Genomic DNA, 288,358 nt, shown 5'->3' on the forward strand with positions numbered 1-288,358 from the left:
CTCACACACTCTTGGCAGATCAGTAAATTTAAGCCCAGGTACAGCCAAAGTTTGGCAAAGGTCCTCCCTGGAGTTGAATTTCAGAACAAAAGTTCATGACATCCAACTATCCTGTATTTCCCACCCTGACTAACCAGGTTTATCCTCACCTTGAATTGGATGAGGTACAGGACATGTAAAAATGTATGAAATCAAAAAGTGACTCAGTGACAGCACAGGTACTCCTGTAGTCATAGCACATTTCATCCAGAAGAACTTTGCATGCCATGTAGAAAAGTGAACAAGTGGATAATTATTCCCTAACAAGGGGAATTTACCTGACCCCTAAAAAGAAGGGGTCAGGTGAATGAGACTGGATTTAGATAAGACTTGGGTATAAAAAGGAGGTACTGTGCAATCTCCCAATAGGGCTAGAGGAAAGCTCCAGCACTTCCCCATGCCTTTCAGGTAACTAGTTTATTCATTTTCATCTGAAAGTGTGCTACTCATAAAGTGCACAGACCCAAAAACAACAGATCAGACTTCACAGAAGAAATGAAGCTTTGGAGAGAACCTTCACCAGGCCAGGTAAATTCATCCCTTCCTCCTGCTTGGAGTGTGGAAAAGGAATCCTCACAGCACTGCAAGAACTCTCAGGTGGTTAGGAAATTGAAGCATGTGCCAGAAAACAGGAGGTTTCATTTAAAATAGCCATTAAGTAGTTAATCAGTTCTGTAATTCCAGTCTATTTAGGGAGCTCCAGCTATTTCTCATGGTCACTTTATCCCATAAACTAAGGACATCCTAATTTTTATGAGCACTGGGCATTCCTAAGGCAGTGCGCACTGTCACCTGGCCAGCTCATTCACTGGTGTAAATCCATCAGCTCTATTCAGAAGAAATATTCCATGGAATAAACCCGCTCATACTCTGGCAGCGACCCTGTGGGGTCAGGCAGGATGTCCCATTGTGCTCCTTCTTGCACAAACATAATGGGGTTCAGCCCCTGGGGGCAGAGCCTCTATCAGGCTGTTTGTGCCTCCTGACACCGTGTTCTGCAGGATGTTTGTTTTCAGGTCGGGGCACCCAACCAATGGGTAGACAAAGGTTCACAAAACAGGGCGTGCTTACAAGGCCAGAGCCATGGCTATCAGGCACACCTTTCTCCAAGGACTGACCAAATGTAGCTCTTTATTTTGGAGCAGAGAAGTATCCCGCACTTTCAAGCTAATATTGGAATATGTACTTCTCCTGGAAGCACACTTATAATACTTATAGTAATTTGTATTATCTTATAATACTGTCTCACGCATGTATCAGTAATATTGAAAAATCCAGCTGAATTTCTGGTTCTTTTTTGATGCTAAAATGAAAAGTTATTCATTAAGACTAGTGTCTCACTCATACATACTTAAACGAAAAAGCCATGCCATGTATGGTTGGCAGGAAAACTTGGCTGAATTTGTGTTTATTGGTAAGTAAATGAGGCAGTATCTCAAGACACCTTCACCAGGAGTGGGAATGGCAGCTCCTGGGAAAACCAACTGCACTGCATCTGTTTATCACAAACGTAAACCAAGCTGTAAATGTCACTCTGAGATCAGAGGGTTTTTGAGCAGATCTTTTCAGTGACCTTTTTGAGCAACTCCTTACCACAGGCTCATGGCTGGGGAACTAATGCCAAGGGAAGAAGCCATGCCTTGGCTCCTCCCACCAGCCAGAGGAAGGTGAAACACAGCCACAAGGAAGAACTACAAATGATCAAGAGCTGCCCTAAAAGCAAGCTGCCCTGCAAATGAAAGGTCATCAGAACAAGACCTGTGCAGCCCCATGTGCTGTGTAAGGCTGCTACATCCAACTGTACAACAGCAGAACAGAATTTTATTCCAGGTTTTTTTTGAAGCACCACCATGACTGACACAAACACTCCAGCTGGAAGAAGGCCAACAATTAATCAGGATTCCTTAGAATTTGGGGGTAATTTTAGCAGAACAAGAAATGCAGAAGTATCAGTGAGCTCTGAACATTCCTCCAGGACAAAAATCTATTACTTCATATAAGTCCATTAAAACACTTCATCTAGCCCCTTTAATCCCTCTTAACAGATTTGCTTTATCACAGACAGAGGAGCTAATCCTCTCCCACCTTTATGTCTTTATGACATGGAACCATAAATAAGAGCAAGTACTTTTCATTTGTTAGGCATTATCACCCCTCGGATAACGCCCTCACCCACCCCAGCATTGGTGTAATGGAGCAGTCTTTGGAGAAACACCCCAACTCTGAGGGCAAATTCTCACCCCAGCCATGGATTCCTCCAGCATAGAACATGGAAACTTTATCTAGCCATTGTTTTTATTGCTAAACTTCCATTTCCTAAACTCATCTCTTATCATGAGTTTCGAGACACTAAGCAAAGTGAGAATTCCAGCTTGCTGGACTTCCCTTTTTCCTTCAAGCCAGACCTTACATGTTGCTGCTGGAACCAGATGGCATCCTCAGCCAAATCCATCAGCCACCCATGCAATTAGGTCAGTAGGTCAGATGAACTTACTGCCTAATTACACCATCATTTTACACAGAGTTCTCTTGGCTTTTCAGAACAAGATCTCAAAAATAGGGGAAAAAAATTAATTTTTATGAGCTACATTGCAAAAGGCTCTGACAGTCTGGCACTCTGCAGACATGGAGGCATAACGTCAAACAGCCTCGTGATAAATTTGGGGTCAAATAACTGAAATGTGCACTTCAGTACCCTAATTACTGGAAATCCCCTCAGCAAACCCCCTTCCAAGAGAACACAGCATCCTTGGATGGCCATTCCACTGTGGAAAGCAGAACAACACAGTGGCTGACCACTTGGGGCATACTTAAAGTAACCTGTGTCTCTTCAGGCCGTGGAGGCTTCACAGCTTCACTTCATCCAGCTGTCAGCTTGCTCTGTTCTCTTTCAGCTGGAAAGACATTCATGTGCTCTCACCCAACCCTGCATGGTTCTACACCACAAAACCCAACTGCCTGAGCAAATCCCCTGTCACTTCCATGGCACAGTGGCAATGACCTTACATTCCTGAGCAGCCGGAAGCATGCTCAGATATATTTGTGTCACAGTTGAGACAGCCACGACACACACAGTATCACCAGGCAGTCTCAGAAAGCTTTACGCATTCACCCAAACAGAGTCACACAATACCTCATCAGAAGGCTTCAGGCATCTGCCCATAGAGAGCAACATCCTGTCCCTTCAGAAGGCTGCAAGCATCTGCCCTTCTTGTCCTTAAGCCCAGCCTTTTAAACCCCTCATGTTGATGCATTGCACCTGTGTGCCTTCTGTTACCTCTGGAGGTTGGTCAGTGCACTCATTACCTTCAGTACTGGTCACCTGCTTCTCACAGCTGTAGCTTATTAGGGATGAGGCTCAGCTGCAGCCCCACTCCTCCACTCCTAATTACCACAAACTGTGTGCCTACAGATTTGTATGTTAAATACAAAGCACACAGCATCTAACCAAGAGAAAAACACATTATTCACATTTTTCTAAGACTGCCTGCTCTACCTGGCAATTAGAAAACCATGTAAGACCTGCAAGGAACTGTTTTTCTTCTCTTTGCTGTGTAGGTCCAAGTAAATTTTTTCTCCAGAGGCACTACAACCTCAAGTTATTCCCAAAACCTGGTTAGTAAAGGGAGCATTAGTATGACTAACTAGAGCATAGCTGTTGTTTTGAAAAAGAGATCTGAAACAGTGTCACGACATAGCTCCTGATGGAAGACAATCATTAAAGGATGGAGAACACGTGGGTCCTTTGGAATTTCTTCTCTTCTGCTAGGAACCAACCCAAACCCCCAGATAAGTCAGTCACCTGGCTGAAATAAAAGAGACAGAGGTACAGAGGGCAACGTTTTCCTTGAGGATGCACAAGCAGCACCCTTGGAGCAAAGGGCCTGAGCAGGGAGCTGGCTGTGAGCCAGCAGTGGAGGCAGTTGGCTCCGTGTTCCCGGGTGTCAGTGCACAGTTACCAGTGGACATCCCTGGCCAGTATCAGACAAGGCCTCCATTGTGTCCGCAGGGCCATTTGCAGCTGTCGCTCTTCAAGACGCACAGTGCTAGCAGAGGAGTGCAAGTCCCTGCTCCTCAGGAACATTCCCCTCCTGGCTTTGCTTCCTCTCGGGATATCTTGGAAAGCAGATTCCGTGTGCATCCAATGCTGCCCCCCAGCCTGTCACTTCTGTCACACAGAGAAGCAGCACCACCCACACCCTGCAAAGCATTCCTAGATGTACTCAGATGATGATTTCTCTTTGTACCTCTCAGGGATCATCTGTGCTGTTTAATATAAAAGCAGCTTCTCAGTCAGCTCCGTTCCATGACACTGCATCAGCTGGGATGGAATTAACTACAAAAAGGCGAGCTTATTCAAATCATCACCTTGCTGGGAGTCAGAGCAGCTTGAATATGGTAATTCAAAGCAGCAGGACTTCAAAAAAGAGCAAGATATGACACATTTGTCAAGTCATTGCCCTGTTCTGAAGTGGAGTTTCTCTAGAACCACTTACTCTGAACATCATGTGAAATTGCATCCATTTAAAACATTAAAAGTTCAGGAGAATTGTGATGTAACCTTGACCCACATGATTAAAAGAAGGAGGTCTCCCCATTCACTCTCAATGAAAAGCTTTTTCTGTTGAATGTGTGTTAAATGGCCAGAAGTAGCTGTGACACTTAGGTCACCCTTAAGAGCCTTAATTTAAAGACAGAGAAGATTCCGTTGACATTGGAAAGCTTAGGGAAAAGAACGAAATAAGTCATACACATAGGCCCAAACACACACACACATTCCCAGATTTCAAAGCTACCAAACTACAGCAACACAATCACTATTTTTCATCCTGGCTCCAAGCTTTTTATTTAGAATCGAGGTGGGGAGATTAATTTCTTCAGCTGCTACACAATTTAACCAGCCAGGAAGTTCTTTATAAGAAAATTTTAAATGGCTTTGCATGTTAATGTGGTATTCCTTAAAAAAAAAAAACAAAACAAACACCAAAAAAGAAACCAACTTGGAAGTTGTGGTTTCCCTCCACAAATGTATTTTCAAATACTTTGGTAAATAAATAGAGCCTCCATTTCTTGGCACTGTTAAGCACAACACAGATTCAATTGTATTAAACATCTCTTATTTGATATATAGTTGGCTTAAACTTAAAACTAGGTAAACTAAACTAGAGCACAGACTAGTGGCTTTGAAGTATCAATAGGAGGTTATTTGCCATCTGACAGGCCTGAAGGAGGAACAGCCCAGCAATATACACATGTAGCTCACAACCTGTCGCTGTAACAAAAGAACTCCAGAGGCGTTTTCATTAATTAATATATTTTCTGCATTATAGTTAACATATGTACTTTCTTCGTGTCATCCTTATTTCGTTAAGTATTGATATTTTGTTATATTCAGACATGAGTACATTTTCAAAGTCTTTTGCAATAAATATCATAAAATAATAGAGATTCACATAATAAATATTCTTTACAATAAAAAAAGTTTTAACAGACTTTTGTCTTAAAAATAGTTGGGATTCAACTTTGTGTTTTATACATAAAATATACAAAAAAGGACCACAATCTGTGGCTAAGGCAATAAAACAGGGACAGAATAAAATTATAAAGTACAGAGAAGAGCTAAACTCACTAAGCCAAAGGATCACAAGAGACTTGAAGGATTCAAGAACATTTAGGTGACTCAATGACACCTGAAGGCTGTTTGGATATATGAACACCACCAACTTTAATATCAACTGATACTGACAGACTATAAAAACTGGATTAGGAGGGTGGAGTAAGCAATATCCTTCAAAGACAGCAAAAAGAAACAAATTAGTATGTTGCAGCCACAATGTCTCCAATGTGAAGATCTACATAGTGTAGCAAAAACTGAAGTTACACTGAAAATAAAGTAAAATAAAATAAAATAAAATAAAATAAAATAAAATAAAATAAAATAAAATAAAATAAAATAAAATAAAATAAAAAGAGAAAAAAGAGGCAGGGCAATTCTCAGGTCTGAGAATGTTCCAAAAGTTAAGAGAAAAAGAAAGGGGGGAAAAAAAAAAGATGCAAAAAGAAGCAGGCTGCTTATAGAAGAGTTAGGCCTTTCATTTGGTGAAGCCTTTATTTTACATCCCTCTCCAGAAAGCACACAAAAAGTTATTTCACAATCCAGCTCACTCAGGAAAGTTATTCTCCCTTGGCACTCAGGAGGTTAAGGAGAAAAAACCATAACTTGCTGAGGAAAAAAAAAAAAAACCAAACAAACAAAAAACCCAACACTATCTTTGGGAAGATATTCACAGAGCAAGAAGCTTCAAGAGCCCAGTGAGCCTTCACTGTCTCTTTCAGGAGTGGTTCAGTTACAAACTCAAAGACCCTGCCCAAACGAGTGGCAGGTGCAGATCCCAGGTCCACACTTACCAAAGAGCAGCAGCGACTGTGTGAAACGCTCCACACTCAGCCAAGTCAGTGGGAGGAGGAGAACAAAGATGCAAGGGGAAGAACTCATGTGTCTGAAGTTGGGCAGACAGAAAGGAAAGGAAAGCAATGGGAGAGGAGGGGAGGAAGAAGAAAAGATGGGGGGAGGGGGAAAAAAAAATCAGCTACAACCTGAAAAACTGAAGTTGGAGGAAGTAAAACTCCCTCCCAAAATCATGAGGGTTTGCCCTGACCCCGGGAGGGGCAGCTGTCCAGTTTACAATAGACCGTGTTGGAGTTCTTGCACCGGCACCCCGGACGATTGACGCGGTCGTAGCACCCCCGGCAGAGTTTTAGGCATCCTTTGGCCGGAGGGTAGCAGAGCAAGCAAGGCAGGAACAAGGACATGGCTCCCATGCACAGGTACCTAGAACAGCAGTGTGACTGGGAGCAGGAGCAGGGATTATCCGCGTACGAGTCCCCTTCATCGTCGTTGGAACAGTGGTAGAAGATCCCTTTGACCAGGCACATGCAGGTGCCGTACTCCACCATGCTCTCGGCCGAGCACAGGCACTGCCGGTTGCAGGCCAGGCAGGAGGGCAGGGCCCGCGGCGCCGTGCACTCCCCGCACTTGCACTTCCCACACTGTTCGCAGATGAACTTGTGCTGCGTCAAGTCCTCTTTCAAAGGCCCCTTCAGATCGTCCACGATCAGCGCCGACTGCTTGGGCTGCGCCCGGATTGTCCGGTCGGATCTGTGGCCGGAGCCCAGCCGGGAGGGCGGCGAGCGCCCCAGCAGCCCTTGCTCCGAGGAGGCGCTGCTGTTGCTGCCGGAGCTGGCCGCGCTGCCCGTGCTGGTTGATCGGCTCAGGATGGGAGCCCTGGCGTTATGTTGATGTGCCACGTGCCCTGCGTGGCTGGGCCTGTGCTCGTAGTTATTATTCACATTAATCGGTATAATCTCGTGAGTCCTCTCATGCTTCTCCTGCCTCGGCGCCGTCCGTGGACCTGACTTTTTCACCACTGACGGCCCCTCGGTGTATTCGTTGCTGCCCCTGATGGCCTTGATCTGGTCCAGTGACAAGATGGTCGTGGGCTGGCTGTCCCTGTCATAGTCCAAGCGCTGCCGGCTGTCCAGGGAGGGCTGCTGAATCACCACCAGTGAGCCACCGCTGCCATGCTGACTTTGGGGCTCCATCTGTAGTGATCTCTGCTGCTGGCATTCAGCAGGAACCTGGCATGCATCTGAAATCCTGAAATAAGGAAGGAGACAGAAGGTGTAAATAAACACTGCGTGTGTACATATACACACACGAGATCAAGGGCAGCGGAGGGATAAAGCACCGGATACTTTATGAAAACAGAAATGATCTGGCAAAGCCCAAACTGCCCCAGCCACCTGATCACTTTCAGCAAGGGATTACAGCAGCGCTGAGGATCTGGCCAAAGTCCAGTAATGGGGAAAGTCTGGGTATGGCATCATAGATGAGGAATGCAAAGGAGACCCATGCCATTAAAAAAAAAAAAAAAAAAAAAATCTAGTATTAACTTGTATGCTTTCTTGGCAAGCCATGGGAAGTACCTCTCACTTGCTACTGAACTCAACATCTGTCTCTAGCAACAGCAATTCCGAATGCCCCTGACACTGAGCTGGAAACAGCCAAGAACACCACTACGTTCATGTTTTGTATGGCAGAGTGAGGAACGAACCCAGTTCTCACTCTTCTGCCTGAATCTGCAGCATCAGAAAGCTCCACAGATTTGCTTCCTAGTGCATTTGGAAAGTCTCCCTCCTAAAGTGACGTATGTGCATTACAGAGTCCTGAACTAAGTGCTGTCAAGTGGCCAAGACATTTTCTGTGAGAAAGTAACTCAGCCTAAACATCTAATATGCTCCTTTATAAGATTAGAGCAAGGGTGAAAACAACCTGTTTTCAAATATTTCCTGACCACAGGCCGGAGTGTGAAATAAAAATGGGGTAGAAAAGGCTTAGATGAACTAGATGTCAAACAAAAAGTACCTGAGCTTTCATGAGAATGTTAACAGCAGATAAAAACCCTTCAACAACAACCTCAAAACACAAACAGAGAACAAATCCATTTTCACAAGACAGACTAAAAGCTTCTCAAGTAAACAGAACATCTACTTGTCTGTCTTTTAAGTAGTAGGAGAATAGTAGAGATGTTACACATTTCCATCCTGCTTAGCTAGAGACACAAAGGTTGCAACACTGAGAAAACTGCAGTGACAGTTCTGCATCTACACAAAATTGTAACTGAGCATCCAAGTGCCACATTTACGGAGGGAACCAAGACGACAAACTGCTGTTCTTTACTGACAGCCAAAGGAAAAGTTCCTTTTCACTCCCCCTCGGGATGCCATAAGTGTTTACCTGAAAGCAGAGAAAGATAAGTGCTATCAAGCATTTCAAAAACTCATCCAATAATGCTATGAAAGTGTCTTGTGTTACCCAGACCACAGCCAGCATGGAGCTGTTCCCCACTCCAGAGAGAAAAAGGCACCAAAAGAAAAAGAAGAGGAAATGTTTCTTCTAGCAGGTAGCCACCATGGGCAGAAAGTGACAGCTTGTGCCATGACACAAAATCTTTGTCCTCATCCAGTAGTCAAAGATTTTATTTTACATCTAACATCACCTGTGTGGCCTTTGTGGTCACCAGATTAAACAGAAAAAACAAACACTCTTGCTTCTAATTCATAGAACAGAATCACAGAATAGCTTGGCTGGAAGGGACCTAAAAGACTCTGCAGTCCCAAAGCTCCTGGCCATGGGCAGGGACACCTTCCACTAGACCAGGTGGCTCAGAGCTCCATCCGACCTGGCCTTGGACATTTCCAAGGATGGGGCATTCGGTCTTTTCCTGTGTCAGTGCCTCACCACCCTCCAGTAAAGAATTTCCTCCTACTCCACACAAAAAGCAGCCTTCATGAGCACTGAATACAAATCCACAAGAGACCAAGGGTGAATGAATGCGAAAAGGGAAAGATTTACAGCTGTACCCGCCAGGAGCTGGGCTCCCTAGGGGATGAAAAACAATATCCTAAGAAAATGCGAAAGACATCCAGTGCCATCTTTGGGGGGAAAGCGCAACATCAACGCGGCGCAGACTGACAAGCCCAGCTGCAGACCGGGGCGAGAGTTGAACCAGCCACCTCCACCCCCACGCAGATCGCTCGTAAACTGCTTCCCCCCCGGACAATAAAATAAAAATTAGTAAAACAAAATAATAAAATAACGTACGATGCAGGCGGCGAGAGCCCTCACGGTTCTGCACCAGGGGCTGCACTCCCTCCCCGCACGTCGGGGGTGGGATCCCGCTTCCCTCCCCTTCTCCACACCCGCTCGGACACGCCGCCAGCCCCCCCGTCCCGCCCTGCTCCGCCCCGCAGCCCCGAGCGGGCGGCGGCGGCGCGGCGCCCTCTGCGCCCCGAGCGGAGCGGAGCGGATCACGGCGCTGACGGAGAGGAAGGAAGAGGAGGGGAAAAGGGGAAGAAAAAAAAGTTATGAATGAAAACATAGGCTTTTTTCCCCCTTCCTTTCCCTCCTTCTCTCTCTCTTCCTCAGAGGAAGGCAGATCTTAGCCCGGCGCTGCCTCGGGTGGGCAGACTACCTGGCGCTTAAGGCGGCAGCCGAGCGGCCGCTCAGCCCCGCCGTTTCCCCGCGCTGCGGCTCGGCACCCCTCGCCTCAGCCCCTCCGGCCCCCATCTGCGAAGAGCGTTTGGAGGGTATTTTTGACGTTCTGCTCGTTCGCAGCCGGCCACGGTCCCCAGGAAGCCTTCCCGCAGCAGCCCGGTGCCTCCATTCCGGGAGGGGGACGGTGGGAGGGTGGTCGGGGCCGCCCCTCACCGGGCGGGCGCCGCAGCGCCCCGCGGCACCTGCTCGCTGCGGCAGCGCCGGCCCCGTGAGTGAGTGAACGGCGGATCCCAACTTACGGATGTGCAGGGAGCCACCGGGAACGGCAAATCCAGCGGGCGGGGGGCGGCGGGGCCTCGGCTACTCGCTCTCCCAGCCCCCGGGACGGGGAAGGCCAGCGGGCTGCGCTCCTCGTCCCTGCGCAGCCCTCGCTCGCCGATCTCCACGTCCTACTGGGCCAGCGGAGAAAAGCCCCGCTCTCCTGCCCACCGCAGCTCCCCTCTCCCGGGGATCAGCATGCAGCGGCCCCAATCGCCCGTGGAAGCGGCGCTCTCCTTCGGCCGCAGTACTCTCGGTCCGGAGGCGACGGGGAGCAAAAATCCAGCCCTTCCTGCAAAGCGGAGTATCTGGATCGAGCCTCAGGCGGCTGCAGGCTGCGGCAAGCAGCGGGGCTGTTGCGATGCAGGTCTCTGGGAAGAGGCAGCGGGTGCGCGGCTCCTGCTCCGGCTGTTTATTTCCCTTTGCGATCGCAGAGTGCGGGGCTGCGGTCCTGCTCCGGCGCTCGGCTTCACTGCATGGTCCTTGCCGCAAGTCCCGTCTGGCAAAGTGCAACCACAACCTCGGGTGCGAAAGATTTGGCTGTGTATTTTCTTTTTCGTTTTGATTTTTTATTTTCTTTTTAAAAGCGATCAAGAAGCGGCTCTGGCTCTCCAGGCAGAGCTCAGCGAACTGCGAACGAAGCCAGAGGCAGCGCAATGCAATGGCCCTGCGAGCTCCCCGCACACAGCCATGTGCTGGCTGTCGCTGCCGGGGGCCGAGTGACAGGCTCGGGGCAGGGGCAGGACGCGGCGGGGAGAGGTCTCCGCAGGCTCGAGAGGGTCGCGCAAAGCTCCGACGCGCCAGAGACCCCGCGTCGGGTGGGACGGGCGAGTACCGACCCGGAGTTTCTCTGTGAGCAGCGAATCACGCCCAGCTCAGTGCTGCCGGCACGGGGAGCCGAGCCCCGGTTCTCCCGCCCGGTGCCCCGCGGAGCAGCGAGCGCGGCTCGCCCGCACCTCCCGCACGCCTCGTAGCGCGGCCGCCCCCAGCGCGGCGCGGGGAGCCTCGGCCGCCCGCCCGCACCTGACCTGGCGGGACGTGAGTGTGCGGCGCGGCGAGCGCCGCCCGGGCTTACCTAGGGCCGGGGTGAGCGCCCGCCTCCCGCGGCACATTGGCGGCGCGGATCCAGCCCGGGCAGTGCCGGCAGCCGCTCCGCGCTGCCCCGCCGCCGTTCCGGAGTGACTCGGGCCGCGCCTCGCCGCCTTTCAGCGCGCAGCCCCCGCCCGCCGCCGGCCGCGCCCCCCTGATGTCAGTGTGCCTCCGAAATCCCGGCGTGGATTCCCCGCCCTCCCGCCGGGAGCCGCTCCCGCGCGGGCACCGCCGCTCCCGCGGGCCGCCAGGGAATGAAGGAGGGAAGGAAGGAGGGAGGGAATGAAGGAGGGAAGGAGGGAGGACCTGCCCCTCTCCGGCCCCGGCTCCGCGCTGTCCCGCAGCCGCGGCTCCTCCCGGCCCCGAGCCCCGCCGGCAGAGGGAGCGCCCCGGGGGCCCGGCTCGGCGGAGCTCGGAGCTGCCCGGCTCGCACACGCTGCCCCCGCCTGCGCTCGGCCGGGCGGGCAGAGCTCATGGAGCTGCCACGGCACCGCCGGGCACGGGGCTCTGCTGAAGGGCTGAAGTTTTCTGCCACGCTCCTCTGACATTACAGAGAGATTCCTGTCTCTGTTTTACCGTCAGCGCCCTTCAAGCCAGGTGGAACAGCCCTTCGTTTATATTCACAAGGTATTTTCTGCTTGTTTCAGATTATTGCAGAGGCAGCTAAGGACCCGAGAAGTGCATTCCCTCTTGTCATCCTGCCATGAGATAGGAAGAGGCTCTTCCCATCGTTTTACGGCTGACACTGCAGCACCAGAGATGATACGGGTTATCAACCCGGCTGTCTCCCACCTTTCCAGCCCTGCCTTGGCAAGGTCCCATCCAAAGCTCACCACTGCATCCCTGCCATGGTGCCACAGGGTTGCTTTCCAAGTCAGTAGTTTTATGGCCAGGTATTACCTTTGACATAAGATTTTTGGGGGTTTGGTTTGGTTTTTCTCAGTGAGTGAAGTATTTTAACAGGCCACCAAAAGAACATGGGAAAGTGATATGAAGCACATCCAAATTCTGAGAATTTTTTTTGTAACAACAAGTAAAGTATTGGAATAGTTGAGACGTCCAGTACTTGGCTAAACACCACTCAGCCTTAAGTCTATCTGAACCATACTAACAATCCTTTTCACAAAAAAACCCATTCTCCCACCTTTTGCCCCAAATAAAAGAAGTATGTGCTAAGGATATGTGGAACTGCTTAGCAGGAACATACATCCAAAAAGCAAACAATCTCTACAAATAGGATTGTACCGCAAAGGTGGTACTCGGTGACAGTCTGCACACCCAGCTCACACTCATGGAGGTAGCAGAGTTGTTTTTCATTAAACTTCAATAAGCTTGGAAAGAAATCACTTAAACTGCATTTTTGACATTTTCATCATTATGTACAACCTTTACCCGAAGCACCTATTTCTCTATGAAATAAAATTTGCATGTATTAGAGGTTCTATACTGAATACTAGAATATAGTACTAGTGGTAGTGTGACTCCTAATACTTCTGAGTTTGTAATTAACAGATTGCAGATACAGACAAACCATGAATACCATTCTCCAATGACAGAGGCTCAAAGGACAAACAAGAGCATCAAAATCCTTGGTGTGGAATAAAAGTATTCCAAATCAATATTTGATTTATCCATTAATATGGATTTAGAAAATGCAGTTGCTCACCAAAAGCATTCTCAGGCACACCTCGAGCACAAAGTACAAAATAATTTTCAGTGCAATCCATCTGAAAACTTTGGAACCTATAATGAGTTAAAAAAGCCTATATATGATGAGAACAAAAAATCCAACTGAAGAACCAAAATGACTAAGAAAATTGAAAAAAAAAAACATTAATCCTGCAGAGTAATCTTAGTGGTGCAAGTTCATCTTGGAGTCTTTGGAGGTAGCAGGGGTCTGTTCTCACAGAAGTCCATATACATTTTTCCTAGGACACGACCATAAAAATGCCTCTCCTTTCATATCTCTAAAGCCAGTACCACCTTAAAAAACCTATGCCAAGTGTAAGAGCTTGATTTTAGAAACATAATACCAGGCTTAAATGGGTCAGTCAAATAACCAAGAGTACTGGCAGGTGTTCACTATCACCTGGCACCTGAATTAATACTTCACTGAAAGAAGGGAAAACCCTCCAGTGATATCCAAAGGCTCTCCACGGGCTCAAGCAAACATTTCTGCACCTCACAGAAGTCCATCTCACTGGATTATTCCTGGAAATTATAGCAGTGAGAAGTTCTGATTAGAAAAAGGAGAGCTACATTCTGGAGAATGAACTGGCACCTATGGCTACATACTAGCATGGCCTTAATTTGAGGATTGATGCAGAGGCAGGAATCTGATGCAACTAAGTTATTTTCTATCTCTAAACCATCATCTAGAGGTGGCTCAGCTGACACCAAGTCAATAGAGACCAGCCCTCTGTGCCTCAGAAAAACCTGCCAGAATGGGGTTCAAGGGACTGAATGATGGCCAAGAGCAGTGATCCAATCCCTGTTTCCTCTTTCACTTTGAGGATCAGGCACTAGAAATAATCCCCACCTTCTGCAGTGATATGCTGCTTCTCCCTTATGGCAGCCTGAGTGCCAGAAGGTGCACTGGACAGAACAAAAGCACAATCCATTCTTAGCTTTTTGTTTTTCTTCTTAATCCACACCTAGAAGCAACTTTTATCTCTAGGTGACTTAACTGACCTTTGTAAAGATGCACTGGATAAACTGTGATCCTCCCACTATCAATAACAACTATTTCCATGGTGCATCCTACATGGGAATATTATTCTGTTTCTCCCTAAGCAGCATCTCTTAGCCCTTGCTAAGGCACAAATCCCAGTCCAGAAGGAAGACACACACTCAGCCCCAGTCACAAAGCCAGCATGGCTTTGAGGAGACTCAGCAGGGGAAGTGTTTCCCTTTATGCATGTTACCTGTCACTTCATAACGAATCTTCACAGCTGCAACAACATTTCTAAGGTTACAGAGGAATTCAAAGGTAACTAACTAAACACCCCCCTCCATTAGCATTTATAACAAAACTATGAACCAAATTGTTGTGCCAGTCCTACCTGTAGCATGTGTAGGTCAGGTACTTCCCTCACCAGCGATGATCTTGCAGAGGTGGTGTCAGGAGAACCGACTGGAACCTGCAGCTCCCCAAAGCTTTGTGTGTCAGCAACTTTTTGTGTCAGGTGGAACTTTGTAGCTGTCAGTGCTTGAACAGTCTCAGAAACTCTCAGTGCTTGTTGGGACAAGACCAGCATAACTAATTTTTTAACACACCACTAGGCCTATATATACTACAAGGGAAGAGGAAATGGCCTCAAGTTGCACCAGTGGAGATTTAGATTGGGGATCAGGAAAAATTTCTTCACTGAAGGCACTGGAACAGGCTGCCCAGGGAGCTGACTGAGTCACCAACCCTGGATGGATTTAAAAGATGTGTAGATGTGGCACTTAGGGACTGGTCTACTAGTGACTTGGCAACGCTGGGTTGACGGCTGGACTCAATGACCTTAAAGTTTTTTTCCCAACCTAAATGATTCCATGATTTAAAAACTCTCCAACAAACCAACAAAAGCTATGGAACACTGCTGTAATAACAAGTTTCTCAGCAACTCTCATGAAATCTTGCTGGCCCAGGCTTAAGCTGGTGCATGAGATGAATAAAGCTGCTCCCAAGAACCAAACACCATGGGTGCCATGGTGAAGGCATACCTTGACACATACAATGAATCACTTCAGGGTAAGGAAGAGAAAGCAAAGGCTGATGTGGTAACATTTCCCATCACACTTTCTACCAGACAGGTTGACCTTTATCTGAGATCAAAGGCACGGGTGGCTGGGGATTTCTTCAGCTGCTGTGCAGGGGCTGTTCTCAAAGCTCTCTGAAGACATGCAGCCCGTGCACCGCTGTCTCTTGCCGTCACTGCAAGGCTAGGGAAAGGCACACAGGAAATCCTCAGTTACAAATAGAACCTGTAGTTTTCACTTCAGGAGATAACATCAGTTTTTCTTAGAGGCAGAGGAGACAGTAAAAGGCAGCAGCCAGGCAAACCTCCAAGAACAAAGGGACGAACCTCGATGTGAACCTGCCTCATGAACATTTGAATGTGGAATCAAAGCATCTCAGGGAAACGCTGCAGAGAGAGGGGGTTAGTCTGTGCCCAAATTAAACAGGAAGAAAATGCCAAGGTCTGTAAAATAGGCTGAGAGTCTGAGAACACACTTTTCCTTCTCCATCTCCTGCATTGTATCAAAGAAACCAGTATTTTCCTTGGGTAAACCACAGGCAAAACTTCACTCTCCTAAGGATAGGCCACAGCAAGTCTCTTCATTTTCCACCACTCCTTTGACATACAGGCAACTGGTACCTCTACACCTCTCCTTCAGGTACGCATAGTTACTGTTTTCTGATCAACTTTAATCTTCCTTGGAGAACTGCCTCTCTAGCCTTCATGTGTAGCTGCTACATGGGTTGCTTGCATGTGCACAAGATATTCTAAGCTACTGACCATATTTTCCTTACTTTGTATTGACTGTTAACTATTTCAGCTAATATGACTTCATCTGCCTGCATAAATAGCTTTGTGAAAAAAGGAAAACTGTCATTATTACTGAATACCAATAATAACTTATTCTCATCTACCATAAATTATCTGCAAGTCCTTGTCTCCTGTCCTAGTGCTGAGCAAACTGCTTTTTCCATTCCACTGAGACACAATTCCTTGCACAGACACAAACCCTTCCCATTTCTGCTGGAGAAGTGGCCGCTCCCCAGGAGTGGGCTGCTTTACTGGGGGAAGAGGAGAAGCTCTCTGCTGATTTAAATACATGGCTCTGTGCATGTTTTTATTATCTAAGCACTTGTGGTGACTCGGGTGTTAGCACAGCTCCAGGAATGCCTCCTGTTTATCAGGTTGTGCAATCCGTCACTGTCAGCTGAAGGAGGTCTCAGGAGCAGCGTTTCTAATTTGATTTGAAAATATACATGGAAACCTGAGCCTGCTTTTAGCAAGAATGATGGGGTTGGCCTAATGAACACAATTTCTCTTGTTGCTCTTGAGAACAGTGTGTCAACAACCAAAGTTTAGGTTCCCTCAATGGCTGCAGCAGCTTCTGTGAGGAAGCAGTAGCTTCACGTCTGTGTCATGTTCTTGGTTCTGCTTTATCACTAAAAGGCATTTCAGTCAGATTTTAACAGGGAGGAAGTTCTTCCATGGATCTCTTGAAGAGAAGTTTGCAACAGGCTATTTTTTTTATGGCAACTTCTTCCTTCTGAGCCTTCATACACTTGTGTGGTACCAAATGGTGCTAAGAAAGTGTATCTAGAGAGGCAGTTCTCAGATAGCTCAGAAGCTGTCACTGCTTTCCCACCAGAAACTGGTTACAGGAAAAGGAACATGTCACAGGAGCCACACAGATTTCTGGCCACAGCATCACCCACTTCAATATTTACAGATTTTAACTTCTCAGGGAAAAAAAACAGATAAAGAGCCCCACACCTTTCTTCTACTCTTCTATTGCTGAAAAGATAAATCTCTTACCACAAATCTACAAGACTACAGTGATGTCACTTTCCCACATCCCAACGAGAGAGTGATAAAATATAATTTGCTATTAACCTCTATTTTTTTCATCCTTTCCCTATTTTCTGGATCTTTCTTCTCTGACAGATTCTGCACTTGGCAGTTCAAGTATGAAGTGCCAAGACACCCCCTTCATGTTTGATGTGGTTTGTTGTATTCTAGAAGAGCTTGTCAGGCACATCTTGGAATTTTGCTCCGTAATAACAACAACCTGCCAAGGAATATTCAGTGTCAAGGGCCAGATTCTATTCCTGGGGAAATCAAAGTTAACCTTGGTTCCCTTTGAGATTGAGGAAGTCAGGAAACTTTGGTATTTTGGACATAGTGTGAAAAATATTATCCCTTAAGAGCCTTTGGGTTGAAAAGGTCAGATTTCTCCCACCAAAAAGGACTGGGAAAACCCTTGACAGTGAAGAACAGAAAACACACATGCCCCTGCACATACTGTCACATTGCTGATGAAAACCCCCTCATTTCCATCAGGGTGGAAGACAGGCTGCTCTAGTTCCACACAAGCCATGGAGAAAGCTTGCACTGCCTCTCCTGCTGGCTCCCACCCAGGAGGCCATGTACAGACACACACTTAACACAGGGAGGTTGTGACACCAGAAACTCTGTGTTTGTGTGTGTTGGGAGGTGGTCCCTTTTTTAGATTCCCTCCATGACTCTTTATTTTGAAACCACTTCTGTGATTCTTGTTTCTTTCCCTGATTAATTAAACACACCTGAGAAGCCAGAGAATTCCTATCTACAAAGACCACATCTATTACTGAAACATACCCTGTTTAAAGTATCTCAAAGCCTAGTAAGGATCTGTCTCTATTGCCTTCCAAGTTCATTAGTTTTGAAATTTATGCAGAAAATGGAATTTCCTCCTAAATTAGCCTGCCCAGTAAGCCTTCCAAAACACTGCAGTGATTCTGCTGCAAGGTGACATTTCTTGGAGCAACACTGTAATACCAAAGCATTCCCAAGGGAATTGCCTACAGCAATCTTTCCATAGATTTTTAGCAGTATAATCCAGCCTAAAAGAAGCATCTGAAAAAAGATAAGAATAACAAGTGTGCCCAGTTGAAAAACAGAAAGCACACATTTTATATTAGCTTAGAACTGTGGACATCATTGCCTGGCTGAACTCAGCATTTGTAGCAATTCCCTGTTTATTAAACAAAAGAAAAAAAAATCCCTGACAATTCCCTAGAGGGTTCTAGTCTTTTCTACATGGAAGGCCAGACAGAGACATCAGAATATTCAAGAAAGGTCATCTTCAGCTCCAGCAGATATTGAGGTCAACTGCTCAGCTATTATTTATGTCCATACCTCTCAGAGTAGTGAAATAGCTGTCACCACCTGGCTGGATTTCAGCTCTGCAGAAGGCAGTTATCAAACCTAAACATAAATTTGTTAGAACTTACACACCACTCTGTTCTCATAGCAAACCAACATGACTTTTCTAATTCTCCTCCAAATGGCCCATTTTCAGCAAACTTAAACATTTTTGCACCTAAGATCAGTATTCAATATATTTTGCCATATTCTTTGAGTCTTTGCTGCAGGTATTGTACAGGGGGAAAAACAAACAAACCAACACCACACCTTTCTTTTACTCTTCTATGGTTGAAAAGACATGGAAAAGATCTCTCACCACAAACCTACAAGAAAGTGCACAGCAGCTCAGCAGTAGCACGACTCGTATTTCATCACACACAAATAGTGTGAAACATGGGAAGCAAATGGAAAACAACATTTTTGGAGCTGGACTGATGTCAAGAATTACCTTTCAAAACCATCTGCTGTTTTTTTTAAAACTTGCCACATGAAAAAACAACAACTTTGAGTCAATTACAAACACTCCTGTAAATTCATTAGCTCCTGCAGACTTAAATTTTCCAGGGTGCCAATTGCTATAAAATAAAAATGCTCAGCACTTCTTAGGAAGACACAGAAAGAATGATTTGCTCAGAGTTCTTTCTAAGGCAGGAAGGGACAATTCCTACTGTCAGACCTCTCTGGGCAAAGAAAAGAGAAGTTGAAAGGAAGGATCATGTCAGGAAAACCAAGATGAGATGCTGAGAATTTCCAAGGCATGCATTTTCTAAATCACATCCCTCTTTCCACATGATGGGTATTAGGATACCAATATATATCCTAGCTTGTGTTTATAAAGATTCAAAGTTAGTGTGAGAGATGTAGTAAATGTGGAATTATTCCCTGTCTGCTCCTTGAGGAACAGCTAAACCAGCCCTACTGTTGCTGTTAAAGGTAGCCTAGACAGGAGACAGCTGGTCCATCAGCTCTGTTTTAAACTTAGGTTTCAGACTAAAATTTAAAAAAGACTGAAAAAATATTTTCTCAGTGTATTTCATGACAGGATAGCTCAGCCAAAGCCCATGAATGTAACTGCATTACTTGTTTGTTTGAGGAAACTTGCCATGTTCCAAATCACCTCCACATCATCAGTATTTTCAGTGCCAGCAGCTGCTCTGCAGAATTGTGTAGAGGAAAACAATCCTTCCTGGCAGGGAATGGGAATGAAGCAGCACAACAACACCTCTGTTAAGAGAGATGACTTCCAAAGGTGTCACAAGAAGAGCTGACTAGCACAGCAGTTCCAGGGAAGGAGGAAAGTGGAAAGGACAGAAGCTGACAAGAGCTGAGCAGGAGTAGATCGATACAGTCAGACTGATGTTTTGTCAGAAAAGTGTAAAAAGCTTCTTTCACATTTCACAAGGGGATTTATCACTATAGTTCCTCTGTTTTCAGCAGCTTTCCCCCTGTATCCAAACACTGCTTGAAAGCACTTTGTTCCAAGTTATTCTCTGCTGGGAGGTAAGTGAACACCACCTACGCTGAGACCAAGGCAGTGACCAAGCTTCTGGAAAACAAACAGCCCATATCTTATTATATACACTACTTATTAGCAGTGATTAAATTAATTGCTGTATCTGTAAGCAACTAAGAGAGGCTGACAGCTCCTGTGTTGAAGGAGTGGCTTGGTTGGAAAGGCCCAGGAAGAAGCAAACCTCTCTGTGTCCCTGTTCCAAATGCACTGTTGCAGAAAGGCTTTGGCCAGGCTACATTCTGTTCTTACTGTGTGTTTCTCTGTTTCCCCAGCCAACTTCACACAAATTCTTACAAAGGTTATGTACAGACTTGTACAAAATGGAGACTGACACTGGCTCTTGGAGGGTTTCCCAGAGCAAGTTTAACAGAGATTATATAATACATTACATCTGTGTTGGTTGGTTGGGTTTTTTTTGTTTTTAATATAGATGTTATTACATTATCAGTTTGTCCTTCCTAGCTTAACCCTCCAACCACCCTTTCAAAATAGTTCATTATGTTCTGCAGAGTTTAAAAACCTGAGGTTATGATGTGAGTTTTGTTTCCAGCCCTCACTTAAGACAGGACATGTGTGTTACAACTGGAGGGGCTCAGCAAGTCACAACCACCATTATTTTCCTTCCACACACACTCTACTACCAAAGTCATGAGGGGGGGGCAGTCCTTAATTGATGGAACAATGGAATTTTAGAGCTAACACAGAAATTTGCTTCTGTATCCTATTTTTAAATCAGAAGTCTCACATTAGTCTGCACAGCTTGGGCTCAACTTCTGTGGCTGTGACCCTTCCTCCCAAGACAATCCAGCAGGATAAATCCAGCTTAAAATCATAGGGCACTTATTAAGGATATTGAGTATTCTCAAAAAATTGGGCTAAGTCATATCCCAATGGAACTGACTGCAGGATATAAAGCCCACCTTTGTGCAAAGCTGTCTCCAAGATGCTCTTCCTGTTATTATTGCTGTGGGTTTTCCTTCTTCTCCATCTCACTGTTTTCCTTGTGGAGTTTAGAAATCCCCACTTCTCTTCAAATTTTTATTCCCCCAACTTCTCCTCTTCTCATTGAGAAAAGGGGCAGAATTCCCCTCCTCTCTCTTGATACCGTTACTAGACCCTAAATTTCTGAAAAAATCGGAAGATCTGTGTCTTACCTTTTTTGGTTCTGAAGTAATCTCTGCCACCTTCTGTGCACCTCAAGTGTCTGAAAGAGTCAAGTTCCAGAAACACACCTGCTACTCCAGTGCTGATGGGGTTAATGAGATCAAAGCCAGACTCCACTTTGTGCTTAGCAGTGAGACACTTCCTACCACAGGCTAGGGTGACTGCAGCCCTCCTTCAGCTCACCTAAATCAGCATCAAAATAACACAAATAAGCCCCTACTCTGATTAGAATCAGTATTCCCACTTTCTGTCTCCTTCCAACTCCATCAACCCCCATGCATTTCCACAAAAATCAGTCAGTGATGAATTCCAGGGTAACTTTTCTAATTCACATGTTTATTTTCAAGCATTTTCTCCATCTATCCCCTCTCCCCCCCTGCCCTGGCTGTCCTTAATCAGTAAGGGCTTCATGTGCTCCAAAACCAGCTCTTACCTCTTCACTCAGCAGATAAAGTGATCCCAAAATTCAGCTCCCCAACAGCCAAGTAGGTAAAGAACAGCTCTCCCAGCATCTTCTCTTAAAGTCTCCCCAGACAGCCAGTGCAGGAAGGGGCCTAACAAAGCTGTATGCAGCCAATTGTGTTATCAGGGCACTTGGCACTACCAGCTGATCCTTGATTACTATTCATCCCTCGGGAAAATAAAACACCCCTTTGTAGTAAAAGTGTAACCGGTTACTATGAGGCATTACACATTAACAAAAGCAGCTTTTTACCAAAATCACAGATGATGAAAGCCTGGAAGTAGAATCAGACCAAGGTAACTGGTTGTTTCTGTGTGTTTCAGATAGAAAGCTAACAATTTAACCAAGATTTTCACAGTGCTAAGAATAAAGTGGTGGGCGAGTTGTGTCACATGTTTGTACATAAAGTGGTGAGTTCCATAAAAGAAATTTTAAGGATAAAATTATAGCAACCTTTGTGGTGTAGAATCCTACATATGCTACTGCCTGCACTGCAGCAACCTCAGTTTTCACAGGGTCTTGAATAATTTTAACAGCTCTTTTTACCATTTTTGTGCTTTTCTTGAAATCCACACAGACACTTTCGATATGCTTTCAGATTTTCCTTTTCCTTTTTTTTTAACCTAAGAATACAAATCATTAAAGAGCACAGATATCTGAAAGCAGATTTTTCACTAGGCAGAAGGCTTGGTGGAATAATCCCTACTTAGGTGGTGAGGAAGCATTCCAGAATATTAAAGGATTTGTTTGTGTGCTAATCTACTTAAGCACCCATAGGCTGTAACACCCACAACTTTAGTGTGCTTTAGGGATCTCTCATGTCCATGGCTACTCTCACTGCCACAGCTCTGCATTAAAGCTGCAGATTCAGACTGCAAGCTGCTGATGGGACACCTGGAAAGAGCTGCATGGCTTTGGTCCACCCACCCACAAATCCTGCTCCACATTCCTGTATTTTAGGGGCAGCACATGTCACTCTGCTTCTGACGTCCTGAGGTCCCACATCCCAGCCACCCAACTCTGGGACAGGACAGCAATCCAAGCACCAGGAGCCCCTTCACAGGCCCTGCAAAGGAGACTGCATGAGCACGTTTCACACCCTCAGTTTGGAGAGAACTCGCTGACAGGAAAGCAGGGTAGCTTTAAAGGCATTAAGTAGAGCAGGCTTGGTGTAAGCAGCTCCCCCTGTGTGAAATCCGAAGCTCTTGCCAGCGGTGGAGGAAAGACATGACCTCATTATTCCACAGCCCAGATAATCCATTCCTAGATAAAGTGAGAGCTGACAAGTGTTTCACCTTGAACGTTATCAAAGCCCTTTCCACACTTGGCTGATGGCAGAGCCATTTTACCAAACAGGGATGTGAAAACTCCTCAGTGTTAGCAAAAGAGATAAAAAAATCCCCGGGGTGCGTGGTTAATGCCACACACACAGGTATGAGAGGAAGAGTCCAGCAGCATTTCCAGAACCATTTAGGCAAACAGGATATATTTGCACAAGTGGATAAAATATTTTTCTCAATGTATCGAGGGTTGCTGCCCTCAATTCCTTCCATCTACCTCAAAGCACTTTCTCTAGGTAAATGCTGAAGGTCTCTCCTGATATCAGCTGCCCCATCACCACCTCCAGAAAGGTAATTCACTTCTCAGCTGGGATAAATCACTGTCTGGACTACCTTCTAGTATCTTCCCAGTGGTTTCCAAGTGTGATTCCACTTCCCTAATCTTTTAGTCAGAGGAATCCAAGCTTTAATGTCATGGATTTCACACAGGCACATGCAGACAACACACTAGCCTCCAGTTTTGTTGGAAGGGTATCACAGAATCATTTAGGTTGGAAATGAACCGTTAAGATCAGCCAGTCCAACTGCTGGGCCCACAATCATTTTGAGCAATGGCTTCATGCTAGTCCAAGGGGAAGGAATGTCATCTGGTTGCCATTGCCTTCTCTTACAACACCTGTGCTCTTGCTGGAGTCCAGCCACGCAAACACAGAGAGGGGCTCTCCCCCCTCATCCCTCCTGTCCTTGGCAGGCCAGTTAACAGAGAAAACACACATCTCCTTCTCTGTAAGGGCTCTGGAGCTGTTGGATTTAAGTCTGCATGGAAGAATGACACCATTTTAAATGTTTAACACAGAATACATAAAGGCCTGGTGAAAATGCTCAGTGAAGTTTCCAGCAGAGGAGGTACACTTGCAGGAGGAGCAGACACAAACTCCAAGATCAGGAGGAGGTTTCAGCTGAAATATTTGTCTTCCTGATGCTGGCCTGCCAAATGGGCAAAACATGCCCAGCCACAGCAGCAATTCTGCCTCTTGCACCTACTACCTTGGAAAAGCTCCTTATCGAACGGCACACATTAATGTCATCTGTGGTATTGTCTTCCATGCAAGGAAAAAAAACCCATCAGCAAAAGATTCTGGGGTTCCTAGGAGATAAAAATTACTGGAATTCACTACAACTGCAGCAACAATATTAAAAACAAAGAGGTCCCAATGTAAAACTGATTTTCCAAATCTAACTCTGCTCCCACTGCAAACCACTTCCTATGCCCCAGACTGCATCAGCACAGGAGTATCCAATGGCTCAGGAGTGTGAATGGAAGCACAGTCGGTTTTATGCCAACTTTGGGATCACAGGAAGCAAGGCAAGTTCTTTGCACCTGCTTTTTACTAATTCTTTCAGGGCCTTTCACCAAGGTTATGACACCTTCCAGCAGGTGACTCTTCATCTTTGAGGTCCAATTCCTCCCAAATTCTCTCACTACATACTAGGATACCATCACCCCTGGACACCAGCATTTCTAGTGCTGGCAGTTCTGTTTCACCCATACATCAGCTGCTTTCTCTGGCAGAGCCAGAAGCAACCAAAACCCTTCAGGGTCAGGCTCCTCACAGCCCTGACTGCAATAGGCAGAGACAGTTCTCCTGCCCACCAACCTGTGTTCATCACTGAACTTCATCTTCCTGGGCACTACAGGGCAAAACACCACATTTGACTTCCACTTTTCCCCTCTCCACACCCCATCGGCAGAATCAGACTCCTGCTTCAGGAGGAAACATCCTGTTTCAGCAGGAAACATCACTCCCAGCCTTCCATGGATGCTCAATTCCTGGAGCATTGTTTGGCATGTGTCCAGCTTCCAGAGGAGAGTCACCACACTTTGACATTCAAAATGAGTAAAGAAGCTGAAAGGAAAGAGCCAGGATACAGAATCCACAAAAATCAGCTTTAAGGACATAATTTTTAAAGGGCTGACAAGTCTAAATTCAATTTTGAATACCCAGCTTTGACATAAATGATCTTTATTCTGTCTCTGATGTTTGCCCTTACACCTGAGCTTGGTAAAGCTTATGTTCTGTTCTCATTTAGAGGCTGCAGGAAAATTATCCACAATAAACCTCACTCTTTCTTCTAGGATTAAGAACTGTATGTCATACTTGCAGTGAAAATCTGTTTTATGAATTAGGTAGAACACAGGACTGAACTTTTTTTCAAGTTAAGTGAAGACAATTCTGTGTTTTTATCATAAGTATTCTCCTGGTCATTTCTGGCCAAACTGTCAAAAGACATTTTATACCATTTTGCAAGGGGTTCTTATTGGAGGATAAAAGGTAGATTTTGTATTTAAACAAAGTGTGCCTGAAAAGTTGAAAAGTTGATTTAATGTTAACAATTCTGCGACTCAAGCAGTGTTTGGGCCAAAAACCAGCTGCAAAAGATAAGAGCAGGCAGAAGACTGTGTTTCTAAAAAACTTAAAGAAGTAAGTCTAGGAAGTCTAAGCAGTTAAAGAGAGGATGGGACAGAGATATTCTTCTCAGATGCCTTCTCTGTTGAAATTCACTGAGCCTCAATCCTTTTATTGAAATTAAATATCATGGAAACACAACAAAACCCAGCAGAAGAGAGAGTGCCTCTATCTTTGAGTTGCTCTGCAACACAGAGGTATTCAGGCTTTTATGGGCTCACACTGCAAGAGATTTGAGTGGGTGCGAAGGCACAAGGTGTTCAGCAAAGCATGTTGTGAGGAGGCAGCTCTGAATCAAAACTTGCAGGACAGGATGACAGGAGATAAATGACAGGAGATAAATGACAGGAGATGCTCCTGGAGTGCTCTGTCCTACAGTGCCCTCGTTAGTAAGTTCCAACAAGACGCTCAGGGTGCAACAGCTCTCAGCAAGCTCGATTATTAAAGGCCTATACTGCCCCTGTGTTTTGAGCAAAACCAAATTTTTGGTCATTTTCCAGAATTCTGATACCAGGGTTTCAATTTGCTCATCCACAGTAGCAGTGATCTTTCTTTAGGAAAGAGACAGGGAATCATCACACAGGCAAAGTTTTCCAAACAGAATTTTCTAGGAGCAACAGACACCTCCTGGGGACTTCACAAATTTGTCATTACTTATTTTTTAAAATAATATCTTACCTTTTTAAAAAAATCAAATTCCACAAACCCAAGGATAAAAAGGGGAGCTTCCTACATTTAAAATCACTTCAGGCATATGGGTGTTTATCCAGAGATTTGGTGCCCTGTGGATAAATGTGGCACCATACAGGTACAAGGATAAATGTAGGGATGGGATTTTTCCCAAGGCACAAACAGCAGACATGGGCCAGCCTTCTCTTCAAGTGTCCTAAAATTCGATGTGCAAAATTTCCCTCTGATGGCAGCAGGGTTCTACAAAGGGACAGGGCAGCCAGCTACTACCTGCCTCTCTTGTAGTTTCTCAGTTCACATTCACTCCTTGGTGCATGTTCCCAATAAACCTGAGCACTTCCTAAGGAATGGCCATCTAGTTTTAACACTCATCTGGAGCAGCACATAGTGTTATTTTTAGGCTACAAAATCACAAACAGAATTCATTATTGGCAGTGAAAACTGCAGTCTCTCTTTCCTCCCTTCAGGGGTAGACACTGGAGTGAAGTGCCAGGGGATAAAGGTATGGCATTTAATTTCTGGAAACCTTAAAAATTTAATGGTTATGATGAATGGTTCACATCCTGAGCTCCGAGCTGGAGTATGCAGAATTTAGAAAAGAAGAATAAAGTAGTTTCAGATGCAGTCTTGATCACCAAGGCAACTCTTCCAGTTTATAATTTTCATAATTCCCTCTGTCTGCTGGAATATTAAAGAGTCAAACAATGAAAATAAGAAAAAACCTCATACACATCAGCTGAACTAAGTAAAGGACCCCCTCTTCTTCATCCTCTAATCCTTTACAGCAATAATAAAATTAAATGCTAATTACAGCAACAATAGGTTAGAATGAGAGTAATAAAAAAAGCTATCATTTAAAAATAGTAGATTTCTGTTTAAAACCTACAAAATGTGTACAGTGTGGAACTAAGTAAAGAAAGAAAAACCATAATCAAGGTGAAGAAATTACCTTTTTATTGAAGTTTCTGTTGGTTTTGGTTTACCTTTCCCTCAACTCTTTATGTCTGGACTAGAAAAGCTCAGCCTTTCTGTAGTGAGGAAAGAAGCTGAATATTAGTTTGCTTAACTGCATTTCATCCTGAGTGCAACAGCAGAGAGGCCACAAGGACCTGTCATCATTTCAACAGATGATATAACAAAGAAACAACCTGAGGAGAATTTATCTGTCCCTGAAGTATTTTGTGGTCACTTATAACAGTTTTTGCAAGGTTTTATCATCCATTAATTAGGGTTCATTATGGATCTTAAGCAGCCAGCTTTAAATAATCTATTTTATCAACATTCCTATTCATTTTGATGGAAACAAACATCAACAAGAAACTTTTTCTGACACCTGGCAGTGGGTTCACGTTGGTGAAGGGCTGGACAGTTTTTTAAGGTGCCTATCTGCCAGCATGTCTAAAAAGGAGCTGGTGAAGACCAAAGATAAATGTTTGGCTATAATCAATCAGGATGCCTTGGCTTTATCTCAGAAACCCTGTCTGGCAGCTTTGCTGGAAATCATAAATCAAAAAATTCACAATAATTTTAAGCACTTTTTGTAATGAGGCCACTCACTGGGATCAAACTGTGGTTGAGGCAGGAACAAATCAAGGCAATAACAGCATTTGTTACTTCTCTCTTTAGGGCCAAGAATCCACCAAAATTCAGAATTTGATCTTTTGGGGATTTTTTGATACATGGATATACAACTGAGATAAACTGACTTAAACCAGAAATCTGACTACCTCTAAAAGACAAGTTATACCACTGAAATGGTAAAATCTAAAGTTTAGGACAATGTCTATGACACGCAAAACTTCCACAGGGACTTTTATTACAGCAATTCTGCATTCAGTTAACTCCAGACACTCCACTCGCTCACAGTACAAAACTCTTTGGCTTCTGACAGCTTCACAAAGGAAATCTGGCATTCACACAGTGAATGGGGTATGTATTAATTTGCCTTTCAGAGCGCGTGCAGTCCACTTTGCTGCTGGTAATCTGCATAAAACTGGATTAACGAGTCGGGAATTCTTGGGCTCACGACCATCAGCGCGCTCCGGAAGTGCCAGCCCGTGATAGATTTGGCATGGATGTCTTCCTGAAGAGCTAGAAGGGCTGCTTCCCTGCAGACTGCTGTTATCTGCAAAGAAACAACAAAAAACCAACCATACAGCATTATTATTATTATTACTATTATTATTATTTTTTTTTTACATTACTTGAAGAAAGAGAACCCAAGAACATCAAATCGCTCAAATGCCAAATAATCACAAGTAGAGTTTTTCCAACTTTTAAATTTTTTTAAAATAAATGAAGTTGTGGGCGATTAGGACATCCAAAAAACAGGATGTAGCTAAAACTTCAAACCACATTTCACATTACAGCATGCTGCAAATTAACTTGCTAATCATATTACCTTGTGTTAAACTCCCTACAACACCTGATAAATTCAAATCACCGGCAATACATTTTTCCATCCCCAAAGTGCAAGAGCAGATATTCCCAGGCTCTGCAGGCACTTTTCTTTCCCAGCCTTGCACTGGGAAAGAAATAAAAACAATTAATTCCAAAAGGAGGCTCAGAGGAGAGGGGTGTGTGGAAGGGGAGGAAGGTTAAGGTCTCATACCCTGCAATGTGTTTTTAAGCTCTCTGGACTTCAGACAGCGGAAACAGACTGATGCCAGTGTCACTCTAAAGACACATTACTGTGGTGAAAGGAGCTTGTGGAATGAAAAGAGATATTGTGATTTCCAGTGCAACAGGGAAAACAGTGATTGATATTGACTGCTCCCTTATATCTGTAAATGAAAGAGCCAACTGAAACACATTTATCCGGCTATTCAGCATATTTTCTCTGTTTGTTCACTTACTGAAAGGAGTTCCCTCGCTTATGCTCTGCTAATGGTTGCCAAAGCCGTTTAGTAGCTTTTTAGGGGATTTAGCAGCATGTTTAGGAAGCTTTCACAAGAAAACATGCATGGATTTAGATGGCTTTGTCAAGTTACAACAATATTACTATTAGTTCTGTGCTGCTCTAATGAGCACCAAAGCTAAACACTGCTGTTACGCATTTTAATGCTTTTCAGGACTTCAGAGACAGCTAAACCTGAAAGCACAGCTGAGATTTAGTGCACCAGCTTCTTGTGGAGATCAGTAATACATCACCCAGAAAGTTAACAGAAGGGCCCTGGTCTTTCTGTGCAAGTTTTTCTCTAAGCAGACATTGTGACTGTGTCCCCATCTCAAACAGGAATATTAAGCTACTTAAATAAAAAAACCTGCACCAGATCCCTTGCATCCCCTGCCTACCACTGACCCCAGAATTCTTTCACAAGGGAGAATACTGGTGATGGAAAAACAGATCCCAAGCATTCTGGACTCAGAATTCGTGTTAGCCTTTGAAAGAGGGGTTCATTTCTCCTTGATAAATACTGCAGTAAGGCCATAAAATGAAGAGTCTCTCTGGAAGTTTTCACAGGGATTATTAAAAAAATCCCACATGCAGTCCAGCAGGTTTTGACTGCCCTGTTCTTCTCACAGAGACCATCACCTATCCACAGCATGAAATGCTGAAGCAGGGTGTCACTGACAAGGTGTTCACTTGTCAGCAGCTGTTTTAGTGAAGGAGAAGCTGAAGGAGACACTGTCAAGCTGTCACATCCAAAACCGAAGGAACACCACTGCCAATCCTATTTCTTCCTGTTTCATTTGTACACCGATACACTCAGGAGGAATTCATCCATAGGCTGATAGTTCTCTTTCACCTGTTCTCTATGCTCTGCCAACACTATCAGTAACAGTAATGACAACTAACCTCCAAAGGGGTTTTTTTTTTTTGTTTTTGTTTTAATTTTATTCTTAAACACTGAACCATAAGTTCTATGATAACTGAAAATCACTAGACATGAGGAAGCACGAGAAAACTCATTATTTTTGGCTTCTTAAAAGCATTTCAGCTGCTTTTAAGGGACATGGAAAGACTTTAAAGGCATAAATTATTGTTCTCCCTTTTCCTGGCTGCACTAAATCTTTTCTATATTATTGAGTAATAAACAGCAGGCGTTATGGCACAGTGTTGAAAATTTAGGCCCTTGTGTCTGGTCACAGAGTCACATGGAGTTGTTTCCATTCCTTGGCTAACCCAGGGGATCAGGTTTCTGAGGTAAGAGATTCAACAAGGCAAGTTTGATTATTTTGCTTTGTTCAGTATGCAAACTTAAAAAAAAAAAAAAGTCCTCACAAGCATTCTCACTAGCTGATAAAGCTAAATCACTCATAGAAAGCAAACACAAGTAGCCACAGTGAGAGGAGGGTGAACTCATCTGGTGAATTAGGCTTTATTTGCCTTAGGTCACTGGTCTGTCATGGAGACTCCTTGTCACAGCCACATTAGGACGTTTCTTCCCAGATAGAGCAACAGAAGGGCTTTTAAAAGTCATTTCTGTGGATTGAGGAAAAAAGGGAAGGCCACAGAAGAGGCTGTAACTGACAGAAGAGGAAGGAGACCCTTTGCAGCAAGACATGGATTTTTCCCAGGCTTAGCAGCACTCCAAACCCAGAAGCTGCACCCACATCATTAGCTTTAAAAACCTGCAACAAGTCTATTCCCAACGAACTTCTCCTGTGACTTTCTTAAATCACTTCTTCTTTTGGCCTCTACAAGATCACCCTGTATCAAGTGCCACAGTCCAGTCATGCCTTATATAATAAAGCACTTTTGTTTGTATTAAAACTGGCAATTTCAGCAAGTCCTCCTATCCCTTGTGTTATAAGAACGGTGATTCATCTGCTTTTCCTTGTTCACCTTCCCTGTACCATCGATGATTTTAGAGAGTTTTATCTCATTCCCTCCCAGTCAAGTCTTTGCAAGCTGAAGAGCCCTCAGTGACTCAGACCTTGCTCCTGCCCAACCTGTCCATTCTTCCTCCCATCTGCCATCACTGCCTTGGCCAGTTCTGCCTTGAGCTCTCACTGCTGAGTGCCTGAAGCTGTGCAGGGCACAGAGGGGACTGTACTAGGCCACAGCTCTGTCTCTGGGCTGCTTGCAGTTCTTTTCTTATCATTGTATTTATGCTGAGAGGATTTTTCTCAGAAAATTATCTACGCTGCCTCCAGCATCTTTTCCCAATTTAGGCCAAATTATTTGTGAATCTGAAGCTTGGGCGATATTCTTTTTTCTCCATTGCATTTAGTAGGATGCTTCTGCCTACCTCTAGAAATGAATGCTAAGAACCAACATTACCTACTTGCAAAGCAAATCTTAATGAGTTTCAAATAAAAATCCTACAAGGTATCATCAAGTTTACCTTTTCAGTATACAAAAAAAGGACAAATAAAAGTGCAGTGTTTTGGATCTCTGTATGTTGTGAGGAATAAGAATAACATCCTAGTCCTGTTCCAAAGGCAAAAATACATCTCACTGTATGGAGGGACAAAATAGATATTTTGTGATTGCATCTGAATCCAGAGACTGCATCTGAATCCAGAGTGGCTTTCAGCACCCACTCTAAGGCAGTAATGAAGACACAAAGTGATTGTCAGAGACAGCAGTGATTAAACAGCAACACACCAGGGACCAGGTAATCAAGCTGTAACTACTGAAACTACATGGGTGCTACTGCAGCAGTAAAGAGGCAGCCAGGTGGGGTAAAAAGCTGCTGAATCTAAGAGTACCAGAATATCCCCTAGTTTGGTTATTATTAGTATCAGTATAAAAGGAAGTTTATCAAACAGAATTCTCATTTTCAATGGAGTCAGAGCAACTTACCAACCAATGCATTCATCTGTTGTCTACAGTCGTGTCTCAGCATGGGAATAGTTTTGAATTCATGTATATAAAACATGCATTCTTAAAGGACTGACTTATCATCTCAGGAATGATCTTTAAGATCAGAAAATAAACAATTAATTTAGAATTCTGCTTCAAAGTGAAAAAGGCACCAGACTCAAGCTTTCCTGGGAGGAAAGGAATTAAAATTTGCTGTCTGAGCCACACACACAGAGATCAGTAGGAAACAAAGTCACATACCAGCCCAGAGCTATGCTGCAAACAACGATGAGCCCGCTAGCAAAAAAGGATTTACACCTAGCCGTTCCCTCCTGCCCCATTCCAGTCCCAGCAACAATAAAATGCCTGGTGCCAGTTACTGTTCCCTGAACAAACAGCATTGAGCAAAACCCATCTTTCCCTTGAAACTAATGGTTACACTGGCTGCTTCAGCTGGGCCTATTCTACCCCATTCTGGCATTAAGCACCAACTCTTTCCAGCGGACTAGAAGTCCTTTTCAGCTTCTTTGTATTTAAAGTGCTCTAAATAGCTTAAAAGAGCCTAAAAAAAAAAAAAAAAAAAAAAAAAAAAAAAAAAAAAAAAAAAAAAAGAAGGCTCTTCTGTGTTAAAGCCTTAGGTATTTTCAAGAAAGTGGTTTTGTTAGGGCCGAGTGTGCTGGGAACACCTGTGAATGTCGGGTTTAATTGGGCTGCAGATGGTGTCGATTGTGTGCACCGTAACTGGCAGCCACTGCCTGGTCCTACATTGTGTTTCATTTTCCTTTTTCCTTCCTTTTTAATTCGCTCCTCCACCCCACCAGTTAAAGTTGTAAGGGATTGTGTGTGAGAGAGGGATTAGGAGCCTGGAAACAAGAATAGTGCCCTGCGGGTTGTGAATAGCGCAAATTGGGGCGCTTCCGGGTGGAGCAGTACCTGCGAGGCTGAGCGCCCGCCGGGCACCTCAAAGGGAGCCGGGACCAGGTCTGGGGACTCGCCTTTCCCGCTCAGCTAGGGAGGGATAAAAGCTTCACACACAGCATTTGAAAAAGACATGAATAACCCCCGGGTCTCGACATCTGCGTCTCACTCGGGCGAATTCCTGCCCTACCGCTGTGTCAGGAGCTGCCCTGTTGAGAGCAAAAGACTCATCCCCACAAAACAGGAATAGCTGGAAAGCTCTCAGGACCCACCTGAGACTAAGGGAAAAGGTGGGCATGGATGCCTTTCCAAAGCAAGAAGCTGCTCCATAGGCAGAGAATAGATGGGAAAGGTTGCTGACTGTACTCTTAAAATCCACACAAATAATTCAACGCAGCTCCAGCAGCGCACAACTTCCCACAAGGGATTTGCAGAGGGCTCAAAGCAGTGCTGGCCACCGCCAGCAGGTCACTCTTGCTCAGTGTGGGACGCCAGGGCCCCGCTTTCCCCCCTCTCCTTTACGCAGGCACCACCCGCGGCCGGCTGCTGGATCCCACCCGGCTCTTGTGCCGGCTCCGGTGCTAAACTGGCCCTTTCATTCAATGGGCCAGTGACCCATTCAATGCACCAGACCATCAGAAAACTAATCCGAAATAAAATAAAAAGAGACTTTACTTGCTGCTGGGGTATTGAGATGGGCTCAGGGGGGATTCGACAAGTCGGCATGGGAGGAGTGGGGAACACAGCAAGTGGGGTGTGTTATGCTCCAGGAGCTGCTGGGGAGACCTGCCCTAGATGAGAATGCTATTTTAAGATGTCACAAATATAATTTTTTCTTTAAAATGGGCTAAACTGAGAGGGTCTTAGCTGTTAAGAGGTAAAGTTTTTTATGTGTTTCAAAAAGGCTTAAATGTAGTACTTTTCTTATGCTTCAATTTTCCTCATTCATATATAAACCAAGTAAAGACAAGAAAACAGCTTTTTTTCTCTTGTCTGCATAGAGAAATTGTTACAGATTGCTACAAATCTTGTTCTTTATAGAGGAGAAAGTTTCCAATACTAAGGAAATATCACCTTGTGATAAATTTTGACTAATGTTTGAAAGACAAAGATTCACCCTGTATGTGCATTTCTTCATTCCGCTCAGTTCTATGATCTGTGTAGATTTAAATGGGATGGATCACAGAATCAAATAAGGAAGGGACCTTAAAGATTACCCAGTTCTAACCCCTCTGCCATGGGCAGGGAACCTTCCACTAAACCAGGTTGCTCAGAACTTGGCTTTGAACACTTCCACAGATAGGGCATCCACAAAATTATACAATTATACATCTGGGCATTTTGCAAAGGGAGAATAATCTGTTCTAACCAGAAAATGATGAAATGTATTAGCATCATGCTTTTCAGACAGTATCCATCCACTCCTCAGATTCATGCACTGAACCATGGGACCTATGGAGTGATTTGCTTAGGATATGACTGTTGCTCCCTAACATTTTCCCAGCTAAGGTGTGCAAGGCCCTCACAGGCTGCACAAGTGCGTCCGTGAGACAGAGACTTCTTTGATCTCTAAGCAGCTATGTTGTAAAATGTTATTAGCTTTCCTCAAGTTAAAGCACTTACATCTCTATGGCTCTGTATTTAGGAACACTACCTTGGAGCAGATAAGTTCCTACCCTCAGTAATGACAATCTATAATTAGATATTATTTTTCATAAAATATAGACTTCTTTCTCCCTTGTTTATTGAAGAGACATTCATTATGAACAGACATTGGACTGCCTACCTTAAAACAGGTCTGTACTGATGAGGCAGCATCTTTGTAATTCTTAAATGGAAATGACAGGTATTACTTTTTGAGCACCTTGGTCTAGTGGAAGGCATCCCTAGCCATGGCAGGGGGGGTGGAATGAGATTTTCTTTAAGGTCCCTTCCATCCCAAATCATGAACCCAGGATTATGTGTATCCTGTGTCTCCGAGAGCAGATGATCTCTGCTATTCCTGATTCCTTTAATGAGAAATTGTTAAGCACATGTAATTGAATAAAACCAGCTCCTTTAATGATGTCTGTAAGTGACCTTAGTTCAGAGCAGTCTGCCCCAAATCTACACAACTTAATGTACCATTTGCTTATTTGTGTAATTTTGTGGCTTGATGTACAGGTGAGCACATGTGTGGGTGTCCACAGCTTACCTGAGGTGCTGCACAGGGACACAAGGCTGTCCTGCTGCCTGAATACATGTGATTTGACTGGGATGGGGGTTCCCACTCACCTTTTCCATGGTGGCCACAGCAAAGACCAAGTCCTCCTGCCCTCTCTTCCTGGTCTCAGCCAGGCTTCAAAATCAGCTGAAGGTGAGCCAAGAGCTAAGCCAGACAACTGGCCAGCTGTGCATGTGGGATAATCATGGCAACAATTAATGAGGCACAGTGACCCCAAAAAGCTGCCTTTAATTGCTCTTCCAATACCAGAAACTGAGCAGAGGCTGTGCCCGGGCAGCAGACAGCATCACATGTATCAGTAGCTCCTGCTGTTCTATAAAGCTCACACACGCCCAGGGAAGGGAAAAATGAGGTATGTAGCCAAAATTAGATGTATGTATCATAACTCCAGCACATGATGACAGCTAAGGGGAATAAAGCAGAGCTCTCAGTGGTACATGCTAAGTGTCATCACACATACTTCTGCTCATCCCAACATGTTCTAACAGAGCGAAGCCTCGGCTCCATCTGCAAGCTTTCTTTTTTTCTTCCTTCCACTCTCTTAAAAATATTACTAGATGCGGTATCCTTCCAAGCAATGTATAAAACATGTAAATTCCGATTTCAATTTTGTAACTACAAGCCCAAAACGCAGCTATTTTCCAAGAGGTGCTCCGCCAATATGGCTCCCATCACTTTGGCAGAGACATGGCATAGCTACACCTCTCACAAAGGAATTCCGTAACGAAACGAGTTTTTACATGCTGGGACTAAATATTTTTAAACAGCACTCTCTGCCAACTTCATGTTTCAGCTATATTTGTGTAACTAAAAAAAAAAAACCCAAAAAACACAAACCACCAAAACACCCCCCCCCCAAAATCACATGCGTGTTTCTATACAAGATTAAGCTGCATTTCTGGTTAACCTCAGAATTATTTCATTTTTATATAAACATTTAATGGGAAAGTTTAACTTCTTCCCTTCAATGAGGAAAAGGAAACCAAGCCACTAGAAAAACAGTGTCTTTCTATGTGTGTGCATGCACTCATTTTAATTAAAGGTAATTTAAGAGAATCCTGTGTTCTCACTCACAGTCTGCTGGTGCTGCAGAGAGCCTGGACACAGAGCCAAGGGTATTCTGCCGAATGCCGCCAGCAAGAGAGATTGGATTATGCAACTAAAAATTTAAAAGTAGAAGTCTTCATCATTAGCTGTGGCTGTCATGAGTTTCTCCCTGTATAAAACAGATTTTGCAGCTCCCACCTTATGAAACCTATCATAAGGGGGGTTAAGTGGTTGCTGCATTTGCTTGCTTGCTTTTCAGATTTCGAGGCACTTAGGAGGTTGGGTGATATGTTCAGCATATTCCCTATTTCTTGCACTGGAAGATAATTCTTGCCTTTCCTTTCTCAAGTTTAACCTGACCAGAGGCCTCAGACTCCTATCAAAACAAAGCAAATAAAAGCAACTCTGCAAAAAGAACTGGGAGAAGTGCTCTCCCTTCCCTAAAAATATTTTTTTTTTGGTCAATAGAGCACAGCCCGTCTAGAACTATCTTTCATCTCCAGCCACATTTCTATTACATTATATCACAATTTAAAGGTAGCTACAGCTCTAAACTTTTGAATCCAACTTACCTAGAAGTAAAAAAAAAATTCTTTTTTCATCGGTTAATTTAAACTCTGCCTTTCATCCTGTCTTTTGAGCCATGGCAAATATTGTCCTGATTTGGATCTTACACAGCAGGTTAAAAATAGCAACTGTAGTTACCTACATATGAGCTATCATAATACAATACAGTAAAAGCAAACTTACTTAAAAATAATGACAAATCTTCTAGAAACTTAGTTTTTCTGTCCATTTGGACAGAAAACACACAACTCCTGCAATAGTAAGAGTTATACTTTCTGGGTGACGTGTATTCACATCCTGTGTTGAGGTAAGAAAAGACATTTGGGGTGAATACACGTAATGTCCTTAATGGAAGCTCTCTAGCTTTTATTTACTGGGTTCTCAGTTCCTGGAAGGTGTGAGATGTTTCCTGTGGAGTATATATTTCCTCAGCAGAAAGCTAGAGGAATTTCAGGCTGTTTCTAAGTTTACCTCTTGGAGTTTCTCATGGCACCAGCTGCTCATGTTTCCCAGGAAAATCAGGGAGGAGGACTACTGCATGCCTGTATTCCAGAGAGGCAGAGTGTAGCTGGGAGGATAGGCAGACCTAGAAAGCAATGCCATTAAGCCCCAGCAAAATGCCTTTGTCTATGGTTATTATTCCTAAAGGAAGAAGCAAAAAATGCAGGAAAAGAACTTATTCAAGTTTTAATGCAGGGTTTGCTTGTGCAAGAAAAGAAGTAATTACAGCAAGAAAAGAAACCACGAATGATGCAAATATATGGAATAAGAAAAGTGGGGTACCAACAATTACCTTGAGTTAGGTAAGGATTGACGGAAGGATTATATTTTAGTGGAACAGAAAGTCAATTAAGGTGTCTGCTTCTGCATTGTTAACATTACAGCTTGTAATTTGGGTGCCCTCCTCCAGCTGAGGAAACTGAATCCATGTAATGTCTGAAAGTCATCCAGATCTGCTTACTCCATGGATAAGAGATCTTATAAATTCTTCTTTTTCATATTTGTAAACTCCTTCTCCATTTGTGCCATGTTATTGCAAAGATCTCCTTGGTCTCTTGGGTTTTTTCCCCCCTCCTTCCTTGTCTAGGCAAGACAATGTAATGCAAATTTCCAACACTATGAAGACTTAGAACACTTAGGACAATGAAGACTTAGGTCACTTGAATTTCTCTTCACAAAGATGCTTTACATTCAAAATTTACCCTCAGCATTTCTACAAATAAGCACAAGGGGAAGCAGTGGAGTCTCCCTTGCCCTTCCTCCATGTTGTATGCAGCTTTGCTTTTTAATGTTAACGGCATTTCAATTTCTTAGAAGTTGCAGTCTAGCATGATACTCAAACAATTTAAGGCCAGAAAAGTATGAAATTTATGCTTAATAGTGTTCAAGGGGAGAGGATGAAGCCCAAAGGAGGATGCCACAAAAGTGAGCTCAGAAACAGTAACACAACTAAGGACCACAGCTAAAAGACCATAAAAAGACACTAAGAAACATGCAACCAGTGACAGGACAGTCCTGAAGTGATCCTGAGGGACAGTTTGAGGGACACTTACAAATTGAAGTCACCATCAGGTTTTTTCCTCCTGCTGTAGGGGCTGCTTTGTCTACCAGAGCCCAAGTGAATACACAGGAAAAGACCATCTGCTCCTCTTACGTGCAGTTGTTGTGGATGCACTCCTCTTGCTAGAGCCTGCAGCACACATATGCCTTCTCCTGAACTTCCATAAATATTTTACTGCGCTGAATTGTGTGGCCAAGTTATATAATGACAAAATAAAGCACAACTGCTCTCCCTGAAGCCATTCCAGCCTATCCAACAGGCTCAGGAATGACCCAGCAGCCCACTTCGCATGGCACAGAGGAGGATTCTAAGGATGACAGCATTCAACAGCTTGTGCCAAGTACCCATGAGTCTGTGAGGTGGAAAAAAAAGGACACCTTAACTCTATCATTGACTTTGTCCTTAGCAGATGCTGCCATGTCTGCCTTGTGTGGGTATCTACAATTGGTATCGTTTCCAGATCCTTGTCAAGAGCTAAGTTCAGATTTGCTCAGGAGTTGCCTGTGTGCATGAGAAAGCGTGAACTTTCCATTTCCCTGTGTATTATATTTACTCATGTCACAGTAGATGTACAGATAGTAGGACTCAGACAGAAAGTCTTAATGCCTCTGCAAAAACAATAAAAGGTGACCAAAAGAATGAGGACACCACATCCAGGATGCTGCCACAGAAGCACAGTTTTCCATACTGAATCAAAACCCAGATACGCTATTTTCTCTAAGCTTTGTAATTATTCAATACTGCAAAGAGCAGATGTTCTTAACATTTCCCACTTGGTATCATATTTAATACTTTTCATGCTATGTGGTAGATTCTTTTATATCAATCATTTTCTTTATATGGGGTGAGCAAGTTTTAAATGCATGAAACATCACAGGGAAGCTGGACTTTATTCCTTCCTTTCATTTTGCATGACACAACGACTGGTACTTCTCTCAGCAGCCCAGAGTGGTGAAGATCCTTGTTTTAGATCAAAGGGCTGTGATTGAGAAAGCCTCTCTTGTGCTGCAGTGTGCCCCTCCTATGCATCAAGTGACTTCCAGATCAAATGGAGAACTCTGAGACTTGGAATGGGCACAGCACCACAGTGACATTCCAGCACTGAAGCCCTTTCTTCCCCCACATAACCATGTTGGGAACAACAGCCATAGCCATTGCCTGAAGCAATGTGGGACTCTCACTCTGTGTCATTAAATGCTATTTTGCTAAATTAAAGGCCACAAGTCAGTCATATTGTATCCATAAGCACATGCATGCCACAGGTCTTTCCCCTTTCCCTACTTCCCTCAGCTGTGGATCATGCAAAATCCCATGGAAGACATATTTCAACTTTTGGGTTGGGTGGTTTTTTTTGGTTGTTTTTGTTTGTTTTTTGTTTGTTTTTTTGTTTTGTTGGGTTTTTTTTTTTTTTGTGAGAGAAGGACTTTCTACCCCTCAGTGGACACAGCACTCAAACCACACTGCCAAATATTATATGATGTCCTTTCCAGAGTTAATTTTTAATTTCCTGACTCCACTCCATGCAAAATTTTCAAATTATCTTGGTGGTCACTTAGAGGCCTGTGCAGACCTAATTGCAGGAGTGAATGCAGTGTCAGCCCAAATGCAAACCTCTGGACTCAGTGAGGAATTTCTGCAGAATTAGTTCCTTGGCTGAATTTAGTTCAAGAGAGACCCACAGCCCAAGGATCAACTGCAAATGTAATGCAAAGGGTGAGAGCCTTTTTCACCCCAGCCTGCAGCCACGGGAGGCAGGTGTTTTCAATGTGACACTCAAAAACCTGGTGATTTTCTATTTTCATTTTTTAATGCCCCAATTCATAACCCACAGATGTTGTGCATGGCTATAAATCTTAGCACCCTCTCCTCTGCGAAAGAGTTTCTCCTGGTATTCAATTTTCTTTGCTTTACCTTAAGTCACCCTAATCATGCTGACATCTACTATCGATGATTATATTAGCCCTAAAAGATCCTTAAACAAATGAAAAGGACTGACTTCCACTCCTAAAGTTCTGCTTCCAATTTTCTAAAGGAAATTAAATAATGTATAAATCAAATGCTGGGCACAGGCCCAGGCAGTTGAACATCGCTTTGTCCTTTCAAAGTGAAGACAAAGTGTCTGCTACAGAATGGACAAGCCAAGAGAAATAAAGCTTAACCTCAGCTCCATGTGAAAGTGATTTGGGATAATCGGGGGAATCTGCAAAGAGGTTACAACAGGGACCACATACTAACAGGGGAACTTCACACAACGATCAAAAATATGTCAAGAGCTGACCATCACCTGGAGGAGCTGCACAGCCCCGAAGGCTTTGTTACACTGGAGCAGAGTGTGAAGGGCAGGAGAAAGAAGAGATGAGCAGGAAGTCAAAAATCTATTTATGGCTGCCATTTATCATGTCTTGGTAATCTTATCTGGGTGATTAATTTTACAAGATTTATAACTAAGTACTGCCTGACAACCTTGCAGTAAGTGTGCACACTACTTCGCAGTTCTCCTTTAGCACACACACTACTTAGATTATTAAATCAACCACCAAGGGACTTCCAAATTTATGTACTATTGATGGACTGCTGATCCTTCTCTTTAACAGAGTGTATGTATCTAGGAGGGGAAAAAATCAGTAAAATGTGCTAGATTACTTCCTGGTATTATTTACTGGGCAAGCAATTGCTTTAATTGCCACAAGGCATTTCTTAGAACTATTGGGGAAGATGTACTTTGTAATATGATTTCTCGATTAAAAGGAGATCCTAATCAAGTCTATATTGCTTCAACAAGAGCTCACGCTGACATTTTTGCACACATAAGGGTGGGTTTGATCAGAGATCAGCACTAGAGTTCATGGTTAGGGTCAGCTTAACTCTATTCACATTAACCAAACTTTGGTGGAGAGAAAAAGATGTGACATGCAGCTGTCAGTGACCCAACTATGTACACTCGTATTTCCAAAATATTCCTCTCCTTCTCTTTACAAAGTACAGAATATTTCAGATGTGATGCACATGGCCCTTAAGTTCAGATGCTGAAGAAGTCTTATCTTTACACTTTCTTGAGAAACCTGCAAAATTGTTTTCAGCACTGTCACTTAGCAGTTGTTTGGTCTGTCACCACACAAACTGAGCAGCTGGCAAAGCAGAGACAGCTATGTAACACTTACATGTGAATGTGAATTTAACACACATCTTGCTTAGCTGTTGCAAACCTGTCAGGGAATGCTTCACTGTTTAAAAAAAAACCCCAAAACATAAAACCACAAACAAAATCCCTATAAATTTATTTCCCTTTTAAAAAGACAAGTCTGTATACACACTCTTTTATTGTAGAGTTGAAGTACATGATGAGTGCAACTGCCATTTAATGGGATACCAATTCATCTGAACATCAAGCACCCTTGATTCAGAGGAACCAACAGGTTTACTGGGTTCACAGACTTGTAATTTACTGACAAGCATCCATGTCTTTCACAAAAGCTATAAAATAATAGAACACGCTTCAGGAACATTATTACCTTAACAGAGGCAATTCAACCAACCTGTGAGATAGGAGATTCTCCCATCCATCTCCCTGTCTTCTGACAGACCCCCTGCAAATGAAGCACCAGCCCAGGCTATGGCTGTGTTTGAAAACGCAAAGCAAGCAGTGGAACTGAGGGGGATTTCATGGGACCACAGGGCTTCACACAAACACTGCCAGAATAAATTCCTCTGTCAGACCTCCAAGTTTCGCATCGCTTTGTCTCCGCAGGTTTCCAAATATCAATAGCAAGAAGAAAAAAAACCAAACCATAAAGAAGGATGGGAAGAAGTAGGAAGTTTTCACAGAGTGTGGTTGGTTGCCATCCTTGGATTTAAACAAAACCAGGCTCACAGTGTGTTACTCACACATGAAAAGAGGAGAGCCAAGCAGGGAAGGAGAGGCTTCTCTCTTTTCCTCTCCTTGTTTCAAGAAAAGCATCCCTGAAAGCACACAGGCATCTGTTTTATGTTCCTCTGATGTAGCAAACACCACTGAAGCACATGCTTAAATATGCTCCAAACCCCTTATCTGCTTTTAATAATTAGAAGCTAAATGGAAGCTGTAAGTCATTGAGCAGGACAAGTACCATGAACAAACAAGACCTTTTTTGCCTTTAAGGTGATGGTACTTTGTTGCTCTGCAAAACCTTGGACACAGTAATATCCACTAACAGAAGTGGAGACTGATTTTAATGCAGGATTCAATCAAATTACGAATGCTAAGATTCATGCTCTGGGCACAGAAAGAAGTTGTGATTAATGAGAGTGTGTCACATTCCTTTGGTGCTTTATATTTCTACCTATTTTTTATATATTGATGTCTCCAACAAAAGGAAAATAGGAAGAAACTCTGGTACAAGGCTACTCATCCCTGCCAGGTCATTTCGCTGTGGTCAGCAGCTCAGGCAATATGTGGCTGGTGCCCTTGGAGAGTTTCGGAGAGGGATAAGAAATGTGCGAGAGGAGTATGGTCTTTTCCACCAGACCACGTGAAACATTACCTGTCAAGGATCCTGGCAGAGTTAGGCAAAAGTCACTCCTAACAGGAGTCAGCCATCTGAAAATCCCTGAGAGGGCCTGAATGTGGAATTAAAGTCCTGGTTCTGTCACAAATTTGATTTGTCACCACCTAGCAAACTCTGCTGATACTGGGATGAGCTGCTTTCCTCAGGCCAGTGCTCATTCATGTCCCAAACCTCATGGACCATCAGCAGTGGAAGGGTTACAGCAGCTACTGCGGTGCCTGACAGAAGGGACTGCTATGGGAGTTACTGCAGTGGGATCTAAATCCTTGGTAACTGGCAGGATCAAGTCCTAAATTAGCGATTCCCAGATTTCATTAAGTTTATTCATCCTTAGGCCAATTTACCTGCTGGCATAACTCCGCTGGGGATTGTGCCAGCAAAGACTTTGGCCTAATAATTTCAGATTAATTTGTGTATCATCATCTTCATGTGGCTTTGGGAAGACTATTTGTATATCCTGCTATAGACCATGTGGAAGCAAACACTAATTATGAGGGAAAATTTTTGACTCCACAACTACTCTTCCAAAATTAAAAAAAAAAAAAAAAAAAAAAAACCAAAAAAAAAAAAAAATTAAAAGAGTAGTCTAGACCATGGACAGGAATTCCAGATGGAAATATGTTTAACAAATATGGAAAGGTAATACTTTCCTGTCTATTGCTTTGTGAGTTATTAGCACCTAAATAGTCTCCATGGTCAAAAGTGCATTAATGAGCTGGAAGACAAAGTGATGTAATCAGGAGGGATCAGCAGTAATTCCTCCTGCAGAAGATTTACATGCAGCAGCCATGTGTGTTTGTTTATGATCTCTACATCTGGTAATGAGCTCTCAACACGATGGAAAGCTGCAGAAACCCTGTTCCTCTCACGCACTAATTAATGCTCTATTTAATCTGGGAAAAGGCCCTTTAAAAATAAACCCTCATTTCCAGCAGACCATAAAGGATAGGTAACAACTGAAGCACACTGCACAGGCCTAAAAACTGGTGTGCAGCAACCTCTTAAGCATTAAAAAAGCTGAGTTTTAACTCCCAGAGTACCACAGGAAGTATGTGCACACACCAATCTCTCTAGCACTACAAACACACACTAAGAGACCCTAGATATCCACAGAGCTAATCAAAGCCAGAGTGATAATCTGTAGTAATGACAAAAAACAGTAAGAGATGGCAGAACTAAAATATTCCCCATGACAGCAGGTGTTAAACTATGTTTTGTGTTCACAAGATACCTACTGTAACGCTGTTGGCCATCACCTCATCCAGACAGTTGATAACATGAGCAATAAATCATGATTTCCACAATGACAGGAAAAGCAGCCATTGCAAAGATGGTTAGATCTTGTGTTCCTACTGGAAAAAGAAAAGGCCTGGGGGAGATGGTGTACAGCCCATCCCCTGCCTGAAGGGTTGGCTGCTAAGGGGGGAATACAGTGGGGATCCTCTGCATCCTCAGCTGCCACTGGAGTCATTCCACTGCTTTTAGTCACTTCACCAAGGTCCTGTCTCCACAGTATGTTAGGCTGGAACAGCTACTGCATTTACATTCACACCCTATCTCATTCCAGGATAACTTCCTCACACTGACATGCCCTCAGAAGTAGAAGAGCATTCGTCTGTGGCTGCATTTAGCCCTAGGCTGGAGTCTCACAAGGTAACAGAGAATAGAGATTTGGCTTTATCTTACAAACTGTGCTAATATATCTCACCACCCTTTGGATTGGAGCCAACTTCTTCTCTCTAATCTCCCAATCATTTCCCACAGAAAACTTGTACTTTCTTTAGCCTGTGAAAGAAGACAAAAATCAGGAAAATCACAGAGATTTCAGGGCATGGAAAGCCTGTGTGAGCTGTATCCAAGAGAAAATTTCTCAGCCTCAGATACCAGAGCTATGAAATGGCCCCTTTCAGTGACAGAGAAATTGCCATGTGGCTAAAAGAAAACCTGCTTAGCCTACAAATATGGAGGAACAACACTTCAGAGCCTTGTGATGGCTTTAAAGGTAAATCAGGTAAAACAGATAAAACACAGAGCAACTATATTAGTAGAGACTGAAACTTTTAATGTATATTGAAATGGCAGTGTGAAAACAGTGTTTCTCCTGCTAGGCACAACTCCTACCCTCCCACTCACACATCCAGGGTACAGAGTTTGCAACTCAGGACTTCCTGTGTGCTCTTCAGCTGCAATAAAAAAATGAATTTTTGCAATGCTTACGGCTCATTACATGCAATGCTTACAGACCCTCATTCACACCCACCGAGACCATCTGACACATCCCTTCAGATTTCCCAAAGCAAGCAGAGAGTACCAAGGGGGAATCACATGTCTGACAGGGATAGTCTGACATGAATGGTGAGCTGTCAAAATGGAACCAGCAATTCCCTAAAACTAGTTTGGTTTTAGGAAAAGAATGTCCAGGCTGTAGTCTCCAGATGCATGCTGCGCACTGCCACAGCACTAAGTGTAGGTGAGCAAATTGCAAGTCATTTCTAGAGGTGGCCAGTCCACTCTGCACTTCCACCAAGGCTTTTCTGACAAAAAACTATGTTTTTTTGTCAGTGCCTGAATCTCCATGGGTTCCTAGGTCTGCAGAGCATCTCTGTTCTGCTTAGACTTGCTCTTTTTTTTTTTTTGTTCAGAGACAAAACAAGCCAGGGCTTCAAATCATGCAAGGTTTTAATGCTGCAGAATCCCCACGTACCCACTTCCTCTCTTTCCTCAGCTCTTCTCTATCTGATTTACTGTTTACTTACAGAGCATATGGGAAACATGTCAGGAAAGCACGCATCCGGGTTCACACTCACAATAAATACTTTTTATGACTATTCCCATGACCTGCAGCAACAGACTAGATTAGTCACCCACAACTATGTCTAATCACACAATCATTTAAATACATTTTCAAAACAGAATACATTCTGAGATACAGATCAACTAAATATTCCTCTTTCTAAAACCTATTTCCTACAACTTTACCATTTCCACCTGAGACAGAAAGTCTTATCTTTCAACTGTGGAGTCAATATAAACAGAAGAACACGAACACCTGGGTCCATGTAAAAGTGCAGCCAGCAAATTATCAGTCCGGGCTGCTCAGTTTTCTTAGCAAAAGAATTATAAATTGAAACAGCAAAAGAACTCAAAATAGATGTTGATGCTGAAGTGTATCTATCAAAGTGTGACAAAAAACCCTCTTACCTCACTCATTCCATTTAGCAACAAAATTGAAAGGAAATCTTGAGAAAGTAATTTTGAATTATTTAAAATCTTTTCAAGGTGAAACATTCTGAATTCTGTCTGTAATGTAAAAAGTTAAGTCAATGATAGAGAAGTAAAGAAATTACTGAATTTGGTGTTTCTGAATAATTTTTTATCAGAAGGAAGTCTAAAGCAAAATATATAAAATTAAAATTAATATCTACATTTTTCCCATGTAAGTAATGAGATAGCTATGTCCTGTACCATTTAATGTTATTCAGGATTTAAATTTTTTTTTTTCATTTCCAATCAATCTGTGGGTTGAATTAAAAATTGTTGTGTCCCTTTTGCTTTTGGAAATGGTTCTGATAGTCTTTTAACTTGCAACTGGCAGGAGTGAAGAATGCTTGTAGCTCTCCCCCACCTCCTCTCCCTGCAGAAGCTGGCAAGCTCATCTGCTGCAGGATACTTGGAGGACATCTTCTCAGCCAAACTGACTTATTGCATCATGTTCCAATACTTAACCAGAACACATGAAAATATTCTTTTTGTTAAATGCATAAATATTTAAAAAATAGAGATTTCACAAGGTAACTTGGCTTTTTAGAGCTCTATGATTTTATGAAATGGAGGTTGGGTGTTGTTTCTACAGGCAGATGTTGGGATACTGTTGCAACCCTGTAAAAATGAAAAGGGGGTTTGTTTTCCTTAGTTTTTAAGGAATGCTTTACCCACAGGTTTTTGAGATGAAATGCAGAGCACTGTGAAGTGTTTCCATCTCACTTCAACGTTGGCATCCAGCAAACCACTGAGCAAAGGCTCAGCTGGAAGCACCTGAGTGAGCCTCCGCTGTCAGAGAAGGAACCTGCAGGAAGAGGGCCCTGGTGAAGCACCTGGGGAACAGCTTTCTGAGGAAAGCCGAGCACTCGCTGTCAGGCACGCGCCAGCCCCGGTACTGACCCTGTTTTGCAGTCAGGCTGTTCCTGGAACAGCCAGCGATCCATCTCTGCCGGCCTCCTCCGCCAGCTCCACTCCAGCTTGGAAAACATCGGATCTGGAAAATGGTTTAAAACTGCACATTTCCGTTCAACCGGCCCTCTTGTTGTTCTGCTTGTTTGGGGGCAGGAGCAGGAAGGGTCATTACATGGTGAAAAAGCAAAAAAACACATTTTCATGGGCAATTGCTATATTAATGTGTATCACTTTACATACATAGTACACCTACATATGGAACCTATTATTACTGAGGAAATGTTTTTTTAATGAGGAAGACTTAACAATACTTAAGAGAGAAAATGTTCAAACCAATGTTAATTTGCAGCAGAGTAACAAAATATTTTAATAAAAAACAGTAACAAGAACTGGCCTTCCTATCCAGGATCAGCCCACTCCTATGTTCACACCTTGAGAATAGAATTCAACTTCCACGGCTTTTCCAATCTTTGCAAACCTCCTAAAATTGAAATCTAGACTCTAACTCAAGGACTTTTAAGAGCGAGACCTGTTTCAGCTCTACACAGAGACAGAGATAGCTCATTATATTTCTCTTTTCCAGATCTCTGGGAGCATTTTTTCCTCCTCCACTTCTTTTTACCAAGCCTGTGCCTGCCTTCCCTTCCTAGCCCCCAAACTCATTCAAAAATAAAGAAAAAGGGATTTTTAGGTAATACAATCACTTCTGTATAAATGTAACTAAATATATTCTCAATTGCCGAGCACTGTTTCCTTTCCCTCTCCCTGCATGCTGGGATTAATTAAGCTTTCCTTAAATGTTGCATATGAATTAAGAAAAAACAAACAGCAAAAAGCCCCTCACTATTTTTAAAGGAAAAAAAATCTGGTACTAAAAAGTTCTGGCAGGCTAAATATTAGTACAATAAAACTGCTGGATTTCAATTGGTAAAAATAAAGTGACTAAAAGTTCTGTGTTTGAAAAATGAGAGACATTCAAGAAAGACTGTTCCTATAGGAAACAGACACTTTCTTTCAAGAATCATCTCAAACCTTAGGATGAATTATTAGTACCAACTATAAACCTCAAAATAGACTCTTCCTGTTATCATAATGCAAATATTAACACATATTTGCTATTACTGCTAAATGTTATCAGCGTTGTTCCAACTCACAGAGAACAACCTGTTCCGTGCAGAACCTGACTGGGCTAGGACTGGACTTGGTTTACCATTTTAACAACATGATCATTGTTTTGTTCACCTTGGGAAACCACAGCAGGAGCAATGATCACAAGGGAATCCTGCACGGGTCTCTGCACTGGCTCTGCTGGGAAAGCCTGGAGAGCTCCAGGGCTGTCAGATAAGCAGAGCAGCTTCTGTGGTCCACGGAGTTGTCGCTGGTCATAGCTCCCACCACCACGTTAACTGACCCCTTTATTTACTTTATTTAGTTAGCTTAAGGCCTTTTTTAATAGGTTGTACTGACTTCCACTGTACAGGTTCAGAATGGCACAGAAACCAGCACCAGCCATTCCCAAGCGGCTTGATGCAACCTCCTGGGAACATCCCTCAGGAAACAGGTCCCAGAACAAATAGGTAGCCACAAAACACATCATCTGTAATAAAGCCCTACAAGTATTTTGAGTGTAGCTCCTCATTTTGAATCTGCACACAGAAAAACCAGTCCGGCTTCATACATGGCAAGCAATAAGGTGAACTGTCATCTGTTCTGCCCCTCAGGTTGCACACAGACACCACTGAACAGAACATTGAATGGCAAGTCTTATGTAACAACGGATTTCAAGTTATAAATATCACTCAGCCATCATTTCAGGCGTTGAAACACAGTTTACTTATTACCAAATATGATGTGTCAAGTGATTTATCAAATCCATAAGAAAGAAGAAACCAATGAGACAATCCAACAATCCATCCTATCTCCCCAGCAAGTCCAGGACTGTCTACAATCAAATGCATACTGGAAGAAGAGAGATCTATTACCACAGTTTCTTATATTTTATATTTAGCAAGTGTTCCTATCATGCTCCATATGGTACTTTCACCCAGCACAACAAGCTCACCTGGATTTCCACCACCTGCCCAACTTAGTGGGTCATTCATTGCCTGCACATCTCTGATGCTCTGTCTCTGTGACAAACTTCTAGAGGTGAAGCTGCTATTGAAAAAAATTTGGCAATAATCTCTTTTCCTGCTCCAAAAACACATAAGAGTGGCAAAGTTGTTCTTAAAGGTGAGGCTGTTTTTTCACATGCTGCCATTAACATTGAGGACACACTGAATTTTTCAAAGTGTTGATTAAAAGCAGATTCCTCTGGCCAGTGCTTCTCACATATGCCTCTCATCAGAAATCTGTAAAAAGCAATACTGAAAAGACTGGAGATATTTAGAATGGCTTAGCCTGGGACTAAGTGACACTGAAAACACACCTTCACTTTGATGCCATTAAAATGCAAGGGGTTTTCTTGGATATGGAAAAATCATTTATACTAAAAAAAAAAAAAAAAAAAAAAAAATCTGGAATGGTTTGAGTTGGAAGGGATCTTAAAGACTGTCGTGTCCTAATGCCCCTGTCATGGGCAGGGACACTTCTTTTTACCAGACCAGGCTGCTCAGAGCCCAATCCAATCTTGCCTTGAGCACTTCCAGGGATGGGGCATCCACAGCTTCTCTGGGCAACCTGTGCCAGGGCCTCACCACCCTTTTCTTCCATGCATCTAATCTCCACCTTACAAGTTATTTATTAAATCCTTTGCAAGTGCAGAACTGAAGGAAGCTGACTGCTTTAATTCACATCTAGTACCCAGGTAATGAAAATACTTTGGTTTGAAATGCCTACAAAAAGTAGTACATCTCCAAGATGAATTTCTGAAAATACTTAATATTTGAGAAATATTTAAATGTATGATAAAAGTTCCTCCGTGGTTGCATAAGTAAGAAAGGAGACACACACATATATATACACACATTTACACATTTGTAAAGAAAGGGTAAGACAATCAGGACACAAATCTCAGATGAGCAGCACCTGAGTCATAATACTACCAATTTATTTCTAAAAAGTCTCCAACAAAAGTTGAAATCTTTTTTCATCACATGAGAGAGATGTTTTGGCTGTATTTACACATCATCCTGAGTAAACTGGCTGAACTGCAAACCCAGAACACTATGTAAGAATAATGAAAGGAATGAAAAAAACGTCTGCCTGGGCCTGACATTTACCAATATAAAATAGCCACTTTTGCCATTGTTTGAAGTAAGGGAAGCAATTAAAGTGCACAAAACCATTTTGATACCAGCACCCTATTTCCTGCACATGTTGGTAACCCAGGGGCTCCCCCTCCCTCCTTTGGTGCTGTTCATTAACTCTCCACAATAAACACCATCCTCCCATACCACACGTTTGAGAGCACTCCGAAACTGGGAGATTGGGCAACAGCACTGCTCTATGCAAAACCAGCCAAGTCCAGTCAGGAAACAGATTAATTTGAAAGCCTTAATTAATGACTGAACATTTATACAGCCAAGATTTATGAGTTACAAGGAAGTAAGTCCAAAACATAACACTCCCTCTCGCATGCACGCTCTTTAATGGTAAACAACTAGCCTAGGGTAAGATACTGTCTCAGTGCTCCAGTTCCCTTTCTTATTCCAACTTCCAAGCACTGACAGAAGACAAATTAATTTCAAACTTTTTTCTTTTTTCCCTGCTCCTCTATAAATATTGTTACTAATAAACATGGTTTAATGAAGACGAACTACAGATTATTTTAATAAATAAACCAATTTTTTTTTAGCTCATGGGTGCAAGGATAGCACATAACAAAGAAGAGGAAAAAACAGAATACTTTTTGTATGGGTAAGTTCATAACATTTATTTTCTTGTGAAGAAAATCATAAACAAGAAGAGAAAGGTCTTTATACATATAACTATATGCAAAAAAAAAAAACTTCTAAAATCCCCCCAAACCCCAGATTTGTCAGCTTACTTCACAAATACTTTTGCAAATTTAGTAGCAACAAATCTTAGAAATGAAGAGTAAGTTTTAAATTTTTAACATTTTGACTGTATTCCATATTCCACTTCTGAGATGTGGAGATGATCTCATTATGATGAGCTCTTGCTATTTGAATATTAAAACAAGACTGTCAGCAACACTTCTTTGGAAGTCCTCAGGCCTTAAGAAAAGTCAAAAATCAAGAAAAGTTTTGTTCTCTCTTGTTTACACTAAACTGCCGCACTCATTTCCTTGCCTTGCAAATTCTGTTATGCTAACAAAAGAGGGCAGTTTGGTTCCCTGCCCCTTGGTTTATACAACACAGAAATACCCAGAAACGACCACAGAAATGGCAAGATCCCATGAAATGAGGAGCCTGTGATGAGCCCTCCAGCCATACTTCGCCCTCCCTGGCAAGAGGACTCCCCAAAGCCCCTCTCTCCAGCTACACAGCCACGACCGCCACTCGCACATGTAACCAGAAATACAAGTGACACGTGGCTTTTGGGTTTGGGGTGTGTGTTTTCTGCTTGCTTGTGGCAGTGATGAACAGTCAAGTCCCTGTCCTTGCATGTCATGGGAAAAATCCCCAACAATCCATCCTGCTGGCTCCTGCTCTTTGGTCCCTCATCCCTGGCTGAACAACAAATCCCATGTGGTGCAAGGGAAATCAGCTGCTGAAGAGACTGAGCAGAAAAAGATCTCCTTATACAGACTCACAAATACTGACAAACACACAGAGTCTGAGCTATGAGCTGGGTACAATTTTTTTTAACCCCTCTTCTTTGTTTTATCACTGAATGAGAGCTCACTGGGAGCAGTTCTGGAACAAGACAAAGTCGGTTTATTCCAGTGAAAAGTGGGCAAGAGGACAAAACAGAGGACAAACTGCTGCCCTCCTCCTCTTTTCACTCCAACGGTGTGTTTCACTGTGCAATGTTAATGTAATAGTATTTTTCTGGTTTTATCACAAATTCACTTTATTTGCTAGGAAATGAAGCAACAAACACTACATCTGTAAGATGCCAATTACTTTGAGAAAATTACTCCCACCCCCAACTTCCCAAAATAAGAAAATAAAGCATCAAACAAAACCCGAAGCAACTCTTTTAAAGTGGACAAAACGCTCTTGGTTCTCCTTCACTGACAATGGGGATGTCAAGACCAATTAGCACTTGCAGTCATCTTGGGGTTTGCTCTGTTTTCTCCCACTGCAAGTGGTCAGGCCAGATCCGATGGCTCCCTTCTATACACGCAGTGCCATGGACAAATTACAGAAGACTAGGACCTGAAAGGCTTTTTTCTACCCAGCTATCCTTGACATTTTCATTACTCAAAGACAGGAAACAAAAAGCTTAAGCTGAGAACTAGGTGATAGTTTGAAAAAAGTTTAATTAAAAAGTAAAACAGACCATGGAATTGCTTCGAACATAGCTAATAATTTGCTGCAGAGTTGTTATTGCACTGCTTCCATCTGCCAATAACCTTTTAATCCTTTTGCCAAAGGCAATCCAAAGCTTTTCCATATGTACGTAACGGTAACCATAAAAGATAACTTGGAAATAACTACTTCCAACTTCTGTTATACAAAAATCTGAGCTACAGCAGTGCTTGTGCCCATCAGTTTTCCAGCAGAGCTCTGGAAAACAGAAGTTACGTGGCAAGAATTGAAACTGCCCCATTTGACAATGTAGGTTTGGCTGCAAGATCCCCTGTTCTCACATTCAGCATCAGTGACTATCTTAATTACCAACAACTTCTCAAATGGTTTCAGAATTAACACTGAGAAGCTTAATCTCACCAAAAAGCCACCAGCTCCAACAATGCCATTGCTAAAGTTTGTGGATAAAAAAAGGAAGTGGAACAAAAGCAGACATTTCCACTATTCTATCACCAAAAAATCTCACTTAGAAAAAAAAACTTACACATAATCAAAACCTCTTTGAAAGGAATATAGCAGAGTGCATTTTTGAACTCAAATAACTTTATGGGATGACAACTGCATAAGCCTATGCCTTATACACATTTTTAGGGACAGGAAGTATCAAATCAAATCACAGTCAAAAAGCTAAGGAAGAAACAAAAAAACTCTCCCACTCCAAATGTTTTATCAATAATGATCACTCCTCAGAAAATAAACTCAAAATTCACTTTACACAAGTGAAATATAATTTCTATCATAACAGAAAGCAATGGAAGCTGAATACTTGGTGCATGTACTACACAATGGTAGTTTTATTAGTGAGAGCATTTAAGCTTGAAATTAGGTACATTTATTGTTCAAGAAATTCACAGCCTATTGTGATTTGATTTTATTAGATATCATTATTCATTATTAGGTTCCAAATTTTTGCAACAGAAACAATGACTTTTTGCAGATTACTGCCAAAAGCAAACATCCTATTTTCCCTGCACACAAAGATACCAATATATGTTCAAACATTTTAATTCACACACAGAGCCCCAGCTCTCCAATCTTTGCAGTTCAGTGAAGTGTAAACAGTCAGTGTTGCCATTAAAATAACATGTTCTTCATTCACAGCAACAATAGCCAGGTAGATTAACAGGCTTTTACACCTGGGCCCTATTATTCCTCTGCCATTCATTAACATTTCTTCTACCATGACAGCAATTGAACTGGCACAGTCCCAGAAACACAAGTAGGTCAGCACAAGGTGTTCCTCTGGATGCTTTCATCTGCTATAAACATCCTGAATTAGCCTTCAGGATCTACAGCCTACTACATCTAAATATTCCTAGTGCTAATTAAGATCACAGTCAGAACTATTTCAGATCTCACTGACCAAGTACAACCCGTGGATTTGGAGAGCTGATTCTATTAAGGATGGAAGGTAATTTCATTGCAGAAGTGGGAGCCTTCTGCAGCTCTCCTGGCCAAGCTGATGCTGGACATCATGCCTTGGTGCTACCTTCTTGAAATCACAGAATCACATAACGGCCTGGGCTGGAAGAGATCCTAAAGAACATCTCTTTCCAACCCCACCATCCTAGGTTGCTCAGAGCTCCAACCAGCCTGGCCTTGGACACCTCCAGGGATAGGGCAGCCACAGCTTCCCTGGTCAACCTCTGCCAGGGCCTCACCACCCTCAGAGGGAACAATTTCTTCATAATAATCTAATCCAAACTTATTTTCTCACAGTTTGAAGCCATTCCCCCTTGTCCTGTCACTACAAGCCCTGCAAACAGTCCTTCTTGCATGGTCCCTTCAAGTACTGGAAGGACATGATTAGGTAATCCCAAAGCTTTCTCTTCTCCAGGCTGAATAATCCCAATTCCCTCAGCTTTTCTTCATAGGAAAGGTGCTCCATCCCTCTAATCAACTTGGTGGCCCTCCTCTTAATGCAGCATATCCAGGGGAAAAATAAATATACATGTAAAGAAAGAGAAATTGAACACTGAGGACAGTCAGACATTGCATACTATTAAAATTAATCATAACAGGCCCTTAAGCAAGTCAGACACTTGCTAATCTTAAGAGCATGAGAAATAACAATGAATATGTAAGAATATTTACTTTCCCCACCTACCCCAGTTTATCAAAAAAGTTGATACAAATCAATGAAATGAGAAAACTTCAGACATACCTTTTATTACTGCACTAAGACATACTTAGTATTTACAGCAACTTGTGTATGTTGACAGGATGTGGCCCTGAAGTTCTCATATAAGAGTAGAGAACCAGGAATAAGTTTCTTTGAACTGCAGTAACTTTTTGATGACTTTCCCCAATTTGTACTCCTTGTCTTATACTTTAGGACTAGAGTTGAGACAAACTCCAAGCAGCAAGTTCACTCCTAACCACATACCCCATGACACATCATAACTTATGAGATCAAGTGCCAGCACTACAGGTTTAAATCAGAAAAACAGGTCAGTGTGAGAAAAAAATCACTTTTCATTTTTTTCTTTTCCTTTTTTTTAACATAAAAGCCAATTCTTCAACTCTGAACTGATCTAAGCATTTGTATTACACCAATGAAAGTACTTCAAAAGGCAGAAATAAGCCAACACTTTCAATTCCTTCCTGATCACTGTAAATGCAATTTTCACTCTGAACTTCACATACCCCCTCTTGTGATCATTGCTATACTAAGAGCGTGTGCTTTAAGACATTGAAGAATAATCCCCACTGTCTGATTAAAAGAAATTAAATTAAAAGTTTCTAGAAATAACTCACAGGCAAAAAATAAAACTCAAAGAAAACAATAGCACTAGGCAAAAGAGACATATTTTTTCCTTCAGGAATGAATTCCCATCTGCTTTTAAAGAGCAACATGTTTTTCCACTGCTGGGAATTACAGCCAAGCCCAGGACAATAAAGCAGCAAAGCCAGAGGCAAGAGCAGAAGGCAAGTGAAGCTGGCTGACAGAGGCTGGGCCTAGGTCCCTCTTTTATAAGCCTGTGTGACAGTGGCAGCTCAGCAGTGCCCTGCTGTGCTGACAGCATGCACCCCTCTGCCACCCTCAGCAACTGGGAGCTCCTGGTTACTCTGCCATGGGCGAAGTTGTGGGAAAATGGGAAGGAAAAGACAGGGAAAGGAGGCAAACAGCACAGCTGGTGCTGCTGGCAAAGCCATGCATCTCCCCTGGCCTCAGCTGGTTTGGTGAAACTACAGCTGGTTTGTGCAAGCTCAAGGGAAGGGAGTTTGCTCCTGACACAGGTGATGCTCCTACTGATGTTCTTTCTCCAGACACTGGACACAACAAAAAACAGCCCTGCAAAAGTAAACACAAGAGTGCTCACTTACAGAACCTTTAGAGGATGATACCTTTAAAGTAGTTAATGAAGAAAAACACATTGAAATCAGCTGTAAAGTTCCTGCAGCTGAACTGTTTTGGCATTTAAAGAATCAAAATCTCAGCTCTTTTGGCTTTATGGGGAAAAAAGAAATCTGGTTTGAGAAGCAAGCAAAATTTCATACCTCAGCATTGGTTGCTGCTCCTTCAAATTCCCTCTGGCCTTTTTCCCCAAGTTCCTCTGAGGACCACTGTTCTTGGAGTTACTTACGAAGCAGTTTCACCTGTGTCCTCCTGAGCTGTTGATGGGTCTGACCCTTTCGGAAACACTAATGTCCCTTCAGCCAGATGCATTAAATCTCCTCTGCTTGATTAAACTATTAGCAAATCATTATCTCACTGAAGGAGAAAATGTTCTTTCCCAGATGAGCTTGCCATGCATAAATTTCAGTGCCAATACTCCCCTCTACACCAAACCTTATGTTTGGCATAAATGTGCTGATTGCCAGCCATGCTCTACATCCTCACTAGGTCAGAGCACACAGCACTTCATCAGTCCTCAACTGAGACACAACATGATGAAAATCCACTCACTGTGGGCAACACCTCTGAAAAATGGGTGACAGGAACCAGATCTTTCCTAAGTGTGTGAAAAGAGCAGGGAGAAGCAGAGTAATGCCCCCAAGTCTTGCTTTCAGCACTGCCACGCCAGTGCCATTCCCAGACATCCCCAGGCGCTCACAATGCCCTCATTCCCAGTGTGCCCAAGCACATTCTGCACGTAGGAGACTCCTGCAAGACCAACAGCAGGCAAAATCCCATGGGAAGTCCTGTGTAGTTACTTATTTCCTTTCCGGTGATTCATCTCGTTTATCCCAAACACTAACATTTGGAAAACATTCCCAATGCCAGGTATTTCCTCACCTTCCAGACACCTGTGCCAAACACATCCTTAGCACTGATAAATGTGTGTAGGAAGGAGGTGATCCCATGCTACTCATATTGGATGAAGGCTGAGACTTTTCCTCATCCACCCACACAAAAATGTTCACTTTTCAATGAGTGATATAAATTAACAGATCCTCTGCACCAGTCCAAGAGAAACATCAGAGGTTCATCTGAGGCCTTAATCTTGCTACATTTCAATTTGATGGCATTCCTCACCTTGAAAATCACATTTCATTGTTCAGGCTACTATATAGGATTGAACCTACTGGCCTTTAATAATGTTAAGCAGAAAGCCTTTCCCTTAAGTCTGGAAGATCTTTTTCTTCATGTAAAGCTAGATGTAAAGAAGATAAAACATCCATATATTTTGAATGTCCATTTTTTTCCCTATATCTAAACCCTCTCTCTCCTTTAGTGTAGATGTTCTTTACTAAACAGTCAAATCTTTCCCCAGTCTCTTAAAAGGGTCTTCACCCTCCTGTGCACCAATGGTGGAACACATCCTCATCCCTTTTGTATTTAGTAGCTTCCTCTGCACGAAACAGAGGATTTTGGAGAGGTTTGGTTGTTTGGGGGTGCTTTTAATTAAAGTTACTAGTTTAAATATGTCAATATCTGGCAAACAAGAACAAGCATGTTTTGGAATACATATTTTAAGAGTCAAAGACTTGAGTTAATTTCAGCTGGTTTGCTGCTGTACAGATCGCTTTGGCATCACATCTGCTCTTATTTGAGCCAGAGCAAACGTTCATCAGCTTGCTTTTCTTCCCCTTCATTTTCTGGGCTCCCATTGAGAGTTATTGCAAAGTGAGAAAGATATTTTTTACATTAACTGTTCCACTTTGATTCAGAACCAGTGAAAGATTTACAGGTTCCAAGATTCCCGCTCTACTCTTGTGTCCTGTAAGCATGGAAACTGATAATACTACAGAAACCATGCCAGCCTTGGCTTTCACCATGACCTGCTTTCCACCAATTTAAAAGCAGTCAGTCCCATTATCTTACTTTTATAAGCATGCTTGTCTGAGGAATATTGTCATCATACCCAGATTATTTATTTTTTTATTACTTCCAACCAACTTTAAACTCAAAACAATTCAACACTTGATTTCAGTTTCTGCCTAAAACCTCCCTCTCTGCCTTTTAAATTGTAACAAAAACTTCATCTGACTGCAGCTCAGACACTAAAAGAACATCTCTCATTCTGCTGGGTTTATTTTCCTTTTTATCACCTACTTTCTGGAACAAAATATTTCTCCAGTGGGGAAACACTCTCTTTATCCCTTGCTTGTCTAACCCCAAACTGAAAAATGGAGCACCTGAGTTTGTGGAAAGCCTATCTTTCCTAAGGACAGCTGGCTGTGGCAGCACCATGAAAACAAGGAAATGAGACCCAAAGAATTCACACTGCTTGTACTTTAAAACATTGATTTTAAATACTTCTGTGGTCAGATCTCTAATCATCCCTACTTCAGTGGGAAATGAAACAGATAAAACTTCTCATCATGAAGTACAACAGTGAAAATGCTCTAGGAAAAGCTGTGGTCATACTGTGAACAACCTCAGAGCGCAGACATTCTAATTATATAAAACCATTAAAAAATCATCAGTTTTATAAAAGTTGGACCTCCTGCAATTTGGCCCAAAATAAAATGCAGTAGCCCTAAAGAAGAGCCCAAGTACTGCTGGAGAGCACTACTTCAGAACGGTCTGGAAATGAAGATTGCACTCAAATTCCAGTATTTCCAGAAAGCTGATGATTTCTTCGACCTAAAAGTTAACTGTACAGATATTGCTCATCTAATGTCTTTTTTTTAATTAAACTTCACTGACACATGACAGAAGAAAACTGTAATTCACCCTCATAAATTACCTTCCACCTTCCCTCACATGAAACAGTGGGAAGTAATCACCCTATTTTGCTATCTTGATGTATCTTTAAAGGTAGTCATTAAGAGAAACGTACATCCAGCAGGTGAACAGAGATAACTGGTCATAAGCAATGACAGGCAAAAATACACAAGCATCTGATCTGAAAAGGGGCCAACTTGGAAGCCAGATGCACACTGAACTATCCACTTTCCTGGCTGTTTATTCAGCTCATGTCAGGATGATTCAACACATCTTTACACGCAGCTCCCTATTCATACAGCATCTTCTAGTCACAAAACCAGGCATTTTCCATTTCTTTCTCTGAACAAAGGCTAGAACAGTGGAATGGGAACTTGCCATTCAGCAACGGAAACTATTTGTAAAGCTGGGAAGCTGGAGACACTGAGAAGAAAAGGCTTTAATGAAACTGGCCACTGTGTATGCCAACTATCAAGACTTTATATATTCTTCCAAGGAACCCTGACTGAGGCTTTTTCTGTATTTATTCTTTACATCCCAGTTATTATAATACTTCACATGATGCAAAAGAACAAAATTTGTGAGAAGTGCCATATTAGAAACAGGCAGCTTTTTTTTTCTCTGCAACCAAGCTGTAGCTGCACTCAATGACCCATTAACTTATCTTTGGTTCTGTACAAAGCCAGCACTATGACATTTGTGACTCGTTATCAGGGCAATGGAATTCAGCACTAGCTTTTCAGCTGATCCAGATCCAAAGGAAATCCCCATATGCTTGGAATTTCTAAAATACAAGCACTGCAGTTGTTGCCTGGTAAGGCGACAGTTGCCATATGCAACAGAGGAGATGTTTATATTTATGTTTTTGGAGGCTTGTAGCTGAGCCAGAGGCAGATAAATTTTCCTAAGTTGTGTCACTGTCCCTCAAATATAAACATAACTCTGTTACAGGTCACTGCTCCAAAACATGGAAGCAGTAGAGCTGTGACAGTCTTCCAGACCAACACTTAAGTATGAAATCCTTTTTATTATTGCCTCTTTTTCCATTGTGAGAGCCCACATTCTGGGCAGAAAGATGTGCTACACAAACCAGCTCTGCTCGCTACACGGTGTCCAATCATTCATTCATTCCCAGAGTGCAGTCTGCCCTGTGCTGTGGAGGAGGAATAGCCCTGTGCTGTTTGGCTTTGGTGTCTGCTGTGACACAGCTTCCCAAAATGACCCCACAGCACATGTAGCAGTGCCCACACCAGCCAGAAGTTATGAGTAGGCAGCACAGCATTTTACAGACTACCAGCATCTAAGTGACAGCTAAATGAGGAGAAGTGTGGCCTGGTAGTACCACCAGTCCTTTAAGAAGGGCCTTCAAGCAATCACACAAATCCTCCACAATCACCCAAGACAAAAGTTTAGCTTATTTCCCTACCCTTATAAACAGCACACGGAGAGATGGGGAGCCAAGGCAAGCACACCACGTTTTCCACTCTGCTATGGAAAAATCAGAAGGTGACTATGTAATTAGATGGTGTGATGATGCAGACACTAGGGCTGGCTACAGCAAGGTGGAAATTCTGGTATTTCATACCTTTCAAGAGCTGAACTTGGCAACCTTATTAACATTCTTTGAATTTTTGAATTAATATAATTACTCTCAATTAATTAAAATGAGGAAAGAATGACATATCCTTTCATGAGACACTGACATGAATAATATTCAGGGAGCAGAATGGTGACCACTAATATACTGATACTTATTATAACTGCCAGGCAGCAGCATCTGTCCTTCTGCCCAGGACAGGAAATAATTGTCTGACATCCACTGTCAGAAGCTAAGTAATAGCAACAAGCTATAACAATAAGTGCTGCTGTGAAATCTTGATTATATGGAATAGGAAAATACAAGCTTCAAAGTGACTCCTTTGCAATTCCCCTGCATTGTTTCTTACTTCCATCTCTCCTCTCTCCTCCTGAGGCTCTCAGTCACAATCCTGCGCTCAAAAGATTCCCAGAGATGTAGGGGAACTGTCTGGAAAGTCTGGGAGAGCTTGCCTCCACCTCCCTCCAGTCCTGGCAGCACATCCTTAATGAGGCTGCCTGCAACTGTATGAAGGCTCAATCTGAAAAAGACCCCTCCCCTGGCACCACTCCTGTGATAGGGACCTTGAAGTAAAAAAGTCCCAGATTGCAAAACCACAGGAATATCTGAAATATTCCCTTTCATAATTCCTACCAGCACGCCGAGAAAGTTCAAGGGACATTTGAGTTCAACTTTAAACACCATTCATGCACCGACTCCAGGATGTTTTACCTCTGCTCCTGAGTACTTCTGTGTGCGCTCCACGAGCTCGGCCAAGCAGACTTCATCACTGACTGGCATGGACTGGAAAAGAAGCCTGAAGATTTCCTTGCGAGCGGCTGCATCTGGCAGTGGCACATAGATAATTCTGTCTATTCGTCCTGGCCTCAGCAGGGCCTGCAATGAAAGCATCACAGCAAAAGTTACAGCACATCAAGGAAGTAAAAAAAATACAACTCAAAAACACCACCACCACCAAATAACCAACAGTTTAAACAAAAGCATGAACCTGCACAAGAAAAGACAGTAAGGCTACTCAGCTTGTAAAATACCAGTTTACGGAAAAAAGGAATCATAGAGGAACCACAGGCATTTTCCTAACACGATACTTCTAGACTTGTTGCAAGGTGTGCTGGAATGTTAGGACTTGGCAGGAGGAGAGGTGGCAATGGATACATCCCAAGTTCAGATCTTCCACCAAGCCAACAAGCAGAGAAAAGAAGGGTTTTGTTGGAGTGAATCTTACATTATGGATCCATGTTGCTTTATCCCACATTCTTAGAGCTCCATATGCTTACAGACAAGCAGATTACTCTGATGAGGTTTTTTATGCAAAATAAGGTAACAACAGAGAGAGAGACAAGTGATGCATAGCTCCATGCACATGTGTTTGGCCTTGCACTTTGGGTGTTCAGGGTTACTCAGTTTATGTTGGGGGTGGGAGGGTGGCAGAGCAAACAGAGACAAAAAACCTAAGATGAGACAATGTCCACAAAGGGCAGCATGGAGGGTTCAGACTGGATAGGAAGAAAAAATTTCTAGAAGAGAAGCACAGCCTCAGAGCAGGTTATTGGGGAGGCTGTGGAAACTGTGCCCTTGGTGGTTTTATGGCTCAGCAGAGGAAGCCAAGCTCTCCCTGATCTGGTGAAAGTCCCGTGTGTGCAGGAGGGGACCGCTGGGCCTCTGGAAGCTCCCTTCAAACATCTTTCTGGACAGGGTCAAAAAGTGAACTTTATCTATATATAAATCAATTATATCCAATACAGAGGAGAAACCAAGCTCTTAAATTTATGAGAAGGGAGGAAGCTCATTTCCCTATGTTTATAAAAAATCTCCAAGATTTCTGAAAACCATCTACAGTAAAAAAAGTAAAAACCCTCCAACTTTTCTTGACACTTGGAAAAAAGAAAAGCAAAATACAATAATCCCATGCACAGCAAATGCACATAAATAGTATTTAAACTACTTTTTAGAAACCAAACTATGTTTGTAAGATTCAGTGTGTAACCTAAATTGTTTTTATGTTATGGTTCTCCCTTGGGTAGACTAGTTTGAGTTCCAGATGACTAGAGATATTGCATGGCTGTCCTGGGCTGACAGCCAATAAGTCTTTTCCCAGCCTGATCATGTCAGTGAAAGTCATGCTGAAAAAATAGTAGGAAAGAGCTTTCCTTCCTGCACAGCATTGATCAAGTTAACACCCTTCCTAGAGTTTCTTTAAAAAGACTGTTGTGGTGCTTTAGAGTGGAAAAAATGTATCCTGAATGTTAAGAGACATCTTGTTATTTTTAAAACAAAGCATGAAAATGCTCAGCAGAAAGTGCATGGCCCTGTGGTGCTGCACGGAGCTGTGCAAGGACAGAGCAAGGCTGGGAAGCCCACAGGTCAGTACCCAGCCCAGCACCCTGTCTCTGCAGTGGCCAATGCTGAACCTCTACAGAAGAGAGCAAGAAACAAGCTGTCCACTGGTATTTGCTCAGCAGACCATGCTGTTTTCCACTCCTGATGAACTCACCCAAGAACTCAGCTCACTGACAATATCTTGTATAATTCAGTGTCTAAATTGTGTGTTTGTGTGAGAATGTTGCCATTTTCTGCCAACACACTTCAAAGAGAAATTTGCATTTTCAAGACTAGGCTTGGAGGGAGTGGAATTAAATTGCAATTGTGTTCTGCGTGCTCTTAAGGAAATGCCCATAGCTAATTCTATTATTTAGAAGAAACAAGAAATGTTCATGTGAGTACGGTAGTGTCGCTTTCAAACCAAGGCAGGTTTCATCAGGACACCCAGATAATTAGAACACCTTCTAGAGCCAGCTTAACTTCCCACTGATGAATGACCAGGGTTGTGGTGCAGGTGGGACAGGGAAAATGCTCAGTGCCAATCCAAGCACTCCATTGCCTGGCTCTCAGTTCCAAGACACAAAAAGCACAACTGCAGACAGAACACAGTGAACATACTTTTTTATGGTCAGTGACTAAAATCTGTGTTTCCTCCAGTTTGTCCCCAGTGCTTTGTGTTTTTACTTATGTTGATAGTTGAAGGCCCAAGTTTTAAGCATGCTATCATTACTTTTTTGCTACAATCAGGCCCAGGGACCTTATCCAAGGCGACCAGATGTGCTGGGAACAAAAAAAGCACAAGTCGGTTGCAGCAGTGCACGCTGGCTATACCAACACATATAAAAAGGAGAGAAAATATTCTATAACCTCAACTTGAGACGAGAGCCAGACTCCCTCCAGCCCCTGGAGACAAAAGTAGATTGAACTGAGAGCTGGTCTCCACCAGCCCTCCTGACATGGTGACCCTGGGAGACCCTGGGCACAGCCTGACTGCTCCTGGCTCTGCTGCCATTACCTTGGCCCCTTGGCAAGCCACCAGTCTCCCCCTCTCCATGCTCCTGAGGAGATAAATTCAGCAGGAGAGCGTGAGGAAGGGGCCTGCTTTGACCTATTCAGTATTCCTGGAGGAAAAAGGCCCAGTGAGGGGCTGTGGGTGGACTGCAGAGCTCCTCTGCAGCTGGCTGCTCAGAACACAACAGCAAGATGAGGCCTCTCCTGTTTGCAGGACATCACAGTGCCCTCCCAGGCTTTTCAACTTTGCACACTTCTCACAGAGATGCTCTTCCTTTCTGGCCAAAATAATTCAGAACTGCATACAGAGGCTGGCAGTAAGGGAACAAGACATCCCTCAATATTTTTGCTCACTGGAGAGAAGTGAACTCTTCTGGGTTGCTTAGGGAAGCCTGCTGGGGCACATGCTCTGGGCACCTGCAGCACTTCAAGTCCAAGGCCCAGGTGATGCCAACCAGCAGGGCTAAGTTGGATGGGTGCTGGCACCACCTTTCTCCTCAACACCATTTTTTGTACAGACCTAGAAGCTTCTGCTTTTCTCAGTGGGATGTTGTGTGATCCAGCCTTCACCAAAGGTAGGGCTTTGGAGATGGCTGCTCCAAGCACACTATGACTTTCACAGGCCATTCCAGAAGATGGAGCTTCAATCTTGCAATGTGCACTTTGAAAATGGGGAGGAGTGATAAGGACAGCCAGGTAACTGCCCTGGGCTGGGTGCAATGGGATTAGGTGGTGACCCACTGGCAAGGCACAAAGATGGATCCATGTTGGTGAGCAGGAGGAGGAAGGATTCAGCAGGAGCAGGCAGTGGCTTAGCTGAGCAGGAGCAGAGGCAGGAGGGGGAGGGTGAAGAGTTGAAGCGGGGCTGCAGGCCTGGGCAGATGCAGCTGCCGGGAGCATGAGATGAACTGCTCACAACTGGGAGATGCAAACCCCATCTGGGGTGAGCAGCACACAGGAGGTGGGAAGTTGATGGGGCCAAAATTAATTGATGTGTGCAAAGAGCTACATAACTCACTGATGTCAAGATGCGAGGGCTGCATGATTTACCTTGACCAGGAAGGGCACAAAATTAAGTAATTAGTGTTTTGGTAGAAACCAGAATACTTCAAATCCAGAATACTTCGTACCACTGAGCAATTCTTCTGCAGATTTATGTGATTTTTTGTTGTTGTTGTTACCACAACAGTTATGAAAGGGGTCTAAGTGCTCATGCATTGAAAGGTTATGAGTGGTACACAGATAGAATGCTCCTCTGGGGAAGACAAGGAAAGTAGGATAATTCTCATGTAATACAGAGTATCATCAACAGCAAAACTATAGTTTTTTAAGGAGAAACTGCTCCCCTTTCAGAAAGAAACATTTAATTTTGCTGTAACTAAAATGGAGTATTTCCTCAAAATATATCATTGGAAAAGATAGCTGGGTCAAAAACATGTATTTTCTGCGCAATTATGAAGACAATTATTTCAGGAAAGAAAACATTGATAGGTAAAGCCTGGAAAACATTTGTGGTTCCTGTTAAGAACAGACCAGATTTAACCTTAGGGCTTTGCTAATTTTCTTCCTCCTCTTTCCCTTTTTTTTTTTTTTTTTAAGCATCTACCTTTAGTTAGCTTTGTCAAAGGATACAAAAGCTTTCTTAATCACATCTTATAACAAAAACTCACACATCAACTGTGCGAGAGAGTAACCTAACTTTAGCAAAAATAAATACAACTTAAAAACTCCCAAACCTAAGAAAATGCAACTAAAAGTTTGATTTTGCCTCTGGAGTCCATTGGGATTAGACCACTGATGAAAATGAGAGGACTGGGAATAGTTCCTTTGTAACTCAATCTGTCCAATTTAGATTTACAATTGCTATTTATGAACTGTGGTCAGGGCTCCTACTTACACGGACTCAACACAAGAGATGCTCTATATCTTGTAACCTTATTGGGTAATGCAATTTTTTTTTTTTACTTTCACCATTACAGTATTTGAACATTCCTAAGTCATTTTGAAGAAACAGAATCATAGAATAGAGAATGGCCTGGGTTGAAAGGGACCTTAAAGATCATCCAATTCTAACCCCCCTGCCATAGGCAAGGACACCTTCCACTACATCAGATTGCTCTAAGTCCCATCCAGCCTGGCTTGGAACGCATCCAGGGATGGAGAATCCACAGCTTCTCTGGGAAGCCCGTGCCAGGGCCTCACCACCCCATCACAGCCTTCCTGCAGCCTGTGCAAGCAGTAGCTGTTTGTGAGATGTTTTCCATGGTTTCGCCCACATGTCAGGACAGATGCATTGCAAGTGTAAGAAGTGTTAAGGCCTTCTTACGCCATCATTTACCTCTGGCAGGAGTGAAGGCAGCTCCCATCAAGGTGCTTCCCCTATGCTTTTGAGGCTCACCTCAGTGCCTGATATTTTCGTTCTCACTCTGTGCCAGAGCAGGTCATGCTCCCAGCCCAACAGATCAGGAAGTGCCTGGCATTTTAGGATCTTTGAAAGTTTCAAATACAGGAAGCTCATCCATCCTGTTTGAGAGATTACTGGAGGCTTTTTTGCAACTATGGGTTAATTATCAAAATTAACAGAAGGTGCTGAAGGGAAAAGACACATGGGAGCATTACCACTAAGGACTTAAAAAACATAGTCCAGTGGAGAGCTAAATTTTATTCTCCCACAAGGTTTTTACTCCCGCTCCATCTAGCATGAGCTGCTTCAGAAGGTAACCCCAAATTCCTCTGTTCCAGGTGACACGCTCATTCACTGTGTCACAAGGCTGGAGTCTTGTAATTACAGGCTCCCGAGTCAAGCAATACTGCTTTGTTCCTGCCAAGAGCCACTTTCCTCACACTCTTCCACCTCCCCACCTTCTTCCTTCCATGCCAACATCTGTCACCACTGTCAGCACATGCCAACATCTCTAACCAGTTCCCCTCTTTGATGACTTTTTTTGCTGGTCACCACCCTTGTACATCTCCCAAGATCTGTGCAGATTACTCTCTGCTGTCATTACACAACATCTGCTACTCCTCTCAGGTTGGAGCACTTTGGTTCCATAACTTACAGTGCATCCACTACTTCATAGAATGCATTTGCTAACAGAATTTTACCACGTATTATTAGAAACCAGCTCCTAGAAAATGCTGCAGTCCCCTGTGTGAAGGTTTCACTTTCCACACAGATTTATAAAAGCTAGGCTGCACAGCTTCTCTGTGGTGTCAGTCTTGCTCAAGACCTGGAGCGTTGTGCAAGTTGACAAGAAAGGACATGATAGTTTGACAGCAGGTGTTCAGCAGCAACATGCTACCGAGCGGCAGCAGCGTAGCAGGAACCCTCTGCTCAGGCATTCAGCAGGAGCACAAATTAAAGGCAGGGAGCAAACGTGTGCTTAGATACACTGGCAAACAGCAAACCAACTCCAACTGGGAGACAGCTGAGATGATCCCAGTCCAAAGCAAGATGAAGCGATACAGAGATTGAACCATCTCCAAAATAAGAACATGATCTGTACATCAGATGCCCCTGCCTGTGTAGCAGCTACTTCCTCTGCTTATCCTCCAGGTATACATCTTCAGTTAATCTTTTCCCTTCAAGCACTAATTCACACCTGTTTCCAGTTTGTCACACCAACAGAGGGAAATTTCTCCATGTAATTCCATGTGTCCTCTGGAACTGCTCTCTTTGCTGGCTACCTACAGGAACTAACACCTTCAGCCAGCACTACAGATCAGTCTCTTAGCTATTACAGCAAAACAGTTTACCCTACAGTGTGCAGGAAAACAGCAAAATCATCCTCCTTACAAAATTAAACCTGGGGAAAGAACTGCCTTGAATCAACTGAAACCACTGTTATCACCTGCTGGAACAACATGCCCTGCTTCTGCATGTTTCACAGTACCCAGTCATGTGCACTAAGGGTGGTGAATTAAAACAGATACGAGTGTAACTTCAATAACTACAAATAGGCAGTGCTTGAAGTGCTTCAAGAAAGCAAAAATTTCCAGAGTTTATGCAAAAGCATATCAAGCCTCAAAAACCTCTAAGGAAGGCCAGGCTTGACTTTCCAAACCTGCACAAAGCTGGATGCCACAAAATATTCTCTTCTTTTTAATCAGACTAACAGCAGTGCCCTGACCACTGCACATCACCATCCTGTCACTGGCAGAATTTGATTGATATGGCCAATTCATGGGGAATCATGGAGAAAGGAGACTTGAGGAGACTTGTTCTGTTGCAATGACACCGTGCAAACACAACTGTGAGGAACAATGTGCTCCTTGGCCCATGCAGACAATACCAGGGCACGTTTTTATGTAGTTTTGTTCAGATAGGATTAAAATATCTCAAGAAACTGAATTTCAACCACTTCTCTTGGCAGAAACATTTACAGGCAGATACTCTGCAGCTGCAGAACCAGTATCTCCGAGCTTTTTTTTTCTCCATCTGATATTTCAAACAGTTAAATTGGCCAGTTGGCACAAATCACTGCAGTGCTCATTGGGAACCAAGCTTTGCCCGGGCCTCCATCTATAAAAGTCTAAACCTGTCAGAAACAGGACCCGTTTTCAATGCAGTAAACGTAGTGCAAATTTAAGCAACCATGCTGATACAAATCCAGTTTGGCACCACAGAAATTCAGCTCCAAATTACGTGTGTTCAAACCCACTGAGGCACTGCCAGGGAATCAGGCTCTCAATACCCCCTGCTTCGTCAGTATGGCCTCAGAAAAGCAATTTATTCTTCATAATCTGCCCGTACCTTCAGGACACTCAACTACACACTTCCTTTGCAAAGGGGGTGTCAGACACAAGGTTTTGTTCTCTCCCCATGTCCAGTCTGAGCAGTCTTACCACAATGGCACAGAGGATGTCCCAATTTCCAGCTGTTTTCCTGCAATTTTAGCAAGGAGCAGGAGCGATCTAGTCCTTTGCCACTTTCTGGGTCTCACAGTGAGGTTTTAATGTGGAGAAGACACTGGAAGATGCCCACTCCCTGCAGCCTTTTCTCCCCTGTTTCTAATAAAATGATTTTTAGTAAAGTTAAAATTAAGTGAAGAGGGAAAAAAAAAAATCTATCATCAGCTAATAAACAACATAACACACCCTCTTCAGTGTATGTTTACATAAGAGAGTCCTCCATGCTCCTGTCTAAGAGGTGCAAAACCTCAGGAATGTCAGCTCTTTTCTTCCTTTCCTTTTTTTTTTTTTTTTTTTTTCTGGTGGGGGGGGAGTGAGGGTTTAATGAAAGAACCCCTTTAGAAAAAGATAACAATTACATGTAATGGAACCTGGAACCAGACTCTTTTGGCAATTAATCACCCAGGAGCCGTTGCAATCCTGCAGGCTGTTTCTGACAGATTTTGAGAGCTTTACAGGAATCACTGGGATAAGATGTGCCTGGGCTGGCTTCTGACAGGGACCAATCATGTACAAAGTGTATTGTTGGTTTTGAGTTTTGTACTTTTTTTTCATTTGTATATTCATACACACACACACAAATATATATATACATATATATATATCTATCTACACACATACACACAGATGTGTGCACTCATATCTACATTTCCATGGGAGTCTTTCTTTACATACATAGAACAACTGCAGAAGTCATTTGTTGGCCCAGAGGCAAAAAAAGAAAGAAAAAAAGCCTTTTCTTCCTCTCAGCAAAGTAGAGCTATCCATCACTTAACAGAGATACTTCCTGTTTTCAAGCAGTTGGGAAGGCATGACTTCCAACCCAAATACTTGGCTTGGCAAACCATTCCTGTGTTGACAGATGCTTTTATAACCACTTCATTCCACCTGAAGTTTCAGTATAAAAGGAGGTAGTTTTCATTGCTGGGTTTTTTTACCTTTTTTTTTTTTTTTCCTGAAGGGGGAGAAAGGGAAAGCAGAAAGGAGAGGAAAGAGAAGGAAAAGGAAGGAAAATACCACAATTATAACAGCTGGATGACAGAGGTTAGCATAGCTCTGACAGATGTTACCATGTAACCTCAAAATGACATGTTAGAGAAAAAACAAACCACAAAACCTGTTCCTTGTAGGAACGAGAATTTTGAACTCCTGCCAAAATAGCACAATTCTCTTCAGAAGCTTTTGAACACTGCAACAATGATCTACCACATAATACATTATTTTCCATACATAAGCTTTACCTTTATATTACCAGTACTTTGACTGATTAAATTACCAGCATGGGATGAGATGTTTTTCTGAAAGACAACTTAGCTTCAAATGCCAAAAACTGACAGCAGATCAGCTCCACCAGGACCTGCCTTATAACAGCTTTTCATCTCCTACTTTTTGTTTTCCTAGGATTCATCCACAGGACATGCTCTGAACACTTCTCAAGGCCGCATACTTCAGTGTATGACAAGAAGTTAAACGGTGCTGCAGACAAGAAGATGTATTTCTAAAGCTGCATGATCAATTTTAAATAACCTTTTGTCATATCAGTTTCGGTATTCCTTACACCTGGTTACTTCAGTGACTACCTTACCACAAAATTCTTCATGACTTTTCCTGGCTTGTGACCAAACTTTACAGACCTGTCTGACAAATGACAGATAGACAAACTACAGATAAATAAAGTGCAAAAGAAATATTCCTGGAACAAACCAGATATGTGAAAGCAGCTGCTTCTAAAGAAAGAAATCAGCAGAGAGGTAGGCAACATCAAGGAAACAATTTAGAAACAGTTTCAAAAGGAAATCAATGACTTTCCGTCATTACTGCCAGCACTGTGGCTGAAAAAAAAAATTCTGGTTTTCATTATTTGAAAGATCTTATTTTACTACTGTGGTTCTGGAAGACCATTTTAAGTAATAAAGTAGATACCAGTCATAATAACTGTAAGCTAAAGGAAAAGTCATTCAACTCAGAGAATAAAGCCACTATACAAAAATATCACTCATTTGTACTTGAACACTTTGGTGATTATGCCTTTTACAAACCCATCTTGAGGCCTATATTCCAAACAAACAGTGAGTGGAAAAAAAACAAATCCTGGTTTAAACTCCTTTCTTTGGGAGAAGCAGCCCTCCTGCCCTTTCACAGCTAACATATACGAGGTACAATGCAGGTACCAAACCCATTTGAGACCGACTAAGGCAAACTTGGGAACACCTGGCAACCTTGGGGAAAAATCCAAGAAATCTCCCTGCCAAGGGCATAGCTGGTAGCTAGGCAGGAGCCTGCTGAGCAGAACAAAAGCACAGGATGCCTCTGTTCATAGGATGCCAACCATGCTTTTGATAAGGGAACAACCAGAATACACACTATGGGTTTTAACTCACTACCTGGTAGTGGAAGAATTGCAGAATGGTTGGGTCAGAAAGAACTTTAAAGATCATCTTGTTTCAACTCCTCTGCTATAAGTACATGCCTGAACACCAATGAAGCCCTTTCCTTCTTTCAAAAGGTGCATTCTTAACCCATGTTTAAGTTATAAATTGAGGAGAGAAAGAGAAACAGGTGGTTAAGAAGCCTCTAACCAGCACCTGCAAAGTGATGCTCACACAGTGAAGCACTATTTGACATAGAATATCTAGCAGTAGACATGCAACACGAGTCTTTAAGCAGTTAAAGAACTTTCTTTAACTGATGAGCAAAAGGACTTTGGGAATAGCCTTATGTGGTCACAGAGGCTGCTGTTGGTACCACAGAGCAGGTGACATGGTTCCAGTGACAGAGAAAGAGTGGGTAACACTGAAGAACTGCATGCCTGACTCCAGAATCCCAGATAGCTGCATGCCAAGATATTAATGCAGTCAAGACACGGCTAATTAAGAACAGTAGTACACTGGCTGGGTCAGAAGCCAAGACACTCTGCCTGGAGAAAAGGCCCCACAGACATGCCTCCTCTTATTAGTGCAAGCAGACAATCACTGACTTCCTCCACCCGGATGCAGGAAGACAACCTGGTGGTTTTCTCCCTCATACCGGCAGAAACCACTTTGTGTGTTGATCTTGGAGTCTTGCGGGTGGTGCAGAGTTTACATAAATTACAGAGCTCACTGCAGCTGCCAGCTGCAAGCAACAGAGAGAGCTGCAACTCTGGGGTTAAAATATGCCCTTTCAGTTCATCAGGACTGCAGCAGTGCTGATAGAAGTCCTGAAATCATTCTGCAGGTCTGCCAAGCATTTATAGCCCCTAGCAGATGAGAAATATTAGAGGAAAACATTTGGTGCCACTGAACTCACACTTTTTCCCTATGCTGCCAAGAGTTCCATCAAACAAATGCAGGACCCTGCTGATTGTTGTCCATTTCTCCTTGACTGTCCCCCACTTTGTGAAGCCACCTGTGATGTTTCTGGCTCTAAGCACTTTCCAACAGAGGAACTGTTTTGGTCAGTCCCTTTTACATGTTCTACAGTCAGCCTGAAGGCATTCCTGCCATGTTAGACAGTCTGGCATCAGATCTGGCTTCATTCTTACCACATATCCTAGATATTTCCATCTTCATTTCTGGATAATTTAGGAGATTAAGTCTTGTTCAACTCCCTGATGAATCTCAGTATTTGTTATAAATTCATTCCATTTACTACCTACTATTTCCCCAAGGCATTTAATTTCAAAAGCTTTTAGATGTCTGTCTGTACCTTTGGTGGATTTCCAGCTTTCACATCCAACTGTTAAGGTGGAAACAGAGTTTCAGTGGAAGACTCCTACCTCAATTTTAAATTGTGGATTATCAACACCTACATCTTTTTCATGCTGGTCAAATACAGCTGCTGCCTCATTGATGTATTGCACTATTTCCTTCTGGACATCCTGTCCATCCTCATCTTACTGCCATGCAAAGTGGATGCCTGGTCTGCATCTTGTTTATTTTTGCATCACATTATCAGAGCTGAAAATTACTGTGGTTCTCATTAAGTCTTTTTGATTTTTAACTCACCTTCTCTTTTTTCTTTTCTTTCCCCACCCCTTTCTTTTGCCTGTGTCTTCTGGAAAACAACCCAGCTGTGGTTTTTGTTAAGTAACATAATGTATGTCCTACCTGAGTTACCCTTTTTTTCTCCCACTTTTTCCCACTTAAATGAACAGTGGCTCCAAACAGCAGGGGTGAAAGATTGCACCTCTACTTGTCTGCATGAATGAGTACTCATCCAGTCAAGCTGTACTTCAATCAACAAAGCTGCATCTTGACCTAAAGCCTCAATGAATTTCTCTTAACATACACAGTCATTTCAAGATGCTACAGTACCAGTCCTGATGGACAGATTCAAATACCTCTAAAATCTAGATTGTACTATCTAGATTTTAAAACACTGGGGGAGGTGTTTCAAAGAAGGGCTTAGTTGAGCTACGGTCATGATTAAATTTGGTCAGCATATGACCTTCTGCTCTACTGAACTTCAACTCATTCTTCTATCCTGCCTGAAACACCACAGGAGAAGACTTTTCCAGCAACAAAAAAAAAAAGCACAGAATCATATTAATTACTACAGCAGCTCAGGCCACCTTTAATTACTGCTCTTCTTTTTTGTTGTTTTTTTTTTTTTCTTTTTCTCCTTAATTACACTTTTCTAACAACTAAAAATTCAGTTACTGTTACCTTCTTTTTTTTTTTTTTTGTCATTCTCTGGATCCATATTCATTTACAGCTCTCCCTTTGTGTTGCTTTTCCCCCTCTGCTGTGAGTTGTATGATGGTCTACTTACAGCTTATTTTTTTGCCAAGATTTAGAGATCATTGCTCTACTCAGCTGTTTAATATTATCATTGCTTATTTCCCTCTCTTCTTGTTGAAAATATTTAGTTTATTTCCTGAGGAAGTCTCCTGAAGTGTAAGCTATGCTGGCAAAGTGTTTTCCCATCACCTTTTTAACACTTGTTCATGCTCCTTTGATACAGTCAGCAACGTATCTCATTTCAGACTGCATTTACTTGTAGTGTAATTCACAGAAATTGGGTTTTCCCCCTGAAAGGGTCTGTTTGAACAGTTAATTTGCATAATTTCAACAACTCTTACAAATATAAACCAACTATACTTTATTAGTTCTTGGCTGTCTGGAAAGCTGCGTTCATGTGCCAGCTATGAAGCTGTCAGGCAGAAAGGCCCAAAAGAAGCCACGCTGCTCTCCTGAGGTGATTTTTTTCCTTCAGCTACACTTTCTTGTCAAGTGTTGAGGGAGGTTTACTCCCCTTCAGTTTACAGGTGTCCAAACTGGTGTGAGCTTCCTAAGTGAACAAGCCTCTTCTCCTTACAGAATGCAGATTTTGGAAACCATAAGCAATTTCAAAGCATAAAGAAATTCTTTCCATAACCCGAGCTGTGCATTTTGTCAGCTAATACAGTAAACAGCTTGTTACATTCCCATCTTGTTGCCAGTGTCACAGAATCCCCCCCTTCAGCACCTAGGAACTGCAATGTATTAGATAAAATACTCGATTGTTTCATTATTTAAAAGAAACCTTGTGTTTTTCCTACCAAATCCCAGTGGTAAGTTATTGCAACGTGGAAACAGGAAATATCTTCAGTGTTCATGCTAAGGTCTTCCCGGAATTTAGCAGTGTTTGATCCTGAAAGCTTAAGTGACTTGCCAGGGAGTCACTTTGAACCACCAGCTTTATCTTGGGCTTTAATCACTGTTCAGAGGAAGATTCAAACTGTAGTCAATTTAACACAACTATCTGATTACTCCTCCCGACGTACCATTTAAGACAGACAATAGCCCAGTTAAGGATGCAGCTCAGGAATGGTGTGCCCAGAGCCTGATGTTGCCCAAGGGCGATGTGGCTCGTAAGGAGACACCTACCTCGATTTACTATTGATCTGGAACTTTCCGAAGCATTTGCAAATTGCAGGGACCTCACTGAGACATTTAAAATTTAAATTACTTTAACTTACTTCACAGGGCCATCAGTATTCAAAGCTGCCCTCTAACCAAGAGGAAATACAAATTGCCCTTTGAATAGAGAAAACTCTTGGGCTCTAGGGTTAGGATTTATCAAAGGAATTTAAGGGGAAAAAATCCTACTTCATATAGCTACATTTCTAACACAAGAGCTTCAAAACTACCGACATTTCCTCCCACATATTATTTAGCTTTCAAAATTATATTAATTCTTCAAGTTTCTGAATTCATAAAGCCATGCTTTGGCTGAAGGCCAGAATATGCAGGAGGGAACAGAGAATATCATTTTGCTTAAGATGCTCTGATGGAAAAATCAAGAGTTTTAGGTTCTTTCTGGGGATGCAAAGATATAATCTTTTTGTACCAATAGCACATGCATACAAAAATTATTCTATGGGAAATCTGTGCCAGGAAATTCAGCTTCTCTCATGATGAGCACCATCAAAATGGTCACAAACGGTGCTGACAATGAATCAAACTCCATTTTAAACACAAAAATGAAGAGAATTAAAATCTAAGTGGAAATCACTTGCTCTCTGGACAGAGCTGGGGATTATGACTGTCAGATTTTGACAAAACTACGACTTTTCATCTGCTTAAGGCAAATTAAAATTCAGTTAATGCACAATTCAAATCCCCCCTTTGCAAACACATTTAACATCTCTTTTTCACAGGCTGTTATTTCAAAACCAGCACTTGTATAACAGAGAACATAGTTTAAAAGCTCAGAAATCTTCCATTCTTAAACTGTAACTTCAGAACTGCCAGCATTCAAAGGTAAGTGAATCAAAAGAATGCCAGACCACAATAATCTATACAGATGGGTGATGGGGTCTGTGCTGGAGATCCCCTCAGCAGCACAGACAGTCTCTAACAGCAGTACTCAGAATCTCTGCAGGTTTTACCCTCACTTCTGGTATACCTGCATACAGCCCAATATGAGTGTTCCGTAACTCACAGGGTTTCAAAATTCCTGGAAGATTTATTAGCCAATGTGACAATTTTTAGCCCCTCTGAGAGTGCAAACATCCACAGACAAAAACTTCAGGGGGGCTGAGAGGGTGGAAATGAATCTCTCAGTGAACATGGCTTTTTCATCCCACTCTTCTCATAGGAAAAATCCTCCCAGTCCTTGCCCATAATGCAGAGTTGCACAGTCCTTGGTATTTTATTTCCTTATGCCAATGCAGTTCTAGGATGGACAAAAGCCTGTTCGGCCACAGCTGTGCAGAACTGCAGGGCTCTGCCAGGCGAGCATCCCTGGTCCTCTGCCTGCCAAAAATGCCAGCCATTGACAAGGAAACACTCTGTCTGCAGAAATCCAGGAACTCTAAGAGCTCTCTCAAGCACCAGGCTTCACCTGTCTACAAATTGCTGGGATTTAATAATGAAGTGTCCATTTCCCTCCTCTCAGTTCTGTATTCACAAACCAGCTCAGCCAGGCTGACAGAAACAAGCCACATCCCTGCCTTCCCTGTCTGTGACCGAAGGAGAGCAAAGATAAGAGAAAAGAAATTCCCATCACCTTTACAATAATCACCGCAAAACTGTACTGAATTTATCAAAAGGAAGGATGATTTCTCACTCATTTTTTAATTACAACTTGGCAAGCCTGGAATAAAATAAAAATGCTTCTAAATTTCAATTCATTACTGTACACTATAATACATATAATAATGGATCTAAATTATCATAATGCAGCTGATATTACTAGTCATATTGTTAAAACGAGACTTGACACATCCAAGTTGTATCAGAGACAGTTCCTTTAACTTCCTACTTGTATTTTCTTTTAAATTAAGTCAGACTTTTTTCAATTACGTATTTCCTGATTTTTTTTCTCCAGGTTTTCTTTCTTATTAATTTCAATGAAGCAGCTGTAAGAGGTAACAACTACAGCAAAAATGTTTAATTACCCAACTAGCTTTTAAACAGTACCTGTGGGCATATACACTCCTTATGAGAAGTTACTTAAAAATAAATTCACAAGAATTATTGTTAAATAATGGCATGATTATAAAAGAAAATTATTCTCTGTGAGTCATTTTACATTAATTACAATGTATTTTTTGCAGGGCAATGTACATGCAGTTCATTCTGCAGTGTTCCTAGGGGAGTTTAATGAGGAGTTGCTCCTATCAGGAACCAGACTGACAAGGCCCTCGCACAGACTCTCTGCCTGCAAATCACCCCACCAACACCAGAGTCCGCAGCATGCTTGGCAGGAATGGACTGGAGCAATAAAACTAATGAAAATCAGAAGAGGCTACAAGCAGCTGTAAAAGATTTAGAGAAAACCATGGAATTGAAGACCTTATCAGATTTCCAAACCCTGTTTTCTAAACTCTTAGAATACCCACTTCACTTTTGAAAAATCTCTCCAAACGAATCTGAATTAACATTGTGCTCTAAAAATCTGACAATTAATTCAGAAAAAAGCTATTCAAATACTATTTATAACTGATGAGAGAATATATACCATATATAAGTGATGAGTTCAGGTGGCGTTTTCAAACGTATAAAGTAGAAAAGTAGCTGTTAATCTCTACAATTTTCATTCTTCTAACAGGAAACTGCATCATGCGTGGGTTTTGGGGTTTTTTTTGGAAGACAAAATCTCTTCTACAGCAGCAATCATTTTAATGAGATTTAATAATACACATAGTTTACATATCACACATACTGTGTTTTTATGCATCAGCTGGACCGCTCATAGTCAGTGCTATAATAGACTAGAAATATCTTTTTTGAGAGCTTGGATTATTATTCACAGTACTCTTCCATTACCTTTCCAAATTCTTCACTGATGAGTCCAGCAAAGGGAGAATCACTGTAACAATGCACACTTACATTTATTAAGTCATTAGAGCCCCAGCCTGCTGCTGTAGACCACTGCAGCTCCTCTCTCCTGGCACTCTAATATTTACATCAGCAGAGGCTGATCTCAGAAATTAAACAGTGGCCAGTGGCTTTCTCATCATATGAATCAGCAGATTTATATAACCTCAAAATCCTAAAACTTGGGTGGTTGAATTTTACTCATTATCCCATCACTGATTCCTCCTGGCCAACAGGGAATTCCAGACTTTGGACATTAACTCACTGTGATCAACACCAAAGGATTACAGATGACTCTACCCTCCTCCAGGGAATTAAAGTCCAGGTTAAAGAGCTTCCTTACCAAGGAATTGTAGCTAAAAACTAAACCAGCATTAATTGTTTCCAGCACAGATGAAAAACACCTGGAGCAGGGGCCAGACACAGTGGAAGGAATGAGAGGAAAGTGGAAGAAGCACAGGAGGAAGAGGATAATAGAAGTTGTCAGAAAGAGAGTATTTTCCATTAAGGTAATTTGAGACAGTCAAAGATGTCAGTAGGATTCACACACAAAAGCAGCTCTTGGAAGGATCTGTCCCAATCAGCATTGCAGCTTGACAGTGAATTGGAATGAACACCAGCACAGGTTTTGCAACCTTTCATTTTCTGGGAAAAACTTTAGGCTAAAAACTTTTGGGTCAGAAAAGCAAGTTAAAGACTCAGAAATGGTCATATGGTATCTCCCTGGGGCTCTGCCTGGATGCCATAAACGTTGGTGGAAACATGTTCTGCAAGCACAACAAGAACATTTCCAAACCAAAGTATATCCTTCCATGACCAGATGTCTCTTGTAAAAACCCCAACTGGCTACCAAAGAAAATACTAATTTCTGTTAAAAGAAACCAATCTGAAACATTGATTATTCATGGAAAAAACTGATTTTTTTTTTTTTTTTAACTACAGCAGCACCTTCCAAAAGGTATATTTTTCTATCCAGGCTAGCCTAGGTTAGACAATTTTAGAAATGATTCTTGTATAATTTTTTGAGCATGAAAACTATTTGCTAATATTTTACTGAAAATTAATCTGAAGCCTTGAACACAGTAACAGTGCCTATTCTTTAAATTCCACTGATAAACACATCCTAGAGCTCCTCCAGGGAATATGCCCCACCTTCCCTACTGCCTGAACATGTCACCATGAAGTCTCTACTATCATCCACACACAGGATACAGGGATGGTTATCCTTGTATGGTTTGACAGAATAGTAGAAGCAGGACGTGGGAGGGCAGCCAAATACCTGAGGCTAAATTCCTGGCACATTAAAAGCCTATTTACTATTGCCCATAATGCTGTTTCATATATAAAAATACAAAAGGAGATCCATGTGGAATTAACTATATTGTTCATTTCTGTGGTTTTCCCTTTCCCTTTTTTTTTTTTTTTCCACATGAAAGAACTAGGTCAATATTTTCCAGAATTATCCAACTTGTTTTATACTATGAGAAAGGAAAAACACTCCTAGTATGAATGTTGTTTGGGTAAAAACAACATTATTTATGGGAATTTTTCCTATGTGACACTTTAGAAAAGGAAGCATAGTAGAAAACCCCTTTCACCCTATGGAATAATACAGTTTTTTATGTGAAATATCAGTACAGACATCTACCACTGGAACTAATAAAGCAGTAGCAGTCTGTTAGGTGGGCCACTCAGCAGAGGAAAATGAAGATTATACCGTGCCTTTGGGTTTCTCAGCTCTGTTTTGATTTCATAAATGTGCAGAGTAATCTAGATTCGCTGTGACATTTAAAGTGCCCCTTACAAGATCCATCTGCTTGATTTTCCCAGTTTTGACTTCTACATCAGTTGTCTCCAATTTGTTCAGCCACCTGATATCCAGCTACAGGGATGCTGTCACTCTCCATGCTTCCCCTACACCTCTGGGTGCTCCACTCTCAACTTTCAGTCCTCTGAGTGACAGGGGTGACAAAACCAAAGTGTCAGCCACGCCAGAATGGATCACACCCAATGACAACTGTTGAATTTAGCTGCCAGACTCTGTCATATGTAGAAAAGAAAGTTTACTAGAAGTAAAATCCACCCAAATCTGGGCAGAACTTTCAAAAAGGTAAGAAAAGGTACACATATAACAGAAGTTTGAAGTCTCTCCTCTACAAGGGAGAGAGAGTTCTACAGGGGGTGAGAGAGTTTTTAAACCAAACCAAACCAAACCACATTAAAAAAACCCAACAAAATTTGTATGGGCAAAACCAAAGACTGTGGTAAGAGATAATCTCCTGTCAGTTTTCCTTGAGAAAAACAGAAGTGGTTTTTGTTGACATGCAGAAAGGTTGAAGCAGACAATGGTCCCAATGGTCAAAGAATCATCATTATAAAGATTCCTGTAACTGATCCAGACAGCACTATCTAGATCATCTAGAACAATTCTAAAAAGCATCTAGGACTTCAGCTTCACTAAGGCAGGCTGCATGGGTGTGCCATCCTACCTTGTCAGTAATGACAATAATTTCAGAATCAGCTGTGGCTTCTTTTAAGGTGTATTTTAATTCTTTTCCCAGCAAATTGATATTCCAGCTGATAGCTCCGGAAGCATGTTCACATTCCACTATCTCTACTTAAAATATTTAAGAGGGGAAAGGTAGCAGATAGAGCTAAGTGTGGTGAGTCACATACTCACCCTAAGGAGAAGTATTGTTCACCTTTGATGAGAGAAGTAAATAATTAGCTATGCTTAGGGCACTTCTCTTCCAGTCTCAGAACAACATTACACAGGCAAAAGCTTCTGAAGGCTTTAAGAAGGGCAACACACAAAATTCATAATCTCCCAGTGAAGGCAAAATGTTATCCCTGCCAAATATCTAGACACTTGATCTTGAAATATTCAACTGATTAATGATGGTAATGATTTACCTTCATAGACTGACTCAGAACTAAAATCGATAATTTTGCTACACCCAAAAAATATTTCTCAGGAATGTACTCACTTTGATGAAAGACTTCTACAAAATATTTAGGGTCTTTATCTCTCTGTTGGTAAGAAGCAATGGCATAACCATGTGAGACCAGGGCCTAAATAAACTTCTCTTTAGAATATTCCAGTGTTTTCTTCTTTCTTGTGTAAGAGGAGGGCAAGTCAGACTTGTGTCATGACCATGAATATTTTAAGTGTCTGATAACTAACCTCAGTGAACTGGGGTTCCACACAGATACTTGTCCTGACATTAATCACTGCACACACCACTGATAGGGCAGTTCAAGCTCCAATTCTTTTTTTTCATTAAAATAGATACCTAAATAAAATTATTTTTGCCTTTAAAGGTCCAATTGACTTAAAAGTGCAAAAGACTATAAAGGAAATCATAGAATTACAGTTTGAGTTGGAAGGGACCTAAAAGACCATGTAGTTCCAACCCCCTGCCATGAGCAGAGGCACCTTATTCAGACCAGGTTGCTGCAAGCCCCATCCGACCTGGCCTTGAGCACTTCCAGGGATGGAGCATCCACCAGTTCCCTGGCCAGCCTGTTCCAACCTCACAGTAAATAAAAAAACAGTTTGGTTAGCTTAGATGATTCCTTTTTTGCCTTTCACCGTTGGAACATTTATTTCTACCCTCATCAACACCATTACAAACCCAAGGTAAACATGTAAGAAAACGCAGAACCATTCAGCATGATGTGCTTTTACACCAATAAAATTATCATCTTATTTGTGTGTCCCTTAACACTTACCCTACAAAATTATTGTGGCCTCTGGATATTGAATTATAATATATAATCAACAGCATAAATAAGAACAAACACTATTTAAAAGATCTGACTAGTGGCAAAATGCAAATATAACAACAGATATTAAACAGATGCAATATTTTAAATTATTTGTTATGTTCTATATGAAAATACAGATTATCATAGTAGAGAAGTACAATGAGTACAATTTTATTTTGTGTAGTCATAAGATAAACGTATATAATTAAGCTGTCATATGGGTTCTTTTCTCATTTTAATCAAGTTATTACTGTTCAATCTTCTGGAATGGCCATTCTTCTTTGCTTAAAGGTCATTCTTTATAGTGGCTTATTTAGAGAAATTCTACTGAACACAAATACTCTGGTATAAGGCTACAGAAAATCTAAAACTCTGTGAAAACAAAGGGTGCTCCGAAGATGAGGGAAAATTTGCATCAAGAAAGAAATACTGAAAAATTCAGAATAAACCCAAGTTATTGAACACAGATATTTGCTGGTAGGGCTTTATAAACCCTGTGCCACCGGTTAACCTTTTGCCTTGCGTGGCTCCTGGCTCTCTAGAAGCTACTGAAAGAACTTTTCAGTTCCCATCAACATTTGGTTGCAACTGCAGACCCGTAAGCTGCTAAAGAATTTGTACTCATACTTGTTCTGTCTGTTACTGACTGAGTTTTTGTGTAAAACCCAGGCTTTCACACTGCCTCTCTAAACCTCAAGTAGCATCTCACCAGTCTGCAATGTTTTGGTGCAAGCAAAGAAAATTATTTTATATATTCTCTAATACTCATCATTAAATGACTAAAAAAACCCAAACCCACCCCACCAAAATAATTAACATTAGAGCCTGATTTAAGACCAAGGGAGAAACATCAAAAGATATAACAGCACTGTTTGATGCTCTTCTCTTGGCAGTAATTTCACAAACAGCAGGAAAACAAATGTTTCCAGTTACACGTAGGCTCTCACACTTGTGCCTAAGCGAGGCCACAGCTCTCTCTGCTAACTATGTTGGGGTGCTTTAGTTGCCAACTGGCTCCAAATATTTCTCAGAAATACGAATTTCCTCCTGCAGCAGGGCCTGGATAATGAGGGCCAATTATGAGATGAAAACACACCGACTTCCAAAGGAGAATAAATACCGTGCAATAGAGTATGAAGGATTTTACTGCCAAGAGGGCAATCATATAGCATAAAATTAAAGTATTACATAAAATTAAGGGATAGTTGAAAATCTGAGCTTCATTCAGAGGAAGGAAAATTAAAGATTGCCTCCCATCATTCATATAAGGAAAAACTACCAATGAAAGACAGACTTTTGTCGCACCTGTTGCTGAGAGACAATAACAACTGGTCCTTAAGAGAGAAAAGAAACGGCCAAGGTGCGAAAGGGTGCAGCTGGCTACTCTCTTACCTGGGCGGTTTTCTCTTTGGAAAGGCAAAGACACCACGATATTTTGGCCAGGTGGTGAGGGCTCGGCTCCTCTCCCTCTCTCGCTATCGGACAGGAGACAGTCTGTGAACACTGTGGAGAGAATCCGCCACCACCGTGGGGTTCTGTCTCCTACTGTCCTCTCCTGCCTTGAGTGGAGCTTTGCTCGTTAGAGCAGCTGCTGAACTGGGACCTTATTAACACCCAGTCTGACTGGAAAGGCCCCTTACCATCCATTGGGGTGCCTCAGGGGAAAACCCAGGACACCGACCCCTTCCCCTTTCCCAGGGAGCATGGCTCCCAGTTGTGGGCGGCAGCTGCTATGGAGGAGCTGGCTGCCACTGCCTTGGGCTGTGTGTCCACCCGACCCCCATGACTCCTGCTAAAGCTGTGGACTTTTCTGTTACATTTTGTTTGTCACCACGGGGCGGTGCCTGCCTCTCCCATCCCAGCCGTCGCTCCCAGGTTCCCACTGCAGCCTGCTTCTCGCCCGCCATTTACCGTGTGAGGGAGATGCAGCTGAGCCACGGCACCCCCTGGAGGCGCAGGGGAATCGTTAGAGCTGCCCTGCCCGGCTGGGAGCCACCAGCGCCCCTGCCAGCTGTGCCCCAAACTGCACCGTAACATCACCACCTCCTCCTCACAAAACAAAACAAAATAAAATAAAATAAAACACGAAAAACAAGACATTTCAGAGAAGGTGAGACTGCAGCAGGCAATGTCAGAAGAAAAGGCAATGTCAAAAGAAAAAGGCTCTCAATTGCATCTGAACCAGAGGTGGAGCCATTTGTTTCAAATTAAGTAATGGGCACGTTTTGTAGCTAATCAAAGTAACAGTTAATTATTTATAACTTCAGAACATTATTCAGTTGCTTGAAAAAAAAGTTCTCTAATCAAAATCAAATGCAGTTGCTTCTAGATCTTTCCACACGCACAGAGAAAGGAAGAAAAGTATCAGCAGCTTCTTAAGGATCCTGTAGATGTTGGTGCCTTGATTTGCTTTCTAATTTAAAAAAAAAAAATCTGTTGACATACCAAAATAACAACTTGTTAATCATTTAAATTCAAATGAATATTGGATGTGACATGCAGGAAATGTTCTACATAGCCTTGTCAAAGAAAATGAACTTCTCACCTGGAAGGAGGCAAAGGCAGGGGGAAAAATATGACAACCAATAGTATTTTCTGCTATTTTGTATCTTTTTTTCTCTAAAGCATTCCACCAAAAAGCCAGCAGGGATCTTTGGAATAATGACCATAGTTTGCTTAACAAGAATAAATCATAAAACACGAATACTTAAGTCAGTTAGGGAACGTGTATTTGAATTTCATATCACATTGCAAGATTTTTCAAGGTGCTTTAGAAGTGTGAGTCCCAAATATGTGGTTCTTTCATATTTCCAGTGACAAGTCAGGCCCTCCACTCTGAAAAAGACCCAGCAAAGTACTTTTGAGATCACCTACAGTGAGGTCACATCATACTGAATTAACGATATAATATTATATAAAATATCTTTATTACCTAGAGAAACGACTACAGCTCAGGCAATTTTCTGAGACACCTTCAGTACAGTTGCTAATAACATTTCTTCAGCTGGAGGGCAAGGGGGAAGAAACAAAAAGAAGAGTCCTTTCAGGGAAAGCAATTTCCAAAAAATTGTTTTGGGAATAACTCTTGAGTGCCTGCAATCCAGGATGTGCCACACATGATCTTGTGCTCACACTGCAATTGAACTCCAAAGAGGAGATGGACACAGGCTGGAGAGATTTATGTGGCTACAGACTTGCTGATTTTACTGTTGGGTGTGTGCAGCTCTGATTTAAGATGTGCTGAGCAGGTCTTTATATAAAATAATAAAGTAGTGATACACATGTAGATTTATGTGTCATGAGTCCAGAGTGTAGAATGCACTCTTAATGAGTTTTAGAAATCTGTATAAATATATATAACAGAAATCACACCATGGATGTCCCTGTCCTGTGTCTCTCAATAGGATCTAAATTAGATACAGTCTGTTTTCAACATGTATATAAATATGCTCACACAAACACACTAATTATCAGCCCGCAAAATCAGCTTGGGTTTTGAGAGCCAATTAAGATCCCTGTGGGTTCATTTTTTGTCAGGGAAGTCAGCAGAGACAACTCAAAACATACACAGGAAGCCTATCTGCTGCCTAAGATGAGATCTGTACAATTGCTTTTCTGACTGTAACTACGCTTACTTAATTTCTTTTTGCTAACTTTACATTTCCCATATATGATTCATGGTGTTATGCCAAGGTCACCCAGGTCCCTGGTATTAAAAGGTTATACAAACACATCCCTGGAGGAACTAAAATTAATCAGATATGCAGCGGACAGACTGCAGGCCTGGACTTGGAGAGAGAGGGAGTGTGAAAGCCAGACCCCTGACAAAAAAAAAGAAAACAACTGCACTTTCATTTGCAACTTCACACAAAACACACAGAAATGCATCATTACTGGGAAGGAAAATCAGCAGAAAGTGTTTCCTCTGAGGGAGGAACAGGAAGGCAAAAAGGTAAAACCCCAAACATCTGCACTTCTAGAAACTACCTGAGGACCTCGGTTCTCTGCTTTCTCATGCTGTCCCCAAACCCAGCACCCACACAGATCCATGCCCTCAACTGAGCACTGACAAGGACTCAAAGCTACAGCCTTTCTCAATCTGCTGATTTGCAGCTGATATTCACAGAATCAAAGAAAGCCTCAGGCTAAAGATCACCTAGTTCCAACCCCTGCTATGGGAAGGGATGACATTCACTAGACCAGGTTGCTCAGAGCTCCAGCCTGGCCTTGGCCACTTCCAGAGATGGGGCATCCGCAGCTTCTCCGATTTTCTGTCAGGCAAGCAGTATCACATGTTAAGGCTAATAATTTATCACTCTACATCTTCAAAATACTGTAATAATAACAGCAACAGCTGTTATTATTTGTTACATTTCTGTGAAACAAGGAACATCAGAGTTTTACAGGTGTGGAAACTGGGGAGAACAGACTTGGAGAGGTTTGTCAGAAGCATCATAGCAATTTTGTGGTCAAATTAGAACTAGCATACAGGTTTTCACTTCTAGTCTTACATTTGTGCAGCTTTTTAACTCTCATAGGTCTCAAGCAATTCCTGAGTTCTTACAAACTTTTATGTCACTGCCACAGAGCAATCTATAGTAAACACAGGTAGTTTGGACTTCAGCAGTGGACTGGAACAAAGAAATCCCAACAATAATTTTCCTGATTTTGCTGGTTTGTGCAATGGCAAAGTTCTGAGCACAACTCCTTGAATGCTATTAACCTGCATTTCTTCTTGCCCCAGTAGAGTCCTGCTGAAAATTCTAAAAATCTCTCTCCCTCAATCCTGCTTCACACTTTGAATGCCTGTTCTTTCTATTACTCATCAAGTAAGACTTAAAACATAAATGGAACAAGGTGGCAGAAACTTGCTTCCAGCTCTAAATTCCTGACAGTACAACCCAAAGTCTGTAATTTATAGTTGAAAAAAGAAACAATAAAGCAATGACTTCTTGTTATTGTTACCTTTACTTGAGAGGTTACAGCCAAAAACTGTCTAAATTCCAGACAGTGCAGGAACAGTCACACCTTCTCCTGCCAACTCACAGCATGTTAGGACAGGAATAACTTTTGTAAGAAGATAATATGGTTGGGGCTTTTTCAGAGCAACAATTTTCTAAACGGTGACTTAAGAAACACTATCTATATTCACTGACACACTGATAACCAAACACCTGGCATGAGACCTGCATGTTCCCAATAAACCAACACCCATTTCCTCTGCTCCTGTTCTTGTGCTATGGATCATCTGGGCTGGAAATCTCAAGATCTGGCTGATGCCCTCCATTGCACTGTTAGTTTTGCCACAATCCTACTCAGTCAGCTCTGTTTCTCCCACTGAAGTAAAAGGAACTTACAAAGTCCTAAGTCTGTTTCTCCAACTTTTCATTTGCTGCTCCTGCTTGCCTCTACTTCTTTCCCACCTATAATCTGGAAATTTTCTTCCCATAGAAAATATAAAAATATAATACTTTCAGCTTTCCATTTTCCATCAACATTTATATCTCCAAGTCTTTCCTCTTGTATTTCTGTCCCCGCTGCAGTTTCCCTTTGCTCATCCAGCCTCTTCCTCCTCCTTTCAGTCTTCTTCTCATCCTTTTGAACTCATTCAACTCATCTGCTCATGTCCTTCAAATCCACATCCATCTTTCCTTCTATTCTATTCTCTGACCCCTTATTCCATTAAACACACCCCAGGTTTCTACCATCCTAAAAATCTCACTCTTCACTCCCTCTGGCCCAATTCCAACCCTCTTCCCATATCTGCATGACATCTTGATCTTCCTGTCTTCACTGACATTTTCCACCAGTCTCTTTCACACAAATCATCTGAAATTATGTTCCTCACCAATATTCAAACAATTTTCCCAAATTTTCCAATGATGTTATCTGACATCCATATAGGTATGCATATTTGTCTTCCCAAAACATAGATGGAGATTCTTTACCAACTAATACTGGTAAAACAAATTTTATTCTAAAACTGAGTTATTGAGAATAAAATCCATAGTACTGAGAATATTCTCAATGAAGCTAGAGGGAAATGAAAAACTTTTGGTTTTAAGGGTGGGCTTTTCTCTAAGAATTCAACATTACAAGCTGTGTTTGTGCTTTTCCATTTACCAGAAAAAAATGGACCTTGTGGAAATAACTGCACAGGAATCAAGGAAAGTATAATGAGGCCTCATTTCATACCAAGGACTCCTAAAGCATGAGATACTGCACCACTGCCTGCAATACTAAATCCCAGCCATCTCCAGGGTGGAACCTATCTCAACGCCATCTTTTGCACAGATAATAGAAATTAATGCTTTCCAGTGAAAGGAGTCACCTTCCAAGACCAATCCAAGTGAGACTGCCTGGGGTCCACATCTCTGGACTTCGCACACCTTTAGGCACAGACCTGTCTCTCAAATCAGCTCAGGAGAGGAGCTAAGCTTCTGCCAGCAACACACTTTCCAATGCCCTGCCCTGATCTGTGCGGTGCCTTAAAGAAAAGCCCTGACTGAAGCCTGTCCCTTCCTGAGGCACACAGAGCATGGCGTGTCCAAAGCTGAGCCAGCCCCAGCCACAGGCACCGCTAGGGAAAAGCCTCCGGCTGCCTCTTGACAGTGCCATCAGGTGAAGCCGCCTCTCGGCGTCCTGAATAAACACAGCAGGACAAGGGAGGGAATTCCTGACATTTCCGGGTCTGAGGGGAGATCTCCGGAGCCTCGGCTCCTTTCCAGGTCAGACTGGCTGCCGCCACCAACACTAATGGCAAGAGGGAGAGCAGTGCTGCTGTCCTTAGGTTGAGTGAGGGCTGCGGAGACAGACAGGAACAAGGGAAAAATCTTTCCAACACCTCACAGACTTCTGGGTTAAAGAAACCTGTCAGCCCAGCCTCCTTCCTTTTCCCTTTTCCGTTCTTTTTTTGTTTTTTTGTTTTCTGGTGGTTTTTTTTTTGTTTGTTTGGTTTTTTTTTTGGTTTTGTCATTATTTTATTGACAGGATTTAAATTCTTATCTCAGCAAGCTATTTTCTTAAAGCTGAAAAATCAAGAAATGAATTGCAAAGCTCACAGTTGTTTGCATGCCCAGGATACCAGCGCAGGAATGCTCCCTGCGTGAGGTGGGGGAATCTCCTCCGCAGGCAATTATCAGATTGGATCAAATCATTCAGAAAAACTAATGAATGAATGGAAGATCCTATTCTGCCCAAATCCAATTTCTGTACCCAAAAAATGCGAGTTTTACAGGGCAGACAGACGGAAATGGAAGAAAATGAAACAGTTCAAGGTTGTCAGGAAACCCCCTTCAATCACATAATTTATTTTAATAGCACTTTCAGATTAAGACCATGGTATCCAAAGGCTTTTCCAGCGTTCCTGGGAACCTTCAAGCTGTACTGCCCCCATTTCTCTGCCTCCAAGCCTTAGCATGAAGTTGGAGAAGAATAATCGCTGGAAAATATTAGCAGTTCTCATATGCATACAACCCCTACTCCTGGAGTCCTAGACTTCCAGAACAACTTACTCAAGAGATGCAAAGTTTCATCAAGCTATAGAGGATTAAATGGAGATAATTTCACCTTTCCAAAGTGCCCTTTTCTCCCCGTTTCATCTATGATGTCTCTCAGACTGCTCCTTACCCTGGGGACCTCAGCACAAACTCTGCTTGGGATGCTGGGCACATCATGCCCTGGGCTCTCTCTCTGCTCATAAAAAATTGTTTAGCAGGAATCTTTGTCCAATTTAATGTCCTTAAAGAATCAATTATAACCTCTCATTTTCCAGAGAGAGCTTGCCAAACTCAAAATGCACAAAGCATCACAAAACACTTTCAATATATTTAACTACTGAAGTGTTCAGATGTCATTAAAAACAGCCTGATTATTAATAAACAAGTAAGCAAGGGCCAGCTGTCAGACGGCAGAGCTTGTCACAGGCAACAAGGCTGTCCCTGTGTTTAATTAACTTATTGAACTGCAGTTTCAGCTGAGTATTTCCCTTAAATTCAGATTCTGTTTACATCACCCTAATTGTTACAGCTTTAACTAATGGTCAGGATAGAAATTGTGTGCACATCTTTGTATAATAATGACTTTTTTTTGGTCATATTACAGGCATGGAACCAATTCTTCTGTTTGGTTTTGTGCTGTTTTTAACATACCATCACTCATCTGTGGTTTTCCCCTCAGAGCTGTCTTGACTTGACAGCAAAAGTAAGACTGTAATTTTTTTCAACGACAACAAAAAAATCCAATCTCCCATACTCTTTCTCTGACCCAGTGAACCTCTTCCGTAACTTTACACCAGAGAACAGCCCTGCTCTGTATTTCCATCTTATTAAATGCTTTTAAGATTTTAATCATTCATTCATTGGCTGCTAAGTGACTATTATATCCCTTTCCTATAGGCAATCAGATACCATAATGCTTTAATGTTAAAACTTGTTGCTGCTGCTGCAAAAAAAGGTAACAAATAGTTTCTTATTCAGTGCTGAATCAGTACGTAGAACATCACCTCACTAGCTGCAAATACCCTGAGGGCAGCTTTATTAATAGAGCTGATCCAACAATATTTGAAAGCAAAACAGCCAAAGACAATGCTCATAATGAAAAAACAGGCAGAGTTGTAAAACAATAACATAGGGTTGTGACTTAGCATTTTTATGGGCAAAGCTAAAACTGTATCACTGCCATCCAATGATATTTTTCAGTCTTAGTGGAAAGCTTCCTTTCAGTCTTATTTTGTTTGTTTTGCAGTTCTCTCAGTGAAGAAACCATTTGGTTGTGTCTATTTTGTCAATTACTTGAATAGACAGGAAAGAAAAAGTAGCGATATTCCTGATAAATGTTCTGGTGCTCTGTACCTGCAAGGAGCAGCAAATTGGGAATTTAAGTCATTCCGTGTTCTTTCTTAGGCATCTGGTTTTTGACAACTGCTAGAGACTGGAAATTGAACTAGATGAATCCTTAGTCTGGCTACTCTGACATTCCTGAGATTATTTTAAAACCTGATAAATTGGTAGAGCATCTGTGCATGACACAAAGTTTTTCACATCCTGGTTACCCAGCAAAGCTTTCTTTTATGAAAAATGTCAAAATTATTTCTCCTTACTCAGGGCTAAAATGCTTGCTCTGAACGAACCTATAGTTTCATACAGGAATCAAATGACAAATTTCTTTTCAAGCCTCTGGGGTTTTTTTCTCCTTTCCTGGATTTTTTTTTTTACAAACTCCAAGGATCTGACCTCAAGCATAATAAAGTCAACAAAAATCTTTCCAATATCTTCATCAGATTCTGGGTCATGACCAAAGCTGACTTCCTCCCTTTTCCTGTTCTTTCCATAACAGTTACAGGCCAAACAGACAGAATAACAACCTGTTGACAGGTAACACTAATTTACAGTCATGTGAGAGGCAGAAGCATCACACACAGCTCTGCTGTAAACTGAGCTCAGTGCTGTTTGCAACTTACATAACTTCATGGCTCAGGTTTCTCCACAATCATAGCAACAACTTTTTTCTTTAAAGGCCAAGTATTCCTCCAAATTGATATATACTTTACATCACTGGGTATCTCCTAGTCTGTCATCAAATAATGAAAACCACAATAATGGTGTAAGTCAGAAATGGATCCTTTAATGGGCTTTTACCAAGATGGTTCTGTCAGTTTTGCAGCTCAGATCGCTCACTAAAGTTATGAGGCAGGTGACAATTTTTGAATTACCATATCTTTTAAAAAATTGTTTGAAAAAATTTCTAGCTACAAAGTCACCTGAGTTTAGAAAACATGGAGGTTGGGGAACAGGGAACAATTCTTGCCCTACCAGCAATTCCAGTGAAGGTTTTTTTTTCAACACTTCCCCAAACCTGTTAATTCCCACACCATTCAATTCCATGAAGACAAAAAATGCATTAGCTGACCGATTGTAAAGTCTCATATATTTCTTGGCTATACTGTATATCCCCAACTACCATTCCTAAATTTCAGTATGCACTACCAAATTACAAAGGAGGTACTGCTATTTATAATTTTATACTCAAAGATAATGCCCTTCATATTAGATGTACCTTTTCTTCTCGTAGAGGAGCCCCTTTATTCCTTCAACAAGCTGTTAAAAGATTGCAATCAGAAAGGCAGCCCTAACTTCTGGGAGGGTCACAGTTTCACTTAAAAATACAAGCAGACACCATCAGGCTTCTTCCTTACACCATTATATTATTTCATTTTTTGTGTGTGCGTTTGATACATAGTTCTGCTACTTGGAGGGTGGTACATATGCCACTTGCCATAAAAAAATAATTTCTCATTTGCTTTCACTGAGAAAATCTGAATAAATTCTCAGCACAGTGTTTGCCTTTCTGACATCACTGACTGCAATATTTTGAACTTAAACATGCAAATATACAAACATATTTTGGTTAATCAGGAACCATATAAAATCAAAATGAGAATAAATTTGGTGAGATAAGAAGATGTAACCTCTCACCAACAACTACACCCAGCCCACAAGATGCAGTGGGCCACACCAGTGCAGAATTCCAGACAGTTTTATTATTTATAACTGAAACTCACCTTGAAACAATGCAAGGGAAAGATGCAAACCTAACCTGAAAAACAGATTTTTACTGAAGCACACACTCCACCTCTTCTCTTAGCAAGCTGCTTTTGCAGGATATCCTTCTGTAAAAACCACACTAAACAATTGCAGCAAAAGGGGGCTCAGGAGAATTTTGTGGCTTAATTTTTCTACCTGTAATTGTCATACTGCCAAAGCAATGGGAAAGGTATGAGCAATTCCCGAAACAGTTGTGTTTTAATTCTGATGCCAAGTCTTTTGATTATAAAGATTTTTTTTTTGACTGAGTTGAAAGTCTATTGCAAGTACACAGAAAGTCCTAGGGCAAGAACAAAGGTGCAGGGCAGAAGCTAGTTTATTCAGGCTTGTCAAGTTAAATCTTGTAAAATATGTACACATTTAATTGTTTTCATCATTTATATGTTTCAAGCATGGAGGGGGCCTCCTCAATCTTTTAAGTAGAAGGCAAGCACCAATTCTGTAAGTCCTGCTTGATCAGGGAAGAAGTCACTCATTTCTGAAGCTTTAAAAGATTGGGTTGGTTTGGGGTTTTTTTTGGTCACAATGGACACAGACAACTTGGAACCATTTCACTTATTTCAAGCAAAAACATCTCAAGAGCAGCCTGACCTTTGCAAGCAACCCTAGCAGTGGGTTAGACACATTATAAAGGATTAAACAAAGCAATAAAGTAATGAGGAAGAAAATGAGGGGCAATGAGTGTGTGGGAGACACTGTAATTTAGAAAGCATTATAAAATGAGGTACCACTTGCAGTAAAACAATGAAAGCACAGCACAAGCTTGGCTTCTCTCCTTGTCACTTAGTTCTCTGAAAGACTGGATGTGCTGCCTCTTCTAAAAAAAAAAAAAAAAAAAAAAAAAAAAAAAAAAAAAAAAAAAAAGTGAAATATTACAAAAGAGACACCTGGAAAAACACAGATGTGGTCTTTTTAGCTCCAGCCTGCCTTCCTGACCACCCTACACACTCGCCACTGGCGAGGCTCCTCCCCATCTCCATTCTTTCCTCAAAAGCAGCTTTCCTCAGCTGCAGGAATGCCAAGCCATTCTTTCAGGTAGCTCAGCTCCACTACTTCTCCTTTCACATGTCAGGATGTGCCATTCAACAGAGCTTTGTAGGTACATGTTAGGAGGGGTTTCTTCAGGATCATTACCAGGAGTGCACACAAATACTTTAAGAACAAAACAGGGAGATCTCTGTACCAGTTTACCAGGTCCCCTCAGACCATCTTATCACTTTTACAAGTGTTGACTGATTTTAACACTGTAAAAAGTAGGTGGAAAAAAATGCACAACACGTCCAATATGTCCCTTCTACAAAGATTGACTGGTTTTTACATAAGCCAAAATTCTGCAGCACCCTCACTGACAACAGAATGCATTTTAGGGGTGACTTCTCCTATTAAGGATGGAAACAGTGGCCTGACTGAGAATAATTCTGGGACAAGAGAAACTTCTGTGCAACCTTCTGCTCTAACAAAAAAAACACCCAGATGTTTTGGGGAGGTCTGATTTGGTGATGATTGTGAAGCAGCAATTAGGAAAGCATCAAAACTTTCCAGGCTATTCTCAGAGTAGACTGGAAATTACAACAGCTCACTAAAGATGGTTCCGGGACAGGTGTTTGAAACAAACCATTCAAAACAATTCTGGCTTTTTAAAAGAATTCCTTAAGGTCTCTGAGCCTTTTCCCAAAAACACAACTCATAGGATTATTAGCATGCCATGTTACCCAATAATAAATATCACATGGCAAGCACCAACAGCAGCAGCGCTCTCCTGTTAATTGCTCACCTCGCAAAAAAAAAGATGGCTCTGTTTTCTTTTCCAATTTTAACAAAAGAATACTGAAAGAAGATCCTTGTATCATGCCTCTCTTCCAAAATTCAAAACAATCGCCAAAAATAAACCTTGCATATTGTTAGTGGGGAAAAAGCTTCCTGGGGGAGAAAGGTAGTGGGCATGGAGTTTCCACTATCTACCGCACGGAATATTTAGGAAACAAACATTCTTTTCCCTGTAATGGCAAAACGAGTTAGGTGAGCAAAAGATGAAATGATCCACAAGCTTGGGCTTTATTCCAAACCCCCTGTATATGAAACCCAACCATCAGTTGGATCATCACGCCTGTTTTCTGAGGAATATAATAGATGGAAATCTGCTCCTTAAACTGTTTTTCATACAACAGGAAACCGACAAAACAGCATCGCAACAGCAGCGCTCGCAGTGGCTACAGAAGTACCTGATCCTGGGATCAGAGCCCTTTCTTGCTCAATCTTTTTCCTTTTAACCAACACTGGAAGTAAATTAAAGAGAAAAACTTTTCCTCACAACCTGCTCCCAAGGCTTTTAAACTGGTCTAAACGCACAGAGACAATGTATACACAGGCACCTATGTGCAGGAGCACAGACACACACTTAAAATTTCAGGATGTTCTCAAATGTTTTTAAGAAAAGTAGTTGCTGCCATTTATAATGGAGAAATATAAATCATTCCTCTATGTTCCCCTATTTTCTCCATTGTTTAAAACTACTTGAAGAAAAGTCAGAACTTTGATATGTAACATTGAAAATAAAAATGGTTTTCCTCAGAAATTTCATTTTAATGGAATCAGATGATCAAAATATGCCTATCACTGAAAATCACAGATCCACTTGCCCCGAAATAAAAACCATGCAGCGGACAAAGATCAACAAAGCCATCAAACCAAATCTGGTAACTTCTTAGCCTCAACATTTAAGCTACCAACACTATTACACTCTTGAACAAACACAGCTTTTGGAAAGGTTAAACCTGTGAGGTCCTCATCGGAAAGTCCCTGAGTAAATTATAACATGTGATGATGACATTCCTGTGTCTTTTTGAAGCAGGAGGGGAAGTAAGGGTAGGTCATTATAAGCCACTTGCCTTTACAACCGGCTGTAAAAGACAATGAGGACAGGAAGCTTCCCACCGAGATCAAGGTGCACAATCCCCAGCTAAAAATAAACAAGCCCCGAGAGTCACATCTGCTGGAAGTTATCATTGGAGCCTGAATTCCCAGGTGCCAAAGCAACAGGAAGAGAATGCCTTGGTACAGCAGGCTCCCAAAGGTTCACAAAATAATAATTACAGGGATTGGCAACGATTACTGTTCGTGCTAAAGCTGTAGATAAAAATATCAGAGTGTGCTAACTTATTAAATCATGGGAAAAAAGGAAATTAAAATAAAAATCGGGTTAAATTTATTTAAATTTACTTTAAATTTATCATTGCCATCCCTTAGCTCCCAGACACAGGGCCTGTGGTTCTTCTGTCACCAAACTTTCCTATCAAAAACAACTGGAGCACTAGAAAAAACCCCAAATTTCTACCCTTTCTCACCAGGCCTTACCCATTAGACATCACCACCTCCTGCACATGTTCCCCACTCCGAAAGACTCCCAAGCCAATCCCAATTGCTCTGGGGATCAACAGCCATGCCTGTGGCAAGGAATACGTACTCTTTGCAGAGGGAATTGGGTTGCTGGAGCTGTTGAGATCTCTTCCCATTAAACCAGCCACAGGCAAGTACCCAGGATGGGTGGGCAGTTCTAGTACAGCTGATCAGTAGTGGGGAAAAAAAAAAGGACAACCTCATTCCTTAGGGACAGGGAAGCTCTCTGTGTTGGCACAGCCATGTTTTGCTTGAGGAATGGAGGAGAGTTTTCTGCCTTCAATTTTTTTTTTCCTCCCACAGGCAGGCTCCTGTGAACAATGCGATGACAACTTGAGTCATGTAATTCTTTCCTATTCTGATTTTTTGGCAGCTTTGTGTACACAGAAATGCCTGGTGAGAGACCACAGTCTGGAGACTGCAGTGGGAATAATGGAAACCCAGAAAGCTCCAAAATTTAATGCTGATACCATTAATGAGTAAATTTATTGGACCTGAGGCAGTTTCATTTAATTCATAAATAGCCTAGAAAACTTTTAAAAATCGTGGATTGGAAACCATTTCTGGCTGTCAGTACTAGAAAAAACTATGCACAGGAACATACCCTTCAACCTGACATAAAGATTACCTAAATAAAAACAAGGCCTGGGACTAAAGCACAAAATAAAAAATATTCTAGTTGTGGGAAGGCAGGAGGAACATCTTGTTTCAGGCCTTTATAAAGCTTCAGTTCCTTACTTTTCTTACTGCATGAAGCATCCTACTCTAAAGAACTTTTCACACTCCCAGTGCTTCTTCCCTGTATGCTTGGTGGCTTTACCATTTCTTCTGCTTCTTGAAACAGCTTTTAAAAACCACTCTGTTTTTCAGTGTTACCCAAGAACAGCTACACCTGGTGTGGAAGAGCTACTTTAGTGACTGGTGGTAAGCATACAGTCACTGAGTAATAATATAATTACATAATTATACAGATAAGCTCTTCTTTAAAACAGAGTACCCACATTCTAAGAATCAGCAGGAAGGGATGAAAAATAGAACTGATGAAGAAAAATAATTAGCCTTCTTTTTTTTTTACTCTTTCCAGTCAGTAACTATTTTTGCAGGACTCATTTCTGTAAAGTGTTAACGAGTAATACATGTTCCTCTCCTGCAGACTCTGCTGCACTCTGTAACCCGAGAGCTATCACAGACTCATTCTCCTGGACACATTTTCCACATTGAGTATATCCTTCCCTTAAAACTACTTTGGCATGACATTAAGGAAGTTGTGGCTCAGGTGGTAAATCCAGGACCATCTTGAAAGGCGAGCTGGTGAATTAAGCTATATTCAAATTAAACGGGAAACCACGGGTTGTTAAGGTTTTATAAAAATACCCCTAAGAATAAAAGGCATTTAAACTTTTTGTTGACTGCCTAATGGAAGGAGTTATATTCTGGTTCCAAAGCATTCCTATTACAATAGAAGCAGCCCTCACATATTCCCATCTGAGACACAGTTCAAGCTGGTGCAGCTCTAAAGCCCAAACCACCTCAATCCAGTCCACTAAAAATGAAGCATTCCACATATTGACCCAAAATGAAGTTTACTAGCTGAATCCTTCCATGGGTTTGGTTTTCCCCAGTAACTTTACTTTTCCAGGATTCAAATCTGCTGTATATAAAATGCATAGAGCATCACTTCATTGCTTCCTGCACAACACAGATCATCATAGCCTGAACCACAGGTGAGGGAAAACAGAGAGGCAGTTTCATGGCCTCCACAAACCAAGATTATAATTCAAAAAAGAAAAAGTCTGTTGTGTGAGAATGCAAATATGGGAAAACAGGTGAAGTTCTTTTTCTAACACTTGAGATTTTTGCAGCAAAAAATTTCAGCGGAGTAACTTTATGCATAAAAACTCCCATCCCAGAGGTTTTACAGAAAAACCATCAGAATTTATTACAATAGTAATTCATTCCAGTATTTTCATGTAAATCAGCTTGGTTACCTTCACAGCCCAGTTAGCTTCTCAGCTGCTCTCCTCCCTTTTTTACCCCTAATTTTAAAACAGATTAATATTTATACATATTAATTAATGTTAATGCAGATTAACATAAAGCCAGGGCCAGATGCAGGAAGAAACTTCCCTAAGCCAGAATGATTTGGGGACAGGCCCTTGAGTTGGATTGCTGCAGTGATGGAGATCAGGCATACAGCTTTGGGGAAACATCTAATTTCACATTTTAAACACCTGCAAGAAAAAAAATCTCACTGGGATCAGAGGAATCAGGGGACTGGGATTTATGAGTAAGACTGTCAAGACTGTAAGAAACAGAATACTCTATTTCCAGCTCCCTTGCCAAATATGTATTATGAGTTCAGTTCATTTTACACAGATTCAAGCAAGTAACAAAAAAGGAAAAAAAGAGAGAAATTAAAAAAAAAAAGTTCTTTCAGACTACAGAAACATCAGGGATTAAATGTCAATAGCAAATCTCTCAGTACTTCCTGCCACCATGCCAAATAAAGCCTGCTTCCAAGCCAAACATCTGCTTTGTCTGTCCCAAACAGGAACTCAGAAGAAGGAAATGTAGCACCCTGTACACTGTGGTCAAAAGACAACATTTTAAAAATTCTACTCTATTCAAAGATTTACCTGTAAATTCTCTGAAAGAGTAAAGTATTAAAAAAAAAAAAAAAAGCTGCTATTTGCACTCTGTTCCTCAAGGGCTTCATGACCAAGGCATCATTCATCAATCACACAAATGTGGCATTGGCAAGAATATTCACCAAGCTAATGCCTTTTACAGAAGTTCCAGTCCCACATACATTAATTCTGAAGGAATAAACCAGACTGACATTTATTATGTGCACATGTATAGAGCACCCTCTCTCTTATTTGCTCTCCAAAATAGGAGATTATACAAAAATCAGGTGTTTCAATGATATTAACACTACTTTGGGAGTACAGTTTTCTCTGTGTCCAATGCTATCAAATTTCCACAAAAGCTACAGAGGTTTTACAGACTGGTATCTACTGAAAATTGAGGTGGAAAATTAAAATATACAAATATTTTTCTAGGCCAGGATTTCCAGCTGATGGCATCAGAGCCTTTGGATGTCTCAGGTAGTGGAGGCCTCTTGGGAACTGCATTAGAAACTCCCTGCAGAAGGCTGATGACACATTTTGCTGATACAGAATAAAGCACCAATCTCTATTTTTACAAATCCAGGTAACAAACTGAACTCCTACCTTTCAGAAAGAATATCCTAGTTGGATTGGATGCCAAAACAGGTGCAGGCAAATTTTGAAGTCTGGTGTGTATATTAAATAGTGAGATACCAAGAGAAATTGTTCCTCTGCATTTTACAAGGCTAAAAATATTTCAGATCTATTTCCATCAGCCAATTACAAAAGGAAGTTTCTCTTTAGTTCAGCTGAACTGCACCAGCTGGAAATCTTGGTGAAACATTCTCTAGCACCCACGCAATAATTTGTGTCTGCAGTTAATTAATCCTCACCCCAGCCCTGTGAGAAACTCAGGTCAGCTCTCTCCTTTCACAGGCAGCCTAAACTACAGAGCCAGTCCAGGGTAAAACCCAGATTAGCACTTCTTGTCCTTAATCCTGTGATGGGTCTCACAGATCACAGTGCACTTAAGAGCCTCAGAGAGGAAGGACACAGGAACTGCTCAAAAGAGAATTAACATTCAGAACAGTTATTTGGCTAAGAACTTTAAACAGAATTCCAAATGGTGGTGAAAACACAGCCATTGCATGAACATTAATATAAGGGAGGAAAACAACACAAAATTGAGATAATCTACACATGCAGGCAACCACACACACAGACCCCTCTACAATAAATAAATCCAGAGTATTATCAGCAAGTGAACAAAAAAGTTCAGTACATTTGGCGTCTGTTATGACTGCGAGATCTCTTTTAAAAGCAGATAGTAAGTTCTCAACCACAGAGGCAAGGGACCAGAAGTTCACGCCACATTATCAGATATGGGTATGTCTGTAATTCAGTTTCTTTCAGTTTGGAGAAATCAGCAATGAAAAAAGAAACTCTGAATTTTAAAAAGAGATATAAAACTCAGATTTTTTTTTTTGTCTCCTAAAAAATAGTACTGGCATTGTTATTCAGATTCTAGAGAAGTAAACAGCAAAATAGACTATAATAGGGAAAGGGTTTCCAATAAACAATAATATTTACTTAGTATGCATTACTTAGAGTATTTTGTTAGGACTTGCTGGAGTTTTCAGTTTTTTTGTCTTGTAAATCTCTTGTATCAGTTTCAAGCCAAAGTCATGTTTCCACATGAAATCCTGATACTCTCATTTTACACTAGTGGGCATAGCGCATTTCAACAAGCTACAACTTGCTGTCACATGAAGCTCACATTGTGGGGAAATGTTACATTTTTTGGTCAACATATAAAAGAAAAACAGTCACTGAGCATCTCTGTGCAAAACAAGACCAGCAGATGGTCACCTTCCCTTAAAACATAGCCCCACACTTGTTAATCTTTACACAGATGGAGAACTCAAGGATTACTGGGAGATATTCCTTCTTACTAAGGAACTACTCTCTGTCCATCTATAGGCTGTTGGTGGAAATTCTTTGCGCTTTATCTGGATAATGAAGAAACAGGTAGGAAATAGAAGCTGAGATTTGTACATCTCAGAGCTATTAAACAATGAAACACAGAGAAAATAATTAAATCCTTCAAGCCGTCAGTCCTGTTTCCTCAAATTTGCTGCTACTATGGACATTGGAACAAGGGGACTTAGCTCCAAGTCAGACCACCTGGAAGGCTGCTGAAAAGCCAGGAAAGCCTGGGAACTTTTGTATCTCAGTGAAATGAAAGCCCTTTTCCCATCCAGCCTCCCTTAATTGCCCAGTGTATTTCCTGGTGATCGCAAAGGAAATGAGTTGTTGCTCAATTCACTAGAGCCCTGTTCTATAGCTGACTTTAAAAAAATAAAAATCAACAGGGAGGGGAAAAAAAACATAAAATAGTAGTTAAGCAAAATTGCTTACCAGACTTGAAGAAACTTGGATGTAATTCTTAGCTCACTCTGAGTTTCCTATACAGTTTAACCTGTGCTGCCACAGCTGCTGACTGCTTCACCTGTTCCTTAGATGTACAAACACCATCCGTGGCTGTATGAATGTGGGCTATTTTAATGAAGAAAACCATCTATATTTTTAGGTATACCTCAGAGGCTTTCCACTAATGGTTAGTATATTTTCAAATAATTTTTTTTTTTTTTCCACAAAGGTGTATTCCAGAATAAAGCCACACAGTTAAGACTGCAAGTATAACAAAAACCACCTGCAGGAGAAGTGCACAACACCAACCTGGCATGTGCTGGAATTAAATCAGGGGTGTATTTTGTTTTAGAACCCCAATAAAGTTTCCAAGGCCTAAGGGAACAGGATACCTCAAGAAAAATCAAGCATTTAATAACTTACTTTCTGATGTGAGACCAATCTTTATCAACTTACCTTGCCACCAATCAGTGCCCATCTTTTATGGGACCTTTTTTATCACAGCTAATTTGTAACCTGGTCTTTGGAATACTTCCCAAGAGTAGTCTCTTGTAATTAAAAGAAAAAAAAATTCAAAAAAAACCCAAAAAAAACCCACCACAAACAAACTTTGACCAAATTGGAAATTAATGAGACACCATTTATTATTCACTGCAAGTCTGCAAGTGAGAACTAAATTTGCAAATATGAATAATTAGGAAATTTGTACATCTAAAATGAAATTAATTTCTGTGCACCTTTTCACATGGCATATATTGAAAGACTTCCTTTTAGATGTGCTAAACTCACAGAGAACTCCACTACTACAAACCAAATAAAGAATTTTAAGTGATACATGGCTACTCCTCTGAAGTATCTTCACATGATGGCAGGTAGGAAGAGTCTATTATTTTCTAATTAATGTAATTATAAGCTAATTTATTGAATCTGTTTGTAGGAGACAAAAAAACTTCCGAGGAGCTAATCTTTCAATAGGCCCCTGGCACCATTCTCTTGATAATTCCTCAAGTGTTTCAGTAAAGTATCAACCACAAAACTGTTAAATCAAAATCTGGCCTGTTGGTGAAGGGAGTAATGAGAGGAAGAGGGAGACAATGGAAGAACATTAGGGAATGAGGAGGAGAGATAGTGGTAACTTAGAAAACATACCAGAGTAAAATACTCATAAAAGGGGAAAAAAATAGAAAATGTAAATGTGTTTAGCTAAAGCTAACATGAACTTAAACCATGTCACCAATCACATCCCATCCTTTTCAGCAACAACAGCAAATTCTGATGTTCGCTTTTGAAGGAAGGGTTTTCTCCAATTGCTATAAAAAGCCTGCAACTAGGAACACATGATCCTTTTGCACCTAGAGTATCAAGAATGCCATCCACTGACTCCGTACACAAGGAAGTTGCCATGGCAGAGCATGGGTGACACTGAAGTGCCATAAATAGTTAAATATTAGGGTTAGATTCTTCCCTCACCTGGTGAGTGGACTATTTCTCTCTCTCAGTTAACCACCCAGGGCTGAGGGAAAGGGCAGCTTCACATCCTGCACTGTTTAATGACAAGTAACATACATACAACCCAGGATCCTGCAGTGAAGAACAGACACCCCTGCATGGCTGTCTAGAAGTTCTGGATCTGTCTCATTGTCTAAAGGAAAAATGAAATAGTTTTCCTTTATTTGCATATGTTATTTTTCAGTTAACTGATTGATGAAATCTAAATTAGACACTTTAACAATGCTTTTAATTGCTTGGAAAGATTTCCAGCAGAAAACTGATTTCTTTTGGGCTGCCTCTGTGGTCTGTGTACTGCTGTCAGAAGCAGAAAAAGAAATTTTCAAGCCACTATACAGCTAAGAACAGACCTGTCCCATGTGATCCTCTAGTTATAGTAATTTCTGAAATGCAAATAGAGCTAATCCAGCAAAACATTAACAGCTGCTTCCATGCATCCTCTTCTCATGCAGAGCTAGGATTATGTCAATTAATTAGTTCAAGTATTTTTAGTAGCCATAGAATATTTCATATTTACTTTAGTTATCTAATACCGTCTATGATCTAAAGATAGCACTACTGGATTCAACCCCTGAGCCAGTCTGTCTATATCATAAATTAAAAGTCCCAACACAAGGGATGGGCACATGAAATTATCCACTCTCTCCAATTCCCCTGCTCATATACAGGCTCAAGGAATTCACAGGACAACCAGGAAAAAAGTCAACAAAACTATGACTAAGGCATGTGGAGCAGGGAAGGAGGAATGATTATTTTACACTTCAACAACCTTCTAGTCTTCAGTTTCTTACAGATAAGCCCACTATGGCTGGAAAGGTTCCCTCCCTTAGAACCACCAAGTGTATGCTTCTACACTTGGCTACCTGCAATATTACTGTAAGGGTAGTCCAAGCTTATCCCATTTATCAGCATTGATTTTGTCATGCCAAAACAAGGATAGTTGTTTTCTTGGAGCAAGAAGCTTGCCTATGCTTGTGCTGATAAGAATCTAGCTTACTTTTAGGCTTTAACAAATCAGGGAAAAAAATACAGTGACAACACAAAAATACACATTGAAAACCTAAATTCCATTAGTTTACAGGGACTGAAGTGTGTGTCATATTTTTTTTTCCGATGGTACTAGACAGACAATAACAAGAAAAAGACATATTTGTAAAGATTTAGTTAGTATTTCAGAATAATTAAGATTAATGGAAAACTTCCAAACTAGCTCACTAATGTATCATGCACAGTCTATTAAGCTTGACACAGCAAGCTCTTTCTCATGGCCTCAACTGCAGTGACTATTTAATGTATCTGCTGTGTGCTGTCCCGTAGGACCACAAAATGGACTTTATAAACTGTTAGAACAAACACTGACGTGCATCTAAACTTTGTTTATTGCTGAAGCCAGGCCAAACACTGCTAATTGGAGTTCTTCTGCTAAACAATGTTTACGTGCTAATTAGTCCACTTCCTAAACTGAATGTTCCAAGAAAAACTGAGAAAATATTGGCGAGCCGCCACTGGGTTGCAGTCTCATCAAGAAGTTACTTCACAGACAAACAAGGACAGGTAAATTGGAAAGGTAAATTCAAAGGGATGAACCAACATATGTGGCTAAACATCATAAAAAAGGACTCCACTGTCTGAGAGGGAAAGCTGTTCTATGGCTTTTTAATTCAGATGGAACCAAAACATTCAAATGTGGAGAAAAATACAGTGTTGTATACAATGAGATAGAATAGCAGCAGTGAGAGTGGCTCCAAGAAAAGAACATGCTGTACTTTGATTGCAAAGGCATCTTACTAATATTACTTATAATTTCGACTGCTAGCAAAAATCTGAAGAGGATATGTCAGCCACATGATTCAGAAAGCTGTGTCTTTCAAACCTTTAGAGTCAGTAAACTGAACCATTCAAGAGACAACCAAAATCTGGTGGGATTTTGCAGACCAACAGCAAGTCCATTTTGCAGAAGAGTGGGAAAAAGAGCCTAAAGAAAGGATTGAAACTCCAGTAAAGACAAATGTTCATGTCCCTGAGGGAGCTCCTAGGCAAGGAGAGGACAGGAGATGAAGAAGAGAAGCCACTGAGAGGGAGACAAGTCTAGAAGAGCACAGTAAAGAGGGAGAAGGAGAATGGTCTCAAGGGGAACATCCCCCTTTCCCTCCCGGGATAGCTTTGGTTATGAGACAGGGGGCCCTGGAACATACAGGATTTTGTTCACCTTGCATATGATAAAGGATATTTTTATTAGGTATAATATAGTAATTTTAAAAGAGAGCAAAAACATGGTGATATCATGGCTTTCAATACTTTTTTTGCTTTAAAATATGCCAGTTTTCTTGCACAAAACCCCAGGGAATATTGCTTTCATGCACCAGTCTCAACCTCAAGAAAGATCTTCAGAGCACAGGCAGCAGTGCAAGGCCGAGTACAAAAGGATCTGCATCTCTAGAATACTGCATTATCAGTATCCCTGGTAATCAGAAATGCCTTTTGCTGTGTTTAATAAAAGGAGGAAAAACTTTTGACCTGAAATTTCAAGCTAACTTAGCAATTTTTGTCTTCTGACCCCATAGTCTCTGACCCGCGTTTCATTTGACTCTGATGCCAAAGGACTTCCTCGCGCGGCTGCAGCCCAGTGCCAGACATCCAGTCTGATTTGGGCCGGATCTTTGGAAGCCTTATCTCCAGCCAGCAACTTCCTCTGCAACTACAAAGGGGACCTGGGCCATGGCTGACTCCCTGCTGTACCTCCATAAGGGACTACAAGGAGCAAAACCCATGAGCACATCTACCTGTGCCAGATGGCTCAGGAGTGCCATGGCTTCCTCCACCTGGCAGGGTGACCTCTTGCCCACACACCTGCGGCTAAAAGGAGCTCCCTCCTGCCACTTCAGAGCCTGTGGCCATGCCTAGGAAACACGCACCAGAGTCCCAAGATGGTCCTTTCACCTTCCTACTCACAATTTCAAAGGCTTTTCCCTTCTACTGCCAGATACTGTGTGAATTTCTGGTAAGAGCAGCTGGCTCTGAAACTGTCCCTCTCCCAAAGAGGGAGATGCAGGGAAGAGGAGAGGGAAAAGGCACATGTCCCCTGAGGAGCTGTGAAAGAGAAGCACCCATGTAACACCACCATGCAATGAGATAAAACTGCCTTCAGGATATGAAAAAGCACAGGGTGGCAAAGGATAAGCGCAGTAGACAAGAGTGAGACAGAAATAAGGTCCATTAGCCAACACCTGATTGTTTCTAGGATGCATCTGGGAGCTGTGTTTGGTTTCCCTATTTAAATTTTAATGTGGCTGTATGCCTAACTTGGCTAAGGAGGCTCACAGACATGGCTGCAAAATATCCTTCCTGCGGTGAATCTTTTTATGCCACTCTAGAAAAATGGGTGGTTTCTCCTCCTCACAGCTTGATCTTTCCTAAATCACACATTCCCACTTCTGGAGCTGCCTACTTTTTTACTTCAGTGGTTAGGGGTTATAACCGTAAAAAAAACCAATCACTCCCAACAACTCAGCACTGTCAAAAGAAAGCCAACACCTCATCAGCTATTAAAACTGAAAAGACCAGTAATTTAACTTATTTATTAACTGGTTTTTGTATCAACCCACACTTTCCCTTTAATTCAATCCTTAATCTCTGGTCTCATTAAAAGAATAAATTGCCTTTCCAACAATGGGGAAACCCAAGTAGAACCCAAGGCTACTTGGTTAATTCACAAACACATCATGCTGCAGGGAAAGGAAAAAACAGTGTCTGCAGCTTTGTTTATGCTCCTGGATGCCAGAGGATAGACTCAAAAGGTACATGCAATCAACAACCTGCAGAGTGTAATAAAGAATAAAGGACAGTTTTCCACACAAGGCGTACAGATTACAAATGGAATCAGCCTCAGAAGACTCCTTAGAACATGAAAACCTGGAAGAAAATTCTCAATATAACTGAATTTGTCATGCAGGTTTTCAGAATGCTCCCATGATTGGCAATTGAGGTCCATTCTGCCAATTCTTTATAAAGCAGGGATATTGTTTTGCCTGTATGAGTTTAGAAAAATAATTTAAATTCAAGCTGTTACTGTTAAAAATACAGTATTCCTAAAAAACTAGTACTTGTGCAGAAATTAGAATGTCAACTATGAAGCAGAGTGGGGACTACTTCAGAATAATAAATGCTCCAAAAAGCAATCAGTAAATTCTCCATTACCATAATTTTAGGAGGGAAAAAAATCAGTAAGAAAGATTTACCAATAAAGTACAGCACCTTTTTAACACATAAGGTATGATTTTCAGAATTCCACAGGACTACTTCTGGAAAATCCACACTGCTCGAAGAGAGTAACAGCAATTAAAAATAAGCAGTAAAGCTGTCAGCAGCTTCCTTCTTATTCAGGCCACTGTGATTTCTGTCCTTAAGAACACATCTGCACTGATGAGCAAAACGAAAAAGCAAGTTGGGAATGACTGTACATGCTAAATAACCACAAGCTGTGGAAGTGAGGCAGCACAGATCTCATCTTACTCCACCTGAAGCAAACCCTCCCTTCTAGCAGGGTCTGTGACTGGGACAAGTGAACAGCCTGCTGCAGATTTTGGGTGTGAAACCTCTTTGTGATACCGAAGGGGCAATGGCAGGTACCGAAAAACATTCACAGTAAAGCATCCCTCAACTCTGAACTTAGCCTCGGGCATGGCAAGGAGTGTTTTGAGCTTTAAAAAGAAAATTAAGAGAATACAGACTGTTTTAACTCTCTCTTTCCTCTCAGGCTTATCTACAGAGACATTAATGACTATGCTAATCCTGTTGGGACACTTGTATTCCAGGATTAATGCTCCCTACCCTCTTCTGCTTGTATTTTGTACACAGAAAAAAAGGGGAATTTTCATCACGGAATACAAGTGCCCTGGTAAAGAGTTACACTGGGATAGCCACCACAGGATCAAAGAACTTCCTTGGAGGATAAAGCCTTTATCTCCACACATTTGTTCTTTTCCTGTTAACTTGAAATGAAAAGGAAAGCCAAGACCAGCAGTTCTCCTGTCTGCTACTTTGGGAACCGCTGGACAGCTTAGGGACTATTCAATCTATCATGAAAATTTTCTTTCTCATAAGATAACACAACTTTTTATGATCAAGTCATATAGTTTCTGGGCCAAATTCACCCACTGTTTTCAGTGTACACCCAGTAAATCCAAAACATCTGGGTGCATAAAACAAAGACTTGGAATTAGCCTTCTGAGTCAGAAATATGATGTTTATCCCCTCATGCTTATGGATCCAAACACTTTATATAAAATTTTGTAACAACCACAACTTATTTTACAAATTCAGATTATTGTGGGAAAGAGTTGATTTTTTTTCCCAATATTTTTTTTAAAAAAAAATCAGAAAACAACCCCACCTAATAAAACCAACCAAAAATGTATCTCTAATTTGCAATGGTAAACAGCTACTGTTTCATTCCACTAAAAGAGATGTTTGATTCTACCATAAACTGACAAGCTATAGATTGTTTTTCACCGTTGCAGTTCTAATGCTGTAAATGTCATACCCATCAGACTCCTGATGCAGCATCTGTCAGGGACTAGGAAATTCACTAACATAGAACAGGATTTGCTTTGCTGGGCCTTAAGCTAATAGAAGTACTGAATTGTAAAGAGGCAGTGCTTTAGGACAAAACATGTCAAAAGAGCAGAATTTAAACAATGACATGTAAGGAAAAATGAAAAACCAATCACTTGCAATTAGACTCAAAACATGTTTAGTCCCCACTGCCCCCATCATCAACTACAATAAACATGAAGCCTAAAACCAATTGTAAAAAGTCACATTTAGTAGAAGGGGAAGCCTTATTTGATGCAAAGTAAGGGACAAAAATGTTCCATGACCTAAATAACAGGTTATTTTCTCAACTGCCTATGGAATTTAAAAGGGTTTAAATATGAGTTATTTCCATAGGAAACTGGCTCATGGTTTCAAGCTGCCTGCGATTTCAAAGGAGCTGAGAGACTTGTTTATATAGCTGTGGTTGCAGGTTTACATGAAAACTTTTATGTTGGTGTTCCCAGATACTCACTGGTGCAGGCTAAATAACCATTAATAAGTTTTGTCTAAACTCACACTTTCTTCAACCATTCAGCTCAAGTTTTAACTTTTTTATTTCTACAAGCAACAGTAGTAGTCCGCTGGGATCCAATTTTCTTTCTTTGTGTTTTTTTTTTTTTTTTTTTTTTTTTTTTTAAGTACAGCAAATGCTGCACAATCAAGCAGAAAAATATCAGGGCTTTAAATAAAAATGTTTGAATATTTAATACTCAGATAAATATTTAATACTCTGACTTGTAAGCAGAGAAGTAAAAACAAAGAAGTATTCACAAATTGAAAATGCTCCTTCCATTCACATTACTTTCTGAGTAGATTAGATTAGAAAAATCAATGCTTATTTTAATGTTATTATGTTATGACAATATCCAGAAATGCATCCTCTGCTATCAAAAATAATGAGTGTAAATAAAAGCAATACAGCTCAATATCTATACAAGAAATATTGCCATGAAGAAAAGAAAAATTGCATTCTAAGAGGATGCACCTTCAAGTACATCTGCAAACAGCACCAAATGCCCACATCAACAAAAAAAAGTCTTTCAGAAGTCACCTTAACAAATTAATAGCCATCATCTCTACCCTGGAATACATCCATAATATTCCTAACAGGTTTTTAAATAGCTGAATATCTCAAGTATAAGAAATTCTGCAAAAGCTACAGTAGCAGGAAATAAGAAGTAATGCAGTGAGTAAGAAATAGGATGCTTTACAAAGTGATTTTCATTCTGTGGTTTATTTTTGAAGCAAGGATTTAACTGTCATTTTAAAAAGATAAAATTAAAACTCTCACTTTATTCTTCTCCAAGTATACGTATCCCACAGACCAAGAGGGAATCCATATAACAAAAAACGGTATTTACTTTTTCTTCCTTTTTCTCCTTTCAGTGAGAGTCTGTGCTTACTCTACACCGGAGTAGCTGTATTTTCCTCTCCTGACAAATACATTAGTTCCATTAACACTGGCAGAGCAAGCACAACAGTCTTCTGTGTACCTTTATAATACGCATTGTCCCTAAGCACTTGTGGAATTAAACAGTGAACTTTACCCTCGGGGCTGTCTCCGATTGGAAGGCAGCCACTGGATACAGAATGTTTTTGCAAACAGGTCAATCAGGAAGGTTAAGAGAGCAGACAAAAAATCCCAGATAGCTAAGAATAACCGTGCAGCCCTGCTGCCAACTTGCAGGAAGCCCACACCATATTTTAATGGATGTCATTACTTAAATCTCTTGATGCTCTCATGCCAAAATGGGCAACTTCATTGCTATGGCAACCAAAGCAACACTGCTGCCCACTTGTGCCATCACATGTCCTTTTCCCTGTCTCCCTTTGTTGTAACTTTAATTCACTGGGTATTGGAGGGAGGGGGAAGGAGAATTGGGGTGGCATCACTGCTTTTGTTACTGAAGAAACCACTTGTCCATTTCAGAAAAGGATCCGAATGGTCAAAAGACAGTGATAATGTGAATTCAAACCATGATGGCTTTGTTTTAGTTAGCACTAGAGAGAAATAAAAAAGAGTAGAAATTAAAAGGGAAAAAAAAACTGCACCAGAAGAGTTTCAGAAATAAACCAGAAAGATTTGCTATATACAACATAGCAACCATCGGTTCAAAGCAAGAAATACCATGAAAGGGAAATCCGGGAAAGAAGAACAGAGGTGAGGAATGGACAAGAGTCAGTAAAGAAAGAAATGCAACTGAAGAAAATGTTGGAAGTGTGTAAAAGGAATCAGAGGAAAATAAAGTTTAGAAAAACACCTAAAAGCTTTTACACTTGGAACAAGATACTAAAAAACAAAACCAAACAACTACAACAGCAAACAAATACACACCCAACATATATCAGTATTCAACTTTCTGATTTTGTTTTGCCAGATCTGAGACCACTGACACATTTTGGTCTGTTTTTACCAGAAAATCAGGTCTGTGCCAGCACACTGTGTCCAAGGCTGACAGAGCCGATACCATCCCCATGTGAATTATCCAGTGTCCACACTGGCAATAACTCCAGTTAAGGTTTTAGCCCTTGCTTGCTGGGCATACTATTTCTTTCCTGCAGCAGGTTCTATGGTATTTAATACACCAGAGGTTCAGCTGCAGCCCTCCTAAAATTCAGTAGAAGTCAGTCAACAAGCAGAAGTACAATATCAGAAGTTTCATTAGTTTTGCAGCTTTGTGGAAGCTCCTGTTTTAGCTCTGGGAGGAAGGGATGTTGATGTGAAAAAGCCGATTCTCTTGACTCAATACATTTCTTTAAACTAAGCAATTTGTAAAACTTGAGGTAGTAAATGACTACTGGAAATGGGACAGAATCAGGAAAACCATTTCCAAAGCAAAGAATTTAAAAGAAAAATACAATACAATTGGGAATTTCCTTACCAAGGTGATTGATTTTGCCAGAAGTGACAAAATGAGAGGTAGCTGACATGAACAGGAAGGGTGGGACACACTAAGATGGAGAAATACAGTGCCAGGGAAAAGACAAGAGAAGAAGAACAAAAATAGAGGGAGGAAAAGCAGGCAAATTTTGAAAGCATGAAGTCAACAAAATGAAGAAAGGTCAAGCTGGGAGCAATGAGAAATTCAGCCTTGAATAGGCCAGTGTTCACAAAAGGAGCAAGTCAGAAAAAAAAGCATCATTAGTGGTGGAAAAGGGCAAGATGTGGTTCAGAGAAAAACAATTGAGGAAGATTTGGAAGCAGAGGGGGGAAACCCACACAGAGTTTGGTCAAGGGAATGAACTGAATGAGTGAAGAGCAGATGCTTTCCAGGGAACAGTAAGATGGCTCCAAAAGGAAAAAAAAAGCTTCCTGAGTCACTGGAATCTAGCTGGTTTTGACCTTGGAAATGGAGAATTTGTTTGGCATATTTGAGAAGAATCTTAGATAACTTTAGGCTTTAGAGTACAACTTGACCTCCTTTAATGGGACATAATGACATAGTCCATTTTTTTCTTCCGAATTTACAAGAAGACAAAGTGTGAAGAAAGACTGTGAAAGAAATTAGTTTTGAAATAAATAAAAATACTTATGAACTTTGTACCATCACCATTATTGTTGACACTGCTAATGTTTCGAAAAGAATTCTGCCACTCCACTGCTTTTAGCTTTGCAAGCAAACATAATGATACAGACCATCAGTAGAAAAAGAAAGAGATTTTGAGTATGTGAGGAAAAGGTGAGCACAAGACAAGTATACAATGTAATTACATTTATACATACATAAAAATGTAGTCTCTGAATTTCAGCATTCTGATAAATGAAAGAACATGTCCTTCCACCAGTGCACTGAGCATCTGATAGGATGGTTCTGAAAAGACACCAATTCATCACTACCTCAGATTGCTACAGTCATCCAAAATGCAGTTTGTAACTCTCTCTCCAACAGGATGCAGGAAAACCACTATCTTTTATGAATCATCTGCCAAAGGAAAAAAAAAAAAAAAAGAAGGTGCCTGGCAAACACACCACTCTCCAGATCACAGTAACCCATGCCTGAAACTTCTTCCATTTCTTTCATTATTACTCTACAAGCCTGGCCTCTCTTACAGAGCCAGACTGCAATGACCATAACAACATGATTACAGCACAGGAGATAACAGTAATTAATCTGCTCCCATAAACTGCCTTGCACTCTTCTATTCTGCATTTGGAACTATAGCAATTCTGTGGCTTATCACTGGGAACTGGTATCTTCTGGAAGAAAATGAATTAACAGGACTAGTTCACAGCAGTCCTTAAGCCATGAACAATATTTTAGGAAGTGAAACTGCTCTTAAGCACTACTAAGTCTTTTGAGTGTGTCACCTTACCCCAATTTCACAGAAATCTGATGAACTACATAAACAGGCTCTGGAGACAGACAAGAAAACTGAGAAAAAAGTATTATTCCCCAGAACAAAATGCCTTAATTAGCTGTAAAAGGGGCAATTGTAAAATTCTAACCCAATTGGTTCAAATATATCTTTTACTCTGCTTCTAAAGCATTTATTGATGTGCACTGAATACACATATTTAAGATAACCAAAAAGAAAAAAAAAAAAAAACAGATAGCAAAATAACATATGACTAGAAGGTAGAGTAATTGAGGAGATTCTTAAGAAAGAGCTGCAGTAAGAAGTTTGCAGCTAAGATCTAATTAATATTTCTTTTTTTTTTAACTTGTGAATTCAACATGGCACCAAAGTGTGTTTGAATTACAACTGCTGCCATTGAGGTGGGCTTTCATCCTGGTGCTGCACTGCAGCCACAATGCCCTTGTGAGGATTTCTCTTCAGTATGAATTAGTGTCTAACACTGAGAACGCCTTTCATCATCGCCTTGTATTGCCTTCAGGTGCCTATAAATTCCTCTCAGTCTTTACGTAGCACTTGTCTATCAGACCATGTCATCAATTTTACTGCAGGCAAGAGGCAGACACACCTCTTCCTGAGACACAGACAACACAACAATTACCACAGCCACTCTTGCATTATCATTTCATATCAGTTCATTGCCAACTGCTAATCACCCACGACTTGCTTTGGAAAACACATCCCACTTTCCAGGCTCCCTTCACCTCACTGGTACTGAGAGCTGCAAGGTTAAGATGGTCTCATCGAAGACTATGGCAAGCCTCCATGAAAAAAAAACCCAGGCATTGCATGCTGTCTGAATAGAAATTAATAGCTAACAAATACTTATAAAAAACAATAGGGACTTCCAACTTTTTTAACCAAGTCTGTGCTGCACTTGTGTATAACTTATTTTGTTCCAGAAGAGGCGAAGTGAAATTACATCTTCACTTCTGAACAAAAAAATAAATACATTAATATACCTATTCCTCCAGGAACCAGGCAGCTCAAGAGGTGTGGTAGGGAGTGCCTAAAGTTGAGGGTCAGCAACTTATTCTTACCTGTGGTTAAGAGAAATCTAAAGTTGCAACCTCCCCTCACAGCTGTTTGGTTAAACATGATGGTGCTGAGCTAACATGAGTGGCCGTTCATTCACACCGCCCCTGCCACCAACCCACTGTGAGATTCCTCAACTGAGACACAACACTCAAAGGAGAGGAACCAACCAAAGCACCGGCTACCTGAAGGTTAAAACCCTTCACCTAAATTCACATTTCAGGCCTTAGCTCTGACCCCAGTTAGAGTCTGCATGTTGAAACAATGAGTAAAAAGGTAAATCACCTTCATGGCTCAAGTTGTTTGGCACAAGAGAACCACTCTCTCATAATTCAGTTACTCCTTCTCAGCAGCAACTCCTGTCTCAGGGGTAAGAAAGTCACAAAACCTGGGAACTCTGCAGCTTGTGATTGTTGACCCCCACTTTCACCACACTGCTGTAGCCACGAGATGCAGCTAATTTGTGCTGCCAAGCACCATTTTTTTTAATGGTATCACAAAGTATTTCAAGGAACTGAGTTCAATTCAATCTCACGTCTTAGTAGTGACTGTGTCCCCTGCAGAGATGGAGCATCCTGCTGCTTTCCCATTTCCTGAAGAGCACACCCCAGCAGATATTCCCCTCTGGGTTCCCACTGCAAGAGGGAACAAATGCACACCATAGAATCATTATTACAAAACACTTCAAGTCTTCAAACTGCAAAATCTCTCAAAATGTGTATTTTGCTTGTCACTCCTTTTGATCTGTTTTCATAGGAAGGAAGTAATAATAAACAAATTACTGCACAAAAGCATGCGAGCTCTAGCAGGCAGTTTCAAAGCTATTGACAAAAACCAGTCTATTCACTGCAAGCGTCCTACTTTTACAATTTCTCTGATCAGGATGCAGAGGACTAATTCAATAGTTCCCGATGGAAAAATGCCTAGTGGGCGTGTTCCATTTCCGGAGACAATGGTTTGCCATGCAGAGCTTTTCTCTTCCTCCATCCCTCTAGTCCCCTGCCTTTAGTTTTTGGTTTTTTTTTAAAGATCTGAGGATTCTGTTCTGAAATACCACAGTAATACTTCACTCCTACTTAAAAAAAAAAAAAAAAAAAGGTGAGGGAGGAGGAGAAGCTTTTCAGGAAGGCTGGGACCTTACTAAGGTCAGGGCAGGCTGCTTCCCACAGACAAATCCACATTATGTGGACTATATATGGTAGGGAATGTCAGAAAGAATCATGTTAATCAGTTCAATGAGAATCAGGTCTAATATGGGACTCTAAGAATTTCAAATTTCATTCTGGACAAACAGGCTAAAGACAGCAGACTGTGCAGTAAATGCTGCTGAGTCCACAGCAATCCACATGCCAACTGAGGGCTGACTCCTTGGCATTAGCAAGTCCATTTGCTCCCTGCTCTTCCAACTATGACAAGGCTTTTATACATGAGCCACCAGGCTCACAAAATGAACATGTGAAAACCCATAGCAGAGACCCCATCTTCCGGTGTTTGCATCCCACAATAGCACTGACCACAATTACAGTTTCAGTACCATTTGCAGGCCTCTGACAAAGCAAAATTTCCATGTTTTAAGCAAAGCTATTCCAGTCACGGGTTAGAAGCTCATTAAAACAGCACCTTCATTGTCCTCTTTAACAGCATTGTTTGTAAGGAATGGAAGAACTATCCATTGCAGTTTATTTATTAATATTTCTCTTTGGCTCCCAAAGGCATGTGCCTGCTCTCCCTTTGCAACTGAACTTAATTGACAAAGTAGTCTGAGATTTAAGACATATTCCAGGTCTGAGCCCAAATTAGAAACCCTCTCTCATATTTCTAAAAGCTGTTTAGTTTGGTTTTTTTGGTTTTTTTTTTGGGGGGGGGGGGATTTGGTTTTTATTTTTGGGGTTTTTTTGTTTTGGTTTGGTTTTTTTTGTTTTTGTTTTTGTTTTTGTTTTTTTGCTTGTTTGTTTTTTTCTCTTCTTCCTCTTCTATGGAACTTTAAGGCTCTTCCAATTAAAGTATGTTTCTAGCCATAGTCTGTCCTTTGCTTGGCTCTCCAGGACACATTCTCTGAAAGGTGTTCCCAAGTCCTTTCACAGTGACAGGTGTTCTGCACCTGGTGAGTCTCACCTCTATGGAGAAATGTTTGCAACGACAGCATCGACATATTCAGTCATGGGGATTGGCAGGCAGAAAAGGCTAATGTAGCAATAACAGAAAATAAAGAATTCTACCAGTATAAAGGCCATGGCAGCCCCATCATCCTGGCAATCTTCCTAGCATGTCAGAGTTAGAAACATCGAAGACATTAAAAGGTATTTTCTAAACTGTTGTGCCTAATTTTGAGATTGTCTTCTTTCCTATTATCCTCATGGATCACCAGTGAGAATCTAACACAGAGGAGTGGTGGTCATGCAGGTATTTCCATAGCAGTACTTGTGGGATTTTAGACAATTTTATGTGGGTGGAAACCTGTTTTAGCTGTTTGGCTATTTCAGGAAATGGGCCTGAAAAATGGCCCTTATTCAACCACATATGTAGTGATTCCAAAGAGGTAAAAACCTGTCTATTTAAGATTATAGTAACTGGAGCTGGCAAAATTTAATTTATGATTCTAATGACCTGTGACACAGAGGGAAAAATATGTCATGTAGCAAAATAATATTATCTGTCAGTGGAGATATCAGCATTAGGTGGGATACAGAATAAGCTATCTGCTATTTTTAACTTTGTCTTTCCCCCAGTTTTGAAATCTGTGGGAACATCCCAATGTATCACACCACCATCAACTCTTCACATTAGCTAAACCTGTGACTTCATTACCAGAAGAAAAACTAATGTACTTCATGCCACGCTAATTTCAGATTGGTTTTTACATCCACTTTACTGGGAAATCCAAAGTTCAGAGCTCTCACAATCACATCTCTGCCCTCCAAACATGCACATGTATACATAATCAGAGGACTTTTTCCATTTTTGCAGCTTTTCTTTGTTTCAACAGCAATCTGGACAGAGAAACAAACAAAGCTCACTCCTCCCTCTCAAAATGATCTGCTTTTAATCACAAGTAACATTTAAAACAGACATTAGAAAGGAGATGCTGTCCCTTTATAATTATGCAGCTTGATAATTACCTGGTGACTTGTAACAGACCCATTCTCAATGCATCTTCCTTCCTCTCTCCCTTGATAATGTAATCTAATCTCCTGGCTGTGCTTTCATCTGGCATCCAATGCTACACATTGTTTATCAAACAACAATCTTTTCTAAGGTAATGACAGAACAAAGGCAAGGAAGAGCAACTATGGTAATACTACAGCACTTACCACTTCAAAAGTAACTGAATCGGTATAATGTACACTGCCTCCCTGCTCCTTCTCCTCTTTTCTATCCAGTATTATCTCCTCTGTGCAACACCATGACCTGCCTACACCCTTTGCTGGACACTCTCTATATCTACACCTTACAGAAGCTATTGTGCAAAATGTCAACAGTGGAAGTTCAAACTAAAAACACACACAGAAAGCTGAGATATTCCATATATGTCTTCATACTCAAAAGCACAGACATTTTCTATGACAAGAAAATCATGTGCCTCAAGTTCCTTTCCTGCCACTAAGTCTTAGCAATAACATGCAATGATTATTTAAACATAAATTTTAGTCTCTCAATAGCACATTCAGAAATCCTGATAAGACTCTAAAGACGAATTTCTCAAATTTCTTTTATACCTCAATGTTGATGAGAGGCCAGGCTGCAGAAGCTTTTGCTTTGGATTTTCTGGGGCCAATTATCCTGTTTTCTAAAGATGCCTGTACTTCATACTCCCTGTGTGCCTTAACTTCAGTAATTCCTCACATCCACAAACCAAGTCGGGATGATCCCTGCAACAACCCATCTGTGCAAGGTTCAAGACAACAACTTTGATGTAGTGAAGAATGAGGACCCCAAAACCCCAATATTTTGACAGTTCAGAACTAAAAGGACAACCAAGGGCAGCACAGTAGTAAAAAAAAAAAAAAAAAAAACAAACAAACAAAAAAAAAAAAAAAAAAAAAAACCAAACAAAACAAAAAAACTGCCAACAGCAATTAGCAGCTTGGAATCAAAATCAGGCAGAAACAGCTGGGTCCATCTGTTTAAATGGTATCTGCATATCTAAAACAGCACTAATCACTGAATCCCAAGCCTGATCACTCTCATCAGGGGTCTTTAACCACAGCAAAATGTAAAACAATTACAAAGTACATCTGAGTAAAGGAAGAGGTAGATTACTGTAAGGTATGCAGACATTTAGTACAATATTAAACTGAGCTTTAAGTTTTTTATACCAAAAGAAACTGACTACATGCATTATTATAAAAGAAAGCCCTCAAGTAACCACTCTCCGTGTCACACCCTTGTATTTATAACTCATTATCAAAGCATAATAGCTTTATGGTGTGTGACACTGACCCAAACTAATACTAAGATAATGATAATGCACTTCCCCTGTGATTTGAACAGGCTCAGGGAGAAATTCCATCTTCACTAAGCATAATTTGAAGCACATAGCTCTGGTGATGCTTTCTGACGACACAGCACAACCACCTACTTAAATAGCTATGAACCAATGAAGGACTGAGGTCAGCAAGTCAAAAAACACAGAAAAATGTGGTCGTGTGGGTGTGAGGATGCTGCCAAGGTGTGATGCTGTTACAGTCTCTGACTGAAAACACTGATCTGTAACAGGCAAACCTAGTCAAGGCCAGAGCTAAAGGAAGGGTAAATGGGGTAACAGCATGCCAAATCAAGTGTGGTGTTGGTATATCCTTCCATAATACATTAGAAAATTCTCACAATTTTTTTTCATGCTTACTTTGTGAAGTAACAAAACAAAGTTGTGAAAAAAGTAATTATTATCCTTCATCACAGCATGATTTCAGAGGCTTTTGCAGACATGCACACGGTTACATGCAAGTTTGGGAGGACAAGCCAAAAAGATTTAGGTGAAAGCTTTGCTTATAGAACAGCGTGCAACAAAATCAATACCCAAATAAATAACTCACAGAACTCCCCGTGTGCAGAGGAAGTTGCTGTGACACAGAACAGGTGTGGAGTTTCGACTCAACAGCCACGCACGACTTCCCATTAGAGACCTATTGCTTCTGGGACCACTTAAATTGTCTTCTGCCATGAGGGTCAGGCTGGAGGTGAGGGGAGCTGTGCCACATCCCATCAATCCAGCACACAAAACCTGTCTCTTTACATTTGCTGTGGGAAGAAACCCTACATGTGCTGTCCTTCCCATCCTTTCCTGCCCTGACCTCTTCTGCTTAAGGCAGAGAGGAAAAAAGGGATGAAATGGGTCACTCTGAGAAGCTTTTAAATAAACAGGATAGAGCCTAGCCCAAGGATGCAAATAATTTAATTTCTTCCCAATCACTTGCATAACAGCAGTGAATACTTAGATGGATTAGGCTGTTCCTAATGGCATTTATTTTTAAGCAGCTACACTAGCCAGTCAGGATGGCATAAACAGGGCTGTAATCTGGCCTTAACATCCTTGCACCTGAACCTTGCAGTACCATCCTCTCGTAGCAATTCCACCTAGATTCCCCCTGGCAAAACAGTGGGTCATGACAAAGAATCCAGGATGATTCAAACCCAATTAATTCATGTACCAGTTTGATTAATGCAGCCCTCAGACTAAATACATTTCTCCACACCCCATGGGGAGCAGCTCTGCTGGTTTTGCCACCGTACTTTTTATCAAAGAGAAAAATAAAAATTGCTCATAGCAATGACTGCCATACAGTGTCACTGCCTGGTGTGCCTCACTCAGATCCAGTTTATCTCTCAGCAACCCCATGCCAGGTCAGACAAACACATGGATTGTCTTGCTTTGAAGTCAGCTGGCTCTCCAATTGAACTCTAGCTTCTCACACTATTGCAGATAAAGAAATAGTTTCTACAAGAAGCACTGCCAAACCATCTGTCAATCAAAAATGCCACAATTCTTATGAAGTACCCATCCCTTGTCCAGTGCACTGGTTGCTATCAATTTTGGAGTAGTTGCAAGCATTAAAGTAACTCTGCACCTGATTTTGCATCTAAATCCATGGCATTTTTAGCAGCTCCAGCTTCAGGTCAGTCTTGGGCAGACCTCACAGGGTGAGAAGGCAGCAGACACTCTACAAGGGTTCTGCAGCTGCAGAGGCAAAGGGAAAGGAGGAGAGGTATCCATAGCATATCTTCAACTCCCTTCCATAATTCCATAATTTAAAAAGTCTCTTAGTGATGAAACAATTTCCACAAACATCTCCTATTCCACAAGTCACCGCTACTCCTTGCAGCCTATACCACTGAGAAGCACAAAGGTTAACAAATCTGCAAAATTATTAGATAGCTCTTGTAAAAAAGACAAACCAGGAGTGAATCAAAGCTTTATCAGCCACCGATTACCCCAATCTATAAGAAAACGGCATTGACATTCTCATTGCTGTTTCACACCTTTCTTACCTTCTGTAATGAAATCTTAGCACAATCACTACCTCTATTTTATTATAAAAGTCATACCATGATTTTACAACAAGAGAAAATTTATCAGTTAAAGTGTGTGGTTTTAAAAAATTCAAATTGTAGTTATTTTCTCAGTTTTCTAAGAAAGTACTGTAACAGCTGAATAAGGAAAGGTTATTTTAACCTCCAAAGGCTATTGTTCCCTTTTTTCTCCCAAAAATTGTCTGGAGCCAGACAACACAAGGCTGCTGTGCCCTGGGCTAGAATGGAAGGGGGAGGTATGATAGGAGGGGGGTGCCTGTTTACAATTCCTGTTTTACTCCATTCCTGTTTTTAATGAATCTTTCTGAATGACCACTAAGTGCTGGTTTTGTTCTTTGGAACAAGGGAGCTATTACTGGAGGACTAAAAAAAGGAAGGAAAAGGGAAAGCAAACGGAAAGCTGCCAAACTCCAGGGCGTTTCAAACACTTCAGCTGCATGTCCCGGAGGTAATCTGCTCCACAGGCACAAGGCTGTCCCCACACATTTGTAGCCTCTTTTCTTCCTCTCCCTTGACATGCTAAAATGAAACAGGTGAGATAAGGGGGGGGCAGGAGATGGAGTAAAGAAAGATTCTTCTTAAAGTAAAAATCAACAGATAGCTACTAAATATTAAGAATTACGTTAATCAAGTTTGAGTAATTAGAATTTAATCACTGTCTACATTTGGCTACTACTGACACTTGCAAGCCAGAATTCCAGAACCACATAAGGGGATGGGTCACTCTTGCACTATCATCTGCCTGCCCTGAACACCATCTGATAGTTACCCTCCCCAAGAATCTGCCAGTCCAGACAGCCACCACCACTGCACCAAAAACAAAGCAGTTCACCATGAAATGTGGATTTCTGGGGTTTTTCCCTTTGGCTGGTAAGGTTGCAATGCATCAGACCGTCTTCTTCAAGAGGAAGCTGGATGGGACTCTGAGCAACCCAGTCCAGTGGATGCTGTACCTTGGAACTAGATGATCTTTAAGGTCCCTTCCAACCCAAACCAGGCCATGATTCTATGATTATTTTAGATATTATTAATTACATATTTTAGATTTACTTCTTACCATATCTTAATTAAACACTGTCATCTCTTACAAGCACAAGCAGGAGTCAGTCTCATGATTAACCAAAAAGTATCATAAGGACAGTCAAAACATTTTCATGCAACAAAGCTTTTTTTAAAACTTGTATGCCACAGACATAAAAATGGCACTATATTTTTTTTTTGTGTGGTGTGGTTTAAATCTGTATTGACACACATTTAAAGAAAGCTCCTTACAGCCACAGTTTGAGTAATGCAACTACATGAAACTTAACACAAGTGAAACCAACACATATCTCAGTAAATTACCAAGTTTTTCTACATGCATTATTGAACCTGACATCAATCCACTTTATTGAAAATGTTGCTTAGAAGAAATTAGTTTTCATCTAATCATAAAAAAAAAAAAAAAGTACAGCTCTCTCTGACTTGCTAAATGGCACTCCATTTATAAAGCTGGCTGGGGGTGGACAGTTTCAATTAGTTAACTGTTCATCATCTATGACATTTGTTTATTTACAAAAGGAACTGGTCTGCTACTGTGTGTGAAACTATCCAAGTTGCACAGGGATGTTTGAAATCATGGCTGGGATCTCACCTGTCTGTAGTATTGTTCCTTAATGCACCATTTTTGTATCGTCAAATATATCTGGGCATATAAAAATGTAACTTGCACATGCCTATACTCTGTAGAGGTATTTGCACCTACAAGTAAATGTTAACATTCACCTGCTGCATACAGGGCAAAGAGAACAACACTTCACCATTGCTCTTCTGCTTGCCTATCCACACTGGAAGAGCTTTTATTTTTGTTCCAGTTAATTGACAGTATGATGACAAATCAACCAAAAAAATCCCACTTTACCTTCAGATTAAAGTGTTAGATTATTAAAAATGCAACTATAATATTATTTCTACTTCTGTGATAAGTAGCAATGCAAGAGAAAGTTTTCCTTGAACAAAATTAACTGGCATACACACATGGGATTCCTACCCTATAAAAGTGAAATAATATATATTATTTCACATTTTGATTAATCCCATGTGGTTTTGCTACAGCTCACCATGAAGGATTTGGCAATATTTCCACAGCCAACACAATAAAACCAATAATAAAAATAAAGTAATAATAAAAAAGCTTGCAACAACATATCCCCCTATAAAGAACTGTATAAAGCAGAAAACGGCTCCAAATTAGAAAATGAGCAACCACTATTATACAAAAATTACCTATTTTAACATGTCATTTCACACACACCTTTGTCGAGAAGAAATATTACTTGTGTACTCTCTATCCTACAAGCTGAGCATGTACTTACAGACTTAGAACTACTATGACTCATCTGATGACAAGAAGTTGCATTATTTACATTTTTATATATGGCAACCACATTTTATCTTTCAGGTTCCCTGCCATGGTGGCTGGAACACACATTTTCCTTGAGAGGCAGCGTATGACTCAAATCCAGATGGGCAAATTACCACACATTTGCTGCAGCAAATGAAGAATGTGCTGTGCAAAGGAAGAGTTACCACAACTTTGCTGCTGTTTCTGTGTCAAAACCTTCAGCTTCCACTTGGTGACTACCCTCCAAACTCCAGGAAGCAGAGTGTGAGTAATATAATCAACTTTAAGGACTTAAATTCATTTTAAAACACAGACATGACAAAACATATTTATATAATATTTCTTCTTAAAATCTGGATAATTTTATTACCTGAACAAACAGAAAATCCCTTGTGTAATCTAGCTAAGATGGTTACCTCAGTGACACTGCATGGCAGTGATTGCTATGAGCCATTTTTTTCTTCGATAGCTTTTTGAAGTCGGTTCCTTCATTAGCCACTTATCCCCATTAGTCACCAGGTAGCTGCTTATCCACTCAGTGTAATTCTCTCCTTCAACTTACAAGGAATATAAATAGATAATTTTATTCCATCTTTAGTCCCCATTCACTTTTGCCTTCTTCTTAATTAGCCAAGTTTAAAACTGTAATGATAAAAGCCATGTTCCCTTATCTGAGAGTAGCTGAACTCCCCGAAGGACTGATGCTGATCTCTGAGCCTCCTCCACAGCACCGTGTGGGCACTGGCCATATTGTTCCATCCCAGAGAAAAACACCAACAAACTATTTTTATATCATGCCCATACTGCTCAGCATATATCTTAAAATGCTTTGTTTGGGTTTTGATTGTTGCTGTACTCAGAGCAGATATTTTCACTGGCACTGGGCCATCCATAAGTAATCCCTCAAACAAATACTTTGCGCTTGGGAAATCTCTGGCAGGACCCTATAGCACTCACACACACAGGAGAACAAAATCAAGATGCAGCTGCTCATGCAGGTCTGGTTAACTCCCAGCATCTGCCTTTACAACCTTAAAGTGTCTTTTATCAGATTCTGTGCAGGTTTTATTTCTGAAGCTTAAAGGAAACTATCTAGAAGGAAAAGCAGAAAGTCTATCCCATGGCACACTGATGACAGAAGGGCAACTTGGGGTCCTAATTTCTTGGGGCTGGCAGGGACAGGTTTTTTCCTGTACGGTGCTTAACGTGGTGGTCCATCACCACAGCTCCCAGTGGCCTTCCTGAATTTACCAACATAAATAGCCAATCCAGAGCCCAGACACTTCCCATCTGGATGATGAGACCAATTTGTGGTAGCAGGAGGATGTTATTCTGTGCACGGACCAGCCACCCAAACACCCTACCACAGATACATAGCCTGTGGGTTGCACTACTATTTGCAAGGCAGCAGAGAAATTATTTCTTTTAAGACTTGGCTTCTTTTTCTGCCCCTAAGGAGGAATGTGGTACAGTGGTTACCAGCATCACAACCAAACACAGACTTCTCTCAAAGTCTGGGTGACTAAATGGATGCTATTTAAGAGCTCTGGTGCAGCTACAATTAGACCTCTGCTTCTCCACAAGCATCTAATATGACCACAAGCAACATCTCAATCATGTCATTTTGCAAACAGGGTAAGCGCTCTCTGCTTGGCTTCTGTCTGCAGAACTGTGCCATGACAACCATATAATCCAGAGAACTAAAATCCACTCAAGGAACTAAGATTTTTTTGGATTCTTCTGTCCTTTTCTTTGTCACAAAGGACAGTAGGGGGACCTCAGAATTCCCAGTTCTTTCCTCTCCCCAAATCCAAAGTCCAGCTTTGTGCTTTGCAGACAAGACATCACGGACAATGAAGCTGTAGCTACTCAGAAAGCAGTGTGTTGTCCAGACTACCCAAAACACAGAGAACATGCCTGCAAAACTTTGTGATAAGCTGATTAAATTTGCTGAGCAAATATATTTTCCACGGCCAAATCTAGGTGAATCCTTCCAGGGAAAGCAATCCTCCTGTTTGGATCATCACCAATGCTCCAAAGATAAAGAGCCTGGAGTTTTTCAGAGGCTTGATTTAATCTAGACAAATAATGCCCTTATTTTTCTTTTTTTTTTTTCAATTCTCAGAATTATCTGCAACACTGTCATGAAACCTTAAAGAGACAAGTCAGCCCAGAACTAAGAGCAAGCCCAGAATGTTTCAGTCAGAGTGGTTGATGCTGGACATTATTTCTTTAGAGGTATAGAAGTTCAGTACCACAGCAGTCAAATAATTGGAAAGAATTGAGGTGCTTTTTTTTTTTTTTGGCCTTGCTTGGCTCACATCGTTCAGTGAAAAGGTACAGCTACATCAGCAGAAAGTCTCCACCAGAGCCATCTGCCAACTCAGCCAGAAAAATGCAGCTCTTGGACATTCAGCTACACCAGCACTGTCACAAATGTGCAAACCTTGTCAGCAGACCAGAACAAGCAGAGATTCGGGCAGGCAAATCAAAACTGATGCACAGGGTAGATGTATTGCCAAGTTACTTAAACTTCTGTGAATTCAGGTTTATATGTGATTTGATTGAATTTCTTCTCAGTTGAGGGCCCGTACATGCAGCACTGCTACTGCTAGCAATTGCCAGCTGACACTTCTCTGGGAAGTGTTATCTTGTGTGGAGATTAAAGAGAAGGCAGGAAACTAGGGTATCTTAAAAGGAAATTCCCCACATTTTTTCCCCCTCTCAGACTATAAAACAGGACAAAGATGATTTCAGGATTAAACACATGATCTGTGGTGTCACTTACAGACCAGGTGAAAACTGAAATGAAACTGAGAGCACAAAAACACAAGACTGTGTTTTTTTCTACAGTATTTTCATCAAATATGTAAATGTGGCAAATATGTAAAGCTACATCTAGCAGCTTTAATTTGAAGGAGAAAAAATATCCTCCCATTTCATATTTTTCTACACATTTTGGAATGTAAGAAACCAGTTCACACACCCTAGAGAGTCTACATAACATGGTAAAAACTAATTAAGAGGTAAAGAAAACAGAACCAGTGATTAAGGCCAGTGTCAATTTTGTGCACCTTTAAAAAAATAAACATTAAATATGAACATTATCAGAGAGCTAACAACCATTTAGCAGAGGCTAAATATCTTCTATTAATTTCAACATTCATGTAAAAAACGTCACTATTACTGTTATCTCTAATCTTGTTCTCTTTCTCTAGGGACTCAAAATAAATTTCAGAACTAACCAGATGGTCAGTAAGCCTTAGCAAATTACTTTTGATAATAAAACCTAATTAGTTCTAACGTGATCTCCATCATGCATTATCAGCTTTGGCCATCATGAGAACTTTGCAGTACCACAACCACTACAGACAAAACTTGGACACAAAGTCTGGTGGAAACCTTCACTCCCTGGGCTCCCCACGACCCCAATTTTTTGCAAGTGACTTTAAATGGGACTAAGAGACATATAAGGAAATTTGTACTTGCATTAATAGTTTGTTTGTAACGGAGTTTTCATTTCCTTTTAACATTAACATATTCTGTAGATTTGCTATTCCATATGACAGTATTTCAGGCTTCCTGGCAGAGTACTCCAGGTGCAGAGAAGATTCCTTGCTGAAGCCACAATTTTCCCTTTATACTTTACTACAGCCAATTCCAGCAATAACATAAAGCAAAGAAATAAAACCATAGCAGAGCTGTCATTTAAAAACACAGATTTTTAAAAGGCTTTACAGGTATCATTTATGAAACACAAAGAGATTTCCTTCTTTAGCAGTGTTCCAACACATTAGTCTTTCGTGCTTACTCCCAGACATGAATACACTTGCCTAAAATGTCAGTGAGGTATTTATACAAAGGCAACTCTTCAGAAACCTATTATTGTGAATACAAAACAGGAAGTACAGTAATTCCACCAGTATATGGTAAATAATGCTCAGTATAAACTGTGCTCTTCAATTAATAGGCAGTGTTAATCCCTCCAAGGAAAAGGGAGATGTGAAGTGTGAACTGAAAATACTGACTCATGATAAAAACTGTGAGTATTTTTCCCACAAAGTTTTTAGTTTTGTTGGCTTGTTTTCCATTACGGGGATTTTCTCCCTCTCCCCTCCTAATTGCAGACAGGAGAAAACAGAAAACAGAATTTGCAATATAATAAAAAAAAAAAAAAGGCAAAGGTTGAAGTTCAATAACATCGTAGAGTGAAAAACATGAAAATAGAATAAAGTAATAGTACAATAAATGCATAATAATACCTCAAACCCTACAACTCCTTTCAGTTCTCATGCTTTCAGTAACTAAGCTTTGGAATAACTGTGTTACATGGAAGGTGCAGCTCTAGGAAACTACTCTATCGACAACTTAAATACAGCTGTACTGGTTTGCAAGTGTCAAACTATTTAGAATAGGATGTAAACAAAAAGACCATATAATAAGAAAGTGTAAAAAAAAAAAAATCTTTCCTTTTAAACATTAACCACCATGAATTAAAGAAACTCATGGTTTTTATTTAAAAAAAAAAAACAACTAATTAATAAAAAACACATACTCCACAGTGAGACAGACACTCCAGGTGTAAAATCAAAGCCCTTTCCTTACACATGTTGAATAAGAAAGTATTTTTAAATAGACAGATCTCTAGGACACTAGTGAGACAACCTAACCAGCAGTTTGCTCTTTTCAAAACATCCACAGAGGCTTAAAAAAAAAATTCAAGAGCTTCCAAGTCCAATGACCTGAAATAAACAGCCTCTGCAAATCCCAGACAGAGAGAAATCAAAGCTCCCCTTTTGTAAGGTGTGACAAACCTGTATCTATTTACACAAGTGTAAGAACATCTCTTTGACACAACTCTGCCACAGAGTCTCTCTTCCCACTTTCTCTTATAGGCATGGGATTTGGAAATCTCCATGCAAGCTAAGAGATGGAACTTTGGTTTGACTGCCATCTGCTGATCCCAAGTTTTGGGAACCTGAAGAGTAATTTAAAAACATGTGCACACAACTTTCAAAATGTTCAGTGTTTCTTCTTCCAGTTCTTGGTAACGAATAAATTAGATAACTAGAGATAACAGGTGTCTTTGTTTAAAGAAATACAATTAGACCAAGTGTCCAGATATTTAGCATCCTTTAGCTAATTTTCAGATAAGCAGACACAGAAAATTTAATAATTTCATGTGCATGAGTAAAATGACTGTTGAAACAAAAGCATGTAATGCCCAGGAACATTGTGATAGTAAGAAACAGAATCAGGTGCAACAGCTGCTCCTTAGAGAACAGGGAATCAGAGCTGAAGCAACTATTAAAAACCCAAGGAAAATACATAATAATAATGGACTAATTTTATATTCTTCCATAAGGGAGAATACCACAACAACCCATTTTACCACAAAAATATTCAGTATTATAAAAAGTCTTTGTTTCATCATACCCCAATGAAACACATAAACAAAAGAAAGCAAACTCATCTTCCGGATCCTGACATTTGTTGTTTTATTTCCTTCAAGATAGCATATACTTATTGAAGGGCTGAATGATGTGAATACACCAACCACCTCTCTGCAAGAGGAAACATCGTGGATGAGGACAGGACTTGAAGTCTGGTTTTTTTCTAACCCAGAATGTTTTTTATCAGTACAAGCTAACATTTAGACACATCACTACTGCTCAAAGCTGAAATTGAAGCAGCAAGATTTACTCTTGTGTTCCATACTAGAACATATCTTCTGGCAAAACCAGTTTTATCTGGTGCATCTACAAAAGATGACTGTGCAGCCTGTCCATGTGCAGGAAGTTATCAGCCCAGGGCATCAGGACCATCTGGCTGAGACAGCACTGGGTTCATTTTCACTCTCTCCCTTGTCTCTGGTGAGGTGGGAGAGCTCCTATATTGCACAAGATTTTTCCCAATTTTTTTCCTTCAGCAAAGCTTTGTTCTTTCACTCCGTTATTATATGAGAAAAGTAGAAAACCAAGTGATTATATTAATAATCATTTAGGTATATAATATAAATATGTTATATACGCAGACAATGTTAAAGGGTTCAGAATAGCTAAAAACAAGCCTTGTTTCAGCCCTGTTTATATGTATGGTGTATTTCTGCCTAATCAGATACTGATTTTAGTCGCCCTTTTCTAGTTTCTATAATTCCAATTCTGCAGACATTCAAATCCACACTGAGCTTTACAGTAAAGCATATACATAAATTATTCCAGTGTCAGAAGAAAATGCAATCCTCAGCTTATGGGAAAAGAAAACTCTTTGAGCATGAAGAAGTTCCAGGTTAAGAACTTTTGCATCAGTATTTTTATGAGAATAAGACCCATATGAGTAAAATGTAAACCCATGGAAATCCTACCACAGAAGAAAAACAAAAAACCAAAACAAACCAGGCTGGCATTTGAATAATGAGTTTGCATTTCTCTGTAAGCCCAAAACTTCAGGTGGCACGCCAGGTACACAAATTCTGGGGATTCTGAATCAAACCACAACTTTTCTTCTCTTAGAACAGTACTAATTAAAATAATTCATTTCCAAATGTCTTCACTCTCTCAGAAGGTTAATGGTTCCAATTAATATTTTTCCTTTTCTAAGAGCTTACATTATTTATGTTCTGTCACAGCATTGCTGGCAGATGACGTCAAAATATGCCTTTGTTGTGGAAATGTGTCTGCTTGAACAGTTTCTTTATTTGTGATGTGGCATCTCCTGTAAAACATACTCTGTTTTCACATGAAAAACAAAGGCAGGACAGAGTCCTTTTATCTACAAAGCCAGTAAATGGTCTTGTACAAGTCTTGCACATGATCTAGACCCTTCAGTGGTGGCTTCTTTCCTTTCCCTGCTCTGTTTGCTGGAAAGTAACTCAAAAAAAAAAATAATTAACCCAAAAAAGCAGAAAGACAAGATTTTCCCTTCAGCCATAATTCTGAAATCTCGTCACATGCAGCAGCAGGGTTGCACAGAGGGAAGACTTTTGAGCTCTGTGAATGTTAATCAGCAATTTCTGGAGAAACAGTGACAGAACTACACCTAATACCTCAATTACACTGCCTACAGCAATAACAGCTCTTTCACTTTGTTTCCATCACTCTTGTTCATGAGGCACAGAGGAGACAGAGGCCTTGAATAAGAAGGTGTCAGTCTTCTATAGGCAGTATACTGCCATAACTGCAGCAAGGAGCACGGCCTATTTCCATGTCACTGATTCCTTGCACTTCCATCCCTTGACAGCACTTTTTTCTGGAGAGCAGGCAGACGTGATGTTGAAGCAACATCATAAAATCCCTCCATGCTAGTACACAGAATCAAACCATAATTTAAGAGTGATATCCTCTGACGCCAGTCCTTCTGGGTGAAGAATAAGGTTTGCACTGCAGCTCCCCTAGGAAATGTATTGTTTCTAAGTACAGGTGAGGAAGCTCAGAGGAGCACAAGGAATAGGGATCAATGGGGAAATCTAGGATGAAGTCAATTTACAGTTCCTCACACCCACTCAAATGGAATTGTTAGTGCATGAAGACAATAGAGAAGCTCAGATATCAAGTCAAACTAGTACTTAAGCACTAAAACAGGTATTTAAAGACTTTAACACACTTCAGCATTAAATGCATGAAAGAACAGTTTTTCAATTTTATATATGTAAAAAAGAGAATTTTGTAAGCTAGCAGAGGGTATTTACATTCCTTAATAAAGCTAAAATAAATGGCCATTTTGTAGGTGCAGGAACATATTCCAAGGTGCGTGTTTGCCAATTACACACACCCCACATGCTGACTGATGAACATACACACCCTGACGTGTGTTCTTCCTTACATAGCTCACGTGTCTCCCTGTTAAGTAATGGAAGAAGACTTGCCTTCCAAGCTGACTAACACCACCTCTCCTTGCTCGGTGACTTTTGCAGAAAGCATTCATTGCTAAGAAAAACAACTTCTGAAGCACAGCTAAGCTCTTTGCAGTCTGAAGAAAACTCACTCTTCTCTGCAAGAACCAATGCTGTGATCCCTCCATTTTCTGTGCCACTCTCTGGAATGCTTTCCCCCAGACTGGGCTGGAACTCAGCACTTTTCTTGTACATTGCTGCCTACTGTGAAGACACAGCCCTCCTTACAGATTGCTTTTTTTCTTACCACCTAGTAAATCTCAATGACTGCCTGTTTCACTGTTTTCCTCTTTATAAACAGATAGGCGGGTTTAGGCTCTCCACAGAACGAGGTATGCTGTTATATAAACTTCTTTTAGAGTGATCATTCTCTTTACATTTTTTTTTTTTGCTTTGCTTCCACTTGCTTATTTTGCACCCAAACTGGCACCAAAAACAGTGCGAGGCTTCTCGTTCTTCTCTCTTTCCTTTTCAGAACCAATAAACAACAGTGCAAAGGAATACAAATTCCATCAAGTTTGTTATATTGTGTGATGCTTTATCTCTTATTCCTCTGTTTCTCTGTTTTCAGTAAGAGTCCAACTGTGCTTGTCAGGATCTGTCTGGAGATAACAGCATGCACTGCCAGGGGAGAGGCCTTTCCTGTTACCTCTCTATTACAACACAATACAGACCCCTTCATTTCCATCTATTTTTCCTGTATAAAATTTACACCTTCTTTGTGAGGTTTAATACCAGAGAAATTACATCATATAGGAGCCATAACAGCAATTGGATAATGTTCAATGTAAGTAAAGGCAAAGTACCAAACATGGGAAATTCAATATTCTCTTCATAAATAAATGGATGTGCCCCGAGATGAATCATTACCACTTCTTGTCTTAATAGACAGCGATGAAAACTCTAGTTTGGTTCTTGGCAGCAGTCAAAAAAGCAATTCTGGCATTAAAAATTCAGGACTGCTAATAAAAGGGTAAAGATCAAACCATAAAACATCATTGTGCACCACACAAATCCATGTTGCACCTTGCTCCCCTTCTCTCAAAAGGATGTAATAGATCTGGAAGCAGTTCAAAGGAAGGCAGCAAGGATGATCAAAGGCATAAACCAGTTTCTGTTTAGGAATACCTGACTCTCCTTTCCTTGTGCACAGAACAATATCACAACCCCCCCCCCCCCCAAAAAAAGGGCAGTTCCCAAAATTATCTTTTCCAGTGCCTGACTGGGAACAGTACTTCAAGAAGATGCTGCAGACAGCAAAGTATTGCTTTAAAGTGTGTTCAAAGCACATATACCTGGTTTATGCTTTTCTGTAGCACAAAACTTCACTTGACATAGAGGGAATACATGTACATTTAAAACAAAGGAAGAAGTGACTGCATCCTCTTTAATTGAATTCCTCAGCTAGGTAAGAATATGTAATATATAACCCCCAAAAGAAGCAGTCACTTCAGATTTCCAGAACTGCTGAGTCCCACCTAGCACCACTCAATCAAAATACCCATTAAACTTTCAGATCCTTTGCTCTCAATCACCTTGTCATTTACATGTTTTTCTAGGTTATCCCAAAAAATATCACAAATTGTCCTGAATCTGAGCTAACTCTTACAGTTGCCTATACATCAAATCATACACAGCCTAATACACACCCAAAATTTTGTTATTATGCATATCCAATCCAACCTTGAGGTATCCAGTGACCTAGCAATCACCCACCAAGTTTGCACAGTTCACAGATGTTAACATCTCACATGGACATGGAGAGCCCTAGCTCTGCACTTCAGTGCACATCAATCTTTCCACACGTGAAATGATACATTTTTAATCAGTCACCCCCAGACTGCTCCCTTTCCTCCTGTGCTACATTATTACAGTACTACATTCAGCTTTATGTTAAGAATTTAACTAAGATCTTAGAGAAAGAACCTGTCTATCCTGAACAAACCTATTGTCTTTCAGTACTATATATACTGCACAGGAATGGTATTTCCATTCATCCCTCAAAGTATATGCAGCACATGTGCAAGACATCCAGCTTTCATCACTGATGGAGCAAATAGAATTTAAAGCTGGATCTCCTGTAACACAATAAAAAATTTCTAAAAATCAGCTATACGAAATTCTGCCTGTGATCTCTTATTTTTCCTTCTCCCCACAGAAACTTCATAAAGAAATGGTTCTAACCAATTCAAAGGACTAATGATGGCATCTAATATCTATAAAGAAACTTATTAAATAAAAGATTACTAAAATCCTTACTGAGAAACAAGTGCATAGCACCTAATCCCTAAATTCAGGTGTTCTTTGGAGTCCTTTACTGATGTAAAGAGCTTGACTGTATTTCAGCTTGCTGATTATAAAGCTCTGAGGTTCAGAGGTTTCCTAAACCTAAAATGAAAGGTGAAAAGGTCACAATCTTTAAGTGTGCAACCAAATAGTGGCACTGTGTGCTGGCCACCTCATCCTCCCAAGCTGCCCTTGGTTCTGACTGACACTAAACCAGTGACCTGTACAAAGCTGGGCCTTCTATTTCACCATAACTTCCCTTTTTACTGGAACAGCTCCCTACCCTTTTAGGGGAGAGATAACTATCAACAGTTAATATAGAAGTCACTCAACATTTTATATTATAAAATAATCTATTTAGTAGCTTATGCTATTCTGAGCTTTGACCTTCTTGTCCTTTCCAAGCTGGCTGGCTGCCTTAGACTGATTTGTTTTGTAATGCTCCAGTCAAAACATTTCAGCTGTTGCATGAAAAGGAGACCAGGAAAAATGTAGCTTTATTTACAGTTCTTAAAAATTAATAAAAATAAAACTCTTTCACCCTAACCTTTGGAGAGAGGTCTTGAGACCTGACCACATTACAGAGGACTTGAAACATCTCAATTTGAAAAGGCTTTGTAAGGCTTCTTGACATTTTGTAGATATCTTTTCCAAATTCTGCCCACTCAAAGACTGATCCTACCAAAGCTCAAGGAGTCTGCAGCCCATGCTGGATTTAGGCTCCCAAAACTGCTGCAGGGAGGTGACTTCTCCCCTTATTGGAGTTGTTTGAATACAGTCAAGTAAAAGGAGAAAGAAGACACCAGAATGAAAAGCCTGATATGGAGAACACATTGAAAACCAAGAGTCTGGACACTGTGGCAAAAGCACTCTTTTGTTGCCAGAAAATATCCCGGGTAACAGGCAAAAGTCCCATTCTTGTACAGTAGACCCCACAAAAAAAAAAAAAACCAGCAAAGCTTTGAGCAAAGGAGCTTAATGTAGTCAATTTATCACCTATTTCAAATAAACAAGATTTTTGTGGTAGACCCAGAGGGTCCTGTACTGCTGATAATCATGAAGATCTCAGTATGACACAAAACAAAGAAACCTGATAATTCCCCCCCGAAACTCGTGATGGTTCATCTGATTTTAAACAGTGTTAATCAGAGCCCTCAAAAGCAAGGAAATGTGAGTATTAAGATAATTAAAGTAGAGGCAATCATAATGACTTGCAAAAATAATTTTCTAAATGAATGCAACTTAATTAATCATGCACAATGCACACATCTTTAATTAATGTAAATAGAGACTGCATAATGATGCATACACAGAGGATGAATGAATGAAGATTGTAGCCAGTTCTTAACTCATGAGCGCTTGACAAACACAACATCCTCTATAATGCTATTTTAATATAGCATACACAAAAAGCTGGACAAACACTATGCATTTTGCAACCACAAAGAGGAAAGCTGGGCAGAAGACTAAGTGCAAAGAAGGTTCTAAATGTGTCTGTGGCTACAGCCCAAATACCCTAACTGCAGCCCTTCCTCGAGCTTCTGCAGCTCTCAGTATTACACTTGCATCCCTCTCAGTGTCACTCCCATAAATATTTAAAACCCAAGGCTGTTTCGAATGTCTCTCCTTTAACTGTTATCACCACGCTAATGAAGCTAATTAAATATAACCAAGATTCATGCCATCCAGCACACTGACTATGGAATATGCCTTGCATATTCCATTCACACTGCTTCTCTGCCTTCTCTGTACTTTGCTGTACAAGTACATTACACTTAGTCATAAAATTAGTATTACTGTCTAGATAAAGTTTTTTGCTTTGTCACTAAACCTACATGAAGAATAGACTTGACCTAACCCAACACTGAGGAATTTACACCCAGTCTATGTGTACTGCTTATGTGCCCTTCATTTTTAGAGGCATTATTCATTTTAACCCCAGATGTTCCCATGTTATCTTAGTAATACAGCATAATTGCCATGTCACTGTTAAAAAAAACCCACACAAAAGTAACAAAACAAAAAACCACAAACCTCCAAAACCACACCTGCTATCACAGTTACAGACTCATTGAACCAGGATGGCATTTACACCACAGACATGAATCTGAGAGCCTTTCCAAGCTCCCGCTGTGTCCAGTGGCTTGCTAGCACCCTGTGTACCTTAGCTGGACTCTGTGACCTTCAGGCAGGAGGTCTGAGTAAGAACAAACTTTGGCCCGTTTCCTTTATCTTTCCATCTCTGGAATGAAATAAATACACATTGATACCTTGAAGTAAATTTTCTGGCATGTGCTGCAGGGAAGTTTATAAAAGTGTAAGTGACGCTAAAACACACGACTGAGCCGACACAAGGAATGCTTTCCATTATAAACAACAAGAGAAGGGTGTATTGGCTTTTCTGTTCTATTTGAAGTAAAACTATTATATTTTTACATATATTGTTTAAATGTATGTTTTCAGAGACAAAATAAAACCAACTTGTCCCGGCCCTATACAATATCTGCTAGAGGAGAAAATATGCAGACCAACAAGTTTTCCCTTCCAACCTTTCTTTTCAGGCAAGTAATAAATCTTAAGTGAAAAAGTCACTGTGCTCTTCAGCTGTCACCACTAAGATTTTGTTTTTAAAACCATAGCAGCCTTAAGGCTGATTTACTATTCAGCCCTCCACACTCTGACAATCGAATAGTTGGAAACAAAATTCACTTTTGCACACCTGGAAATATTTTATTTGCTGTGCTCTTGAGAGAACAAAGTCTTCATCTGTGAAGAAGGAGGCGTAGGGGGAAGGGAAGGGAGACAGGGAGATTCAGGTGAATCTTAAAACCTAGATCTTGACTTAAAGAGATACATATATATATATATATATATATATATATAAACCCCAAAACTACTTCTGCATAGTAAGAGTGGTCAGGATCTTTAGAAACCATGTATTCTCTATGTAATCCAGCCTCAAAGTCTGGAGGTCTCAGCCCACTGAAAATCTTAGCCAGTAAACAACATTGCTCATAAACTGTATTGATTCAGCCATTTCAGTTTGGCAAGTGAAAAGAATATGTGAAAACTTCTCAATAATAAGCATAAAGATCTGATATTAATAAAGGCAAAGTTGAACCTCTAAAAAACTTTCCAGAGCATCTCTTTGCCTTAGAGTCGCAGGTATAAGAAAATTAAGAGGAAAAAACTCAAATGCATACCAGAGAAAACCAATTGATGGAAAATGTGACGATGCCAAAATTGTGAAAGCATTTTAGAATATCAGATCCTCTTTTCAATGTCATGTAGTTTGATATCATTTTCCCCTAAAGCTTCATTTTCTGAAAATTTATTATATGCTCCAGAACAATCTTGTCTTCAAAAGAAATCCCACATCTTCTGTTATTTCAAAGAGTCATACTTGCACCTGGGCAAGATGATGTAAATGCTCTAGGTGCTGGCTGACTGAAAAGGAGACCCACAAAATCTCACTCACTGTTTTTAATCCCAGGGTTTTACAAGAATATGAGGAGTGTCCTTTGACAAGCAGAGAGGCATTTCAGCATTTAAAGTAAAAAAAAAAATAATTAATGGTTTAGCAGTGTGGAGAGATGTGGTGATTGCATTCCCATACTTCAATTCCTATTCCAAAATACTGCACCACAAGAATACAAGAGGTGGGAAAGTTAAATGTTCCTGCACCATTTCCTTCTAAAAAGCACCCAGTCTTGGGTCCCCTGTCCTCCAAATCTGGATGAAATCTGCACTACTGAGAAATGACAGCAAGAGACTTATCCCCCTTTCCTTATTCTTCTCATTCCCTTCCACTGCAAGACACATGATGGATTATGTGGTTTCTGACTCTACAGTCCTATACAACACTTGGGAAAACTGAAATTCTACCAGGTCAGAGTTGTAACACAGAAATAACCTTTATTGAGATGTATCTGGGCAAAACAGAAATCACAAACAGGCAAATATGTAAACAGGAGAATATATGACGTGTTACTGAAGTAAGACTGTGCCACTGCATCACTTGCTTTGTAACAGCACATACACATTTCCAGACAATAACGAATAAATGTGCAAGATACTTTCCTATTCCTTTTAACTTGTAAAACTGCAAACTTAAATATTTTAATTTCTTCCATGAGCCTTCAGAATGAGTGAACTTTGATGTTTTTAAAGAGGAAAGATTATTAATTTTTGCTGCAGGCAAGAAATTATAATTTCTTTACTGATTCTGCCAAATGGTTCTATCATGCATTTTTTATTTTCATCAAAACAAGCCACTTTAAATTAAGATTGTCCCATAACTACACAGTAATCAACATTTTGAGGGGCAGATCAATTTGATAAACCTCTGCTTGATTTCTCTGCCCAGAAGACTCCTTCAAATCCAACTGAAGCATGGGGGAAGGGAATTTAATTCCCTTTCCTCATGCTTGGCAGTTGCTAGGAAGAATATCAGCTGCAGTTCTGTTTTATTTTGTTCATGCAACCAGAACAGAAAACTCAGCGTTATTCATGTGACTCTTAAACAAAATAAGCTGAATTCAAAGCCAGCAGTTAATAGAATGAAGTCAACAAAGCTTACATAAGGAGCAGCAAAACTTGCAGGTGATGGAAGTGGAAAACAGTAAGGAGGAAGGCTGGGGAGCAGGAAGTTTTTAAAAAGCAAAATAAACATGCAAAAAGAGGCAGGAAAAAAAACCCTGCACTGGCACAATATGCAAAACACATGCTTTTATAGCACCAAGCAGGATGGTTGGAAATAGGGAGCCGAGCACTGCCCTCATGTGCTAATAAAGCATTTGTAAAGGTTCAGCTCTTCAGTATTCTGGTACCAGGACAGCTTCCAGTTTAAACTACACTGAAGCCCACGGATGCAGACAAAATCCAGACCATCATCAATCTGGAGACAATGGGCAATGCTGACAGCACAGCTTCCCATTAATCTTCATTTGTCCGATCACATCCTGTCATTCTTATGCAAATAGCATATTTGAGGATACTCTTTTCTGCACCCCAAGATAAGGAGAAGTGAAGCTGTCAGGAGCACCAGGATGTCACCCTGTACCACAGGTCATCCCTTCACTCAGCGCCCCGTGTTTTACATTGCAGCTAAAGTGTTTGACATTCAAATTTGACCCAGCAGGAGGGAAAACCATCCGATGCAGCAACGTGCATATTGCTTCCTGTGCTAAAACATTCATTGAGGTCCCTGGGGATCTGACAATCTCCCTTTTTTCCTTATGTACCCTTGCTAATGGAGTTTGAAATGTTGCTTAAGAGGGGAAAAAATATATCTGCATGGGTAGGTAATGATACCAATTCATCCTTCTTACACTAGAAGTAAGCCCAGCACTAAAAGACCAGGAAAACAGGTTCCACTGAGAAAAGGAAAAACAGGACGCACAAATCCTGACGAGTTGGTATAGGTTTTCTTCCATGGAAATCTGTCACACCACACCTGAAAACTTTTTCACATGTATGTCTGGACAGAACATTTCACTTCAAGCTGAGCAATTTATACACAGGGTTCAAAAAGTTTTATGTGGGGATGAGCGATCTCTCATTAGGACAACTGATGCATAGGAAAATACAAAGAAGCTTTGAATCATAAGCAGCTCCATAAAGTTACTGCTACATATTTTAGGCATGAAAAAATCACTCCTGAGTGGGTAAGTCACCAAAACCAAAAGGCAGTTTTTCCAGTTATTGCTCATCAATTCTGCTTATAGAATGAAGAAGAAAAGGAAAGATTTTACTATTATTACTGACTCAGAGTGTTTTGTTTCTGTATCACTTTCAAAGAATGTTCAGAACATCTTGTTCCAGAATATTTCCCTTCCAAGAGAAATCACTTTCTGTACCATACATGGCTGAAAACAGTACATGCTGGGTTTGTATTCTTACAGAAAATAGAAACTATTCCAAAATCTCCCCAGCATCACATGAATAGATGCAAAGTAGCTGAAACAAAAACACAAGACACAACTTTAAGATGCAATAATATTTCAATACAATCATGACATCTTAGAGAAATATGTTATTAATAGGCATCCATGACAAGTCCAAACAAGTTTCCCATTACACATAACTTTGTATAAAGTCTGACTCAAATCTATTCATCTCCAAAAGCAATGTACTGTAGTGTTTGCAGGGATAATGAAGTCTGCACTAGGCTCTGGGGAATACCCTTACATTTGATATCCCCACGTGCTGTTTGCAAATTACAAGAGATTAATCATCACATCATTGTCAGTAAAGCAGGAGCCACATAAATTTAAATGCTGAATGGATTGTTACCAATTTTGCAGGCATAGAAACCTTATAAAACACACATTCCTCAAGCATTTCTTGATTTGAAAACTGAAGAATAGTCACAAAAAAGTATTCCAGACATTTTCCCAGTCCTTGGAAGTAGAGAAAAGAAACTGCGTTGCACTTTTATACCATATGAAAAAGTCATACCTTCAAAAATTACTGTATAGTCACCATACCTATGGAAACAGGACACTGTATTGTCATACATAATTATTTCCATATAAAATATTAATTTAACAAATTCTTACCTTCTCAAAGGGATCACCAATTACAGAGTAAACAAAAAGCCCTACTGAAAGATTTAGCATTAGTGAAGTACAAAAGCCTTCTGGTGTTGTCATCTTTCTTCCAGCAAAGGGAAAATGTATAACTCATGCACTGCAAATATTGCATGGACCCAGGAGAAGATGGTGGCCTGTCTGGTCTTGATAACAAAACTGTGTTGTTCATTCTTAAAATTCACTATTCCCCTAAAATTCCTATGTACAGAAGACATTATCTTTTTTTGCATCATATCAAAATTATATGATGCAAATGATATCATATAAAAAACTTTCATTCCCAGGCTAAGAGGTCTGGATTTGCATCTGGAGTGATGTAGGTACAACACATAGTAACTTAGGTTTTATCCTGAAGTCCTCTGTGTTGCAAGGTGGCACACCTAACTCATAGCAGTTCTGCTCTAATATTGCCAGTATTTCAAATAAAACCTAATATATGAGAAAGCAGTGTTCACTGTGTGCCCAGGAGAAAATCAGCAAAAGGGAGAATGACATAGAACTCAATTTCCAGGTGGTGATGGAGACAACACAGTGGAATGTTGAACTGATACCAAAGGAAATTTCCCTGCTGTTCAACAATCAGAATGTATTCAAATTCAGCTTAGTCTTACCCCAAAGAACAGTTACCAAAAAAACTCCAAACCTGTTTCAGCACACATCGCAGTTGAGACGGCCACAATACAGAGTGTCACCATACAGTATCAGAAGGCTTCAACCCACACAAATTAACACCACTTCAGAAGGCTGCAAGTGTCTTCTTGTCCGTCAGCCCAGCCTTTCATACCCCTCATGTTGATGCATTGCACCTGTGTGCCCTCTGTTCCCTTTGGAGGTTGGTCAGTGCACCTGGGCACTCCATGGCTCATTGCTGTCAATGCTGCTCAACTGCTTCTCACAGCTGTACCCACTGGGGATGAGGCTCTGCTGCAGCCCCACTCCCAGTTACCACAAACTGTGTGCCTACACAAATTAATTTGACAAAAGTGAAATCTTGAAAGTTTCAATCTTGCACAAGCACACTTTTCACTGATGAGTTTTATTACCTTTTACTGAAAACTCTTTGCTAGCTCTGCTTTGCCGTGGCAGGCACAGAGATAAATGCACAGTAAGCTCTGAGGAAGCCTTTGTCAGGTCTCCATAAGCTGTGTGGCTTCCTTCAGTGCAAAAGGGAAGAGGCTGTGTTCTGGAGCCAAAATGCAAGTTTTTTTCTCAAGACTTCATGTGCATAAAAACCATACCTTAAACATACACATTTCATATAATTTTATGCCTGAATGCTCCAAGAAAAACAGAAAACACTATTCCAAAAACAGCTTAGAATGTGAGAATTATTTAAGAAACTTAAAAGAAACTCTAAAAAGATAATAAAAGCTTAATGAATTAACGTGCCATCAAATTCAATAATGTTGTGAAGGTGAAAAGCTGTGGAATGAAGAATCTTACCAACACTACAAATCATATCTTAAAGGAAATCACTTCAGACTGATCCATCTACTGCACTTAGCTGTGAGAAGACACCGCAGTGGTAAACTGTTTTAAAGTGGTTTTCCTAGAGGGCTGCTGGGTTGGGTTTGTGCTTGGACATTTTCTGCAGTAAGTGTTACAACCCTCCAGATTTTACGAACTTGAAAGGTTTTTGTCACACCAGCAGAGCTGCTGTGGAATTTGAGGAGAAATTTTCCTGTTTACAGTTGGTAACTGAATTGCTGGGACACTTAATCCTTGAAAGGCAGTAAGTAATGAAACCAACAAACTCCAGCAAACTCCTGCATAAACAAACACAACAGAAGCAAAAAACCACAGCAGCAGTTTAACAGAAATGTTGCTGCACTAGTTCAATGAGCTTGGCTTAGGGAAAACTTCTTCTAGGAAACAGATATTTAAGGCTACCATAAAACACTTTTTTCTGTCAAAAATTCTGTAGAGAGGGGGGGAAAAAAGCGAGGGACATGAACCATTCCTCTGCCTTGTCTTCATTTCCGAACTTCTGCTCCTCATCATTAAGTTGATCAGACAACAGCTTACAGAGTAAAAGAGGATGGAATTATAGCAAAATCTGGTCTTTTCAAAAGAAACAGGATAGAGACAGTGCATCTATTTGTACCTTGTCTATCATATCCGGTCTGTTCGTAGCTGCTAGAATTGTCACATCCTTCAGCTGTTCTATCCCATCCATTTCCGTTAGCAACTGAGCCAAGACACGGTCTGCTACATTCCCAGCACCTGAAGAGCTGATTCACAGAAAAAAAAAAGTTACAGCATTATCTTTGCCTTCCTAGAAACAGGAGAAAGGAAAAGATACACTATTCTTTCCAATTCACAGGGATGCACCTTTTTGCCTTAATTCTTCATAATTTATTTTTGTCTTCAACCTCTGAAACAGCATCAGTGATATGAAGTGAGTAAAACCAAATCAGAGAATTTGAGTTCCATAGGTTTTCTTCGTATTCAGCACAGCAAGTGAGATTTGGGATTTTTTTACTTATTGCCCTACTATGGAGGTTGCAAAGAACTTAGCACAATGTGGGTATCTGGAATAAACATTTTTAAGAAAACTGAATTCACGCAGCTTCTTTACTAGTCAGACAAACCTTCATTTTTAGCACCATCCAAGTGAGAGCTTACACCACCCTATGCAGCATAAATAATTAGGCAGTTATGTGTTTTGCAGAGTTGCGCTACATTTTTATATTCTCTCCATCACATAAGAATAAATTGAGTGTTGACCAACTCCCTCATAATTACATTGTCAGTCTTTTACTCAGTTTGTTTTCCAGATACCAGGGAAAAAACCCACCACTAAAAAGCTAAAAACTCCAGTTTTGAAATCACCAATATGTGAAAAACCTAAGCAGACAAGCATAAAGTACTCCCTCTGCTGAGAAGGGGCAGGGAAACTGAAGCAGGCTAGGGACAGCACCTGGAGATTGTACCAAAAATGTGAGTTTTATGCTCCTTTGCCAGAAACTGGGAATCCTGCTCTTGGCACACACCAAAACCTCACTGTTTTCCTCACCACCTTCTCCTGTGGATGGCAGGCATACACCCCCATCATCTTTCACTAAAGGGACTGCTCTTCCAAGGGCTATTCCCTCCTCTGCTGCACAGAGGAAGGTTTCACTTCTCTACCCCTAAATAGGCTCTTCTTAATTTAATTTGAAAAATTTAATCTCTCCAGTTCTTCTGGATCCCTGTAAGGAAGCAAAAAGAAGTCTGATATTTAAAACAAGACTAGATCTATACAGGATTAAGATATTTTTTTATCTCAAATTTTTTGAAAGTCGTGTTCCAAAAGTTCACTTTAATATTTATGCAGATAAACAGGCACCTACACACACAGCAATGCTGTACAATCATCCTGGTGTTTTCATTTTCTAAAAGTAAAAATATTAAATAAACTAAAATGTAAGTGCTCCAATTATTTCCATCAGAGAGTGCACAAATACAGCTGTACAGTTATTATACACATATATTGCTGCAGCACTCCCACCCACCAGCAGCCTTCCTGCAACCCCAGTGATGTCCCAGAGCCAAAGCAAAGTAATGGCTCCACTACTGTTGTACAGCTCCAAATAAATCCCCTAACCTTCCTATCCTACAACCAGTTCTACAATTTTCCAGAGCAAAACAGTGAACTTAGCAAACCCAGTCTGGGAAACATCTTAAAGGAGCTATAATAAATGTTGGCAAAGAGAGTAAAATATTTAGGTTGCTAAGAAATATTAGAGAAGGGACTTGGGTTACCTGGTTGTCAGATTCTGGAGTTTCTGCAGCCACACTGGAAATTCCCAAGCCATATTTGAGCATTTCTATCATACCCATGGGTCAGAGTCCCACTGACTTATAGAGAGCTGAGTGTGATAGAACACTTCAGGTGTAGGACATGGATAGCAAATGCTTTTGGAAAGACACACAGCTTAAAGGAAATTAAAATCAACTTTGTAACATTAGCTAGTCTCAGTAGGGATCCAGGCCTCCCATCTTGCATGGTTTTCAATTTTACTCCACTTTATACCCAATAGACTGAGCAAAAGAAAATGCTAAGCAAAGAAAAAAATAATTGCAAAGCTGGGACAAAAATGTTAACATTATATGAGATGATCTGAAGCTAGAAGACTTTGGATGAGATGCTAAACTTTTGTTTCCTTAAAAAAAAAAAAAAGTTTTAGAGAGAGGTGGCTAGAACGGATATTACATCTTTCCCCAATATAAACTTTTATCTTACAAGCTTTCAACTGCAAAAAAAAAACAAAACAAAAAAACCAGAAACACCCAGAACCCACAACACATTAAAGAAGTGTTTATTCTAAGGAAAATCCCCACAGGGAAATGCACATTGCAAAGACTTCCATGCAATTAGGGCATCATCAGAAAACTGCAGTTAGGCAATCACTCATAGTATAATACAGCTCAAACAATAGCACAGCTTCTAGGACACTATTAGGGGCTTTATTATTTTCTATTAAAAGTGAAGGAAACAATTTTAAGTCCATGCATGCAAAAAATATCAGTAACAAAACCAGTATCAAGTGAAGAAGCGCCTAGGAGCTATGACAGCACAGATTTCTCATGTCAGTGCTTTTATTTACATAGTTCACTAAGCTATCACATGCTGCACCATTTGAGCACAGCCCACAAGAAATTAGCTTTTGGCTGAACAGGACACCCTATAAAAATCCCAGGTAGGCGCAGGGAGACATCTCTTCCCCAGCTGCTGGGAGCTGCCTCAGAGCCACAGTGTGCTCCAAGAGCTCCGGTGCTGCCTGAGCCGTTAATTCCAGGGGTGACACGCAAGGATGCGATTTTCTGTTTTCCCATGGTTTCCCAGCAAGGCTTCCAAATTAATACAGGCAACGTTCATTAAGGCTGCCTGGAGTTTTGACGCAAACAGCAGCCAGAGAAACAAACTACGATTAACCCTCCAGTCCCACAGAGGCACTGCCAAAACCAACTTCCAGCCAAGGGGCTGCTTTGGCCTACCCCCCCCCCCCCACCTCCACCTGACCTCCACACATTGATGTCATCCTCACAACTGCCTGGAAATGGTCCTCCAAAGGCACGTCCTGGTACAAACTAATTTCCTGTCAACACGCTGCCTGCAAATCCAGGCAGCCAGAGCTAAACTCCTCACTTAATCCACGCAGGGCCATGTGTATGCACGGCTGTGTGCACCAGGAGCAGTGCTCCAACCAGAAATTCCTTTGAAATAAAAAATGTGTGAGTAAAGACGAGCCTGCCTGAGAAGTTCAGGCAACTGCTGGTGCTGCCCTAATGAAATACATTAGGCTATGTGTTGTTTTAATTTTTTGCCAACCCCACTTTATTTACAATCCTCAATGAAGTTTTTAAAGGTAGAGAAGGTCATTACATCAGTTAGTGACAAAAATCCTCCTCTATGAGATATTCCAGCTAATCCTGCAAGTGTCCCACCAGTCTCAGACAAAGCACATGTGCATTCCTGCACAAGTACTCAGCTTGACCACCACAGAAGATTCCTGAAGCCTGTCAGGTAAGACTATCCATACTGAATATGAAAGACAAACCTCTTCTTGGTATATTATTTTGGCTATAGGCATTCCCAATACACATTTTGGCAGAATAAACCATGTATTGTACAGTTTACCAAAGACTCACAATTAATCTGCATTAATTCTGCCTTTGTCTGATGGACCTGAGATCAGGAGCACCAACTCCAAAATCAGTATAGCAGGAGAAGGCTCTCCACAGCTTTTATTTCTATCTCCTCTAGCTGTATCCAATGACCACTCAAGCCAGCTGGATTCACGTATCATTGGGCACTGAAATTTCCCCCTGGACACCTTAAACCACTCTCATACTTCTTCCAGGGGATATAAAAGCAACCACAGCCTGATCCTATCCCTGCACCAAGGAGTACATACAGTTCACTAGCTTATACAGATCTTCAAGCCAAGAAGATTTTGTTCCAGACATAACCAGATGTATGAAATCACATTTAAATCTGTTACTCTTCCTGCTATAGGCATTTTTTTGACAGCAACTTCTTGTTTTGTATATTTTTACTTATTTAATTTCTTTCCTCCCCCCCACCCTTTTTCTAACAGATTTTTTATTATTTGAAAACTAAAAACAGTCTGAGAATGCAGTTACTGCTGTTTCACCCCACGATGAAATTTGGTAAGACCTTAATTTAATTACACTGCTAAACTGTAGATGTGGAAATGCAGGAAATCTTGACACAGTAACATTTTGAGAGCTGTTAACATCACAGCAACTGTGAGGCTGCAAAAGCAGGAAGAAGCCTGAGAGGACCCCTCTCCTGCACAGCTGACCCTACCTCAGGCAGAACTGTGAGGTCAGAGGCAGACCTCAGGAGAAGTACCCAGGATAAATTACTGCAAATGGATTAATCCCTATATAGCTGAAATCTATAATGCAGGTTTTGTGACAAGAGAGGCCAGCCCGCCGTCTCTTCCAAAACATCCTATCAGGCAAGACTTACACATGGATAAAACCTGGCTTTATTATTTTTGCCCCCCAGACAAAAGAATCGCAATCATAATCAAAATTTATAGGTTTTAAAAATACTTGTGGATGCGGTATCATCTCAAATAACACTTTTACTGAAACCTCTGGAAATCATTTCACATCAAAACAAATTTAAAACTCATTGACAAAATGCTCGGTATCAAAAAAATTTGAACAGGTGGAATAGACCCTGCTGGCAAGACTCTCCACCTCTCCATGAACTACAGAGATAAAAGGTTCCTGAAATAGAGAAGTGCCCTGCCAGCAGATTCCCACGCTAGAGCCACCTCGCTCACATAGCCTGAAGGATTTTTATTGAGCCTGATATTTGTGTGGGGGCTGTGCAGGGGGAACCTGTCAGCAAGGAGCACCTGCCAAGCCCAGCTTTTCCATCCGGCTGCCGTGATCGTAATTAACTGTCACACTCTTCTATTGCTCTCCCTCATGAACTCGGGTGAAACACGCCTTTGGCAGGTTAAGGCTTTCCACAGCATTTGAAAAATAAAAAATTATCTACTCCAATAGCATTACCAGAAAGACAATAACTGCAGGATGGCTCCAGATACCAAATATCAAAACTTCCATCACTGGGGCATTTTGTCTAGCAGAATGGACACTGCCGTGCCAGTCAGGAAAAGTAGGCTTGTCCAATATTAAAACACTGGGCCAAACTTACTTCTGTGAATGTTATATCATGTGAATGGTACAACTTCAATGACCGTTATTCAGACCACTACAGATACTACAGGCTTGGATGTTGTTAAAAAGCCTAAGAACAACATACAGCATGCAAATCTTTTACGGTATCACTTAAGGCTTCACTATTCATTGGAAAAAAAAAAAAAAAAAAACAAACGCCAAAACACTCTAGTACACAAGCCCCTTCAGTGCTCAGACAAGAAACATTCCCCATGGGAGGGAATTTTCCTGCCTGCGTGATAAGGAAAACCCTGCAAAAAGATGATCCTAAACCCTTCCCTCCATCAGCACCTTACAATTAGATGTTGTTGGATCCTGTACACACCTGTATCAACTACCACCCACTGTATTGTTTCGTATCTTCCCTGCCTTCTCAAGCACAAAATTCAAATACCACAGAAAGAAGATATCCAGAGGAAACCTAGGCAAAGTCTGGGAAATTCAGTCTGGGTAGAATATTTATTTTCATGGTCACCTCTATGCTAAAATGATGTTTTGCCAACTGTCAATTCACCGATTAAATGCAGTTCATGTAATTTGGTTTGCAAGGCATTAGAAGAGCACAGAAAAATAAAAGAACTCCAAGTACTCCTTGAGTGGTCTCCAGCTTGCAAGCAAGCTTTCCTAAAAAGATGATGAGCTTTGTGGAAATAGGAAACAGTGCTCAGCTGTCAACAGGTGACTTTGAAACAAATGGCCCGCAGGCAGCTGCAGACGCATCCTAATTATCCTTCACGGTTGTGTAAGCAGCCTCTTCCACTCACCTAAGTTACTCATTATTGCAGCTTCCAAAAGTTAATGAAGTAGGCCCAGAAAAACTAAACACAGTGAAAGGAGAGAAAAGGAGAAAAGAAGCCAGCTTGAGACAGGTTTGGAATCAACAGGTTTTCTTCCAGAGTGCCTTCCCCAAGCACATACCCAAATGCTTGAGTGCCTAGGTGGTGATCCATCACTCATTTCCCTTGCTTGCAAGTTAATTCCAGATGCACATCCATGAAAGACTGGCACTAGCCCACACTTGCAGCTTGCCGTGGCACTGCCTGGCTGACCTAGGAACGATGCTAACATCATGAGTTCTATTCTGCTAACACTGATGTTGCCTTAAAAAAAAACAATGAAACAAAATAAAAAAACAACCCCAAACCAAGCACACACCTGATGCACAGTAAATTTCCCACTTCCTTTCATTCCATTTTTCTCAGCATTTCTCCCCTATGCATTCCTGAGAGTTAATCAAGTTTAAATCTGTAATCAATCATGTCTACTAGGCAAGCAAGCACAGTTTAAGCTGTAAGTATTTTAGACCTAGAAGTAACTAACTAGACTGGATTTCATTTCATTACAACAATATTTATGTATAATAGGTTCACTGTTCATAAATTTTAGTTACAGTTATGTTCCTCCTGCATATCATTAAAATGATGACTTCAAGAAAAGGGTTTTTGGATCCAGTCCTGCTTTCACTGATGTTAATGTAAGTCTCTATTGACTTCAAATATCCGAATTTTAGGCCAGGAAGTTACAAATTATTGGGGTTTGTCAACAAAAAGGAAGAAACACAGATTCAAAGGATTCAAAGGATAAAGGATTCTTGATAGTCAAAAGCACTAACAAGATTACTTTAAAATTAAAGGGACTGCAGACATTTACTGTATACACACATGAACTATGAGTAACACTGTTTGTTAAAATTGCTCTTCCAAAAAACAATTACAAGCTTTATGTACAATAAAACCGTTTCAAAATGTTCCTCTTTCACCACTCCTTGCCAGGCCTAAAATAAAAAGCTGGCACTAGGCATGCAGCTTTTCCCCTCAGACAATATTCGTTTGGACACCAAATTCCAAAACTTTAAAGAATTCATACAGCAGTCACAAAAGTTTTGAATGCCTTAATTCTCCATCATGTGCAAACATAGCTCAGATATTGCAGGGAATCAGCTGATGTCCCCCAGTTCAGGGACGCCAGTGCCAACAGAGGCCAGAAACACAAAGTTCTTTGTCTGAGCTGAACAAGAATTGGGTCACTCATAACAATCACGGCAGGGGGAAACTCCCTATCTTCCAGGTATACTTTGTTCATGTTCTTATGTTCTTCTGTCTTTGCACAAGAAATATTAGCGGGACAATACTTCCTCCAGCTCCAGTACTGCTAATTTACCCTGTGCAAGGTGAATTTCTGCCAAGAACCTCTCTCTTTTGCTGCCTCCTCACAGAATTCAGCCCGTGGGTTTGATTACTGGATGCAACACACTGACCTCCTTCAATGACAGACACTGCCCATTGCACCAGGGAATTTGCACAGGCACTAAAATACAATGACAAGTTCAAGTGTAGAGGATAAATAAATATGAGATAAAATACCCCAGAAAGATATCTTGGTTTAAAAAGAGAAGATTTATCACTATCCCTGTTCAAGGCAGAGGTGGTACATTACAGGAGAGAAGCTGCTCTTCCTCACAGGTTCTTCTAAAAGCCCGAGAGCCTCAGAACTTGAGACTGCAAAGATTTTAAAACCTAAAACGAAAACAGTGTGTTTTCACATGCATTCAGTAGTTCTGACTATTTTAAATTGTGCCTTAGGAATCTATCTATCCTCCCCCACCATACAGGATAATATATTTTCCCAAAAAAAGAATCATCATGCTGTGGTTTCAGGGGATTGGTACCAAAGTCCCTTCACTTTGTCACTTCTATCCTCACTCTGACAAGGTTAGCAATATTCATCCACCAACTTTTGGCCTCCACAAGTCAAAGGCAAGGTACTGATTTTGTCCCTTGTCTTTTTTTTTCCTTCCCCGTGGAAAATAGAATTTATCAGTGCCTTTTACAGCAGTCTGCACTATTTCCCATCCTACATTACAGAGACTTGCAGTTAAAGGGGAAATGCTTTGCTTTTGAAAAACAAGAAAAGGATGTCTCTTGCCGAAAAATCCTAAAAATCCTACTTATATAAACAATGTCCCATTTCCAAAGCACGGTGATTTCTGAAGTTCAGCAAACAGACCGTCTGCCCTGCATTTACACAGACTCGCGTTCATTCATCACTTTCAAGTCTAATTACCAAGCCATTTTCCTCTTGGCAACCCCTAACGGCCAGAAGAATTAGGTTTTACATGGTCAGGATACTGAGGGTAACAAGTACCCATAACTCTCAGCAGCTGTGTAATTTGTAAAGTCTCCCAAGCTCTGTGTAGGCACGGGATTACTTCAAAGCAGACTTTGCTGCTCACACACTGCTCCATCTGGACCAGTCCTGCTTCAGTACAATCTGTCCTACAAAAAGTCATAACAATCTCTTTCAAAAGTATGGGGAAATAAAAGAAAAAGTCATAATCTTCTTGTGTAAGCAAATGCTAATTAGAACCACAAAGCAGAGAAAAAGGCTCTGTGCATCTCATGGTTCACCTCTCCTGATGCATGACTGCAGAAGTTTTTCTTTTGTCTATTTCTCCTCTTCAAACCTCACTGTGACACCTCTATCTTTCTACCATCTTTTCTGCTGCAGGTTTATAATTTCTTTCTTTAGAAACAGTCATGGTGAATGCCTCCCTTTTTCTCTACAGTCAGGCCACTGAGACACTAATTTTTCATTTTCAGTTCTCTCTAAACTTACTCTATCATCTCAACATAAATCAGAAAGAAATGGAAAAATCCTCCATGAGCACTAGAAGCTCAGAGTAACAGAACAAAATGCAGAAATGAACACAGCTCAAAGTATCTTTTTGTCTTCACTACCATACTGGAAACTCAAGACCATTCAGAATCACCCTCTTGACTTCTTGCATCAAGGATAATCAGATTTTTATCTCAAGCCATTGCTCCTTACATTGAACTATTTTTCTTCAGAGCTGAAGGATTATATTTTCATAAACTGTCTTTTAAACTGGTATGTATCCAGTCCACATTCTTAATTCCTTGATTAATATGATTAATATCAGTGTGTCAACTACGTGCAAAATAGGGAGGGTGTAGACAGACAAGAGAAAAATCCAGGAGCTTAGTTCATATCGATAAAACATATGGAACTTCTAAGCAGGTTGGATAAGAAATAATCTTTTCCAAATAAAACATTTTGACAATGAACAATGTGAATTACTATAATGTTTGCTGACTTCAAAGTATTGTTAGCTCTAACTAACAAACATACACAAATAGATTTTGTAAAACAAAACTGCTACACGAGACAGTTACGTTAGATGTAGCACAGTTATGGAATGAATTATGGCTTGGGAATGTGTAATAAATAAAAGACTGTGACATAATTGAGTGCAGCCACAGTGTTTGCACAATGGCTTGTGTAGTGACAGAATCCACTACCTGATGCAAAGGAGACAACGTTATTAATGGCCCAAACAAGAAAATGCCTTAACTTTGCCTACTTCTACACTCATTTAATTACAAAATCTATTAGTTCATATGCCCCTGCTGCTGAGAAGGGATTGTTTAGTGATCTCTACAGAAGGTTGGGAGCAAAACAACCACAAAAGCTTTAGTCAAATCTAAATAATGGGTTAATGAATACTTGGCAGGCTGCTTTGAAGAACAAAAGCATCGAGGTTATTTCACATCTGTATTTCTGATCAGAATTAGTCCCACAACAGTTTCAGATTCTTTGGATTTCTGGACATGTCCTGGTAGGATCAGGAGAAGTTGCCTACCCAGGAGATATGGAATGTGGCACATCCTGCACAAAGCCCTCAGCATCCTATCAAGGATTTAAACCAAGAGGATTTAAACTCTCACAAAGCTGTATCACAGAGTGTTCTTCACTGCCAAGGCAAAGAAAACTAATTCAGCCAACAGAGGGAATGGGGAGACAATATAAACAGGTGTTTCCTTGAAAACTTCAGCACAGTTAGTACAGGAAATGGATCTCCAGAGGCTACAAATCGTTAGCATCTCTAGTGCATTTGCAAATTCCTACTGTGCAAAGTCAGCCTGTAAAAAAAGGCCATTGCTAGTAAGTGCCTTGTCTGGTTTCCTATACCATTTAATTTCAGATGAATTTTATGAGAACTCTGCTACATATTTCACCTCCCATCTGGTTCAGATTTGACAATGAAATATTTGTGTGTCCCACCCTGTTCTTTTTAAAGCTCCAAAACCAGATGTCTCAAGCACAACACAACTGCAGCAGGTCACACCACATTCTTCAGCAAGCTGTGCCAGGCCTACTACCTCCCACAGACAGTCCCAGGTAAGATAAAACCAAGTTGATTACTCCCTAAAAAAAGCAAACAAACAAACAAACTCACCACCTCCAGGGCACTGTGTGAAAAGACTGTTTAAAATGTATTATGGCTTAACCTTCCAAGAGGTTTGATCTTGATGAAGCGCTGGTTCTGGAAGCTAAACACATTAACAATTGCAGCAGGGGATGATATTTTTCCCCCTCCACTGGCTTGATTCAAGCAAACAATTTTGCAATTTCTCTGTTGCTTCAGTGCATAGCACTTCTAGGAAGTTCACAAATTTCACAGCTGCATACATGGCACATGAGAAGGACTCTGAAGAAAACATCTTCAATCAAATTTTGCATTTTCAACAGTAAGAATGTTCATTTCTTAGCAGCTTTACGCTACATGTGACACCATCTCCTGCGACACAAATCATTTATTTGTGTCACCAAAACATCAAAATGACACCTGTTATCCTTCCCTGAAGATACAAATGCCCTTCTTGCAATACAAAAGAATCCGTAGGGATGCTGAGGGAGCTTTTGCCCCAGAAAAATGTTGAAGTTTGGATGTGCCTTTAAACAGGACAAATACTTTCTAATGCACCAATTTGGTAGCTTTTCATGCAAAATAAAACTGGATAGAAGTATTTGCTGCAACAGGAAGTAGCAGTTACATTTATAAGGAGGTATCCCTCAAGCAAGTCCACTTACAGAGCCTGTCAAATCTTAAATGCTGTAGTAGCAACTAAAAACTGCAATAATTCTACGTCAGACTAGCTGAACATCTCTTGGAATCATCACAAAGCAGGATATTAAAAAAAATACTATTAGCTGTTTGCACAATAATCCCTTCTTAATGTCACACATGAAAGACCACAACTGTTCCCAAGTCTTTTAATGAAGTTTTTCCCAGTCTGGCAAATCATTTAAACATAGGTGTAAATTTAGTTTTATGAGTTTTCTCCTTAGAAATTAGTGTTATGTAGCTTATGATCCTATTGTTTGCTTGATGGAGACACCAAATTAGGCCAGAGCAACAACCCTGGGAAAAGAAAGAAGTTAAGTTACTGGAAATAAAAGGTAAAACCACAGAAAAGAGCCAAAGAGTACGAGAACCAGTAGATTTATTCCTGCTAATGAGATGAGAAAGGAGGAACTCCATCAGCTTACCTGTTTATGCCAAGTTAAATAGGCTTGAGTAAAAGACACACATTACCCTTCTGTATAAAGAATGAAGATATTTAATAACATAATTCTAGAAAAGTAAATAAATTTGTGATTGTACAGTGTAAGAATAATTTATCAGGAAATAATATCTGTTGTTTTTGTAACATGATTACTTACTTTCCCCTTTCTACTGCCAAGGCATCTATTTCATCAAAGAAAAGAATTGAAGGAGATACTGCTCTGGCTTTCCTGAAGATCTACAAAAAAACAACAATTAAATACTCAGTTTTAAGGAAAGGAAGCTGTTTACAGTACACCATCATCCCCTGCACACCTCAAGACCTACAGAGCTTCACATAACAGGCATCAGCCTGTCTTGTCTTGGGTTGTTTTTATTTTAAAGCAGATTTTTTTTAACAGCAGTAACAGCTGCCACAGGATCCCAAATTCAACCTGTATCACTAGATCGAGGCAGGAGAAAGCTAAATATCCCTGCTCCTTCATTTTCTTCTTTTCTTTTTTAAACTTACACCAGGAGTTTTTCAGAAAGTTTAATGGTCATCTCAAAAGTAGAGAAGAATTTGAAAGTCAAGGAAGCTTAGTATCTATCATTACCCACAGCTTGCCCTTTCTCACCTCTCTCACTGCTCGTTCAGACTCACCAACGTATTTATTCATCAACTCAGGCCCCTGAAAAATAGAAAATTAAAAAGCATGACACATTTGTATACAAAATGACTGAGACAATCTGCCAGCGTTACACTGGTCATACTCTGGTTACAAAAAAATTCTGATATTTTGTCATTTGTAAGTCTTACAGGTGCATTTTTACTTACCCTCTACCTGAACCAAACTTTCTCCACCTATTTTACTACCTATGCATGTTGGTTAGTCCTCTCCACCTGACACTTTGCCAGTACCTTCATGAGAAATGGAATTAACCAAGAAAACAAACACTGTGAGGTTCTTAAAAGTGCTCAACAACAGCACCAAGGGGCTGCAAATCAGCCGGAAGGACAAATCACAGTAGCATCACAGAAGGACAAATCACAAAAGCATTTACTTGCACTCTCAACCTGCCTCCTGCCCAACCAAGCACCACAGCAGTGACTTAAACTAATGTTTAACAGCACTTCTTTGAACCTGACACTCTGCAGGTGAAGCAAGAAGCTCCACAGCAGCACACCTGAAACCCATCCCTAGCAAGGGAGCTGTTCAGTGTCTGAGCTCATGCACATTCCTGCTCCTCTGCTGAGGCTGCCAAGAAGGATTATGAGTGCCAGCTGCTGTGGTCCCTGTTTATCCTCACAGCCCTGTCCACCAGGAACAGACTGAAGACCACAGGGTCAGCATTCCAGTCTTGAACAAGTACTTACAATTATAAAAAGTAAAACAATGGCAAATTCTCAGAGTATTTTCTGTTCTGCTGTATCCTGTAGGATAGGTTGCTTAAATAATGCTTCCTAATGGGCCTCAGCTTCTCCTGGGATTGGAAATGACTCATTGACTTCAGCCTGGTTTGCATCAACACTGACCTGCAGCCACAAACAAGGATCATTATCTGCTACCCTGAACGAAAAGAGCCAGTGGCTCCAATCTATTTTCCAGGCAACAACAGGTGTTCTTGTAATTTCCCCAAAAGAAACAACATCCTTCTCAGTCAGAAAGCTGAACCACCTCCTCCCAGCTGTGGGTGCCTTCAGGTAACAGCCCAAAGCATAGGGCAGCTTTAACAGCAGGTATGTCACAATTAAGAATGTGTGGCAGACACACATTTTTATGCACTAGCATTGACAGAGCCTCTGTTACAAGCCGTCTTTGAATGGGACCATCTGGACTTTGTTCCCAGGTCGGTGGAACACAGATTCATCACTCTAAAAATGCAGCACACTGGTTTCTGCAGCCTCCCCTCTCCATGATCATTTTCATTCCTGCAGTAACAGTTAATGCACTGACTTTACACTGACACTGGAAAACACCTGTGCTCATGTAGGGGTAAAAAAATATATCCTCTGAAAAGCAAAGCACAAGTTATCTAATACCAGCAAAGCATCCAGACATAAACACCATTTTTATTTCTTTCTTTTCAAAGATTTGACCTTTATCCGAAGGACGAGGTGAGTGCAGCAGCCAGACCTAGAGCACCACACAGGCCAAAGCCACACTGTAAGGGTTGATAGGGCTGAACTGTATGAAAGGTAAATTATACAATTAGCATTGTTCTCTTTCAGCAACATCCACCTTTAAAGCAACTGCTGTGGCAGCTAAAGTGTCACCTGGAGGCCTCCAATGACTGCAAAACTGGAGTCTGGTGGGTACCTGCATGGAAACAGAATTATTCTGACACAAAACCGAGGAACGCAAGAAAGACAGAAGGGAAGAAGAAGGTGAGGAGAGAAACACAAAAAACAAGGTGAGAGAGAGAAGCACAAAGCCTTTTGCTGCTATTGACACCACCCATGAGGAGCGTGCAGCAGTTAGTGAGGGCCAGACTGCAGCTCAGAGACAGCCCAGCTGCTCCAGGCCCTCGTGGCTCATCACACTCAGGGCAGATGAGGAATCCGATAGCACGGCCCTGACAAATCCTTAAGGAACGAGAGCAGAGTCCTCTTTTTCCATCCAGCTCTCTGTCACAATGAGAAACCGCTGCAGACTTTACCCAAAATTACAGATCTCTCTCACTAGCTTTTCCTTGGAGTCTATGGACCTTCCCTTTCATGTCCTTATTCCCATAAGTAATCTTTATTCATATCAGTATTCCCATGGAAACCAACATCACATGCACCCGTGCCAACAGTGTGTTCCTCTCCTATGACTCAACATTAAACAGCCTGACATTTTCTTTTGTCTCAGCAAAAAAAACCCTTAAACTCAAAACTATTCTATTTGAGCTTTAAGGTACAATATAATTTCAGATGCTTGTAGTTTTATTTTTAATTAAGCATTAAAATATGATGAAGGCAACATCAAAGCAATAAATACGTTTTAAATGTTTCACAGATAATTATTTTGAATGCAACTTTTTGCTGTAAGCTTTGACATGAAGTTTTTCTCTGTTTTTCTCTTCATTAAGCAGCAACTCCAGGTGAAAGAACACTACATGTTAATGACCTGTGCCTCCTTGTGCAGAATTGTCATGAAAATTGGTTTGAAAGTCTTCTAGTTCACCCTTCATGAGGGGTATAAGAACTCCATTTGAGTGTCATGGTTTTTATTGCGAGCAGCTCAGAATCCTTATTGTCCACGTCAAGAAAAGGAAAGGCTCCAAAGTAAGACAAAGCACAAACAAAAGAGGAGGAATTGCTGTACAATTCAATCATGCAAACACTGAAAACCACAACACAAAAACTAGAAATATTCAAAGCATCTGGAGGTAGCAAAAGAACTGGGTGATCTCTGATCCCACCTGAGCTGAGCCTTTGCCTTACCCTGTCTGCACCTGTACTGTCCTTTAGCTCAGATTCATGGCAGCTCTTATTTGAAAAAAAAACAACTGCAGGACATGCAGTCTGCAGGCCATCACAATGTCACTTGCTGGCAGCTGATACAGCTTCTCATTTCCATAAAGCTCACCTTTAGCAGACTTTCTTTGGAGGCCACTGAAGAAATACCAGGAGAGTTTTTAAATTTTATCTTTCAGTGCTTTTCTAAATGCTTTAAAAATCAAATGACATGAGCTTGACTTAGCAAGCTGACATTTGTTGAAAGACCATTTCTGGCCAAGGGGTGAGAATATGGATTCTTTTTAAAAGCTTTTTATAGCTGTTGATAGACTGACCAAGAGGTGGTAGTAAAAAATGGGCCAGTTTAATGCTGCACAGCTCTGTTCTCATCTGCAAAAAGTCATCTTCCATACAAGCAGACATGAAGAAATAAAACCTGTTTCTTGTGAACATTTGCACAGGGACTCCAAAACCAGCAAAATATTTGGAGCAGAAAATTGGCAGAAGCAGTTGTAGCTTAGCCATGCATATAAGCATTTGTGAGCTAGAGTCCAGACTGACAGTAAAAAATCTGCCAATTCAGGCCCACTGGATACTGCTGAGGTTTCTTTATTCAGCCTCAAAGTAGAGAGAGTTTCCAGGCATGCTGTGCTTAAAGACTATTCCATCCCCACTTACAAGACATATCCCCGTGTATCATGAAACCTTTTACTTGCTTATGGTCTGGATTGGATGAATTTTAATTTCTTTTTTATTTTAATAAAAAACCAAATTTTTTTGCATTTAAAATATTATCAGAATCAACTCTTGAAAGATTAACTGCACAGACGATAAAACCCCAGTATACATGCAGCAACATGAGATAAGCTTGTGCACACATGGTTTTGACAGAAGTTCTCAAAGCGGTTTTAAACTGCAAGAGGGACATCTGCTATCCTGAAGTTAAAGAGTATCAGTCATTTTTCAGTGCAGGGCTTAAGACCACTTGCAGATTTTTTCCACCACTTGGGTAGGAAATTTAGTCAGTGACTTCTCTTACATGTTTTTTTTTTTTTTCCCCCCCATTCTTGCCAATCAGGCAAGTTATGCACTTAGGCTTTCTGAGTCACATGGGCACAGCTCCAGATGTCTCCAGCACACAGCTCAGTCTAGACTCTTCAGAAATACCCTGATAACCTCACATACGGGTTCTGGGCTCTTACACAGACACATTAAACTGTTAGCCACAGAGTATAATTCCTGTGTCCTAAAAATCCAACTAGAGAGTTTGTATCTCATCTAATAGATTACTACTCTAGATTATTACTACAAGATAATGAACAATTCCCTCTTTTCCATATTCAAAGCAAAAATTATCATACACTAAAGTATCAGTCATAATCAATATTTAATTTCAAATGATGTCTCTAGAAACTGAGCTCTGTATTGTGAATCTCAGAAAAAAACAAAAAACAAAAAAAAAAAACAAAAAAAAAAAAAAAAAAAAAAAGACAGAGGTACCAAAATTATTTTTCAACTGTTCACACTGTTTTCCTAGGGCAATGTTCACTGCCCACAGTCACACACTGGCATCTGAGTTAGATATTCACATTAACTGATTTGGGCAGACAGCCATTCACCTCTCAGGGACCATGTGCTTATTTCTCTTAAGACTGCAGGAGAAGCTTAGACATCCAGCTCAGAGGAGCAAAGTTTGATCCCACCCCACCAATATACCCTTCATACAGTTAAAACCAGCATCTTTTTTTAATTCTTTCCAGTTTTGACACTGAAAGTGAGATAAAGTCATGGAATCACAGAATGGCCTGGGTTAGAAGAGTCCTTAACAATCATTTAGTTCCAACCTCCCTGCCAAAGGCAGGGACACCTTACACCAGACCACGTTGCTCAGACCCTCATCCAACATTATCTAGGGATGGGTAATCCACAACTTTTTTGGGCAACCTGTGCCACTGCCTCACCACCCTCACAGTAAACAATTTTTCCTAATCTATCTAATCTAAATCTACTCTGTTCCATTTTAAAACCATTCTTCCTTATCCTGTCACTACATGCTCTTGGAAAAAGCCTTTCTCCATCTTTCCTGTAGGCTCTGTTTACGTTCTGGAAGGCCACAATTAGGTAACTCCTAAGCCTTCTCTTCTCCAGATTGAACAATCTCAATTCTCTCTGCCTTATGCTCTATTCTAACAACACTGAAAAGACTCAGAAATTAGTTATTGAGTCCTTTGGCACTGTAATCTCCATGGCAAAATGCTATTCCATCCCTCCCACAGTCCAACCAAAGCAGCACATGAGTCAGGGCAGCTGCAGGGAAGCAAGTTAACAAGATAAACACTGAAACTTCCTTTATTTTAACAGTAAGGCTCTTTCTAAGGCAGAGGCTGTACATGTGTGATTTGGTAATTGGTTACGCTGCATAGAAAAATATTTGCTCAGAAAGCGCATTCTGTTTGCTTGTTAAGAATAAAGCCTGCTTCTTCTCTTTCAGGGCTGCTTAAAGATTTAATCTGCATCACTCCCAGCTTCTCAGCACATGCAAACCCCAGACTGAGCACCATGCACCATTTTAATCACTTCCTCTCCCTCTGCCTCACATTCCAGAGGACCTTAAAAACTTGTTGACACCTGCCCGGGGTTTGAAAAACTTCAGTTTCAGCAGGTGCTTGTGGGCTCCAAAGTATTTAAGGGAGCAAACAGGCAAAACCCTGTTATCCCCAATCCCTGCAGTGGAGCTGTTACAAGCAGAATGTTCAGATTGAAAAGGCAACTATAATATCCAATTTTCATGCCTCAAAGTCCACTTGTTTGCCATTTACCTTGACCAGCAAACTCCAACAACAGTCTTCGGAGGCTTCCTTACACAAGAGAGAAGCCAGGATTTGCACTGCAGAATGAACTGACTGGAAACATTTAATTACAATCACTGCATGCACCAGTGCCTTCGGAGTGCCTCTGGCATCAATGGGGAAGGATCCATGCAGGATCAAAAATCACACAGCAAAACAACACAAAATGAGCCACCCCTGCTGCAAAACTTATTTGCTGAGATTTCACACCTTCAGCAACAACCCACTCCTCCATTGGTAACTTGAAGAGAGAGAGAGAAACTAAGTGCTAATAAAAAAATAAATGTGCAAGGTAATTGAGAAGGGACAAAGAGATGAGAATTATATTTAATCATTTTCTGCCTGCATCTTCACTTTTGGTAAGCTTATGGTATGAATGGATGAATGATTTATTTTTAGTTGACTAAAATATGCAGAGACCTTCAGGATGAAAAGCTCAAAGTATCTCAACTTGTTATCCCTAGTAAAAAATGTCAAATTTTTCAAACAGAGTTACTTTTACTATCTGCTAATTAACTAACAATTTATTGTATATGTGTTACTGTGGATATTTCTAGAAATTTTATCAAATGTTTGCCAAAATTTCTCATAAAACCACAATGCTTCTGCATTTTTCATCTTAAATGCTTTGCTTTTAAACTACTTACATCACCAAGCTTTCTTATTTCAGGCTTCTGCTCACTGAAATCCCCATCAAAAGGCTAAGCTATCTCCCCAAAACTCAGTGACAGTTCTGCACAAAGCAAAGCAGTCGACCTTTCCAAGCCTCATTAATCTGTTGGAGCTGCCACAGCCAAGAGCTGAAGGGAAAAGCAGAGGAAACTTGAATTGGAAAATATTTTGACATAATTAATCCAGATGACAAACTAAGCTTAAGCACATGTCAAGCACGGGGAGTGGTACAAAAGCATCAGCTGGGTGATACAGGAAGCTAAACCAAGCCAAGGTGAAGTCAGAGCCCTGGGAACAGTGTATATTTTTGTAATTACTGCTCATTGAAAAAAGAAAAGATTCCTTCAGCCCAAGCTCTTAAGTAACAGCAAATAAAAGGTCAGGAATATTTTCTCTTTCTTTTTTTTTTTTTTTAATCACACTGTAGCTGGATCTCCTAACCAATGTTTCAAATTAAAGTTTAAGAACAGTATAGTTCACATAATCTGTACCCGTGGTTTGCTCAGTGCTGACATCCTTAAACACCCCTTACTGTCACAGGTGGGTTTGGTTTTTTTTTTGTTTTGTGTGGTGGGGTTTTTTTCAAGTACTGCTTTATCCTGTTTACAAAAATTACTGTGTCTCACTTAGCTGAACTGCAAGGCATTTAACCTTTTAAAATTTAAGCTGGTTTTTGTCACTACCCCTAAGTGAGGCTTTGCCTTACTTTTGATTTTAAACAGACAAATGTTAAAAAACACTAAGCAGCAAGAGGAAAAATGATGTTTCTAAACCTTCACAAGCATATAGAAGTTACATATTTTTTCTTACTATATATCTTAAAAACTCAGGTAATCTGCCTGTTGGACAGAAAACAAAACTCCAAGTCCCCATGGATCAGACCACTACAGCTGGGTGATAAAGTTTATCTGGATGGGTACCCTGATGGTGCCTCCCAGCCTGACATCTTAAGAGCAGATACCAGTGTTCATTCTGGAATAGGTTAAAACTAAAAAAAGCTCAATGGTATTTTTATTTAGTAGTAAAGTTAATGACCTAAATAGCACAATAATAAGGAGGAGGGGGGGAGGGAATTCCACACAGACTCTCTACAAATTGCCTCCCAAAAAAGCAACAGAAAATCTGTAAGGAAAAGTAATACTCATTTGATTCTTAGCACAATACAATGACACAGGATTTCCTAAAAATGAAATAAACAAAGAAATTTAAAGCTGAAGAGGGCAGTTGTAACACATCTAAATAAACTAAGATACAAGACAAATGTGGAGATAATTATCTATGCCATACAGCAAGATAGGTGAGTTTCTTCCAAAACTGTAATATCACCACAAAAATCCTAGTGGTCTCACAAAAAATATAGCTCAAAAAAACCAGCGAGTCAAAGCTGACCCTAAGTGCAGGAACTGTCAAAACAGTCCACAGAAATACCTACCACATAAATAGTCAAAAGAGGGAATACAGTGACAAAGGGCTTCATTTCCTTCATGTTCAGTTTCAGAAAGCTAGATGACATCTAGAGCAAAAATGTCAGAGAGACAGGTTGTATGTAACAAAGTGTCATCAGCCTGGCAGAAGCTGAAAGTTATACCGCCATCATATTCAAAGGATAGGTCCAATACCTGTATATAAGGGGTTTTTCTTACTATCACAAAAAATGCATAAAGCACATTTCAGAAGAAAATCACAGATTTTGGTACAAGCACAAGAGGATTGTGAAAGACAAAAGTGCAGAGAAGGCTGACTGAAACAAGTAGTCAGTCAGATCAAAAGCTGTTGATAAGTCAAGACTGATGTTCAATCCTGCAGAATGAAAAAATTATTCTAATCCATTCCTTCACGCAGTCTTACACTCGCTTGTATCCAGGAGTGCAAAACCTTGAAAAATCTCCAAGCAGCTGAGAACAATTCAGTTGCCTTTTCTGTAACAGAGGTTTGGAGGGGGGAATAATCCAGATGCCCACTAAAACCTGAAAAGCCTCAGTGCTACAAGAGATATAGAAAAAGGGGTTGGCAGGAAGGAGCAGGAAGGGCCGTCCCCTGGAAAGTAGCTGACAACCTCCTCTCCAGTAAATTTAGCAGATACATTGTATTAGATACAAAGAAAGTCAAGAGAAAGAACAAAAATAAACTATTCCCCCTAGGAATTATATGCAAGATTGCTTTGTAAAACAAACCAACCAACAAGCTGCTTTGCTCTGGAAAAGCAAAAGGTCACCAATCTTGGTGCAAATACAGCTATAAAAAGTTTTTGGCCAAGTATCAAAGACCATGTTTACAAAAGGGCGGCATTCATTGTAACACTAACCATTCAAACCTCACAATAGATTTCAGAAGAGAACAGGATGCAACGTCAAACATCTGTTATCAGGTTATTTTCTTCAGCTCCTCTGCCCAGAAATGACATGGAGACTCAGCCCATCTCCCAAACCTCACAAGAGGCCAGTCAGACATGTACCAGAGGCTCCCCATGCCCAAGACAGATGGAAAGGTCACATTCAAACAGTTTGCTCATAACCCAGCTGAAACATCTCACTGAACAGTCAGCTGTCCAAACTGCACAGACACATCTGGCAAACAAAGCCGTCCTGGAGGCAGGCTAGGGCAGGGGCCATACCTTCAGCACTGAAGCAGAACAGCCAGCTCAGACAAGGACAGTACATCCAGCACTGATGGCAGCTGGGACTTACTGTGCCCATAGCTCTTACATGCAGTGTGCAGACACAATAGGTGCAGCCTTCCGAAAATCACCAAACCGAGCAAGCACTGCATGTAACAGAATCGATTTCCTCTCAGGCTTCACAGACAAAGGGAGAGGCAGCATCCAGCAGCAGGCTCCCACAGCTAGAGCTGTGCCTCCTGCCTGCAGCCCCTGCTCCAGAAGAGCCCAAGAACCTCTGCCCTCTGCACTATCCCAAAAGAGTATCTTACAAGCTGTACAGCAGACACTTTTCATCAGAATTACTTACTTGAGAGAGACTGGAAGGAAAATGCAAGTCTGAAAAGTAAATCATCAAGAATTGCACTTTCATTTTAAAATGCCTGATGCCAGTTCCAGGGATGGATATCCAAGACATAATGTAGAGAAGGAGAAAATAAATAGGGCTCTAAGCAAGAAAAGAAAAATCCCCTCTCAAAAACACCTCAACAAAACAAACCAAAACCCCACATATTCATCTACTTTGAATTTATTGCAGGAACACTTGCAGTGGAAATTAATGCATGCCTGTTGTGCTTGAAAAAGTGCTACAGATGATGTTCAACACATTTAGTATATGATGGATGTTGCCTTTTTCCTGTCCAGGAAACAAATGTGAAGTTAGAGTAAGTGGGCTATGTTCCCTTCCTGGAGTCAACATGTCCAAGGTTGGACATGCTCCAAAGATGTACTTCTTGAAACATCTGTACATTGAATATTTGACCAGTTCCAGGCCAGGGGATTTAAACCAACTGGGAATCACAGGCAATTTCCTTGAGCCAGACACTTCTGCAGCTTTTCAATAATGGGGAATGTTGCACGTGCAGAACTCCACCATGGAAAAATGCTGCATTACTGTACACCAGCATTTCCCATCATTGCACCTTTGGACACCTCCTGGTCAGCATGAGCCACCCTTCACTTTCAGACAATTAACTGCATCAGTAAAACTGTCTGACAGTGCCATGATTGAGGGATACAAGATAGCAACAACATCCATTTTCAACTGTTTTTTTTTTTTTTTTCCCAGACTTTTTTTCCTCACCCTCCCAGTGCTTAGGGCAAGACAAAGAGGACTGTTTTCTTTTAAGCAGAGGCGGAGGTAAAGGTTACCTTGTTTAAAGGCTGCCCTTGTTGATGTGACTGTGACCCAGAGGGTTGCCTGTAATCCCAGAGAGCCCGGGCAGTGAAGGGCTGTTGGCTTTAGGGCCAACACAACTGCCTCTGCTCCCAGAAAGGATCCACAGCTACAGAATGCCTGAAAGGATGGGAGGAGGAGGAAGCTGTGCAGAAACTAACACAGGAGGCTTTGTGAGTAAAGAGATGGTCAACAGAGAAGGGGACGTGATCTTACTGCTGAGGAGGAGATACTTTCAACATACTTAAACAAATGTTTTTTCTTGCACTTCATTAACATTCTGACACAGCTGCAAGACTACCCCATGTGGAATCACTCTGCTATCTTTTTATCTTTCCTATGCAGTGAAGGTCAGTATTATTATTAAATAACTTCCATTCATGTGTTTTCCATACAACCCACAGTGATCAATTACACTGATTCATAGGCAACGAAATCCAAAATTTTTCTATACGAAGTGTTTCTTAACGCTGAGAGAATATCCCATTTATACAAGAGTACTCAAGATATAACTGATTTTTCAAGCTTTCTGAAAACTGATGAAGTAGAACTATTTCCCCAGAAAAAAGACAAATAGGACAAGAAAAATCTGTAATGAAACACAGTGAGATAGAGTGACCTTCCTGAGGAATGAAAAGGAATGCAAGAGATTAGATGATATTTCCATGCACGCAAGTAATTATTACAATAACAGCAGCTATCCACTATCCAGAGTCACTTTTCATTTACATTGCTTTAATTGCAGTATAAATATTGTTGCCACTTTTAGAAAGACTTTAAGCAATGCCAATATTTAAGACCTCACTCCACAGCTTACCCATCCATCCAACATCTGTGCTGTGACAAAATAAACAACAATTCTTTTAACAGCATACAGGAAAACACAAACTTACTTGATATTTACAAGGTGTTTGCTGGAGCATATATAGGGATCAAACACTACGAGCCACTGGATTTTAACACTGGAAATTGGTAAAGCCATCAGTTGTTATGCAGGAGTTAAGAAAACGTGAGTGTGAGTGGCCTACCTTCACTGCCAAGAAGTTGAGGCCACTTTCATGAGCCAAAGCTTTTGCTATCATGGTTTTTGAGCACCCAGGAGGTCCATAAAGCAGGACACCCTTGGGAGGCTGGATCCCCATTCGGATGAAGGACTCTGGATGTTTGAGAGGCCATTCCACTGCCTGCTTCAACTTCATCTTGACATCTTCTAGTCCTCCTATGTCTGACCAAGATATCTGCAGAACAGAGCATTTTTGCTGAATTCAGACCATGGAGAAGAACTATTGAAAAAGTAAACAAATCAAAAATGCCCTGTAGTGTACTGGTTCTTTAATGAAGTTGTTTTTAATGAGTCACTTCTTCAAAAAGTCTTTATTAAACAAGAAGCACAAGATAGACTTATCAGGAATACATAAAGGCATGTGTTATGTCCTCCCAAAAAAGCAGACAGATCTAAAACCTGCCACACCTCTTCCTACACAGCTGTCAACAAGCCTGAGACTTTTCTCCACGTCTTCCCAGTCTGCTCTTCCTCTGGTCACCATCCACTCCCATTCACTTCAAATATTAAACATGCCAAGGCACACCTAAATCAAATGATCTTCTGCCTTAAAACACTCTTCCAGAAATTTGCTCAACATAAATCATTCTTCAGCTCTGGAAATTCAGTAATATGTAAAAAGCAAGCAGAGTGCTGCTGAGAGATAAGGCACTGCCTTTCCCCTGAGCTGAAATCTGGTGTCACCCTTGGTTTGTCCCTATTTTCTCCTGATGTCAGGAAAAGGAGTGGAAACTAGAAGTAGACAGTCTCTGAGAAAGGTAATTTAGTCTGCTATTGAAGTGGATGAAAAAAAGCATTTGGATATGGTGCAAGCACTTTTATTTAAGACCAAGCAAACTTCAAAAAAAAAAATTTCTCTTAGATTGTCAGACTTTGACATAGAATAAAATTACAAAGAGAGCAGAGAGCAAACAGCAAACATAACAAAAGTTTGTGTTTATAAGTCGGGTATGAAATAGTGTGACTATTCATAGTCACATAGTGTGACTAATTTAATTTAAAAAGATGTATTACCTACCCTTACAACCACTGATTCTATGTAGAAGCTTTTTAAACTGCACAGAACTAAATTTGACACTCTTAGATAACTTTTTCTCAGGGAATAAGACAATATAAGTTTGTTCTCCTTTTTTCAGTATCAATCCTTACTCATACCTGGCAAAGCATGGATTAGTCATTCTATCATCATGTCTTTCTATCTAGACAAAGATTTTGTCAAACATGAACAAGACCATCTTGAAATTAATTAGGCCATCATGAATTCCCTGTAAGTTTCAGCAACAGAAGGCAAGATCTATTAGCAGTACTTTACATGCACATAAAAAGACAGGGAGAAAATGCTTAAATGTTACTTTTACTCTCTTAAATATTCAGTCATGTACCCTCTGCAAATTTTCAGTCTACTGAATATCAGTCAGACATCGTTCAAGTGACTTTTCAGACCCACTATGTCATTTAAAACCAGCACAAGTGACAGAATTGTACAGAAAAGGTGAAGCAAGGTCACCTCACATGAAGGATGTTTTCAGCAATCTGGAGACTTATTCTGACTTTGCCTACATTTTAAATTCTGACAGTACAAGGCGTGGAATTGGTGTGGCAATAGTATTAAAAGCAAAAACAGCTAATAAACCATTACCTTCACATTCTGGTGAATTCTAAACAGAACAAACTTGTTCTCATTTCAAAAGGAGAGAGATAAATGTGGGGGAGAGGGGAGGGGAGAGTGTTTGGGGAATAGTCTATCAGCAATAGTTGCACTGATCTCACCTGCACAGGAACTCAAAGGAGAGGTTTTGCAACACCAGCAATGAGGTGTGATGATCTGTCACTGTGGAAATGGCTTTAAAGATTAGCCTTGGCACTGGACTCACACATGGAAAACCAGCTCTCTGCTGCAGCATGTATGACACCAACATTTCATTACTGCTGCAATCTTAAGCTCTCCCCAGGTCAACAGAACTCAGAGTGCAATGCAGAGCAGCAGCTCCCCAGAGGTTATTAAGTACCAGTAATAAAGAAATAAAGCAGACAGGCAAAGGATGTCTTATCCAGAATCTTTTGCCTGCAAAGACACAAATCTGAGTGTTGAATTACACTAAAGGGAGTGAAAGAGGCAAGCAAAACCCAGAGCACTCTCTGAAAAAAAATTTCATAAAGACCCATAGGAGAGGGAGGAATGGCAACTGCAGTACAATTCTCCAAAGAACTGCAGTATTAACTTCCTGATTTATAATGTGCATCCTCTCTCCCCTAAATCCCTGCTGCAGAAAAAGCAGCCTTCTAAAAAGGTTGTGACACACAGCAAAGTTCAAGAAAGGCTCTGTAAAAATGGAAGGCAAGATGCTACACAGAACTACGCAGCAAGGATCTTATGTTTGCCTTGGTCATGGCCAACACAATTCAGACACAAGAGGAAGGAACTGTGGCTTTATTCAGAAGTTACTTTGAACTCTTGTCATTTGACTGGCACATGGCTACTGCAAAGCAATGAAATATGAAAGGGCCCCGCCATCTGAAAAATGAAGTTTTAAAAAAAAAAAAAATCTCATGTATGTTAATGGTTTTACTTGTAACTAACTACATGGGCCAAAGATTCCATCCACACCAAGGGGGATTCCAAGTGAGTACCGTATCTGCAATAAATACCTAAAAAGCTGATATTATTAATGTAGTTCAAATTCCTGTCTTCTCTTTGGGAAAAAAAATCTCACATCTTATAATTTATTTAGTGTTTGAAGTTATTTTTAGCAAGGATTTTTTAGATTACAGCATTCACAGAATATTTTTATATGGAATGGACCCTAAAGATCATCTAGTTCCAAACTCCCTTCCTCTGGTAGGTGATATGGGAGGGCACAAAATCTGTTGCACCCAGATTACTTTAGAATCTACTTTAAACTCACCCCAGGCAGCAAGCAGATGGCTTGAAATTTACCCTACATCTTCAGAGAATATGCATTACTTTGTGGAAATGCAGGTCCTGTCAGCACAAAAGTAATCTCCACTATGTTGTTAATAAAATAAATGAATTCCAGTAGTACTCCAATAATTCAGTGGGTGTTTAACAAATAAAACCAAGTGACAATCAAGGAAGCCACTAGCAGGATGGCTTAGTGGACAAGAGGAGCCTGAGGAGTAGATTGACCAGGACTGAGAAGAGATTTCCTGCAATATCTCAAGACCTTGCTTCTACCTGCCTATTGTGCTGTTGGGCAGCATTCCACCTGGCTCCAAAGGGGCTGGAGTGCCTGAGAGGCACAGCAAAGCCTGCAGCACAATGTGCAAGGCAAGAATCAGTAACTCTGGCTTTCAGCAGAGCCACTTAGCCTTGAGGATATTGGTGCCACAACACCATTTCCAGGAAAAGCTGTCTGGGGCCAGCCCAGGCAATTCCACCCTGCACAGCATGGACTCTCTTAGCAAGCCAAGTGTGACATCCGAGCTGGCTGTGTGCAGCATCCAGTTCACGGATTTTATTTCCCATTCCTATAAGTTTGGGAATGAGGGTCTACAGTTGTGCAATCTAATTCCCAAATAACTCCTTTCTATGCAATGAAACATAAATGTTTTCTTCTAGGGCTTGGGGAGCTGCTGAGGAACACCAACACAACTGCTCACAGAATCAGGATTTAGTCAGATTAAATACAAAATTATTTTGCTCAATCTTCTTAACATAGATCAGAGCTGCCTTAAACCAGATCAGTTCCTCAGGCCAGTTTATGTTGGGTCTGCTACTGAGCTACTATAATATGTAATTAAGAGGGCAGTGAGCATGGTAAAGATGAACCTGGCACCACCAAATGAACTGTTCATATAATGACAGTCACCTGACAGGTGACTGTTTGGCAGTCATAATCAGCCTACAGCATTGAATTCTGCCTTCATTTAAAACCATGTAATACCACTGAAGGCATTCAGGCCACATTTACATAAAAATCAGAGCAATCAAACTGTTCACAGCTTTGTTTCAACACACTTTGGTTATAAATGCTAACAGCTGATTTCTGCTTTAGTTTGTGTCTGCTTCCCAAAAGGCTCCAGCTTCCATGGCTGTTTCAGACCTTCCTTGAACATGCATCTGAAGATTTTTACCCCATTAATCCACTCAGCATAAAAAACCACACACAGATCACGAGATACAATCCTGCACTCCAAACTCTTCCTGAAGCATTAGGAACTATTCTGCAAATGGTTCTTCAAAATGATAAATAAATAAATAAACATGCAAACAGAAAGATGACGCATAACATTTACCAGTAACCTGAGGCTTCCACTCCATAAAATTCCTCTCTTTATGTGGCCCTGACAATGTTGCCACAGCATTGCACAAAACTACTTACTTTTGGCACATCAATTGCCACCTCCCTCATGGCACTGGGCCTGACATCATTCATCCCCCGCAGGAAGTCATTGAAAGCAATCATCACTGACCCAGCCACTGTGGTGTCCCACAGGCCTGGCCTCTTCCCCAGCACTCTCCGCAGCGCGTACAAACCTAATGAAACAAAAAAATATGGAAATAGGTAGGCTTCCTCCTGGTTCTCACAAGCACAGTGTACCACACAGAAACATACTGCAGCATTGGAATGAAATGATGTTCAAAAGAGCGTCTCAGTGCTGGGCCTGAACTATGTCACAGAACATACAAGACACTTCTGATAAGAGAGCACAAAAAAGGGGATTCAACAACCACAAATCAAATATAAGTTGTATCTGTTCCAAATGACAAAATGAAACAGCCTTGTTCCCGTTTTTCCAGAGATGAAACTTACAGGGGAAACCCTCCAAAAGTCCATCTGAACACATTTCTAAACCACAGAGGAAGTGGGACAAAGAACATTCAAGGACATGTTAAATCAGCTCACAAGAAATCCACAACCTCACCCACTTTTCTATTATCAGGACAGTATCTTCAAAAGCTTTTAAAAACACCTGGTGAGATTGCTTTAACTTCCATCAGAACCCTATTTTTCCATGTAGTAAGATGCCAGACACCTGCATTTTTCTTTATATGGAACAAACATTCCCTGTGACACTTAATATTTTTTTGTTCCCTTCAGCAATTACACTTTTCAAATGCAGGCAGAGGTTTTACTCACTCTTTTTTTTTGGACAAATCACTCACATACAGTATCTATAAATCATGATACTAATTCCTAGTTTCCTCCTATAAATCAATCCCTCAAAAGCCACACAAGTCCCACCTACTCACAAATCAATAGTCCTCGGGCAGGACCAAGAGGTACCATTGGCAGTTCCCAGGCACTCCCAAGAGAGCAACTGAAGCCCCTGCTGTGTAAGGTGCCCAAAAGCAGCATCGTTTTCCCTGTATAATTATCCCTTTTAAGGCCTAATATAATTTAGAGTTTTATTGCTTCTGCTTCCAAACCTGTCCTGTGACTGAAAACGTTAATTTTTTTTTTTGTATATCATTACATGATGAGTATAATTTTATGTGCAGGTACCCACATATCCAGATACGCAGTATCTGTTGCCATGTGTATCAAAACAAATGAAGCACTTCATACCACATCAGCTCACCTTGCATGACCATAAAAAGACAAACATTTGTTAAGTCTCTTCTATATTTAACCAAACAAAACATCAATTAGTGCTACATGAAAGGACAATAAAAGATATAAGCCGTTTCTGAAAATAGACGTGGTTTTAACTTTCAGCAGATTGCTGTCTTTTTTTTCTGCAGAGGCACTGGTAAATGCAGACATGCAAAGTTTCTGACAATGACAGGAATTCTGCATTTCCTACAATATATACAATGTGTGAAGAGACATAATACATCCCCTGTGAAGTAGTACAGCTGGTGTCTCTCCATAAAGTGCCAATTACGGCAGAGTCAGAGCACCTGCATCCAATACCCAGGCTCTTGATACAATACCAGAAAGGAAAAAAAGTTTGTTTTTAAGGTTTCCTCTTGCACAGAACATCCAAAACTAATAAGATATATAAATAAAAACATTCCATGAGGCCAAGGAGAAAAATGAAAATCTGGTCACCAGAGGACAAGTATAAAATATAACTGACTCATTTTAATGACTCAGACAAATTTTCTCACCCACTTCTTCCTTCCTCTGAAGAAGTTAATTTTAAGGAAAAAAAAAAAAAAAGAAAAAAAAAAAGACTTTGTGGGGTGGGAGTGGGCATTGGGGTCCAGTCTTATGATTTCTTTCAGGGCAATTAATTCACATGGGAATCTCAGTTTAAGAAAATGCAAGTAAATAGCATCACACAAAATTAAGGCATAGAGAAAGCAAGTAAATTATAAAGATACACACTTATTTGTATACCTATCTACTCCACGGAGCGCCAGCGTCGCTCAGCACCCATTTGATACATTTTAAATGCCACTTGTTACATTTTAAATGTTATTTTCTTTTTTCCAAGACATGAGTAAGTCTTAAAACTAAGCACGTTTATTTTAAAAATTGAGAGAGAACACCAAATAAAAATGCCCAAGGAGACCACTGCTCTTAAGTTTTGTTATAGCCAGTTCTACGAGGAGTACAAGTGAAATTTCAGTCCTCAGCAGTGGGTTTGAAAGGCAACAGCCTTGATCCAGAACAGGAATAAAGAGGTCACAGCTTTCCAAACAAAGCCGGAATTCATTTCAGCATGTGCACGCACACGCCATTGCACAGGTCAGCATTTAATTGAAACAATGTTTTACATTAAAACAATAATAAAAAACAGATTGAAAAAGAAAGCATGATTCTTCCTGTTTCCTCCTGTTATCATAATCATTCTTTCCTGTACTTCAGACTGACCTCTAACAAGAGGGGCAGGGGGGGAGGGAGCCTCAGTAACAGGAGAAGGATACAGCCAGTGGCTTGCCAGAGGCAGGAAAACACATCCTTGTCTCAAGACGCTGAAAGATGGATTAAACGTAAGGAAATGCAGAGTAGGATGCAAACCCTGCTGCCAGAAGCAGTGCAGAGGCAAAGGAGGTGGAATCCTACAGCAAAGCCATATTCACCACTACACAAGTTATAATGCAGATACAAACAGGAACACCTCAGAAAACATCAGGCACCTGGGTGTCTTCCACATGGGAATGTTTTGGGTTGAGCATAATGTCATTGCTGTGAATTGACTCTGAGCACAGCATTTGTTTTAGCTCTGCTTGCTGCTTTTCAGATGTTAATCCATTCTTCAGGGTTAATGAGTTCCAATAAGCCTTCTGGAAGTGCCTGGGGGGGCTCAGAAGTGGGCTAGTGGGTTTTCCATTTTGTTCCAGTCCTGCATGAGGCAAGGAAGGACTGAAGTGCAGTGGGAACTGCTGAAGGGTCAGTGGGACTTCACACAGGCAAGGGATACCTATTTTGAGCACAGGGATAGTGAACAACACTGATCCTCAGTGAAGTAGCAATGGAAAATCCCGGTTTAAACAAAAAAAATTAAATAAAATAAAAAGGAAAAGGAAAAAAAAAGCAGCATAATAAGGCACGCATGATTGCAAACAATGGAAAATAAACAGTTTGTTCCAGCCCAGCAACTGTGTGCTCTACCTCACCAACTCATCCTGTCTGTCTAGAACAGAGGAAACCAAGTGGACAGAGGGAAAAAACCCAGCAGAACGCCCTGTCCTGGTATATATGATCCTTCTTTGGTACCAGGCTATGCACAAAGTCGATAGCATTGGCTGCCTGTAAGATTTTCTTGCTCATAGCTTGGCTAAGTTTTGGCACATTAGGTCATAATAACAAATATCTGAGCCTAAAAATAGATCCTATGGCACTGCTATTATTTGTCAGAGTCTGTGTATAATTACACATCACTGTAAATAATAGGAAGCAGCCACTCAGAATGACCAACATATATATTTTAGATTTCCAAAACAGAATATATATACACAGCACTCAAGGAAATAAACTGAGCCCAACAAAATGGTTAATCATACATCTTTTACTGCGCATCAGCTGTTCCTCTTGCAAATCCAACCTGTCTGGACTTACTCTACCAGAATCCCAATTGCAGAATTTTTAAGTAGCTTCAAATAAATTGTTATCTTCTTATAAGATTGTTTACAAAAGTAAATGTTTCTTCTTTCTCTGCTGATGTGGCATTTCCCTCCCAAATTCTTCTGGCCAAACCCAGAAGACACACACCATTTCTCTCTGTCAGATCCAACATGATCCTCTACCACGTGGCTGGCAGTAGAATGCTCAAGAGAGGGGCATGGATGAGTAAGATCCCAGCTTTCTTATGGCACTGGAGGGGGCATCTTCCTCTACTTCCAGATCTTTACATACTACACTTCAAAATTTAACAGGTTTATGCATAGAGAAAGCATTTCATGTAACTTAAAGTCAGTTTTAAAATGTACTTTAAACTTTTTTTTTTTAATTTAACCCATACATAAAACTGTATTTAGGAAAAAAAGTCAGGAAGCAGAAACCTTGACTTTTTTGCTCTCAAAACCATATTCTGCAATTTGTCTTTAGTTGCCAGAGCTATATGGGAAAAATCCCTGAATAACTTTCATGCACTGTTTGCACAGGAAAGATAATGCCCTTAAATCCCTTGTAACCATAATATTGCAAATTCACCAGGCTAACCTGAGCACTACTCTACTGCAGGGATTATATCCACGATTTATAGTCCTTCCTGAAGAGCCCTGACATTTGCTGGAACATGTCTGTGGAGCTGCCTGAAAGCTGCTGAGAGTTGTGACAGGGGAGGGCAAGGAAGGAAGGAAGGAGGAACTGCATTTTCAGAACTTCTTTTGTAGAGGAAATGGTTTATTCACAGATCAGGTACACACACACGTCATTTATCCCAACACTGTGACAACAGAGGGAAATAAGGAATACCAGACTGCCTGTTCTTAGCCTGCTCCCAGACATAAATGTACCTAAGGGTGGTCACATGTGCGTGAGGAGAAAAATAAGGACTGCCAGGCTACCAGAACAGCAAGGACAGAAAGACAATAACCAACAGCTAATAGCTAAGTGCCCAGTCTAATTGTAATTAGGAATGTTGGCACCGGATACAGCTAAAAATTAAAGTCAGGAGACTTATGAAAACTTTGCCTGAAAACGTTTAAGTTGTGTCCACCAATAGTAGTTAATCATTCTACATACAAATGCGTACTGCTGACTGCATTGCCACACATGAATAACAATTTTTTTCATACCACTCAAGCTGCCGAAGCAAGAACATGGTGACTTATCTGCCAAGAAGATTAATTTAAAATATTAGTTACAGTGATTGATCAACTCTTCTGAAAAATAATCCCTATTTCCTGCTTATATAAATATCACCAGGCAGAATGGGATGTGCTTTAAACAGATTATTAAGTATTCAACCCACAACTGTGTGCATGAAGTCAGCAATCCCATCATCCAATTAGCTGCAAATTTTGGATAAACACACACTTAAAATTAATTATGATGAAAACCGAAAGTTCACATGCCCTTACTGCAGTGAGTGCAATTCTCCCAGTGCAAAAACAAAAATCAAGTACCATTACAAAACAAACAAAAAAAAAAATGGGCAAAGATTTTCTTCAAGAAAAAAAATAACTCCAAAAACCAACACAGCATGCACCGACATTGCTGGAGAGAGGCAGCAGCCACATGTAGCCACTTCTGCAGAAAAGCCATCATTCTGAGCTGCTGCTGGAAGAAACAATCCCAAAGCACATGTTACAGAGGCCAAAAATGCCACATTGCTTTGCCATGTGTGTGCAAGCAAGGGCCCGTTTGCTCCTAACCTGCTCAGCCCACTGCTTTGGTTTAGAAACACCCTCTGCTTCAGGGACCCAACTTAAACACCACAGAACACAGCACCAACTTAACACTCTTAACACTGAAGATTGGATTTTCTTGCTCTCCTTACACCATAAGTTACAATGATGGAACAGAGTGCCAGAAAACTCAGTTGTCCCAGTCCAAAAATTCATTTGTATCACATCTGTGCTTTTCAGTGCATTTCAAAATCCAATATTCCGCCCTTTCTGCAAAAATTTCATAACACCTTTTTTTTTTTGTATCGACCATCTGACTAGATATGTTACTAATATTCCTCAAACTCACAGATTTTCTACATGACCTTTTCACAAAAAGGCAAGCAGCCTTTCCCACCTCATTTTGAGTGTCACATGGGAGCCAGTACTCAGTTTGACAATGCAATAGCAGATTGTTTGCAACAGCATAGCTTCAATATTTGTCCCAGCTACTAATAAATAAGTAACAACACAGACATGGTATTTTCAGTCACTTTCCATAAGGGAATAAAATAATTACAGCATGTCAAATAGTGCTTCCCCTTTCAAATCTGTAACTGCAGTCAGTTAATTAGAAAGCAAACAAAAACCACCCTGCAAAACAAACAATCCCATTGCCTTGGTCATCATCTGCCTCTGTCAAAATTTGCATCTTCAACAGCATCTCAAGCCCACATTCCTACATTTAGCAGTATAATCCAAGAAAAATATCTATATTTGTTGCACACCTCCAGCAGAACCCAGGTCCAGACAGTGCTGGGAAAGGTTCAGAATCTTTATGGCTTGAAGAAAGGAAGGATATTCTTGATGCCCTAACACTGAGCTGTTTCATCAGGGCTATGCCTGAGCTGAAAGGAAGAGCTCGATTGGAGACAGGAGGCTGGGAAGGCAAGGATTGAAGGCAGCATTTGTCTGCTTGAAAGAGCAGTCAGGGGCTTCTCCTCGGGGTGCACAGAGCCTCACTGTTAATCACATTAGCCCACACAGCTCATGTTTCCTGCAGGTGGCCAGGCTACCACAACTGCAGGAGCTGGGGGGGAAAAGCCACACAGGTCTAACAAAGATACATTCCTGGGCTTCAGGGAAATTCACTTCCCCACCAAATATAGGGAAAACTGGAAAAATCCTAGGAGACAGTCCTTCAGTTGATTTTTGGTTTTTAATTCTTTTAATGCAAGTGGATTGCAGAAACTTTTTTGGGGTGTAGAAGATACAGAAGGAAGTTTCTCAGCTCCAACAAAAAGCTAGTACAGTATGCTTCTAAATAAATCACACCTTTACAGATCTAATATCCACATAAAATCAACCTACAGAGCTATGGATTAAACACCATAAAGCCTCTCCATTCTGTACTATTCACCAGAATGCAGGGATATTGAAATGGGCAAATGAACAGCACAGACAAGATCTCCAAAAAACAGGACTGAAAATTATGAGCACAAGACAACAGACCATTATCATATGCCTATGAAAGGGAGTTCACAGATTCAGCAGAGTACTGCTGATTCATCCTGGTGCATCTCAATCTCTTATTTCTCTAAGATATTCTTTAACAGACAGCTCAAGCCAGTAAACCATTCTAATCCTAAAGGCTAAGCAGGATGATACCATTTTTTAGGCAATTAAAAACCTTCTGATGCAAAACACAGCCACCAGTGCCTCTTTCACAGAAGTCTCAAAGTCTCAGTGGTTGCAGCATCCTTACTGGAAGCAAATCAATGTTCTTTTCAGAGTGACCACTATTTAAACAAAGCCATTTTTTCTTCCTCTCCTCATGATGCTATCTTATCACAGCCCAAATGTTTTATATCAGCACACTGAAAAGATGTGTAATGAACAAGGATATTCAAGATAAATTCTGAGAGTCACAAAGCAAATACTTCCTTTCTCTGTAAACAATATGACTGAACCCACTCCTTGAAGAAATCAAGCTATATTTATATTCACCCTCTTGAAATGCTACAGGCAGCCATAGAAGGATAAGTTTATAATAAAATGCTATATTTGGAAACCTTTGTTGCTAAGCATCTTCTAACATTCAGTACAGTTTATACCATTCATGTCCCTGCTACATAATTAACATTTCATATGTTTTGTTTTTTTTTTTTAAAAAAAGAAGTACAGTGCTTATCTTTGCCAATAAATTAAAACCATTATAATTTTTTGGGGAATTAATAAAACACCACGTGGCAAATTAAATAAAGGAGAAGCTTCAAGATCTCAAGGTCATACAAACACTGACATTATATGCCAGGATATGGCAGTCTATCTTCTATACACTCCTCTGCTTGAGATAAAACAATTCAGAAGGCAGATGTTCACACTAAAAACCAGTCTCCTAAATAATTTAGGATACAGTAGACCTCTCCCAACCTGAAGAATATGACTTTCTCAGCTGCACACATAAATCAGCCCTTTTCTTGTCAAGAAATTTCTGTGTGTGAATCCCTTGGATGGCATTCAAGTCCTCAGGAGCCTACCTAGAGGAGCCCAGTGCAAGCTGATGTTCACAGGATGTAGCCCACTGCCCAGCATGGAATCTGCAGGTTTATCACCTTTGGCTGTTAACTTCTGTGGAAATCACAAGTATCTTGCTAGGCAGTAGAGAATCACAGCAAATTTCTCCAGTGCAGCCAGTACAGGTATTGTAATCTTGGACACGTGGATATCCTATAAAAATCAGTTTTATGGTTTCATTTTTGTGAAAGGCTAGAACTGTATCTTCAGTGGAGGAAAAGGAGAAAAATCCACTACTATTTTAAAAATGCAGCAGATAAAAATGAAAACACTCTTAGCTGATTATTATAAGCATCCCCAAGGTGTCATGGGTTTTCGTTACAATACCCTGTTTGGGAAAGTCCAGATCACACTGCACAGATTCTCCAAGTTTCTGGTCCTCATTTCCTCTCCCTGCTCATCCCAGCATACACCACACCGCAATTCTGTACACACCATAGTCACGGGGGCCTAGAAACATTCAACACAAAATGGACATCACAGACCCCCAAAACATCTTCAAAATTCCCATGAAAATGCAGAGTTGCTGAACAGAACATGAAACTTGCCTCTCTGAGCCCAGCAGTACCGCTAAGCAAATCTTGCACTGGAGAACAAACAACTTCTGCCAAAAAAACCCAGTTGGAATATGTTTAATTCTACAATGGTTATTTACTTTCCATTAACAAATGGTCTTCAGAACTATATAGAAGGCAAACATCAAAGCTTCTATAATGAAGTATCTTGGGAAACCTGACTAGAGATGCAAAAGCCCTACAAATACTACATTTATCATGTTACTAATTACTACACTCTTGGTTTATATAAGCAGTATATACACAATACATGTGTTAAAAAAACGGAGCTGAAGTAGAAAGATAAGGAAAGATGAGTCCTCTGGAAAATGATCTAAACTTTGTATTAAGAATATAAACATATTTAGCTTGCAAACTTGCAGTCTTTCCAGTCACAAGCCCAAGGATATAAATGGGGTATGCAGGACTTGAGAGTCTCCCACAGACCACAACAGAAATACAAGCAGCAAGCAACAGAAATCCTGTGCCAAAAACTGAACATGTATTCCTGAGTCCTGAAATCCTTTTTCTAAGCTAGTTTCCACATTTCAGCTGTACTTACACACACATCAAGTTTAAATGTAGCACAAATAACCTTAACATTTATGAAAGAATTCTTAACTCAAATGTTGTCTTAATACCAAGCATTTTGGACATTTAGAAATGTGCATTAGTCACCTTAACTATAGTTTTATACCACGTTTTATCATGCAATATACATATATATGAAATATTATGTTCAATTCTAAGGCCTACATCACCAAAAAAGTTATTGACAAACTGGAGGCAGTTCAGAGAAAAATCAACACAATTTCTTGGAAGGCAGGAAGGACTTATTTATGAGGAAAGATTAAAAGAGCTAAATATTTATAGTCTGGCTCAGTAATGAATGAGGAGGTAGGGGACATGAGAACAGCCTAGAGATATCTGAAGGGTGTAAACACTAAGGAGGGAGAACAAACGTGTTATACAAGGATGTAAATAGAAATAACGTCATAAAACTAAACAAGGGAAGATTAGGCTGAATATCAGAGAGCATTCCTGGATAGCAAGCTAGCTTGGCCCTCAGCAGAGTTTCTGAAGTGAAGCAATAGGAGCCCATGCATCTTGGAACAACACAAAAAACTAGACAAAACACTGGAAAATTTGCCATATGAAGGAATATTGCTCTGCTGAGGAGAAACAGTATATTATAAAAGTATTTGCTAAGTTTAACTCCAGTGAAAGCAGTAATATTCTGCAAGGTGTTAAATACACAATATAAAAAACAGATAAAGAGCTTACTTGAAAAAAAAAAAAAAAAAACTTCAACTAAGAATGTTCCTTAATGATGAGCAACTTAAGTTCTGTTAATGTAACAGCTCGACTGACTCATGTTTGTGCAACTTCTTGAAGAGGAAAACTTCACGTGGGCTGCAAGGAGTTAACGGCGCTGGACTGTATTTTTCCCAGCAGAGGTCACCCCAGGGTAACAAACGACAGGGAAATCTGACAGCACGCATTCAAACGTAAAGAAAGAAGAGCAATAGGAAGAAGACATCCTCCTCCCCTCATGCCCACCACTGGCTTTGGATGCAAAGTTCCTGGATAACACCGCGTCCTGTCACAGGTAGATGCCTGAAGTTTTTTATCTATGCAATATTCAACCTGCACAACATTCCAGATTTATTTGTTAAGAGGTCCTCATGAAGTGGGTAAATATCATCTATTTGCAGAGGGATTATGAATCCATCTGCACATGCATAAGTAAAAGCCTCAGCTGGGTCACATTTGGAATTGAAACCACAACATCTCTCAGAGAGAGCTCTCTCTGAGAGCTTCAGATTACATTAGTTAAGTGTTTACTATTTGAGCACTGAGACACAGGCATACTGACAGGCTTCTAAAAACACAGGGGAAGGAAAATAGAAAGGGAGTTTATCTTTTTTATTAACAAATATATACAAGCAGGAAAAAAAAAATGTTTTCTAACTTAAAACAGAGCTTAAAACACAACTGAAGCCAAGAGGAAAACACTAGAAAATGAATAATCTCATATATTTTTTTCTTCTTGATCCATAAAAACTCCACAAATTCCTATTTGAGAGCTATCCCTTAAAAATTCTGGAAGCTGGCAAGCAAAGACTTTGCTGTTCCAGGTGCCATCAACCCTAATAAAGCATCTGTCATCTTCACAGTCAGTTCCGATGCAAGAATTATCCATGCTCTGTGCCACTGCCAGAGGAAGCTGTCCTGGTGCCAAAGGAAATAAAAGTAACCAGCACATGCAGCAAACTTATTTGCAAACTACAAGGGAGAAAATATGTGTAAGCAGGGCTGGATAGTCAGATTTTGACTCAGCTGTTTTAAAGGGCTGCTCATGGGCAGATTCAAGCTCCAACACTCAAACTGTGCAGACTCACTCTAGCAAAACCCAGGAACTGATAGAGCGTACTTGCAATAGTTCATCCAATGAAAACAGAAGTGAACTTACACTGAAGCATTCCCTGGAACATACTGAACCCTGGCATGGATAATTCTGCAGGGCTAAGCCTGTTCCCAAGGCCAAGGGCCACGTTCCAGCCCCCAGCTCAGGGCATGCTCTGCAGCTCTCTCAGCTCTGCTACACAACCTAAGCCAGGCACACACATCACCCTCGCCCCTGCCAGGAGCTCCTCATCTGCAGGAAAATGGAATACAGGCACAAAATATGGAAGAGAGACATAGGAAACACACCTGAGGCCCACAGCCTCCACATCCTGGGAACAAGGACCTGCAGGACAAGCTGTGCAGTCAGAGTGTCTTAAGATTTTTGTGTGTAAGGGGTTGTCTAGAGAGTAGAAAAGCTCTTAGGCATGTTAGTTAACTCCCAAAACCATTGGTTTACTGAGAGCAAGCTGTCTAAGAACCTAGAAATGGCATGGGGCAATCCCCAGGGTTAATAATCTTAACACTACATTTTAAAAGTTATTAATATTCAAAGAATTTTTCCCATTTGCCTGGGAAGAGCTTGGCTGTGTTTTCTTTGGCATAAAAATTAATAAAACCTCATTGTTTCAAAAGCTATTAGTAGTGTAGATTTTTTTTTCTTTAATAAAGAGACTAGAAGTAAAATAATACCCTAAATAAGATAAACAAAGCCTTACCTGCTTCCTTGCACAAGGCTGCTAAGTCTGCACCCACATAACCATGTGCGCTATCAGCCAGATGTGCCAACTGCTCTGCTGTGAGCGAATGGGGAACCTTCTTGAGAAGCTTCTGGAGAATGTCCAGACGGTCCTGGGCATTGGGAATTCCAATTTCTATCTCCTTATCGAAACGCCCCGGCCTGCGCAGTGCTGCATCGAGGGCATGAGGGCGATTGGTGGCCCCAAGGACCAACAGCTGCCCTTCACTGCCTTCCTGAAGGCATCAAACAACGCAAAATATTACTTTTAAAATACAATTAAATGGCAAACAGATAATACAAGAGGCACTCGCACTTTAATCCCCAAGAATCTGCTTTCCTAAATCCAGAAATTAAGAACCAAGGAGAGAAAAAGAAGTGTTTAAGCTAAAATGAAGCGCTGGCACAAGAACAGAACGGAATCAGCAGACCTTGAATAAATACGGTTGGGGAAACAAATCAGTTCAGGTATTAAACACAGCAGAGACAAGAGGTTATAAAGTTTCCTGTAGGTCCAGCAGGAAAAGCAAGGTCAAAAATCCTAACCAATTTCCTCAAACTCTGCTTCTTCACTTTTACAGTGAGGCACGATCAGTTAGGAAGTCTCTTGTAATGTCTTTCTCTTCTTGTGAATGAAGCACTCTTTCCAGGAAGAATTTTTTTTTTTTTTTTTTTGCCAACAGAAAATATGTTCTGCCTGTGAACAATTCCAGACTGGGCAACTCAAACTGCCATGCAGGAAAAAAATTAGAAACTTGCATATTACATAAACAGAATAAATTTATTTTCATACTCTGGAGAGAGTTCTTTCATCTTTCCTGGTAATAATCGTAAAACAATAGATGAGAGATTGCCAAACTTTATTGGCTTAATCCATAATTTACTCAAGTCAATTAAATTTACTGTTTCTTTATTAGGCTTTTGTTTATGCTCTACATACTGCTCTGGCAATCTTGAAATAGCTGCTGTTGCCTTTAATCATGCAGCCTACATATCACCAGAAGTATTCTGATGACTTTGATTTCAGAGCCATTAGAAATACCTGGTTTAGTTCAATGATGGGCTATCACTGAAATTTCAGTTTAATCTCCAAAACTACAAGAGGGTTAGAAGGCAAAGGAAAGGCAGTGAATGGGAGAAACCTACTTTCTTTAAAACTAACAGTTTTCAGGAGACATTCCTCTCCTACATCCTCTGCTTAGCATCCAAAAAAGCTTTAGATTATTCTACAAAGTCTTACCTAAGTTTGTTTTCTTTCCTCCTCTTTCCATCTCAAATTGGCTCCACTGTAGAAGCAATATTATTTTGTTCAGCAAGTCCCCACGTACATTAATTGCCCCATTAGATTTAACTTACTGAGCCAATGCCATCCATTAATGTCAGCAGTGAAGCAACAACTCGCTTTTCCACTTCATTCTGAGCCCCTTCTCTCTTTGGACAGAGTGCATCCAACTCATCTATAAATATAATTGAGGGGTGACTGAGGGGAAAAACAAAGGAAAAAAATGTTTAAAAAAATGTCAGGAAGATTTAAAACACTAAAGTAGAGGAAAGCTGGTCATGGAAAACATCCAGTTCCTACAAAAACTAAAAAGCATCCTACTCAAGAGAGAAAACTAAAATTAATAATATATTAGACAACTAATACCTTCAGTATGCAATAATCTTTTGCTAATGTACTATGAACACCAGTCACATAGACGTCTAAAGTCTGCCTTAGCTGGGTCTAACAAATTTGGGCAAGATGCCACCCTACTCCAGAGGAATGCTATATTCAGTACAAACACCAACACATTTAGAGCTGGCCTCCAAAGATAAAAAACTAGAGGAAAATCTGAATCCTGGTGAAACTCTGGCTCATGCTTCCATCTGTTGAAATAAGCACACAATGCACTAACAACACAGGTTAAGCGATTTGGCACCATCCCTAACATACCCTTAAAAAGGACAGTGTCCAAAAGGATTCAAGAAGCATCCTAAAATTTGACTGCTTTCCTCCTAGCTAAGCTAAACAAATTTATTTCCTTTTAAAAAGCACTAGATGAAAAAAGTCACAAGTCAAAGCTTCTTGGAAATATTTTTCTTTTAAGAACACTAAGGCTGGAACCACTACCATGAATAAAATTCTCCAAAGGAACATACCAGAGAGAAGCTTCAGCGAATATCTGACGTAACCTTGACTCAGACTCTCCATAAAACCTGTGAAAATTAAAATATTCTAATAAAAATCTTGCGGTTTTTGTTTTCTAAGCAACCTGGAAAATTACTGCTTTTGAGTTACAAAAAGCTGTAGTGCACCCTTTCAAAGTCCTGAAGTCTAGGCAAATCTACAATTATCTTTATTTCCAAAAGGACCAGAAATTGAGATGAAATGGGGCAAAGCAAATTTCGAATCATTAGAGATAAAGGGAAATGCTTCTCTTCTACGTTAGAAACAATTTTACCTACATTTTTTTACCAACAACCAAAAAATTACTTCTCTGGACACATCAGTCTGTGCAGTGTCACAGAAGAAGTAACCTTATTGCAGAAGTAACCCACAGGCAACTGCAGATGCAATTCTAATCTTGTCTGTAATTTAATACATACCTTACACAAATGTCCCTGCCAAGTTCAATAAACCTCTTTTAATACAAGGAATATAAGCCCTACTTGAAAGAATCCTTTCCCATTTGTTTTTGACTCTTTTGGGCAGGTAACCCACAGCAAATACTACATCTCTCCACAATGGACAGATGCCAGGGTATATTTTGGGCTACCATATTTGCAGAATTAATGCAAATAAAGTGGGTGGACTTACTTGCTTATGATTTCAGGGCCGTTAATGACAGTAACATGAGCGCCAACCTCGTCTGCGATGGCTTTGGCAATCATGGTCTTCCCAGTTCCTGGAGGACCATAGAGCAGCACTCCTCGAGGAGGAGGGATCCCTTGGGACAAGCACATGCAGGCAAACAGAGAAAATAAGTTACTGGTAATAAATGCCAGGCCCAGCCTGCACTTGCACATTTCACTCTCCCTGTTACTACCAATAATAACTTGACCTCAGCATCAATTCATTTAACAGACATCTCATTATGATGAAGCAGGTTTTCAGGGAAAAGATCACTCTTAAATGTGACATACATACACACCTTGTATTTTTAAAGTCCAAAAGACTCTGTTTAAAAAGCACCTATTTAAATAATTTTATTTTTCAGCAGTTCGTTATAATCTTCCCTGTGTTTTCTCAAGAAAATTACTCAACTGAGTACCTAACATCCATGAATACACTTTAAGTTATTCATGATTCTTTCAGTGTCATTATATCAAATTTCCCACATCAGAAAACCACTTCTCTTCAACACTCCAAAAAGTTCTAGAAATGCTGTGAGGCTTGATTTAAGAGTGTTCGCAAGATGATGAAAAACACACATTAAAAGGATGAATCTGCCTATTTAATAGCATATATTAAGAGCCAAAGAGACAGAAACATTCAGGTACATAACATAAGGGACTTTGGAAGAACAAGGTGCTGCTATGTACAATTGAAGCTGAACAGAAAATACAGGTAAACTGCATGAAACAACTGTGATCCCAGGTAAAGAGCCCACCAAAGAAAATTTAAGACCAGCAAAGCCAAATTAAATGGGCACAAAAGCTAAAAACAGAAGCTGAGAAATTAGAAAGCAAAAAGTAAAGACAAATGTTTGACAAAGGCCTGACCCCAGTACAAAAGACACTGGTGAAACACAACCAAAGAAACATCAAGTGGGACTGGGAATCAGACAGGGAATGATGCCTCAAGGGCATGCCCAAATCTCACAAACGAATAAGAAAAACTAAGAAAAAATTATCTGGCCTCTGAAAAAGGATAAAATATAAAAGCATCTCTACAGACAGGTTCCTTCACACCAGTCCATTAAAGCATGTGCTGCTCCCTCCTGGGGCTGGCAATACACAGGGCTGTGGAACCACAGGTTCACCTCAGCTCCAGCCTCGCTGCCCGCTAGCAGCCAAGGACTCCCAACGTTTGGATGGGGGCTAAAGGATTGTAACTGCTGAGAAAACATCATCATCCATCATGTGATTAGTAGATAATCTGCTCAAGCTTCAGGGATTAGGTATCAAGAACACTCATGCTGAAGCAAACCCTGCTGCCACAAAACCACATGGTGATGCTGGGGTTGGACCAAATTGAGCTGGACCACTCATGATGGAGATGCCTCACACCACCCCACTGACACCTGTGGAACAGGGCCAGGAAACAATCACCTGTGTGCTATGGAAACTGTCTCCACTGAGAATACCTCTTCTCTGAAGTGTGTGTGGGAGAAGAGGTCATAGAAAGAAATAAAGGGCCTCCAAGACAAGAGAGTAAAGAAATATTTATAGGTAAAAGAGCCCTGTCTCACAGCAATGCACGCCTCAACAAGGTACACGGCCATTTGTGATAAATACACAACACAGAGTCACAAAAATCCTGCAAGTGTTTATATATATTAGCTATAACTTTATGTATGACAACAGTAATCATATTTGGTTTTCCACCCTGTAATTCCATGCTGAACACGCTGAGCAGTTGGAGTAAACAGCTCAAAATACCTCCTTAAAATTTTGCAGGAACACACAGGGATAAAAATAGCAGAAGAATTAATCTGAGTTCTTCTCCATTTAAAAGATATTCTTAACTGAGTCTAACAACACAGTCTTATGACAACACAAACAACTGCCCCTTTCAAGTGTCCAAGTACAGAAGTCTTTCCTATTTGCTATAAATTATCCTCATGCATGCCTGAATTTTGGTACAGACACACATTTCTTCCCTGCTTAACTGTTTCTTACGCAGGCTAACCAGAACATCTCCACAGTATCAACACAGTGTAATTATAAAGCAGTTTGACATTGTTGGGACACAGAAGTTTGCCAGATCAATTACATAAAATTCGGTGCATAATCCTGGAGTAATTAGTGCTTAAAAATAAAAAAAGTCACATTAAAGAAGAAAGTTAATGAAGTAAGCCAACGCTCAGGCATCATACCATAACTCTTGAACAGTTCAGGTTGCTTCAAGGGCAGTTCAACAGTTTCTCTAATAGTTCTGAGCTGGCTGCTTAAGCCTCCTATCATATCATAGGTGACCCGGGACTGACATTTGCCATCCTCTGCTACACTGGTCCTTGGTTCAATAAAATTTATTTTAGTTCTTGAAGAAATGAAGTAAAAACAATCTGTATTGCTCATGGCTCCCATTCTGCCAGTTAGTGGGAGCCCCTCAGTGCTGCCTTCCCCAGCCAACTGAAGATCTTGGGTGAGGTCTGCACCATCTCCCCTGCTGGTTTTGTCTCCATGCCCAGAGTCTGGAGCGCTGGGTGAGCCTGGATCCATGGCTTTGCTCGGGGTGCGCATGGAGGCAACCTCTGGACTGTCACCAATGTCCATCCTGCTGAGCTGTAAGGACAAGTCCGAAGCGCTGCTCCCCAAATCAGATCTCTCAAGGTCCGGCTCACTGGAATCACCAGGAATGGCACCGCCCTGGGCAATCAGCTCTGCACCGTCAGTCCCCTTCACTTTCATCACCATGATGTTGCAAAGTCTGCCATAGTAAGTGAAAGCCAAGAGGTTTCCTGGCAGGACTATTTTACCATCTATGAGATGATTAAAGAAGAAAAAAAAAACAAAGATGATGCTATTTCAATCTACTTTGGCAGCAATTAACACTCAGATATTCCTGCATCAGAATAATTCTTTATCAGGAAGCTTAGAAAGTGCTATAAATTAACATAACAAAAGGTAATTATGAGGTAATTTCAGGTTCTTTGATCATTTTGTGCACAAGCAGACTCTACTGGGTAAACATTTGTCAGTATCATATGTAATCTCCTAAACTTAAACTCATGATTAATTTCAGCTTCTTAAATTTCATACAAGGGGAGGATTTTTGAATTTGTATTGTAAGAAGTAAAAATTTTACATTCAATACCTTGAATAACTTACCTTGCTTTTTTGCCTTACTTACATATACCTACCAGCCAATTAAGAGCAACTTTACTTATTTACCACCAACATAAATAAAAGGGATTCAGAGATTGGAATTTCAAGTTAATGTTGATCCTTTAACTTGTTATTAATGTGCAGCAGTGCACTCTTTTCCTCACAGTGTGAGTAAACTCTGAAGTTCACCACAGCAGCATCAGCCTGAAGGCTGTCAATGGCTGCTGAACACTCCTACCTCGAGCCAGCAATACAAGTAATGGACAGGAGAAATGGGATCACAACTAATGCAAATTAGATATTTGCAGCATGATATAATTAGCTAGCCCAAGACAGATCCCTGAACAAAGTGTGAGCAACATAACATCCCCTAATTTTGCCATAAGCCCTTGATTAAGGACATAAAAGGAAAATGTTCACTCTTGTTTCCAGAACTACAAAAATTGAACAGTCAAAAGAGAAGCAGCAAAACTCATACCAAGGTTTCTCAGCAGACAAACAGACATTTCCTCAGCATTAACAGTGGCATCTTTGTCCCTGTGGTAGGAAGGGAAAAAATTGATTTTCCAAGCACTTATAACCAAAACCACAGTCTTCATATCATATGGACTTAACCCTGAAGATATTAGACACATAGTAACAAAAGAAGCGTACCTATTTAATCCAGTTTTGCCAAACAAAATGTTGTAATTAACAAAATCCTAAGTTGTGTTTATCATTTCTTAGGATCACAAATAGGCAATGCAGCCATCTTACCTTTGCAGGTACAATAATCATTGCTACAGGTACTGAATTGAGAAGAATTTAGATCAGGCAGGTCTCTTTCAGCCTTGCAGACACACATACACAACTTCTACTGACTAAAACAGTGCCTTGAGCACTTGCACATCCACTATCAAAACACTCCCAAGTTTTCCCACAAAGCATTTTCTAGTCGTTTAGTTAGCTGACTCAGAGCTAAGACTCACTTCATCCCCATTCTGCAGATAGAAGTCCACAACTTCTGCAATCACTCACACTTGCGCACTGAAAAGCAGCGGCACCAAGGGCCTTTACAGCAGACGCAGCTGCTGCAACTCCAAGTGGGAACAACGGGGGGAGCCCTAAGCCTGTCAATGAAAAGCCGTTTCTCGATTGTAGCGATCAAGAAAGCAACTTGATGGAAAACAGGTGTATTAAGTTAATTTAGAGGACACCTCTTAACAGCCTTTCCTGATGAGTAAACACATACGTTGTTGGGGTCTGGAGTTGGGGATTGATTCTTTTAAGTGGAGGAAAAGCTAAATTATGCAGACAAGCAATACCCAGAGGTGTTTAATTTGCAGAGAATGAACTACACCTGTAAAGCATCTAGAAACCTAGGAAGTACTTGAGCAATGAGACTTCAATGTATTCTTTTAGTAATTTATGTTCTTGCTTCTTACATGAAACTATGGCTCTCTGGACATCAGGAGGAATTTCTTCATGGAAAAAAAAAATCTGCAAATGACTGCCTGGGAACTGTGATGTTTATTTAAGTGCTAGGACACTTTCAAAAGTAACTGTAAAGTAACTTTATTTATGAAATAACTATAATCAGACTCTACAACAATCCAAATGCCAACTCTGAGCAACGATAAGAGAATGACAAAATATTGACATGAACTGGTTGAATAAAAACCTCAATCAGGTTATAACAGGTTCCATACCTCAACTTTACATCGACTTCCTCTGCCTGGATGACTGCACCAGTCACAGGCTGCACAGTGATGGCATCACCTGGATTTACTTTCAGGTTTTTCTGTGTGGTTTCAACCAGCCCAATTTTCCCCCCCGGGAAGCCTGTGGTGGGCCAAGCAGTACAGACCTAGGAAGAGTTTTCAAAGCAAACACCTGTCAGTTGAGGTCTTGCCCCTCTCATTTCCAGTCAAGGTTAATATGAAGGATTAGGTTAAAACCTGGTTCCACTGAGCAAGACACAAGGGACACTGAGCTCTTAAGATTTGACCTAAGACACTTTCAGAATTGTACGGGTTATATTTTGCCTACAAATGTGATAAAAATTTCCACAAGGACTCTGTACACATTCTGGAGATTACTCAAAAGCATACACTATGCTGATCAGAAAATGCTACGCAGCAGTGAAAAAAAAAGTTAGCAAATAACTATACACTTTATTTGCAAGTAAAATAGATGTCTGCTTATGCAAGATAAAATATATAACCCATTTACTCACACACATTTATTAACATTATAAATGTATAGGAAAAAAAATCAGCTGCATGGATTTTTTCCAACACGGAGAATACTGATTCAACTACAGTGTAGAAAACATGGACGAGCATATTCACCATCTTTCTCAATGCATGATCCATGCTGGTTCCATTAAATACAACAGGAACAGGCTAACAGCACGGGAAAAGCACTTATAGGGTCAAGAAAGGGTCTCACCTCCTGCCGCCCATCAGCGGAGGTGAGCAGGGCCGGCCTCCCTATACAAAGATCCGCAGACTTCATGCTGCTCAGCGACAGCTGCGCCAGCGCTCTGCGCAGCATCTTCGGGACTTTGTCACTTCCTAAAGTTTTCGGGAGAAAAAAAAAAAATTCTTTTTCTCCCCTTCCCCCCAGTAAACCCAGCGTTTCCGCGCTCCCCGGGAAGCACAATCTCGCCAGCCCGCACGGCGCCCGCCCTGAGGGGAGCGCGCGGACCCCCGTGAGGCGCCGCCGGTGGGGCTGGCAACACGGGCGGTCCTACGCTGCCGCTCAGTACCTCCCCTTCCACCGCGATTTCGCTTCTGCCGGCACCCTTCCACGGGGATAAGAGTAGGTTTCATGGCGGCCCGGTCTGAGAGATCCCCCGTTCCTGAGCGGCTGCGAGAGTGGCTGGGCAGGGACTCAGATTCAAACGAGACGCCCTCAGCGCGCCGGGCTGAGGCAGCAGGGCCGGGGCTGCCATCCCCGCCTCGCTCACAACGTACCTGCCTCCACGGCGTCGGCGACACGCAGCACCAGCGGTCCGCCCGCGGCAGCTCCCATGGGAGCATCCCGCGGGGAGCCGCCGCCCGCGGCCGGGCGCCCCTTGCTCTTCCTTCTGGAAGAGGAGGCGGACATGCTGCCCGTGCCTGGCGCAGAGCGGTTCCGGAGCAGAGGCCGGCACCGCCCCGGGGGCGGCCGCTCCCCGCCCCGCCCCGCTCAGCGCCATGGCGGGCCCATGGCGGGGGCTGCGGAGGGCGTGGGGCTGGGCGGCCCTAGCGGGGCTGCGGGCGAGGACGGACAAGTTCGGGGGTGTGAGCGTGGACCTGGGCGAGCTGCGCGGCTCCCTGCGGCTGGAGCGGGCCGCGTTCGGGCGGTGGCTGCGGGGCAAGTGCCGGGCGGGGTTCCCGAGTCCCGGGGTGGGCGGGGGGCGGTGTGTGAGGGGCGGCGGGGGCCCGCCAGGGGGCACCCTCAGCCGGCGCCTTCCCCTCACAGGCCCTGAGCCGCGGCCGGGAGGTGAAGGGCGCTGGCAGGAGGGAGCAGAGGTCGTTCACAGAACTGTAAAATAATTAGGATTGGAAGGGACCCTTGGAGATCATCCAGTCCGATCGCCCGAGCAGGTGTGACAAACCACAGCAGGTGGGTTTGGAATGTCTCCAGAGAAGGAGACTGCGCGCCCCCACTGGGCAGCCTGTTACAGTGCTCTGCCAGTCCCAGTGTGAAGTTGTTCTTCGTGTTGAAATGAAACTTCAGGTGTTTCAGTTTATGGCCACTGCTCCTTGTCCCGTCACTGGGCACCACTGAAAAGAGTCTGGTATCATTCTCTTGGCACCCACCTTTGAGGTATTCGGATGGATTTATGTGGTCCCATCTGAGACTCATGTTCTCCAGACTGAACAGGTCCAGCTCCCACAGTCTCTCCTCACAGAGAGATGGTCCAGACCCCTCATCCTTTTTGTGGCCTCCACTGGACCCACTCCAGTAGTTCCTTATCTTCCTTGTACTGAGGAGCCCAGAACTGGATACAGCACTCCAGAAGAGCAGTTCCCCTGTTTCTCATGGCAGATCCTAAATGTAAAAGCCGTAATTTTGCACGTGAACACCCAGTTGTACCACATAAAATGTCAACCTGGCAGCCTCTGAGATTGCTGGTGAGTTTTTCACACCAACAATGGTTTTACCCTGTCGTAAATGATGTGAGAATACAGATTTTTGCACATTACCAACTGCTATGGCATGTAAAGTTTAAAGCAGCACAGATCAAGGGCAAAAGGGGTCCCTGACCCTCCTCCCTTCCCTCTCTTGCAGAGTCTGTATCTCAGTGGCAGAATGAAGGCCATGTTGCTGTCTGGCTCCGTGTCCCCATCCTCCAGAGCAGCCTTGTGGCAGTGGCTGCTTCCCAAGGTTTTACTTTCCACCATGCTGAGGAGGGCTCGTCCACCCTGGCGCTGTGGCTGGGAGAGGGGCCCAGCAGGCTGCCAGGGTTCGCCACACACCAGCTGGGGGTTGCAGGTGAGTTACAGGAGTGGTTGCACCCACAGAAAGTCTTGAAGGAGCCCTTTAGGAGCCTGTTCATCAGGAATTGTTCCTGTGTACAACCAGCACATAGAAACCAGTTGGCTACTGCATTTTGGAATGAAAAAGCAACCACCAGTGTAGAGAAAAAAAGCACTTCTCTGCTCTGTGTGCTTAATATGTATATCTGTCTACACTATGTTCAAGCTAATGTATGTAAGTGGGGAAAACGACCCAACAGGGATTGTTCAGAAGCTAAAGCAACTATTAGCCTGAATTGCAGTAGTCTGAAAGCTGATCTAAGCTGTGGCTAGAAACCTTTATTTTAAACATATATTTTACAAAAAAAACACAAACACACACAATACTCTTATCCATCTAGACCTCCCACAACCACAGCTAGAAAGTTTTTCCATAACTTAGAAAATTTCCAAGGAGCTAGACAAGATGGTTTCCCCTTTTTTCTTTTTTATTTTTTTCATATAGCACAGCACAAGGGACTGATGATGAGCCAAAAATACCATCATCCTGAAGTCAGCTTCACCAAATTCCAGTGGTTTTGTTCTCTCACTCAGCAGAGTTCCATAGATAAGCTATTACCTATCCCATCACTCAGTTATCTGTAATTGGAGATTGGTTTGGACCCCCCATGTATTGGTTAAGGGTTACATTAACACACAGATATTACGAGACGGGGGAGAGCAAATCTCTCCAGTTGCAGATCTGTTTGTCTTTGGCTTGCAGGGACTCTGTGGGGTGTTATTTCTCCACCAAGTGGTGTTAAAGCCCATAAACAGCAATTTGAAAAATCTAGTTTGGAAGAACTCACAAAAGATGGTTTGTTCTGTGTAGCAGCAGGTCAGGTGAAAGGAAGCTTGGGGAGGAAAAAACCCTTGAATTACAGAACTGCTGCTGCCATCAGTAGGGGGAATCTTCGGTTCCCAGGCCAGCAGAGGGCAGAGTGGATGCTGAAGACGGCCTTGGAGTTTGTCAATGGACATGTTGGAGCATGTTTTCCTGAGGTACGGAAACCTCACCATTAAAATATGTGCCATTAAACTGGAGCGGGACAGTGCATTCTTCTCGCAAAAGCACCAGGTTACTCCTTGTGGGGAAACCCAAGTGAAAGAGAGGTTTTCTGAAGTAGAACTTGCACAGCTGAAAGTGCTGCTTGAAAGGAAATCATATGAGTTGTGACCCTGGTGGGCACCAGAAAGAGCTATAAGAAAAAACATAACTCTGAAAGACTTGCAAATATTGAAAAATACATTTTCAGAGCATAATTTGCTGCTGTGCTTCAAAACACTTTGCACTCTGCAAGTAGGAAAGAACGTTAAAGAAAATTTTGGTAAATGCAGGTATACAGATTTCATAATTTCTTGTATGGATTTTAAAATTTCACAACATATAATGTATGTGTTCTTTGCTACCATTTTTGAAACATACACGCTTTCAGTCATTATTGGCATTTCCTTTAAAGGACGTAAATACTTCAGGAAAGCATTCTAGGCAAGTAAACAAGTGTGAAATAATGACTGCTATGTGGGTTTTTTTGTCCTTTGTTCTACTCACTGTCAGTGGATCTGGAACATACCCCGCTAAGCAGCATGGATACCACCTGGTAGGTTTATTCCACTGTCTTTCTACTTTAGGAGAGAGACCCTGGGTAGTGGAAAGGATCCATTCTATTTTTAATTCATTTTCTTGAAATATTAAAGTATTTAAATATGGATATTGGGGAGGGGGTCAAACACAAGGCTTTCTTTATTCCGTAACCAAAAAGTATTTTAGAACGTGTCTGCAGTAAATAAAAGCAATTTTCTGGTGAGAGTCTCCATCTCAAAGCTGTGGCCAGTCAGTGAAATGCAAGAGTTAGTCTTGTGAGCATCCTGAAATGGAAAGCAGAGATATGGAGAGGGGTTGGCTGGCCAGCAGGAAGCCAGCACAGGAACGGGGAACAGGTAGCGAGTCTCATTGCCAAGTAGACCAGCAGCTACTTTTTAGTTTTCCTCCTATCTGGAATTTCCCACGCAGCAAACGCAGCACAGCCAGGGCTTGTGCCTCAGGACCATGCAGCCAAGTGATGACAAAGGTGTGAATAAGAGGGGTCAGGTCATGTTTTACCAGACTGGATGAGAGTGGCCAAGCACAGAGTAGCAAATGTTACTCATTGGGCTTGGCCATTATTGTTCAGAAATAGTGGAATGTGTGATGTGTCTTCCAGCTAAGTTACTACATCCGTTTGTAGGCGGCAGGATTTTCCACATGTGTAAAGATACAGAGGAGTCTCTGGTGTATGAAGTGAATAATGTGTTTTTAAAAAGCATTTCCAAAATGCTCCACCTCCGAGGAGGATGTGGCCTGCCATCCAGAAAGTTACATGTTTGTGAATATGCGACATAATCCAGAAAGTGACATGTTGGTAAATATGACGTTTGTTAAGTATACAACAACGGAATGAGAGGACAAGCTGAGGAAGTAAAGTAAAAGGAGAGAAAGAAAAGTGAAAGGCATTTTCTTCCTTCTCACATGGTCTACAACACAGCTGTTATTTGCATTGCTACCACCTTAATTCACTTGTTAAAACAAAGTCCTTGGAGTTGAAGGACTCCAGGAAGGAGAGCCTACACACACATAGGATCATCAGCCTTGGCCAGTCCTGGTACTTAAGGAAATCTAAAATGAGCAGCTGCATTACTGTGAAACTGAAGAGGAAGATGGAGGTGGAGAGGTTTGATATGGTACTTATGAAAAGTGACTTAAAAGTAGTTCCCAGATGGTTTTAGAAATACCTGCTCCTGTCTGCTGATGCTTACCATGCAAGCAGTGGTGTCTGCACTCATTCTATGGTTGACAGGTGCTTCTCAACACTGAACATCTTTACATGCATTTTTACATCAGCCGTAAATAAAACAGGTAGGATAATGATATTTTTCTCCTCCATTACTCATTATCTGGAGTTATCTAAGGGATTCTTTTTATTTTTTAAATGCATTTCTTGCCTGTTCCCCAGAAGAGAACATTCAAAACCAAGTAGTATTGTAATAATGATTACTTGGTTTGGTTTCAAGTATAAACCATTCCAGAAAATTATCCTGGCACTGGATGATTTAAAGCTCCAGGTACCACATTTGTAGCAGGAGGGAGAGTTTTAAAAACCACAATTCAGGGCAGTCAAACTAATCTCACTGATGCCAACCGGGTGTGGCCCAGCAAGGGAACATGAGACCAGGCAGCAAATCCTGTTAGTGTGTTTTCTTCCTTCTTGCTCTGGATTTAGGTATCCCCTAAATATCAGCAGATAAATATCACTATCAGCAGAGATTCTGATCATCTCACTGGGAATTTCACTGCCAAAAATTACATTCACAGGCTTCAATTTCAGGGGAACAGAGGAGAGCAAACACACTTTCTGTTTGATTCAAACAGCACTTTCCTGCCTTCACCAGCCCTCCTTGGTCTTAGCAAACCCTTTGGCTGAATGGCTTTTCTAGAATACAAATCCCCTAATCACAAAGTTCCTCCCGCTTTCCATTTGTTGCCTCTTTTAACCATTACAGTAGTTGAACTTGGACACTGCTAAGTATTTACCAGAGGAATGAAATCATAAAGTCACAAGCCATGGGGAGGCAGATATGTGACTACCCTCTTAAAGCACATTCTTTGACATATCTTGATGGAAGACTGGTACTTCATCTTTGAAATATCCTCCTACACTTAACTCTACCATGTATTATTAAAAAACAGGATGTTTTTAGCTGGACACTCACTCCTTAATAATTCTTTCCTGTGGATATACTTCCCCATAGCATTTTAAATCACATGTCATCACAGATATGCCTGTATCCTCTTCCTCCTGCTGCAAAATGACGTGAGCATTTTGTTACCGTTAACCTCTAATTTGAAAGCCATGCATGATTGATGTGGAAAAGATCCTGGTAAATTGCACCACAACACTCATCCTGCTCACCACAGTGCTCTTTAAAATCTGAGAAAAAGACCTGTTGTAAGGGAAGGACATTTTTAAAGTATGACCAGTGAGCAGGACATAATTAAACATGAAAGCACTTAGGTTCCAGAAAGTAGGAAAACTTGTAATCTATGGGAGAGTCATGGGCTGAGCATGAAGACATAAGGAAAAGCTGCACTTCTCAGTCAGACAGGTTTTTTCATCAAGTGAAAGTGTCACTTTTCCACTTGGAAGCAACACTTTTTGATTAAGAAGTTGACTCAGATTATGTTACAGTTCTTGTCATGAGTTGTTAGCTGGGTAGTGCAAGTTCAGAGATAGTCACACAGCTGAATATTATCTGTAGAGTCAGCCCAGAGTACTGAACCTGGTGTGCTACTAACCCAAAAACACTCAAATCTTCACTACAGCAGGTGGGGGCTTTGTCATGAATTTCACTGAAGAAAAATTCATCCCCCTTAAGGGTGGCTTCTCAGCCAGAGTCACTGGAAAATTCTCTGTTATTTGAGGAAGATTACAGGCCCATCTCTGCTGAAGCAAGTAGCTTTGCCAGATTGTTTTGGTAACCTCTTGATCTTGCATTCTTTAGTGCCAATATTAACACAAGCAAGTTTTCCTTTTCATTTCTTGTCTAATCTGGAACTTAAAAGCTGCAGTTATTTATCTTGGTACTGACAACTTTGAATTTTTAGACAATATACTTATCCTTTTTCTGATATTTTATTGTGCATCCATTTACCACTGACAAACCACTTTGTGATTCATCCATACAAACCTTGCTAACTGTACATTAGGGGATCATTACACTTTATCAAAACATGTTAAACTTTGGTTGTTAGAATTGCACGATGTTGTCCAACACTTCTTTTTCAATATTCTTTCTATACCAGGTGCTGTTCTAGATGAAAGCACTGGAAAGGTGTTGGTTGTACAAGACAGAAATAAGGTATGTTTGTTACAGGATTATAAAATAGAGAAGTTCATTTAGATAAACCTATTCTGTAATATAAAACAAAATATATTTTATTTTTATTTCAGTCTAAAATTGTGATAGTTAAAAGTTACTTCCTTTTACAACTCTCTTAAACACATCTAGCCACAGATTGCTGAATTCCATGAGAAAAAAACCACTCTAAAAATCAACAGCTTTGTTATAAATTATAACTGTAGATTGATTCGGCAGAACTAAGTATCCTTCCTAGTTTGAGTTTTGCGTTTTCTCCTGTAACTGACCCAGGAGTCCCTGATCTTGTGTTTGGATCCATGCAGACCTCTGGAAAATCCCCATGGCTCAAAACAGATTTTGAGAGAAGGATTCTGATTTGGTTTGGTTTCCAAAATTCCAGGCATATCTATGGCCTTAAACAAGCAGTAGCATGGTTGGCCATAACCTGGAGACCACCTTGGTCCAGCAGATCTTTAATTCCTCACACAGGGAAGTGCCTGCCCTCACTACAGAGGATGCAAGACTAGAGCAGTACTGTGGTGAGGGTGGCTCGTGGCTTGAGGTCACCAAGCATCCATCACTGAAATGTCTGCCAGCCTCTATCAGACTAACCCAGGTTTTAACTCAGCTGCTGCAGAAAGCTCTCAGGCTCACTGGTAGCTGCCTGTGCCACTCCATTCAAGAGACATTTAGCCTCCATTATGTTTCATTTGCAAGTTAAAGTGTTTCATGTTAAAAATGCATTAATTAACTGTCTAAGAGAGTGAGATGAATGCCATTTTAATATGAAACAATCAAATCTTAGCTAGGTGGACTGAAATACATTTGGATGCAGAGTTTTCATTTTATACAGTTAAAAATGCTGGAATCTCATTGACTGCATTCTCCTGTCTTTCCTGAAATAGCTACAAAGACTTTTCTCTTCAAGACCTAAAACATCAGTACATTAGGACCTACAACACAGTTAATGAACTTCAGTGAAAGAGTGCTTTCATAGGCAGGTTCAATCATACCACATGTTGAGTTTCTAACACAAAAGACAAGGGTATTTCTCTTCCTCTGAACTTGTTTCATGTAACTGAAGATGTTTATTTTTCATTTTTGTATTTTATATTTTTATTTACAATAAATTAAAATGTCGAGAACTTGTCTTTAGGAGGACCTTCAGGCTTTCATTCATAAAGCATAAAACTACCTCTCATGCTGTAGACTCCAAAAGTGGTTCCAGCTCCAGAGAGTCTCCAGGGACAGAACAGCACACTGTAAACATTAGAAACATGACATTTATTTACCCTTTTATACACAAAAATATAAATGTGCATGCTTACCTTTTAGTAAATATCTTGAACAGATATCAGAGTAAAAAAAAAAATTTAACAGCTGTTGGAATTTTAAGAGCTGTTTGGGTTTAATTGTGACAGGACAATTCCACAGCACACAAAGATTTCCAGGAACTAAAAGTAAATCTGAAAGCCAATAGACAAATATATGTCTTTTCCATCTGCACTATTTTTAATCTATTACTTTAAATTCCTATCCAAGCCCTTTAAGAATGCCCAGGAAAAAGAGTAATTTTCCAATGTAGTCATTAGGGTTTCAGATCACTGGAAAGCACACAGCTTCCCTGCTATGCTGTATAGACAAAAAAAATTTTTTTAGGCCAGTGTGCCTTTTTACTACTTTTATTTCTGGGAGAAGGGTAACTTCTTCCTACATAAAGTTTTAATAAGGAAAGAAATAGAAAGTACACAGAAGTAAAGGTAAAGCCTACAAATCTTTGTGCTCTTGCCAGAGGTACAGAGACTGGGACTGCTTTAGCACTGTGAGTGACAAAACCAAGCCTGCACTTCATGTTTTAATATTGAACTTTATTGCAAGTCAATAAATGTTTCTATACATAAATCACACACAAGCCCTCATTTCTTATATTCCATGAAAATGACAAGTTACACTAAATGATCATTACAGACACACAGAGACATCTTAAAGCCAGTGCAGTATAGAACAGTACAATCATAATACCTATTTGTAAGATTAAATATATATACATTTTTAAAAAGTCAAAACAATGGAAGTAGAATACATTAGTGACTAAATATGAGATTATATAGTCTATAGCAGCTTTTTTAAAATATTCAACTACTCTATCTAGCAGCAACATTGTCTAATGACTGTTAGACAGTTTGTATTTTCAATCATTAGGTGTTTTGTTCCAATAGTTCTTACAGACTGTAGCTGTCTCTAATCATCCTGTCAGCAGGAACAAACAAGTTCCTACTTACTGATATTTGTAAAATAACAGTACTGCAACTTCCACAAAAAAAAAAAAGTTATGTGTTAATTGTCTCCTTCATATCAAAGAGTGCAACACAGACCAAATACTTTATTAATGGATTTTTCCTCCAATGCAGACTATAAACACATGGAAATTTCCAGGAGGTTTGTCTAATCCAGGAGAAGACATTGGTAAGTTCTATGAGAACAGATCAGCCATCAACAGAACTATAAAGACATGAACACCACTGAAATATAGCATGAGCCACATTGCTCCTGTGATGGATTGTTTCCGTGAGTTAATAGTGAATAGATTGAGTGATACAATTCTGGGACCCTAATGGTAACAGGGCAGCATTTTCAGGACAAAGAGTAACATTTACTCTTTCCCACACTTTAAGTGAGTGCTTGAGGCCAGCTAAGTTTTTGTAGGCTGGTCAGATATTCTGCAGTATGAGCCAGAAGTGCAGGGGATTAAGGTAATCCATATATAGTCCAAATAAAACTGAAACAGGGAGCTCTCAGTTCACACTGGAATCCAGGGCAGTGACCTCAGGATGGACTGAGCAAAAATTTCCATTCCAATAAATGCACTTGCTTCCTTCCACCCCTTTCACTTAATTAGTTTGGACCAAGAGCTCCTTGGCACAGGGCCAGGGTGAAGTGCAGGGCCTCAGTCTTGTGGGCACCTACTCCCAACAGAGACATGAAGCACTCCTGTGGTACGAAACAATGCTGGTTTGAGGAAACTTCTCATTTCTCTCCAACACAGCACAGCTGATGAACACTGCTGCAGTTTATCTTCACAGGTGAATGAACAAGGCTGTTTATGAAGAGAGACAAAATCTAGGTTTTTTCCTCCTTGTATCTCAACTCTTAAAAACATGATCCATAGGCTGGTTACTTCTTAAGCTCGGTGTTGAGCCCACGTTTCCTGACTGTTCCATACCTTAGAAATACCTACTGTTTTAGCAGTCTCCCTAAAACAATGTGTGGTAGGGTTGTATTCCAGTTATTGTTTCAATACATGGAGAAAGTTGTTGGTTGTCAGGATATGGCTGAGTTTATTTTTCTTAATTAATGAGTCATGTTTTAAGTCTTTCTGTCAAACCTGGTGATGGAAATCCAAAATATTTGCTGGACAATGCAATGTAACATAGTGAAATGGATCCATGTTTTCAAAAGAATCACAAATGCCATGGCTGTTGTCTAGCCAGGCTCTTTCTCACTTCTAGTGCCAGCAGCAGCAGGATTTTTGTACTCAAGGGAACAACAAATGACCAGCACTGGCATTCCAGTGGGATTCCCCAGAGTGATACTGCTACTGAGTACAACAGCAGCCATCCCTCACTTAACAGGCAAATTATGGCTGGAGCCTGGACTGAAAACCACCCAGGAGAAAAGTGTCTTACAGCTTCCCTCCTGCCACTTCTAAACTACAGGATATTAAAAGTTACAATTCTCTGCATCACATCTTATATTACAAGAAGATATAATTTAGTCAAGCATAAAATATAATAGAGCCTAATTTTCCTTTTTCATTCTTACATAAAACCTTAAAAACACAAGTCAATCAAGGGACTAAATTGTAAATTACAATTAAAAATTGCAATTACATTGCTCAAAATCCTTTGCTTACATGAAGTGACAACATGCATGGCTGCCTACTTAAATGAGTGCAAACTGACCCATGCAAGTGACACCAATAGTTTCATAATGCAGATTAAGCAAAGTGCACACATTTTTGCATCTGAGTATCTGAAACTCTTTTGTATCTGAAACTCCAGCCTTAGTGTTTCTTCTAGTTTAATTGTCATTAGATATTTATATATATACACACTCACATTTAAATAAAAGGGAAACAGAAAATGGCGCTTCATCTAAAAGCAAAGCTCAAAGCTTACATGAAATCTGTCATTACTGCCATTTTCTTAACTACAGCCTGCCTCAGTATTCCTCATGATCTCAGTTCATTTCTGTGTAACACAGCTCCATGCCCACTAACAAAACCACCTGCCACAGGGGGTTACTATTTCCAATATCTGAAACTACCCCTGAAATATCTGTTTTGTTCCCCTCTGACTTGGCAAGATGCAAGCTTCCATAGGATGGTGAATCTCTGCGAGTCTTTTAAAATGCATTTGCTTTTGGAAGCAAGCCAGCACGCGTTCCTTACTGGAAATGAACTAACAGGAGCAGGTAACATTGTACAGCAGTTCTGTACATTGACCACTCAAACCAGAGACAACAAGGAGGTTACATTAATATGGGAAAAGCCAGTATTTAACTTACCAGTACTTACCCCAGGCAAGTAGGATTTGACTTGACTACAATGAGACTGCAGACTTTGGGGAAATCAGTGGAATATTAAAAAACTTCTTAGGGGCTCTTCAATTTGTTATTGAAGAGAAAAATATCTCTGGAGGATTTCTGGATGGATGAGTGGTTCTCTGGCTGTAATTGCAGCACACAGACCTTGTAGACCCTTAAAGTTCCTGCTGCATTTGTGGTGAGGAATGTTAGCATTGACCTTACTCTGGCTGAGGCACACAGAATGCACACATGCAGCACAAATGCAGCATGTTTACAGCACGTTTCCTGCAAGAACAGGCTCTGTGCTGTACTGGTCCTGTGGCATATTTGAAATGTCACCTGACTCTTACGGTACATCTTGAAAAGGACCTGGCATCAACTTTCACTTTCTGAAAAAAGTTTTATCTATTTTGTTACCCCTTGGGGTGAAGTGCAGTGAAACTGATCTGATCAAGAGATCTGACATCAGTACAGGTGCAGTTGCACACGGTCTGAACCTGAGACTGGGCAGGGGCAAGGAAAGGGGTGGGTATCCAAAGGACTACGAAGACAGTGCAGTGCTGTCTTGGATTAACAGATCAGTGGAACCAGCAGCCATCAGTGTCCATTACAAACCACACCCTGCACAGCATTACCAAAGTAATTCTGTAGGATATACAGAGGAAAGGCACACAGCAATTACTGTTGTTTGGGAATCAAAAAATTAGCTTATCCTTGTGTTGGAAAAACAGACCTACATTCTGAAAACCTTATGAAGCAGAATAGAGAACATGCTGAGTAAGAGGCTTTCCACATTTCCAAAAGGTTTAAGGAGTTTCAGATGTATTGCAAGGATTGCTCTTTCCACCCAGGAGACACAGCAGTTCGAGAAGTTTTTGAAGAGACTGGCATCAAGTCAGAGTTCAAGTCCATCCTAAGCATCAGGCAGCAACACAAACACCCCGGAGCCTTCGGGAAGTCGGACATGTACATCATCTGCCGCATGGAGCCCTCCTCCTTCCACATCAGCTTCTGCCAGCACGAGTGCCTCCGGTGCGAGTGGATGGACCTGGAGGAGCTGGCCAGGACGGAAAACGCCACGCCCATCACCAGCAACGTGGCCAAGCTCTTACTGTTCGGGTACCAGGAAGGGTTTGATAGGATTGACATAACCATGAGGGAGTTCCCAGCTGTCTACACAGGCCTGTTCTACAAGCTCTACCACAGGGAGCTGCCCGAGTCCTACAGAAACATGACATGATAGCAATACATTTCACATTTCCTTATAGCAATAACTTAAAATTACTGCAGCGTTGCATATTATAGTTATCTGTGGCCTTCTTATTAGGTAATTATTAGAATATAATTAATCTCTAATAAGCTAAGATATAAATTATTTTTAAAGGTAATTATTGCTATGAGTGTGCATCAGGTTTCTTCTTCTCTACTCCATAAAGCAAGCATAAGGTAAATAAAATACATAGGTACCTAGAAGAAAACAGAAGTGTTACTGATCCTGAAAATATATTCTGCAAGTCATTTTACCTCCACACACACTGGCACAATAGGTTTAAAGAGCAATATAAAGACAGTATTAAACATTCATGGTTTAATCTGGTATCTGCAAAAGTAGTTTTAGTATCAGCAAATAATTGCTTATATTTGGCTACTTTGGAGAGGAGCAGGAAAGGCGACATCTTTAGTGCTGTGTGGCATTGGTGCTCAGAATCTGCCATGGAAGTCAGCTTTTAGCAGACATGGGAAGGAAAAGGATAGCTTTCTGTCCAGGTCCAGTTTTTGGTCCAGGTTTATACTGTCCAGTTCTTTTCAGTGCCACGTACCAATCTGAGTATTTCCGTGACCGGTAAGTGTTATAGTTATTGGATTCCAAACGTTCAAAAAAGAAACATTCTTCTGTTGCATATTTCTAAAAGGGAGAAGAGAAAGCATTACTGGTGTAGCACCACAGATCAATTCTTCACATTCAGGGACTAACTTAGCAAGAATGTGAGCAGTACCTTTGGTTTTAAGAAATAGAGATTAACTGTTGCATGACTGAAGAAAGATACTTACAGTGAAAATACTGTTAAAAACACCTACAGAAGAAGAGGTTTTTACCTGTGGTTCATTTATTGTCTCTAACACAGATTAATCAGCTTTTAATTTCCTTTTAATTACTGTGTAATCCTTTGTTCTGATCAGAAAATGTGTAAAAGAAGCCTTTAAGAACAAAAACTTTAAGCAGAATATAGACAATTCAGTACAATTGCCCAAGCTGGAAATTCAGACAGAGCCACATAAAAAAAGGGTGAAAAAAGAAAAGTCCCTATTTCTCCCCAAAGCACGTGTGATACCAGTGCTTTCCTACTGTTTCCTTCTGTTGTCAATGTAAACATTTTTACATAAATCCCATCATTAAGGTGACAAATGACAGCTCAGGCTTCATGAACTACATATTCTTTAACATCCCCCAGAGGTGACATTTCAGGAGCTGGACTGCTGTCTAGCAAGAGTGGGATGCCGGCCACTGCACTGTCAATCTCAGCACCTGGAAAAACTCTGGATATCTGTGGTTTTTCCTTTCAAATGCACTTCAGTCCAGGCTGCATCCAGAGTCTGCAGATCTGGCAGTAGAAGCTTTCTCAGCACCTCATGAAACACCTGAACTCTGCTCAAATTAAATGCAGGTTATTCTCACATTCTTTGAGCACATTTTGAATCCATAACATCAAAAGACAAGAATTTCCCTTTGAGTCAAGTATTTGAAGTCTGGCAAAACCTGGCTGATCACAGTGAAGCCACGTAAGCATGACAGAGTGAACAGGTCATATCCTTAAATATTTATCAAATATTTACAAATTATTTATCATAAAATACAAGTCAGTCAAAAGTCTTCCTTTCACAGGAAGTTTGGGAAATTTCTTCATTAAATTAAATAATCACATTTCATTCCATAAAGTGAAAGTATTTCATTCTTATAATTTATCTGGAAAGTCAAAATAAGCCATATCAGATGGAAATATTTCCACTCTTTCATCAAAAATCTGCCAGAACAGATGCATTTCTGCACAAATATTTTCAGTTAAAAGAGCATTTTCCAAGGGGAGGTTTTGACTATCTGTATTCACAACCAGCCATTTCCCTCCATTTCTTCTCCCCCATGACTGAGTCTGTTAGTAAAGAACATGAAAATGCTCAATTAAAAGCTGCATCATCCAGATTTCCAGACAAGAACATGACCCATTGAACTCCCACGCAGGTTACCAGGGTGAGCAGTGGTCCACGGGCTATGCAGTAAATCATCCTGCAAAGCCCAGCTCAGAACAAACCCTGCAGCATGTCTCAACAAGTAATTACAAAAACATCCAACAAGACAAAAAGCAGGCCTGAATATGAATTCGCAAACATATTTCCGAAAATGTTAACAAGGACACTACACAAATAGATCCTGGACACTGAAAAGTAATTAAAAAAACCCAGACATTAGAAAGGACAGAGTAGTACTTGAGTGACTGATGGATTAGAGGACTAAATTATGTGTTTAGAAATTAAAATTCCACAGTGTTTTGAAAGAAATTTCAGCAGTGTTTCACCATGTGCAATTCACCACAGACATTTTCAGTGTACACTCTTTGCAAGCTCTCGTGAAACACAGCCCTGCTCTAACTGAACAAGAGATGCTCACAGTTAGAAACAGTTTCTTGAATGTGTTTAGAGGCAGAAAATGGTAAAGGCACAGCCAGCCACACACTGTTGGAAGTCACAGCACGGAAATCCTCATGGAAAAACATTGCCAGTGCTACAGAAAACAGCCATGAAATTGCAGCAGCATTTGTTAGGCTTGTTGGAGAAAAAAAGTCTTAAAAGAATAGAGTTTCCACCTATGAATAACAACAATGTTGTGTGTAGCAAACATGATTCAAGTAATACCCGTTTTCAGAAACATCACCAAAGAAAAAAAGTTTTACAAGCTCAAGTGAGAAGCACAAAGTGACCCAACTTTACATATTCTGAGAGTAATTCCGAGTGACTGGACGATACTTTATGAGCATTTCTCCTCACAGGAACTAAGCAAACAAAAACTGTTTTAAGGGAAGCATATTCTACAACCAAACTCATCTTGCAGCAGCAGGTCAGAAATCCCAAATATAAACACACCCTGTGTTTATGTTTATCATTTCACAAATGGTACTAAACACCCTATTTTGATCATTCCCCGTCACTCAGGGTATGGAGTGCGATTAGAATGGGAAGCCGAATGCCACTGCACCAGCACCACAGGAAATTCCCAATTATCCTTAACTCAAGAATAGCACAGTGGACAACTCCTCACATTTTCTTCAACTGAGCTGTCACACAATATCTGAGTAACTTGAAGCAGGTTCTTTAACTGCATTCCCAAGCCCACACAAAACTCCCTGGAGCCAGAACTGAGAAGCGCCCTGGGAAGTTCTGCTCCTGTAAAACTACCTTCAGTCTCATTTCATGGAGGCAGAGAAGGGGATTCAGAAATTATTTCTGCAGCCCCTGGCATGGGTCTTTAATTAGCTGCAGTTCAGCTAGGGTTAGGAATGCACATTGTTAGCCCCAGCCACGGAGCAGACTTGCACAGAGGCTGAATGGGGCAGTGTGAATACACAAAGCACCAGGGGCTATTGCAAACCAAAATTCTGGCAGGATGAATGCCCTGCAGTGGTGCTTCATGAGGCACTGAAGAATATAAATGTGAATGAGGGATTTACAGTGTCTAGGTCTCATATGCAAAATGAATGTAACTGCAGCTCTTAAAGCAAGATTTATCATCTGGCTCTGAGAGACATTAACTCAGAAACTGCTGCACACACTGGCTTTAAAACATAGTTAAAAATTCAGCTGATACCAATAAAACACACAAGAGTTTAAAATAAAACTAGTCTCACTAGAGAGCAGCTTAATTTACCCACATTTATATAACTTCTAAAATTTTATCATCACATTTTCAAATTTTTTTTTGCCAGTTTTCTAGTTAGGAAGTAGAAATGCCCAAAAAAACCTTGATTCTCTACAAAGAGAAAAATGAGAAAATAATTTATACAGATTAGTACCATGACAGTAATTTTTAAAAGAAATTGGCTTTACTTTCCCCTTCAAAGAGGCCTTTTAAAATCACTTTATGTGCAAGTAAGCAAAAGAGAAAAAAATTACTCCTGAGGGTAAAAAGGCAGACACTTCAGTCTTCATTTGGTTTTATAATTTCCTAATCATGTGATTTTTTTTCCCTCTCAGACAAGCCATTCTGTATTCCTGTTAAATTTTGCAGGTCCTAGGTAGGGCAGAAATACTCAACTCCTCCTAATTCCTGTTTCAAGTAACTGACAGAACCTGTGTAGAACTCATTTCTCCTGATAAAGCCCACACCGAGCAGCTGAGGAAGTCCTCAGGAAGAAAGGCTACCCCACACAGAGCAAGGGCAGGACACAGCAACACAAAGACATCAAGCAAGTGCTGCTTACCAAAGCCAGCAATCTGCCATCCTCCTTCATGGCCAGGAAGCGATTGGCACTGACACCTTTGATGGACACCACTCCTCGTTCCTCTGCTTGAAGCTGCAGTTTGACTGCAAACAAAAAAAAAAAAAAAAGAGCTTTCACAGCCATCATGGGATTGCAGCACTTGACAGTCTCTGCTTCAAACCCTCCACCACAGAAACCTTACAGAAACCTTCAGCTTGCAATGAAAATAATAAATTTTCAACCTTTGGCTTTCTGATCCCATTTTTACAAAGAAAGTAGCTACTCTCAAATTGGCAACAGCAGGATTGAGTTATTCCATCTTCATTTTGCATAAAAGCAGCTTAAAACCCATGAAATTCCTTGAAAGGCCACTTAGGGGACGGTTAACTGCTCCCAGAAAATGGAAATTTTTCATGGCAATTTTTCCACAGCTATCTCCCAATGTTTGCAGAACAGCATCGGACACTGAACACACACAGCTCTGTATAGGCAGACTGTGAGCAGCCTAGCTGAGACTATTCAGGTCCATATCACTCCCTAAGGGTTCTGGCAGTTCCCAATAGAAAATATCCGTTAGTTTACCTCATCCATCCAACAAGTGGGTGGAACAAACAGAACTGTAGCACTAGGTGAAGGCAGCAAAGGCACAAGAAACAGTGGTATACAAAGCAGGAACATATTTTGTATCAATTAAAAGAAATTAAAGATTTTAAAGAAATGAAAACCTGTAAGGTCCTATCACACAGCTTTTAGCTACTACCTGTGAACTATTAACACAAAGCCTTAACTGATTTCTGTAGCCATAAATCAAACCCAGTAGTTTGGATGAACAGATGAAAGCTTCCCCTTTTGCCTGCCTTTGCCTGTTGTATACAACATCTCAGACGAGAGCTTCCTTCACTCACCTGCTTTGGTTCAGCAGGTACTTTACTCCATTTGGAGATGCAGTTTTCAATAGCTTGCGCTTTTCAGCCATCAGAATAAATGCCTGAAGGGACTGTAAATTTTGGAGAAGGAAATTCTCTTGAGATTCAGAGAAAGGCTGTTGCTTATTTGGCTTTTTGTAGAAGGAGAAAAAAAGACAGCACTGAAGAAACTAACCAAAACTCCCAACACCAGGCATACAGGGAACATAAAACTATTGGGATAATTGCTGCAAACCCTTTTTCAGGGTAAAAGTTAAAAGTCAGGCGCAATTTCATCTCAGAATAAAGTATCCAAAATTCAGCGCTCCCAAGTTATGAGGCCAAAATCAGACTTGTGAACAGCTCCAAACACTTTGGTGTAACTCCTTAGCCTCTGGGAAAGCAAGAACGTGGAAACGTGCTCTGGGCAGGGATTGTGGGAAATGGACTTTTGAGATGTGCCAAGCACACAGCTTTCACCACACACTTAACAAGAGACAGCTGTGGAACAGCTGAAAATTAATATTAATTACTACAGTACTGACTTACTATGCTTCGTGACTTTCTCTGGACAAAAGCGCACACAAAATCCTACAGCATCACACTGGGCCAGAAGTTCAAATTCTGTAAAATTAAACTTCTGGTAAAGGTTTGTAAGTCCTGTAAAAATTTGTATAGCTTGTGAAAAGAAAAAAAAATCCAAGGTATTCCTGCAGAGTTTGAAAAGAGCTGCAATACTGAAAGCTCCAAAAGGAAAATCAGCTTCACTGGGTTTTCCTCTCCAATTCCAAAAACATGTGAACAAACACAGCCAGAACAGTACTGTGAGTTTTTCAGGTTTCTGTGTTATTTTACAGCTTTATTAATGCAAGTGAGTATTTGCCACAGGGTTACACTGAACTGGAGATGCCAAGATACAACACAGCCTTACTGATCAAACCCATTTTGACCACATGATCGTCAGCGGAAGTGACAATTTTAGGTTTAGCTCACTGCAGCTAAATTGGTTGTAAGAGAAATGTATCACATGACACCGATGATCTGCATCTTTTGCAACCTTTGGTCACCAGCAGCAACAGTGCAGACTCCGTTCATCATTTCACATCTAGTCCCAATACTTGTTTTCAGCACAACTGAACCTCAAGACCCCATCCGTGAAAGTCAAATAATTAAGACATTTGTAGCCTGAAAAAAGTAGCAGATTGTTTTGAAAGAGCTCATTAACCAAGGGCTAAAGAGGCTCATTTTCCCAGATATTCTGGCCCCTCTAGCCTGGCAGTGAGTTATTTCCCTATTCCCATTCATGCTCTGCAATCCACAAGGAACACCAAGCACAAGGCTCTGCTGAACGCCTGCTGGTGTTGTGAGAACACAGCTCACCCGCTGAGCAAACATCCCCAGGACTGGGGCTAAGTCATCATTAAGTTTTTAAATTAAACAGTAAAACCAACTCAAAGGACCCAGGAAATTTACAGCTCCTATTAAAGACTTTGTTTTCTATCATAATAAGCTTAATAAAATCATTCTGCTGAGTAAGAAGGAATGAATTGCAGGATGTACATTTGCACTTTCACACCAGCGGAGAAACTCTGAGTGATATAGTTCAAGTGAACCTACAGTGCCTTCCAGTCATATAAAAATGGATAGAGAGGGAATGTTTTTTCCCAACAATACACACAGATGTTCTGTTCGAGATTCATATTCACTGGTGTTCTGGCTGAAAAATACCACAAGCTATACAGTCCAACCCATATTTCCACAGAAACCAGTACAATCTGTGGCACTAAAGGAAGCAGGACCACACTCCAACCGGCACTGAGATGTTCTTTCACAGGGTATGTGGCTGGGACAGATGTACAAGCTGCAGATTAAACTAAACAGTGTATTTCAGAAAGTTACAAATGGGCATTTATTTCACAGCTTGGAGAAACTTTTCTAAGAATATGGAAGTTGAAAAGTGGTATTTAATAGCATTATGGTTGGCAAAGTTTCAGATTTCTGTAAAAAAATGCATCTTCCTCATTTTCTTAGAGACCTCAAAAAAAATTATTTCCAAGGCAGTTTTGCACAGTCTAGTGAAGAAAATAATTTTAAGGACAAGTAGCTAAACAGGAAAGGTGTTAGCAAATGCAGAGAACAGAGAAAACATGAACATTTCCCAGAAGTACTTTAATTGTCCTGAGCACTAGAACTGGAAAATCACACACACAATGCAAACTCTTAGGTCCTTTTACAGTTCTAATAAACCAAAGCTTTAGAGTGGCCCAGACCCAGGAACTGCACAACTTAAACGGCCTCAAAAGGTTTCATTGCTTTGCATCCTAAACAGTTTGGCCAAAAATCTCCTTCAAAATTGGTTCATTTCAAAGACCTGGGCAAAATCTACAAACTTATTATTTCAGAGAAACAGAGCTGCACGTTCTGGAAGTTGCTCACTGCTGAGCTGGTACTACCTTTTGACTGCTAGTGGGAATCTGTTGGCAAGCCCTTCGCCTGGGGCAATCCCTGTGACCAAAGCCACCTGCTGGTATTTCACTCACAGCAGCTGCACTGGCTAAGAAGTTCTGGGGCAGGAGAATGCCACAGGATCAGTAAGGAAAAGGGAAAATAAAGGTTACACGGAGGAAAGAAAGGGACAGAAACATAATAGGAGTAAAATAAAAGGCAAACAAAAAGAGCAAAAAGCAGTGAAGACAGGGCAAGGTAAGGGCAGTACAGGAGGGTGCTGTACTGGAGCATGAGGCAAACTCACACATCTGAAGAAGGTGGAATTTGAGGATGTATTAGCCAAAGGGATTAATAAAACCCCCTTTTCCTACTCCTTCACAAGGAAATGGGAACTCTAACCACTATATCAGAGAAACCCTGTAAAAACCATGAGCTTCCGGCTTTGGATGCATTTACACAGCAAATAAAGGTCTGATTACAGCCTCAGCTGTATTTTCACTGTAACCCTTCTAGCTAACACACTACAGACAAACTTCAGTGCAGACTAGAGCTACAAGTACCAGCCCCAGTGTCAGGATCACACAAAAGTCAGGTCAGAAGGACTCTCTCTAGTCCAGCCTCCTGCTGAAGAGATTCCATCACTTCACAGTGAGAATCCTGCCTGCCACACTGCAGCTAAGGGAGCAGCTCACAGCCTGGGAAGAGAGAACAAATTGGATATTATTTCAACACCCATTTTCACTAACGTACAGCTGCTTTATTGGAACAAAAAGCAAAACACCTCTCACTCAGTTTACGAGAAGGGAGAGTTTCTGTACCCCAAAAATCCAGGCTGCACGTCTCTGGATCAATGATTAGTGTTACTAGAGTCTGCTGTGGAAAAGCTCAGCCCCAGCCAAAGGCTCAGGGCCCATCTCCAACATATTTGCAGAGGCCCTGTAAGGAATACCCTTCCAGGAGGCCCCCGAGTGACAGTGTAGCGAAGCTGTTGCGCCAGCTCCCATTGCCCATCCTCCCGTAGCTTCATGCCCACAGGAAAGCACAAAGCAGCTATTTTGCAGTCTCACTGCAGAGGTGGGTCAGCTCCAGAGGGAATAAGCATCAGAAATGCAAGGAAGTTCAGAAAAAAAAAGAGGGGAAAAGTAAGACTCAACAAAGTTTTGCTAAATGCAACACCCTACAGCCGAATTCCCACTCCGCTGTCCTCTGTGGCTGAAGTTGGCCATTCCTTCACACTCAGGGGCAACATCTATTCCCAGCCAGGAATACACAAGCAAAACACAAGGAATCAGATGTGCTTGCTTCACAACTAATAAGACAAACCCTCCCAAACCCAGGGGCTGGTTCAAAGCTACACGTGCATTTACAAACACGCATATATTGACACCTCCCTTCTGGCTTTTCCTGCCTGCTGGATCACATCCAAACCTCAGCCTGGTGATGCCTACTGTAACTTTCTCTAAAAATTAAAAATATCTTTGTGTCCCTCTGTCCCACATCAGTCTCTGACAGTTTCTGATATCTCTTTCTCAAAGGCACAATTAGAAATTTAACATCTTCTGCTATTTGATAAGCGTTGACATACGAGGCATCCCAAAGTCTTCAGACTGTGAACAAGAGAAGAACTCCTTGCTCACTTTCATACACTCGTGGTAAAAGTGAGTCACTGCCAGAGTCACTGATGCACACACTGCCTAAAACCTGGAACATATATGAGGCAGCAAAAGGAGAAATACAGAGGAGAAACAACTAGGAAACCTTAGCAGGAGAGGTGGGCTGCTAATAAACCAAACCATCAGAATTGCAATAAAAACAATCAAGCCAATGGAGTGTCAGGACGAGAAACAGTGAGTCACGATCCCATACAAAGGCACATTTCTTTGCTTTTGCATGACAACATTCTAAGTGTATCTTTTTCCTTTCTGCCAGCCAGAGGCATAAAACCACTCACAGACAGACCCAAGGTGTCCAAAATGTAAACATCTACACACTCATTAAACACAAACACTTCAGGAAGTTCCGATTACACTTAAGAGTAAACCAAGAGTAAAGCAAAACAGTAATTTGTGTAACTGTTTAAGCATCCACCCACTATTGTAATCAACCACATTAACATGGACATTCTCAGATTTTAAAAGTTTTCACCTTTTTAAGTAGTACAGATACTGAATACAATGGAAATTATTTCCCTATTCAGGTTCTCCACCTATTCTGATTTTTATCTTGACCTCAATTCCTTTAAGTACCCAGTTCTAAAATGCACCAATGACACTGGGAATCCTCCCCATGAAACACTGATTACCAAACACACAGCATTCTCTGGTGCTCCCTCTAAATTTCATATAAAAAACAGTAAAATCATAATACAGAACAATAATTTCAGAATAGTGTGACATCCAACACTTCTGGCACCAGTGTGACACTGCTCCTTGCCTGTTTGTCCATGTGTAAAATACGTACAGCCACACTTCTCCACTTCTCACAGCTTGCATAAGCTGGCTGATCAAACCTAGTCGAGCCCTTTAAAAGTAAAAATGTCATGCAAAAGTAAATCCAGAGTTTGTGAATTCTGCTTACAAAGCACGACTTGGGCATTTTGTGCTGCAGAAAAAAGTAAACAGCAATTGCTTCGCATTACGAAAGGATTTCGTACGCCAGAAACTCCAAGTCACCGTCATGTAAAACCCTTCTAAATGCATTCTGCCACACAGTTTGCTGACTCCTTGGCGTTGCAGATGAACTGCTGCATCTTTGGAAGTCAAGAGGGCAAAAGCAAACAGAAAAAATTCCTAACTTTACCAGAGAAGAACTTCATTCCTTGCTGGGTATGGGTAAAAAAGCTTAGTCTCCAAATTACCATTATTTTCACCCCACATTCTTGATTTAGAAAAATGTTCCAGGGTTTCCTTATCAAAAGAATAATGCATACCTGTTCACATGTAGGTTTTTTTAGGACTGTTCCCAGAAGGCTTTTCTTAGCAAGGGTAAGGTATCCCCTGCGTTGTTTTCATCTGCTTTCACTTTGTTTAGTATTGACTGAAGTAAATCGCAGAATAACCACTTTTGGGTGTTGAACTTCAGAGCAAAGCTGGTGCAATTGTTCAGCCAACACAGCCGTGTCAGAAGACACGTACAGAACTTGCAGAAATTCTGCTTTATGTTTACTGTGTGTTCACTCACCTCCTTGTAACTAGGACCTGTTTTTCATTTGCAGCAAAACAAACACATAAAACCAGGGCCAACCCAAGGAAAACACGGGAACAGCATTTCAAAAGACAGAGAAGGTAAAATGTTAATTTTTAGAAGGTATGTTGTAGTGTACCTTCTCCAGGTACAACTCACACAGATACTCAGTACTACACAGTATTTCAGGGCTATGACTGATGTCAGAGCAGTAACACATTAGATGAAAGAAAAAGGCTGCCAGAGCAGTGGTGAGACATTGCTGCCCCATAGGTTCAATAAGCCTCAGTGTCACAGTTGGAAAGAAAAAGCTGGATTTTAGGAATGCCAAAAAGAATAAGTAAATGGGATTTCAGAGAGTCTGGAACACAGTGGTGAAAAAGGAACTCTGTCAGGCACCCAGGATCCAGAGAGAGGGCACAGCAGACAGGAAGAAGGAACAGCCCCATACAATCCTGTGAATTGAGCTGCCTTTTACAGCTGATTGCTCTTAACCTGGCCAAAAGGTTGAGACAGTGACTATGCTGGGTTTGTACTTCCCTCATCTCCAGTACCAATGAAACTGATCATTGAGAATTTAATAAATACTTTTGCAAAAAGTAAAAAAAAAAAAAAAAAAAAATTAAAGCCATACACGTGCACACACAGTATAGCACTGGTGCCAGTCTACCTCCTTTATTCCAAGGACAGTGCAAATGCCACAATAAGCTCGAGGTCTTACTTCACTGTTCTATTTCATCCCCTTCCATCAAGCTGTGTAACCACCCTGTGCTGACCTTTAAATAAAGCATGCACAGGGGAACAGCACGAGCTGCAGTGAAGGACAAGAGCTGTCAATCACTGCTGACCCAGCACACTAATGAATCCCAGTCTTCACAAAAAGGCTCTAATTTGCTTTTGAATGCAGTCCTGCTTGAGTAAAGAGTTTTCTTTGTAAGAAATCAAATTCCTTAACTGAAAATAAAATACACAGTGCATATTTGGGTAATACTCCTCAATTTTATTCCAAGTACATTTGAACCATACTAAGAAGGGATGTGAGCACTTTCCTGAAAACAAAAGAGGGACCTTGGAATCTGCAGCTTGGAAGAACCTACTTGACTCCCTGCTGCTTCAGCCTGACCATTGCTACTGTCCATATCCTGGTTTAGATCTATGTGATGGTTTCAGTGTCCACACTGCCCCAGACATCTCCTGCAAGAGGGTGCTCCTGCAGTACACCAGCTACAAGCACTAGCCATTAAACTGCCTCACCTTACACCACATCAAAACAGCAACCAGACACCCCACTCCTAGTAGCATTTTCTCCTTATAAAATATCACACTGGCAATACTGACCCATGGGACTAGAGCCTGATCACTGGAAAACACCTTACTACTACTGGTACTTGCTCTAGCACAGGTGAGTGCTCTGGAGGAGGCTACTGCTTGAAGCTGTAAAGCAAGCAGAAGGTTGGGACTGAAATAAATAACACCTGGCAACATGAGCCAGTTCTGTGCACCTCTTCAGCTTTGAGGAATTCCTGCATTTCTAAGGGCATAAGCACTGTACATTTTTTCCTCTATTCTCCTGAATGAACAACATTACTGTCAGCAAAATACACAGTGAGTCTATAAACATCTCTAAAACCACAAAATGAATCCTTCCTATTTACATACTCCAGCAAATGCCCAGGAGCACGTTCAGCTGTTCATGCCAACTGCTCCATTACAGGTGGAGAAACCCAAGGAACTGAATCCACATACTGTTTCCCAGGAACTGCTCAGCCCAATAGGTCTGTACAGCAGGATTCCCCAAGTGACTTTTCCACAGAGGTGACAGCCCCTACATGGCCATTGGCAGCTGCTTCTCCACACTAACACGTGCTTCTGGTTTGGTATCCACCTCTGTTCCCACAGGTACCAGCAGGTCCCACGGAGTAACTGCACACAGCCACTCCACCTTGAAATGTAACACAGATGACTACTGCATAGACTCTGTTCATGCTTTTCAAGACATCCATCTGGGAAGATGCTGTATCCTGTCCTGCATTTTAACAGACAAGATGGTTCAGGACATGGCATCACAGGACAGGCAGTAACAATCAGCTGCCACTGGAGAAGGACACTCCATTCCACACTACCATTATTTCTAACCACCTCCCTCGCACCAGCTCTGGCACTTTTCTTGGCATCTCAGTGATGGATATGTGGTGAAGAATAAAAACTTCAAGATTTTTTTCCCCAGTATCTAGAAATGACAAGAAAAGATACCAAAAAATTTATGCTAGTCGCCAGAGGTGCTGCAAAACCTCCCCCAAGTGCAGATCCAGATGCTGTGGTAACTGCACACTTGAGTATGTTAAAGACATCCTTTAACAGAAGGTAACAGACAAACTCCCGAGCTCTGCAGCACATGAGCAGAATCTTACCACGTTGGCACTGCATATGGCCATGGAGCCTGGGCCCTACTTTGCTCTTTCCCAGTACCCTCAGCCTCCTTCTCCTGTGAATCACTCGGTCAATGTGGTTTCAAGCTCTGAAAGTCAAAGATGAGTGACAGGCTCACTAAGGGTCACTCCAGCAGCAGTGCACCATGACAGCTCCTGCAGGATGACCTCCACCCAACTGCACAGACATCATCTCATTTGTATTCTTGGCCAATCCTACTGAGCTCCAGTCAAAATCTAGCCCTACCCTGAACAAACAAAAAACGACAAAAGATAATAATCCTAAAATGCCACCAGCACTCCAGAGAGTCGCCCTTTGAGTATTTTTATTGACAAGTCTGGAGGCAACAGAAGAGGCAGACAGGCAAAACAGTTGACCCACATATTGTTATCAAACACTACTGAAAATGATGAAGGGTGAGAGAGCTGCTTTATTTTGAAACACATAGTCTTAAACTGGTTCTAACAAAATCAAAGGCTATTAATTCTCCATCAAGATTGAGACAGTATCTCATTACCAACTTTAAGGCTTCACAAATCATGCTATAAACCTTTCAGATACCACCTGGTACAGATATTCAGTTTACAGATGTCGTACACTTACGTATGTTCTTCAGCAACAGTAACTTGAGCATTCTCTGGGCTGCATTGGGTTTGATTTAGTTTTATTAGATAATTGCACTAAACACACTGTCACCAACAGTCAAAAGGACCATAAATTCCAGGGTTGTGAACCAGTTCAGCACAATCCATCACCTCTCAAGTATCCTGGAACAGATAGCCAGTGATCCCAAGGCAATGCTCCCAAGAATGCTAAAAACCATAATGATCAAATTATTATTTATTAGAACTGCCTGCCTTATCTGTAATCCGGGGGAGCTGGGGAAATTTTACAAAAACAAAGTGTCACTGAAAAGACTATGATTTAAAATTCAGGTTGAGTTACTAACATAATTTACTGTCCTGGCTTGTAAGATAAGCATATATTCTATTTGCCATCTGTTGGAGGTGGGGCAGGTATCTTCTGTTAAGTTGGGTAGTTTTCTTATCTCTTCCAACAACAATGTCTCCCTCCAGGGAGATATCTTCTGTTAATATGCCATTGAATGGCTCACTGCATGACTGATAAAGTTATATCATCCCATTGTGAGATGCTCTACCCAGAGGGAGGAGCCAAGCATCCCTACATGCATAAAATCAGCATTTTTTGGGACATCAACACAGCCTCTTCACTGGATTCCCAGAGGAACACCAGGCCCATCTACTCTATCACCAGACGTTCAGAGAAAACTACACCCTTCTACGGGATCATCGCTTCAGCAGCATTTCATCTACCACTCCAGGAGGAGCAGCCACCAGTTAACTGGACTATCACCAACACCCTGACCCCTCAGGGTGTCAGGTTTCTGACTCTATCTGTAGTTTTGTTTGCACTTATTACATTTTTTTGTTTTGTTTTGTTTTTTCCTAGTAAAGAACTGTTATTCCCATTCCCATATCTTTGCCTGAGAGCCTTTTTATTTTGAAATTGTGGTAATTTGGAGGGAGGGGATTTACCTTTTCCATTTCACGGGAGGCCCTTGCCTTCCTTCACAGACTCCTGTCTTTTCAAACCAAGACATTTACTTTCTGTAAAATGCTTTTGAATATGACCCCACTACAGATAAACCTTTTCTTAGAATCGGCTGCACAAATTTCAAGCATTTATGAACCAAATGAAAACCAACAGCAGCCAGTTGATCTCACAATATATTATCCTATTTGTCTTTTCCAGCTCTGGGAGTGTAGTGATGAACAGGAGTTGAATTATCGTTTTCCTGCAAACCAGACTATGTAAGTACCTAAAAGCGCTCCTGATTTCCTAAGTGTGACAATCTAAGGGCTAAATCCTGCCCTCTAGTGTACCTGTGGGTGGTGGTGCCCTTGGAACCTTCCCCACTTCCAAACTGGGCAGAAATCAGCTGGGAGGGACAGGACAGTTCACTGCCCTCTGGAGACATCTCGTGTTGCCTTGGTCCACCTTTGGAGTGTACCTACTACTGGATCACAGCTCTGGGGTGGGCAAGACTCACTAGGAACTGGGACAGAGGATTAGCAGACACAGTGAGAAATGAGAACATGCAGGAACATGGTGGTATTTCTATGATAAAAGCAGCAAAGGAAGCATATTCTCAACTTTTTTACACAGAGGATCTCTGCTACCTCATCCCCTAAAGCCAGCTACATCCAGAAGCCAAGAGGAATTTCCGTGCTATGCCACAAAGTACTTGGCAAAGCAGTTAAGGTCTGTGCAACAGATCAAAAGTAATGCCAAGAGTCTGTTTCCAAAAGGACATAGGTAGAAGCAATGTATTTGAATATTTGAACATTTGAACAGGTGCAGGATTTTTTTTTTAAACGAGTCACCTCTCAGTGGTAAGATTTGGAAAAGATCTTGCCCTGTCAACAGCTCCGGCCATGTCTGTGGGACACCAAAATGAGAAAGAAGATAATCCAAGTCCAAAACAATTTACACACCTATAAAAGCTAAACACCAGGTCCTCAACCTTCATACGGAAACAATTCCTGACATTTTCCTAACTTGAGGATCACCATGAGTTTTCTCTCATTGCATGATCAGTGATCAGATTTCCATCGTCTTCACTGAGCTGCTCTAACAGTCAGTCTGTACTTCAGCAGAGTCTTTCCAAAACATTTAGACCGTAACCATTTAAATGTTGTGAGAGAGACAAGTCAAAATCTTAATATTAACAACTATTTCCTGGACCAGTATTACCCTATTTTACATTTTCTTCAGATATTTATTGAAGAGGAGAGAGGTACTGAGCAGGAAGAAGGTATTTCCTACATCTGCAGGGTTGACTGAGCTCACACAGCTGAATCCTTTCCAAGTGAGAGGCTGGAGTCTTGTCACCTCATTAAGGAATGGACAAGAATGGCTCAGGATGTCCTGGATACTGTCTTCAGTTATGCTCATCATGAAACAAAGCTGCTTAAGAAATTATGGAAATACATAAATGCCAACCACTCCTCATTTAGGGAAACTCTGAAAGGAACCAGGTGTGCTACTAGACGTACATGTTCTAAATGTATGGATAAGTGTTCCCTTTCCATTCTCCAGGGTTTTCCCCCTCACCAGCACTGTAGCCGCTTTGAGGGAAACACCTCTGGAGAGTTTCTAAAAGCCTTTCCAAAAACATTGCGTCCTTTGTACAATTTCCAGGGCATAAATCAACAGTTGTTGATCAACAACAACAACCCAGCCATGTTTTTTGTTTTGCTTTAGACAACAAAACTCTCAGAAAGCGCCTTCTGTTTCTTGTTTGTCTGAAAGTACCTCTTCAAGGGAAAACACTCAGGACGGAGTCCCCAGAGTGTGTCCAAAGGGGCACTTCACTGGAGTCACAGCAGCACACACATCAGATGTGGCAATAATGGCCGTGGAAGACACCCTGTCCTGGGTTTCAACTGTGTGAATCATATGATCCCAATCCTCCAGCACACAGAACATCAACTTCCATTCTTAATTTAATTAATGACACAATTATGAATAAATGAAGGTGAGTGGGGTGAGTGTAAAACCATGCTATGGCATAAAGCAGATGTTTATTTCAAATAGAGGCGGAGGAGGGGAGCTAAAAAGGACATGAATCATGGAAATTGTTTATATTAAAACTTTGTTCTGAAACATAAGGAGGCAGTAACTTGCCTTCCAAAATTAGATCTTCCTTTAAAAGTAAGAAGGCTGATGTGCTACTAAAATGTTATTTTGTATAATTAATTCCTAAGAATAGCAGCAACCACAAGCATCTCTACTAACCAGCCTTTAATTATTTCTAAACCAAATTGTCCAGACATTGTATTCCTTTCTCAAAACCACCTTCCAAAACCTTTTGCTTAACTAAGGAAATCACCCTGAACTACTTGAGGTGTATATTTTCATTGCTAATTTCTTTTTTAAAGTCCTCTCACGTTGTCCAAGATTTATTGCCCTCTGCCACACCAGGAATACCACGAGATTTCACGGGGACTTCCACAGAGCAGCACTCACCAGGTCAGAGTTGAGCAGAGTTGCGTGGAATGACGTATTTACAGCAAGGATGCTAAGGATGTGAACCATGCAACGCCTCAGCAATGAGCCTCGCTGATGCTTCTGCTTCTCAGAACTAGGGTTCTTCCAGGAAAAGAAAAAAAAAGAAAGGAAGAAAAAGCAACAAGCCAAGAGCTTCCGATAATGAAAAAAGGAGAGAATTCACTACTAGGAAAAAATGAGATGTCAGTTGAAAATTTTGGTATTGATAAGGCTCAACAGGAAGAGAAAACACACATTCGATGGACTCAAGAATGAAAAACTAGTATTAGTTTTCCTGAGAGAATAACAAAAAAAGGCAGGAGGGAAGAAATTATTATGGGGTAGCTCTATGATGAAAAAGGCAGCAGTGATAAATACCACCTCCACTCAGGGCAGCCTGGCCCAGCCAGGTAATAAGCACACAACAACACACACCACTGCCTGCACTTTTCAAAAGCAAAGACAGGGAATGAGGCAAGAAACCCAACAGCCATGGCAATGTGTTGGACTCAGCTTCAGCCCTGTACATCCTCCACTCAACATCACCTCCCTTTACAGCACATTTCCATAGCTACTTCTAGGGTGAAGTGACATGTCTGATGAACTAATGAGATTTATCTCCTTTAAGGATTCCTGTTACAAGATTTCTTTGGAATTGTTGGGTAAAACTATTTGTTTTGCAAAAGGTGAATGTCCAAAGTGGAAAATAATATTAAGAATCTTTGGTCTGTCTCCTCACTTCCTTTTCCTCCTAGTCCCTGAGTTTAGCCCAGTCCCTGCATCCATCACTCAGAGCTCAGGTGCAAAGCAGATGGAGAATCCCAGTAAGGCATTTCACCTGCTCCTCATGCCAAGTGCCTGCAGGCAGGCCCTGCACACAGAGCACCGTAACAAATTCCCTCCAACCAGGAATCGCACTGGGACAATCTGACCCAGCAAGTCCCTGTACCTGTGCTGAAGGAAATGCCTCACAGGTGCATCAAAAACTCACCACTACATCCACAAAACCTCCATGCTGAATACTTCCAAAATATTCTGAGCTCTGAAAAAGGCAATTTGTGGGACAAAAAGCACAACAGCAGGTAACAGCAACCTGCCACATGCTCCCTGAAAGCCTGTGATCACTCAGTCCATGGGCTGTGTTCCCAGCCCATGAGCCTTTCTCTCCTTCAAAAGATCAGGTATTGGAGGGACAACCTCCTCCTGCTGCTGGTATCCATACATTTTATCTGTATTTAAATCACAATTAATTAAGTTAAAAAAAAAACCAAAAAAACAATGCAACATGTAACATTTTAAGCCAAAAAGGTGTTCTGACAGCAGTTTGCTATAAGCCCTGCTTCCTTGGCCAGATTTACCCCTCTGTTCCTAAGAGTACCTGTGTGCCAAAAGTGTTCCTACCCGCCCCGGGAAAAAGAACAGCCTCCTCTCTACCTTGATGCATCCAGTGCATTCACCGCCGCCGTGTAGAGCCGTCAAGTGCCACAAGACCCCTGAAAGGGCCACGCAAACGAACTCGAGACCCCTTCAAGCCCGTAACAAAACCTCTGTGCAACTGACAAACTCTGTACCCAGCAGGTTGAGCGTGGGGCCGCCAGCGAGGCTTTGCCCCGGGACATCTCGCGAGTGTCGGTGCAGGACCACCAGCTACGGGATGTGGGTCTGAATTAACTCGGTATGAATTAACTCCGTCTGCGTACTCGCGGTTATTCGCTCAGGAACATTCGGCACACTGACGGACGCTTTCCAAGCACGGCTCGCTGCCTCAGCTTCAGCAGGGCGGGACGGCCGAGGCGCGGCCCCTCTCGCAGCCCCGCTGCCCGGGCGAGGAGTCGCCCGCCCGCCCCGGTGCCGCCCGCGGTGGTCCCAGGACAACTCACTGTGCGGGTCGCTCTTCTCGCGGACGCCGTCCACCTTCCCGTCGGGGTTGATGCGCAGGAAGAAGCCGCCGTTCTTGCAGTACAGGCGCTTGGGGTCCTTGAAATGCCCCGGGGGAAAAGCGCCGCTGCCGCCGTCGTCGGGCAGCGTAGCGATGCCACCCGCCGCCGCCATCCGCCGGGCCCCGACGGCACCGCGCCGCGCCGGGCCCCCGCCGCCCCCCGCCGCCAGCGCCGGGCGGCCTCGGCCCCTGCCCCGGCCGTCCAGCCTCGCCTCGCCTCGCCTCGCAAGCCCCGAGCCCCGCCGAGCTCCCGACACGTCCCGTCCCGGCCGGTCCGCGGGAGCTGCGCAACGGTGCTGCTGGGTCGGGAAAGCGGGAAGCAAGACAGACGGCGGAGCCCAGCACGCCGGGGACAGACTCCCCGCCGGCACCGGGCTGCCCCTGCCACGCCCCGCCCCCGACCGCGCCGCGCCGGGGGCCGCTCCCTGCGCCGGCACAGCCGGGCCGGCCATCTCGGGGGACCGGCCAGGGGCGGCAGCAGGTCCCCGCGCCGAGGAACCCCGGCCTGGAGCGCGGGGCTCTGTCCGGCTGAGCATTGCTGCCGGCAACCCTGGAAACGGGATGCAGTGAACATCGGTCGGACATCTTTTCCTCTGGCCTTATAAAGAAAGTAACTGGAGAGTTATTTTAGATCAGAAGAAGTTGTGTGGCCTCTGCACCATACTAAATTGTTTAAATCACAATATGATGACACATATGTTTAAAATAAATCCGTGGTAACCGTTTTGTTCCATTGCATTCACCAGAAACCATTTCTCCCATCCAACAGGAGCAAAGTGATAGCAAAAGGCAACAGGTGAAAATTCTGGTACAGGCTTTCCCCCTCTAATAAAACAAATTATACAGAGTTTATAAAGTATAATGACCCATCAAATGCACTTTGTGCCTGAGTCTGACAACAAAACAGGATGAAAAGGTTTTTTCCCAAAACATGCTTTGTGCCCCTTATCTCCTGTTTAACAGCAGGCTGGCTGCTCATGCCTGGAGCTTGGGAAGCTCTCTGGTTTCAAAGGCAACACAAGCAGCCCTGGACAGTCCCAAGCGGGACTGCAAACACTGGGCTTTTCACAGAGCCAATGTGCAGCAACCCACGGGAACAAACCAATGCCAAGGCAGACACAGCATCCAGCTCACGCACTTGCAATATTCACTTTGCTAGCAAGTACGTCAAGGATATTTTGTTGCTGCTTAATTTCTCAGCTCTGAACTCTGGCAAGCCATAAATTTTAGTTCTTTACCAGAATCAGAGACAATTACGCTGCTTCCCACACCCTCATGATGAAGGGAGCAGGCAGAGCACGGCCCAGCCCAGGAACCCGTTCAGCCGTGTCAGCTGCTCCCCCTCAGTGCCACAGGCACAGTCCAGGGGCGGGCATCTGCTGCCAAATGGGCACTGCAGCCCTGCTGCTCCGTGAGCATCCCCCCTTCCCTAGGTTCCCCAGCTACCCATCCACTTCAAACACTCTATGCTACTTCTCATGGAAATCCCACGTTATCACTGTACCTGAAAGCTCTGGACAGTCACAGCCAACAGTGAAGACCCTCCTTGTTTCCTCTTGCTCCTCCCCTACAACAGAAGCTCCATGCAGGGCATTTTGTGTCCTTGCACTGTGGAGCCTTCTGAAGTCCTTGTGTCTTTCTTGGAAGGTAGATGAAGAGAAGATGAAGCTGAATTCAAGTAGATGAAGGGAAGATGATGCTGAATTCAAGTAGATGAAGGGAAGGGGTGAAAATGTCATTTAAAAACTCTAATAAGTTATGTAAAAAACAAAAAAAGCCATCTCAAAATGCTTAAAACAAAAAACAAACAAACAAACAAACAAAAAAAAAACCTTTTCTAAAGACTAAATATTCATGGTTCCACTCAGCCACTCCTGGGACTTTACATTCCTTGCACACAGCTGTTAGCTGGATGCCCTGTCACAGAGCTGCAGAGTAGACACCGTGCTTTACAGGACAGGGTCCTGGTATTTCTCAGAGTCTTGGGAGCCCTGATCTCCATGACGGCACTGAACCCAGTGGTGGCAGGGTAGGTATGGCAACCAGGTTAAATTCCTTATCAAATGATCCTTTTGAAAATCAGTAAAATCCAGTGCACCAATAAAATTGTGAGGCTTGAGAACTCTTTAGAAGCTTGTCACTGGGAATTGTGTACGTGGGGCTTACAACTAAAAGATAACAGAGCTACAATGAAAGTCCTATTCCCTAAGGAATCTGCACTCACCTCAAGATCTGCCAACTTTCTATATTTTTAAATATATTTTCCTTTCTCTTCTTCAAATGGAAAACACACCTGGTTTTTTTTCTTCACTCTACTTTCTTCTGCAGTCCAGCCTCTTAATATGGTCAGTAATACTGCTCTTAAACATTGACTAAAGCGATTCTGGCAGTAGCATTTTCCTTTCTTGTGGCCTCTTCCACCACCCTTCCTCAACTCAGATCTTCCACACAATCACACCCATATGGCTGCTTCCCCTCCACCCAGACCATCAATAATCCAACCCCTTCACAAGTTTTCTCTTGACCTGTGTAAGACACTCCATGTTACAATGCCTTAGAGCCTACCTTCCTGCTACTTCACAAGTTCCTCTTAGAGACCTTTTCTCTAACCTGTTCCGTTTATCTGAACTGCTGCTATTCTCTGTTTGTCCTGCACTGTTCTGTAACCAGCTACAATTGTTAATGGAATCAGAGAACATCTCAAGCTGGAAGGGACCCATAAGGATCATCTGAGTCCAATTCCCTGTTCCTCACAGGAATGCCTTACCTCTTACAGAGAAAAAGCTGTTTTATTCAGTGCTGCTCTCACACAGAGGTCATACTAAACACAAGGCACTCATCTGCTCATCCAATCATCTCATTTATTCAATATATAATTCTTAAATTTCTAGAGACTCTCAGCAAGAACATCTGGGAAAAAAACTCCAAAGTAAACACAATTCAAACCTAAATTATATTGTTAGTATGGTTACAAGAAAACCCTGAAAAATCTAAGAGTAATTTTTGCGATATTTTAAATTAAGAGTAAGAAACTCCATCAGGTCCATCCATCAGTTTTTGGTTTTTGATCCAAGGGGCAACAACTTTCCCAGCTTTCCAGCAGTTACTGCTACAAATCCTGCCATATGACAAGCCCAGGAAATGTCAATCCCCTATCACAGAAGCTGCTTTTCAAGGGGTTTCAGCCTTATGTCCTTGATAGTTCATGAGGATGACATCTCTAGTTTGCTCACACTGGAATAATGAAAGTAGTGTTTGAATAGCACTTACTATAGAATTAAAATCAAACAAACAAACAAAAAGCCCCTCACTTTTGAAAAGCAGTTAGAACTACAGGAAAGCAAAGACACCCAGGAATACTCAGGCTCATCCATCTTCCCACCACCTCAACGGGTGGTTTGTGTCACTGTGGCAGCAAGGAACGCTTCCAGCTGCTGGAAATGGAACATCAGCCCAGGCCTCCACTCCACCACAGAGCTTCTCCACTCCCTGGGGCTCTTGGCTTCCCAATCCCTCTCTTTGGTGCATATCCAAGAAGCAATTAGCCAAAAAGAGATGGATAAGCTGTGTCCCTCCTGAAGCTGTTCCTGTGTTGTCTAGTGCTCAGCTAACAGTGGAAAAAATCATCCATCTCCTTTCTCCAGCACATGTTGACACCAAAGGTCTCCCACAAATTCTCACACTCACTTGTCACAGGAAATGTAAAAAACTTGAAGTACATTAACTGCTTGAGTTTAAATTTGGGAGGAAGATTCCTGCCTTGTATGATGTAAACAAACAACCACAAATCTGGCTATAACTGAATTTCCCTTCTAAATATTGGTTACTATAGAAAGCAGCTTCAGTTTTTGCCCACCTACTTTTGTAGGTGCAGTTTTGAGGTAAAGTTACTCTGCTTGAAGTATATATGGATATTAAGTGCCTGGGAAAGTCTACTTGTGTGGTGACTCTTTTAAAAACAGCTGTAATAGAAGTTCAGCTTTTCATTTACCTTTCTGAAGACTTTAAGACCCTTCATCAATATTTCTTGCAAACAAAAGCTTATTTCTTCCCTCCTCATTTTTTTTTTTTTCTGGTGCAAATAGTAGAAAGACATTACATCAACAACAGCAAAAATAATCTCCTCCCTATTACAAACCTCTTACAGTCTCCATTCCAGTTCAAAGGAGTACTTTATTCCTCTAAAGCACCAGTGGACACTTGTTTATGTCTTTCTAAAATTTTCTCAATATATGCTTCATCTGAGAATGCCACAGATGGCCAAACTTTGTTTTGGGTTATCTTTATGAATGTTGGAAACACAACAGCCCAGCATGGCTGAAGATAAGAGAACGAACAATCCAGTGAGGTCTAAATTGGAAGTAAATCAAATTTTCTGTAGTACAGAATAATTGCACTTGGGAAAAGATCTGAACTGTGTAGAAGCACTGGCAGCTGTTGCAAGTCTAAGAGATGGAGTAGTGACCGCAGCTGATGAGAAATGAGAAATAATGTCTTAAGTACAAATATTTATGGGAGTTGGAGTTTAGAATTAGCAAAATCACCCGTCTCCTTCTCTCTAATGTACATAAAAACACATGTATACACCCTCTCTCTCTCTCTGTATCCACATCACATAGAGCAATACATCCAAATTAGCAAAATTACTCCAGGCTAAGAAAAGAAACAATGTCAGTATAAAGATTGATGATATACATTAAAAAAAAATTTCAAAAATACTCTTCAATCAAACATCATGAACTCAAACAATTTCAGTTAATATTGGATTTCAAAGAAATTCAGATTTGTTGAGACATTCCTTAATGGGAACAATCACGAAATCACATCTCTTTCTCTCCTGATCCCATGTCATTGGAAGGGTGGCAAAAAGTGTCCCAAAGTAACTTGGCCCCTGCTAAGGACTGAAGACACATTTTGTTGTATTGCTACAGGGCAAAGCAACTGCTTTTGCACTGGAAGTGCTTGAACACATGTTCAGAGATTAGAGGGAGTGTTTTCCCTGTGTTTGGGGGGAAAATCAGTGCTTGTGGGGCAGATATAGCCAGTGCCTGCCTGTGTGGTTGTCATTTCAGAAACCCATTATCCCCTTTGATCAGAGCACACACAAATTGTTAGGAAGTGGATCTTCACATAAACACGGAATAGCTAAGGTTGGAAAGCACCTCTGCACATCTGGTCCAACCCCTGCTCAGGCAGGGAGGGCTGCTTGCAACAAGTCTGCCTGCAATAATTTTAACTCTAGATATTTCCATATCAACTACAAAACCCATGCAAGTCAAAAATGTCTCTTTCACTGTGTCTCCTAGCAAGTGAACATGAAATAGTGGAAATTTGGTTATAGATTTGTCTTTATCCTCTTTTAAATTAGATTCTTATACAGGTCATAGAATTCATAACTTCCACATGGGCTAATTCTGGAGAATGTTACATTATTCACAGAATTGTAGCTGGAAATAGAAATATAGGTGGAAGTAAGGAAATTACTCTTTCCATTCCCTGGTATGTTATAGTACACAGCCAGAGTAACCTCATGGAGGAATACAGCAAAGACAGACTATTCCCAAGGAACAGCAGTTGCCACATCATGCAGCTTTCATCATGTCACACTGAAGGGCAAGGAGAGATGAGATCAGCCGGACATTACAAAGAAAAAAAAATATTTTATTACGTCATTAATTTAATTTCTACCATTTGCACAACCAAAATCTTGTTCTGCATCATTTCTGTAGGATGTATTAACTGGCAGGTAGAAAACAGCAAGAATAAAGACACAACCCCAAACCCCTCTCTCTTGGAAACAATCTGTGTTGATAGTATTCCAGAAGGAATGTCACAACTCTCCCATTTGTTTTCTCTTTGTTTCAGGACTGTTTCCATGGATCCCCAAACCTAGGCCCCACTGAAGGGTTCCCCAGAGCATAACACCCTGCAACAGCAGGTCACAGACCAAGCATCACATGCAGAACACAAAGAGAGTTCCAGTGGCACAGTGAACACATTAAGCCCTTGCAAAGACAGCTCCCTGTACAGGCTATCAGCACAGCAGCATCTGAGGAAGGAGAGACAAGCCCTGGAATGCCTTTGGAAGTGCAAAGAAATGATGTGTTCCCTTGTGCTGTGTTAGCTTTTATTTCTAGGGAGGGAGAACTCTCCCAAATGAGCCTGATGCAGTGTTCAGTGCCGGGGTGGATGCAGTTATTGCTCCACCACACCCCAATACATCCATCCATGCAGTGACCAGCTTGTGACAAACACGTTCTGCAATCCCCCCCTTTCTCAGCTAGGAAACCATCCCTATATGTCTTTTAAGTTCACCATGACTGCATCTCCCACAATATCTGAAGTTACAAGTACTGTAAGTGCAACTGAAGCCAGCTGGCTCTTTTGAAATCTTGTTTGTTTCTTGGAGGGACCAGAGCTTAGCACAGCTCTTCATGGTGGTTAAACGACTGTAATCCACTGTCCACATGCCAAAATGGAATCTGTCCACATCTGCCAGAAAATTACTTTCCCAACACTGCCCAGGCTATTATCTCAAAGCTGACCTGCAATCATTAACTTCCAAGGGAGGTTAAATTGCTCAGTGTTTTGTCTCCTTTTATGCAAAAGCAATACTCATTACATAAGAATCGCTATTTAATTTATATCCTTTTCCTCTTCAGGAAAAAATAGAGAATGAATGCCTGCATAAGCCACATTGTTATATCCTCATTACTTTTATCAAGTGCAGTCTTGATTGATTTTCTCTCTAAAAGCTGCATTACCTGTTCCAAGCACCCCCAGCAAATGCTAAAGAGGAAGTTCACTCTGACATTAATGTGGCCAGCTACTGACCTCTGCCTTGTTTAACTGCTAAGCTCATACTGCTGTGAATTCCAGACATCAAATACTTCACATGGCATTTGGGAAGACTTTTCTAGGGAAAAACCAGCTGTACCTTAAAAAGAATGCTGAAGGAGCAAACTCCAAGCAACGGGGACTTAAGAGTGAAAGCCAAGAGTTAGGGTGTCATTACAAGTCTGAATGTTTGCTCTGAAATCTTTGTTTGGGCCATTCATGTTGTTGATCTAACACTCACAAATTCCTACCCATCCCCTGTGGGGGCTGTCAGCTGACACTGGAGATAAAGCTTTGCCACAGGCCACAGTGACTCTGTGTCCCAAACCGTGAAAGGTTGTCCCCTGTGGCAGGTTGTCTGCTGTGTAGGAGTCCATGTGTGCACGTTATCAGGGGATGACAGTGTCTTCTGACAGCAGATGAAGGGAAAGGCTGTGTAATGCCAGACCCAAGAGTGAGAACCAGGAGGACACTGAAATAGGCACAGACTCATCTTCCTTTCTCTTGGCTGCCCCACCCTCCACCCCCAGCCTGTCTCGTCTCCTGTCCTCATCCTTTGTCCCCACCCTGTTCTTTTCCCTTCCCCTGCTGTCAGGCACAGGTTCCTGGCCTGTTTCTAAATCTTTCCCCAGCTCCTCATGCCAAGCTCTGTCCTCTGGACTACTTTTCCTTTGTATCTCACTATGGCTCCTAGCCATGTGCTCCAGAGCTGTGTTTCCTTTCCCCAATGCTTCTTAATCCCTGCCTCCTTTCTTGAAATTCAAAGCCCATGTTCTCCTTCCTCAGCCAATCCTCATAACCCTATAGCTTATTTTTTCCATAGGCTCCTTCATTTTCCTTTCCCCTAGGACTTCCCCATCTCATGGTAGCTCCCAGCTCCCCATTCCACTCCATGGCAGGGTGGCAGGTCTCCCTGAGTCCCATCAGACTGCCCATCACCTGCCTACCACAAAACTCAAGTTACAAACCTCTTCAGTCTTCTTCAAAGAAGGTACCATGGCACCGATTACCTCAGCAAGTGCAACCAATCCCAAACCCATACCTCGTCTAGGAGTGCTTCACTGCAGAGAAAAATAGCAAAAATATATGTGCCAAATTTTATTGCCACAAGTATTGAGGGCTCATTCTGACTAATCGCACGCCTTGAGTCATTGCACCACAGCCAACAAGTACCTTGGAAAAACAACAAAAAACTCAGCAAGCAAACTATGAGAGAAGCCTTTGCCTCAAAGACCAGCACGTCAAAGTAATTGCAATTAATGATACTAATGAATTAACTGAAATCCAGGTGGCCAGACAGCATTTTTAGTGCATCTGTTTGCACACACATATTATACACACAAGGATGGATAGAACTCAGAAGTGTACTCTGAAGTTTATTTTGTAAAATTCATCCTGGCCAAGATGAATGCTGGATTGTAGCTGTTGTTTCCATTCACAATTGAATTGCAATTTTTCAGACGGATTAATCTCGGAGTTTTCATATTAAGATGACAGCTGTTTATGAATCAATTTATGGGCTTTGTCATCTAATGATTCACTTGTTTAAAAATGACCGAGCTAATATCGATGATTCCTTTCACTGGAAATGGGAATACACATCCCATTTTACATCAGTTGCTCCTAGTCTGAAGTTGGGTTTTCCTTTGATTGCTTCCTTGCCCATTGTTGGGTTTGCCACTGTTGTGGCTGACGTGCACACAGAGACAAGGAGAGTCACTCTGAGCTATTGGCTGCTCTCCTGACATCAGTGTGTGGGTGCACAGCCAGGGTTAGTCACTCAGCCCAGCTGCAGGGAGCACCGTGTCTTCTGTCACATCTGGGAGCAAACAGCAGCCGCACGTGTGGGGCTGTGCCGGAGGCTGGGATCCCGGGGCAGCTGCAGCCTGCCAGAGCCTGGCTCCCAGGGCTCAGCTCCTGCAGCAGCTCTCTGGGTGTCCACACACAGCCAGGAGGGTGCTGCCAAGGCAGGCCGTGGAGCAGACACTGCTGGCCAAGCTGTGCTTGTATTAAGTAGCGCTTGTACAGTTCAGAGCCAACATCCTTCCTTGATTTTACTGATGTAAAAAAAAATTTGCTCTGGGATGATTTGAAGACAGGCAAGAAGAGAGTGATTTTAAGGTTAACATTCCTTTAAAGTTTTTATTTCCCAATGTCTTCCCTGGCCTCCCTGAAGCTACCATGATGCTGTAGCTGCTGTACCTGTAGCTGCTGTACCTGAGGCTGCTATCCTTCAAAGCAGGAAAGGTGGGGACATCATGCCAAGGGAAAGGCTGGCTGCATAGTTGGCAGAGATATCAATCCCCATGCAGAGTATGGAAGGAAGAACAGGATGTGCACATGATATATCCCTAGACTACCTCACCTACTTGGTTGGAAGTTACAGTAACATTGCTTTTTAGTCACACCCTTCGAATAGCACCTCTCACTGACTTCTTTGGCAGCCACCTCCAGATGGTATTTTTAGTGCACACAGATATCATATGAAGGTATTGAAATATTTTACCTACAACACTTGTGCATTCCCAAGAAAACTGTACAAGAGCCTTTATGGCCCTGCATCAAATGACTTCAACTCATTCTGAACAATTCCTGTAATTTTCACTAACAGGTCTCTTGTCACAACCCCATCAACACAGACAATGTAAAGTGACACCAGTGCCATGCCAACTACTTCATTTTTATTAAGGGTATTGGTAGAGGTGACTTTCAAGGACAATTATTTGTTCCAACTTCTTTCTTACAATGGTATCAAGTAGCGCATAAGGCATCAATAGTTCATTAGCTGCTGAAGTATGGCTCTCTTACTTATAAACTGCTTGCTGCTTTTTTGGACCTTTTTTTTTTAACTATTTAGCTATTTATTTTCAGGTTAAGAATATGACCTCATGCACAAATTTATCATTGAGCAGAGTTATTTTTATGGAACACTGGGTTTTTTCCTAGTGGCCAGTTTCACCACAGAGACATGGGTGAGAATAAATACCTTTCCCAGCTGTGGTTGTGGAATGGAGAATAGAAAGGAGCAGCAGAGAACTGTGATCTTTAGAAAACCAAAGTTTCAGAAATTCTGGAGGGGAAAAGGCTGAGTACAACCTGAGTACAGCCCAAAGAATTTACTTAGGGAAGTAAAAAAAAAAGCCTTTCCTTATGTTTGTTTGGGTTTTTTTCTGTACGTACTAGAGCCAATCCCTTTCCTGCTTTCCTCCATCTATATTGTGTGCTCTTCTCTGGTTTCTAGAAGATTCCATGATCTATAAAGGCAAATAGATGAGACAGTTGTAAATATCATAGCAAAACTCAGAAGCTCAGGGCAGGAGAGCAGGAAGAAGTGGCAAGGCCCATAAAAGGAATGAGTTACTGCCAATGCATGTTTTCTCCAGAGCCTATAACAAATAAAAAGTTAGGTTAATCATCTAATAAACCTGTGATTTTATTAAGCAATTAGTTCAGAACCAACTATTCTGAACCAACCTGATTCCACGTTTAGTGCAGCCTGGCCAGTGCCACTCGATTGCCAGACACACACAATTAATGTTTCAGGAGTCAACTGGACCTATTTGGGAGCTCTGTTTGAAACTTTTTTCAAGCTTAGGGGATGACTACAATTAAATTCCTGTCACTGGAGTTGTTAACTTGATGACAAACCTTTTCTGTCATTCTTCATTACACTCTCACCTTCAATATCCTAAGCATAAGCTTCTAGAGAAATTAATGGTTTAGGGTATCCCTATGTTGCCTGCCATTTCCAGTGGTTGATTCCCAGACATCTCCCATGCTCTTCAAATTAAGCACCAATAAAGCATCTCAGCACTCTGGAGTCAGTTCAGGCCTCGACCCAAATCCCTTCAAAATCTATTGGACTCTTTGAAGTGATGATGGCAGCCATTGTTTTTAAGACATTTGAGTTCCCAGCCAGCACTCACTAGAAGTCCTGGCTCCATGCATCACATGTGTGAAACTGCCTGTGTCTAGGACATGCAGTAAGGAGAATGGAGTAAAGATGTGACAGAAATAATGATGAAGTGATTTGTGTAAAAAAAAGTAAAAAGCATATTTTTTAACTTTGTCCAACTTTTTTTTTTCTTTTTAACAACTGTACTTAGCAGATGGAAGTAATTTTTCTGAAAAGCAGAAGGGAAAGAGGCCCCTGAAAATTATGAGGGGGTAAACACATGCTTTTTGGCTGCCACATGCCCAAGACACAACACCAAATTCCAAGGAAGAAAGCTGCAGTTAGTGTGATGCTATATCCTGTGTTAGGAACCAACAAAGGTGAATAGGTTTGGTTGTTACAAGGAGGTGGGGTACCTTTGGTCTTCCACTCAAATACAAAATAGACCAGCACTGAATAGCCTTTATTATTTTTTCAGTTTCTTTACAGGACCTTTGTGTACCATCTTCAAAAAAATAAATTAGTTCATATTATGATGTTTGGATTACTCTTACAGAGGATAACTGAAAACACAATTACATTACCTCTCAGACACGAGTCTTTTTTCCAGGATGGTTACATGTAAGAAAGGCAAATCGTATGCATTGTAAGCAATGGGATGAAGAGACTGGAACAAACTGTATGCAATTATCATAGGAGACTGGATGGAACTGGCCAGAATCCAGATGTGGTACAAATGAGTTGCATTTGCTTACCTCCTGTCTGACTCCAATCTATTTATTTTAGCATATGAAAAGCAGTGGTACTGGGAGGAATTCAGCTGTAATTCCTGCTCTGTAATTCAGCTCTGAGAGCTGAACTCATTCTTTTCAACCTTCAAAATAGCAGAATGTTTAAGAAATTCAAAGCAGAACATTACAAAGCAGAGACAGGGCCTAGAGGTCTGATCCCAACTACTTTTAAAAGAAAACACAAATATTACTAAGATCTTTGCTATGAAACTTGAGTGGAATCAGGATTAAGGTTCTAGGCCACAAGAGAAAAATCACATGTAAAAAAGTAACACTGCACTGTTCCAAAGGAGTATAAGAAAAATGTACTGGAGTGTGCTTCTGGTGTTAAAAGACAGGCCAACCAAAACTTGTTGGATAAAACTCCTCACAAATTTGGAGGAATATAAAGCTGCATTCAGAATGAGCACAGATCAGAGGAGGGTTACACACAGCAAACAAGTGATGCTCCTGGTGAAATGCACTTTAACTGGAATGGGTTTTATGATTTTCACGTCAATTTATTCAAACTAGGAATGACCCCAACTTCTCAGGCCATGAAGTGTAATCTCACAATATTACTTTTTGTTACTTTTCAAGGGAAATTATTTGTCAGAAATGTTTGTAGACACAGCACCTGCTGCTAGCCCCTTCCCAGGAAGCAGCTGCCAGTAGGGTGAAGATACAGCCCTAACAGCTCATTTTTATCTCCCTTTGCTGCACGATTGCCCTTGTTGATCTTCAACTCCCAGCTGCTACAGAAAGGAGAGATTTTGGACTCCAGGGACTGCAGCCACAGCCCATGGAAAGCAGAAGTGAGCAAAAGTCAATTTTGGTACACCCAACTCCTTCCCCACGACAGACAGACCTCATTTTTTCAGATGAGACACCATCCCTGTCACGCCACTAAACAAAAGATAATTTTTTTAAAGTACATGACACAATGGAGGAAAGAGGTTAGTGCTGAGGGTAAATTCCAAATGGTTGGCATGTTTTCCTAGACTGTCTCTTACGTAACTCCCAAAATTCAGCCTCCCAGCAGCCTGCTGGGAGCAGAGGGGAGTGGGCAGGGAGCTCATTGACAATACCAGGCACATGTGCACATACACATACAGCCACCACACACGAGGCAATGAGAATTAGCTAGTCCACTCCAAATGTCAGCCAATTTATGTAATATCCTTTTACTCAGCATTTCTTATTCCCTGGAGGGGAAAAGAATCTCAACAATTTTGTCAGCAGTCTCTGGAGAATTCAAAATGGGGGAAGTCAGCTGGATTTATAGTGTCTCTCCAGTCAGTGCTGTTGTTGTCTGCTTGACAGTCTGTACATCAATTAAATAACCAGTGAGCAAGCAGGTATTCACTTCATACAAACACCAGTGGACTTGGTTTTAATGAGTTCTACTTGTTATTAACAGCAGCTGTCATTTCAAGTTGACTTAGCATAACAGCTCTGGGCTGCTGCTCATCTTTATCCCACGAGGAACAGGAGGCTTGTTCCAGAAAGCACTTTGTCCATGGAATAGTTTCTCAGATGGTAGAAAGCCAGGAAGCACAGATCAGATGACAGCAGTGCTGAGACTTCCTGATTTAACACACCTAGGACATGAGGGAAGAGCTGAGAAGTATGGAGATGAATAGACTGGATAAAAATAATGGCAATTATTTCCCCAGACAACCTCTCTGTTAAAGAAATACACTGGTGGTAATTGAATCAGAAACAGGAGCTTTTGTGACGAAAGTAAAGCTTACAATGCACATCAAACAGAATTCTGAAATTAAATCATCTCCCTTCAGAGGTATGAAAAAATCTAAACAAAATCTAAGGTTGAAGTTCCAGAACTAAGTAAAGAAATTCACAGTGAAATACATGGTTTCTATTTCTAAAACAGTGTCATAAGGGAAAAACAAAACCTTGGATCAGCAAGGAAAAAAGCTTGAATTTTTACATTTATTGCAGTACTCGTGGTTACCAAGGTCATCTTCATTGGTTTCAAAAGTCCAAAGGAAACTCTGATGGGCCTTCCCTTAAAAGCCATTGGTTTATGCTCCTCTTCAAAGCAGAAGATTCAGTTTTTCCTATTCCAAACATTTTAATAACTGATTATTTATTTAGAATTATATATATGAGGTAGAGAATTTTTCTTTTGGCTTAAATTAGGAGGGTTCCAAAAACTGTGTTGTGTTTGGTCTAGTATTTTGTGCCTGACAGGTCAAACCATTTTCTTGCAGCTACTTTCAACTTTCCTGAGAAACAAATTTGTTTATTCAGTCTCAGGATTAATCTGATCTTCATGGAGCAATTTTATTCTGGAGATTTTTGTTTACTGTCATCTTTAGTTCTTAGGAATACTTCTGGTTTCAATGGAGAGGACAGATCTGTTTAACAGACAGATCTAACCTCTAAAACTGAGGGTAACACTTTTCTGTGAAAGGCAGGGCATGCCTAGAAAAAAAGAGTCTTGTTTAAATGACAAAATTGTTCAGCAATAATTTTAAATATTGTGTCATCATCCATTTCATTTATTTACTGAATTCTTTTGGCTTTTCTTTTTCAAGGACTAAAGTTTCCATTTGTTCCTCTTGCAAATACAGCAGTAAATGATAACATAAATTGTCATTACAAATACTTAGATGACTTTGCTGAAAGCACTTTTACCTCAAGCATGCCCCAAGAGACATCAGATCCAGTCTGACTTAAGCCAGAAAAAAAGTTCCTTTAGATAAAAGCAAGAAATGAGAACATATTGGAGACTGTGTCCTAGTTAAGTGTAAAATGATCATGTCTCAACATAAAATGGCCCTTTATTTCAATGAATCCAGTTGATATGAGCTGAATAAGCCATCTCCTGGAACAGGAGGCACATTTCTATATGCCATGAATACAGAATGTCATTACCTGCCATTATGTCTGAGCTCTAAAAAACACAGCAAGCTCCACACTTGCTCTAAATCCTCCTGAACTCAGTCTCTTGACTGAAACAAGGATTTGAGCAATGCCCCATGAGGTGCCCCCTCCAAAAAACCCCACCTGTGGAGGGCATGCAGACCCCACAGACCTTGCAGTTTGCAGGAGGATAAGTGGTAATTTCTAGAACTGAGTTTAATATGATCCTCTACCACAAAGAAACAAACAGAACTCATTTTTATTTTCAAAGTGGAATTTGTTTTAGAGATGTTTAATTTGTAATTATATCATGCTGGCTGAATGCTTAATTGTGTTGTGGCACTCTTCCCAGAGATCCTCATGGATGCAGCTTTTAACAATTTCTTTCTGTTTCACAGATGGTCTGTATTTGCCTTTTGCTTTATTTATTATTTTTTTAAGAACACTAATTACAAGATTTTAAAAATGAAAACAAAGAGCAATAATGACAATGGAACAGTTTTAGGCTTCAAGTGGTTACTTGTCTCCAAAATTTCTTGTGGAACTGAGGTGCTTCCGAATACTGCAAAGGCTGCAATATAACACCGATCTCCAATTATGGTTTGAAATTTCAGCAATATGTAATTAATGCCTTTATAATTATGTCTGAGCAGGTCACACAGTTCTCACAGGTATCCCTGCTATCAACTGTAGCCAACCTCTGCTAATCAACTCCCTTAAAAAAACCAAAACAAACAACAGCAACAGAAAATGGATTCATGATATTCTCCAGCCTGGCTTTTCCACACTCCAGATAACAGCAGGAAGGTGGTCCCAGTCACAGCTGATGCTGTCCTCCAGGCAAGCCTCCAGGGTGGCTCTCCCTTCCATGCACTTCATTCCCAGTGACATTTCTTTGATGGGACTGCAAAGTCCTGATTGATTGCAGCAAATCACAAGCAGCCCTAGTTCTCCTCAGAAGAAACACTGGGCTCTTGATTCCAAATATTCCGTATTTGAGGATGTTGTGGAGCTTGGCTTTAAGCCCCTCACTTTCCGGCCAATTTCAAATGTGATTCAAATCTCAGTTAATTTTCTCATCTGTTGCAGTCATTCTCACAGGATTTTGTTAGAAGCAGAATACAGAGGGGATTGTAAGAAAATTAATTGGGGGAATTTCTAGACCAGGCACTTCTAGAAGGATTTAAGAGGCCAAATCAGATGATGAGGCCATCATCTTAATATTAAACCCTTCCTTCCACACACATTTTTTTACCCCCATGAAGAATTCTCTCTTGCCTAGACTTTAAATACAAAAAGCTGCTCATGCAGGGACAACCTCCACTGCAGAGGATGTGCTGTTTGACTGCTTTGTCATTGATGAACAGGAAATTAGCTAATAAAAGATGGTGACACAGCAAAACAATCCAAGAATAAATCCTAGACCACTTATAGCTCCTTCCCAGTAAGTTAAATTTCAGTGGAATTTTCACTGCTGTTCTCATCTGACAACAAAGAGAAAGTCAGGCTGTAATCAGCAGTGCTTTTAAGGTAAATAAAAATAAGTAAATAAATGCCACAAGGAATCCTTCTCAGGCTGCTGGCAACAGCACAGCTACAAAATTAGCTTCTGCTGGTGACAGATGGGTGTCACCCAGGTGGAACAGATGACACATTAAACAACAGACAGTCTCTCACTCCATCATATTTGACCCCAAAATGACAAAGCTCATATTTAAGGAACAAATTGCCCTGATATGTTAGGCATATTATTCTATGTCATTCCATGTGCATTTAGAGACCCAGGTACAGAACAGATTGTGTGATGTAAGGGCTTTATCTTCATTGATTTAACCTACAGGCACTACAGAAAGGTAAGTCTGTAGCTGAGCTTCCTACACAAAATAAAACCTTTTTGCCCTGTCTGCAGAGCAGGTATTTTGTTGCAAAAATACCAAGAGGAGGGAAGATCATAGTTAATTCAATTCCAAACCAAATCTGTACACTGCACTTTATTTCTTCATGTTAAGATTTGCTGTGCAGCACAGACAGGCCCCAGAGGATAAGGGACATTTTAAACAGAGCTGGATCAGGTCAGGTAGAACTGAATTTGAGCCTTGTGGAATTCCAGAGATGTCGAGCCAGGTAACCCTCAATAGCTAGACATGATTGGTGGTTTTTAAGCTTGAATATTTCAAAGAGAATGTTTTCCATCAATATCACAAGAGGGTAACAACCAAGACCAAAATAATGTCTCAAAGCTTTTATTTTGTGTATGAATCAACTGGTCTAGAGGAAATACTACCTTCTTTGACTGGGAGTGTGGAAGAGTTCAAGGATACAGTATGTATTTTTAAAGGAAAACCTAATACACATGTTTGGAAAGGAAAAGGACAAGTCTTAAGCTGCTGCCAGTACTTGCAGACATCCCTAGACTTTTTGAATAGAGGTATTCTTCTGGGGGCTTTCACCTTGTCTGAAGGTTTTGTACCTGTTCCAGGTCTTGCACTGTTTATTACATTTTAGAGACTCAAGTTATTCTTTCCTACTGCACTGCAAACTAGAACATTACTCTTGCTAATTTTGGGGACTCAAGAACAAACAGAGCAGGGGAAGAGGCAGACAGATGAAAGCACAATTCTAAAAAAGCATTTTAAGTCTACACTTAAAAAATAAACCACAACCAAAAGAACCCAAACTAAACCAAAGAGGAGAAGGAAGGATTTTCCTCAAACCTGCACCAATAAAGTCTGTTCATTTTTTGCTTGCAATATTAAAACTATTGCTACAAATCTGCCTGACCCAGCACTGCATCAGCAATACAGGAAATGTGACAAGGGGCAACTTCCAACACTTTTGTCAGACCAAGACAAACAGACAGAAACTCAACCCTGGAGATTAATATTACAGCCATAAATAAAGAGATGGCTTGCAAAGGAAACCACGGCAGATTATGGGGAATTATTTCAAAGAGATGTTAAAAAGAATTAGTGAAACTCCAACCCCTCACACATATACTGTGGTCTCACCTCATTTCCCAGGCATTTGAAAAGAGAACATTCCTTCCGTCCTGCCAGCTCGGATGCAGAGGAACTCCTTCTGCTCCTCTGAGTTTGCACTGCATGCTGTAGGACTACTCACAGCTCTGCTTGGCACATTATAACTGCTGTGGTTTAATCTTCACCCTACATTCCAAAAAAGAGTGTTCACTGGTGTTCATTGTCAAACTTTACTATTACTCTCCAAGAGCTACTCTGATATTATCCCTATGGAGTTCAGACTTGTGAGAATTGTGTATGGCTAAGTGAGAAGGCTTTTAGAGAAATTCCATCAGGTTCATCAGCTTTGCAAATCAAGGAAATTTCTTTTGAGGTAAAGAAACCGTATTTTAGATAACATCAAACATTCATTCATTCCTACAACAATTCTGACTCCTGATCATTATCCAAGGCCTCCTTTTGTTACGTACCATATGAACAGAGTAAAGAGTTTCTTCTCTACAGAGTTTGCTGTTTTAAGATAAGAAACAGATTGACAGACGTGGATATGCCTGTTTCCAAAGCTGACTGTTTTTCCTAAGTGACATTCTCTGCAGGAGGCATCCCTTAACCTAGGGATGGGCTGGGCTTCTAAACCTCATCAAATTCTTCTGTGGATAGCATGGCTCAACCTATTGCATCTCTGAAGGAAATGTTCTCCATGTCATCCTTAATCAATGGTTATTGCTACCAGAGCTTATCAGAGGTTCATCTGAGAGAGAGTGGCTTTCAATGAAGGTTGCACTCCTCATCATTTGCAGTCTTTGGTTTTGCATTTCTTGCTACTAAGAAATATCCAAAAGCCACCCTTTGCCAGTATTTTGAAGAAGGACAATCATGGTTTTGAAAATTCAGTTTTTCAGGGACCAATCCCCAAAACCATGGAAACTTCAGCGATGTTTTTAACGAGAAAGGGATTGGTCCCTGTATTAATTCAGGACACAAGTGTGATTCCCCCTTCCCCTCCAGTCTCCTGAGAATAACATGTCTGGGAAATTACATCTTTCCACACACACACATCAGCAAAAGCATCTGGGAATTCCCATTCAAGGTGAGCAAACACAGTTAATTCAAACACAGTTAATTCAAGCAGGACCTCTTGGCACAGACAAAACTATTTTAAATTAGCTCCTGTATTTTTGGAAGGCCTTTCTTCAGCACTTTAATAATAATAAGCCTGTTTAATAATGAGACATGAACAAACAAGAGACACTGGATTTCCTCCAGCTTCTCCTGGCCTTGAAACTTCTCTCTTCTTCCACAGTTTCACTGGCCTTATGAATGGCTGTGAGAGGAATCTGGGAAGCTGGAGGTCTCCTCAAGCTCTGCTGGGAAACAGTCCCGAGTATCCTGCACTGGAGCTGAGATGTGAGAGCAGTTCCCAAATTAGCCACAGTAACTCTGCACTGGAGCCGAGATGTGAGAGCAGTTCCCAAATTAGCCACAGTAACTCCGTATATAGCAATTACTGCTCTGACATTTGGCAATTCTCAGTGCTTTTCTACAGCACTGCTCTTGTGTTTGAGATGTCAATTACATGCCTGAATAATTGCACAGCCAGGGTCACAATAAATTACCATTTTTCACGTTAACTGCCTGGTACTTCAGATAAACAAAGAGAGATTTGGGCTTCATCTCCAGTAAAGCTCTCTTACTGCCAATGACATCCAAGTTTCCTGGCTTCTGGCAGCCATCAGCAACACTGTCCCAGCTGAACAGCTCCAGAAAGCACCAGAATTTGGGTGGGATGGTTGGATGGTTATTTAAACAGTGCTCACATAAACCAAGAGATGAAGGACAGTAAGAGGTACTAAGTAATGACAGCCCCTTACCTTGAGCAAGGAATACTCAGAGAGCTGGAATAATGTTATATGAGCAGGGTTATATGAGCCAGTTAATTAACCTGATCAACATATCTCTATTGCTGCAGGAGTACCAGTTAATTTTTATCAGTGTAGGGAATCAAAGACAATATACTGATATGGAATTACACATGTGGAATTGTACTCACTTCCCCTAAAACTGGTACAAGCATATCTTGGAGCTGTGACTCACAGGCAGATCTGCAAATGCAGGGAGCAACAGATGGAATACAGGAATTAATACCCCAAACAAGACACAATTCCTTTCAGTTTACTGGAGGGATCCCTTCTTTACAAGGGTCTTTTGAAAAAAAAAAAAAAATTACTGATAATAGGTAGCTATTCTAAAAAAGGAGGTATTTTGATGGTTTTCTTTGACATAAACAGGAGGTGAATCAGTTCAGAGTTGTATGACTACACTATAAACTATTGTTGCTGATTGAGAAACGGTTCTGCTCCAGAATGTGTGAATATATGTACATATATAAATAAAATTTATTTTATACAGCTCCTGTGGGGTTATTCTGGCTCTCCAGTCATAACAAATAAAAAGTTTTTGTTGTTTGGTTTTGTTTTGTTTTAAGTGTAGCCAGTGAAAGCAATGATGCAAATTACACCTTGGAAATAAATAAGTTCACCGTGTTATTTTTAGTCATCTCTCCAAATCTGCAATGCTGGTTAAATATTTGGTCTCACAACACAGCAGACAAAAGTGGTGAATAGCACTAAACCCCATTCTACTGATTTCAGCTGGAATAAAGCACAGTCAAGGCAAATCTTCCCATTACTTCTAAATCAAAACTGCATGTTATCTTTGCTACTTCTGCAAAAACAAAAAAAATAATTCTATTGTTTGGAGTAGCACTTGGTCCCCAGGGAAAGAATTCCTTTTGAACTAAAGAGTTTTTTGTTTTGAATCTCTGCTAGGCAGGGAAACGAAATAAAGCCCTTAGTTTCTCCCCCTTCTCATGAGCTCTTTCACCATCTGTGCATGATCATGGCCCAGCCTTTCTTTCCAGTCTCTGAGAAAGACTTCTCCCAAACACCTCTCACCGTGGGAACACATGGTTGCTGGGAACTCCAGCTTTGATTAAATGTGACATGAAGACACTCCCCAGGGGTCATCCAGGGCCTGATGTGGAAGGAGAAATTGGGGAACTACTCTCTTCCATTCTGCATCTCTGCCCCAAACTGCCCTTGTCCTTACAGAGTTTTCAGGGACATAGTGCAACAAACTGAACCCCAGTACTCACAGCAAACCAGCATCCAAATCAGCAGAAGCAGAACTGCGGGTGCTTTTCAAAACTCTACAGAAATGGTTATTATGAGCAGAATAAACAGGTAGGAACCCAAAACAGACAGAGGGGTGTGTTTTTTTTTTCCTCCCACTATTCAGTATCAACCCTAGTCTCTGGTTTGTGCATGCACCTGAGCTGTTCTGCCTCTTCTGTCACCTGGGCTGGAATCATTCCTGTGGAGATTAGTTCTTGGAGCAACATTATCTGTAAAGAAAAAGCCCTTTAAGACTGCAGATCTATTCATGCTTACTTAGAAATGAAAGGTCTTGGTCCTGCAGCTTTGCAGTAAATGGTTAATGAATACAACAATGCTGGTGGCAGGTGGCAGAATTAAGTTTGTAATTTTTAGATTTTTCCAAATTATGTCATAGAAACTATGGTCTGACTGTGCTGTTGTGGAATTATCTTGAAAGGACTGCTGATCTACAGAGAGAGAGGGATAAAACTGGGTAAAACAAATGGTCAGGCTTGTAATGGGTCTCTGTTACTCCCAGAAGTGCCTGTTCACAGCAGTCCTGGCAATTCAGCTGGTTCCAGAACAGCAAGTCCATTCTTGAAGCAGCAGCTCAGCCCCATTTGAGTTTGGCACTTTCATGTAACAGGGAGTTTACACAGGATTTTTATAGAGATTACACACAAAAAGATACAAAAAAACCCCAAACAGTTATAAGACATTTCATTCACTTGATACCTGGTGATGTTGGTTCAGCTCCTGTAGATGTCCTGCCTGAGTTGGTTACAGGAAGCCAACCTGCTTTGCATAGAAGAAGGTCAGTTCTTCCCATTCTTCAGAATGATTTTTTGCTGGCAGTGTGACTGATGTGATGACTCAGGCCTGCCAGTCGCTTCATCCTTGTGAGCAGAGCTGAAAATCTCATCACTCCATAACTTTTCTCCTCGATTCGACTGCCCTCTCCAACTCTCTCCTCTAAAGAAAAGGGAAAATGTTCTCCCAGACTCTCCATGAGACCTGGTCTAGGGTATCTAAAGAAGTTCAGTGCAAACAAACAGTCTTTGTTTGTCAATGAGTCAAATGAGTTTTCTCCTCATCCTCCAAGAGTCACTCCTTTGCCTACCTGGGGAGCACTGTAGGCTCACAGAGTCTCCTACATTTCCCAGCTCACATTTTTAGCACACCTGGTGGCAGGCAAACTCTCAGGTGCCTCCTGACAGCCACAGATCACTGGTCCATGTCCCTCACAGGGACAGAGTTTGCAGGTTGCTGTGCCTTCCAGGCTGGCTCAGCTTGGGACAAGGGTCTGGTTGCTATGATTAAGGAGAACTCTACTACATTTCAGGAAATCCTCAAGGTGCAGAGGCATAAAAATTTGTTTTATAAAGAGAAATATGAAATACAATGCCATCCACCCCAAATAGAAGGTGGAGTGAGCTGGGAATGATGATACTGGGGTGCAAGGGAGAAACAAGGCACCTGACTGGGACTTGGTTCCAGCGGGGAGCAAGATGTGCCAATTCCTGAAATCTCAGCCATTTCCCAATTTCCCAAGCACATCACATGTAAAAGCTTAGCTCTGCCATCACACCATGCTCTACACAAACAGCCTTTGTGTCCAGAGGAGGAGCCTCTGCCTGGCAGGAGCTGAAAGTGCCTGTGGCAGATGTTGAAATCGTTTCTGTGCCGAGCGCCATGGCACACAGGCACAGGATCTCCACTCCATGGTGCAGAGAGCTTTAGGAGATCTGAGGCTGAGGGAGCCACACTGGTATGTTGTATTCCAAATTGCAGGAGAAGATGCCTTGAGGAGAGCTTGAATGCTAATCTTCTGTGCATATGAAAGACAGAATTTTAAGTAACCCAGGATACAGGATGTACCTAGTTTATAAATTCTTCCATTTCGTTGGCCTGTAGAAAATCAGGCGTTAATTAATCAAAATGTAACATCTGACAGCTTTTTTGAAAACCTCTTCTCCTGGTTTGGCATCACAACATTTAAATATATCAATATGTGCTTTTCAAAAGCCTGATTGGAAAAATTACATCATTTTGGACTTTCTCAACATTTGGTGCGTCAGCTCCCAGTGTCTAAGAGTCCCATAAATAGATGTTGGACCACCTCAATACAATTCCTGTCTGCAGATTTTCCATAACACACTTCACTCTATTATTCAAATAAAGTCCAAGTGGATCTTTCCCTGGGAACAGGGGTTATGCAATGCTCAGCACAGGAGGCTCAAGAAAAACAGTGTAAAGTCAAACATGAGCTGCAAACACTTGCAGAGCAGCAGAGTCTGTTTATATTTATTTCTATATTGTGTTTCCATTTCATTCTCACTTAATAGCCCCCAGCTGCTTTTGTGTTTTTTGATCTACCAGACTCTTTCTCACAACTTGGTACATCAAGAGTGCAGCCCAGCAGCTAAACATTAAATTGCTAGCCTTTTAATAATGAAAATAATAATCGCAGATGATCAAAACTGTAATCTAGTGAGATCCTTATGCTGCTAGGAACTACTGTTCCAAATTAAAATGATAAGCTCCTATAGTATTTTGCCAAAATCCACCAAATTCTGGGATCTGACAGAAAACTACAATATTTAGTTTCAGGTCAGAGATGTAACATGACTTTAATACAGAGATACTCCCAATAAGTATCTAAACCTTATTTGTGGATGAATTTCATTATCTGTGCTACCAGCCATGAGCATTTTAATGAGAAAGTTCTTGAATGCAAGGATTCTTTTAAGCATCACCATTTCCATTTGTTTTCTATTCTATTTTCACCAGACTGGTGAGACATTTCACTTTCAGTGTGACTCAGAATGCCAAGTTCAGAAAAAAATATCTCCATAGTTACACACCTCTCTCTTGCAATGAAGTGCCAACTCTCCAGTGCCCAGCTTTCAAACTGTCAGTGCTGTAACACAGCAAAAATGCCGTGCCTCAGTCACCAGGAGAGGTTCGTTCCCAGTTGTTAGCCAGCACCTAAAACTTACAGCAACATTTTTCTCTCTGCAAGGATAGCTGAAAGACACCATGGAAATTATCTAAAAATCCAGTTGTCAATGTAAAAGAAAATTTTGTGTAGATATGCATCCAGTCTGTAATACCAAAAGGAAGGATTCTGCCCGAATTGGTCAAAACCAGAGAAATTCCAGAGGGATATTGGGAAATCAGAGATGTGTGGACCATATAAATATGCAGAAATAGAATCTATTACTACAATCTCTCAGTATAAATGTAACACTCGCATTATTTCAAGTTTAACTCTTATGTTTGCAATGTACAGAAATTAAGAACAAGGTATTAATTCAGAAATAATTACAGTATATTCTTTAATTTAACACAAGTACAGCAATGCAAAGGTCTCCACCTTTCTTCAGAAAACATTAAGGGACATCCATACAGGCAATACCATTAGCTAGAAATACATGGTCTGGGTTAGAGATAAGCCCACAAGTGGTTTTTGTTTGTTATTTAATTCTCATTTCTAGAAATAAGAAATTACCTTGTGACTGTCTCTCATTCTGACTTCTGCTGTTACATTCTAAAGTCACAATCACATCTCACTGTTTGCTTTATAAAGACAATGTAGGTTGCACCTGGGCTTCTCCCATGGACTTACAAATCCTCAAAATCCTACAAAAACATAAATTCGCTTGACAGAGGTGAGTTCAGGATCTGATTCCTTCTGGGACCTGTGATAATTTCGGCATCAGTTTGAAGCACCAGCAGCACCAGGTCCAGAGCTCTCCTCCACGCCTCTGTCTTGGCTGCAATGTTATCACAAACATTTAAATCTGTGACTTGGTCAGGGAAGGGTTCAGAGCCACCCCTGAGCACTCCACCTCTCCTGAACTCTTCCAAAATGTAAGCTGAGGGAGAGCCACAGGCCGCTGCTTTCTGGAGATGATGATCCACGGAGGCACCTGCTTCCAGCTCCGAGCTGGCCTTTGCCGTGTTACACAGGAGCACGGAGAGGTACCGCTTCCAGCCGCTTGCCAGTGCCTGGAGCACAATGGATTTATACTCTGCCAGCCAGGGACTGGGAAGCTCTTTGTCATTTCCCGGTCGCTCAGGCTGCTCTATGAGCACCTGGATGTGACTGAGGCACAAGAGCTCCACTGCACCGCCCCCAGGGAAAACCTTCCCGTCCTTTAAAGCATGATGGAGTCGATACAGCAAAGTCCAGAACTGGTCCTCGAGGAGCTGCGCCTTGGAAGGCAGGGCAGTGGTAAGCACGGCCGTGAGCAGGGGGATGCCTCCCGCGCTGATCCGCGCCGGCAGCAGCTCACCCAGATCCACCGCACGCCCATCCCCTGTCTTCCACAGCTCTGCCCAGGCCCCACTCCCGATACAGGAAGCGTTCAGCTGGCTCAGGTACGTCACTGCCTGGGCACCAGTGGCTGACCTGAAGGCACACAGCACATCCCGAGCCACACAGCCGATTACCAATATCCTGCTGGCAATGCACCTTTCCATGAAGTTTTTGCACACGTTTCCTTTGACTAAAACCAGGTTTACTTCAAAGCTCATCAGTATATCCGACATTCTGCTCAGCCACACATCTCCTGCCCTGCCTCCCTGTGGATTGGGATGCTCCAATATGGTCCTTACATTAGGTGGTCTGTTAAAGCCTAAGTGTCGGTACCCCTCCGTGAGGTCACCATCCACCAGCAGAATCCGGAGGGGTTTGTCTGCAAAGTGTTTGATGACCGTGGCTTGTTCTGGTGACACTAATGTGACAAAGCCTGGGGAGACACAGGAATAGCTCTCGGGCAGGCCCAGCACACAGCACGTCACTATCTCCGCGATATTAACCTGGGAAGAGCCACTGCACTCTGCTCTCCCTTGCTGATAAGCAGCAATGCTTTGTAAAAGTTTCACGCTGGTCTGGTTTCCATGGCTCAGAGCCACTGCCAGGTTTCCTAAACTACAACATCCGCACAAATCTGCTGCTGGTCCTGGAAGGTGTCCCCGGAAATTACCTTGCTGACTTGCAAAAGGGCTTTTTCCTAGAGTGCTGAAGTGCCTGCTGTGGGTTAATTTCCGTGTGATATAGCTGGGTGCAGTAACACCACTTCCAGACAGCGCCGATGAACTTTTGTCACCCACTGCCTTGACAATAGAAGCCACTGAACCAAAGCCAGCCAAGGGTGAAACCAGGAACTTGTTAAAATTACAATTATCTCCTTGATGGGAACAAGAATTTATTGGAATTAGCTCTTCTGTTGCAGAAATATCTGTCTGAAAACACAGCAAATTCCAAGGATTTGTAAGACCATCACGTCCAACTTGGCCAGTTTTGCTTTCAAAAGCCTTTGGCCTAACTCTGCTAGAACACAGCTCTTTCTTTACATTATATATTGGTATTTGAAGACACTGGACTCTCTCACAGCAAGAGTTCAACCCCTCAGACATCACAGACATGATTGCTGGAACAGGAACGTTCTGCTGGAGGCACTCCACCACAGCATTGCTCCAGGCTCCAACCAGGAACAACAGGGTACTCATCCCTGTCTTAAACTCCTTGTTCTGAGCCTGAATGGTTTCGTTAAGAAGCTGTCCAACAGCACTTGTCAAATCCAAACTTTCAATCAGCCTAACAGCAGAACAAATCAATGTGCTCTGGTTGGTGATTTCATCCACAATGAATTTATGTGATTTCACTGGCCCCAGGAATGTTCTCCCAGTGGATGCTAAGGCTGAGAGTTGCTGGAGTCCAATGTGTCTCCCGGCATTCACATCCCTGAAAGCCATGGGCAGTGGGCAGCATCTGTGAACAGATGACAAATTACTGCCCCATCCTCACAGCACACCAGAGCACAAATCACCAAAAAAATAATTTAACAGTCTACCCCTGAACACGGTTTTCTTCCATAATCAGTTTTCTTCCTGTGCACTTATTATGAGAAATCAATGGGCAGTTGCTGAAATGGGGCACTGGTAAAATACCATGGAATTGTTTCTGGCTGGCTGATAGTAAAGAGCTGCTAATTCCCACGGTTTCTTACACACTTCCAGCAGCACAGGCTGTGTGGAACTACCACCCCCTCCCACCCTGATGTCTGGAATTTCAGTTATTTGCCTTACGTAGGGCAAAAGTTCATTAGGGCAGAATGGACAAATTACATGCCAAACTCAAGAGCTCTGTGCGGATCCTTCTTGGTAACAACAGTCATACCATGCTGACTTTAACCTACAAGTCTACAAAAACATATTTTATTCCAAATTCTGTTTAATCCAATTAACATGCATGAATACTTCATTAAGCAAAATAAAAACAATGTCACTTCTTCATAACTTACAAACTGCCGAGACTTTAAAGTTTTGACCAACTATTCATTCTTAACACACCAAAAAGAAATCTTCTTTCCCTCAAAATCTCTTCCACACCATGGTCCCATGGCAGAAGATGTGCATTAAAATAAAGCTCCCTTTTTGAGTAATGAAGTATATACACCAAGAATTGAGAACCCTGGCTGCTGTAACTCTTATGCTCAGGTTCAAATCACAGAATCACAGAATGGTCTGGGTGGGAAGTGACCTTAAAGATCATCCAGTTTCAACTCCCCTGCCATGGGCAGGATCATCTTCCACTATCCCAAGTTGCTCAGAGACTTGGCATTGGCCATTTCCAGGGATGGGGCATCCACAACTTCTCTGGGCAACCTGTTCCAGTCTGTCACCCCCCTCACAATATAGATTTTCTTCCTAATATCCAATCTAAATCGACTGCATGTCAGTTTGAACCCATCCCCCCTTGTGCCATCACTATATGCCCTTGTAAATAGTCCTGTCCCATCTTTCCTGTAAGTTCTCTTCAGGTACTGGAATTTATTCACATCATTTATTCCAGCTCCCTAAAGGCCCCTCCAAATCCAAAAAGCTTTTTTTTTTTTTTTTTTTTCCCATCCCACACAGCGAAAGTCTATTTAAACATTATGTCGTAGTATTGCTGGGGAGAGGAAGCGCGTCCCGGCCCGCCTGGAGGAAGCCGCCCGGAGGAGACACACCGGAACTGCATTGGCGGCGGCCTGGCCGCTTCCTGCGGCCCGGAGGGTGCCCGGCGGGCCGGTGCGGATGTCTCACCGGAGGGGCCGCGCTCCCGGCGCTTCCCTGGACACGGAGTCGCCTGGACACGGCCGCCGCTCCCTCAGGCTCCTCGCGGGCGGGCCCGCCCCCGCGCTCCCTCAGCTGTCCCTCACGGGCACGCCGCGCTGTCATTGGCCAGTGCCGTGAGGGGGGCGGCTTCCCGCTCTCGTTCCGCCCGCTCATTGGCCGGTTGGGCGGCGCGTGTCGGTTGCGCGCGGCGGTGCGGAGCTCCCGTCCCGTCCCGTCCGGTCCCAGCCCGGAGCGGCATTTCCAGCCGGATGGTGAGCGCGCCCTCCCCGCCGCGGGCTCCCTTTCCACCGCCGCCTCCCCCGAGCCCCTCCGCCCCCTCCCGCCGACACCGTGCGTTGTGCAAACCCCCTCAGGTTCCACTCCTGTCCAGGCCGTCGTTGCTGCCCGGTTGCCTCACACAGCACATCCCGGAGAGGCCCCCCACTCCAACGGGAAAAAATACGCCCGGAAAAACACCGGGATTCGCAAAATACGTCACCTGCTTTCGGCATGCCTTGTTCTTCTTGGCATAGCTCATAGACCTCCGCATCGTTTGGGCACCCGCGGCGTTGTTGGAATGGCACCGGCCAGGCCCGGAGGTGGAACCTGAAAGAGATTTGCACAATTCAGATGTGAAATAAATGGAACAATAAGTCTCCGTAGCCAGGAAGAGGTCTCGTGTGTCTTCTTCCCAGAGCAGCATATAAAGAGTAAATGTCTGATACGTGTGTTGATAGCAGAGGGAAGTCAGGGGTAAGCCAGACAAATGTCTTTGCAGTCCAATCTGGGAGGGACAAATCACACTGGAAAACTTAATTTCATTAACAAATAGAAGAAAATGGAATCTTGTGAGTTAAAAGAGAGATCCCAGCCCTAAACATGTTAACAATTCAGCAGAGGCAAGACGCTGGTCAGCAGTAACTAGGTAACAAATTCCTTGCTTTGTGCTTGTTTTATTTACTTCTATAAAGCCTAGCCACTTGGAGCTGCGGGTGGGAGGGACTGCCTTTCCTTCCACGATTCTGTGCATATTCAAGGCTGCAGGACGAAAATCTGTCTGTTGCTGATTGAAAAACAAAACTATACTTGGGGAAGGCGTTTTCCCTACTTTATGGACTGGGAGGGACACTCTATACTGCACTGGCTTACACCAGAGGCCGGAAAGGTCTCGGAAGTATCCTCGATAACGATGCACCAGCTTAGCACAAGCAGATTAGCTATCCTTATGGGACAGACTGTGTATTGATCTCACTGCTCCCACTGGATGTTGCTGCCTGGCTCCACATCTACTCAATGGACAGGCAGCCTGGTGCCACACAGCTTAAACTTTTCTCCCACAGGAGTGGCTGATTTTGAGTCTCATTTGCAGCCAAAACCCTAAGCAACCACCCTCTTTAGTGTGAGGATGCTGTACTCATGTTTTTCACATAAACCTGCAGGAAAGGCAACTGGCAGGAGGTGCAGAGGGTCATGGTCACCCCAGTGGAGTGTTCATTTTCACGCTGCCCACCTGTTTTTTTGGCATTGTTCCTTGAATTGATAATCTTTCAGTTTAAAACAGAAAACAGGAAGCCCAAATCCACATTCCCCAGGAACAAAATCTCTTTTTTTCCTTCTACAATAACCTAAGGAAATTTACATAGACACTCAATGTCTACCACTTGCAGCAAGAATGTCTCTCACCTCTACAGTGTTACTGTAGTCATTTATAATTAAGTATATTTAAAATTCTCCCAGGAATGTGCTGTTTCTTATCTGTTCTCTCCGTTCACTTTCTGAAGGCATCCAACTATAGAAAACCTGGCTTAGGTACAGCCCAGCGGAAGAAAAGTGGCTTGAAACCTGAACTTACAGAAGAGCAAAAGCAGGAGATCAGAGAAGCTTTTGATTTGTTTGACACTGATGGGTCTGGAAGCATTGACATAAAAGAACTGAAGGTTTTCAAACTTTTTTTTCTTTTCCCTCTGAAGTGAAAATATCTTTGATCTCAAAATTGTAGCTGCTTTTTATGTTTGTCCAACCCTTAGCTCAGCTGTTACACCAAGATTCTGGTGGCCTCCTAACAGAATTGGTTTTGGTATTTTGGCACAGGTTGCAATGCGTGCCTTAGGCTTTGAGCCAAAGAAGGAAGAGATTAAGAAGATGATAGCAGACATTGACAAGGAAGGGAGTGGCACCATCAACTTTGAAGACTTTTTAGCTATGATGACACAAAAAATGGTAGGAATTTGTGGCAGAAATTCTTGTGGCAGCATAAGTGTCAGTCATAACCTCTCAGTATCAGAGGTTTTCTGATTAACATCTGCTTTACTCTTGGTTTAGAGCGAAAAGGATTCAAAAGAAGAAATCCTGAAAGCTTTCCGATTATTTGATGATGATGGCACAGGAAAAATTTCGTTCAAAAACCTGAAAAGGGTTGCCAAGGAGCTGGGAGAAAATTTAACAGATGAAGAACTTCAGGTAAATTCTGATTTGCCAGAGCTTTTCTAACAGGCACAGATTATTCCTGTAGCTCCTAGGGATTGGGTGGGAATTTAGTCCTATACCAAAAGGGCTGAGAGGTCAGAAATATGAAAAGCAGTCAAATACATAGTTGTTTTCACATGAAGTGCCTCTGATTTATTGTTGTTTTAATGAGTGGAATATCTTGTGTTTAGAGTCCAGTGCTTGATCAAATGTACGCTGTGTTTTGTAGGAAATGATTGATGAAGCTGATCGAGATGGAGATGGAGAAGTAAGCGAGCAAGAATTTTTGAGAATCATGAAGAAAACTAGCTTATACTAATATTTGTTGCCTTGCTATACAGCTGCTCCAAAAGATAACCTGGAAAAGGTTTAAAAACTGGGCTTGTGCCTCCTGCATGTTTTCTGCCATGTGAACGAAGTCTGAAAGGGCAGATTTTTTTTGTTTATTTCTCTTTTTCAACAAAGATAATTGGGGAAGGAGGGCTGCAGTACCAAAAATTGCCAAAATGAGATACTGCAGAAGTCAAGGAGGATACTGCAAGGCAGGGTCCCTTCCCCTCTACCATAACAACATCCCTGATTGCCATTTTGGATAAGAACCACTGTGTTTTACTAGTTAACTAAAAGATACTTCACTTTAGATGTGAAGATGCCCACTGCTCCTGGGAAAGGCTACTTTGCCTTCCCTAAGGCTACTGATTGAAGGGACGAGCACAGTTTTTTTTATTCCTTTCAAGGTTTTTTAGGTTATCTTTTGGTATTTGTCTCCTGTTGTTTATTTCCATGAAAGATTCTAAAATTAATTGTATATTTGCCTGTATTTCTGTATGAAACACTGTTTTCCTGTGGCAAATTGTTTTTGGATTTAATGGAAAGCAAATGTAGATTTGGTTCTTCCTTTGGAGCTCTATGCCATCCATAGATGTTCTTGTGTTTATCTGTTCACCTGAAACCAAAATGAAACTTGAATGTAACCTGCTTGGGTGACCAAAGTTTATTGTTTATAACCAGGCAACACCTTGTGCCATTGTTCTTACTCCCCAGACATCACAGAGATGCTGTTACTCCAGGATTTCAGGTACCTAAAAAATTCAGTTACATGGTGCACTAGAGTAAATTTTGTCTTGTTGACAGTTACACTGCAGAGAGGATTTGCATCTGAAGTGAAAAAGTAGCTCACCATGGACATCTGTGGAGCATTGAATATATTTAAATTCATGCAGTCAAATCCATTTCGCATATCACAGGTTTTGGGGTGGTTTTTTTTAGGAGTACCTTCATTTTCTTCGGTATTTCTTTCATATACTGTCAATCCAGGATTTATTGGAGAGCCACACTTCCTTCTGAAATCTAGAGCAGTGACATACAGCCTGCTGATTATGTTGCTGTGCAGGAGGGTTTATCCTTTATAGACAATCGGCTTCAAAACTTTCAAATCCTGTAAAGCTCCAGAGGCCTGAGAAGTCCCCTGTTAACATGGTGGCTGTAGATGTAATCTGTTGTACTGCAAGTGTTTTAAAATGTCTTACCTTTGTATAAGTGTGAAATAAAACTGTTTTGCAAGTTAAGTTTTTGTGCTTATTGTCTTTTTTCCTTAATTATTTTAAAGTCTTAAATGGCTCACCAAGCACATTTTCACTTTCATTTATCTCTTCTTTCTAAGAGAGGAATTCTTAGGTGCAGTAGTTTGTCACGTAATTCCTCTTCCACTCTGCTGATTAAAAGTTTCTAGTACTAACCACATATATTCAGAAAGAGAAATTTGAAGTTCTAGTTGATTATGGGGAATCCTAGAGCCTATTAGAGTGACTGTACTTTTTTTTTATGCTGCCACAGGAAGAGATTGATGACTGTGGTTTACCTATGATGTATGTCACTTCTCTCTTCCTGTTCTAATCCCATTATCTGCCCTGAAGATAGGAGAAAGCCACACAATCATCTCTGCCATGTGTACTACAATGGTGAAATGTTATTTCTGGCTTGCCCATTAGTCTCTGAAGTCTGGAATGTCAAGCAGTGCCTGAATGAGCACAAAACTTGCAAGTGTTAACAAGTGTCTCATGGTTCTTTATTTTGCAGTATAGTGCAAAATCATCCCCTCTTCAGCCTGGCAGCTGGCTGTGATCCTTTGCATCCCTCCTCTCCTTATGGTGACACCTAGAGTGGGTCCTTACCTGGCATCTGCAGAGTCCCCTCAGCTGGCTGCAATTCAGACATTCATTGTGTGCACCCAGCTGAGATCCTCCCTCTGCACCATCAGAAAAGCCTGGTTTTCACTCTGAGTGTTCATTCTAGGCAGATACTGCACAGAAAGGAAAGTGGAACTGTAGTTTGTGTCTGGCAAACACCTAAATTTCAAAGCATTGGTAAGGGCAATAAACAGCTGCTTGGGAGATAATATTGCAAATGTCTTCTAATGAATGAAAAGTATCCCGGCTTTTAATGAAATACAAAATAGTTCAAGAGAAAAAAAATTGCTTACAAATTATATTTGAAAATATTACAATTGCATGGCAATTTTAATCTCCCACATGCAGCTTCTAACTTCTGCATCATCTCTCAGGCCCACAGTACAGTCCCACAGTCCTGCCAGTCCCACACTAAGGCAAATCTTCAGCTGGCTTTAGGGAAAAAAGACCCAAGGAACTGCCAAGGAGTGCTGTGCTCTCACTTCATTAGGTGTGAGTTTGTTTTCAGAGCAACGAGCACAGGATCAGTTTCTAACACTGCAGAAGAAAACAGGCTTCTTTTCAGGTACACCTAATCTTGGCATTTAAAAGAGGATGGGGGGAAGCAACACAGGAAACATTTGTGTACATTCACATGCCAGGAGTCTTACTAACAGAGCCCAAATAGTTCCATAAACTGATGAGGCATTTAATATTAAAATATTTAAATTGGTCATTTACAGTTCTGAAGACTAACTCTCACATCCTGCAAACTGCCTGGTGAAGTCACACCAAACATTTGAAATGTTCAATATTAATTCCTTGGAAACCTCCCCACTGAGTTAAATAAATCAAATATTGCCACGCTACAGCTGCTTTTAAATGCCCTGGATAGCATAAGTGGATTTTGAGCAGGGCACAGGGTAGCAAACTGCTCCGTCTAGAGGCTGAGATGAGCCTTGGACACTCGAGGAAAGGCAGATTTATCAGGAGATAACGCTGCAAAGCCAGCTTCCTTTGTGTCACGCCTCTCAATACAACGAGGGCCGATAGATCTGAGAGCATGGCAGCCTCGCTAGAGGGCATCCAGTTACTGACGTGTGAGGTGCGTGAGGCTTTGATGCTTGCCTCCGCTGTGGCTTTCAATGAGGAGGAAAGTAGGCACACAAACATCATCCAGACCGGGCTTGAAATATGTAGTTGGATACAGAATTATTTTTTTCTGAAAGGAAGAACGCAAGGCTTCTCTCACAACCCATGTGCAAAATGCTGTAATTATTAGTCAGTTGTTCAAAGCTAAACCCCCAAACCACACTTTCTGAAACTCCCACTCTGTATCAATAATTGCAGGCACTCTCTCAGGAGAGCAGAGAACTCAACTCGCCTTTCACACAGTCCCCCCGAGTGCTCTGACCACTCTGTAGAGTTCTTTTCTCCCTTTGGGAATACTGCTATCAAATGGAACCACTTCCAGCTGAGAGACAGAGCCAGGCTCGCTGCAGGATGCTTGTGGCTCTCCCTTGGGATGTGGGAAAGCTGGAATCGTGGCCTTGCTTCGAGTCAACAGGAACAAGAATTTGACAATTAGACTCTTGTCCCCAAGGTGAGTGCGTTGACCTTTAGGGATGCGGTGTAACTCCCATGGCCTTGTGGGGACCTAAACCTATAGCTCTTGAACTTTTTGCAGTCCTGGCTGCCACTAATTACTGAACTTGAAATTGCTCAAGGCATTTTTTTTCTTTTTTTTTTGCTTGTCTGAATTAGATTCAACACAGAGAATATTAACAAAGCAAACTGTAAAGCCTGAGCTCCAAAGGTGTAAAACTCCCTTGCTCTCAAGGCCACTTCTGAAAGCTTCTGACTGGTTCTAGCAGTGACATAAGTTTCACTATGAAATGAACCCCTCCACATTAAATAAAGCCATAAAAACAGGTTTCCGTAGGAAGCAAATAGAACAGCTAACCTAGCCCATCTCCAACATTATTTTGGACCACTCTCTACCCAAAAATATAGCTTAGTGCAATGAAACAAAACCAACATAATTCATACATCCATGCTATTGTCTGAAATTGCTTCCTGGTATGGTTCCTTCTCCACCTCAATATAGAGAAAACAGATACATACTTAACTCTAAATTTTTTCAGACATCCAAATGAGACGTACTATAAAAGCTCTAAACATCAAGGAAAAAGTGACCACAAACATTGTAGATTGAAGGTATTTCAGTTTAAAAATGCAACATTTAAGCAGCTTCTAAAAACATGGTATTAGATCATCTCAGTATAAGTTTTAAGTCTGTGCTCCCCATGTTCTCTTTAGAGAGCTTAAGACATGATTGGCCAAGCAATCTATGGTTTCCACAAATCTTTTGAATGTTTTGTTTAAATCAGTCCATAATACACTTGTGAGGTTGAAGAGAATTGCTGCAGAATAGCTCCTTTTGGAAAGGACATAATTTTAACAAAATTTTTAGGGTTTGTTTGGGTTATTTTCCTATTGGGTTAACTAAATTATTAATGAAGTTATTGGTGTTAGTAGTGGAATGACAGGTACCTTTTGCAGAAACAAAAAGAGATTTTTACTTTGATGAAAAAAATCCATTCCAATGAAAGTACAGTCCATCTACAGCAAATATCAGGCAAAATAGATGCTAAAATACAATTATTTTCTCTAAGCAGAATATTACCACAGTTGAGACTAGTGTTCAATAACCATATCCCTTTACATGGCTCTTTCTCATCCTCCTCCTTAACATTAGGAACCAATTAAGTACTCATCAAAATGGCCAAGAGGTTTGAATACTATTTCTGCTTGTGCTGTGAAATATATAAAAATATTTTTTTGTCAAATCCTGATAAACTGGGTCACTGTTTGGCTAGGCTACATGCTTTGGCTCATTCTGCAGAAAACAACTGTATTGTTGCTACTGGCATTAAAAATAGCAATATTACAAATCCAAGAGAAAATGTGAGTTGAAAATGCTTGTGTATCACAATTAAAGGAGATTTTCCAGGAAATGAAAGAGCTTTTTGAAGGCGGGAGGGAAGAAACAGGTACTTTTATTCTTCCTACTATCAACCCAAGATGCAATAGATGAATTAACAGGATATTATTTATTGTGTGGGGATTTTTGCGCCAAGATTCAGAATTCTCCCGACTGTTGAATGCCTGCAATGCCGTGACTCACTGAGTTAAGGTCTAGGATGGTGCAATCCTGACCCCCTCCTGCCAAGGGCTCAGCATCATCTATTCCCATTGCCTGCAGCAGGACTAAGCAGTGCTTTAGCGCTTCTGCAAAACTCGGCCTTAGACAATGGAGGCTTTAGGTATGGGCTTCCTATTTCCTGCAGTGGATTTGTGTAGGTGGCCTCCTTACCAGAAATCCATACTCCTACACAGCAACTTCTGACTGTGTTTCTGCAGAAATGACTATGATGAAAGGAATGAAATATTTTGAAAATAAAAATCATCTGTTTGTTTCTCCAGACCAGTTGGGGTATCTCCTGCTGGCGAGATCATTTTCTTCTCTTGTGTGGCAAAATAAGGAGTGGGGTGGAAAGCAAAAGGATAAAGATTTGAAAGGGCACTGTGGCTTGGGCTGCTGCACACAGGGAGAGGGGAGAGCCCATCTGAATTGTCCTCTGCCCATCGCTGGCAGCTGAGTCACTGGCCCAGACTGCAGAGCTTCTTGCTGCTGCATTTTGCAGCCAGGAAAATCCCACATCCTCCCAGTGGGTGTAGGAAACGCAGCTACAGCCTCTGGATGCATCGGCACCAAAAACAAAGGGGTTTTGTGGTGCGGGCGGTGGCTGCAGGCTCAGGGCCAGCGTGCCAGGACCTTGCCAACAGCATCCCGGGGAGCTGCGAGCGGAGCCCGGGCCAGTACTGCCTGCCCACAGCCCTGCTGGTTTGCCAAGCCCAACACCACAAGGTGTGTGACCAGCTCTACCTCCCCGCATGGGGACATGCCAGGGCCACCAGCAAACGGCCTCTGCTGTCCCACCTCATCCTGTCTCCCTGCTTTGTGGCGAGGAGCATGTCACACCTTGCCCTTCCTGGTCTTCCCCAGCCCAGGCTGTTTGCCTTCAAGCACAGGGGCTTAAGGAAGTCTCGGCTCTTGCCATGCTGTTGTGGCCAGCACAGCCCTCGTGGCTCCAGTGAGGGTCACCAGAGCTGCTGCTCTCACCTCCCACCTATCTCTGCCCCAGCCTTATTCCATGATTGCAGAGCTGGATGGTCAGCCAGGGCAGCTTCAAACCCTGAATTTTCCAGTACTGGCTGAATACTGCCAACGCTGCTTCAGATGATGGCTCTGCAAGCATCCTGCTGGGAGAGCAACCCAAGACATCGCTCACAGATCCATCTTGTTTCCTGCCTTGTGTTCCCTGTGGCACTTGCCAAGCTCACATTGACGGTGGTGTTATTCTGAGAAGACCACAAGCATCCTGGGTCAGGTAGCCAACGCCTGGCTCTCCAACCTGGGGTTGGGTATTGCTCTTGGGAAAGGAAACACAAGAACAGACTAGCATGGGTTTGCCCAGCTGTCTGGGCAGTTGCTCCAGACAAAAGCTCTTTTGAGAAGCTGCTCCTGTAAAGGGGACAAGAAAAGACCTGACATCCCTAAGTGTGCACTTCCGTGTTGAGGTGGCAACCAGAGAGCTCTGCTGGCACTGGGAAAGGTTGCCTTAGGAAAGCAATCAAACAGCCTCAGTCAGCCCTGGGCAGTACAAACCCTCCCACCCCAAGTCTCCAATGGCTTATAGGCCACTTGGCTCAGAACTGACATCAGCACCCCAGCCAATCCCACAACCCTAACACAATCCTTCTTCATCAGTGACGTGTTTCTTTGGAGGCTTCTTCTCCTCCTCCTTGTGCCTCCTTAGCAAAGCTGCTGCCCTTGTGCCTTCTGTTTAGCCACCTGAAACTTCTCCTAGGAAGGTTAAGCAGCAAGACCATGCAGAAAATAAAGAAGAGGAAACTTCCTCTGACATCCATTCCCTGTCACATTTGTTCCATGCCCATATTGACTAAAACACAGGAAAGGACAGACAGGAGAAAATAGCTACATGTCAAGGGAAAAACAAACCAGCCTTTCCTAGCTCTGTCTAGGCATGCATCCATTTACCAGACCAAGTGTTTTTGGCCCAGTCTGATAGGCAGACCAGAGCCTGCCTCTGTAATCTATGCCAACAAAGGAGGAACAAGGCCCCACAATTCCTTTACCATGACTGGGTCACCACTTGGATGTTTTAACACTGGTGTTCAACACCAACATTTTCTTCTGAGGAGGTGTCACAGGTTGGCTCCACCATGGGCCTGGTTACACCACAGGTGCTCCCTTTACTGGGTTCAGCATTTCCCTTTTCACCCAAACTACTTTATAGTGATAATTCACAGATCTATCATGGCCATCTGGGACATTTCTAAATATCTACAGCTGCATTCTTGAACTGAAGTTCCTTCTATATGTTGTAGTCAGAATGAATTTACAAAAACGAATCACATGTGAGCTGCTGGCTCATTGTCCTGGAGTTCAAAAGTTTAAGGTGGTTTTTGAATAGCACCTGCAAATGCCAAGGTGGCAGACTAATTATTTTTAAGAAACAAAATTATTTGTTTTTAAGAGTGAAGCACTGATTCAAACTGAATGTAGGTATTTAATGGAAAATGGAGTCTAGAACAGTAATTTTTTGTGGCATTGTTGCCATCCTGAAACTTTCACAGTTCAAAAGGTGGTATAAGCCTTAGACAAAAAGAAATCATTTCACACTTATTTCAGCAGTTTCCATTGAGAGACTGGCTTGTTCAAGGCCCCATCTCTTTAAAAACATTACATCAACTTCAGTAGATATTACTTGATAATACTCACTGAATTCCTAGCAATTACCACTCTTTTTATTTGCATACGAGTTGTTTTAGGGACTATCCAGGCAGAACTGTAATAGCCCCATGCCCTTGAAAGCTTTCAGCCTCAGCAGAAGACAGATAACATCCAAGACAGTATTGGCCAGAAATCCAGGGAATGTTAACATCTTTCCAATAATAATTTCTTAGAAAAGCAGCCTGAAGATGACTGAAATCGCGATGCTTTGGAAACACCAAAAAATGTGCACTCTTAAATTTGTAAGAGGAGGGTGACAGAGCCTTGGAGCACGAGTTGGTGGGAGGTGGAAGGGAATGTACCAACAGCAAGTGAGAGATGATCACGAGGCTGAGAATACATCACAGCTGGCCTTGGAGGCATTTCACTTGCACCTAATCTGGCAGAGACATCACAGAAATTATTTAAGCAGAGAGGTAGGCTTGGAAAAATAGCTTTGTAGTAGCAGGCAAGGATTACATGAAGGCCAAGGAGAATCCTGCAGTAACAGAGATACAAAAGGAATGTTTAACTTTGTGAATAAAATCTTTACGTTACTCAGTACACACATCCAGATTTAAGTACCACCTGCATACAGGGCAGTCCTAGACTGATGATACTCTGTCCTCATTCTAACTCCTAATAGTAAACATCAGTGCCATTTTTCCAGATTTCCTTTTTAAAGGTTGAAAATTGAATTCTAAAGGAGATTTGGATGCATTTTCACCTTTTACTGAAGAATAACACAACAGAGGACCATTTCAAGACACAAACAAGAGGCACACACCAGAGAACAACAAAGGAAGTTCTCCAAGGCTTAGGGTGAAAGTGCAAGTTGCGTATCTCAATCCCTCCCAAAGGGCAGATTGGCACAAAAGTATGAATCTCTTTAAACACAAGGATGTATTGCACAGTGTGATCACAGGTGACTGCTTTTTTTACATTACTATGGGAGGGAATAGCTATGAGAGAGATTTTTGACAGATACAATGTACTGTAACAAGCTGAGTATCATCTTTCCTCCTCCCTGCTTTGTGTAAAGATTATCTCCTCCAGCACCTCTCCAATGTAATTGCCAATACATTCCCTGTCCACCTGTGCTCAGGGAGCTGTGATTCATTCAGGTATGCACAATCCAGAGCCCAGGGAAACACTGCGCTGTTCTGAAACTAACAGCAGCCATATGACTTCAGGGACTGGCTTTTGATCTGACAGCAAGCATAGGGATGGTACAGTTCAGCTCACCCCTTAAACATCTCCAATGACACCTACCCTTCCTTCTTTATTCATTTATAACAAGCTGACAGCTTCTTCCATGTGCCTTCAATTATTAAAGGAAAGGGACAGGGAGCAGGCTTTAACAGCGGTGATAAAGGCTAAGCACAAAAATGCACACTTGTGTGATAAATTTATCAGTTGTCAAGCTTTCCATTTGAGTTTTTAAACACCAGAACACAGCTCAGTCAAAAGTCTGTGCAGAGAATTTAGCAGCTCAGAGCCTGATGTTAATAACTCAGCAGCTCATTGGATACCCAGTAAAGTCTTCAGGCACACAGGTTAACATGGCTTTCAGTGGTAATTTTCCATCAATGCTCTTTGCTTCCTTTCTAATTCAAGTCAGTCTCTCACCATTATTGATCAAAAGATAGAAACCCTTAATAATTTCTTCTTCAGCAAACGAGACAAGGTTTATTTACATCACATCATAGCACTTGCTATCAAATATAACTTCCATGCTTTAACAGAGGAAAACCAGGATCCTGTTGGTACTATGCAACTTGCACAACTCAGTCACAGGTGGCTGCTTGTTTCATGTGGCTGTGGAAATGCACATGAGGGCTTATTTTTGATAGATACTGATCTACTTTAACTAAAGGATTTTAAGTGGTTCAGAAATGCTTTTGTACATAGAAACCCTGTGAAACAGTTCCAAGCACCTCCTCTTAGTCCCTATCTCTCAACACTGAGATTTGCTCTGGTACAAAAGCATGAGCAAGTGGAGGAAAACACGAGTCAATAGTGAGAGACTAATGCAGAAAATAAGTTAATAAGAGCAGACTGTGCAGGCATGGACCACACCTCTGCCTGTGAATGAGGTTAGACAGCTGGGAAAGAAAAGCCAGAGACAGAACTGGTTCAATATCAGCTGAATCTAGTTCATTACCAAGGCATTTCTACAGCAATGCTGAGTGATGTATCTGGAGGTTTTGGAGGCTTTGTTTTTGCAATGGATGGAAGAACACACAGGTTTTTTCTACCTTCAAAGAGGACAAATCTCATTTTACAGACCTAAAAGGACTCTGATATGTCTCAATGTCTCAAGCACAATGTCTCAAGTTTTACTTTGGGCAGTTCAAAGGACCCCAAGATGAAGGTTTGGACAGGAATGGCAAAATTTGAATAATATAACTGAAAATGAGGGAGAGCTGGGAGAAGTTTTTGAGATTTTAGAACTCACCTTGAGAAGAGCAAGAGTGAAAACCCACAGTATTTCAAAATTATACTTGCCACTTTGTTAGATCTCATTACACCATGATTTAATACCATAAGGTTTATGTCAGAGAACACCATTTTGCTTTTGGAGTAAAACTGGAATCTCAAACAAATCTGTCTGTGAATCCAGGAGAGGCATGATTAATTCATCTCCTGTCCTCAAACAGTGTCCATAGGTCTCTGGGGGAACAGAAAATTGCTAGGGAAAGGCAGCACACTTGAAAAGCCCAACTCTCATAATTAAAAGAGCAGCAGCTATATTCACTTGTTCAACCTTCATTCAGCCTGTTGCTGAGTTCCATTATTAGCCTTTAATTAAATCTGCATGACCTTGCAGATTTTCCCATTGGATTCTTGCAATTGACAGAAAAGGCACTAAATTTATTAATCTTTCTCATTGTTTGCATTATTCTGTATACCAGATAAATCCAACAGTCCTTTATGTGCTGTACTCATCCAAATGCCCTCATATTCCTTACAAATACAAACACATTTACTTTCAGACAGCTGTAAGGCAATATTGTGCTGTTTCCCCATTTTACTCCTAAAGTACAGGAAAATTATTGGAAGTGAAGATTAACAGTAGTGATAATCACTGACATAAAACCTTTGGCCACTGTGATCTGCAAACAAAGTGCTTGCATCTCAGCTTGTGCTGGCTGCAACCCACACCCCAAAAAAACCTCTTCTACCCCCCCAAAAGCAAACCCCTTTAATTTTTTGTTTAGAATAAATCACTCCAAAACAGGCTTAAGGATTATAGGAAGAAATATTCCCTGAGGATGATGCCAGCTTTTCTCAGCAGGGTCTTTGACTATGAACTCCTTTTCATTTGACATGATATATGCCCTCAAATTTCATGCAAATTTGGGGAATTTTGAAGTCTGACATTCCAAATTTGAATCCAGAGGAATCAAGCACAGTCTTTTTAAGCAGTAAAGTCTCACACCGTAGCTGGAGACTTCTGATTTATATCTTGTACTGATATTTTCTATTTTATATATCTATTTTTTTTAATATTATTGTACTGATATTTTCTATTTTCTATATCTAATCTTTCTCAGCGTCACATCACGCCTTTTAGCAATCTTTGCCCTGAAAAAGTGGGTGTCTCCTGGAGCCTGAGAAATTTCATTCCAGTAACACATGCTTATGACCTCTGTATGTTTTTCATCTTGAACAGATCTTACAAACTACATTGCAAATGCCAGTACTATCCTAGTGCATTGCTCTTTTCTATCTAATTTAGTTGCTGTGGTAAAGGTTGGACATGGTTGATTGGATACATAGTAAACAAATGTTCCTGTGAATCTTACTTCAATTCTGAGTAACAGAAGCCCCCACAAGACAACAGATGTATTTAATGCACAGGCAGAACCAGCAGTTAGGCTGAATTTCTTTTATTTTAAGAAGCCTCTTTGCAGACCTGTTTCTTCTTATATCAAAGAAATGCAGAACTGCAGATATAAGCTTTGCCTGGAAGCCATTGATGGAGGCAAATTGTTTAATCATCTGGTTTTTTTCCCTTGGACACTCTCATGTCAGTACTAGCATTTGCAATTTTATGGAGGAGAACGCACACTAAAAAAAGGTAAGACTACAGACTAATGTCTCTAGTTTTGGGAAGACTTTAGCTCTTGTTTAAGGGGATGTTCCTGCTCTGCATTTCAAAGGGTGGAATCTGGATCTGCTGAAGAGCAGATCTTTCTGAATAACTCCATGTGCAGACAGGTATATTCTGGATATCCATTTTTATTCTTTCTTGTGGAGGTTACCAAAAGAGAGAAAAAGATCTTGCAGTGGTGAATACTTCTACTAAATATGGAATTTCTAGGATGCATAGACAGACTTTGCTTAGCATGGCAATTCTTTTTGCATATTTCTGACAGAAAACATGGTTAATAATCTCCTGCAAGTCTTTTTTTTTCCCCTAATTTAACTTTGTCTAGATTAAATATTAGACAGTGCTCCACGTCTCAGAAGTCCTTTCAGGAAAACATTTTCTCCTTCATTATTCAATCAAAAAGATGATTTGAGAAACTGCAAGGTTGTAGCTAGAGATAGAAATCAAAATTGAAGACCCCTTCCTTAGTCCACTTAGACCAACACTTCAGCATATGTATTGAGTTCTATAATGTCCATCTAAATCCAGTGGTTTAAAGGAAACTACTCTTTGTGGCAAGAGCTTATCTCTGGAAAAATAAGTATTCTTAATTGGACCGAAATTGAAGTGAAATCCTAGTGGAGAATAGGCAGGCTTTAGTTATTCCTATAAGCTAGAATTAGTGTCTTTGTTGAGTTGTCTTCCTGATAACAATGACAAAATCAAATGTGGTATGGTGTTCATGTTCCCTGACTCCCAGCTGATATCAGTCTGCAGCCTGTGCAATTTGTAACAGTAGAAATACACAGCCCAAACTCCTTTGATGCCCTCAGCTGCCCACACAAATTCCCTTATTGTGCTTAGCACCCAGGACCTGTGTGCTACTCGCTGACATTGAGAACAGACCCTGTCCCAAGCCTTTGCATGCTGCTGCAGCCGACAGCAGGAAGTCTGCTTTGGCTCTGCTAAAGTGAAGCTAAAAGAAAGCCAGACCTGATTTTTTTGGCTGCAGATATGCTGAAAGAAATCAGTGAAAAATCCGAGGGCAACCTCAATCCACGCTGTGGCTGTGGCCTGCAGCAGTCACTACAGCTGCTGTGGTGTGCCATGAATTTCCCCTGCTCTGCTTTCCTGCTGCTCACTCGTGCTGTGGTGGATTTTCTGCCCCAACCCTGCTCACCCTGGGAAGGCAGCACGGCCAACAAAAGCATCCTGGATCATCTCCAGCTGCTTCTGCTTGTTGATTGCCACTGGGCGATTCCACACTGCTTAGAAAGAACATCCCATGCAATGATTTTCAAAGCAAAGGCCAGCAGACAGCCTGAATATTTCTGCGTCATGGAGGACTCCGTAAAGGGCAAATTCTTCCATTTCTAAAAACAAGAATTCTTCTCTTCTTATTCTAGGTCACTTGTGGAACCACACAGATAACAGATCTCAACAATATGTCACTAATGATAAGGTCCAGGGTTTTCAAAAGGGTTTCTGAAGGCAGGCATTTTATTTAGGTGTCTAAACGGAAGAGGCAATTTTCACCCACTATTTCCAAGACTCACCTCTGAAAGCAGTGGCCCTGCTATCACTGCTTTACTTGGCTACTGAAAAATCAAGCAGGCTGCTCTGGGTGTTGCACGAGGGAAAGGAAAAGCGCAGTGGTCGTTGTAAACACTGATTTGCTCAATAGGTTGAGACCAGCCACAGCACTCTGTGTGCCACAAACATTGCTATTTTCTGACTGACTGTGATCACACAGGACTGAGTCACCTAATTCGTAGCTGCCAGTGCAATGTAGACAGCTCACAGGCTGAAAACAGCAGACTGGATTTTATCCCAAAACACACTTCCCTGCTCCCTACTCCATGAAAATCTTTGTTGCAGCTGAACAGCTTGCAAATAACAAAGTCTAAGCACATACAGGCAAAGGATGATTTTGCAAGATGTATAATTGATCCTTGGCTGCATCATGGATTCTGGAGCTTGGCACCTGGATGGTGCTTCCCCATGATCTCCTCTGTGGTTCAGCCATCACTAGGGGAAAATTCAACAGTCACTATTCCAGATGGTAAAATAATTACTATTGGCTGCAGAAATTAAATACCATTGAGCCATAATCAAAATATTGTTTTGTTTTCAAAGAACACTTCAGCTCAAAGACCACTGAGTCCATCTCTGACTGTGCTGTGTCTCGACACATGGGAGGAAAAATACATAGCCTTGTTTCCACTTTTCTGTGTTCTCACCTGAATGACTGGATCAAGGTTAAACAACCGCAGACAGAAGGAAAAAGATCACTGAACAGGAATGGAAATGTGAAATGCGTCAAATGGCATTCTTTTTTTTTCTTTTCTTGTTGTCAGAAGTGCTCAGGGGTTGTGGCCAACCAGGCAAGAACAGGCAGTCTATCTGCAGAACGGGACATTTGTGACGGTGAAGTCCTGTTGGGGTTTTTTTGGGACAGTTACATGTAAGACAGCAAAGGAATGGCTCAGAACTACAATCTCCACCTACAATGTTTCTTTTCCTTTACACTTACGGTAACGATGTTTGGGCAACAGTTTGCTTTTTTCAGTTCCCACCTACGATTCATTGTGAAACTTGGTGAGATGGGCCATGTTATAATGTACTCCACAAGTATGTGGATAAAGATATTTTTCTTCAACACCTTTTTGCTGTATTCGTGAACCTGTCCATTGTTTGGGTCATTCCTTAGGGGTAGAACATAGGTAGCATTGCTCTGGCAGAAACCTTCTGCTATCCCTCTCATGTTTATTACTGTGTGTATGAAACGGATGCTTTCTGAAATAATTAGACTGAAATCAAAGTTTCTACCCTAACCCTGAGCATGGGTGTAAAGGAAAGAAATTCATTTGGCTATACTACAGGACAGCTTTCCAAACTATACAGTGAGTGCTGCTATTTTTTTTTTTTTTTTTGTTTTTTACTTCATAAGAATAAAATTTTTATTTTAGTTTGCCTAGGCCTCTGATTCATATAAATGTAAATTTAAATTAACTTCACATTCACTGATGTTAAGTCACTTTATTTTATTAAATTCAGAACTTCATGGAATATCTGAGTCCCGGTCTGCTTAGTGAACCTCAACTATCTATGGTAGCAACCAAGCAAAAAACCTCTCTTATACCATTCCCAGCTGCAGAAATTATACCTAAGGAAACACCCTCTGATAAAGTCTTCAGGAATAAACATTTCCAGTAGACAGACAATATAATTTTAAAGGCAACCTTGAATGAGAACCTTTGACATCTGACAATCTTTTCAGTACCTGTGGATTATCTGCTGCTGGAAAACTCTCATGTAGCTGAAGACTGCTTTGGCAGATGAGTTTGTCTTTCATCGTCTGTAATTAAGACCAAATCTACAAAACACCTGTCTATACTACCCTCAGAAATACAAATCTGTGAGCAAATTTGTGTTAGAATAAAAATTTACTGCTATTCATGTATGGGATTGCAAATTGTAAGGTAGAACAGTAAAAGTGACAAAAGATCAGCCTACATGTTTATATTTCACTTCATTAAAATAAAGGTACCTTTAAATCCCTTATTATGTTGCCTTGTTCTTTTTAGAACACTGCCTTATTGTCATTCACAGGCTTAATCTTCTTGTGGGTAGTTAGAGCTTTGGTCATCTCTTACTCATCATCTGGGTAGAGATGTACATTACCAGGGTACATTTCTAAGCTAAAGACATGGCCTGGGCCATGAAACCCATAGAAAGCGTTAATGAATGTTCTCAGGGTCCCTTTAGCCACAAAGCAGCACAAGTTTTCACACACTGACACATGTTGGCAGGGAACAGACTGACACCCACGTGTGCCCAGGTGTGAGCTCAATGACCACAGAGCCCTGAGGGATTTCTGGAGGTGCAGGTTTTGACACTTGTTGACAGAGATCTCCTGCCTGGTCTCAGGTTTTCTTTCACGAGGAAAGGGGGGCACCAATGTGCATGTGAAAGGAAATGTTAGCACCCTGGTAGGAGCTGCAGTGCTCGTGTTGCTGTAGCTTTTGTGACCTATGGGTGTGAGTGAATCCAGGTTTGTAAAAGGAAGCTTTCATTTCTGCCCTTAAGAAATGGTTGCATACCAGTGTGACAGCTCATAGACTTAAAATACACCAAAAGCATGAAAAATAAATATATTCTTTTCTCTCTGTGATATATTCGCCTTGAAATTCAGTTATGGACTGTTAGGGGATTTCATTTTTCCCCACATGAATATGACTACCCTTAGAATGCTAAGAATATCTATTATAAACTAGAACAGTAAATTCCCCCAAACAAAGCACACTAGTTTAATAATGTAAAATGATTTCTAAATAAATCATAAACAAATCATGTCTACCATCTTTGCAGCAGATGCAGTTGGTAAGTATATAAAATGCAGCTCTAATAAAGTCTGTAGATTGTGAAAATTTGGTTAATCTTAGAATAATATAACAGTTTTGGTTGGAAGGGACCTTAAAGCTCATCTAGTTCCAACACCCCAAACCTTCCACTAGACCAGGTTGCTCAGAGCCACATGCAACCTGGTCTTGGAACACCTCCAAGGATGGGGAGTGCACAACTTTTCTGGGCAATCTGTTTCGTGCCTCACCACTCTTATAGTAAAGAAGTTCTTCCTAAATCTAATCTAAACCTATCCTCCTTCAGCTTAAAGCCATTTTCCCTTGTCCTATGCACTTGTGAAATGTCCCTCTTCAGCCCTCTTGTACCTTTACATACCTTTCCTGGACCCTTCCTCCTCCAAGCTGAACAACCAAAGTCTCTCTGCCTGTGCAGAGGAGAGGTGTTCCAGCCCTGTGATCAACTCAGTGGCTCTCCTCTGGACTAGTTCCAGAGGCAGTTTGGTTGGCAGTGCTAGCAGAGCCAATCTGGGGAAACTGTCAGCACATGGAGTTTATGTGCCACTGCAGATCTCACAGCAGCACTGCTGCCGCTGTGCCTGTGCCAGAATGGGAAGTGTGTCCTGTCAGCAGCACTGCTTCTGGCCACACTCAGCACTGATCCCTCTTCATAATGCTCCCTCCCACCACCTTCATGAGTATTAATTAAAAGTGATTCATAAAAAGCTTTCACCAAGCAGCAGCTGATTTCTAGTCCAGACAGCCCTCAGTGAGAGAGCCAAGGAGCTCGGCCATTCGACCTCGTGTGCCCTTCCTGCAATTCACAGCAAGTATGTCAGCGCTGCCATAAATGTCACACCTCCTGTGACAGGGCTTCACGGCAGCCTCCACTGACTTTTATCACCCTCTTAGTCACTCTTCCTCCTGGAGTCACCAGGCACTGCACTGACCTGCAGGAGCTGGGGCTGGCAGCCAAGCAGGAGGGGCTCAGGAAGGGGCTCATGCCACTTCTCCACGCCATTGCTCTCACCTGGGTAGCAAAGCTTGGTTACTTCACAATCTTCCTTTCAATAATTTTGAAAAAAGCCTGTTAGGGAAATGGAAAATTTTAAAGAGCATTTCAGTACCCTTTATTGACTACTGCACTTAAGTTTTTTATTTAAATCCAGCGCAATTTGTTGTGAGCTCAGGAACTTCCCTTACCCTCACAGACCAATCCCCCAAATGCACCCAGTCCTGCTAGTCCACCAAACACTGCTGGGTCTCCAGAGTGCTCCTGCAGCTGATGCACAGCTCAACTTCCACCAAAGCTGATCTGTGGACTCCCTCTTTGGGGATCATTTGGTAACAGAAAACTGCTCACCATATAAAACTGGAAACAGACTTCACACTGGACCAGACTTTTGGTCTGATTTGATCAAGAGGGACAGGAATTTTGGTGTAGGTAGGGGAATCACTGTCCTTTAAAGACCCAAGGAAGCCAATGTACCACCAGATCCAGGCATCAGTCCTGCTTGCCAAGCCTTACAGAGGCTGCAGAAACAGTCACAGCCTTTGCCCAGGTGAAGGGAACTACAAGATCAGATCCTGCTTGAGGGGACTGAAAACCAGCCCTGGCAGGCTGTAGCACCAGGCACTACTCCTGCATCCGAAGGAATGCATGACAGGCATCACTGTCCCCCAAGTCTGATGTTTTCTTTTCATCCCTCTGCTGTAATTTAAGTAGAGATGATGTTAGCAGTGTGCCTAATTGTACTCAGCCTCACAAAGGTCTTGCCCTGATGATGTTGAGGTTCCACAGTTTGTGTGTCACATAAAAAAAACAGTGCCTCACACTGGCTTTAAGTGTGTTGCATTTTGACTGTACTTATTGTTATGTTTTATTATATACTTACTTTTACTTAAATTTTCTATAGTCTGATATATGCTTCAAATACTTCATGAAAGAAGCAAAAATAACCTTCTAATTTACCAACAAAGTCATCTCCCAAAATGAATCAGTAAAAGCCATTTTCAAGTAAAATGATACCACATTGCCAGAACGACAAGCACAGAATTGCCTCACAGATGATAAACCAGAACTGAATTTGAGAAACCTCATGTAGACTTTCTATTGTGAATCATCCTTTTAAAAATTATTTTTAGCTAGATGTTGAAGATAGGGTGATTAATCCCATTCTGAAATTGTTTTATGTTTCAATACAATACAACTTTGTTTTCTGCAACATCTTTTAAGCAATACTGGGAGAGCAGAATAAGAATTAAGTCCCAGGAGAAGAGAAAAACAAGTCTGGGGACAAAAGGAGGCATTTTTCCATCTGAGATTTAGTAAGAAGTGGAGCAGCAATGAGGCAGTTTTACAAAAAAAGCCTCTCTCAAAGCAAAAAAATTAACCTGTTTAAAACAAAACCAAGGTTTCTGAAGGCAGAGAGAGAAATGGTCAGTATTAGGTGAAAAAGAGGAAATTGGGAGATACAGGCCTTACTAAAAGTGAGGCCTTGGGAGCTGTTCCTTCACCATCAGGGGAGCACAGGGCTTGTGATGTGGACAGGCCATAGCAAGAAATGAGCAGGATAAGTCAGGTTTGGGAGTGCATCTCTTGCCCAAAATGAGAACGTCTGGCTTTGAGACTTGTAGCAAGGAAGCTGAAACAAACCCACAAATTTTCTTGCTCAGACAGCCTGAGTGACTGTGGGTAGCCACTAGCTGTGACTAATGCTACAGAGCCTGCCCAACACCATGCAGGTCCTGCATCTTGCAGCAGGACATACATGGTTGGCATTGAAGGCACTCAGGTATCTCTTACTTATAAATTTAGGAGAAAAATATTGCCTGTACATTTAATTCTCAGAGCCTTGGGTAAACTAATGTATTTGATGAAGTCTTCCCAGGAAAACTGCCGGCCTTTCACGTAAAAACTGTCTAGCTCCTGGCTGCCCTCACAGGCAGTTTTGCAGCATGTAATCAACAACAAGAACGTTGGTGACGAACAAGACATTAATGAGATCAAGCTTTCAGGTTATTTACTTCCCTCCTAGGTAATGGTCTATCAAAATATAAATCACCCCACCCTAGTTTCAAAACACCAACATGCAGCGCTAAGGTGGGGTAACCCAAGGGCATTCCCTCCCTACTGTTTTCTTAAGAAAACATTATTCTTGATCTTTATTCAAGCAAGAGCAGTTGAGCTCAGAAACAATGTCTATGAGACCCACCTCAAAGAAAATCTTGATTGCGCTTTATGTCTTGAAGCTCTCAGGGGTCAGGGATTATGGGCAGCTTCCCTGTCTGCCAGCTTTTTCCATTTCTAGAGGAAATGGAAAGGCAACTGAGCTTTATCCTGCATTGCTGTGCACGCTATAAAGCAGCAAAGAAACAAAAAGGAAGATATTTTTTTTTTATATGAAGTATTTTAAATTTACTTAGATTTCTAAAGCAAATAAAGTGGTTTGACATACACAAGGCTGCTTGTCATGGAAGCAGTATCCAAAAGTAAACACGCTCATTCTCTTGTGCAAGCTAAGTTAGAGAATGCAACCTCCTCGTGATTTCTCTTAGCTCCCAAGTAAATCCATCAAACCATTCCCCTGAGCCTCACATCTCCCTAAATCTCAGCCTTGGCAAGGACAGACTATGCATGTATTTTGTAAAATCTTTTGTAAGAAGACTGCATGGGTTTTGAATTGAAAGCCCTCAAGGCATTTAATAATTTAGAAATAATATGACAATAATTTAGAAATAATATGACAATTTGTCTTTTGAGTTACTTCCTACCGTATCCTCTTGATGAAATGAAGGCTGTACGCCTTCACAATTTTCCATTTAGACAGAATTCCACCAGTTTAATCAAAGTGAAACATTAGGTACTGTTATGGTCCTTATACCTTCAGATTTCCTTACTGATAACCCACATACTATCCGTTAACCCATTGCATCATTCACAAGAATAAACAACCTGGCCTCTGCATACAGGAAGTTGAACAAAAAGGAAATAGGCAGTATTAGTTTTCATGTGCCTATTTTCACCTCTGCAGAGATCAGATGGACATATTTTCACAGATCAAGGTGGTCCTTCAGGTGTGCCTGTTAAGTTCCCTATGGATACAAAAAAGCACTTCCTATTTTTAAAGTTTGAGCCTTTTTCATTTAAACCACCATTACCTCACTCCCACTAAAGGATGGAAGCGATGGTCCATAAGGGTAGCAAAAGTCAGATTTACATCCTATTCACTGCTATCATCTGCACTGCAATATTAAGGGTTAGATGCTTGTGTAATGCCAAAGATCAGCACCTCACATGTTCAAATGTACACAGTGGAAGGGGCAATGCACAATATACCCATTTACTTGGAGACACAGACTACAAAATCCAGATTTTTTTACTTAGTAAGGTAAGGAAGTCTTTCCTTAATTTCAGTAAAAGGAAGGTGTTTAATATTCTGCTCTGCAGAGGTGGAAGCCCTTCCAGACTCTTAGCTTAGCTCCTCACTTCAGGCACAGAACCACATACCCTCTTTCCAGGTATGTAGATGGGAGAAGGACTCAGTGAACTTCCCAATGGAAGATGCATACAATTATTCATGAGCAACAAATTAACAATGAGAAATTGTGGACTTTGTACCTGCCAGAAAAGTATGAATGTGATTTAATGTAACCAGAGAATCCATAATCAAACCAATTTTATCACTGTAAGTGTCCCAGTTCCAGCGAGGATGGAGTTGCCTTTCTTCACAGCAGTGTCATTGGGGCTGTTGTTTGGATTTGTGACTAAAATACACTCACAAACACAACAGTGCTTTTGTTGCACACTTAATTTTGGTCATAGTATTAAAGACTAATTTTTCAGTCTCTCCAATAAAACTTTAGTGGGTTGAAATCACGTTATTTGGTCCCTAAGTTAAAGATTATCTTGCAATGAATCAATATAGGCAGAAGATCATTGCTTGGGGCATTTTGGTGGATGTCGGAGAATTCCTTGAAATATAGCAGACAGCAGGCTAAACAGTGAGTCAGTGCAGCTGCTGGGAATGTCAGGAACAGAAGTGCTGTCCCTGGGGGTAGGGAGCACTGCTCCATACCACATCCAACCCCCAGACTGTGCTGGGCAGGACCTGCCTTCCCAAGGCCCTCTGTGTGCATGCACTTACTTGACCTCAACCCCATAGAAATCATTGACTTTTCCTCCTGAGAAAGCCCAAGAAGATGCCATGTTCCCAAAAATGAAGGTCCTTTGTGCAGCTGATATTTTTCCCTCTGCCCATTTTCCCTCATGCCACCTCAGGAAATAAGCACTTGTACTTTGAACGCCTGCCTCTTTTCCGATAAAACGGTTTCCCTTAGAGCTAAGATACTTGTCACTCTCAGGATGCTAAGTGGAAACAGTGTCCTCTGCAAACAAACCCACAACATAGAGACAATGAAATACTGTCTCTCCACAGCGCTGGACAGGAGATAGTTTTTAAAGGTGCTTCTGCATTGTTTTTTCACTGTAGCTCTGGTGTAAGTCAGCCAACAAAAGAGAAGAGGTGGCAAAAAAGTGAAGCAGCTGAACTCACAGGTGTAGGGAGTTTTCACCTTCTATCTCTCAGCAGACTATCTACATTATTATTTTCTGGGGATAAGTGTACTTAGAGCTGCTGACACTATTCACAAGTCCACTAGAGAGCAGCTATGCCTCACACTCAGCAAGGTTCTGTTTTAATTCATTTCTCTGACATTTATTGTACTTCACTCAAGTGACTAATCAGCCCTGGGAAGCTTTCTCAGTACTAGACTGAGAGGCAACAGAGGTGTGGATTCAGCTGCTCTGATTTACACACGGATATGTGAATGCCCACCCCTGGCACTGAGCTGCTCTTGTTCATGCACAGTGTCGCTCCTGAAGAAATCTTGGCTCATAGGAGAAGAAATGTGAATCAACACCCTGGAGGTACAAGTTCCCTTGAGTTCCTTCAGTAAGGAATATGCAGATTTCTTGGAAGAAGTCCAGGGCAAGAGGCAGCCAAAGGGACTGTCATTCCAGGAAATGGATAAAATGGGAACAGAAAAATAGCTAAATATGGCTCTTTTACCCCATTTTCACTAGGTGCAATAAAATGCTGTGTAGGTCTAAAGAACTAATAAGGCACAGCAGTCCACAGCAACCCATATTAGGTCATTTTCCACTAACTTATGGAAGATTTTAACTAACACTGTAGAATGATTTACACTAATGAGAAGACAATGTATTGTATGAAGTACAATTTTATACAGAGAAGACAATTTAATGTACAAAATACTGGCTTCTCCTAACCATCCTCTCTGCCTTAATAAAAACATTGACGTTTTCTTTCTTTAAACATCAAGGAGCAGTGTAAATCTAAAGATAGTTTGAATTCCAAAAGTTTCCCTACTTATCTTTTTGTCAGAGAAAAAGGAAACTATTACCTGTCCAAACAGCTAGCAAATCCACATTTCCTAGCCTGGTAAGTTAAGAAAATTGTCCTGGCCCTGTTAGAAGCAGACAAAAATTATTAAGGCAGAAGTTCTTTTACCTTTAACCTATATTATCCCTGCCCCTTATGAACTGCCTTGAAGTGCCTGGCTAGTTCTACTTTGGCACACTGGCTTACTAACCTTCTTTTTTTATATCAGATCACTTCACCCTTCTGCATCAAGTAGGAAGGGCAAGAACCAACTTAAGCTTTTTATACAGAAGGTCTGGTTTTACTTGTGTCCTTTTCCTTTGTCCACCATTTTCTGGAATACTGGTTACTCACTCTATATAACCCTGGCACTGTTTGCCATCTGTGAAAAAAAAAATTTCCAGAGCATGTGTACTGAATCATAAAAATCTAAGAAAGCACAGAGGATGATTATAAATATTAGACTGATCACCTAAACAAGGGAGAGCATCTTTTAATTTTTTTTAATATGACAGAAACCATATGAAGTGGCATAAAACACACTGCAACTATTGAGCAAGGAATAAAAAAGCTCACTGCAGGTTGGACATTCTACTTTAAACAATGAAGAAAGGTTTATATCCCAGCTTTTAAAGCTATTTCAAATAAAATTTCATAATTAAATATAATTAATGGAAAATTGAAACGATCATATGAAAGTGTCAGCACAGAACATTTTTATATTTCTAGTTATTAGCTTTGGCATAAATTGGCCAAACTTAATAAAATCAATCAGGATATGATGAACAGAGCTGAGAGGGAAAGTTTGCGCACTGAACTAGGTCTAGCAATAAAGGAGAAAACAGTGCAACTCTGACAATGAGTAAAGAGAGCATCCATGGCACACAATTACAGCAGAGGGTAGAATTGTTTAATCTCTGCTCAATTTAAAGGCAATTTAAAGTGAACGGTGACATTTCTCTCAGTGTGGCCAAATCAGTCGAGGAGAGGGCAATGGCAAGGAAAAGGGACAAGAAAAAATCTACAAGGCCAGTCGCTTCTCTGTCATACTCTGCATTTTTCACAGCACGTTTTTTAACCTTTCCCTGCAGATCCACCACAAACAGTGTTTGAAAGCACATCAGTTTCCTTTGATCTCCGGGTATTGTTTTGGAAATTACATCTTTTGTCTCCTTTTTTCTTCAGGCCGTTTCTGAGATTCTCGTGAGTTTTCCTGTTCTCAGGTTAAATGTTTCCACTTCCCTTCACATTTTTGCCCTTTGTGCAGCAGTATCAAGTACAAGCATTTTGCAGCCTTTGGAGCGCCCATCAGCATCTCTTCCGACTTTTCAGCTGTGCCCTCAACATAGGGGTTCAAACCTGCAGAAGGGGAGATTTAAGAGATGCAACTATCCTGGGAGGCTTACCTACCAAGTAGAAGAGGCATTGACAGCATTTTTCCATGGGTTGAGTAACAAAGTAGTTGTGTAATCCTTATGATAATCAGAAGAGGAAGATTCGGGAGTGGAAACTGAGCTATATGGAAGGAATGATGAATCCTATGATATTGCTTCTGGGTAAAATCTGTGTGCTTCAAAAGAAAGCTAATCCTTGGTTATCTGCCTATCTGCATATGTTGCAGTGATAATGGGACAAATGTGATTTTCAAAAGCCACCATTGTTCTGGGCTAGGATCTTCAGTGCCTCCTTGTTTGCCTTTGGTTTCCTTTGAGTTAGCTCAAAGAAACAGCACTGTCCTGCTCAAGGAATGGGTATCAATTGTACAGTCTGCAAGAAGCTCATAAGTAACAGGCAAGAAACACGTCCTTAACCAGAAGAGTATTTTTAGAGACCAGTTTTACTATTTTCTTGTATATTCATCTACAGATGCAGTCATCATATTAACTGTCTCAGATTTATGAAAAGAAAACACAAAGAGGACAAGACACCTTAATTTTCCAGTCAAAGGTACAATGTTAGAGTAACACTTTAAATATTTTTCCTTGAAAAGGAACAACTGTCTGGGATGGACCAATGAGATAGTAATGAGGAATTAAAATCTATGGTCTTCTATTGATGTTTTGATATGGAAATTACTGAAAATTATTAAGATGAATCTTGCAGTCATCCCTCTGAAACAGCTAAGTGGGTGATCACACTTTCAATCTTTATTCACAAAGAATGCTTTGACTAATGTTTTCAGACAGATTTTGGTACTCCCACAAACACACTGGGTAGTTTTTTCTCACACAAATAGTAATTTCACTTACATTTCAGCAATTGTTTTATTAATTTGAACATTATTTTTCTTCTCCTTTGTTTTCTATCCAGAGGTTTTTGCTCATTTTTAATTCATTCCCATAGGTTCACTTAGAGGGAATGGTGTACATGCTTCTGGGAACTTGCCTGGCAGAGGCAAAACTGTTGCTGGTGAAAACTCAAAGTTTGGGCAGTCACTGCAGCCACTGCTGCCGATAGTGAAGGGAATGGGGTTTGCCAGTATTAGAGGTTCAGGTATCCTGTACTGCTGCAGCTCAGCTTTCTGGGGAGTTACAGGATGGGAGGCACTCACCAGAGTAGAAGTGAGGAGAGTGAAGGAAGGAGTAAAGGCTCATACAGGTGAATCCACGGCACTCCTGGCTCCAGTAAAGTGATGATTCTGTCATCCTGAGAATCAGTTCACTGAATGCAGTGTGGAACTCAACTACAGAAAGAAAAACACTCAACTGATCAACTGTCCCATTATGTTTTATTGTGACTGGTACCGCTTCTACTGCAGCTTCCTCTCTCTGTCTTTTAGATTCTTTAGTCTTGGATTTCATAAGTTTAATTATTTAGACCACCTTTTCAGACTACAGATACTGCTGGTTGCCTTAAATGGTACCAGTACCATAGTTTATTCTAAATTATCTTTCTTCGCTGTTTGGGGTTTTTTAAATCAAATTCCCAGGTGGAAGATTTTTAATAATGCCTCTGTCATTTCCCACAGTTACTTTCTCTATTTGTCTCCACGCTCGAGAAAATGCTTTCCTCTCACATCTGGCTCTCTGTATTTAATTTAAAATTTCCTTCCTAGACCTTAATCATAACCAAGAATATCTTGATTTGGCTCGCTTTTTGAAGCCAAAAATGCTCACAATGCATCTGAAAACATTTCCATTACCGTTTCTACTGAATGCAAGGAAAATATGTTGACTTCATTAAAAAAAAATAAAATTGAACCAGAGATAATTTTCATAAATTAGATGTACAGATTTCACAGCTCAGAAGCAAGGATGTCAAATGTGTCCAGCTTATACAACCTCCTACACAGAAACCACAAGGTTTCAACGACAAGTCAGTGAAACCACAGCATTCAGCTTTTTATCCAAGACAAGCTCTACTCAATGGGTGCTGCTGCCTTGATGTGCTGACTGCTCACACAATAGTTTTTCCAAGGTTCGCTTAAGGTGCTGACCTGTGAAGATAAATGAAACTCATTATGCAAAGAACTGTGCTATATAGCTTCTCAAATCTGCATGTATGTGCACATAACAGATCAATCTGCAGGCACAGGCACACACATCCCTGCATTAGATACGGCTACTTAGAGATGAAGACAGAGACATCTGGAAAAAAAGAAAAAAAAAAAAACATAGACTGTTTTTACAATGTTACTAGCTTATCTGTTAAGGATTGCATGAGCTAGTCACCTCAGCATCCTTCAATCTCCTGTAAACAATTAAAAACTAGATCTATTTATGAAGTTCTAAGTCATAACTAAGTGCATTTCATCACCAGAGCAATTAATGTATGAGAAACAGAAGAGTATTCCCATTTAAGATAATTCTAGAACATAATAATTCTACTTCTGCATCAGGACTTTTGATAAAACTGCCTGAAAAGTAACAATAAATCCTGCCTGAACAATACCATCATACCTTCAAGAATCTTAAATGTAGAAGGGTGCAGAGTTAAGATTCCCCTAAACACTCTTCCATAAAATAGTTCTGCCAGAATCATGAAATGCTGTCTGCACTGGCACCAAATTGCTGTTCCTGGAACGATGCTGCTGAGTGGGAGCCATTGGGTCCCTCAGCCTCACATGCTAAGGAGGCATTTGTTGCATAGGAAATCACAGTTGTGTTGAGTAGTAAATTCAGTAGGAGGGGAGTTTCAGACTTCTGGCAACTCATTTCTATTTGCAAATTTATCAGGTATTCTAAGGAGAAAATAGGGTTGACAGTGAAATGATTGCAACTAAAACAAAGTTAAACAAACAAGCTCTCAAGGCCTTTGTAAGAGGGATTTCACTGTATTGACCCAAGGTCCTCTTAACAGAGGCTCCTCAGATTGTGACAAACTGTGACAGAGAGTAGGAGTGACCTGAAGTAGAAATTTCTTTAAATGACTTTGCTGATGAAGACAGCACCTCCATTCATACACCCTAAGAACTGCAGACTTGGCTTCTACCTCAGCCTTCCCTCCAGCTACGCAGTATTACACCAAAGCCTCCCCTCTGCTGCAGGGGCTGAAGTACAGCACATCTGCTGGCTGATCCACTGGTCTGCAGCACACACAGAGGTGGTGCTCAGGGCAAGCTGAGGAGTTGGTGTGCAAGCAAGGACTTGGAGTCACGCCAAAGGGAGGCAGACTGCATCCTCCAGTGCAATGTCACATGGCTTCTCTGTCCTCACAGGGACAGAGAATGTCCCTGTGCCAGGGATACCCCAGCACCATGAGATGTGACACTGTCCAGGAAGACACAAAAGAAAGGGCAGGAGAACAGTGTGACTGAGTTCATAGGATTTGGAACCAACACTATCATTAAAAATAATTCTATCAGAAACTGAGTATAAACACTAAACACATATATATAGATGAAGAAGGGTACAATCTATAGTATTTTGGCAGTACTGGAAAACCAGAAAGCAGAACTAGTCAGAAATAAGTGGTATTCAATCATCTGCTTCTACCAATAATAACCATAATAAAAAGGAGAAAATTGCATTTTACGTTGAAGATAAGTTTATGTAAAAAGTATTAATAAGGCCAAATCAGAGCAGATCTGCTGGAGGAGGGAAAAGGGGCCATAGCCCCTCAGTGGCTGTGCCCTGTGTTTAGCTTTAGACTCCGCAAGAGGAAACAACTGCACTGCTGTGGAAATCCCACACCAGCTCAGCAGCCTCACCAAACCCTGGGAGTGACTTCCAAAATATTCTGTAACATCAAACCTTTAATTCTGATATCAAAACTCAAACTGTAGTGCCATGCTCATCACCATGCAAGGCATGTCAGGATATAACGTGCCCCAGCTTCTAGTGGAATAGTTACCAGTGTACCAGACTGTGCACCGGACACATCTTGAGCCTGTAATGGTTTGGAGGTTATTTGTTTTATGCTGCTGATATTGTAACACAGAAGTCAGTCTCTTCTGACTCCTGCCCCTTCTGTTCATTAACAATAGTAAATGAACAAAGGAAGCATCTTGCATTGTTCCATTCTGCATCCTCCATTCACTGTCTAACACCTGCATGTACTTTTTCTGATTTTTATGATTTTCTCAGCATTTGGGATGAACATGACACACACTGTTGGGTTTCAGCATTACCACATCCCTGCTGTTCACACCATAGGCTTGTCTCTTACTGGAATTATTGGGAAATGTGTTGGGAATGTTGGAAACAGACAACACTCCTTTGGTAGAAAGGTGGTGCTCTGTGGGCCATCCTTCATAAGGAGACATGCAGACCTGCCAGGCATCAAACACCTGAGCAGCAGAAGTCCTGGCTGCCACACAGAGCAGGAGCAATGACTTGCCCCAACCTCTCCCCATCTGTGGCTTTCAGCTGAACAACTCCTTTCTGCCCTCAAAATTTTAATAGAACTGTGGTAGCCAAACATCCTGTCAGCTGCTGCTTGTCTTCTGAACGTAGCTGTCCTCTGGTAGTGGGGAAAGATTACGAGCACGACTGTAAAGAAGAACGAAGCTCTCTATGAAAGCTGGAACACAGCTCAGGCACAGCTCTAAGCTCTTAGTTACAGACATCAAACTGTTCAGGCCTTATGCAGGAGTTTTTAGCTGAGATGTGGAAGGAACTGCATGATATGGCTTACTGCAGTGGCAGAAGATCCCACTTGGTCATGTAGTGAGGCTTCTTCCATCCTACATGCAGAGAAAGTTGTGACCCAGGAGGTGGGAGGCTGCTCCCAGCATTGAATGAGACTTAAAAGGATGTGCCCACAAGAGGATAGTTCTGAATATCTGGCTCTGTGCAGGGTGGGTCTAAGCTTGACTCAGGCTCTAGGTGTTGACAGGATGTTTCCTCAGTACAGTTTGTCATTAGTAGTTGGTAAGGACACAAATACATCAAACTATGTGCCTAAGAAGCATTACTAACCTAGGAGCTAGATGGGAAAGAAATTGGCTGCAAGTTAGTCCTGAAGGAACATTATGGAGAATGCAAATGGTTTTACATTGTTGCCCATTAATATTTTAGTGTGTGTCTCCACATTCAGAGTTATATTTACTCTGATTTTTTTATAGCAAATACAAGTTAAGAATAGATTTTTTTCCCCAGGTTAGGTTTTCTCTTTACAAAGTAAAATTAAAAGACCAAAGAATTATACCAAAGCTTATAATAGGAAAATAAGATTGCAAGGGGGTAGAACTGACTTGCAAAGTTGTCAGGAATATTTTGAAGTTTTCCTAGTTTTTCTAAATCCATTTGACATGAATGTTCTTCCTAGCTCCCATTTTCCAGCATAACTCTCTCCCGTGGTCTCCTACAATCCCCCAAGTCACAGATAGTACATACACGAAATTTCACAAACCTAAGTTATAAAAATTCTTTGAAAGCAGCCCTGTATATTACAGACTTTTTTGGCTGAACCATAGCAATAACTAAGCCATGGGAAAAGCCTCCATTCAGCTCTCCTGTAAAGGAAAATGTGGGTGGGGGAACCGGGCTTTCAGAGTCGAAGTCATGCAGCTCTTGGGTGGCACCATCGCGAAGAGGAAAGAGGAGGACTCGGCTCGACGGGGCTGGGCCGGGAGGTTTTTCATATTTCCACTTTCCAGCCATCCCTGTGGGGCCGGGCCGGCGACAGTGTGAGAGAGGCTGTCATTGTTTGACTCAGCGTGTTCCTAAGCCACAAGAGAGCAGTGACGTATATAAAAAACTTGCTGCTCACTCTTATCTGACAAGAGGGATATCAAGGAGTTTTCTCCACTGCCTAGACAATAGAGGAAGTGCTCCTTTGTCCTTGCATTTCACTTTCTCTGTCAGCATGGCTTCCTTGATGCAGTTCTTGTGGCCTTACAGCCTCTAACACAAAACAGAAGACTATACAGCAGCTTTAGAGACCTGATATGCAAACACAAGTTACCACATTGTCCAATGCCCATTGTTTAACTTCCCATTTACTCCACCAGCTTTAAAACTGATCTCAGATGTAACTGATTTAATTTGGAGTAGCTCAGACAGAGCCATCTCACCTCCCATGATTTTGGTGGAGTTCTTCCTCTGCCTCTTTAAGCCCTGTGCTTCTGGAAACACCCTGTGCATTAACTTCAGTTTTTAAATAGTTCTGAAGTTGTCTGGACTAGCAAAAACCTACAGCGATCTCTTTGCATGAAACACTGCCAACCACCACAAGATATCACAGCTAATAGAGTCCTGTTACACATCCAAGAGGAAAGTTCCCAACCTAGCAACCAAATGAAGATGTATAAATGGCTGACAATGCTACCAACCACCTACAGTAGCTGGGCTCAAAGAAACTTCCCAGAAAAATCACAGTTGAAATACTGACAAAAGAAGTAAAAGCAAACATTAGCACCAGCCTGTTTCTTTACTATGAACACTTCCAATAGTAAATCAAAAAGTGGATTGAGGATAAATGAACGTTCATCCACATTACCAGGCAACAACCTATGGAAAAGTTATGGCAAAGAGGAGCAGAGCCAAGTCCTCTCTTTGTGTAAAGAACACCGCTATTGGAAATGATCTCTCTCTGTTCTCAGCAGCCTCAGGGAGGTGTTAGACAACAGACAAAAAAAAAAAAAAAATTTGCAGTGCTTCACAGGAATGGGATGGAGGGAGAGAGGATAAAAACAAGTATTGGTCACCATGTGGTTTCTCAAATCAAAGATGCTGTTGATTTCCTTTAATGAAATCTAGCCATAAATGAACAGACATTTCAAATAAAACCTACTGAGATCCTCTGTACTTCACAGTGCAGCTGTGCTGCTTATTTGAAATTATTTTAAGACATGTTCGTAGAGGGGGGAGAATCATCACACTACCTTTTCTTCAAGAAATAAAATTTCAGAGTATGGGGTAGAAGAAAGTATTATTTTCTTACTTGTTTCAGTTCTCATTTTTCAGAATTTCTGTTCTATTGGGTGTTAGTAGCTACCCCTATCACCAGGAGAGAGCCTGTGTGTGCATACATGAGACTGAGTGCAGTTATGTGTATGTACACATACACCTATAAAATTTATTCCTTTAGGCTATTCCTTTTCTGAATGGTGAAAAATTACTTAAGCACATAAACAGCATGGAGTAAATAATCATTTGTACACAAAAAAGAAACATGCTAGAGTATGTCAGATAGAGCTCTCACCAGCTTAAACACTCATTTTTAAATGAACAATGAACAAGTGACCCAGCCTGACAGACCAGATTCACCCACCAGACAGATTTATACAGGGATATTTTATACGATGTCAGCATATTACACAGGTTACCAGACATCCAGCTGCAGTCCAAACTCTGTGTAGATTTTGTAAAGCATCCCCAAAGCCATCTAGAATCTTCAGATTTTCAGAGGAAAAGATTTAATTTGACAGACACATGACCATCTTTTTATTCATCACAAGTGAAGGTGCCCAAGTGACTTTAACTGCCCTCTACTAATTCCACATAGGAACCCTTCAATGCTATTGATAGTAATTAAATAATGATAATACATAAAAGTAATTTAAAGTTGTTTTTCCCCTCTTTGTGAAGAAATGTCAAGATCAGTGATTTTAAAATCACTGATCCCTAGAGCTGATTCCTAGAGCTGGAAGTCCAGTAAGTTCTTAGTGCCTGCACAGACTTTTGTTTGGACTTGATACATTCTTCTACATTCCCAAGGAAATTCTCAGCTGCTGAAGGATGTAACTGAATGTGTTTAGGTGCCACAAACATTGAATTACTGCCAGAAACAATAGTGTCCCTTGGGACTGACACACCAGGATTTAGTCCCTGCTCTTCCAGTACTGCTCCCCTCTTGGTAATGGGCATGCTCCAGAGATTCATCTCTCCCAAGACAAGGTATCCTTCAATCCCAGTGGACACGCCCTCCACAATGCTGTTAATATATCTGCTACAGGTTCCAAACAAATATAAAGCAAATTTCAGCTGGTTTAAATACTTAGATGAGCTTTTACTCACAGCTCTAACACAATCCAAGCTCAGATTAAAAAAGCCACAGTTCATATACATCAGGAGGAAACAGCGGACAAGCACTCCTTGGAGCCATAAAGTGAGATAAATAAATTTAAATTTTGAAAGAAGTCCTGTCATATTTGTCCAGAACAGTACAGAAGAGCTGCAGATGGACTGAAGAGATTCATTGCTGTATGACACGGGAAAAAATGCAGACTCTTTGTTTACCTAGGCCTGTGGTTTCTAAGTACCAACTTTTTAGTACGTTCATTTCTTGACTCAAAGTGAAAATGGGAATTCACCCTTTTCTCTTTTTTCCTGCCCGATGTGCAGATGGGGCACATTTTCTTTCACTCCATCAATCCCTGCCCCCCCACGCACAAGCTTGCATACATGCACCTAGCCAGTGGAAAAGAAAAAAGGGTTACTCATTAATCCATTCTACAAAGCTTTCCAAACTGAAATGGGTGGGCTCTCCATCTCCAGCAGGGAGCAATATATAGGTAGGTGCAGAGCTTACCTAATCACAGCTCAAACTGGAGTGTCACACTTGAACAGCACAACTTTGCTCCTGGCAAAGTTTTAAAACAGAACTCATCAGGATGAAGAGGATGAGTATTTTCTGCATACTTCTCTTCTGCTCCACTATGGTGCTGACTGCATCTTCACCCAGAACATTAAAATACAAACAGATTCAAAAGAAAATTAGAGACTTAGAAAGTATGGTGAAAGATAAGGTAAGTGATGGTATTTGTCATAATATTGAAATTCCTTTCAAGCATTATATATTGCATAGCATATATCTTGTGAAGGATATCACTTTCAAATGTTAAAACTTTTCTAACTTAGATTTGTTTTATTTTAGGATGCTGAATTGCTGCATACACCAGAAAGCCTTGTGGTGAGACTGCTTTAATTTTTTTTGTCATAATTATATAAATGTCTTCTTCTTCACATCTCTGTCCTAGTACTCTTAATGCAAGCTAGACTGAATAAGAAAATATTTCCTAAAAGCTCCTTTTTCTGGATATCTAATAGCAGAAGTGTTTATATTTTGGCATCACAATTACTATTTTGCTATTGTATGTGTATCATAACCCACCAACAGATCCCAAATTGCACATGTTCCATTTAATTAAGAAATAGTGCTAAGAGTAGGGATTCATCCAAGAGCCAGACAAGCAGCAGTGCTTTTGGGGATGCAGGTATTTGGAGTGGAAGTGCCTCCAGCTGCCATGAGCTCCAGCATGGCTGAGCTGCCCCCCTTGCCTACCACTGCAGCCAAATGACAAGTGGCACTGCAAAGCCATGTCAACAAGTGCCTCCTCTTATGTGCAGTCACACTGCTCTCTCTGATTCTGTTTGTGCAAGGACTGTGCTACCAACAGAAGACAAAACTGCATCTTCAAATATTCTCTTCAGATTATAACTAGTTAAAAACACAAGAGCAGCTCCCTGTGAACCCCTTTTTAATACAGATATGTATTTATACATTATTTAGTGCTGATATTTTCCATCTTCCAAGGTTAAGATCTTCTTATAAACAGTGAGTCATCAAGTCTGTGCACCCTCAAAAGTGGTAGGATGCAGGATGTACTGTGAATTTAAATGCTAATCATAGCAAAATCACATCTTAAAAACTTAAGAGGGTAAATGCATGCTACTTTGATAACATGCAACATGCAACTGAGGTGCTACCTGTGGCTACCTAATATTATACTTGTCTTATTAGCTGTCTTAAATTTTTGAGCCCTATTTTGTAGCACAGACAATTTTGATTGAAATATAAAAGCCATCATTATGCATTACTATGCTGTAAAAGCTATAGGCATTCTTAAAAATTTATCTACACAGGATTCTGAACTCCCTTGCAAGCAGCTACAAGAAGAAAGGAAAAAAACTCACCTCATTTCACACAGGTTTTGGTTAGCCTCTTCCTAGGCTTTACAGCTCAGCGCATGTTTAACTTGCCAGAAAATATACAGAAGCACGACCAAAACAGATGCATTCCTTTGAATTGCTAGAAATAACTTCAGTGCACAAACTCAGTGCTGGGTTTCTACTAAAACTCTTTCTAACTTGTGGTGTCAAAGTGAAAAGGAAGAGATTATTAGCTGTCATTTTAATCCAGTGCTTGCTGCTGCCTCTGAAACTAAGCAAATACAACTAGTGACTAATTGCTTAATGAGGTTGTTGGGTCTTTTTTCTTAAAAAAAAGTCATGCTCACCTCAGGAAGGAAAACAACAGCAGCCCAGGGCTCACTTGCAGCTTAGGGCCTTACCGTCTGATTCTGGGAGGTCCTAATTACCTCCTCTGAATACTAGACAAGATAGAAAATTCACATATTTAGAAGCTATTAAGTTGATACAGGTTCAGCTTCTGATGTAAAACATGTAAAAAAACATTAGTGTGCTAATAGTAATTATCACCAGCAACCAAATCAACAAACTGTTCATCCTACAGGGTGACTAAATAGTGTACCACAGTGTGACAAAGCAGCACTCAAGGTGATTAGGTGCCATCACAGGCTATTGAAACCCAATTTAATAAAAAGTTGCTCACATAACCACATTTCAAATATCAAAATATTTGAATTTTTTTTTTTATTATAACCTGCTCATGCCAGATTTGCATTTGGTCTTGAATATTCAATGAGAAAATCACCTGTTATAACATTTAGAATTAGGTGGTTTATCCCGATCTGTTTTGGCTTCCTTGAGGTTCCTTTGTCTGGACTGTTAGCCGCAATTCAATCCCACACAATTTCCTAGTACCCTCAACAATGAAGTATCCTTTCCCTTGAATAAAGAGAGGTTAGAGGACATCAATTCAAGGGAAAACAGGCTGAGAGAAAAAGCAGTGTTAAGGCTCAGGTAATTCCAGCCTGGAGGGCAAACGAGCTCTCCTGCTGGTGACTGGCACGGCAGCTGAAGTGTCACTGAGTGACACGATGCTGACGTGCCCTGGATCTGTATCTCACCCCTCTGGTCGCTAATTCCGGAAGCAAGGGCTCTACAGGCTCATCTGTAAAGCTAGTTTGAGTCAGATGCAGAGTACTGCTGCCAACTGCCTCTGATACCAATATTTTACACATTTCTAGCCCCCCTCAGACATTTCCAGTGGTCTGTGCTCCTTCATGCCTCATCCCCAAAGTGCTCAGCCCGTGACAATACGCCAGGCCCCACAATCCTTGTGGTGCCCTGATCGTTGGCTGCCTCAGCTGTAAGTGACAGCTCAGCAAAACAGAAAAGGCAGCACACATGAGAAATGCTGGTTTCTCAGCTAAGCACGAATGAGAACAAAAATGTTTTCAGTTTCAGCTGGAAAATTGATCTCTTTAAAAGACGAGTAGTATTTTTTTCCAGTAAGCAAGGCCAGTTACAGTAAGGATGCTTGAAATAAATATAAATGTGTGGCTTTTAAGGAAAACAAAATGTTTTATCTGACCAACACAGAATGTTGCTAGCAAAATTTGCTATAAGCAACATCCATGAAGGCTGCCTTGTCCTTGCCCAAGCAGCAAACTCCAGTGACATCTCATAATGCAGACGAGACGCAGCTTGGGTAGCAGTTGGCATGCAAACAAGAATGATGGCTTTGGAGCCTTTCTAATATGTGTAATCCTTCTTTGGAAAACAGAACGCAACTTAAATTTGCTTTAGTAAACATTGCTTTTCTTTCTCTGTTGACCGTTAGGTTAGTTTTGGGGATAGTTTCTGTATTGTTTCTGATGCTATCATATAGCAACATTTTAAAAGTATTTGAAAACACACAGTTCTATGTCAATTCTAATTATTAACTAGGCATTATTAGAAAGGGCACCAAAATGAGAAAGAAAAAAAGTATATTCCCACACATAGCACTGAGAGATATTTGTAATTCTTTAAAAACAAAATGCTCGTGCTTTAGTAGGCGAAAACCTACTACACATAACTGATCTACTCTTCAAGATTGTTTTCTTTCAAATGCTGTCATGATTAATAGCCAAGTAGATATTTATTTTGTTAGGAAATACTTAAGTAATTATGCAAGAACAGCTGAAGTAAAGCCTCAATATCACTTGCATATCAAAAACTAATTTAAAAAAAAAAAAAAAGGTACAGCTGAATATTCTCAGCTAATATCCTGGATACCTTCTTCTGCACATGGACTACAATCTAACATGAGCAGGAAAAAGTGCTGCAACATTGGCTTTAAAACCGTTCCTTCTTCTCCTGCCCTAGGAGGGATGCCTATCCACAGCTGTGACCTGCTTCAAGAAGGGCATCCAGAAATTGCAACCAGCGAGCAGCCAAGAAAATGAGGCGTTCACCAAAGCCATTAGAATCGTGAGCAAATTCACCTACAGAGACTCTGGAGAGGTAGGATTTCCTCACAGTGCTCAGAATTGTGATCATTGCTCCTTATTTTCTATAGCAGATGCCCCCTGCAATGGGGGATTGTAGACAGCAAATCTGCTAGAAAAAGCAATCTGCTTTTCATTACTTTGGAAATTAAAAAGCCCAATTTTTGCACTTTTGGGAGAAGCATTCCCTGTGACCCTAAAAAGTCGTATACGTGTACTTGGCAACCACACAATGTGCTGGCAGAAGGACAGGGATCACTGCAAAAAATGTGAATGAAAGGCATCATTACTAAATTCCTTCCCTTTTGAAAGCGCTTGTGTCAGAGCTTTTCCAGCTAGAAAAGGCATTGATTACAACCCTCTTGATTTTTCAGTGAGAAAGCTTGAGGTTTGATTTAGGATTGTGATGTGCTGTTTAGAGGTGCCATGATTCTCTTTATCTTCCAGCACTGTGAATTTACATGTGAATCTTATGAGAAGAAAACCCCCAAAGAATTTCTGAAGAGTTTTGAAAATCTAATGAAAATGGTAAGCAGAGTTCATTCCTCCTGGGTGCTATTTGACATTTTGCAAACCATTACAGATACCCTTATTTTACATCCTTACTAACAATGTGTTGTTTTTACAGCTATTCAAGAACTAATCTAGGACACACCAGAGCTGAAGGCCACTGAAAATCTATTTTTTAAAGCAGACACTATGTTATATTTAAGATGTGAAAAATGTAAATACTTCCCAGTGCTATTATGATGTGTTCTCTGTGTGTAGTAAGTGAAAGCTTCTCCCAAAATATTAAGGAGTCTTATTTGGATGGGTATTTGTAAGATGGATGCTATTTTGCAAGTGATTCTAGCCCCACCTTACAGGAAAAATGAAACTGTAATTTCAGAAAAACAGGCTCTTGTAAGGGACTTAACTGTCCCCCTTCTGCTGAACTAGAGATACATGAGATGGTTACTTTCGTATTTTTGTTTTGATCTTAATTGAATTTCATGCAGAGATTTCTGCAACTTTTAAAAGAAAATTAACAGAAAAATTATCAGGGGCTTTGAAGCCTCAAAGGAATCTGCTTGGGCTGATTTCCGTATTCACAATAATGCCACACACAGAGTTTTATTTATAAGTTCTTAGACTGCATCTTAGCTAACTATGGAAAAATGTCCTGCATTTAACTGCCTTCTCAATACTGGAAAAAACATTTACAAATCATACGGTATGTCTGTGATTAATATCTTGAAGCTAATGGCACATTTGCCATGGGATTCAATACGGGAGAAATATAACCCACACGCTCCAAGTGGAGATACAGGATTCTGAGGGGAAATCCTGTTTCAGAAAATGGAATTTCGTCTACACTGCCCCAGCTTAACATGATAAATACAGCAGAGGCATGACAGGTTGGTACAACCAGCCACTGCAAAATGTCCAATAAATACAGTAACTGATGATTAGTCAGAGTGAAACAGCTGTAATGCATACTGCTGTTTCTCAGAGGACAGCATTTACCTTCATATTAATGTACCATTCACACTATTCATTCTCTCTCCTCCTGATTAATTTTTAGTTTGTTATTTGCCATTTTTTCTTTAAAAATCTGTCAAGTTTTTTGTTCTGTGGAAACCTTCCTGTACAGCTCCTGAATCCTGAACATTTCTGTGGAACTATAGCCAGACAGATCATTAAAAATGTTTTAAATGAAAGTGAGTATCACAGCACTTAAAACTAGTTTTGGCAGCTTAATTATATACCACCATATTGTGCTTGCAAGGATTCTGAACCTCTGGGTTCTTCCATCTGAGCAGTAACTGCTAATTTGCCCCGAACAGATATTAGTCTCACATGAGGAAACTGATCTTGGGAAAGAGCATAAAATGTTCAAGTAAAAATTAACCTTTCATATCATTTTCTCTCTACTTAGTAGAAAT

The 288,358-nt window shown here is 41.3% G+C and overlaps 7 protein-coding genes across 12 annotated transcripts; 3 read left to right on the forward strand and 4 right to left on the reverse strand.

Annotated features, from left to right (window-relative positions):
- Nucleotides 1-5,333: 5,333 nt before the first annotated feature.
- On the reverse strand, nucleotides 5,334-11,565 carry SPRY1 (sprouty RTK signaling antagonist 1). 3 transcript variants are annotated; one of them, XM_053941567.1, is made up of 2 exons: nucleotides 11,490-11,565; nucleotides 5,334-7,696 (listed from the first exon to the last, which is right to left on the reverse strand). In XM_053941567.1, the coding sequence occupies exon 2, from the start codon at nucleotides 7,639-7,641 to the stop codon at nucleotides 6,679-6,681; it is 963 nt and encodes a 320-aa protein (XP_053797542.1). In that variant the 5' UTR covers nucleotides 7,642-7,696; nucleotides 11,490-11,565; the 3' UTR covers nucleotides 5,334-6,678. The 3 variants fall into 3 exon arrangements, with proteins under 3 accessions (XP_053797542.1, XP_053797544.1, XP_053797543.1); XM_053941569.1 differs by lacking the exon at nucleotides 11,490-11,565 and adding an exon at nucleotides 10,396-10,599; XM_053941568.1 differs by lacking the exon at nucleotides 11,490-11,565 and adding an exon at nucleotides 9,704-9,745.
- A 15,358-nt stretch (nucleotides 11,566-26,923) lies between these two features.
- SPATA5 (spermatogenesis associated 5) lies at nucleotides 26,924-188,470 on the reverse strand. 3 transcript variants are annotated; one of them, XM_053939862.1, is made up of 18 exons: nucleotides 188,247-188,470; nucleotides 188,039-188,151; nucleotides 187,720-187,844; nucleotides 186,978-187,135; nucleotides 185,768-185,826; nucleotides 184,338-184,943; nucleotides 182,117-182,246; nucleotides 181,459-181,515; nucleotides 180,673-180,796; nucleotides 179,297-179,552; nucleotides 167,699-167,853; nucleotides 163,321-163,530; nucleotides 152,132-152,185; nucleotides 151,673-151,752; nucleotides 140,046-140,172; nucleotides 60,640-60,804; nucleotides 27,938-28,117; nucleotides 26,924-27,020 (listed from the first exon to the last, which is right to left on the reverse strand). In XM_053939862.1, exons 1-17 carry the CDS (start codon nucleotides 188,468-188,470, stop codon nucleotides 27,941-27,943), a joined length of 2,820 nt encoding a protein of 939 aa, XP_053795837.1. In that variant the 3' UTR covers nucleotides 26,924-27,020; nucleotides 27,938-27,940. The 3 variants fall into 3 exon arrangements, with proteins under 3 accessions (XP_053795837.1, XP_053795839.1, XP_053795838.1); XM_053939864.1 differs by having other exon boundaries at nucleotides 26,924-28,117; XM_053939863.1 differs by lacking the exon at nucleotides 163,321-163,530 and having other exon boundaries at nucleotides 26,924-28,117.
- Nucleotides 188,469-200,851, forward strand: NUDT6 (nudix hydrolase 6). The gene is made up of 5 exons (XM_053939867.1): nucleotides 188,469-188,628; nucleotides 189,550-189,753; nucleotides 194,617-194,672; nucleotides 197,084-197,138; nucleotides 200,111-200,851. The coding sequence occupies exons 1-5, from the start codon at nucleotides 188,469-188,471 to the stop codon at nucleotides 200,497-200,499; spliced, it is 864 nt and encodes a 287-aa protein (XP_053795842.1). The 3' UTR covers nucleotides 200,500-200,851.
- FGF2 (fibroblast growth factor 2) lies at nucleotides 200,833-220,515 on the reverse strand. Its single transcript, XM_053939865.1, has 3 exons — nucleotides 219,648-220,515; nucleotides 204,731-204,834; nucleotides 200,833-201,165 (listed from the first exon to the last, which is right to left on the reverse strand). Exons 1-3 carry the CDS (start codon nucleotides 220,240-220,242, stop codon nucleotides 200,980-200,982), a joined length of 885 nt encoding a protein of 294 aa, XP_053795840.1. The 5' UTR covers nucleotides 220,243-220,515; the 3' UTR covers nucleotides 200,833-200,979.
- Nucleotides 220,516-242,491: 21,976 nt separating this feature from the next.
- Nucleotides 242,492-247,395, reverse strand: BBS12 (Bardet-Biedl syndrome 12). 2 transcript variants are annotated; one of them, XM_053940962.1, is made up of 2 exons: nucleotides 247,326-247,395; nucleotides 242,492-246,009 (listed from the first exon to the last, which is right to left on the reverse strand). In XM_053940962.1, the coding sequence occupies exon 2, from the start codon at nucleotides 245,991-245,993 to the stop codon at nucleotides 243,873-243,875; it is 2,121 nt and encodes a 706-aa protein (XP_053796937.1). In that variant the 5' UTR covers nucleotides 245,994-246,009; nucleotides 247,326-247,395; the 3' UTR covers nucleotides 242,492-243,872. The 2 variants fall into 2 exon arrangements, with proteins under 2 accessions (XP_053796937.1, XP_053796936.1); XM_053940961.1 differs by lacking the exon at nucleotides 247,326-247,395 and adding an exon at nucleotides 247,250-247,321.
- LOC128787082 (uncharacterized) lies at nucleotides 247,232-251,371 on the forward strand. The gene is made up of 5 exons (XM_053940963.1): nucleotides 247,232-247,609; nucleotides 249,119-249,274; nucleotides 249,429-249,557; nucleotides 249,660-249,797; nucleotides 250,033-251,371. The coding sequence occupies exons 1-5, from the start codon at nucleotides 247,607-247,609 to the stop codon at nucleotides 250,120-250,122; spliced, it is 516 nt and encodes a 171-aa protein (XP_053796938.1). The 5' UTR covers nucleotides 247,232-247,606; the 3' UTR covers nucleotides 250,123-251,371.
- A 31,318-nt stretch (nucleotides 251,372-282,689) lies between these two features.
- IL21 (interleukin 21) lies at nucleotides 282,690-287,076 on the forward strand. The gene is made up of 5 exons (XM_053940567.1): nucleotides 282,690-282,824; nucleotides 282,953-282,988; nucleotides 286,312-286,449; nucleotides 286,881-286,961; nucleotides 287,062-287,076. Exons 1-5 carry the CDS (start codon nucleotides 282,690-282,692, stop codon nucleotides 287,074-287,076), a joined length of 405 nt encoding a protein of 134 aa, XP_053796542.1.
- The last annotated feature ends 1,282 nt before the right edge of the window (nucleotides 287,077-288,358 follow it).

Source organism: Vidua chalybeata, chromosome 4 (assembly GCF_026979565.1).
Source record: "Vidua chalybeata isolate OUT-0048 chromosome 4, bVidCha1 merged haplotype, whole genome shotgun sequence".
In the NCBI taxonomy this organism is placed as follows: domain Eukaryota; kingdom Metazoa; phylum Chordata; class Aves; order Passeriformes; family Viduidae; genus Vidua; species Vidua chalybeata.

Excerpts from the sequence above, each read along its gene's own strand:
- SPRY1 (XM_053941567.1), bottom strand. The coding sequence starts at position 7,641 with ATGGAGCCCCAAAGTCAGCATGGCAGCGGTGGCTCACTGGTGGTGATT.
- NUDT6 (XM_053939867.1), top strand. The coding sequence starts at position 188,469 with ATGGCGGGCCCATGGCGGGGGCTGCGGAGGGCGTGGGGCTGGGCGGCC. Across the intron at positions 189,754-194,616 it reads ACACCAGCTGGGGGTTGCAG|GTGCTGTTCTAGATGAAAGC; the intron begins GTGAGTTACAGG and ends TTTCTATACCAG. Across the intron at positions 194,673-197,083 it reads TTGTACAAGACAGAAATAAG|ACTATAAACACATGGAAATT; the intron begins GTATGTTTGTTA and ends CCTCCAATGCAG.
- SPATA5 (XM_053939862.1), bottom strand. The coding sequence starts at position 188,470 with ATGGCGCTGAGCGGGGCGGGGCGGGGAGCGGCCGCCCCCGGGGCGGTG. Across the intron at positions 185,827-186,977 it reads GAAGTCGATGTAAAGTTGAG|GGACAAAGATGCCACTGTTA; the intron begins GTATGGAACCTG and ends TTCCTACCACAG. Across the intron at positions 180,797-181,458 it reads TTCGCTGAAGCTTCTCTCTG|TCACCCCTCAATTATATTTA; the intron begins GTATGTTCCTTT and ends TTTTCCCCTCAG.
- FGF2 (XM_053939865.1), bottom strand. The coding sequence starts at position 220,242 with ATGCTCAGCCGGACAGAGCCCCGCGCTCCAGGCCGGGGTTCCTCGGCG. Across the intron at positions 204,835-219,647 it reads CGAGAAGAGCGACCCGCACA|TCAAACTGCAGCTTCAAGCA; the intron begins GTGAGTTGTCCT and ends TTTTGTTTGCAG. Across the intron at positions 201,166-204,730 it reads ATGGCAGATTGCTGGCTTTG|AAATATGCAACAGAAGAATG; the intron begins GTAAGCAGCACT and ends TCTCCCTTTTAG.
- LOC128787082 (XM_053940963.1), top strand. Across the intron at positions 249,275-249,428 it reads TTGACATAAAAGAACTGAAG|GTTGCAATGCGTGCCTTAGG; the intron begins GTTTTCAAACTT and ends ATTTTGGCACAG. Across the intron at positions 249,558-249,659 it reads CTATGATGACACAAAAAATG|AGCGAAAAGGATTCAAAAGA; the intron begins GTAGGAATTTGT and ends CTCTTGGTTTAG.
- IL21 (XM_053940567.1), top strand. The coding sequence starts at position 282,690 with ATGAAGAGGATGAGTATTTTCTGCATACTTCTCTTCTGCTCCACTATG. Across the intron at positions 282,825-282,952 it reads AAAGTATGGTGAAAGATAAG|GATGCTGAATTGCTGCATAC; the intron begins GTAAGTGATGGT and ends GTTTTATTTTAG. Across the intron at positions 286,450-286,880 it reads CCTACAGAGACTCTGGAGAG|CACTGTGAATTTACATGTGA; the intron begins GTAGGATTTCCT and ends TTTATCTTCCAG.